Source organism: Micrasema longulum, unplaced genomic scaffold (assembly GCF_059751315.1).
Source record: "Micrasema longulum isolate JH-2025_06_02 unplaced genomic scaffold, ASM5975131v1 h1tg000031l, whole genome shotgun sequence".
Taxonomy (NCBI): Eukaryota; Metazoa; Arthropoda; class Insecta; order Trichoptera; family Brachycentridae; genus Micrasema; species Micrasema longulum.
In genome coordinates this window covers 1113950-1342449 of record NW_028277238.1, presented here as the reverse complement: position 1 = coordinate 1342449, position 228500 = coordinate 1113950, and the positions used below count along the sequence as shown (strand labels likewise).

Here is a 228500-nt window from a genome sequence, read left to right as displayed (position 1 = left end):
ATTCGCTTGAAATGCTTTAAAAAGGCAAAACAATTGTCACGAAATTTTACTTTTTCTTCTTCAATTTTTGCGAAGTAAAAGAGCTGAAACCATTATTGGTGGGGGGGAAATTCTTCTGCCTGAATATTTCACGTACTAAGCGACCCTGAAAACACTTTTCAATTTTTATGCTTACTTTTTATACCAATTAGTTTATTCGGCAGTAATTTTAAAACGAATGAAATGATGGATGAAGTTTGACTGTTTAAACGTACGCAGAGTGGTGAACCTTACACGCTTTTTTAAGATGATCACCGATCATTTATACCAGGCAATGACTGATCATAAGTCCTCTTAATGCCTAGACTTCCATACCTTTTTCTCAAATGTATAAGATTTTTTTGCTGAACCTGAATTAGTCTGAATTGACTAAATCTTATGGAATGCGTATTTGAAGTCACACCTTCCAATCTCATTAGGGTAAAATTTATAATATTCAGGTGAGATTTTTAACTCTAGGTGTGGCTGTTATATAAAACGAGTTTTCATCCAATGTCTCTCTTGATATAGATTCCTCTTATTTTGATTATGGTGAAGCTTTTTTTTTTGTAATCTTTAAATGGACATTTTCACACCGGATTTGTAAAGTAAAAATTTTATAAATATGCAAGATTTTCACTCAAACTATATTCATCCATCCTGTGCGTTCAATTATTATATGAATGAAAGTGATGCCAATGCAACAATAAATTTGTTTAACTTTATGAGAAAGATAACAAAAATAGAATTGATAACAAGGAAGACCGAGACGCTGTTCTGTGGCCGGTGTTAGTGTGAAAGCAACAGCACCTAAATAGCATATGACAATGTGGGATTTAGTTGCTGAGGGTTGGTGGAGCCCCTACCTCAGCTGGAGATTGACAGAAGGGGTAAAGTTTCGGTTTGAATGCATGCATTTATTGAATGTTGAATAAGATATGACAATGTGTTGTGGAGCGCGAGAGTAATGGAGATGATGAGTTGAAGTTACTACACGTGAACTACATGCTGGAACTGCGTGACTGATGTTGACTGAACTGGACTGGTTAACTGAACTGAGCGTTACCACGCCCTGTTGTATCTTTATATACCGCGTTACTTTGTTGTTAACTTCTCCATGGTAGGGACGATGTTAATGTACTGCAGGACGTTGATATCGTGGTTTGCAGAAAATAATGCGTTAAAATCAATAGAAAACGCTCACTTGCTTCATCGGTCGTCACACTATAATTTAGGTGAAACTATTTAGCACACTTGTGTCATCGATCATGGACTACAAACCTCACAGATACATCATCACTATTACCTTTCCGCACCTAATGTTGCATAAGGCACTACATAAGTACACCGTATCTTAATCATTTTTGTTACATGAAGGTAAAATGGAGCCTACTTTCACTTCAGGTACTAGTCCAGAGACTGTGAAATATTCTATTGTAAAACACCTTTTTTATATAAATGTTTCATATCAATCATGACGGGAATCGAACCCGAGACTTCTTGAATGGTCAGTAAACGCGCTGACCACTACACCACCAGGTGGACATGTACCATTCATAAGACAAGGAAAACATCAGTCATCTGTGTTTTTCTCATTCGTTCAATCAGTCAGTTACTGGCAGTGGGTGGGAGTGCACGCTAGCTAAATATCCGACGTGTTTCTAATTTTAATTTTTTTTTGCTCCAACGGACATAAATTGTATTACAATTTCTATAAATTATGGAAAATGAATGATTAAAAAGTACGTCTCAATTTTTTTATATTTTAAATGTACAAACTTCAAAACATTCCGTTATTTGTTTGATGTAACACGAAGTTACAACACTGCGCCCAAATGTTTTTTTTTAGCAAAGCCTTTTAAAAGATAAGAAAGATACTTTACCTAAAAGCATAATTTATGAGGCAAAATATATGGGCCTATATGAATATTGAAAACTCTGTGATATCCTACCGATAAAACAACTTTATGAGTACAAATTGACTGTAAATCACTGTATTTAAACACACCTGGGGTGGTTTTCCAAACGCTCTCGCGGCCGTATTATCTCGTGTATTTTACGTTACATATAAAATACATGAGAAAAACGGTTTTCTCGTGCCGCGAGAGCGGTTCAGAAAAGCCCCCCTGGATTAAAAACTAAGGGTTCCCTAGTCGTTCCTCGAATCATACGTTATTTCGAAAAACAAACATTAAATTGCGTTATTCCACGGTAAATTTATAATCATTAACATAGAAAATCTTGAAATTTAAAAAAATAACTGAAAAAATACCCGCTTAATACTTCATAGTGACTGTTAAATGGTAATAAATAAATGTACATAATATGTATGTAAAATAATCCTGTCTTAAAAAATTGCGTCCTACCGAACGTCTTTAGACTTAGTGGGTAATTAATTAAAATATGTTACTAAAAATACCGAATAAACGCTGTTTTGCAACACTGAAAATGAAATCATATTTTAATTTGTTTAAAAATACAGAACAAAGAGTTATTATCTCTGTACTGTATATTGCAGAGTGAATTAATAACTCGTGTTTTTAGTGTGATCTTGCTTCTACTCGGCATTCCTACTCCTTTGTTTCTCATCTTCTAATCCATTAAATGTTTTCAATTTAAATTGCAAACTGCAACAGAGAATTCGTAATTTGATCTGAAGAAGAAATATGGAAGAAATTTACATTGAAGATTCCTCCGAGCTTCATCTTGTATTCAGATAGAAAAATACCACTTGAGGTATACGAGAACTTACTGAACACTCGAAGTGAGTACTTTTTGATCTAGTATTTCCTATAATACATGTTTTAAACCCTTTAATGGAATTTACATCGCGCCAAATATTTGGGTATAATTATTAAAAATTATAAATACAGACCCCCAAGTACAAGTTGGCGCGATAGGGGGACGGTGAAGTAGATTTTAGGGTTGCCTGACTAAAATGTTTCCAGATATTGTATGAAATTTCGGAAAATAAAAAAATATATAAATGTTTGCATAATATATATTGATTTTAAGAAGTATCTTCTGGAAATTCTATAGGAATATCTAAAAATGCCTCTAGCTAAGAGAATACATCTCCAGAAAATAACTAAAGCCTTTTGTTTCTTTAAATATAATTTTATTATTTATGTACATAAAATACAGGATAGTGTAAAAAAATTCAATTAATAAAGAATTAAATATAAGTGTTTTTAAACAAATGGATGCTTGATCTATAACCATCATCAAAACTTTCACTTTCCGTTGAGTCTGAGTCCGATTCGGTGTCATTATTAAGTGAAAAAAGAAATTGGTTATCAAGGTTTAGATAATAATCACTTTTATCATATAATTTTTTTACACGGATGACGTTATGAGTGTTATGAGTGTGATCACATTGCCCAAGGTTCACGACGTGGACGCTAACGAGTAGCACTAGTCAATAGTGTTGCCGGCAAAATGCAACTAGGCGTTCGCAGCGTTATATAGAATCACACCCTCTAGCAAGATGCGACTCACTGCGACCCCACTGACACTCCTCGTGAACCCCGTGTGTGACAACACCTACCGATCATAGCAGCAACGTAAGGATTCACCTTTTCAAATGGAATTAATGGCCCACTATTTCTTAGTTCCCTTTCACAAAATGCTTTCACTTTTAGAAAAGTCTATCTTTTACCACTTTTTATGACCTTCGGCATTGCTACAAAGTATCATTTTGGGGTTTGTTAGCGTTAAATAACTTGAAAAAAATTCAACACAACAACGATGACAGTAAAGAAATTCATAGATTAATCTCATAAAAAAATTCGTTCATGTTTATGCCACCGCCAACTTATACTTGTGACTCTGTAGACGTTTTTTAAGTTTGTAATAATTTAAAAAGTTCATCTATGGATTTAAGAGAAAATAAAAATTCACATTTTTTCTATGTTTTATTTTTATGTCAGTTGAAATTTTGACCCCGCGTTTTCGTCATTTTTGGGGTTTTGAAAAATTCTTTATTCAAATTTCTCAGTTATTTATAATATTTTCAAAGACGACAAACATCTAAATGTGAAGCCAAAACGTTAGTATTCATACACACGTTTCAAATCATAGTACAAATCAGGTACATCTCGAAACCGGCCGACAAAAAGTCGGTAAATGGTAATCTACTAATATTTACTAACATTTGTTAAGTTTTTGTGACATTATTTTCAAAATATCTTCATTTTCAGGACACTTTTATTAAAATAAAACGTTTAAGTCACAGAAAAACTAACGCACAGTGTAATATGTCCGATCTAAGGGGATTTATTTATAAAAATGAAATCAAATAAAATATTTTAATATAATTGATGCTCTCTCAACTAATATATGTATGTATTCCATGTATACGCATATATTTTTTACTAATATGTAAATACGCTTATTTTATTTTTCTTATTCTTCATAATTAATTTTTATTTTCTACTTTTTTGTAAAATAAATTTCTGAATTAGTATTTATGTATGTAAAAAAAGTAAAAGCCTACAATACGTGAATAAATAAATAAATTTTCCTATCAAAAATGTTTTCCCTCCCAGTTGCAATAAATTTCAATGTGTTTGTGAAGTTAATTGGGTAAAGTTGAATTAATATGTTGAACATACGAGAGTAATATGATATTCCGGCAAAAGCTCTTTATTACTTGTAATTAAAAGTATGGTAATTCAACTCATTTATATGTAGGTCAGAAGATTAACCTGCTTCTTGGTTACTTGTGGACTTTTCCTGGATCCGTAGTAATTAGAAGAGTTAATCTGGCACATAAAATGAGCTTTCTTTCTTTGTTATTAATGATAGGCGAATTAAAACATATATATTTGTTTTTTATCTTTATAAATATAATGTCGTATAGTGCAATGAAAACATGATTATTGGAAACATAATTCGGATATACACAACGTGCGTCAGACCGATCATGGTGTGTACAATAGATGCGAGGATAGATAGAGAGAAAATAAAAAATACGAAAAACCAAGTAGAAAAACTAAATAGAAAAACCAAATAACTGCTCAGAACGTCAGAGTTGAAAATACTAAAGGCAATCGCAGGAAAATCCCAGTATCTTGTGACGTAAATTCTGTCAATCTGACTAGATCCAAGGAATGTTAAGACAAATGTTTTCATTATTTCAATTTATGTAGATTGACATTTTAAAAGTAAGTACAGAAGATGAAAAACAGTTTTATAAAGCTTCTGTGACAGCTGGCTGCCTCGTGGCGTAATGGTCAGCGCGTTGGCCTACCAAGCAATAGGTCTCAGGTTCGATTCTCGAAATAGTTTATGTGAAATATTTATTTTAAAGGATGTTTTCTCACCTGAATATTTCACATTCCCTGTACTGGCAACTGAAGTGTAAGACTGATCATCTTATATTCATGTAAAAACAAACTATAAAGATGCGCTGCGATTGGTATATCAATGCAGTGCCCTGTGCACCATTAGGTGCGGAAAGGGAATTATTATGATGATGAACAGCTGGCTGCCTGAGAAACTTAGTGTATCGCAGTAAATATATGCGAATAGATGGTAAAGTCCGCATATAAATATACACAACAGATTAAGCCAATGATGCCTTACTGTGTGTACACTAGAGCAGGTAAAACGAGAACAAAAAACCTCCTGAGAACAGCGGAGATGAAAACCTTCAGATCCATTGCATGAAGAACTCTCGGGACAAAATAAGACAAACCTGCGAAATTAAGGATATCGTGCAATGGAACAGGAATATGAGGCGGTTCTGCATTGCACTGATCCCCACCACTAAGAATATATGCTTACCTGCCAATTTTTTAAAGTAGTACGTTTATTAGTCTACATACATTTTTCAAAAAAATCTGTCTAGCTATCCCTCCATCTTTTTGGCTATCTTCCTGGTGGACGTTGACCTGGGGGGATATCGTTTGCAGCAACACATGCAATTTTTTCGTCTTCCACTCTATGTACATGTTCCTGCTAGCGTCTCGAAGATGCGGCGGTGGACCTGGCTTGGACACGTGCTGCGCATGTCTCAAAAGAGCCTAAATCCAAGTTGCCTCTTATTTAAACCTGCGGGCTCGCGCCGTCCTGAAGGGCCGTCGATAACGATCTTTCGACTTTATTCGGTGGAACTTAGGGGCGCTGGATTGACGTGGGTAGAGACGAGAGTACTGGATGGCGATTGGGTCTCTTAGAGGCAACTGGTGATGTTCACATGCTCCATTTAGGAGCTGATGTTGAAAAGATTTTTTTTTTCAATTGAAAAATATATAGCACGTTTCTTTCAAATCAATAAAAATATTATGAATATAAAAAAATAACTAAAATGTTTCAATGTGTTGATTGTAAAAAATAGCAGGTTGCAATGCCTGTTCAAACATATACATAATAGGGAATGATACAGTGTATAAGTTAATAACAAGTGTCAATTTCTGTAAATGCCTAAACTTCTGTTTATCATTAATAATCTTTTGCATCAATTGGGAATAATTTGTTTTTTTACTCCTGTTCTTCTTATCTTTATGTGTTTTGTATTTGTATTTATATGTGGGTATATATATTATTTGTGCATATTATTATTTATTTACCTGTGCTAAAGTCAAAATAAGATTCCTGTGAATCCCTTGTATGTTTTTTTTAAAAACATACTCTTCAACAAAAATAAAGGTGGTTGTTAAATTTTTTTGGCAACCTCCTTATGTTACGTCAAGATAATGCTTGTACTACCGTAATGTAGAATTGTAGGGGAGCATTTGTTACCAGGGCCGTCAACAGTTAGGTAAAATCCCGGCCTTTGCATAATAGACCAATCCGAAGCCGGCGTTTTGCAGTTCAACTCATTTTTATACAAAACTATGTTGAACACCATATCAAAAAGAATCGCTTATTCGATCGGCCGTATTTTTACGTATTTTAGAATTTCGGGAAGAGCCATAGAAGACGAATTCTCTATTAAATTAAAGACGCAATCTGCACTCATTAAATGGCCAGATAAAAAGAGCCACCGAGGACTTAAATAAATGGAGAAGAAGACATGGTTGTTTCCACAAACTAAGTAATACATGGAAATGAACCAGAAAAAAATACATATTAGAAACTAATTACAATACCGTATCGATTCGCTGTTAAAAGAATTTGGCACGAGAAATTAAAAAAAATTAAATGAAAAATGAGCAAAACTTTTTTATTTTCACTCAATTCCAAAACAATGTAGGCAAGGCAGATATAATGTTAAACTATTAGGGCTTCGGAGGATAAATACTTAAAGCATATAAACCTTAAAAATAAGACCAATTTCGGGTGATATAAATCCATTGATTTCATGAACCCCGTGCAAGAGGGTTTTTTATGTAAACGTCAAAAATTTTGCCCAACATCCATAGGTGTCGGCTCATATGATGCAGCTTACAAAGTTGTACATATAAATCAATTTTGTGTATACTTAGTGGCGCATCAGTTACTTAGGCTTTTTAGCAGCGTCCCTATTTACTTTAAATTCAAGTCTTTTATTCTGCTTGCAGTGCGTATTCAACAACGTTCTAAAAGCGTTTTTTCTCGGGGTTGAAGTTAATACTAACCTACGTAATTTTATTTCGAAACTCGCTCCTGAAACGCTGAACTGTTCGCCTTATCATCATTTGAATAAAGATACTATTATCATTATCGGTTTATCTAAATTCCGGTGCATTATGGTGTTCTGAAGACAAACATATGTTATCTAGTCTTTTCTCTGGTGTAAACTTTTATTGTCATTATTAATAGCGTATTATTAAAATGTATTAAGGTATGATTAATAGTTTCTTAAGTTTTTTTAATATCCTCGCTACGGGGTCGTTTTCTATGGTTCATACCATCCACAGTTCCTTGTAGATTACGCAGAAGATTTTGTGCAAGACAAATTAAATTTAAATTATTAGTTTTTAAATCAGGTTGTGGTCCCGTGGCTAGCATTGCGGACTCACGGGGCATAGGCCAGAGAATCAAACCTACCCGAACTTGATTTCCATTTTCCAATAGTAAGTTATTTATAACTCATTGAAAATGGCCACCAAAATTGAAATAGTTGGGTAAATTATAAGAACGGGAATATTTCTTTTTTTTCTGAAAAAAAAAATTTTTGACCCATCTAATAAGCATTTTTGATAAGTTGTTAGCAAGTGCCGATCTTCACCTATTCTCTCTAGTACCTAATCCATTATTTGTGTTGAGGTCTCTCCATATAATTTCTACAAGACTACATGTGGTAGGAATCTATTTATTTATTTATTTAACTTTTTGTACATAATGTTATTTGTAAAATGGCGGGCTTATTGCCAAATGGCAATTTCTTCCAACCAACCGATAAAATAAAAGTTTTATTTTTAAAATTCAAGTTACACAACATATTCAATAGAAAAAAAAATATTAAAAAGCTGAAAGTATATAAAAATAGAAATAAACGTATTTGTTTATAAATTACCTTAAATCAAAACTATTACTCAATGGGAAAAGGGAAAAAAGAGGAAAGAGGAAAAAGGAAAGGAGGAGAGATTAAGGAAGAGAAAGGAGATGTTTCTTCAGACGTGATTTAAACAGAGATAATGTAGTAACATCTTTGATGATGGATGGGAGATGATTCCACAGTCGAGCCGCATGGACACTATATGAGTTAGAGAAGAAAGAGGAATTGTGTATGGGTATTAAGAGAGTGCCTTGAGAATGAGAACGAAGAGGTAAACCATGAACTGATAAGCGTTTAAATTTTTCACGCAGGTATATAGGAGCGTTAGGACTATGAAGTACATTGAACAGAAGTGAGAGGGAGTGATAGTCTCTCCGCTGTCTAATTTTGATCCATTTCAGTTGCCTACAATAATCAAAAATGTGGTCATATTTCCTAAGACCAAAAATGTACCTTATGCATGTATTCTGAAGTCGTTCAAGTTTATCGAGTTGCTGACAGCTTAAATCAGTCATGGAAACATCAGCGTAATCTAGAATGGGTAGTAGTAATGCTTGTACAAGTGTGCATTTAGTACTGATGGGTAAGAATTTTTGCAACCTTCTAAGTGAGTGTAGACTGAAAAATATTTTGCGGCTTAATTCATTAGTGTGAGCTCGCCAGCGGAGATGTTCATCCATTTGTACTCCTAGATTTTTAAGGGATTTCCTGTATTGAATATTGGTACCATTGACAATTAGAGGATTAAGTGAAGCCTTGTCTAGCTTACTAAGCAATCTTTGACTACCTGCAAACATAATTTGTGTTTTAGATGGGTTTATTAGTAAACCATACTCTTTTGTCCATGTTGACACGCAATTTAGTGTATTAGACTTCGATTCTATTCTAGACCGATGCAATATATTTCGAGTAAACTGTCAATTATAAATAATATAAATTATTAGGGCCCTGGGCATCAGTGCAACTGCCAATCGCTTCTTAACTCAATGACCAAGGCGGCACTGTTTTCAACATCGTGTTTTTTTCTCCCCTCGTAAAATTTGAACGTACATTTAGAGCCGTGTACGCATGGACGTGCTACCAAGATTAGACACGAATCGATGCATTACTGGAGCATTCAATAAGCCTCAGTCTCCCCTCTGATGTACTCGTAATGTGAATGTTGTGGGGGTGCACGCAACGGAATGCATGTTTTTCTTCTTTACATCTTTACAAATTACATTTCAATCGCTGCGCCTGCTTTTTACGATAACACTCGCTTAAGTACTCCTAAGTATCTGGAAGGCGCATCCTCTCTTAAAATAACGCGTATTTTCGGGAAGGTAAACAAATTTTAAATGTCAAATACCAAGAGACAAGATGAAAATATTTCTGTCATTCCAATTTTATCATGTTTTATTTAGCTTTCCCCCCCCCCCCCCTCCATATTTTGAAATGATCAAATGGCTGCATATTTTTGTGCAATTTGTACATTACAGGTTTTCGACTTGCCAAATAAAACTGTTATTTATATTGTAAAATAATATTTTGGCATAAAAATTTAATTTACTCAACTTAAGTTTTTCAGGATAATACTATATGAACATATGGTTCAAATAACAATTTTTATTATTTTACTACTAAATTAGACAACTTTTCATTCTAAAAATTTTCGGAAGCTTGTCAAACATATTTTATTAGACTTATTAAATATTTATATCGATACTACAGGTTATATTTCCATAAAAATTCAAATATCATTTTTTTTATGGAAGCACCTTAATATTATGTTTCGATTTTATAATACGCAAATATGTTTATAAATTCGGGGAAAAATTATTCGTTTTGATACAAAATACATAATTATAAAATCAACATTCGGGGAAGATATAATCCATAAGCATTCTTATCACTAAAATTGTTAATATTAATCAGTTTAAAACATCAATGAATCGTCAAATTTATATCATTACTTAATTATCAAAATATTATTAAACAGCATTGTCTTATGAATAAAAACGTAGATAGTTTAAATGATGGCAAAATTTCATTAGCTTCAAAATAATAATGGGAGAAATAAAAAAGCAAACGTAAAAAACTGTGTTTTTACAGATCTATTATGCCTTGTTTTTTTATTATCACGGAGTCTGAATACGCACCGGTTTTAATTTAAACTTGAACACGTTAGTAAAATGTCGCAAAAATTTGTTACTAATACAAACACATCAGGGTCTTGATTATTACAATATAAAATAAACACTTATACTCAATTGTTTTCAGTATAAAATTGAATTTTAAGCAAAAAAAAAAAATTTCATATTCTATTACAGGTTACCGATAAAAATGGTTTGTTTTTTTTTTTAAACTTCTCATTGTTATCGGGCCGTAGGCATTCATATAAATAAGAGACTTTACCTTGAATTTTAACCACAAATTCCCGATGAAAAATGAACTTTACAAATTTTAGCATCATTATATTACATTAGATTTATTTTATTAGAAATCTTAGAACTGCCATTTTTTATAGTATTTCTTTATCAATTTTATATCTTACGTAATATTGTTATGACGCAAATTTATATGTACCTGGCTGAGAAATTTAGTACAGTTTATTTAACAATTACGACTTATCGTTTTCTCTATCAAACGGTTCAACAAAACTATAAAGGTAATCAAGATAATTATTATATATATTATCACCTCGTCAACAAAACTACTGATTCTGTGATAGCAAATTTCATTATCAATATAAGTTCGAAAAAATATTTGATATTTGCAATACTAACTCTGTTAATACATTAAAATGTAATAATACTCTTAATTTTTTAGGAAAGGAATTTATTTATTTAAAAATATATTATTAAATTTAACTTGTTTTTCTTGGATACGTATTTTTGATTATTTCTTTATATATAAATTATACATTTGTGGATTTATCGCCAAATTCCAACTGATAAAATTAAGGTGTTATTAAGATTATTTAAGTTTTTATATTGATCCAAAAAACGTATTATTTATAAAGTATTATTGTAGCTTTATTTTTCTTTTTCTAGCCACTAGCCACTTTATGTTTATGTCAAATTATTCTTAATTTTACTTTGTTTTTTTTATATTTAGAGCATAATATTTTCTCACTTTAATTGTTATATTTTATTTGTCATCTAAGATATTTAATGTTTCTTTTATACTTTTTTGTAGTTTTTAAAAAAATATTCTTTTTACTTTAACTAATTTGTTTAGTTTTAATTATTTAGTTGAATTATATTGACCCACTACTCGGTTAAAGTATACGATCTACTTCCATTATCCATAAAGACAATAAGTAAATTTTTACAATATTAAATTGCTATTAAGAAATGGATAGTGGAGGTGAGTTGCGCATGGATCGATGAATGGATCAAGCCAAATATGTAAAATGTGTGTACTGTTTATGAAATTTGTAATATTGGTCTATATAAATTAGTTATGTTTTTTATGATTATTTTAATTTTTAATGCTTATTATGGTCATGATAATTAGGTTAATTAGATTAATTACGTTTTTTTTATTGTTATTTTTATGTTAACTTTGTTAAATAGCTAATCTTAGGCATGTTTCACATTTTGTAAAATGTTTCCCTCGGCTCGGAACATCACCCCAGTGAGGGAACATTATTCTGTATAAAAAAAAGAATACAAATAATGTAAAAGTATAAATAAATACAATTATATTTCATATTATATATTACATTATGAATTGTTTACTGCTGTGATTAATTCTGTAAAACTATTTATTATAAAAGGTTCCTTGAACCGTTAATATAAAAAAAATTAAAAAATTGTTTACACGTGATATATTCCCTACCGACGTACCTAGGTACTGGGTAAACAGTTTTTTTGTCAGACGTTATTTTTTTGTGGTTTATCATCAGAAATTTAAATTTGATTTAGTGATTTTACACCAACGAAATATTTAAGGAATTCTATTTTTGTATGCGGACGTCAGAGCCAAATAAGCTCCAGACATCACAGCGACCTTCGTAAATTGATTTTGACGAGAAATATGTAGGTAGGTATACTATTTAATTTTAATTGTATCGCAAACTCAGTCCAGTACATCCAACAGGTTTAGCGGAATACCTCCCTTGAACCACGGGTATTTGAGCAAGTTGACATGGCGCGCACGGCGCATATTAATTTCTATTGTCAAATACTCAGCGCTGCGCCGCCTGAATATACAATAGCGAAGGTGTAATTTCATTTTTTTATTATTTTTCATTACCATAATGCATACTTTTAATGTCGACGTTTAGGAATTTTACAGGCAGATTAAATTTGTCGATTGAAGGACGGATGTTAAGAAACAATAATTGAGTTTTAAAAGTATATTTTGTGTCCTTATGGGCATCGTATTTGTTGTTTAAACAGCCATCAGCGTCATTCCATTATTGGCACCTTTTAAAAAAAGGAAAAGCCCGTCTCTTTTTTAGAGGCTTTTAAGCAGGTGGGAAATAGGATATGGAAGGAAGTTATGAAAAATATACCACAACATCCAGACCAATTGAGAGAAAAAAATTCTTGGGTTTATTTCTTACAACTGGCGGGAATCGAACCCGCGACGCTGGTTTCACAGTTAGCTGTCTTACCTACAACGTCACAGCCGCGGCGCTTGTAATTAAGGCGATTTCTTCCGACCTACCCAAACCGTTCAGTTTGAGAAAATTACAAGTACATGGACATATTTTAACAGAATCCTTTAATTTTATACAAAAATTAAAAACAAAAATTAACAAATAAGTTCACTATACTTTGAAGAGAGTAGAGAAGAGGTGACATAATAGAAAGAAAAGGGAGAGAAAAATAACTCAAACATTTAGATGGCGAAATTTCGATCTTGATTAAAATGTAAATAAAGAAGTGGCGTCTCTAACATAAGTGGGTAGATGATTCCACAATCGAGCAGCTACTACTCTGAAAGAGGAGGCAAGAAAAATAGAGCGGTGAAAGGGTATTAAAAGGGTTTTCTCTTTACTAGAGCGAAGAGATAATCCATGTTGTGATAGAGGTTGAAAGAGTTCTCTCAGATAAACAGTTCACTTATTGGCACCTACATAATGATTCATAGGGCATTGTGCGTTTGAGAATAATTATTTTTATTTGCAAATAAAAACAAACAAATTATTTTCCACTAAGAATGTTAAATTTATTTATGAATTACTTATCTATACCTGGATATAGTATATGCTATAAGCGCACTGAGTACATTTTTTTCCATACGCCTCCACTCGTTTGCGATTGATTTTGCCGAGTACAATTACTGCTAATTAAAAATTTTAATCAAACTAGACTGGCAGTGCACAGTGGAGTTGTAGGTCCCAGCACGTACAAACATAATAATAAATGTATGGAAGTAAAAAAATAATCTGGTAGAGTAAGGATGTAAGCACACGGTATACGCGGTTGAAATGCGATCTTTTATGAAGAAAATTGACCTTCTACAAGCTTACAAACTACGAAATCGTATAATTGACAAGATTAACAATCCACCTGGTCCATGAAGCAGTATAGAAATTGAAAAAATAACATATTCGGGCGTTGCCTAGTATGCAGGTGAAATAATTCATTTAGATGAATCTCACCCGCATAAATAAAGGTTTCAGCTATTTAATTTCACAAACATCAACACATGAAAGAATTGAAGGAATATGGATGCTCAAATATGGGCAGAATTAACTAATTAACAGGCCACTTAAACCAGCCATTGACAGGTCATAAGCCCTGTAGATGCCTAGACTTTTATATTACCTTCTTTTAAATGTTCTTCATCTCTGTTGTAATATGTTAAGATTAAGAAAGGTTTAATAACACGGTTTGATCATGGTCATGTGAAATTAATGGATGTCAAAAGAATGGTAAAATAAATATAATATGGTAATCTTAAATGATAACGTAGGCTGAATAAAACCGAAAAAGACGCAGCATGATCAGATAAACTGAAATCTCAAGTCAGGTCATGTAAAAGCAGATAATCGAAGAACACATATGACAATATGTATGAATGTGAAAGTAGCTTGGAATTAGAGTCAAGTTAGTCGCATGTGGCTTTGCATTAAATGTAGGACATCGGATTGACTTATTGAAAGCCAACATTGATACACATGGTCAATATTGATGAGATTTTAAACAAGCTGTGTGAATTTGGTTTCTTGCATAGAATGCCAAAATGGATGGCTAACTACCTCCAAACCCGAAATCAATACGTCTCACATAACTCATTTGCGTCAGGATATTTAAGTACTTACTTAGGTGTCCCACAAGGCTATAACCTGGGCCTGCTGTTTTATATTATTATTAAAAATGTACTAGTCAGTTCGTGTTTTTTATTATTTCTGGATGTCTTGGACTTTGGAGGATTTTTATACTTTTCAGGCGGATATAACAAACGTATCCGAGGGTTCAGAATATTTTTTTTTGAATCCTCTACATAACGGGGTGCAGATAATTTATTAGCTCTATCTTTCTGAGTCTTTCCAAGGTCTGCTTGGTTACCATGGTTTAAATACTTTAGGGAATGTGTATTTAACTACGCATTTCTTTCAATGTTTGCGTGTTACATACATATGTTTACATAAATAAATAAATAAAAATTGAAGTTATATCCTCTATGGGGAATGGCGTGATAGTAGTGGAAGTAACACATTTTATTTATTATTACCTAAATGACAACATTTCTATCGTAGGGCCTTATAATCAGAATGTCAAATTGCATTATTCTTGATCCCTTGCGCGTTGTTTTCCCTAGCAATCCTAATACATGCAGTAGCTCTAGCAGGTAAGTGCATAAATATGGTACAGTAGTCTGCACTTACAAATACGTACACATTCTGCAAAGGCTCCATTATGTATCCGGGCAGATTATAATACTTCACTAACAAACCTAATTAGTTTCCAAATAGTGTTACACTTATGGGGGAAATATATTCCGGTAAAATTATTACTGAACGCTTGTACCCCGCCATATAAATCCTTGAGTACGTTGTACTGACTATAAATATACAAATTTAACTGTTTTCACAGATTTATTCTGTATTATGTTGGTATACTTAAATGCATTTAATTATACAGCTCGTTTGGTCTCCGTATCTAGGTTGATGAAGAATACAGTTATTATTATTATTATTATTATAATTATAATTATAATTATAATTATTATTATTATTATTATTATTATTATTATTATTATTATTATTATTATTATTATTATTAATATTATTATTATTATTATTATTATTATTATTATTATTATTATTATTATTATTATTATTATTATTATTATTATTATTATTATTATTATTATTATTATTATTATTATTATTACATATTTACGGCCTAAGCCAATTACAACAGTTACATAAAGAAACATAAATGCAAGAAACTGATCAAAAAGAACATAAAACTATTTAGCAAAGACAAACAAGGGCAAAACAATAATTGTATGCAATATTTTTAAAAAACGAAAGATCTAAAACTTTGAGCTAAACCATGCCAATCCAACTTCATCCCACACTGTTTAGTCGCGAAGAGATCTACGAAAAGCCGGAAGATCTATCCCAAAAAATTCCAAGTCGTGTGATGAATTGACTAATCTACACAGTTATGTGGTGAATAGAACTTGAATTATGGACTAGTGTTTTTGATTCGATGGCCACTCTCAGATAAACAACAAACATGCAACTGAACACGGCCATATCCGATTAATCCAGCAGATCCTCACACTAAAGTTAGAAAGTAAGATGGAACATATATCTTGAAGAGTATATAAGTCTTGTACAAAAAACCTTCTTTTACTTCACAAAAGTCAACAGATGGAAGAGTTGAGGAAATGTGGATGTTCAAACATGGGCAGAATGGTGAATGTTACACAGTGTGTAAAGTGGCCACTCAAACCAGCCAATGACCGGTCATAAGCTCCGTAATTGCCTAGACTTCCATATTTCCTTCTCAAAAACGTTTTCCCTCTCTGTTGAAATAAATAACTGACTCTGTTGAATTCAAATAAAAAATAACTTTAAAAAAAATAAAAAAACCGCTCAAATAAAAATCTTGAAATAGAACATTGAGTGGAGGTAAATCCGCCTAATAGTGCAGTGGTTGGAGTATTGACCTACCATAAGTAATGTCCTGGATTCGATACCAGGAATTGTAAATAACTCGCTCTTTGAAAATTAAAATCTTATTTATTTATTTTACACTTTATATACATATACAATTTACATACATAAAATGGCGAGCATATTGCCTTTTTTAACCCGCTAAATCTCTTTTTTAGAGGCTTGTCAGCAGGTAGGAAATATAAATAGTAAATAATAGGATATGGAAGGAAGTTATGTAAAATATACCACAACACCCAGACCAATTGAGAAAAAAAACTTTCTTGGATTTATTTCTTGCAACTGGCGGGAATCAAACCCGCGACGCTAGTTTCACAGTTAGCTGTCTTACCAGCCACTTGTTTTAGTAACGATGATACATCAATTAAGCCATTCAGTAAATTAAACATAAATATTGAGTCAATGTTATTTCTGCGTTTTTTCAGACTCATAATTTCAAACATTATTTAAAATAAATATTTTACGTCCATCCTGCCAGGAAACGAACATATGACCTCAAGAATGATAGGCTTTCACGCCTACCGTTCTTGATGTGGGTGAGATTCTAATGAATTACTTCATTCACTGGTAACGCTTGAATAAACGTTATAATGTTTATACTTTGACCAGTTGGTTTAACCGACAACATTTGAATGTAAAAAATTTAACAAATATGCATACAAAAAACTTAAAGTAAATTTTAAAATCTTTTACACAATCACTATCATGGTCCTATCTGCACCTGCTCTATTTTCCACAGTGTAAGGCATTATTGGCCTAACGCATGAGTTTTGTATATTTATATGCGGACTTTACTATATTTTCGCATGTACTTACTGCGCAAACACTACGTTTCTCAGGCAGCCAGCTGTTCATCATCATCATCATCATTCCCTTTTCCGCAACGGATGGTGCATAGGGCACCGCATCGGTACATCAAATCCAGCGATTGATCACCTGTTACCTAGGATTGTCAGTCTCACACTTCAGGCGCCAGTTCAGAAACAACGAAGTATTGCAAAGTGAAACCACCCTTTAAATCAATATTTCATATTGGCTTTTCTAGCAATTTAACCCGTGACCTCAATAAAAGTATGGTAGGTGAATGTGCTAACTATTACACAACGAAGCGGACTTCTCTCCATTCGATTTCCTTATTCAGGATTTTCACCCAAGAGCAGCTATCGGGTTGAAAACACCCGCCCTGGATTTTGATTCTATTTCACACATAGAACTGTATTGTTCTTCATCCAACAGGATACAGGTTGGTTAAATCCCAACAGTTTAGTTATATTTTTTTAAAAATGCAGAAAAATCATTTTTTTTAATATAAACCTTGTATATTATAAGCCAGGTAAATAATAATGCAACTCCAATATGAAAAATTAAAATTAAAATAATAAAAAACAGGATACAGACAAAACACGGATTAAAAAACAACGCTTAAAAGTGCAAGACGGATGTGTTTAAGACAAAAAATCTGAATTTACATATACACCACTCGTAATCAAAATCATGTAAAAAAACACAACTCATAATATTTCATTAGTTTTGAAAAATTACGTATTTTTACCTTACAAACTAATCATTAAATATGTAATAATTATAATATGGAGACATGAAATACCAAAACGAATTATTGATAAAGATTTATTTTGCATTGTGTCAATCAATTTTGGAGTACGGTTTAATCGGTTGGGATGGTGCGAGTGACACAGTTTTAAATAGTGTATTTGTTGCACAAAAATTCATTATTAAAATAATACTCAGAGTCCCGATACAGACATCTACTGAAGAAATATTCCACAAATCACAACTTATGACACCAAAACAGTTATACACTAAAAAATATAATACTTACAGATTCAAAAACTAGTCTTACTCAAATGAAAGACATAACTCCTACAATACATCACAAACAAATAATATAATCACTATCCTCAACACAAAGACAACCTTAACAAATACAAACCAATACCACTTTTGGACAAAAGGATTTTAAGTATTATTCAATGAAAATCTATACCTATCTTCCACTGTCTATTAAAACAATTAGTAACAAGAAAATGTTTAAAAAGACTATAAAAAATGGATAGTGGAGCTAGGTAGAAGTATAATGGATTGTCTCATTCGCCTAAACCAATATTGAATCAACCCCTCCACAAGTGTTATCTTATGTTAGGTTTTTGTTATTTTGATTGTGCGTTTTGTAATATAAATAATATAGATGCTAGTTTTTAAAACCGTGAATATTTTGTTTATTATCTCTGTTCATTAAGTCAGTCTTCTTTGTTTACACTCTAATGTAAGAAATGTAAGGAAATAATCTGATCGAGATCCATAAAAGCGAATGTTGTTTTTTAAACATTCAAAAAAAACTTTTTTTAAATAAAAAAAAATTCTTCTATTTTTTTGTATATGCATTTTCGTCGAATGTAACCCTGGTAGGCCGATGAAAAAAAAATATGCTCCCACCTTTTTTTTTACAGATTCGATTGAAAATTTTAATATCTACGATCACGCGCAGCGCAAAAATCTACATTTTGCTGAAAACTGCACGTTAATCGGTTATGCCGTTTAGGAGGAGTTCAGTGACATCACACGAACAGAAGAATTATTTTTATAAAGATAAGACCAAAAAAGTTTGGGGAAATTGCGGATGTTGGTTTCTGTGTGCTCGGTGTAAGTTTTGAAAGCGGCTTTAGATTAAACTTTTTGTCCAGATCTCAAAAGGGAAAAATGCGAATAATCCAAAGGATTACCGTACTTTTTGAACTTGTCCAAAAAAAATTCTCTCGTAACTGTACCTGTTTCGGATTTATTTTCTTTTATTCAAGTGTCAAGCCATTCCTTCCTTCGATTCCGGTGGTCCTTGTTTTGAATCCCAATGTACCTACTCCTCCCTGACGGCGAGTCAAGAAAGCAACGCGTGACAATACAACAATAAAAACACATAACGAAAACCGTACCGCGAGCGTGATAGTGATGATTTCGTATCTCCAACATACAAGAAAACGTTCAAAGTGACCAGTGCAATCGATAACGGTGTCTTTCTGGACCAGTGCCAAAGGGAGGAAATCGTAAGTCCTTACTCCTTTCATTAATTCCAGGATTGACACTTAAAACCATAACGTCAATTAGTTAACCTAAAATCAAACGTTCCCTGTTTTCTTCGAACATGCGTATCGCGAGAGGGCAGGCCTTGTTTACAGTCCCGAGGTCGAAGCTATCGAGCATCCAACAGTACCTGTAACCGTGGTTAACATTTAATTACGGTATTGATATGCTAACTAGCGGTTTAAATCTGTTATGTACTTACAAATACTTCAAAATATAACTTATTCATTCTCATGAAAATACAATTAATCTAAGTGGTTTGATAAACAAAATTGTGATAAATAATAAACTCGTTTTTTAATCAGAATGTCTCGGGAATTCCATTTCGAATAAACAAACAATTAGAACACATTTTATAAATTAATACTTCGTATATTTTTTTCGGAATCTAGCCTAATACTTAATACTTTAATTATTAATAATACTTTTAAAACTACGCGCTTTGATGTAGGATGTAAATGAAAAATTTATGTTAGTTCTTAAGATCTATATAATTCTGATCATTTGCTGAATCATTAATCGTACTCAGGGAAAACGGTGGCACAAGTAAAAAAAAAAAAAAAAATATACGAGATCAATTACACACACCCGTGCAATCGGTAAACTAAATTTGCAAAAAACAAAGTCACTAAAAATTTACTCATTTGCACTCGTGTCATATGGTCTTTCATGAATAACAATGTGATCATTGTACCACAACTGTTTCTTGAATTTGAATAAAACATATAATACTGGGTGTTGACATACGTTCTGTCCGTTTTTTCCAAATGAAAACATGAGAACAAAAAAAAAAAAAATTACAACAAATTAGTACATAATCAACCAACGAATGTCTTGAACAATTAGAAGAATTCGTGTATCTGGGTAGCATGTTTTCGAGAGATGGAAGAGTAGAAAAAGATGTTGAAAGGATGCGGGCAACAAAATGGACGGAGCACTAAGCACAGTAATTGCTAATGAAAATATGTCAATCGAAGCTAAACTGGCAGTACACAATGAAGTTTTAGTCCCAACACTTAGGTATGGAAGTGAAACATGGAACTGGCGGAGGAAAGATGAAAGCCGAGTGAATGCGGTTGAATGCGATCTCTTAGACCAATGATGAAGTCAGGCGAGAGTGTAAATCTGAGTCAAGTATAATTGATAAGATTAAGAAAGGATCTCTGAGATGGTTTGGTCACGTAGAACAAATGGACGACGTAAGAATGGTAAAATAAGTATATGTGGCGAAAATGAACGGTAACGTGAGACGAGGATGACCAAGGAAGATGTGGCATGATCAGATAAACCAAAATCTAAAGTCTGGTCATGTCAAAAGCAGATAGAACCGAAGAACATGTATCACAAGATCTATGAATGTGGAAAAAACTAGGAATGTATGCCAGGATAGACGTGTGTGGCGGTTCATTCTCTTTGCCTATCCCTACGGGGAAATGGCGTGATAGTAGTAGTAGTAGTAGTAGTCCATAATATATCCTCTTTCATTATTTTACAACAAATTAATTAGTCAATAATTCATAGCATCTTCACTGTACACTGCGCAAATATCGCAAGCAGCTTTGGCAGCTTTATTTCCTCGATTAAACGTGAATAGAAGGAGGTGTCGAAAATGCTCACTTTCTTCTACTTGACTTTTTTTTTTCATTGTTTTTTTTTTATATATACATTTCATGTTTAACAAAATGGCACAAAAACACTCTGACAATTTTTTCTTGTACTGGGAGTAGGATCAGTATATGAAGGGTCGGCATGCCAGAAATATTAGTACCTATGCCTAATGTTGCAATCGGTTCCTATATGGGCAAATGCCTGTTCTAAGAAACCGATTTGTTGCCGCAAATATGGTTATCGAATATGTTTCCCATAAATAAAAATAATTTTGGAGGAATAGAAAAACAATTATAGCCCAAAAAAGAAAAAAATTCCATACAGTTTACCTTAATATAATATTAAATTTAATAAAATTATATAAATATAAAAAATATATTATGTTTAAATAAATTTTATGATTCTGTAATTCTTTCCATTTTGAAGGCTTGTAACCAAATATAATAACGTATGTAACTCAAAGCAAACACAATATCTTGCAGAGCATAAAAAAATATTTCGAATAATGTGTTTTACTTTCTATCTTATTTTACTTTTGGTGCTCATTTTTTAATTTGGAAGAAAACGGACAGAACTTCTGTTAACTCCTAATACAACATTGCCGGTTTTGCTTTTTAGGCCAGAAAAATATTTTTTAAATCATGTCGTTAATTAAGCGGATAGGAAATAAATTCAGAAATATTTCTGCATACTTAACTCAAAAACTAGAATTAGAATTTGTGGTATTATTCTCTCTTCAAAAATAAAAATTAATATAAACCATAAACGCATTAACCATTACTAAACGAAGTGGCTAGTAAAATTATATGAGATTAACACACACTAAAAGAAAGTCAATTTTGATCAACATCAGCATTGTGAACAGTGTTTTTTCTTTAGAAATAAAATCACATTCCAAAATAAAATGTCACCACAAAATCCAATGACTGTCTTTACTTTAAAAAATGAGTCCATTACAGGGTGAAATAAAAATTAACGATGCCACCGCGGCCGGTACTTAACACAAACTCCCTGATTTGGGGGATGTTTGACTCCTGCCTATGGTTTCACATTCTTAAGCGTTGTTGTCGTGTAATGAAATGCTTCCCCTCTATATATTCCTCCGTTGAGTTATGACGCTTGGGGGTAAAACCGACCCAAAGCCCCCAAGACGAAGTGGGAAGAAATGTGTTTTTAATGATGCAAGAGCGGAGGTGATTTTTTCTTCTTCTTTTTCTTCACTCTTCACTCCCTGGTACCTACTTTACCACAATTCCCGCTAACAGCCTGTGTCAACCTTCATTGGGGATGTAATTTGCGTGACTGACAGTTGAGTGTAAATTCATTCCACGAGTTAATGTAATATTTCAGATTACAAAATCGGAAAGGTGCTAAATTTACATTTGAGGATGTTACATAGGTACATTTCCTTGTACTTGTAATTTGGATTAAGTCATGTTCGACGAAAATTCGGTAAGTAAACTTTTGAAGTGCTATATGTATTTAAGCAAATAACTAGATTTGGCAATCAAATCGAAGTGCTTTTAACTTTGGATAAAAATATTTATACATATCTTCAGTGAGTACTTAGGGTACTGTGCGTTCAAATGTCTTAAAACCCCCATATTATGAAATAGTGCCTGTGAACATAAAAATTTCGATTGTGTTATGTTAAAATATTCAATTAAACGTTAAAATATTCAATTTCAAATCGTTCTATCACACGCACGTAAGCAAATGTTTTTAAAGATTTTAATGTACTTTACGAAATAGTAATTTTCATATAATGAAGTATTTCTATATATCAAATATAGTCTAAGTAGTTATTTTTAGAATCACATTTATAAATTTCTTTACAGTTTACATTTTTTTATTGTTGTCATAATTGGTAACATATTTAAATTATAATCGTGTCGAGTTGTATAAATATAAAACCACTTTTTTTTTCTTCCGACCGGTTTCAAAGCAACACAAGCTTTTTTATTGAGACATGCTTTGGTTTACCTACCCGTCCTTCCCATTTTCCTAGCGCAGCTCCATGTAACAATAATTATGTGTGTGAGTGCCGGTCAAACACATTTTAACATCAATACGAAATTATCATCAAACAAGTAAAGCGCTCCCAACACAAGTACTAATTGCAGAAATATCATATACGTGGGAACATGAATAGGGAGAGAAACCGTGCTGTACAGATGGGCGGGAAGAGCATCAGGTTTCAGGACCACGTCCGGTATCTTGGTGTTCAACTTGACAGATCTCAGTCATTCCTCACGCGCATCAGACCGTCTCGGTAAAGGCTAAAAATTTGTTTTTCTATTTACATCGCCTAAGTTGTGTTGAGTGGGGAAATCTGCTCTCTAGCCCTACGGATCCTGTATCGTGAATCCTTTGTGGCCTAGGTTACGTATGCGGCCCAGGAAGGGGTACATCGTTTGGGTATCGGAGTGGCTCGACTAGCACTTCTTAGTGGACAGAGGGTTCTTCTGCTAGCACTGACAAGGGCATATCGAATTGTGACGTCTGAGTATCTTCCTGTGCTTGCAGTAGTAAAACGCTCTGTGAAGAGAGAAGAAAATGTGGAATACTATTGAGCTTTGCCCTTCCGAGACAAGATTCAGCAAACTTCGTGATATTATGCTAGGCGTAACTCTCAATCTGTGGAAGAATAGATGGAACATGGCATGTACAGGGATATGGACGTGGTCTTTTTTACCTTCCATCAAACACAGGATGGGTAGTGAGTTCTTGGTGTTTGACCATCATACAGCACAAACGGTTTCGGGACATGGGGAGTTTAGAGTTGGCCTCTGTTCATGCACCCTTCCCTCCCTTCCTTAATCAGCATAGAGTTTTTATTCCTTGGGAATATTTATAATAACTTTTTTCTATGCGCAGCTGACAGAGAGTCCCCCAAAACACTATAACAGATGCGGGTGGATAAGGGTCTTAAGGATTCCCCTCAATGGAGAAATATCAGATATGCTTTGAAACCGGTCGGTAGAAAAAATAAAAGATGGGTAGTTCAAAATAAAATTGTCTTATATTTAGTTTATTATAGTAAATCACCACAAAGTTTCTTCAAATATACATTTTATAAAAAAATAGTGTTGACGAGTAGACATGACGTGAAGAAATACCTCGTAATACCCGAGGAGGATAATTTTGCTAGTGGACTGTTGAGCAAAGGTTGCGCAACTCCACTAACCTGCCGTTGCGCTGAGGCGAGACGTAGTGCTCGAACCTTCTAGTGAAACTGGCGGTCGTGTGACGCTGGCACAGCTTGTGTTTGGAGATGGCAGTCTAGGGAGACGCTGGCACAGCTCGGTTGTTGATATTGTGTTGGGAGCACTTCACTTGTTTGATGTTAGTTTGGTACTGACGTCAAAATGTGTTTGACCGGCACTCACATGCGTGATTATTGTTTCATGGAGCTGCGCTAGGAAAATGACAAGGACGGGTAGATTGATAAAAGTGTTGTTGAGAGTTGGTTCGAACACAAGAAAACATTTCAACATTTCAACAAATATCTTAATTATTAATATTTAAGCTGTATCTAACAACATATTATGGTAAATATTAATTTGTGCATAGCCATTTACTGACTTTTATGTACATACCTATAGCGATACGCGCCTGTCTCTTCATCAGAGCAGTTATTGCACTAACATGCAAATTCCATCACTGACGTATGAAACATATTTATGGTAAACTTCTTTGAAAAAATAATATAATTGTCTAGGCATTTACAGAAGTAAGTCATAGGGTAGTAAGTGATCACTTTTGGCCATTCCATGCTGTTTTATGCTGTTCTATGTTGATTATACTTCAAAATTCCATGCTGTTCTATGCTGTTTTACAAAAAAAAGACATATACTTCTAAATTAGACATACACGTATTCATGTAGTTTTTTTTATTTTTTAAAACTTTTTTTTTGTTTCTTTACAATAAGGATAAGAGGTAAAACAGAGTATTCAAAAAATAAAGCATGATTACGAAGCAATGAAAGCAATGGAAGACATGTTAATAGTAAAAATAGTAAACAAAAAAATCCCACAAAGGCATGGCCTGTTCGTGGGTATACAAGAAAATGTCAATGAATTTTTGCTGCTATAATAAACATTGGGCAGTTATAATATTTTTGTGTAACATAAGAAAGAAAAAATAAAATATTCTGTAAACGATCATATGTTTTTTTTTAGTAGTAACTAAAAAAGGAAATAAAAAACATAAAAAAACAAAAAAATATTCCTTATTATTAAAAGGCAACAAAATATATCATAGAAAAAAAGAGTTCATATCTTTAGTTTGAATCCAGGAAAGTGCATGTTTTTTAAAAGAAGGAAAATTTTGAAAGTTTGGAATCAATGAAATATTATCAGTAAAAAAATAATTTAAAAATTTTGGGCTAATAACATATGCATGTCTCTGTGCGAGCCTCATTTTACAATGTGGTATTTCTAACACACGATTCCTTCTTTGACTTGGCTTTTCGAGCCTAACAATCAATAACTTATCAATAAACGTATTATGTATTTAATTCAAATCATTTTTACTTGCTTTGTTAAGATTAAAAATCAATTAATGAATTTTGGTTTTTTTTTCCCTTTTTTATTATAAAAAATAAATATTTTCGTTCTTATAATTCACCTAAATATTTCAATTTGGGGACCATTTCCAATGAATAATGAGTAACTCACTATTAGAAAATGGTAATCATGTTTGGGTAGAGTGAGTTCGAGCCTCGGATTTCTGATCCGTGAGCCCACAACACTAGCCACGGGACCATCACTTAATTAATTAATTTTAATCTCTATATTAAAATTATAAATGCGAAAGTGTGTTTGTTCTTGTGTCCTTCACGTCTTCATAGAGCAACCGTTCGACTTGATTTTTTACATAGAGATAGCCAAGAAGATGGGAAGTAAAAGAAGCTGAATAAATATTTAACATAAAATATAAATATTTCAAATCAATTTTTTTTATGTTAAAATAAGTTTTGTCCGTTTTATTCAAATATAAATACAATCACTTACGTTTCATCCCGAAAATTCAAAAAGTACAACAAAAAAACACTGTAAAATGGCCACTTAAACCAGCCAACAATGGGTCAAAAGCCCTCTCGATGCCTAGACTTCCATATTCATTTCTCTAAAATGTTTTCATCTCTGTTGTAATTTTTTAATCTTAATGACTCCTTAGGGGCTGAAATCCAGTCTTTTGTCTACAAACATTTTGACAAACTCAAAATATTGTAACCAACTGGTCCAAGATGAAGTTTAAAAACTTAAAATTTGTTTTCAGGTGTTGCCTAGTATGTGAAATAATTTGATCAAATTAATATTTTCATAGCAATAAAGGTTTCAGCTCTTTTACTTCACCAAAATCAACAGATGGAAGAATTGAAGAAATATGGATGTTCAAACATGAATGGAAAAATGGCGAATGTTACACAATGTGTAAAGTGGCCACTTAAACTAGCCAACGACAGGTCATAAGCCCTCTCAATGCCTAGACTTCCATATTCCCTTCCCTAAAATCTTCTCCGTCTCTATTGTAATTTGTTAATATAAATTAATAATGAGAAAATTCGGTGTCTTTTTTATTTTTTTATTTGTTAATAGAGTATTAAAGTAAATCTTTTTTTTATATATCGTATTATCAGCGCTGTGATTTTTTATAGTTTTGTATTTTTGAAAGACTCCGCATGTGACGTCTGAGGTTGTTCTCTGTTAGTTCTTCGGATTGGTTTGTTTACGGTAAGCCAACCGGATATCCCTCACAGCTCTCATATCATTGGTTGGTTCATATGAACCAGTGACGTCGATCAAAGTAGTCCTTTTTTAAAAAATATTTTTTTCATGATTTTTTTCGTACATTTTCAAGAAACTTTGCAATACAATTGAATGCTCTAATTTTTACCGCGCGCAAGAAAACATTTTTTGTATCCATTTTCCCGTACGGCTGAAGTTTTTCATTACCAACATTATTTGAAAATGAGTAAGGGGGTAAGAAGGAACGTTAAAAATAATCAATTTGAAATTAATTATTTTAATTTTCATAATTGACTTGCTTTATCTATGGTTAGTTAACGATGCTATTTCATCGTATTTTTTTCATAACAATAGTTGTAAGATCAAGCTATTAATCCCGTTAAAATAACTAATTCAATCAAGAATTTTTAAAACTATAAACAAAAACTCTTGTTGACAAACGACACAACTAATTAATTAATCAAATATGTAAATTCTTCCTAATACCACGTGAGCAAAGTCGCAGGTAAAAATCATGTATAAAATATCGGCGTTGCTTAATTCACATGCAAGTAAAATCTTGCTTTTATTTTTACCCTTATTAAATCACAATAAATTTTAAAATTCCATAAAAAATAATGAGATCTGAGCGCCTCATTTAACCCAATGATTGCGGTATCAGTATTAAAGTGGTTTAGTTGTTTGCACGGTAAACTTCTTTAAGGACAGTAAGTCGTTTCCTGAGATCACAAAACCGTGATTAAATCCCATAAAACCTAACACAATGCCAGTAAAGGGAAAATGGCGGAGGCTAACGACTCCGAGAAATCTGTCGATGCCGAAACGTTGAAATTTTCCTCCCCTAATGCAAACATTAAAATTTTAAGTTGAAATTAGAGTCGGGAACATCGCATAATAGAAACAAATTGAGAAGCGCATATAATACTGAAAACGCCACCCTCTTGGAAGAGAGAAAGGGCGTCACTCTGAATTGAGGGGTGAAATTTCTTATTTACTAGGTTAGACTTTTAATAGAAATTTAATTACAATTTCCATATTTCATTACAGCTATGGTTGTCTTTTTTTAACACTGACATTGAATTTACAGACGCGTATAAAATGTATGTCTTCTGATACAGATGACATCCATAATAATTACGTATTTTTAATTCAATTAATTTAACATATTACAACAGAGATGAAGAACATTTAAGAGAAGGTAATATAAAATTATAGACATCTACAGGGCTTATGACCTGTCAATGGCTGGTTTAAGTGGCCACTTTACACACTGTGTAACATTCACCATTCTGCCCATATTTAAACATCTAAATTCCTTCATCTGTTGATGAATTGATGAATTAATTTATGTAAAAAATAACATATATATTTAACCCATAAAAGAGACTTGTCAAAGTAGTAGGAGAATCATGCTCCTGAAAACCACTTCGGATACATGGAACAGATCAACATCCAGAGCGATGTTGCCCAGCATAGCGGTAGCCCTTAGAACAGATATAACCATTGGCCGGTTAGTCCGGTCTAACGAAATATGAAACAATTTATGGTGACGCTGTCTTAAGTAAATATCAGGATCATACAAACCAATACTCACCATAATCTCAGGATCATTGACCATACCGCGCATCAATCGATAAAAATCCATGCAGGTAGATAGAGTGTCATCGGAAAGCGTCTGGATTTTATATCAATGTTTTCTTTTTTAAAATTATTTATGTATACATATTGTTTATTAGTCAAGGTTTAACAAAGTGTTCTAAGTTTATTTGTACAACTTTCTTAAATAAATACATTACTCATTACGCTAAAAAATACCTTGCAATCATAAGTCTTAGAACTACACGTCTTCCTAATTGATTCCTGAAAACCATTAAAACTTCTGGAGTTGGTAAACTTCCCTAATGACATTAATGCTGACGAAGCATCCTTTGATTCAATTTTGATTTTATCTCATACAAAGTCCTCAATCTTCATCTTGAGATCAAACCATACCCTAGATTCTGCTACCTACCGCATAATGATACCCCGTTCATTATTTCTTAATTCTTGCATGAAATTTAATAAAGGATAAAGCTTCAAATGCTCAGATTCTTAGTAATATTTTATACAAATGTAAGATTTTGTTTCATTATACGAAAAATAAGCATTTTTACTTAAATTTATTATGAAAATAAAACTTTGTTATTAGTGTTACACAATTTTTATTCTATTTCAAGTACACTACTGCTAAATTTTAAGAAATAAATTCTACTTAACGTCCTTTCTTTCATTGATCATGTTTTCATATCTGTACTTTAGATAACTACTATCCATATATATGCTTATACTTTAGATAAGTGGAATAAACCCACCTGCTCAAGTTTCACTGATTAATTTATTCATTTTTTGTTTAAATTATATGACATCGTGAACAATATTCTGGGTTTACTATATTTGTTATATATCACCCGTCGATGAGAGAAGTGCTCTTCTAAACTGTAGTAATGTTCTTGTAAAATAATAAAAATTGAGTGTATCACTAATAACAAAGTTTTATTTTCATAATAATTTATAATAACGTGTAACAAAGTGAATGCCGATTAAATTAACAATATTGTTTTAACTTGAATTTATCATATTACAAGTTTTAAACTATGTTATAGGTAGAAACAATCGTAACCCGGAAGGCCATTGGAGAACTGCAGCCGGTATCAGGAATGAGAACATCATATTTAGGTCAATGTTTTCACTTATATCATGAATGTCAATCCTTCAATGGTTCTTTTAAAAGTAATAACCAGCTTAGCCTCTATTTAGAGGCTTGTCAGCAGGTGAGAAAGAAAGGATGTGGAAGAAAATTATTCAAAATACGCCGCAACACTCAGTCAAATTTAGAAAAAAAATATTTCTAGAATTTCCTTCTTGCAACTGGCGGGAGTCGAGCCCGCGACATCAGTTTTACAGTTTGCCGTCTAACCAACTGCGCCACGGCGCCTGTCACCAAAAAATGTTTGCGACTTAAAATACTCAAAATTCAAACAAAAAATAAGATAATGGATAGAAATGCTACTTACTAAGAAACTACGGTCAGCCTATAATTCCTATAATCCAAGCTACCTACACTTTCTTGAGATTTGTACTAATACATTTGTATTTGAAATCAATTGTTTTTTAAATGTCCGTGTAATTCTTTTTTTTTTAATCCCTATCATACTAAACCAAAATGGTAAAATGTCTTCCTCAACACGGGTTTTTTACATTGAAGAATACATTGTTAATAGAATTAAATAATGTATTCTTTTGAAGTATTAAATATTTTTTTAAAAAAGGAGAATTCAATAAGCCTCGATTTTTATTCCACTCTCAAAAAAAATTGGTTAGATGCTTTCTTAACTTAACTTCGTAAGAGGTACATTTTTTAAATTTATTTTGTAAACAACCTTTCATTGTAAAAGCTCTCCGGGCGAATAGTGCATAAAAGAAATAAGTTTCTTACTTTCCAACTTCAGTTTTGCTAAATTAATTATAATAAATACTCATGTTTTTGAAAAACATCATAAGGCAAGAAAAGATTAAATGAAACACGCAAATATTGTCCTACTAATTTATTCAATGGGATATTCGTGCCGAGTTGATTCAATTTGCCCCAGAAATATACCCAAAATTTAATTAAGAAAATATTACGGGGAAAAATAATGAACTTCTCCCTCTAGAAACTCGTTTCATATCCCAATTCTAAAACTTAGTTTTTCTAATTTAATAAAGACTTGTTTGCATACACATTTTCACCGTAACGTTATTTTTGATATGTCTACTTAACTATACCGCAGGCTCCTACTTTAATAACTGAAAATCATCCCTTACTTTTCATTAAGCCATATAAATTTAATATAGGTTTGTACCTTCGTCTGATTTGTATAATAACTAATAATACGAATTCCGTCTAACTTTATATAAAGTTTGGCCATTTATCTTAATTAAGAGCACAGCCTCGCCAATTAATTATGGTTAAAAACCATACTTCGGAATAACATCATATTGGACATTCTAGAACAAAGAAACCATTAAAATTAATAGTTTAACATTTTTTATAAGAGAGAAATTATTTTTTATAGAAATTATGCTAAAATCAATTAGTTCAATTCAATTTTATTTAATAAATGAACTTTAATTAAATTTATTAATTATGTTTGCAGATAATTAGTAAAATTTCATATTTAAATTTGGTTAGGTATCCAAAATAAAACACTTTTATTGGATTTAACTCTACTTTTATTTTTTTTAATACATGTTACGCGTTTTGTCATGTTAGGACATTATTGAACTAAATTAAATATTTACAATTTCCTTATTTAGTAACAATAATTGCTATTTAATGATAAAGGTTCATAATTGTTAGATTCTGAAGATTTTTATACAGACCAAGAAAAGTAAAGTGATTAAAATGTCCAAAAGTTAGAACTTGTCTCAAAAAATTAAAAATAAAGTACTGTGAACAAATACAACAAAATAAATAATGTGTTGTTAAGATAATTCAAATTTACCATGTTTACAAACATAAGTCATTTTTTTACACTCACATCGCTAGTGAAAACTTGATATTAAATTGTTTTACGATTTAAAAAGAGCTCAACTCTAGAAACAAAAAGTAGAAATTTAAAGTCCTGTGTTATTTATCCCGTTTATTTTCCCTTAGTATTTTCCATTCTGCGGACAGGGTTATTATATTTCGCATCCCTCGCCTTACCTTGTCTTCTGCCGAAAGGAAACCATTTATTCTTGGTTCATTATTTCCTTCGCAAATCCTTAACACTTTTTCTAGTAACAAAAATAAAGCAATTTTATCACTGCTCGAATCGAGAATGATAATGAAAAACCCGACGAGGTACAAAAGAGTACTCCAGGGGAATGCATCCCAAGTACAAACATTATCCTGAAAATACACAATAGTAGTAATTAAAACGCTTACCCCGAGTAAAAAAAATCAGCAAAGGTGTAACTAGGATTTGATGGTTCGGCGACGTTTTACTCGGTGCCAGGGTGCTTAACGATGTCCTGCTAGTGGCCCAAACAAGGATTCATACCATAAACGCGAAAACGTCTCAGTACTGAGGCAATATACCGGTACAGTCCACGAGAGCATTTACCGGAACGAATCGGGTCGTTCCGTCCTTTCTACAACCGACTTGATTAAAGTTACTCCTTTTGACACTATCAGACAAGATGGAATACGACGATTAATGGTTCATTTTCTTTTCTCCTCAATGCTATTAAAATAAGTCCAATTTTATAGGAACATAAAACATTTTAAAATACAATAACTCGTTTGAAAACAATATAAGAATTTACATTCACATTCGACCTATCAGTATAAAACTTAGCCATACAAATAAAACGCTATCTAATTGATTGAGTTTCTCTAACTGATATTTCTCTATATTGTTTTTTGTTGGGCTAGGAGGCCCAATTACAGTGCCGATTTACAGCACAGAGCACCCAGGCTTGAGAAAAACCACACATAAAAATTGTGTTCTCACCGGGAATCGAACCCGGAACCTTCCGTGCGTAAGTCGAGCGTCTTAACGTCTTAACTGAATTGAAATTTCGCTGTATAATAACAGTTTCGTTTATAATTTATTCATAATTATCAGTCTGATGATATCGGTCACGACGAAAACTATAAATAAAAGTGGAATAAAAATAAATGTATTACTTTTATTATTATAATTAAAATTATATGTCAATTTCTTAAAAAATCTAAATACCCTGATTTCAAGTCATTTTTTAAAAACGTTTTTGCTTTTTTAACTAAATTTATGTTTAAATAAGCCTTATACGCTATTTATGTGATATAAAATACGAATGCTCATCAAATTTTCATTTATAAAATGCCACCTTAGGACTCGAAGAACTAGAGAAGAAATGCAGCTGGTGTTTACTTTAACCCAATATTAAGATTAAAACAATAATATCTAATGAGTTAATTAATTTAACATAATGTTATTCAGTGTAGATCAATTTTGAGGCTTGGATAATTTGAAATAAGTCATTTCAAATAAACCAAACCGCAAAAAGAATCCTTTACCTAATTAACCATTAATCAAACACCAAGGTAAAGTTTCGTATCTACAAACGCTATTTTCCTTGCAGTTTATAGCAAAATTTCATTAATATTTTTCTAGATTTTCTTGATAATCTCACCCTCCATTCTCCCCTATAACGAATCATCATATTTAATTCTTGGAGGTATTTGGTAATCATGGGGTAAAACAATGACTATTCACCCTCTTCTCGTAATCCTTATCTTTATTTTTTGCATAGACAAAAAACTAGACAGGAAATTGTAAAAAATCTAATTTTCAATAAAGCACCAGTTACCGGCACCGGGTACTGAACACATAATACTAAGCATCTACCTCACCTGGTTTAGTGCTACCGTTAAACCATTCTACGTATTTATTCCACAGTTTACCTTTTTTAAAATTTATCCATGAAAAAAAAGATAATGAGAAATTTCCCGCTATAAGACCTACCAGGGGCGTAACATTACTTCCTCATACGGCGCTTTTATTGAATCTTAAATACACAAATTTATAAATTTACGTCACAATGAGGATGTTCAAGGATTTTTTTTGTTTGTTAATAGACTATCAAACAAAGTCATTTTTAAACCAAATATTTTTATGTATCGTATTATTATCGCCATGGTTTTATGTTTCGTAATTTTAAAATTTCTCCTCCCGTGACGTCACGAGTTATCATCAGTGAATTTTGCGAACATTTAAAACTAGAACTCTGTAGCTTTCAAAATACACTAAGCGTTTAAAAAAGTGAATACAAAAAAATACCAAAACACATTAGAACGCTACAATTAATTGGTTATTGTTCACGAGAACCTGTGATGTTTTAAAATAAATTTATTAAAACCATTTGTACCCCAACCGTATTGTATCTTGATTATTTTTGTTCCATAAAGGTAAGATAATCAGTCTTACGCTTCGGGTACGCATCCAGGGACCCTGGAATATTCTAGCGTAAAAACACCCTTTTAAATAAATATTTCATTTCAATCATGTCAGAAATCGAACCCGAAATTTTCTGCAACAAACAAACGCGTTTACCATTACACCACGAGGCTGACTATTTTAAATAGAATTTGCTTGTTTTTTGCCTTGCTTATTATGTACAAGGCTTTTTTTACTGCAACAGGTATGTCTTTTCTACCTGCTCTAACTTTTGTGTGAGGATCTGGCGGAATAGTCAGCTGTAGCCTTGTTAAGGAACGTCTCCGCAGGTTTTTACCGAAGAGACAAACGTAAAAAACTCATTCAGGAGAACACAAAATATTGACAGTATGATGCATTATATCGTATTGCAATTTTAGACGATTGACTCTGAATACAGGTTCAGATGAATCTACAAACTTACCTAAACTCCAAACTCTCCAAACTCGCAGGAACACGGCTGACGCCAATTTTAAGTATAAAATTTTTAATAACATAATAGATTGCCTTGAGATTATATCACTTATTAGTTTTAGAATCCCAGTAACGCAGACCAGAAACCAATCTCTATTAAAAATTTCTAAATATTCCACTAAATCTTTTTAAAATTAATTTGTTAATAAATCTGCATATATGTGTAATTATCAATTCAATTGTATTGATATTAATAACATATCTTAAACTTCATTTAAAAATTAAATTTCCAAAAAAAAAACAAATTATGATGTTGCGCCTTGAATCCGTAGCCTACATTATGCATTTCTGTATGTAGGGACATAAAAAGTGTACACTGTATGGTCAACTATAGTTGTTTTATAATTATATTATAATGTGCAACTGTACGACCAATTTTCATTAACATTTTTAGTTATATTACAAGTAGTGAATAATTAGTTATTTTATGTCATGTATAATTTTTATGTTTAACATTTACAGTAACAATATTATGTGGAAGCCTCTAATTAGACTTTATGACATGTATTTATAAGATAATTTTATCTTATAAATTAAAAAATATCTATTGGCTTTCCAATTAATGAAAATTAAAAAAAAAACAAAACATGCATAATATGCATCATATCATAATATAATAATATGATACATGACATATGATATAATATGATCATATTCCAATTTATATATATATACATATATTTGATATGAACAAATAACTTTCAAAGCAATTATTGATGTTCTAAATTCTAAAATAATCAAGCTTTATATTTACATATACATACATACAAGTAATCATACATGTGTGTGTGTATATGAGTACTTACATACATGTTATTTCTTTGTTTTTTATTACTTCTCGTTAATTATGACATTATTTTAAATTTAAGTTCTAGGCTGGGGCGTTCTTGACAATTTTACATCGATTAATAAGGTGGTTTCCTCATTAAAGTTTTTTAAAAAAACAAATAATTTTTGATAATCATTGTTCAATAAGTCCACTTATACTCAATACACGTCACATGCATACAATACTCACTTACCCATATAAACACACACCCTCACACAATATATGTTTATGTACTCACCTCACTAACATGTACTATAATAACACTGATACACTAAAACAAATTATTCGTATAGTGAAATAAATATACATTTTATGCTTATATATTTGTATTGACAGATTGAAACCATTGTATGAATTTTTCAAGGCGTTTTGTTTTTATGCGAAAAAATTCAAATAAAATAAAAAATAAAAATAAAATAAAATCACATATATGATATTACCTCGCATGACAAGTCTTTATCACTTATCACGGTTGCGATATCTACCAGGGGTGATATTCTAAATGCTCTCGCGGCCGAATAAAACACTTTGTATTTTGTATGTAAATACGCGAGAAAAAATCGTTTTCCACAGCCGCGAGAGCGGTTCAGAATAGCTCCGCTGGACCTCGTTCAGGGTTCTATATCACACCTCTAGCTGCATGCGCTCTAAGCTGAAAAAGGGGCAATAAAAAAAAAATAGGGACATCTTGCAGTGTCTCGTCATCACATGGACAGCTATTAATTTCTGAGAGCTTAAAGTGGTTTCACCGGACACTGTGGTTTTATGAGCTATCTTTACGTTTATATTAAACCACAAAAAAGTACACATTGTTAACGGCAATTTATCGCCGCGTATGTAATTTCACCATCTAAGTTATCTTTTTATTTCATTTGGTAGTAAATATATTCAAACACTGCTAGCAAAAACAAAAAATATATATACCGTTGGCTTTCTGGAACAAGTTGATGAATAACATTTGACTTAGTGAGATACTGTACGTGTAAAGTTAAAAGCTCTTTCCAAATCAACTTTTAAAATAAAACAGCAAGTTGCATATCGTCAGGTTTCTGGCATAAGTTGGTAACTGACATTTCACTAGTTGAGATACTAAACTTTTAAAGTTAAAGACATGCGCCGTGGCGCAGTTGGTTAGACGGCCAACTGTGAAACTGGCGTCGCGGGTTCGATTCCCGCCAGTTGCAAGAAAAAATCCAAGAAAGATTTTTTTCTCAATTGGTCTGGGTGTTGTGGTGTATTTTTCACTACCTCCTTCCATATACCCTCTATTCCACCTGCTGACAAGCATCAAAATAAAGACTTAGCGGGTTATTCCTTTTCTTTTTAAAGTTATTTTTTTGCACGTCCCTGAATCCTATTTTATATCGGATAATGCAATTATGTACGCTTTACATACAAGATAAAAACATAGTACTTTTTTGGGAAACCTTTGCTAAATGAGCCAATGCTATCTTATCTCTTCCGTTTAAGGATTTTATAGACCAATTTATTAATTTATTGATCAATCCTTGCCTTGAAAGCAACGAACGTATTATCATTATCATCAAACGCTAATCCGCTCCTGGTGGTGCAAAGGGCACTGCAGTGCAGTGTAACTCCATCACGTGCTACAGGAAAGTAAGGTGATAAGTCTTACGTTTCAGGTACCAATCTAGGGACAGTGAAATATTGCAGGTGAAGCCACCTAATAAACAAATATTTCAGGTCTTCCTCCCAAAAAATTGAGCCAGGACCTCAGGCAAGGTAGGCGAAAACTCCAACCACTATCTTTTTTCTGCTTAATTTCTTTTTTCATGAGAGTAGCCATCGAGTCGAGAACTCATCATTATATTTTACCCTCAGAACTGTATTCTTCATCCGCTCGGACACAGACAAAGGAACGTATCAAGAAAAAATATATATTACTGACATTTAACGTATATTTTTCGTTTTTCTCGTGGTGCAATGGTCAGCGCATTTGCCTACCATGCAAGAGGTCTCGGGTTCGATTTCCGATATGGTTGATATGTAATATTATTGAAAAGGGTGTTTTTACTCCAGAATATTTTATAGTTCCTTGACTGGTACCTGAAGCGTAAGACTGATCACCTTAACTTCATGTAACAAAAATGATCAAGATACGCTGCGATTGGTGTAGCAAAGCAGTGCCCTATCCATCATTGGGTGCGGAAAGGGAATGATGATGATGATAACTTTTCGTTATCCGAAATAAATGTTTGATAGGGCGTTCCGAATCAACCAGTGACAGATTTCCAATTTACGGGAAGCTAATTTACCAATTAGCAGAACTTTCCGAAGAGAACTTGTGATGTCACACGCGGAAAATTTTTACTACTTTAAAAAATCATAGCGCAGATAATTCGATGCATGAAAAATGGCTTTGTTTGATAGTTAATTAACAAAAAATAAAAACAACTTAACTTTTTCGTTAGGGACAAAGATATTGTATTTATTTGTTGAGTTTTAAGTTTTTTTTTATTTTTCATAGAGTCTTTATTTAATAAAATATACACATTATTACAATATACACATTATTACAATATTAATACATTATAAAGAAAACAAGGAATTGAAATACATTTTGTCCCGATAAACTATTTAATAATAGTTTGTTATCGGGTGCTCAGACATTGGTTTTAATTAATAATCAAATGAAAAGAGTACAGACATAATACTGAATACGTATCAAATAATTAACATTAAAAAATAGTTATACATATTTTTAAAAATATATATACATACTTTTTTTAAGTAAGAAAATGGAGTAAAATAATACAATTAAAATTAAAGAATAGCAATTTACTTGAATATATTTTAAATATAAGAAAAAAATTTAACATATATACATATTTTATTAATTTTCAGGGATCAATAAAGGTTTCAGTTCTTACTTCTCTAAAGTCAACATTGAAGGGAGATCCTTAGAGTCTTAGGGGACTCTCTGTCAGCTGCGCATAGAGGAAAGTTATTATAAATATTTCTAAGGAATACAAACTCTATGCAGATTAAGGAGGGGGGAAGAGGATGAATGGACAGATGCCAACGCATCGTCCTCACCCCTGAGGATTTCCTCAACGCTTCTGTTTTTTTATTCAAAAAAAGATATTATCACAAACAATTTACATAAATAAACGTATCCAAATATACAAAATCAAATTTCTTAAAACTATAGTAATACAACAAACAGAACTTAGACCACAAACATAACTTAGACAACAAACATAAGTAAAAACACGGATAATTTCAATGAGAGAACGGCCTTGAATAAAGAAGAACTCCCTGGGTGATCAGAGGCAGAGGATCCGAATATTACCCCCGTAAGGGGAGGACAAAACAAAAGAACGTGTGCGTTCCGCTCGGTAGGAAGCACAGTCCCAACTGAATAAGCATCCCACAGGAACAATTGCCTTTCCCACCATATTTTACCCACCCAAGCGTCCGCGCATCTGAGGAGCTCCCAACCAGAGTCTGAACAAACTGACGGAAGAGTGCAAAATGCGTACTGTTGGTTATCAGATCCTCATTCCACGCTGGTCGCATGACTCCTGTCAGACCATTCAGCATCTCATATCTGGCATCATCCAATAGCACACAGTGCCACTGGATGTGTTCGGTCGATTGATGGTCATCTATCGGCCGAACAAAAGTCAACAGATGGAATTTTTGAGCAAATGTGGATGTTCAAACATAGGCAGAATAGTTAGTGTTACACAATGTGTAAAGTGAGCATTTAATCCAGCCAATGATAGCTCATAAGCCCTGTGAGTGACTAGACTTCCTTATTCTCTTTTCAAAATAATTTCTCTTTCTGTTGCAAAGGATTTTTCCGGAGAAGATACAGGTACTTATGTTTTTTTTACAAAATACCCGTTTTTATGTAAATTTTATTTCCTGCCCATTAAACATTTCTGCAGAATTGACAATTTCACCCTTTAAAAAATATCTGATCATGCCATTATGCTTTTACGTATTGGTTTTCAACCAAATTACTTAAAGGTCAGCTATTTTGTTCTTAAAACCACCTGGTAATGCGGTAAAAATAAAAAAAATCAGATGAAATTAACGCATTTTATTACCCATCATCATTTCTTTATCCGCACCCAATTGTGCATAGGGCACAGCATTAGTACTTCAATGAAAGTTTACTAGATCATTTTATATATATAAGGTAAGTCGTCTTAGGCTTCAGGTGCCAATCTATGGACAATGAAATATTGCGGTGTAAAACTACATTATAAACAAATATATCATTTTGTTCCTCCCAGAAGTCGAACTGAAAACCTCAAGATACATTTTAGATACAGGAATATGGAAGTCTAGGCATTTATAAAGCTTACGACCTGTCATTGGCTTATGCTTTTGCCTTACTTGGGGATTATTCTTTCGCCTTACTTAGAAATTTGCGATCAATAAGTAAGGAATGAAAACCTAAATTAATTGGTAACATATTTTACTAAATGTAATGAAATATTTTTATATAATTACTTACCGACTTTTTTATGTCAACCGGTTTCGTACCCGTCTCTTCGTCAGGACACCAATTAAACCAACATGCAAATACCACTTTTCCCCTTCACCATAGTTGTTGCACAAAAATATAAAACCAACACGACATGCACTAATTAGGTTATAAAAATATTTCATGATGTGGGAAAAAAAATTTAAAAAAGAGGGAAAGCATGAATGGGGGGGCTTGATTTTAATAGATATAGGGTGACCATTACAATGGAACATCGTATAATAGGCTATTTTCAATTAATATTGTCCTGACGAAGAGACGGGTACGTCTCAAAACCGGTACTCATAGAACAGTCGGTAAGTATTTTATAAAAAAATATTTCATTACATTTAGTAAAATATTTTACCAATTAATTTAGGTTTTCATTCCTTACTTATTGATCGCAAATTTCTAAGTAAGGCGAAAGAATATTTTATAACATTTAGTAAATAATAACTGTTTAACTTATTAAATGTTTTCAGCTGTTTCTGTAGAATAACTGTTTTATATTTTTATCCACCTTTACTTTACACTTTGAAACTAAAAAAACTTTTAGAAAATTATTGAGATTTGAATCTCCGTATGTCAGTTAAGGTTTAGAAAAACATTTTGTACCAATAAATTTTAGATTCTACAAAACAATTCCAAATTTTTTTTTGCAAAAATCTTAAAAAGTGACACAAAAGTGGTCACACTGACGCGCGCATAGGCTTGCCAAATTAGAAAACTTATATTTTTATTAAGACTTTGGTACATTCAACATATTCAAAATCCAAAACAGCGTGACTTTTTGCAAGAAAATCCATTTTTTACGACCGGGCTATACCTACATTGAAAAAAAACACATTTATTTCATTTAAAAATTGCTCAGTGTCTCTGGGAATGCCCTTAATACGTTTTATCAAATAAACCATTAAACATTTCCACTTGAATCAGTCCTTATTATTCGATTTACTTTCCTTGTTATCTTTTGTGTTCAAACAAACGGTATTATATTATTTTCCGTGGAAAGCAGCTGTTGTACGATACTTAATCCAATCAAAAATGTTGATATAAATTAATCCTACGAATTCATTTTTCTTTTGCTTTATTTTATCAGCAAATTAATCGTTATTAATTGGATGTGGCAATAACAATAATATAATTATATTAATAACCAAATTATAAAGTAATGTTGTAAATCTAAAAACTCATTAAACTGCTATCATGTCGGTTTAAAAAAACAGAAATCCTTGCTTCAGGAACAACGAATGTTTACAGTGAAAGCACTACCTTCACATACCTAAAATCCGTTTGAAATAAAAAAAGTTGTCTTGTCTTTTTTCATACTTTAAAATATTCTCTTTATTTTTCAAATCGAGTTATTTTTAATTTTTTCATTTATAAACGGCAATTTGAGAAGCTTTTATTGCCCTTTTATCAGTGACCACAGAGTGACCACCGAGGCAAAATCACTCGTCCAAGGTTCTGGTCCTTTTTCACACACATATATGTATTCTTCATAAATCCAGATAAATAATTTTTACAAATAAAACAATTTTTTTTTTTTAAAATACCTTAAACCAGTGGTGGTGAGAATACATTCTCAGTTTTAAAAAGCAAAAAAATACAATACATTTTATCGTCTTTCGTTTGATATACTATATTTTTTAATGTGTTTTATGAATTTTTTTCGTATTATTAAATGAGAACATTTATTAGCCTTCGATCAATAACTTAATTTTCTAATTTATAATATGTTTCCACCTTGACGTTAAATGGTTTTTTTTTCGTGATATTTTTAAAGGCTTTATAAATAATACAGCCTAGCAAATATTTTAAAGTTAGTAAAAGAGCAATGTAATTCTTTTAAAAATACCACAGTAGTACAAATAATTGCTTCAAAAAATGTTTTCAAACCTGTAGAGAAGAAACACTGTACTGATAAAATAATTTTATATATCTAATTAGAAATTTTATAGGCAAAACGTGATTTAAACAAGATATTCATATGAAAATATATAATTTTTAAAATTGGAAATTTTTTTGGCCCTAAAAAAATCTATTCTTATCAATATTTTTGCTATTTATATTTATTTATTTTAATTTAATTTAAATAATCCAAAACCCATTTATACTCCTCGTTTCAAATTCTAATACATCAGAAATTCTAAAATACTCTAAGCAGTATAATAATATATTCAAAAGAACAACAATTTTGCAGTATCCTAAAATCGTAATCACTAAAAACGGCGTTTGTTTATATTCAAATGATATTATTATTTTTATCACGTAACAGACAAATTTTAGATAGTGAAAACATAATACGGATTTCATAAAATATATTAACATATTTGCATAAACATCTACATTACTCCTATCAGATCGAATGTATTTATTCTGCGAATTTTCAAAGTTGAAACTAACATTGTCTGGTATCAGTCCATAAATTAATATCTTGTTACAACCCTTAGGTTATCGTTTTTCTTCTTTAGAGTGTTTGAATTTTAGAGCGAGTTGAGGCGAGTTGTTAGGAAAACTTTGTTTTTAACATTATTTATCCAGAAAAGTCTTGTCTTACAAAAACCTACTAAAAACAGCCTAATCTTAATAAATCATATTCGCAGCGTGATATGTTGTAAAATATGAATACGTAATTAATTATTACATATATTTATGTTTGTAATGTTGCTGACAAAGTTGCTTACAAAGTTGCTTGACTGACACCTGTAGCGGACAAGAAGACACCTGATCATCTTTATCTATATAATTCCTCTGTACGTGTGATGTCACCGTACTCTTCTTAAGCGGCTTAACCAATTTACGTGCGGTTTTCAGATAAATATAGATCTTTGCGCTGTGCGTGTTCGTAGATATTAAAATCTTCAATCTAATATATAAAAAATAAATTAGGAGCATAAATGTTTCATTCATCGATCTACCAGAGTTGCATTGAGTTGCAGAATGCATTTGCAAAAAAATGGAAAGGTGTTGTTTTTTTGTGTAAAAAAAAAGTTTGTTTTTGAATGTTTACAAACAGCATTTGTTTTTTGTGGATCTCAATCCGATTCTTTCCGTAAATTCCTTATAATCTCTACTCATTTATTTATTTTTATTGGATTTTTGGTAACACCAAAATAATATTAAATTCAATACAATTTTAAAAATCGTTTTTCGACGTAAGTACACCCCTTTGTTGGTGAGACGACCAGAGTTTGACGTTTGCAAAAAGAATGCCATTTTTGAAAAAATATTTATTTTATGTTTTGGAATTCAACCATAAATAAGTACCTAAGTACCTACTTGAGTTCAATAAAAACAATTTTTAGTTTTGGGATTCAATCACAAACAAGTACCTAGGTACTTACTTATCAATGAAAAGTATTTTGCCAACGTTCGGGCAGGACAACGTCTGTCGGGTCCGCTAGTTTATATTATAAAATGATCTTGTAAATTACAATTGTTATAATAATACAGTGCCCTTTGCATCACTAGGTGCGGACAGGGAAATGGTCGTGGTAATTATGTTTTTTAAAATGTAATGATTGATGAAGAATACAGTTGTAAAATCGAGCCAGAACTGTGGACAAGTGCTTTGGACTCTATGGCTGCTCTCAATTAAAATTCCTCCCTAAGGAAATCGATCAGTCTGCCTCGTTGTTTAGTTGTTGACGTGTTTGTCTACAATTCTTGTGGCTTAGGGTTCGATTCCTAAAAAGGCGGACACGTAATATTTTCAAATTTAAAAAAGAGTTTTGACCTTCAATATTTCATCGTTTTTATACTCTCCAAGCATATGACTTATTAAATTACATACATGTAATGGATAATCGAACTATGCTATATTTCGTTTACCAATGCAGCGCCTTATGCACCACTAGGTGAAGATAGGGGCCGATGGTGATGATACTATCTATAAAATAGTATTCATGTATTATTAATACTTGAAGTAATAACTTAAGAGTTTCTGAACAACAAACTGACATCTCTTACGTATAATATCATGACCTAAAAAACGCGATTTTACAGAAGGTTTGAAGGTAAATTTGAATCTAAATATTGATAAATTATTGAAAAAAGTCGTGTGCATATATACTTCCACATTTTTTTTCATTTAAGCTTACAATTTTTTTTAATTCTCTATGGTTTTTGTAAAAATGTAGAAACAAAAAATGTGAAAATACTTATTGGCTGGAGTAAACACATGTTCTTAAGTAGACAGTATTTTTTTTTTAATAAAAAATACAACTTATCTTTTATTAGAGATGTCTAAGAAAATTACTAAAAATTTGTATAATATACAGGGTGTTCATTAAACCCTGCCACATCCGAAACCACGATGATCAGTATTAGCAAGAAGACATATTGGCACATTAAAATTTTTTTTAGAACGAATATTTTTTTTTTTTGGTCAAATGGTTGCTTACTTCTGCAGGAGAGAAACGAGGGGGAAGGGGGGAGTCTGATTCACCGACAACCGAGCTCTCCTCACTTCTCCACTGCAGAAGTAAGCAACCATTTGTTTTTTTTTAATATTTTATTTAAAAAAAAAAAAATTATTAGTATTAAATAAAAAAAATTATATCCTAATATGTCTTCTTGTCCATACTGATCATCGTGGTTTCGGATGTGATAGGGTTTAAAGAACACCCTGTATGAAAACACGATAATCGTAGAAAAAAATATGGAACTAAAAAATTGTAGCTTGATGAGTTATCGACTTTTTTGGGTGGTAAACTATGATTTTAATACCAACTGTAGTGGTGTAATGATCAGTAATAGTGGGGTTAATTGTATTAGCAAAACTGTGGTCAATGGTCAATACATGTTTCTGCCTCATGTGTCACTCTTGTTGGTTCATTAATTAATTATTTAAATCCATAGTGCATAAGAAGATTAGTGTATTCAATTACAGTCGATTTTCCGCCGACAATATTAATGTTGATATCATGATTAAAATCTGTATTTTATTTAAATTCAAGTTTAGTCAAAATAGATTTTAATCAGCTACTACAAATAAGTACCTGCATGCAACTGTCATCTTTTTTCGTAGAAAATTTTACAATCAGATTTCAAACAATATTACTTGGATAGTAATTTTTAATGCCTCCTTCAGTCGTTCAAGTAAACTCGGCCTCGCTCCTGAAAAAAGCGCCCTACGGTGTATTCCTCGTATTTCGTATCGCAGATGAAGCCCAAAATATCTCGTCTTTAATTTAATGCCTTTACTCTCGCATTGTTAGAAAGTAATGGGGCCAATTTGCATAGATGGCCACACCACAACCCACGATATATGAGCAGTACGTTACTAGGTAAAGTTTACCGTATAATTTATGCGGGGAATTCCGATGGTGTTTTAGTAGGACACCCTGTGCTGTCCCAAACTTGATGCTGTCGTAGATTAAGACCTATTTTACTGAAGCATACTGTCTTGCTATTTTAAATTGCAACATTTTTGCACACAATAACTATTTAAACATTTTTTTTCAATAATTCTAACGACGTACAAAGGCACTGTACTACCCCGAATATAACGTGGTCTCAAATAGAAGGCAATCTAAAAATTCATTTATCGTTAATCCAGAATACAACATGGTTTTTCTAAGAAAAATATTTCTAGTAAAAAACATCGCTTTACGTTGTATTTGGGCTAATACGGTAATAATATGTATTACAATTAATATTGCATAATAGAAACAAGGCTAATGAGGAAGCTTAGTGCTATGGGAAATAGGATAAACAACGTTTTTTTCTTACACGCGGTAAGCATTTAATTGTACGACAAAGTACCTCAAAAATATATGAAAAAATAATCAAAATGAACCACTTTGAATTACGTCTCAAGTTCTTCTGAATCAACCAAAGATATAAGTAATGTTGTGATAGATTTACGATTTCCAGAAAGCCAGTTCACCAATCAGCAAAACTCACTGAATTGAATATGTGACGTCACTGGCGGAGTAATTTCAAATTAAAAAAACTTTAAAAGAAATCGTAGGGCTGATAAAACGATTCAAAAATAAAAATAATTGAAATTGGCTTAGTTTGATCGTCTTTAAACAAGTGAGAAAATCACTGAATTTTCGCATTATGTGATACCGCTATTTCAATATTCACATACAAAAGGGAAGTATAGAAAGATATACAGACGCACTTATGTAATATACAAATTATGTTATTAAGTTGTAATCAATGTATTGCAATGCACCGGTAAAGGCAGGTATGAAGATAATAAAAACGTAAATAAGATATTGTTAGAAATTGAATATTTCAACCAGAATTATCTTCTTTTAAAAAAAATATAATACAATTCTTTTAAAGAAGGTTTCAACCAAAAATATTTTAATAAATGTATTTTTTTTTAAGTTTTACCGAAAGCATAATTTTACGTACAAATAAAAAAAATGTCACAAAAATGTATGAGATTTATAATGCCTGTATTTCTTTTCAAAACCAAAAAATTAATATTGTTCTACAGCCACTTTCATGTTCAATTTATTATCTTTAAATTATTTTATCAAATTTTATTTCAATATTTAGTCTTTATTGAGATCCTAGATACCTAAAATTTGTCGAAATTTGAAATGGCGTACTCTAGAGGTCTAAAAGTAATTATATTTTATTTACATAAAACTTTTAAGTAAATTTTTTAACAGAAATACCTTTAAAAATTATTGTTCTTATCTAATTTATGTTTTTTTATTATTGCGCGATTAAAAAAACACACTAGTTTTAAAATAGCAAAATCGTATGATTTTCTCATTTTGCGTGCGTTTTACCACACTACAGCCTTAATAAACGTACTCATTTTGTTGCTTGTTGCTTGACGTCATATTTTTTATTGTATAAGTTTCACTGTTACGACTATAGCAAAACGAGGAATATTGATAAAAAAACATTAATTTTTTAATCAATATTCCTGGCCACTACTTTTCACGACTTATATAAAAATGGCATTTAAAGTCAAATGAAGGTGAAACAATTTCAGATGAATAAAAAAAAATATTAAAACTGATCTCGTTCGTAGAAACTTTACAATTCGAAACCAATGTAATGCATTTTTTATTATTTCAACAAATTACTTAACAATCAAATAATGCCTCGTTTCACTTTATCTATTAAATGTGTAAAAATTTCATAAATTTTCTTACGTAATAATCAATCATAAATTTTCGGATATCGGAATTTATAGGCTAATAAGCCTTTAAATCCCGATTTATTTAATAAATATTTTAAAGCTTAGTTTTTAAATTTAATTTAGAATAGGCAATCAATCATCAAGTACTTTCTATAGTGAATTATTTTAATCTTTAAATTAATCACAGCACGATAGTGTACTAATCAACAACTAAAAAATAGTAAGAACATACCTCATTAGGGACGAAAAAATGTGAAATATGGTAGTCTAGGCATTTACAGAGCTTACAACCTGTCATAGGCTGGTTAGTTTTATTACCATCACTTCGTTACATATCAATATATGTACCTTAAGCCTTAAAGGATATACCATGGGAGTCACGATGAATGAAATGTTCAGGAAACGAAGTTTTGTGATTGTGCGATTTCCAAAACATCATAACTGTCGAACCAAATTAGATCATTTCGATCTACAGGGTGTTTTTTACACCTTGTCACATCCGCAACCACGATGATCAGTATGAGCAAGAAAAATTAAAAAAATAATTAATTGGCATATTAAAAAAAATTTTTAGAACGACTAAAATCTTCAAAAATAAAATATAGAAAAAAAACAAATGGTTGCTTACTTCTGCAAGTGAGAAACGAGGAGGAGGGCGGGGAGAGTCTGATACACAGTTAACGGCACGGCCGCGCCCCCCTCGCCCTCCACTGTAGAAGTAAGCAACCATTAATTTATTTAATTTTCTTCGTCCTAAATATTTTTTTAAATATGCTAATATTTCTTCTTGCCTATACTGATCATCGTGGTTTCCAATGTGACAGGGTTTTAAAAACACCATGTTTAAAGAACTCTTAGTGTAAAAAAAAATTATTTTTATAGATATATACACACATCAAAACACAATATATGTGAATGTGATGCTTTACATCATAAAGAAGACTCAGAGGACCACTGGTTAAACCGGAGAATGTTAAAGAGCTCGCCCCCTACCTAAAAGCCCGACACTTAACGGATCTGAGCTTGGAGGGGTAGATTGATCAAAATGAGAACTCTCGTCTTTCACACAGTAGCCAGGCTCTTTATAGACTTGGGCTTGGAGGGCGAGAACTATTCACGGGGACCCGTCACAACAGATTTGCACAGGTTGCAGTGACGTCAAAACACAGCACTGACCTCCACCTCTTAGAATAAGAATAAGATAATAATAGTAAATATTAAAATAGCATGTCTGAAACTCCTGATTGTTTTTGCATTAAAACAAAGTCGACTTCAGATTTTTATTTTAAATCATAAAGCATCTTTACAAAAGCGGACTTCGGTGTTTTATTCGCATATACCAGTATGTATAAAATGGCTTTTTGCGATAATTTCTGCATTTCTAACTTTGAAAGAGCAAAAAGTAGACTCCCGTGTTTAATCCTCTAAAGTAAAGATATTTATTTTTTAAATTTTGTAACTGCATTGGCAACCTCCGTGGTGTAGTAGTTAAGACACTTGACTCACTAAGGTTCCGGGCTCGATTACCGGTGAGAGCACTAAAATTATCTTTGATTTTTCTCAAATCTGGGTGTTCTGCGAAGTAATAATTGACCGTAGTAATGAGCCTGCTAGCCTGTTGTGGTGCAAACAAATTAAAAAACATTTTATCAACATACATTTCATGACATGATTCCCTAGTTTCTGTTTTGATTTTCTAAGCATGATTCTTCATTACCATCATCATTCTCTTATCTGCACCAAATTTTATAAAAGATACTAAATTAGTACTTGAATCACAGTGTATTTCGATAATTTGTTATCTCTTTATTAAAAAACAGCTGTTATCTTTTATTTTATTAATTAGATTTATTTATGTATAATACGTATATTTTGATATATTTTTAGAACAAATTTTTGACCAGCCTGTTTTTTGGTTGGCTGGAAGATATTTCTTACAGTGATAAGTCCTCCAAAGTACTTATTATTTATACTTGAAGATTTAAATAAATAAAACAAATTAATTTGTTACATGAAAGCAAGATTGCAGTTTATGTCAGAACTTCGGGAAGAGAACCTTACTTGGGAGGACGCAAAGGAGTTGGCAGCCGATAGAGATGCATGGAGGCTCTTTGTGGATACCATATGGTCCAAATAGAGAGCGGACATGGAATGATGATGATGATGATGATGACTAGAACATTTCCGATTCCCGTAAATGACTTTTTTTTTTTTCGTCCCGAAACTAGTAAAATAATCTGTTACCCAAGTACAGCTAGAAGATAGCCAGTAACCGACAAGCTAAGGCTACTTTATTAGCAAAGTTTGGCAGCCGGTATCCTTTTTGACTTGTTTACCTTCGTGTTAAATCCTAAACACTTATAAATAACGTAGAAAATTAACCATTACAAGGGAACGTGCTGTTGTCTGTAGAAAACGGTTCACTTCGTTGAATAAAAGAAAATCTTAAAGAAATGACACGTCTTTATATCAGTGATGCGAGTTTTTCTGATTTCAGTTTCAGTTTACCTTTTAGTAGAGGGATTTCTTCATCATTCCATGTCCGCTTCCTAGATATAGCATTTGGTGTCCACAAAGAGCGCTCATGCATCCCAATCGGCTGGCAGCTCCTGTGCGTTCGCTCAAGTCAGGTTCGCGTCCAGGACGCCTAGAACCTGATTTCTCTTAAAGTAGGCAAGCGTGGTTAAGGATCTCAGGATTGTGTTACCAAAATGCTTAAAGAGAGAAATCCCTGCAAAAAAACTGCTTTTGCAGTTTAGCGGGAATTGAAAAAATTGTTTGGAAGAATGCTTATATGAAAAAAATTTCAAAATAAAATTAAAAATATATTTATATTTATTTTTTTTAATACTGTTTTATTAGGTTACGTTACTTTCGGCAAACATATTTTTTTATTCAATGGTTCGATCGGTGTTCTGTTTATACGCTGGCAATAAAAACGTCAATTAAACCAAAGCAATGAATGGAAACGATGATTTACCGTTTTCCGCTTTGGGAAATTTGCCCGATAACACCGAATGGTAATTTTTATTTGCTCAAATCATCGCGGAAAAGCTACGGATAGTTTCTATTGACCATTGTTTGTTTATAATATGAGAATGGTTTATTGCCTGCGTTGCGATTAATATCACATATTCAAATAGTATCAAGTTCGCGTCCAATTTCATGTTCTCTTTGAATTATTTTCATTTCATTTCCCGGGTAAACATTATTAATTTGTCAGGAACAATGCACCGGTCGTGCATTAAATGTCCAATGCGTCAGCAAAATCAATTGAACATCATTATTATAAATACGTATGTCATTGAATCTTTAAGTTATTAGGCTTGGTTTTAAAGGATACGCTTTTATTTATTTCTAAAAACTACGCGAAGAACGTTTAATGTTAATAAAATATTTAACCCTTCGGTTCTAAGGGGATTATCTAATATTAGGGGATTATCTCATATTTTTTAATAACTTTTTTTTCTTATTGATAATTTTTTAGCATAATCCTATCCTATGACGTAAATAATGTATCAAAATTATTAAAATATTTTTCAGCTGAATTCTTTCAATAATAATTCACAGTTATTTTTGCTTTGCCCCCTGTGCAAACAGCGAGCATTATTATTTATCGCTTCACAGTTTAATCATTTTTTATATATTGGTCAGTTAGCACGTGTACTTTTTGTTGTTTGGGCGCAAATTTTCAGCCATGAACACAAAAAAAACGTATTTCGTTCTTTACATTTTGCATACATTCGCTTTATTGCCCCGCTAACACGCAGCGAGACTTCAGATCAGTGTTGTCTAACGTGTCGAAGAGAGAGCAGCGCGATGTCATATAGCATCCTCTCGCAAAAGTATTTTTTGAAAAAATGTATGAATTTGCAGAAAACTCACAATATTTTGAGACAGTTTTATTAACACTATAATCATAACCGCTTTTAAGTGGTATTAACAACATTATAGATGGGATATTTACGGTACCCCCCTCCATCCGGAACTGGTGATTTTTTTACCTTCAGATTTGGAATGATTTAAAATATAACATAATGATACCAATTTAAATCACATTACTTAAAAATAAAAAAATCCTAGACCGCCATAGGAAAAAAGTACATAAAAATCATCAATCATAATTTATATTGTAATAAAACTACTAGGTTATTTATAATAATTATGGATAACTAATATAGCGCCATAAGCACTAAATTTGTGATTTTCTGTTTTGAAAAACGTAATTTTGTATTTCGTTTGTGTAAAATCACTAAAATAAATTTTATATACCGACCAGTTTCAGAACATTTTCAAGCCTTGACAGAGGAACAGTCATGGTTTGAATTAGGTTAAACGGTTTTTTGTTTAAATTCGTAATTTTTACATGACTTTTAAAAATGTGTTACCTTTACATGACTTTTGAGAGTACACAGAAGTTCTCGTCTGGAGTTATTTTTTGTATTGGTGTTCATTTCATTACTTATTGATTATTTTTTTCATTATATATTTGAAATAAAAATGTAAAAATATTTTAACAGTTTCTCAGTTGTGACGGTGGAAAATATACTAAAATCCTTTTTTAAATTTCAAAAATTTTTTTTGGTATCGCTGCCACATTCATCCTTATAGTTATTTGTCTGTAAATGATATTTTTGTAGTATCATAACAATATAACACACAATGTAAGCAGGCTCGTAATATCTAGCCAGAGTAAATTATATTTTTTTAGATGGCCCTTGCTCCAATACTGCGTATTTCTCGGTTAGTTCAAGTTAGTTATAAGAATTAACTTTTCTAACAAGTGAAATTGGTATTGGGAGACCAGAACTTTGAGGAGTTTGATCTGCGGCAAGTAGACAATCGGAGTTGGATCAGAGACTTCTCACTATGTAGTGCACTCCTGGGAATATCAGCTCGAATCGAGATACCAACAGTTGCTCCCGATACTAATTTAACAAGAAATACATAACTTCAATAGAATTGGACTATTCAAGGGGGACTACGGAGTTATGAAAGTTTTTACATCGAAAATCACATTTATTTGTTTACTAACCTATACATTCACAACCACACAATACTTTGGATTTACAAAGGTATTAAGAAGCATTTGCATTTTAAAAAGGGGTTAAATAATTATGTCGGCCTCGTGGTGTAGTGGTCTGCGCGTTGGCCAACCATGCCAGAGATCTCGGGATCGATTCCTGACATGGTTGACATTAAATATTTATTCAAAAAGTGTTTTTAAACTAGAATATTTACTATCTACAATAGTCCCTGAACTGGTACCTGAAGCGTAAGACTGATCACCTTACCTTAATATGACAAAAAATATCATGATACACTGCGATTGGTGTATCAATGCGATGCCCTATGCACTATTAGGTGCGGAAAGGTAATGATGATGATGTTGAATGCTTAAAGATACATTATTGTTGCCTTTTTGTCAAAATGGACAAAATGAGATCCAAGAAAAATTTTAATAAAGTAACTAATTTTATAATTTTTTACAAAAATTAAACAATGCAAAGTGTTTTTTAATTAACTTTTTGGGGTACAGCGGGCCATAATTTATCTATTTCCTAACAAATCAATATAGAAATCAGGAGAAAACAAAAATTTCTGAAATTTCCTAAAAAAACTTATCAAGAAAATCAACACTATTGCATAGTACGATTATTAAGTCACTGCTATTTGAATTGCTTTGTTCAAACTTGACGTACGTTTTTTTTTTAAATTAATTAGTTGAAATTATTTTTAAGAATCTATTCACCTTGTAGCTACATGAAATTAATTGATCTGTAAATACGGTCTTTATTTTCAACCTCAGAGTAATAATTCACTAGAGAAGCCCTTTAGCTCTATTTCAAAGAACAAAAGCGTTCCAAATGTTTTGTTTGGTTTTTAGTTTAACAACAAACGTGTAACGGACGGTTTAAATTTGCGCTTGCAATTCTCGACATGAGTACCAACGGCCCATTGTATTGCTGTAATCTGTAGCTAACTTTACAGTTAATAATCATAGAATGGATTTCTCCGTACGGGCGACTCGCCAGTGACGAAGTTTCTCTAAGTTTTCAACCGTCCGCGTCCATGCGCTTCGTTGCTGCAAACTACCATGCGTTGTGTCGCTACAATTGTACAGCGCCCGTGAGGGGATTTTCACATAAATGGGGCTTTTTAAATTATCCATAATGATAATACCAAAATTAGGGACAAAACATACCTTCACATTTCGTTCAGGAATACCAATAATTATTATCAACACCAAACGTCCTGTATTATCCACTAAATGTACGAGTAATATACCAACTTTTTAATGGAAGACAAAACCGAATTCAAGTTGAATCAAATATGGTATTATATACCTGTGTATTATTAACTGGCAATTGAAAAATAGTGCTGGATAATAAAACAAAACTTCCTGAAAGTACGGTGAACAGTAATTTTCATCCATAATTAAATTCCACGAGTCAGTTTTCGTTAAGAAATTAGTAATTCATCAATAATTTATTCCTTGGGTAAAATTACAGGGAGCTGAAGTGGTTGTAGTTTATAAAAACAGCGCAGCAGTCAATTAAAAATTCCGAAACTTGGAATGTTTTCAGCCAAACTGCAGTTATTCTTCTCTTTATTCCAGAATTGTTAGTAACTCTGGAAATCGAGAGAAAGTTCCCTAACTCGTAAAAACTGTCATTTTTTTCTTTGTAAACGGAAGTTCCGACTGATCTGGAGTGGAACACGTACTTCTGGAAAAAAGAAATATTAAATGAGAATCAGGAAACCAACGTTTCGCCAAATTTAATGACGACTATAAAAAATATCTAACGTTTCGAAACATAGCCAGTTGGGATAGTAATTATAATATGTGTGTTTATTTTAAATATCAATGCTAGGCCACGCTTAAGGAATTTTGTTTTTTTTCTTTTTAGTAATAATTTCCAAAACTGTTTTTTCTGAACATTTCATTGGTTATAATAGTATGTCTCCATAACTATTCTAAACATTAGTAATAATTTCATGTCTCTATAGCCGTTTCTTCTAAACATTAGTAATAATCGTATGTCTCCATAACTTTCTTACATGAATTGATTGACCACCAAATTAATCTCTTTTTATAAAAATAACATGCATGAAATTTTAAATTGTCTTTTTTAGTGTAGTGGTTTAGAAATTTACTATGGGTATAATATATTTTAATTGGGATACTGTAAATTTAATAGGTTTTTCATTTATTGAGGCCATGATAATATTTGCCGAAAACAAGTTATATAATATTTATGTTTATACAAATCATAATGAATAGCAATTATATCTATATTCTGAAAGGAAATATCAACTAATTTGAGAAATATACAAATAATTATTCGGTTTTTAAAACTACTTTTTATTTCTCTCAGCACCTTATTTAGTATTCATAAGAGTTAGTAATGTTCGGTTTCGATTAACCAAATTTAAAAAAGAGTTTTGTGGATAAAAACAAACATGAAATTACCCAAAACCTCCTCAAATTTAAATATGTACTCGTAGGTATGTATTTAAAAAAAGTTTTTGAAACCTTAAATATGTTTATGGAATTTAAACAGTATTTAGGTAATATTAAATATTGCTTGCACAGGTAAGCCTTAATTAAACTGATAACCCTTCGATTTGTCATGTTTAATCCTTTCATCCAGAGGTAATGTATTTTGGATTTGCATTTTGATCACGAATGCACGGCCGGGGGCGTATCGCCGATGCGTAGGACACGTCCGGCTGAGAATTCCCTCGAAGGGCTGCGCCCCTGCGCCCCGAACGGCACTAAAATGGTAAAATGCGATACGTGACTCCCTCAATCCTGGGTGTTATGAATTTAATGAAATATCTGCCGTGACCAGGGGTGTAATATTGTTAGGATTAAACCTAACCCCTACGCACTGTGAATATTTTTAAGCAAATATACGCTGTTAAAACACTGTCATCCGATATCTATGGAATAATATGAATTCCTTTTTGTCTGGCGCGTTTAACGCACAAGACTTTTTTTCGTTTTTCAAAAATAATGCTTGGAATATTTTTTAATACTAGCAGTTGGTAGTTAAAGTGGATTATGCATTTCCTGTACGTAGACAACAAAATATCTAAACATCTAAAAATACTCATTACCTGGCACGGATGTCAAATCGCTGACAGTCAGGGAAATAGAAAATGACCTTAATTCCCCACTTGGAAGAAGAGAGAACATTTGGGACGGGTACTATCAAAACTATGAAGCCCTTACTAGAAACAGTTAGTTAGTCGGTAAATAAAAAAAATAGTATTCCGTGAAGTTCATCCGTTATTTTTGCCGAATTTAACCGAATTCTGTATTATATTCAACACGTAATAAAATACACATGGAATAATATCGCCGTTTTCTTCTGTCACATCTAACTGAGATAGGAGCTTTCTGCATCAATAAGAAACAAATCTTACACACCATTACTTGCTGCACTTGTTTGTATATACATCTACATGGAATAAATATTTTATCACAATGATAATCGTCTGATAATAAAGAAATCACGCGTTATTTTACTGCTCAAATTCCAAAACACAGTCAAACTATTTTTATTCCAAAATAATATTCATAAGATTACATTCATTAATCAAAAGACTTTACGACTTTTTCTGTCATTTTTTAATGTTAAAAAAATATTTTGCCCTAGAATAAACACAATTATTACTTTCCAATCAATCAAATGATTAAATGTATCCGCCTAGCTTTTTTATTTGGTATTTTATATTACATCCAAGAAATATGTAATTGATTGACACTTAATCATGTATATTTCGATAACCTAATAAAATATTCTAGACTTTAAAAATTCCAACGAACTGCCAAATTGAATTATTTCGGTATATAATAAATGGGGTTCGAACTGTCAGTAGGGTCGCAGTGAGTCACATCTTGCTGGAGGATGTGATTATATAAAATTCTGCAAACGCCTAGTTGCATTTCACCGGCAACACTACTAACTAGTCGGACTCGTTAGCGTCCACGTCGCGAACCCCGGGCAATGGGATCACACTCATAACGGTGGGATCAAAGCAGATAACGAGAGGATGAAATGCGAGGTTTTGGCGCCTCAAAACTAAAACCAACCAGCTAAGGGAAGGTAACCCCGACAGAAAATCCACCAGAGAAGGCAACGGGAAACCACTCTGGTCATCTTTTTCCGGGAATCACTACGGCGAGTGCATCAATAAGCAGTCGTGCTGGCGGCGAAACGTAAAATTAGCGCAGGACAGATACAATAGATGAATGATATACTCGGCATTTAGTGTACCAATTCAGTGTCCTATGCACCATCTTGTGAAGATGATGATTAATAAAAATAATAAAACAATAATTATAATATCACCGCTTGTCCATATTAATAGATTTCTTTTTTTTTAAAGGGAAAAATAAATATTTGGGTTCTTATGATTTATCCAAATATCCAATTTCAACGAACTGTAAATAACTCATATAAGAAAATGGGAATCAAGTTAGGGTAGAGGGGGATTCGAACCACGGACCTTTGGGCCGTGAGTCCGGGACACTAGCCACGGGACCATAACCCGATTCAATTCTAAGTGGAATTAATAATATAGTTAGACAAATGTTTTAAGGCCTATAAAAGCCTAGATTTTTATATTCTATTCTCAAAGATGTTTTCCGTCTCTGCTGTAGTATAATCAGTAGACAGACGTTAGTGTTAGCTATTAACAGCATGTGTCCTATCAGGACGTTGGTTTTATATTTATGTGAAGGTATATATTGGGTTTCGCATGTAGTGTCATGTCGAAGAGACGGGTGTGTCCCGAAACCGGTAGACATAAAAAAAATCGATAATTGATCGTATGAAAATTATTTCTTAACATTGAATTAAATGTTTGTCCACAAAGTAAAAGCTTTAAATAATAATAAGAACTTCTTTTTTCGATTTCTGATCCGTGTAATACGGCCATTGAGGGAAAAAAAGTTTATAAAAATTACACAAATAGATCCATAAAAAAACAATAACATTCAGAAACAACAAAAAGGCACTTCCGTTCGCTATGCATTGCTCAAAAGCTGTTAAAATAACGGAACTGCGTAAGACTGCTCCAGAACCTCTCTATAAATACGGAATAAATCCGATATCATTGGTGGCACTCAACATCATCGAAGTTTTTCCTTATATTTATTCTGTATCAAAAATAAACAATTGTTGATCATAAATTTTATATATCGTGCTCATTAATTCATTTCACTAAATGACTTATCGTATCCTTTGTTGCTTTCCTTACTTATTTTTATTTTCTCTTTATATTTTATTAATATGTATTTTTTATCGTTTTAATTTTGCGTTCACGTTTGAACTATTATTAGTAACATTATTAATAACTATTATTTATACTTTGCATACCTTATCTTCATTATTAGTAAAATTATGTATTTTTATCTATTAATTTAATGATTCTATTATTTTGTATATTCGATTTTGTTTGGAACTGTAGTTTATTTATTATTATTTTCTCAAGTATTTCATGTTGTTTCTTTGTTCGGATTGTTGTTTGTAATATTACTATATCGTATGTCATTATTATTTATTACAGGTTACTAGGGTAGGGTGCTCCAAGAGTACACACATCGGTCATTCTAAAAAAACTGGGAGACCTGGCAGAATTTTTTAATACTATTTTGACAGTCTTTGCGAGTTCACGTGCTGCATTCATAACCGTCTGAAAAAAATTTCAATCTTCTAATTTTTTTATTAAATTTTTAAATTTGACCTTTTTTTGTTTTTTAATTTTTGAAGGGTAGAATTAAACGTTTAAACTATTTTTATTAACTTTTTATTGGTTTATTGAGACCTCAATGTAAAATAAGCGGTCGCATTCAGAATAATGTTCAACAGTCTTTAACCAGATGGCAGCACTTAAATTATTCTTGATAAAGTAGATTAGTCTACAAGAATGCGCACCATATGATTTAACTATTTAAAATGGTTTCGTGTTCGAGTGTATTTTTTTTTTTTTTCATTAAAAAAATTGTTGCGGATTTCCATATTATGTTTTAAGATGTCTAAAAAGTCATTTTAATTATTAAATATAATTTAAAATTTATTTGATTAATTATAGCATAGCCACTATGAAGAAAGCTTCTAAAGAACTAGAAGAAAAAACAACAAAATCTAGTCTTTCGGCTAAATTAGGTTAGTCAGAATCAACTTTTTGCAAAGGACTTTATGTTACTTCATTGGGTAAGTATATTTTTATATATCATTGTTTTCACCATTACCGCAAGAATTATCAGTTGCTCCATTATCATTTATTTTTTTGAGACCATATCTCCTTTACTAGGCTCGACAAAACAAAGACCCACCAAAAGAACCATGAAATCACAAATAATATCGAGTTCACCACAAAAGCAACTTTCAAATTTTATACCGACAGAGTATTGAACTTACAAGTACAAATTCAAAAAACTATCGTACCTGTCAAAATAAAGATTGAGGCAAAAGAAAACAAAAAAATATTATTTGATTATGTTAACGTTTTGACAATTAACAAACAGTGTCAGTATAAGATAATGACAGATCATTTCCACAGTTGCAGTTTTAAATCCAAAGTAACCCACCAGATCGTGACCCGACAAGTATCGACACAGAAACTGACGGTGCCACGACAGAAGAACTACTGTGGAGATAGAACAATGGGGAGTGTAGTACCAAAACTGTATAATTTAACACCAGCTGAAAATTGTGAGGAAAAAAACCCAAATACATTAAAAAAAATAGTCCAAAAAATATTAAAAATAGCAAGTGAAACTTAAGTGTGGATATAAATATATTTTATTCTTCATTTATTATTAAACTATGTACTTAATTATAATTTTTTTTTTAAAAAATGTAATGTAACCCGCAGATAAGCTTCGGCTTTGCGGGAACAAAAATACAATTATGTTTGTTACTGATTTGTCAAAATAAATAAAACTTTAAAAAAATAAAAATATGAACAAGCTTAAGATTTATTCCATAACGTTTAAAAAACCAAAGGTACTACCATAAAACATAATTGGAAATGTCCCGGATGCTTAAAATTTTACAAAGAGCCTACAATAGATGACTGAATTCAATTCGTATCATAGCTTGAATAGTGACATAATAGGTGTAAGACATACTTTGTAATAGGAACATTAAAATACGATACGTGCGATTGCTTTTTCATAACTAGATATAGACGGCCGGCCTCGGCCTCGAGGTGTGATGGTCAGCGCGTTAGCTTACCATGCAAGAGGTCTCGGGTTTGATTCCCGAGATGGTTGATATGAAATATTTATTTAAAGGGGTGTTTTCCTACGAGAATATTTCATGGTCCCTGGACTGGTACCTGAAACGTAAAACTGATCATCTTAGCTTCATGTAACAAAAAATATTATGATACGCTGCGATTGTTCTTACCAATGTGCACCATAAGTTGCAGAAAGGGAATGATGATAATGATGATGAGATATAGACACAAAACCAAAAAGTACGCAATCTTACAGCACCCTGCCCTATATATTATTTTTTATTTATTAATTATTATGACTTAAAAGCCATTTAATAATAAACTTAATAAATGAGTTAATTTAAATAAATTTTAGTAAAATGTCTGAATCTTCCTCATTTTCTTTCTATCTCTGTTGAAATATCTTCAAATGATCAATTGAAATATAGATTTTTATCATCCTTTCGAATAACAGTAAGTTTAGAGATAGTGTATATTGAATATCGTCATCGCTCCCTTTCCACGCCCAATATTTTTATTTTCAGTAATACATCCATAATAACAGTTTTAAAAAAACTGTGAAATATCACGAAACGTCCATGCCATGGTTGGAAATAATTCTTTCGGGGCCCGACCGCCCAGCGCTAGTTCACTTCGCTGAATATTCAATAACTTTTTTTCGTTTTACTTTCCGAGGCAATATCGACTTCTGAAAGCTTCACTCTAACTGAATCTATTAGAAAGCAATTACCAAAAGAAAAACTGTAAAATAGTTACTACAAAAGATGCTACGCGAAGGTTTATACAATTACTTTTTCCGATACTCTTATGAGAACCTAATAGATTGTAATAAAATACATCCTCGAATCATACCTGATAATATCTAAGTAGGTCCTACCGGACATACTTACATTTTAAAATATGAAAAAGCAATGAAGTTAATTTGAGTCTAAAAATTATTTATTAATATTACAGGTGAGAACTTAAAAAAAAAGCAAGACAAAAAACATTACAATTTACAGATACTGACCTAATCTATCTTAAAAATAATTTAACCCATTTGAAAATAACGTTTATTTTTTATTCATTTTTCGTCAATATGAATTTCATTTCCGATAGGAAACGATAAGAACGCATTTTTAATTTATAATTGTATATTTTTATTTAATTACATGTATATACTCAATTATTGTATCATTTATTCAAGTTTCGGAAAAAAAGAAAACATTCAAACACAGATTTGACATAAACACTTGAAAAAAATCAGAGAGATAACTCTCACCCTCATTTTTCAAAAATAGAATATGCCTCATTATAAAACCTTTCTTGGTGACATTTCAATGATTGATCACAATTGAAATTCCAGATAGAGTTTTCAATATAATTTTACCGTTACTAAAATAGATCCTCCTACAACGTGTGTAAAGTTCATATGCTAATCATATTTCCTGCATGAACATTGGGATAGTTTTAAAAAAATATTTATTTATTAAAAAAAACAGCCATTACAACAAAAAAAATATTTACAAATAAACCAAAATTATGGGCCACTTATAATTTTCTATACATTACTAAATACAATGTCAAAAACAGAAGAAAAAAGCGTACCTTTAAAAAGCCACTCCGCATCATTCCACACGTAAAAAATAAATAAAATATTACAATAATAATGAAAAAATAAAAAAAGTTAAAGAAAAAGTTTTTTGTTTACTCGGACTTAAAAATTCTTTCGCCGGCGGGTCCATACGGAGTAACCCCAGATCAGCCCTCCCTCCTTTCTTCTTACAAACAAATTAATCAATTACAATATTAAAGAGTACAAAAAAATAAAATATTAGGTATAGTTAGATTAAGTTATGATTATTTTCAATTGGGGTTTTAGCATTTTCTTTAAATTTGTTTAAAGTGAGGAAATATATATCGATTTTAGTAAAAAAAATTCTGACTGAATTATAAATTTTAAAACTAAACTTTACTTTAAACAATCATTGGGTATTTTTCTTTCCTTAAAACAGTGATTTGATTACACATTTAAATTATCCCCGTTATTTTTATAGCTAGAAACGTATTTTCTCTAAGCACTTAGAATATCGGTGTATTGTTTCAGCGGAAACACCCCCCGGAAAGCAAACCGTAAGACATAAGACCCGTGGCATCTGCTTAATGTCGTCAATTTGTTCTTGTTTTTCACCAGACTGTCTGTTTTCTTAGCTTTCAATGCTCGGAACTCGAACCATAATAATATTCCCCGCATTCTGAGAAACGAAATTATTTTATTTAAAACATCTGAGTATTTTTCGCAAATTTATTTGATCCCATTGTATTTTTTAATCAATTTTATAATGAACTTAACATTTCATAACAGAAATGTTGTGTTTTTTCATCTACTTCTACTATATTTAACTAAGCCAAAAGCAAAGATATAATTATTTTATTTTACTACTCCCCCAATAAAGCGGATATAAAAAAATGTTATAGTAGTAATTTATTGTATATTATATTTATTTATTATATACGCCCAGAGGTTTTGCTTGACAGGTACAAAATTCATATTTAAGCGTTCCATGGTATAACTTCTCAATACGTATGTAGGTACTTATCCAATAAACATGATTTTTAAAGTATCTAATTACATTATGCTTTATAGGTATAAATAAAATAAAATAAATTATTACGTAAAAATAGATAGGTACATAATTAAATATGTTTGAACAATTATAACTAAAATATGTAATATCATTTCAGGTAAAAACAATAAGTTTACAGTAGGAATTATTTAAGTGTTGGTAAGCAAAGTAAAAAAGTCCAAGTGAATTTTGCAGAATTCTACAACGTAAGTTATTTTGTTTACTATAATGTTTTCTTGATTTTTTCGTTTTATTTGATGTATTATTTAATATCAATGTATTATATTATAAAAATAGCTAGGCAGCCCGTTTTGCCATTTTATAGTACACGGCAAAAATGGGGAAGTTCGGTGGTTTTTTAATTTTTTGTTTAACTATCAAACAAAACCAAAATTATTCTTTTCTGTTTATATGTATGGTACTGTGTTTTTTTTTATTACCCCCCTTGCGACGTTACTAGTTTTCTTCGGTAAATTGTCCTAATTGATGGGTTGACATCCCGGAAATCGGAAATCTATCACAACACTCTATCATTGGTTGATTTAGAAGAACTTGTTTCGTAATTTAAAGTAGTTCATTTTTATTCATTTTTCATTCATTTTAGGGAAACTTCGCCGTATAATTAAAGCCCATAAATAAGCCCTGATAATGCCTAGACTTCCTGGTTCCCTTCTCAAAATGTATTCATTTTCTGTTGCAACAAATTTAATATAATTAAATCTCTAATTTTTACAAAAAACAAGAAAACATTTAAATTTATTTCAACAGAGAGGGAAAACATTTTTGAGAAGGTAATATGGAAGTCTAGGCATTAACAGGGCTTATGACCTGTCATTGGCTAGTTTAAGTGGCCACTTTGCACACTGTGTAACATTCACCATTCTGCCTATGTTTGAACATCCACATTTCTTCAACTCTTCCATCTGTTGACTTTTGTCCTTCTCAAAAATGTTTTACGTCTCTGTTGAAATAAATTTTAATCCGAATAGGGAGGAAATCCAGCCAGTCTGCAAGCATTTGGACATACTCAAACTTTGTTGGACAAGAAAACGTGTTTAATGTCAAATTTTCCGTTGCACTAAACTTCCTCATTATTAAATCTCCTCATGTGGAAGTTCTGATTTTTACTTATTATTGTATCTTTTAGCTTTTCTTATGTTATCTTTAATTTTAACTAAATTTACATACTTATGTTTCACTGCTGCACTTGAATGTAATTTCTAATATATGTAAAATCCCGTAGGGCGTGTAAATTGATAAATAAATATAATTAAGAGGTATTTTAAATCGTGATTCCTCCCTCCGTACTTTCTCTATGGCAATTAGTTATCTAAATTTTTCTTGTTTTTCTTCTTAGCATCAAGTAATATTTTTAAGTAATAGTCATTTTTGTACATAATATATTTAAAAAATCATTAGTTTTCTAACATGAACAAAGTTTACTAGTCTTCGTTTATGTTTTTAAAAAACTTATCTTTTTGAAAATAATAAAATAATAATAACATTAAATAACTGACCTTACCTTCCAGGTAACGGAGATGATCCATACTTTGCTGCAGTTGCAGTACCCTATGAACAAGAATAACGAAGATGAAAATTATATTATGTACCCTCTCGGACACGGAATCAAAACGTTTATACTTTATATTTATCTTCAGATAAACAAATATATTAAATAATTAATGAAATAGGCTCTACGTCAACCCTAAATTGGCAGGCCTTTGATGTCCGAGGATTGTATTTCCATATTTACCATCCGAGAAGGGTTGAAGACCTCGTCACGAAGACAGGATCGGGCGCACTGAGGCGGGACGGACGTGGGTGTGATATATTAAGGGTCTGGACACCGGGATACGGACAGCTGGAGAATCCGGACATCTGGGACGGTCCAGGCTGCCGAGGAGCTAGCGGACCGGACTGGACTAGACTAATCGGCCGTGGGGTCTTGAGTCCTGTCTGGGAACTGAAATTTTACCTCCCGAAAGCTCTACCAAATCACTACTCTAATCTACTAAGACCTAATAAAATTAACGCACGCATCCTTATTTTGACGAATTGAGTACAAAAATACCTTTTTTTTTTCTGTTCATTAACCATCAAAATTCATCATCATCGTCATCATTTTGAATTTGTATTTTTTTATAAACAAACCATCACGTTTTTTTAGGGGTAGGTAGAGAGGATAGAACGCCATATCACTGTGTCTTTACACACATACCTCGTTTCCTCTTCGTTCATACGTCTTCTCACTCACGCACGCCGATTATTCCGATTTTTGACATGTCCATCTTTAAGTATTTGTTAGATTTGGTCGTACCATGTCTTTCTCGATCTTCTTCGTTTTGTACATCCATCAATATTCGCATCGTAAAACCCTTTTAGCCATTCTTTCGCTGTCCATTCTCTCTACATGTCCAAACGAACGCAAAACTCCTTTCTTAATTCTGTCGATAATGCAAGTCTTACCCTTAGATAATTCAAGGATTTCGACATTTTTGCACCTATCATACATATTTTGACCTTCCGTTCGCCTGAGAAATCGCATTTCGACTTTTTATTTTATATATAAAATCATCGGGTTGTCGTCCCGTGGCTAGTGTTGCGGACTCACGGATCAGAGGTCCGAGGTTCGAACCCCACTCTATCCTAACTTGGTTTCCATTTTCTAATAGTGAGTTATTTATAACTCGTTGAAAATGCCCACCAAAATTGAAATATTAGGGTAAATCAAAAGAACGCTGATATTTCTTTAAAAAAAAAATTCATCATTTTTTTTATTTGTTTTAGTTAAAGTGCCTACGTCAAATAGGTTAATCGTTCAGAAGCGTTTAATTTTTTTTATTACTAAAATACAACATTTTTTTATTACAACTACCAATGCGATCTAATGTACTTTTTTAACGGAAAATTCATTTAAATTATTTGTTTCCTTAGAAATCTAAATATTAAATTGCTTTGTTATGCTCATGGCTCATGTTCGGGCTTCTGAGGGCATCGCAGATCAAATGTAGATGCAAATGGTAGAATCTTTTATGCTATTAACAATTTTAAATAGAATATCTAAAGATACACGGCGTAACAATTCAATATATCATTACTTATATCCGAGTCGCCATGAAATTCTTAAAAAGCAAAGTGCATAGAATGTCTGCGTTACAAATTCGTTCACTGCATAAACGAAATAATTTGGTAGAAATCCTTAGTATTCGAGATGAAATTGTGATGTTCTGGAAACTACGCTGGCGCTGCGCTGGTTCTACTTCGCTGATATGAACATTCCAGTACGTGCTACATTATCATTATGCTCCCAGTGCATACAAATATTATGCACACAAGTTTGTTAAGTGAGCACGATTCTAGTGAACCTTTGCAGAAAGAAAAATCCGCAGCAATGGTTTATTCAAATTCCTTTTCGCCTTTTCCGCGGCTAAATTAGTTTCTTTGGATACAGACAATGTATGCCCAACCAAGGAGTCAGGTCTGTATGCGCACAAAGAAAAAATCTGGATATTTTTATAAAAGACTACATTTCTTCCTTTTAGCGAATGGAAACCCACATTTTCAACATTTTCTGGGGAATTCGAGCATGATTTATACTAGACTATTCAACTAGAAAATAACTTATGTTTTCATAATAGACAGTTTGTAGTTAACTCTATTTTTTGCTTTCCTACCTACGTTTTAAAAACGTTATAATCGATTATGCATTACTTTTTAAATAGTAATAAAATAAATCTTTAGATAAATCAGTTATAAAAATAATCGATTATCTTGATTAACTTTGCGCATCAATAATACTCGTAATTATTTCCTCCTTCGACATTTTTCCAGAACCCATGTTCACCCAGATTTTTTATAAATAAAATAATTTGCGTTGTTTCTCTCCACACAATTCAACCGCCAGTATTATTTGCCGTTCTTTGTAAAATATCTGAGAATATTTTTTTGAATAATCGTTTCTTCAAAAAAAAAACTTTACAAAATCACTCAAAAGTATTACAGAGTTCAAAACATCTGATGTACGTACGCCTACTAATAATGTTTTTAGAAACGTCTAGTTTGCAAAGTGAACTCATAACTGGTAATGTACAAAATAACGAGATACAATTTATCGACATCCACAGGTTAAACTTTCGTGACAACTTCTAAAGCTTGAAAGTTTAACGTAGAATTTACTGCTTCTATAAGCACTATTGCAAGGACGACTTTGATGTTTCATCCGCTCTCAATACTGTATATAAATCGCACGTTACGGATGAAATAACGTTCTATGATCGGTGTGTTTCATTGAATATTTTTCATGTCTGTTTAAGAAAAAAAGTTCTAGCGGTATGATTTGATAAATAAGATTGAAAAAACAATCTAAGATTGTTTTAAAAATTGATATAATCGTACCAACTTTAACAAATTACAACAGGAATGGAGAATACCTTAAAGAAGGGAATATGAAAGTCTAGGCATTCACAGGGCTTATGACATTGTAATAAACCATCTGGTCCAAGAAGAAATTTAAAATTGGAAAATTGTTTTCAGGCGTTGCCTAGTGTGTGAAATAATTCAGTCAAATGAATCTCTTCACAACAATAAAGGTTTCAGCTCTTTAACTTACTAAAACTCTTTAACTAACTAAAATCAACAAATGGAAGAATTGAAGAAATATGGTTGTTCAAACAAAGGCAAAATGGTGATTGTTACACAGTGTGTAAAGTGGCCACTTAAACCAGCCATCGACAGGTCATAAGTCCTATAAATGCCTATACTTCCATATTCCCGTCTTTAAGGTATTCTCCATCCCTGTTGTAATTTTTTGATCTTAACGACTCCCGAGGGGGTGAAATCCAGTCTTTTGTCTACAAACATTTGGACAAACCCAAATATTGTAGTACCAACTTTATTTTTGCTGACGTGTTTTTTAATGTTTTATTAAACTAGATCATTATTTAACGCACACACAAAAAAACACAAATTAGCTATTGCGTTTGTTTACCTACAAATTAATTATGTTAATCAAAATGGACAGTCAAAGAACAATTCCTTATTTCATTTAATATTTGTGTTGTTTTTGAAAAACTTATTTCTTGTTGAAAGAAAATGATATAAATGAAATGAACAATAGAAAAGTTAAAGGGGTAGGTCATTTAGTACCGAACATTTAAGGTTTTTTAAAAATAAAAAAAAAAACAAGTTTTCAACGAACATTTGTTTATTAAAATCGTGTACTGTGTTCATTATTACTGCAATTTCCAGCTAGACAAGCCGCGTGACATTCTATATAGAATGGCCCATTTTGCACGTACCGTCCAAGTCCACACGGCATGGTAAAATAAAAATGAAAACTACTCTAAAGTAAAAATTACTCAAAAGGAAAACGAGTGAAGATTAGTCGGCCTCACGGTGTACTAGATATTGCGTTATTAAATAAATAAAAACGATATGATAAAAAAAAAACATTTTTATCTGATAAATATCAATACCCCCTCTGTTATTTTATCAAGCCATGTGATTTTTGCCATGATGTAAAATGGGCCAATCGGGTGATATCACGCAGTGGGCTCGTGGTTTGCACGTGTCAGAAGTCCAGTCTCCGTAAATGTACTTTAGTTGCTAGTAACATAAACAACATTATTGAGTAGCGTGGCTTGCTTAGTGGATAGTTAAACCAATATTGATTTGATAAAGTAAAAAATGTATTCTCTTTATTATTACCACACAAGTAGCATGCGACAAAATAAAAAATACAATAACGTACTAATATTTATAAAATGCGGAGAACGTTAAGAAGCAACAGTCAAAAATCATTACGATAAATTGACAGATGATCAAATCCGGCAAAGACGCAACAAAAAATGAAAATCATGCTACGTGTAATATTTGGCGATTGCAATAGCTTCGTATAAAATGACTAAAAACTAATTGTTTAAGGAATTAGGGTTAAAATAATATACCAATTTATCAATCTCTACAATTTCAACAGGCGCAGTTGGTAAGACGGCCAATCGCGAAACTGACGTCGCGGGTTCGATTCCGGTCAGTTGCAAGAAAAAATATAAAAAAACTTTTTTTCTCAATTGGTCAGGTTGTTATAATATATTTTTGGTAACTTCCCTCCATTTCCTCTGTTTTGCACCTGCTGACAAGTTTCTAAAATAAAAGCTTAGCGGGCTATTCATTTCAATAAATAAAAAAAATTATCGAAAATGTATATTCCCATTTGTTTTTTTTATATACTGTACTTCGTGTGACGTTACTTGAGGTTTTAATCTTGGATTTTTTATTTAAACGTGGTTCATAATCTAAAATTAAAAACAAAAAATATTTTACACCTATTCTAGCGTCATGGAAATAAGTTTTTTTCATTTCTAAATAGAAAATATTCGGTAGGTAGGTGAGTAAGAAGAAAAAAATAATTAAATGTCTATGACTTATTTCTATGTTGTCTATGACAAAACGGCAAAGATTTGACGTTTCTTCTCGAGTTCCACAGAAAAATCGAAATATACATGTCAAAACCGCGCGGATTCGCCGACTTCTAAAATAACCTTTGCGTGATTAAAAAAATATTTCGTTTTAATAAGTTAAGTAGTGACTTGCAGTACGTCTTTTGGTTACGCTATAGATTGACACGCATTGCTTTATTTGATTCAACTCGTTCGCCTCAGATATTTCGTTTTCTGAATAATCTAATTTGCAATATTTCCTCTGAAAAATCTTCCGTATCGTAATTTTCGTTCGACTTTAAAATTTTGAGATAAAATGGCTGATTTCGATTACTCTAAACTTATTGATTTCCTTGAACTAGTTGGCCGTCTAAAGGTTAGTGTTATATTAGATCAATAATATCAGTTTGTAATATATCGTTTTGACTGTCCTCATTATTACACCCTATATGTTCCAGCATGTTAAGAGAACCGGTTGGGTAATCAGAAATATTCCCGACTGCGAATCCATCGCTGGCCATATGTACAGAATGGGAATGATGACCTTCTTATTACATGGAACAAGTGACTTGGATAGGTTGAAATGCTTAGAACTTGGTAAGAAATAACTTCATTTTACTCTCAGAAAGTAATGTACTTTTGACTTTCTATTAGTTTGTCCTTCACCATATGATGTTATTTATAAACCCGACCGTTTCATATATTAAAAAGTAATCATTCGGTTTTTTTAGTTTATTGTGCATCTATCTGCTTTTACGGAGCTGAATAATTATACAATCGATTTATTTATTCACCGTACTATATTTAATTTACATTTTTTGAGACATAAATCCCAACTGCATGGGACCAAAGTCCTGTGCCGAATTGGCAATAGCGTAACAAATATACAAAATAAGAAACATCAATAAATTATCCATGGGCGGGGAACAATCACATAAGTCAGCTTAATATATATTTTTTTTATTTGCTCATCTTGTATGCAACTGTATCCACACGTGTTTTAAAACACGTAAGTCAAATAATGTTTTTATGGATAATATTATCAATGTACATACAATAAATTTATTTGTTATCGGCTACAAAAAAGGTTTTCTCACTGGGAAATCCCGTGCCGAGGAATACATTTTATAAGTTTTTTGACAGAGTATTTTTAATTTTCACATATCCTATCCATATACGTATTTTATTTCTTTACTTACATTTTTCAATTTGTAACCCTCTTTTTGGTTCCGAGGCCATTAAACATTTATTTAATGCTAATTATAAATATCGCTAGCCCAAAGCAACAGATATCTCTGAAGTGCATGTTCTGAGATAACCGGACCTTGAGGTTTGCAAAGGGTCTCACTGAATTCAATTATTTGAAGTAGATTATGAATACTATATTTTTACTTGGCTTAACTATCCAACTTCAATATTTTATCATTTGAAAACATTAATTTATTTCATTAATTCATCTCAAAATCAGAAATTTCAGGTTTATCTCACTTGCTTTGGGCTAGATGATGAAAAATATGATTTTTGTAAATTAATTAAGGCTTTGGTGGCAGGTAAAAAAAAAATAATGAATGCAAAATACTCACATTAAAAATTTATCCTAAAGATTCAAATAGATCAATGATTTATTTCAATTTCTAACCCACCCGTTAAATTCTTTAAAAATGAATATGTGTGTGTGTAATAATTGACTCAAAACTAATTTCTAGCATTAGTGCACGACCTGGCAGAATGCATTGTTGGAGACTTGACTCCATTTTGTGGTGTCACACCAGAAGAAAAACATAGACGGGAAGACGAAGCAATGAAAGATATTGCAAAACTTGCGGGATCTTCGGGAACCCTACTCTACAACTTATACAAGGTATATTTCACTTTGAATATCTATTTGTCTATACACTTAAAACATGTTATGTGAAAACTAATCTCAATTAACAAATACTTAAAAGACACTAAAAGAGTGTTAAAATATGATATGATACTAAATTTAATTTAATATGTTGATTAATTAATTACACTACAGTCCTGTTTAACCTAATTTAATCGAACGGATGAGGCTTCAATTAAACGAAAACTCGGTTAAACCGGAAAATATGTGCATAGAATGAATAAAAATATGAAATTTCTAAAAACACATAAAAACATTCCTGCATGGTGGAATACAAAACTAAACCAAGAATGTAATGAAATATGATATTTTCTTTTGCTTCATATGAGAAGAATATTTCTTTAGAACTCAATCTCTAATGCGTTTAATGAGAAGCAGCTCAGCAGATGTTTCCTCTTGTGTTTCAAGGAATGGTTGTTCTAAATGGTTTGGCTCTTTCTTTTCTGCGATGGACCATCATCGTCACCGGAGCTAAGCTCACCTGTCCGGTGACTTGAACATGCGGCAACAATGCCATCTTGCAATGAGCCAGCCACATCAGACAGAATTCAAAACATAACTGACAGGTGTCCTTGGACAGCAACAATAGTGTGGAGGAGGGCTATGTCTGTAGACAGTCAACGCTACAAGTTCTCGCGCAGCGCCAGCCTAATGTTTGTGTACAGTTCTTGCACCCGCGACGCTAACTGAATAAAAGCAGTATAGAATATAATAATACAAAAAGTATTTCGGTGAATCGGTTGATCCAAAAATTCAGTTAAATGGGAATGTAGTGTATATCGTTATATTATCACTGAAGGATTTAACTACAGTGACAAAGGTTCAGTTCTTGGCTGGATTTTCAATGAAATCAAAGGAGTTGTAGACTGTCTTACAAACATAGCGAAATAGAAAATTGAATCATTCATCCTCAAAAGAAAAATAATTCGTATTTTGTCAAAATGCATACAAAATAAAGACCTAAATCATGTAATCACTATGAGATAACGCCTGTGTCATTGGCATATTTTTAGTGTAACACTCGCAGGCAGAGTCTTAAAAATGAAATGAAATTTTGTCTCATGTGTTTCAGGAGTATGAATCTCAGTCAAGCCCCGAAGCCAAGTTCGTGAAGGAATTGGACCGGTTCGATCTTGCGCTTCAGGCTTTTGAATATGAGAAGAGTGAAAAATCTCCCCGTCTCCTCGAAGAAATTTTTAAAGCAACGCAAGGAAAATTCAAACATCCACTTATAACAGGGTTAGTTACAGAACTAGAAAAGAGAAGGACAGATTTTGATAGTCAGGGTAGTAGTGAAAATGTTACAGAAACTCACTCTACATAATTAATTAATTGTTTGGCAGCGGTATAAATTTTACCATGGTTTCAAAACAATTATCCTACTGCTTACTTACAAAGACATTTTAAATTATTATTTATGTTTTATAAAATGGTGTGTTTTTTATTTGTCATATTTATCTATTCTTATTTGAAGGGTACAATGAAAAAGAAGAATGAACCCTCTTTTATGGGACACTGGGTTTATATATCAAATAGGTTTTCAATTAACGTAAAATATGTTTTTACGTACAACCAAAGAAAAAACTAACAAGCACGTCTACTTAAAATTGTAAAAAAAACGCCTTTCTTGAACAGACAAAAACGAGCTTGTTGCATCAATCTACAATTACAATGTGTGAGACAGGGAACCACATTTTGTTATTTTAAAATACTTTATTCTATTAAAGCCATTTTTTCAGAAGGAAAAAATGACTTAAATATCTCAAAGATAGAAAAAATGCAATGAGCCCGTTAGAACCATGTACCATTTATTTGTTATTACATAATCTCAGTTAGACTTAAAATGGAATGTTTAAGTTGTAATTGTGTCTTTCAAAATATCGTTGACGGAAATCCGTCACAAGGTAACTGAAACTCAAATATCGACACTTTAGAGAAGAGAGATTAAAATGTTTTTTGTTTTCTTATCTGTGTTCTGTAAAATTACGGATTTTTTTTGACATGTAGGTAAATCTTACTTTACAATTATATATCGTCGGGTTTCTGGAACAAATTAGTAACTACAAATTTTTGAAAAGTGAGATCTCTTCATAACTGGCATAAAATAATCTTTGTTCAAAAAGTAAATAGGAATATTTCATAATTGATGAGTACAAGAAATAATGGTTTAAAATATTCTACCTGTGGAATAACCCGCTAAGCCTCTTCTTTAGAGGCTTGTCAGCAGGTGGGAAATAGGATATGGAAGGAAGTTATGAAAAATATACCACAACACCCAGACCAATTGAGAAAAATTCTTTCTTAGATTTTTTTCTTGCAACTGTCAGGAATCGAACTTGCGACGCTAGTTTTACAGTTAGCTGTCTTACCAACTGCGCCACGGCGCCTGTATTTAACTGTAAAAGTTGAGTTTCTCAACTAGTGAAATATTAGTTACCAACTTGTGCCAGAAACCTGACGTTATTCAACTTGCTGTTTTATTTTAATTGTTGATTTGGAAAGAGCTTTAAACTTTACACTTACAATATCTCACTAAGTCAAATGTTACTCACCAACTTGTTCCAGTAACTCGACGGTATAATTATTTTTTTGTTGTTTTTGCTAGCAGTGTTTGAATATATTTTCTGCCAAATGGCATAATTAAATGACGTAGATAGTGATATTACATACGCGGTGATAGATTGCCGTTGACAATATGTACTTTTTTAATGCAGTATAAGCTTTTAGAATATTTTGCTGTGTGCATCGTAGTCAAATTTGCTAACATCCCTATTCTACAAGGCAGTTTTAGAGAGAAATTTACCATGCTTCTGGACCGTTTTAATCATTTCTCATATTGAAGAAAACTGTATTTTTTGTCTGTTGTCATTTACAATCTATGTTTTTCTTCAGGATAAATTATGAATATGGCTAGTATATGGTCTATAAGAAACACATTTTTAAAAGTTACCTAATGCATAATATTGTTAATGGTGTCATTAATTGACCATACTCTTGTCATAATCCAATTCTACTTAATTCGCACACTGGATGCAATGTTCATAAAAATCTTTAAAAAAAGGTTCTTGATAATATTGCATACGGCCAGGACATATATTGTCTATCAAATAAACTGAATGTTCAACCAGCTGTAACTTTACGTAGAATTGGGGAAAGGGATGTTTTTTACTTAAAAATATAGATCTATTCTCATAGAAAAAGATGGCATTCATAACTCAAAACACCCAAAATGTGGACAAGCGAAGTTTGTCAAATAAGTAAATTAATTGATTTATTTATATAGGTTCAGTGAAAAAAGAAGTAACCCCCACTATTTGAAAAATTTACATTTTTGCATGAAAATGTTCATCAGTGTTCAGTATCTAGAAAAAGATTTTAACCCGCAAATAAAAATGTTTATCAAAAATATTTTTTTTTATTAATAAAATATATAGGTTTGAAAAACAAAGAGCGCAAGAGGTGAAACTACCCAATACCATTATAATTATTTAATTAATAAACTTATAAAACATATTGACATCCAACTTATTGATCGTTTGATGATCATTAAAATATTTTAACCTCTTTTTATTTCATGCCCATTAAAAGTTTTGTTTTTAACCATGAGAGAAATTCAAGTAAGTGTTTTTACTGTTCATCAGGTCATTCTGTAAAATTTTACTTTTATGGGTTATCGCCTTTTACCTGAACATGGTTGATATATAATGGAAGATAAAAATAAAAAAATTATGTAGATAATCTTAGAAAAATAGTTTATTATTGAAGGATACCCAGATATCTGCCTTAGGGGCTCCCCGAATATCCCGTATCCAGCCAAACCACTATTAGTTTCATCACTAATATTATAATTTTCTGTTCATTTTTAATTGATCCTCTAATAAAACATCCTGGAAGTTTCCTTATGTTGTATTGCAATGGAAAGGTGTTACCTGTCACTCGAGATTTAGTTCTGATTTCATTAAACTACCGAGAATTTTATATTATCAATTCTATTACCATTTTTAAATTTAATTATAATAATAAATAAGAGGTTCATTTATAGCTATTTTCGTAGAATAATTACTTCAAAAGTGCTTTACAATTTTGTTCTTATCCGCATACGAGGTGTGTCCAATAAATACGCATATTAGGGTTATAAAAACATTATTTTACAAAATTTAATCTACATCAATCTTGTCTCCTTTAAAATACTCTCCATTTATCACTAGGCACTTGTTCCATCTTCTTTTCCGCTGTTCAAAGCTCCTGAAAGTCCTCGGCAGTTAGGCTTTTTAGTTTCCTTGTCGTTTCTTGTTTTATTGTCTGCACATCCTCCCAGTGGTGTCCCCTCATCACCATTTCGCATTTTGGGAAAAGCAAAAAGTCAGAGGGGGCAAGATCTGGCGAATAAGGAGGATGTTCAAGGATTTTTTGTCAAAAATTCACAGACAAAAAACGCTGAATGATCCGGCATCAGAACTTGAGCATGATTTTAGCACAGTATTTTTAAACCCAAATGTTCAGTTAAAATTGTGTGCGCTGTTGATTTACCAAAGTTTAATTCATCAGCGATAATCCGCACAGTTTTTCAACGGGGACAAGGGACCTCACACGATCGATGTTTTCTATCAACACAAGAGGTTAAAGGTCGTCCAGATCTTGCATCATCCTTGGCTCATCTCAGCCATCTTTAAAATTCTTTATCCACTTAAAATCTGATGTTTTCTTCAGAGCACTATCACCATAAACAACCCTCAACATATCTGTAATTTCTGAACTTGAACTTTTCCCAAGCTTTACCAAAAACTTGAAATTGAGTCGTTGCTCAGTGAATTTGTCAATTTCTATTTCGACAGACAGCTAAAACACTTACTACAGAAAAAAACGCTAGAGACACAGTGCATACAAATTCACAGTCGTATGAGTACTGACTGCTCATTGGCTTGTTAGACAACACGTGAGTTAGTAGGCAGGGCTACACATCGCGTCATAGCCGCCATATTGGATCAGTTCGCGTATTAAAACTACCTGGTAACATACCAACTAAACCAACTTATTTTTCATATTATATTATTATTATCAAACATCTGATTTTATAATTGTCGTCTCCTGAGTATAATTATAATTTATAATTTGATTAAAACATAATAGCCAGTCAAAACATTACAAATATTACATTGTTTTTGATCGGGATATTTTTTATTTTTATTTTACAATAAAACATAGTATAAAAAGTATTTTCCAATACGGAATTTCTTCATAGGGATGCAATAATAAAACTGAAATATTGCTAGATTTTCAAGAATATTAATGTGAATTTTTTTTAAAAATAATTTTACCAATAATTCACCCTTGTGTGTGGATTTAAAAATCAGATACATTTTTTAATGTAGTTAGTACAATTGTCTGCCAAAACAAAATTATCAACTTGTTTAGCAGGTGTGTGAGTGTTTATGTAATTGTATACGAAGATTCCTGTGGTTGTCTACCAGCTCTTCTCGGTAATTTTCTCTCATTTTTGGTATGTGGGTGTTTTGACACTTAATGTGCAAAGAGTTTACTTCTTATTAACGTGTAAATAAGGAAGTGGCATATTATTGTAATTTTTCATGCAGTTAGTTCATCCTCTCAATTAATCAACCAAGTCTTTATGTCTTTCCCCTGTCACCGGGATTAAACCAATTAAAATGAATAGACCCTTTTAGTACTTCTCATTAAACACAAAATTTACATGCTTATAGGTGAAAATTTCAGTGTTTAAATTATTTATATGTATATTGTTTTAAATAGGTTCATGTTTCTTACCAAAAGCTTTTTTTTAAAGACGAATTTAGTTATCAATAAATTAGAAGTTCTTGACTTTGATATCAGTAAGATTGACTTTTTAAACTTGTGGAAATACTGCTGCGTAGTAATATTATAGTGATATTAGTTTTCTTCTTTAGCTCCCAACACCATACCGTCGCTAAATGCGCTTACTTATATTGTGATTGTATTTTTGTAATTAGCTACATCATGTTAATACAATATTACGTCAGAAAAACTTTAAGCATAAAATCTCACTAAAAGAAACTCACAAAAAAATACTAAATAGTTAATAATACTGGTATAGTTTTTACGTAATTAAATATTATATTTGTAGGTATTTGACAATTTTGTGATTTGCTTATATTTAAGTTAAGTATTTGCAACCTACCTCTTGTTTTATTATAGATTAAATAAACATTTAAACATATGATTATTTTTATTTTTTATTTCTATACCTGACAATAAAGTATAATGATTACTTGACTACAGTTTACTTTTGTTTTTTACTGCAGCTTTAAGGCTTTGATTTGTTTAGATTCTATTTTAGCAAGAAAACGGTTTGTAGATAAGTGCTCCTTAATTTTGGTGTCATCATATTGTCAAGCCTGTCAACACTGTTGAGTTGGAGAGCGCAGCTTCATGAGTTCCGAAGCCACGGCACGACAACCCGAGAGACTTCTGCTATCCACTTCGCCGCCGCTGGTGTTTTAAAAGTTTTCTTTCTTAGCACAGCAAACAATAATCAATGCTCTTTACTACAATTGCACCGCCCTTCATATCGATGATGGAAAGGAAAAAGTTTACAGAAGACCCAATGAAAGTTTGTTTTTTACTTATAAAAAATCGCATATTTTAATTATGTAGGAATCACGCCAAAATAATAGGCATATTAGAGATTTTTTTATCAATTAAAAAATAATAACCTTTATTGGCTCTTCTGAAAAGCCGCTACATATTGCTTAAGGACTTTTTCCTTTCCACTGTCGATATTATACCTGGCTTTTTGTCATTTTTCTCGCATTTCACCCGCCATACTTTTATACATACGCATCTCCAGTAAATTTTGTGATACCGTACCTGCCTGGAGACAGGGACACTAATGTAGTGATGAGAACAAGTGTAAATTTATAAATAAGGTTGATAACATAAAATATTTAGGAGTAATCATAGATTCGCATTTAGACTGGGCTACTCAAATTGACAATTTAGCAACAAAAAATGGTGAATGTTACACAGTGTGTAAAGTGGCCACTTAAACCAGCCAATGACAGGTCATAAGCCCTGTAAATGCCTTGACATCCATATTCCCTTATTTAAGGTATTCTCCATCCCTGTTGTAATTTGTTAAAAAACTTGTGTTTGTTTTCAACTCTTTAAGAAACATTCTGGACAAAAAAACTTTGAAAAAAGTTTATTTCTCATTATGTCAAAGTCAAATTGAGTATGGTATTATTGCGGGGGGTGGGGCCAGAAAAAATGCTATGCAAGCATTAGAAATTGCACAGAAGTGTGTTCTCAAGGCTCTACTCGGGGTCCCTATCAGGACACCTACAGCTGAGGTGTTTGAGCGAGTAGGTGTTCTGAATGTCAGGCAACGTATGCTAAGGCACTTCTCGTTCACACTCATAAACATGGTGGAATTAAAATTTACAATACTAGAACATCATTTGATCAAAGGAGTCAAATATACCTTGGACCAAGAATATATAACAATATACCATTTGCCACAAAAATAGATAAAAATCTTGAGCTATTTAAATTATTTGTAAAAAAATGGCTACTTGATTTGGGTCCCGAGAACTGTCTTGAGATGGTCACCCTACCAAAGCAGTAGACTTGTTTAAATATAATTATTTTTGCATTTCATGTTTTGTATTTGTATCCACAGTGTCTTGATGAATATATGTCATATACTCGTATATTTGGCATTTGTGCGGACTTGCTTGACTTAATGTCTGAACAGTAGAAGCTGTACTAATAATATAATGTTGTTTTCTTTTTTTCTTACTATTATTTATCTATATAATATTTCATATCTGTGTGGATTTAAGTATGAATAGGTATGTATTATTTTATATATTTTTTTTAAACACCATTAGTATAATATATTAAATTATGTAAATGAATGCCTCGACAGGGGTTGTGCCCAGTGAGGTACTCATATTTTTTTTTAAAGTGTTGTATAAAAAGTTAAATAAAAAAAATAAAAAAAATCAAAGTTAGTGTTTATTGGAGATTGGTCTTTTATGGGAGTATTTATGCCTCTGCTTCTATTGTCAGTTTGGAATATAATCTTACTTCGCCCACCACTGTATTGAGACTATTTACACGCTTCACCACAACAGTTGTATAAATTTTAGTTGACTGGTATTCATTTTACTGGCAAAAATTCAACTAAATAAATTTTAAATACATTTGTAAAGGCTTTTACATGTCTGCATAAAAATTGCAAGATTAATGAATAAGGTACCAAATACCTAGGAGTGTAAACAAAAACTCCCAGGTATCTAGTGTCAACACCACGTCAAGCTTCAACACAACAGCATGTTTTTAAAAAAAAAAAAAATATAAAATTTCATAAAAGATACATGTTTTTTTTTAATTCTATACAGATCTACTTTTATACATCTAGTAAATGTTATCACTGTAACTCTCCAAAAAAGAGACTAACTCTTGTGCTTGGAGAGTGACTTACACTGTTGTAGTTGTTTATTTATAAGAGTTTATATAATTTTGAATATATGAGTATATGAGAAAAAAAAAAACATAGAATATGTAAAGAAAAAAAACATAAAATAATAATACATTCACACTAATTAACATTTAATGCAGTTTTTACATGTGTTCAAAAAATTTTTTTAGATTTACTTAAAATTTATTTATTGATATATTATTTTTAATTGTTTTTAGTTCATTGGGGAGATTATTATAATTTTTTACACCTTTAAGACAAAGCTATTTTGGCCATGACTTGTGTGGAATTTAGGAATTTTAATATTATTTTGGTATCTGAGCGACTTATTCATCTCAAATTCTTTTATTTTTTCTTCTTTATAAATTTGTATAATGGAATTTATTTTATAAAGAGTGTCTACTGTATGAAGCTTAAATATGTTATATAGACTTTCCGTACTGAATGTTGAGGGTTTCTTTAAAATTACTTTATTACTTAGTGGAGTAAACACCTTTCTCTTCAAATAAATTTTACTCCTCTGGGATGAGGTATTTCTGCACACCCTGTCCACTCCTTAACACACACCTATATATATATATTTTAATCGAGTGGATTATTGTTCCATCATAGTGTTGTAAACTAATGTTTTAGTAATATTATTGTAAGTCATCGCCATTATTCCCTTATTCACATCTAGCATTGCCCATGCAACTGCCTATGGCACGGTCATCTTTTTTGTTACGTAAAGGCAAGATGATCTGCCTTTTACTTCAGATGCCAGACTAGAGACTGAAATATTACAGATTAAAAACACGTTTTCAAATATTTCATATCAACCATGTCGGATTGTTACATTGTAATTTGTAATAACAACCATTGTACATAATTCTTTCGCCTTCAATCCTTTAAAACTTAAGACTTATCATCTCTAACAATGAGAAAGCTTATGCCTACAGTTGGAGAGTGGATTGATTTTTATCCTATAGATTTCACTCAATAAATGTTTACCATCTCTTTACCATGTTTATCATACTCTAAACTGCTCGGCGTTGGTTGAAAAGTTTTGTTTTTGATTATATTATTATGTATTAACATTATAATATATTGTAATGGTCAGCGCGTTTAAGAAGTCTCGGATTCGATTCCCGACATGGTTGATGTGAAATATTTATTTAAAGCTGTATATTAACACTAAAATATTTCACAGTCCCTGTACTGGCACCTGAAGCGTAAGACAGATCATCTTTCCTTCATGTAGCAAAAATGATCAAGATACGCTGCAATTGGTGTACCAATGCAGTGCCCTATGCACCATTAGGTGTGGAAGGGGAATGAATGAATTATAATGTATACAGCTTAAATGAAATATAAATTAGGATGGCAGATATATACTTTAAAGTCCATTCCACTCCAGAAGATATTGATTAAGAATACTAGAAAATGATCTATGCATTTGGATAATTATTTTTTGGAGGCTCAGTCAACACAAAAATTATTTCGAAAAAAAAACCTTTTGGTTATGGGGCTTTCTACAATTCTTTTGTATTTTTGCTTGACTGCTTGATTTTTTAAAGAATTTAACAAGAACGTAATTAAAATTAATAATATTATGCGCAGATAAATGTTGTTATAAAATCATTAAAACTTCTACCCGCGTTTTGAAAATTTGGGGTGAAATTGTAAAATTATTAATTGTATTAAAATGACCAAAGGCGCAAAGCAGAATTTCCCATTTCAGTGTATAAATTTCCTTTCTTTTTTGATCAACGGTCAAGAGATGTCAGGTCTGTATATTTTCCAACATAGATTTATATTGTATTTATTTAACTCTTCACAATAACTGGTCGACAAAATCAAACTTTTTGAATGTTGAATAAGGTGACTCCTATAAATTTATGAAGGAATAATGTAAGTACCGCAAATCGTGATTTATTTAAGAAACATATTTTTGTTCGATTTTGCCTGTATTTTGTACAATAGTAGTTTGCGAAAATATTTTCGATTTGAATGATGTATTTTTCAATGACTGGCGATTCCAATATGGCTGATATCTTGGTAAAATCTCTCAACACATGGTCAACAGCAAATACACATACAGGACTCAAACTTTATCCTGATCTCCAAATTTACACCCAGGTAACCTTTTTTTAATAATTAAGGTTATTTTTATTTTTGGGGTTTGAAAGACAGTTCTTCACACACGTATCAAAAGTTGTCTGGACCTCACAGTTGTATGGCTAAGTTAAAAAATCAATTGTTTAAAGCTTGAACGATTCACAAATATGGCGAGTCAAAGTGTGAAATAGGTAATAACAGGGTGCAGCTTTGAATTACACAAACGACGGTAATAAAATTAACAATTTAGAAAATAACGTATTATTCCCAAGTACAAATCAAAACCCACAATAAGGAAACATCACCTACTACGAATACCGATAAAAATTACAAAACGTATTTAGAATAATTAATTGTATTTTCGAAATCAATATGGATATTGTGGAGAAATGTTTTCATTCATAAATGCAAAAAAGAAACCTAATATAAATACGTTGCTAGAAAAATGCGACTTGTTTGGCCTTAGTTGTTGTGACGTCAAGATTAATGATAATGTTCTAAACAAATTTCGATGGCTAGGAACAAATAAACATGAATCGTGACGTATTAGGGGCATTGCCAATGGAATGGGAAACCCAAAAACGTCCGGTTATTCCCCAAAATCATATTTATCCACACTTATACGCTATTGGGTGAAAAAATGTACGATTAATGGAACATAAAAAACAAGATATGTTTATTTGGAAGTAAAACATATAATTACAAAAAGGGGGCTTATGGACAAATTCTCATGGCATATTCGGATTTAGCAGGCAAAATTTCATAAGAATCAGTGAGAATTTTTCTCGTAACAAAATCATTGTTGTTCAGTATTGTTAATATTTTTGTTGGATGAATAATATCATCCCTTACACATATTACGAGACATGTTTACCTTCTTTATTTATTTCATTACTTAGGGTTATTAAAAAAATACATTAAACGCTTTAAAATATGTACGTAAAATTTGTAGATATTCGTCGATACAATTATATATGCATGTATCTTCAATTACAGAATTACACAAACTAGATAGAATAAAATTTGAGATTTTTTTAAAAGTCTTAAGTCAAGTGTTCACAAAAGTCAACAAATGGAAGAGTTGAGGAAATGTGGATGTTCAAACATGGGAAGAAAGGTGAATGTTACACAGTGTGTAAAGTGGCCTCTTAAACCGGCCAATGACAGAGCATAGCCCTGTAAATGCCCAGACTTCCATATTCCCTTCTCAAAAATGTTTTCCTTCTCCGTTGCAACAAATGTAGATGTAAATTACTCCCTAGAGAGGAAATCCAGCCTGTGTACAAACATTTGGACATAATCGAAACATTGTTAATTATTATTCAATTATTTATTTATTTATCGTAATGTCGCCTCCAAAAACTATACCATCATCAATTCCCAAAACGCACCCAAAGATGCATAAAGCACTGCATTTTCTACCCCAATTGCAACCTACCTTGATCACTTGATACGTGAAGGGAAAATCAGTTTCACGCTTCGAATCCAGTCCAGGGATTATGCAGTATGAAATCTTACAGTGCAAATCCCCTATTAACACTTTGAGTACCGACCGAATACACATAGAATTTACCTTGTGCCCGGCCCATTTTTGTGAAATTTCATGCTTTCGCACATATACAGGGTCTCACTCCTTTTTTGTACTTTGTATCCCGGAGCCGTGTAAACACGTGATTATATAACCAGGCGTTGTGTCCAGGTCCCGTGTTTTCACATAGTTTACCAGTAGTGAAATAGTACAAATAAAAGTAACTAGATGTCAATAAAATGTACTTTTTTAGACAGCCGTTAAACCACGCGAAAACACGGGACCGGGACACGGGTTATAAATCACGTGTTTACACGGCTCCGGGTACAAAGTGTTAAAAATAATATCGACATCGTGTAAGCCATGCCAGAAATCCAGCCCGCGATCTCGAGCGTAATGAGCAAACACGCCAAACAGCACACCGTGAGACGGACTAATCTCCGCTAGATTTGTGGTACGATATTTATCTGAGAGTACCTAGCCGTCGAGTCGAAAATACTCTAGTCTACGTCTAGGGCTAGTTTTATTTTCCACAGAAAACTATACGTATTCTTCATTTTGCCCAGACACCCGACTGTTTTTTATTTACAAAACAAACAAACCATCACGCAGTTTCCCCGTAAAGGTACAACGAAAGCATCTTTCCCAAAACTGTTCATAAAGACTTGTGTCTTTCTTCAGTTTCGCATATCAATATCAATTTTTTTAAAACTAATTAAGCGAAAATTGAATATTTCTTTACAATCAAACCGCGAAAATAACAAAACATAGAAACTTTAAAAACTTTCATTGTACCCCTCACTGCAGTATTCTCAATTTGTGATCAATCAAATACACGTGGTCAGCACAATCACCTTTTTCTAATTTCCCAGTATCACAGTGAAGGAATACAGTGTTGGTTCCAAATTGAGACCGCGGCCGCACGCTCCAGATCCCGCCTCGGAAAGGAAGAAGAACGTAGTAATACAAACAAACCAAACGACACAAAAACCCATATACACATAGGAAACATTATAACAATTTGCCCTATACAACATGCACTCAAGCGACAGAAGAAAAACAATACGTATCTATACCAAATCACAGAGAAACATCAAATTATTAAGACACTACTGGCAAAATCCTAATACAAATCCTAACAGGATCCCTATCGAACTCGTGCGAAATTACTTCTCGTCATAATACTGAATCCCTCGCAAAAACCATTATCCTAATACCAATAGTAGGAACAATCTTATGCAAAGACCCTAATCGTCCTAACAATCTCTCAGACCTTAGAGCAGACGAAACGGGTCCTAGAGCATGGTCGGCGCGTGGTTCTCTTGAATTAGTCTACTATTTAGATTTGTAATTTACCACTTCCCTTCTATGGGGCAAGAACAACACAGACAGACAAGAGACTCGTTCTATCCTCACTGCCTACCCCGTAAGGGTACGCCACATCACTCTATCTTTGCATACAGATCTCGCTTCCTCTACATTCATACATCTTCTCATGCACGCGCGCCGATTATTCCGACTTTTTACATGTCCATTTCCCAGCATTTGTTGGATTTGGTCATGCCATGTCTTTCTCGGTCTTCCTCTATTTCTGCATCCATCAACATTCACATCGTAAATATTTTTAGCAGTTCTTTCGCTGTCCATTCGTTCTACATGTCCAAACCAACGCAGAGGTCCTTTCTTGATTTTGTCGATTGTGATTATATCACCCTTACATAATGTACGGATCTCTTCATATGCTTTTCGACAGCCTTCAGCCTACTTTCATCCCTGTTTTCCAAGTCCATACTTCGCTCCCATACATCAGGGTCAGGACCAGGACTCCATTGTGAACTGCTAATTTTGCCTCTTGCGATAAACATTTATTTGCCAAGGTTGATTTAAGTGCACGGTTCACTCTGTTCCCGGCACTTACCTTCCTTTCAATATCTTTCTCTGTTCACAAATTCCTCTGCTTGTTTTAGTATAACCCCATTCACAATGAGTTATCATTTAGTCATGCTTTCATTTCTTTTAAAAACCATTACATTCGATTTAAAATAATAATAATGTGTTCAATTTTGTTTCAATCGCCAACATTCTTCAAATAGTGTGGATCCGGTTCCTCCGAACTTTCGCGTTCTTCGTGAGACCGGACATAGCTGAACATTTGTTGCTGTCAGCCTATGAACCTTCCGACCATTTTAGAATTTATGTAGATACAATATTGTACAATATCATATACACAGTTTGATAAAAAAAATAAACGAAATTTGAAAATATTTTTAAAAAAACATTTTTTTTCAGTTTCAGTGCTGCAGAGCAGCGTTTATTTTATAATTAAAAAATACACATAATAATTTGTTACCCACTAAGTCTAAAGACTTTTCGGTGGGACACATTTTTTTTTTATGACAGGTTTATATTACATTTATTTTATTTATATTTTACAGATTTATTTATAAACAGGCACTATAAAGTATCTAGAAGATATTTCTTCAGTTCTTTTTTTTTCATTTGAAGATTTTTCATGTTAATGATGGTTTGAGGGAGATCATTGAACAATCTTAGAACAACGCAATTTAATGTTCGCTCTCCGAAGTAATTTGTAATTCGGGGAACAGACAGGGAGCCCTTAGTTTTTAATCTAGTGTTGTGAGTGTGGGAAACTCTTTTTTTATATTCCGATCCACAGTCAATTTGTAGTCACAAAGTTCTTTTACTGGCAGGACATTACAGAATTTAAAATTTAAATTTTTGTTTCAATCTGTTGAGAGAAAACATTTTTGAGGAGGGAGTATGTACGTCTAGGCATTTAAAGGGGTTATGATCGGTCAATAGCCACTTTTCATACCGTGTAACATTCACCATTCTGCCTATGCTTAAACCTCCAAATTTCCTCAACCCTTCATTGGTTCATCTGGCTGAATTATTTCACCTACTTGGCAACGCCTTTCAATTTTGTGCTTCTTCTTAGGTTTACCAGTTAGTTTAATCATCGATGTTTTGAGTATGTCTTAATGTTTGTAGACAGGCTGGATTTCCTCCCTACGGAGTTATTACGATCTGACCTGGACTTCTATATTCCTTCTCAAAAATGCTTTCCTTCTTAGTTGCAACAAATCAAGATCTTAATAACTCCCTGGGGAGAAGATCCAGACTGCCTACAAGCATTTGGAGATACTAAAAATATTATATATTTTTTAAACCTTTATTTAGTCCTCAATATTAATATTATCCCCTACAAAATAATAGCCATCGGATATCATCATCATAATTCCTCTTTCCGCACCTAATGGTGCATAGGGCACTGTATTGGTACACCAATCGAAGCTTATGTTTATCATTTTTTTGTTACATGAAGGTAAGATGATCAGTCTTACGCTTCAGAGACTATAAGATATTATAGTGTTAAAACACCTTTTTAAATATATATTTTAAGAAGCCGGATAGTGATCTACCAGGCAAGAGCCTTGTATTACCAAGAAAGAATTGAGAGCATGTATTACCAATTTGATGAGTAATTAAATATGAAGCTACTGACATCTTTATTTAATATTACTCCAGTAAACGAACGTTATTTTAATTATTTTATTCAAGTTACGAGATCGTACCAATATTCTTAACTTAATACAATTTTCGACAGACTATTGTTTTTTTTAAAAATAAATATTTGTTTTCCTTTGATTTATTTTATTTTATTAACATATACGGCAAAAATGCCTTTTACAAAATTCTAATCTAAACACATTTGGTTTCATTCACGCATAAAATACTTTTACCTAAGATTTAAAAACAAAAACTAAACCTAACAATTATATAATACGAGTACATTGAAAAGAAGTTTAAACAATTAAAAAATAAATGTATAAATTAAATTAGATAGTAAAACATTTTAAAAGATTAATATAAGGCAAGAGCCTGGTAGATCACTACACCACGAGGCCGATGTAAATGTAAATAGTATAATTTATCGGATATAATCTCCCACTTTTCGAAGGCATTTTTTCCAATCCTCGAAACATTTCTATTACGTACTTTCTAGTATTCGATCTTCATCTCCTCTATGTTCGCGAAACGTAGTTTTTAAATTGTCTTCTTCATCTATGGATTTTTTTAAATAAAAAAGTCGCGAACAAGCCACGAGGCGTGAACGGGCGTCCGTCGTTTTCGCTCTGGAATAATCTTGGAAATTCGCCGATCACACATTAACGCGTCATACCAGTTTTTCTGTCACAAACTACGCATCCAAAATGGCCGGAAATCGACAGATTAATAAAATAGGAAATTCGTTGGTTCCTTTTTGTTTTTTTGTTAATAAACTAGGCCAAAAGTTTTTATTTTATTTATGCATTGTATTATCAGCGCTATGATTTTGTCAAGTTTCGTATTTTTTTAATTACTTCACGAGCGACGTCTCAACTTCTCTTGCCCTTCTTCTCGATGAGTTCTGCTGATTTGTCAGTTGACTTACCGTAAACCGGAAACCTATCACAACTCTCTAATAATTGGAATTGGATTCGGAAGAACTAGTGGCGAAGTTCGTTATTATTTAAATCGTTTTTTTTATTTTTGCATAAGTTTTCAATAAACTCCGCCGTACAATTTAATGCTATAACTTTTACCGTGCGTAAAAATATACTTTTTACATCCAATTTCTCGTAGGGCTGACTTTTCTCATTATAAACGTGTTTGCATTTCTTGGAAAAAATAGGTTCTATTTTAATTCGAAATAAAAATATTCGCTGTATTTTTTATCAAACCTCGTATTACGCTCATTGCCCAACCACCATATTACAAGAAAATTCATAAACGTAAGCATTAATTTTACGACAAGTGGACTTTATCAAAGTTTTAATCTTTTTCTTTCGACCAATAAAATGTCTCGTATGCGAAAAGTTTCAGATAAAATAATAAAGTTTTTTTTATCGTTTGCGTGTCTCAAGGCGATCACGATAAAACAAATTGAATATCAGTGTATTTTCTCAAAATCATCAAATTTATATTTTTTTTAAAATCCAATTTAAACAAAAACGTTTAAATTTATTTTAAAAAAAAACAAATTTATACCATAAAAAAATTATACACCATAGAAACTGAATAGGTGGGTATTTAGAATACTTACCCCATTAATGTTTATCATCATTCCCTATCCGCACCCAATGGCGCAATAGGGCACTATATTGGTAGATTGTAGCGTATCTTTTTTTTGTTACATAAAAGGTAAAATAACCAGTCTTGTGCTTAATGTGCCAGTCCTAAAACAATTAAATATTGCACTGTAAAACTACCTTTAAAACCAAAATTTCACGTCCACCCTACCAGAAATTTAGCCTAAGACCTCGAGCGTGGTAGGCGAACGCGCCAACTACTACACTACGAAGCGGAAGTTTCCCCACTTGATTTTTTTAGGGAGTTTTACCTGATAGTAAGCCGGAAACACTCGTCTAGGGTCTGGTTCTATTTTATACTCGGAATCCTCTTGATGTTCCTTCACGCACACTCAGAAATAATAAAATTCTGTTCCTCGGTCATCATAGGAGTTTTTTTGTGTTTTCCAAAATTATGTGTTTTTATTAGAGCAAATGATTTTGTGAACGAATATCATTGTATTGAGGGGTTTTCTTTGTTTACAATGTATTAGTACTTTTAATTTATTTAACATCGACTTTACAGCAAGGGCTTATCTGTTTTTTTTCTTTCATTATTTGTGGAGCTTTGTTTTGTATTAGGGTCAAAGCACCAGTAAATGACCACCTCCCAGTAAATGACCATTGGTTAATAAAACACAATATAATAAGAATTGCTACATGTGTCCAGCCAAAAAACTTTTAACACTAGAAACTATGACAAAAGCAGTAGTCGGACACATATTTTGGTAAGAAACAAATCTATCAGTTTTGAACTGTGAGTTGTCAAAAGATAATAGTGCGTCTTCCCGTTATTGTTCTGAGATTGACAGTGTTTTTATAAGGAAAGGTGTGGTAAGTGTTTTATTTGATGATATTTCTTATGCAATTCTTTGAATATATCCATATTCTAATGTGTTAGGGTGTTTTATAATGTTATGATGTAACTAAATCTGAGTATTATTTTTACTGGGGATTCTGATATTTTTTTAGAGTAATATTAATTATAATTGTAATACTCGTATTCCAATAAAAAAGTAGAAGTACTTAGAAAAAATTATGTGTTTTTATTGTTTTCTTTTATTTTGTGCGCTTAAATAATGAAATGTATACCTTTAATGTGGATGTCACTACAAGCTGAACCATAAACAGTCATTCATTGGTGCTTTGAACCTATAATATGATGAATTAGTTTAAAATTTGTCGTGGTTTGAAAGGATAATGTGCCGCTGCGACAGTTGGTATGTGGTTCAGTGATGGGTGTTGTAGGTAGGTGATTTTGTATGAACCCTTATCCACAAATCTTCTTGTTCTTCCCAAAATCGAAAACGTTTTGTTTTCTTTAGTATTGTGATGAAATTTAAGTTTCAAGTGTACATATATAGTTCAGAAATGTTGATAATTAATATATGGTTTAATGATAATTAGATATATCTATCTCCTTATAAATTAATTTATTTAGAATACAAACAGATGTACAGGTTAAATTAATATAAATAGAAATTTTAAAAAATGTATATTTAAAAAAAGTAGGGCCTGCCATCCAATAACATGTATTCACTTAATTCTACAATAATAAAGCGATAACGGTTTAAACTATATAAAAAATGTATACACTATACATTAAAATAAAAAAAAATGGACAAGGAGTTATTCGGAAGGAAAAGAAGGAAATCGATAAGGGATTGGTGGAGGATGAATGAAGGAAAGTAGTCGTGGAAAATTGCATTTGATTTGATGACGAGAAATATAGAAAAAAAGATAAAACGAGTATTCCCTGTTATTCTAAATCAAAGCCATTAGTTCTTTTCTGTACCTATTATATGGAGTGTGAAATATATCTTAACTATTAAAATAAACTATTAAAAGATACTTTTAAAAGACTAAAAAATATTAGGACGTTCATATATTTATTTAAGTTATTATAGAATACTTCCTTACAGTACACTACCAACATATGTTTTCAATAACTTTGTCCCACTCTGTTTCATTGAAATATTATGAACTGTATCTCTTTCGATTTACTTTTGAAATATACCTGCACTTTAAATAACGTTTAGTTTTATATAAATGATCTAACGCTTAATTTTGTAACAATGATTCTTACACTGAATAATATTTACCAATCTGAAGATGCCCATTAGAGGGTGAAAGCGCTAATTGGTCAAATAAATAAGTTGTAGCGTACCAAGCCTTTTCAATTTGTAACTTATATTTAAATATAACTTATTAAACAACTTTTTTTTTAAATATTTTTGAATTTAAAGATAGGGCAGGTCTATTACAATGTTTATACTATTTTAAAATCAAATAAAAAAAATAGCAGGTAATCATTATTCGAGTTTGTTAAAGATAATATTTTAGTTAACCATAAAAATGCAAATATGTATTTTTTTTAAATAAGAAAAAACAAAAATCGCAACAAGGATATAATAATTTACTGACACTTTTTCTCTGCGCGTAGAAAGTAAAAGAGCGATATTTTGTCAAAAATAAATTATAAAATAATATCATCATCATCATTATTCCCTTTCCGCACCTAATGGTGCTTAGGCCACTGCATTAGTACACCAATCGCAGCGTTTCTTGATCATTTTTGTTACATGAAGGTAAGGTGATCAGTCTTATGCTTCAGGTACCAGTCCAGGGACTATAAAATATTCTAGTGTGTAAACACTCTCGTGGTGTTAATGGTCAGCGCGTTTAATTCCCGACATGTTTAACACAAAGAATTTATTTGAAAGGGGTGTTTTCTCACTAGAATATAATAATATTAGTGCTTATTTATAACGTATGATTAAAAAAAACGTTTTTGTATCGTGTTATTTCTAAAACGCGTTAAAAAAGGTTCCAGTGTATTCAAGACAAAAATCATCTTAAAAGTACCTACGAATGTACATAAATAATGTATGGATCATTCATTAAAAAGGCCAACATTCGAATTTTATTTAAAGAAAAAAAAATCTTTATAGTCCTTAAAATATAGCTTGATTAGAATTACAGCTGTCAAACTAATTTCATTAGTGATGGGAAATAACTGATCACTGATCAAATTTATTTAATCAGTTATTTCATGCAATCATGAAACTCTGTTTCCGAAAATTGATATATAAAACGAAAAAACAAGCCTATTGTAGTGTGTTTAACAGCGTGTTTCACCAAAAAATGAGACATTTATACTTTTTTCATGAACAACATCAAACGAATATTTTTTTATTATAACATTGATAAATTTGTCCCATCTCTAACGTTTTTGCAAAAAGATGTAACCTTGTAAGAACGTCGTTAATAATTAGGTTTATTTTTTATTTTTTTCGTTTTAAAGCTGATGTTATATATTAATGTTGATTTATGTTTCAAGCATTGTAATAAAAAAAATACATTAACGCGCCAGATACAAATGATTTTTCGTGTGTCAATATAAATAACCCCTTTGACGTTACTACAAAGTTATGTCGTCACTTTTTCTGACAACTGTCATTCGAATCATGTTACATTTTAAGGACTTTAGACAATTCGAAATTATTGTCAATGCGTTACACATTATTTCACCCAGAGATGTATATACTCCAATATTTCACCGATAATCCAATTTGAAAATCACGAGAAGTCATACTCTCAGCTACTTGGCTACTGTTTACACCTCGTATTCAAATATTCTTCTTTGCAGTCTCAATCCTGGGGATAAGTTTGCAGCAAAGTCCTGCACCTCGTCCTCCATTTGTCTCTATTTTCTGCAGCCCTCTTCAGATCGACATAAGAGGCGCAGTTAAAATCTTCGCACGCTTCCTCCAAATATTGCCGTCGGGGGCGCCCTCTATAATTTGTCCCCTCAGCCATTCCCTTAATGATGTCTTGCAGGAGACCCTCGTGGCGCATAATGTGGCCGATCCATCGGGCTCGCCTCTCTGAGATGGTTTTGACGAAGAAGGTAGGCACCTAAGTGCCTACCTTCTTCGATTTTGTTAAAAACCTCGTCATTAGTGATGTTGTCTGTAGCACCACATCTCGAAGGCCTCTAGTCTTTTTTATCTCTTTCGGTAAGGCACCATGTCTCACAACCGTACATCAATATGCTCCATACATATGTCTTGGCAAATTGCTTGCGGATTCAAATATATATTATGGTATTTTATCATCTCCGCCATCCTTTAAAAAATTCAAAGCAAGCTCTTTAGAAAATGCTGTATTTTTATTTTTAACAGAAATTTCTTGCATTAAATAACATTAACAGTAAATCAACACGGAACTAGCCCTTTAACGGGTTTTAAAAGCCAGTACCAGGTCAACCGTAGTATGCTGAACGAGTTCGTGCGGAAGTTTGGAAGCTTCATACCAATCGTCTTCAATTAAATCCATCAGGAATATTGATGATGTCATACTGAAGTCACAATTTAAGCATCGATTATAATTTATTTCGAATTTATTTATGTAAGACAATACTGTTCGAAATTCTCGGTTACAAAGTAAATATGTGTAGATGCCTAAAACAATCGGTAGGAAGTACAAAAGTCCAACATTGGGCCAAATCTTTCACATTAATGTAATATGAAAATGGTTATAGAAATGCAATAACAAACTCGAATAATGATTACTTGCTATTTTTTTTTATTTGATCTTAAAATAGTACAAACATTGTAATAGACCTGCCCTGCCTCTAAATTTAAAAATAATGTTAAAAAATATTATTTAATTAGTTATATTTAAACATAAGTTACAAATTGAAAATGCTAGGTACGCTACAACTTATTTATTTGACCAATTAGCGCTTTCACCCTCTAATGGGCATCTTCAGATTGGTAAATATTATTCAGTGTAAGAATCATTTATATAAAATTAAGCGTTAAATCAAGGGTCGGCACCAGGACTCCATTGTGAACTGCTAATTTTGCCTCCTGAGTTTTTATTGATTCTTTATCCTTATTTACTGGATAAGGATATAATATTCCATATTTTTAAACTCAATTAAAGCTCCGGGTACGATTTTTGGGAGGATCGACATAAAATATTTCTTTTGATGGTTTTAGAATGCAATATTTCACTGTCCCTGGACTGGCAACTGAAGCGTAAGACTGATCACCTTACATTTCTGTAACAGATGATCGAGATACGCTGCATTTCCTTCTTCGTCAGTGCCCTAAGTACCATCAGGCGTGAATAAGGGTTTGATGATATTATATTTACATTATCTGTAGTATTGTTAATATCAAATTATAACCAATAGATTTTTTTTTCTATTATGAAAATAAGTATTTGCGTTCTTATAATCTACCCTAATATTTAATTTTGAGGGTCGTTTTTAACGAGTTGTAAATAACTTACTATTAGAAAATGGGAATTAAGTTGGGGTAGAGTGGGATTCGAACCACAGACCTTTGATTCGCGAGTCCGAGACACTAGCCACGGAAAAATTACATCTTAGATTCGTGATTTTTTTTAAGTAATGGAGTACATTTTCGCTAAATTGTAGATAAAATAGGATGCATACAGTATATTTGTATTATGAGTGAAGCCATTTGTCGAACTGACCGAGTTTTACACCAATCTGCTTATGGCAATTGCACAACAGACCGTTAAATTGAACGTTCGAACAATGCAAAACTCTTCTAAAAAACAATGGCGGTTGAACCAATCAGATTCTATCAGGAATCTAACTGAACCATAATATGTTATACATAATAATTTTTATAACATTTGAGTTTGTCCAAATGTTTGTAGACAAAAGACTGGATTTCAACCCTCTCGGGAGTCATTAAGAGAAACCAATACAGGAATGGAGAATAACTTAGAAAGGGGAATATGGAAGTCTAGGCATTTACAGGGCTTACGACCTGTCATTGGCTGGTTTAAGTGGCCACTTTACACACTGTGTAACATTCACCATTTTGCCTACGTTTGAACATCCATATTTCTTCATTTCTTTCATGTGTTGATTTTAGTGAAGTTAAAGAGCTAAAACCTTTATTGTTAAATATTTCAAATCCACCATATCGGAAATCGGACCCGAGACCTCTCGCATGGTAGACAAACGCGCTAACCATTACACTACGAGGTGGACTTAGTTTAATAGTCTATTAACAAATAAAAATAGTCCAGAAGGAGCGTAGAATCATATTTGAATACATAGTACTGTGTCCAATAATTCCCCCACTATGCCTCACTTTCGCCGCGCGCATTCGTGATGCCGCATAATGTTGCACGATGGGAAAAAATATGATTATAACATAAATGTAAGGTTAAAAAAAATTAATCCATTAATTTCTCTAAAATTTTATTGTGCACGCGGAAATATTGATTGACACAACAGAGTAGATAAGTAAAGGGTCATTTAATAAGAGTAATTGATTTAATGAACTTTCAACTTTAAATTTAAAACAAATTTTATTTTACATAAAACGGATATTTTTATATCATATTAAATAATATTTTATGTTTTAAAAAAAATGTCAGCCAAATATCCACGATAGAGTTGTTTAATCCGAGGTCCAATTTTCATTATTTCTCTTATTAGATGAGCAAAGCAGGGTAAAAAAAATTACTACCCTGGCAACACTAACGAAATGTTCATTTTGTTTCTTCGACAATCTGACAGATGGAAAAATAATTCAATTTTTAAGTAATGCATTTGTTACATACACATTCATTTGCTAATTACGCATGAAACGTGATTGCATCCTGTTTCTTTAAGATCCTAGCAGTATTTCTTCACTTTAAAAGGACACAACACGGCATAGTTGAATTCAAATCAGGAGTTGCGTACTGAGCGACGTCTACAAAGAAACTAATGGGTCTAAACGTAAACCTTCTCATTTATGAGTAGGTTTTTCGCCTTCTATTTATTTATATTTGGATAATTTATATAGCGCAGTTTTTGTGAAAATCACCTCAATGTGTGCTCAAGATGTGCGTATGCGGTTTCTGGACTTATTCTTAATTCTATGTTATTAACGTTTATGTTTTTATATCAGGAAAAATCTGAAAATCTCATTAATTGGGGAGTCTTCTTTAGTCCATAAAAATTAAAATCGAGATGTCAGTAGTGATAGGTATAGGTAACGATAGTAGCCGTAACAAAAAGCGGTTTACGTAAACAATACCTAGTTTGTTTTCCATCCAAATATCCCAGTTGACAAATAACAGGCGCGTTATCAGTCCGTCTAGAAAAATGCGGTAGCATTTAAGGCTCTATTCAAATATTGTAATCTCGGTATTGTTACCTTCCTGTGTAAGCTCGACGAAAAGCCATGCGTGTTTATAAACTGCATCGCACCGGCCGACCGGCCAGTACATTAGCGACCGCGGGCTTGGTAGGGTCGTCTGTCACGCCGCGATACGTCGCTTGACATTTCAAATACTAAATTAGAACAATCGAAAACGTCCGAACGAATGTTGCTATTTAAATGAATCAGAAGAGACTTTTGAATTAACGAAGGTAGAACTAGGTCATTCTTATCATTTTATCAAGTAAAACATCTGTTATCAGAATAATAAATATTATTGTGTTTAATTTTAAGCAGAACTTTTTTGTTTAATTTGTTCGATCGAATAGACATGAATCACGGGCTATTTAATGCCCTTATTCGTGTCAGATTCAATTGAATTCAATTCTCTCCCATAAGTGGAGATTGTGCGGTATTAGATCAGTCTAGCGGGACAATAGACAAACAATACGCGTTGCCTGATACAAACAAACCGAAATTATTTACTATGTGACTCGTGTCGAAAGTGCGAAAAAAGCTGTAAATATAATGACAAAAACTCCGTTTAATTTAATGCAAGACGGGGGGATTCCCGCCAAAGAAGAGACCTACGCTTTCATCGACGGATCGAAACCGGCGCCAGTTCTCGACCCTCAACCGAAAGACATGGAGAATAATGTTTATATGGAGACCACCAAACGGCTTCTGAAGAAGAGAAGAAGCATTTACCCCATCTGTGGGGCTCTTTTCGCGGCGGTCTGTCTGGTCTGGTTAGTTGGCCTCACTGTGGTCAGGGAACTTCAGCTTGCGGAGATAAGAGATACGTTGGATAAACTCCAAGAAGAAATGGAAGGGATCAAGAGATCCATCATGGAAGATGGATTGCTGGACGAACTGAATGGTTTCCAAGATGAGGTAAGTTTTTAAATATTGAATTATTTGTTTGTTATTTTCAACGGGGTAAAAAAATGTTTTTATGTAAAACTTATCGTAAATATATTATATAAATATGTAACAAAATAATTGTACATTTTTTAAATAAGATTATCCAAATATGGCATGTATTATACTGCAAAAATACGTGGTATTGATTCTTAAATTAATAAGTCAAATTATTATAATTTTTTTAAAGTATTTTAATTAAAAAACGCATAAAATGAAATCAGCTTACCTTTACTGTTAAAAATACCATGAGTTTCTCTTACCCAGTTACCTCGAATCAAGATGAATCTTACATAAAACATATGTTGACGTTGGTTTCTTCAGCTTTAAATTAAATTATTACTTTTAATTTTATAACATATGGCAACATGAACATTGCTTCTTTTCTAAATATACACAAAACGAATTTCATACGTACCTTACGTCAATCTTTTCAAACACCTGTTTTGTCCTTAACTCTCATTTCTGGCGCTAAGGGTTATAATATATAATTAATTCTAAGTATTTTTACTATCATTTAGATAAAAAGTGGATAACCACTGTCAGAATCTATTAATCAAAACAAAATTTACATGCCTGCATCTTTTTATCTCGAGATTGTGTTGAAACAAAGATATTTCATTTTTACAAGGTTCATAAACTACATAAGTTGAAATCATGCATATTAATTGTTTAGTTAGTTCATAAATATGCATTATAACAGGTGTAATAAATAAGTATTTACGTTAAAGAAAATTGCGTTGTCAATAATCTTCTTCTTCATTCCGTTTCCCTACCTAATAGTGCACAGGGCACCGCATTGATAGACTAATCGCAGCGTATCTTGATAATTTTTCTTACATGAACGTAAGATGATCAGTCTTGCGCTTCAGGAGCCAGTCCAGGGATTATGAAATATTCAAGCGCAAAAACACCTTATTAAATAAACTTTTTCAATCAACCATGTCGGGATGCGAACCCGAGGCCTCTTGCATGGCAGGCAAACGCGCTGAACACTAAACCACGAGGCCTACAACAGGCCGAGGTTGTCAATAATTATCGACAGTAATTTTATATCAACACCTGTTTAATCTATGAATAGGTTGTTATATAATTCAAATTACCTGAAAGTGTACAAAATAATAAACTAATCAAGCACTTAAGATTCCAATATAACAATAATTTCATCGCAAATAAATTATATCTCTCGGATTATCTGCAAAATATACCAATTATGAAATGATATCGTTTAAGTTTACCTAAAATTATACCTTATCTACAAACTATTTTTTCAAAATAATGCGTTAAAAATATACCAATCTCTACCTACATACATATTCATATAATAGGGAAATATTACCTTTTTTAAACATTTTTTAAGTAATAAAGGTCTATGAAATGCTGTCCGGTAAAAAAAATGTTTTTGCTAATCATAAGATAAAAAATATTTTTTAATTTATAATGTTGAATTCCGGTAAAAACGGTCATTCCATTGGCCACGCCCCAAATACGCCACGATTCATGTTTATTTGTTCCCGGCCATTGAAATTTGTTCAGAACATTATCACGAATCTTGACGTCACAACAACCATGGCCAAACACGTCGCGTTTTTCTAGCAGTACATTTTTTTTTTACATTTATGTATGAAAATATTTCTCCACAATATCCGTATTGATTTTGAAAATACAATTAATTATTTTAAATCCATTTTATATAATTTTTACCGGTATTCGTAGTATGTGATATTTCTCTATTACGTTATATTATATTGATGTCTCAAGAGAAATGTAAAAATCTTATAATGAAGGATTTTAGGCATTGACAGGGTCTATGATCTTTAAATTACTCGTTTAAGTGGTTTTTTTTTCAGTTTGGTACTTTACACACCATTGCGTTACTTGTCGGCGTTACCTCGTGGTGTAGTGGTCAGCGCATTTGCCTACCATGCAAGAGGTCTTCGAGTTCGATTACCGACATGGTTGACATGAAATATTTATTTTTAAAATGTGTTTTTACACTGTAATATTTTATAGTCCCTGGACTGGCACCTGAAGCGTGAGACTGATCATCTTGCCCTCATGTAACAAAAAATAGCAAGATACGGTGCGATTGGTTTACCAATGCAGTGGCCTATGCATCATTAGGTGCGGAAAGGAAATGATGATAATGATGATTATACGCTTTATAATAATTAAAATTCTGCATATGTTTTTACATCTTTGATCAATATATTTTTTTTAAACTTTTATTTATTACTTAACGTCTTTTTTTTTTCATTAAAAAATAACGTGTCCTCACTGGGGTGGGTGTCTCCCTTGCCGAAGGAAACACTACATAATTTTGAAACGTATCCTGAATACATATTGGGCCTTACTTATTAAATACGAAGCTTATACAAAGTAAAAACTACAACCGGTGTAACTATTTGTACCCGGTATGAGATAAAGGTTACTTTAAAGTATATTTACGACCTAGTATAACTATACTAAGCTTATTCCATCGTATTTTTCAACCATGCCACATTTCTGTGTACATTTATGAACAAGCTGCGTGCGCATGTGCAGTTACCAATACTTATACGTTATTCATATTAGTATTAGTATTAAAAAAAACGAACTACAAAAATTTATGTCAAGCGTAACTTGCGATATTCAAATCTATTAAAATCCTTAATGATATTTATTTATTTAAGCTTTATTTTATTTTGTGGTGTTTAAGACTTTGAATTTCTTCTAAAAGAACAAACTGTAAATAAACTATATTTTCTGGGCGTCATGGACTTTTGAAAGGGAACATTTAATGTAAATAATTTAAGAAAGACGATTCATACGCACAAAGTGACATTGGTCATAAAAAAATAAGTACATACCGAAATGAAACGAACTTAACTATGCCATTTATAAATGTTGAAACACATGTTTTTTCATTTAAACAATTCAAAGATGTAATATAATAAATATTTTATTAATAAATTCTGTGAAATGTAATAACATTTTCAAAACAAATGCTAAATAATATTTACCTGAGCGTAATGTTAATTTGATGATTATTTTTACACTCGTAAACGATATTTTACTTTAAAATCTCTAAAAAGACACCATGTTTTCTTCTTCTTCTTTCGGTGCCTTGGCGAATCCCCCCGACGTTGGCGTCAGATACTCGCCTTTCATCCTTTCGTTATCTGCTGTGATCACACTCTTACGAGTATGATCCCATTGCCCAGGGTTCGCGACGTGGACGCTAACGAGTTGGTCTAGTCAGTAGTGTTTCCGGTGGAATGTAACTGGGTGTTTGCAGCATTTTAAAGAATCACACCCTCCAGCAAGATGTGACTCACTGCGACCCGATTAACAGTTAGAACACCATATTTTCTACATTGTTTAAATTCAAGATAAATGCAAACTATTTTACTACCGATGTGACAGATAACAGCTCGGAGGCTTATTCCAGTGTAATGCCACATTGGACGCAGGTATAAACGTGGAATAAGTTTCTATTGTCGCTATCCCAGCTCTATACCGAGTATAACTTTATGCGAGATTTACATTTAAAAAAAAACTACAATACCATCCTCATTTTATTACTATTCCTAGGCGTTATTTTATACCAGATTTATAAAAACAGTTTTCACTTTGGATATTTATCCTTTAAGTAACACTACAAATAAAAACACATTTTTTACTTATTTGGCCTGGTCTACTCATCAATCCGTGCGCAACCCACCTACATTATCCACTTCTTGATAGCCATTTTATAGTGTGAGTACTTACTAATTGTCCTTATGGACAATGAAATTGGTCTACTTCTCGATTAAAGCGTATTTATCGAGTATCCGATATTCTTTGACCGAATGTAGTGTTAATTACTATTTTAACGGCATCAAGGTGAAGTGCCTAGTAACTCTAGTATTTAATGCTATCTGTTATTTTTTATAAAGCAAATAAAACTAATTAAACTGAACGCTAATTTATTACTATACGTACGTTTAATCCTTTCAGACCTGAATTCATTTCTCTAGATATACAAAATATTTTTTATTTTGAATTTTTCGTATGTATTTAATGTTTTTTTTTTTCATTTATACTCAACTTAACGTTCATTTTTTTACAAACAATTGGTCTCAAACTGATAATCCTCCCATAAAATTCATATAACTCTTGTGTTGGCTGTGATGTCACGCTAGTCTACATACGATACAAGACTTGATATATATCTCTTATTTTTTCAAATAATGAAACTGTATTTTTTTAAATCTTCAAACGGACATTTTCCCAACGGATTTGGTTTGTAAAATTTGTATAACTACGCTGGATTCTAATACAAAAAATATTAATCCTTCCTACGCGAAAAATGAATGTGACGCTAATACAGCTATAAGTCTATATAAGAGAGAGCATAAAAAAATTATTCATAGCAAGGAAGACAGAGACGCTGTTCTGCGGCTGGTGTTAGTGTAAAACAGATCCAGTCGGTTATTGACAGTTATGGAGGACGCACACATGTAAGATGTACGGCTTATTTTATTTTGCTGAAACAGGGAAAAATTATATGTTGTTTTTATAAATTATTGAAAAGGAATTATTAAACAGTATGCCTCCGTGTTTTTTTTTTTTAATGTCTGAACTTAATAATATCCCGGCTTTTGCTTCTGGTAAAACGATGTTACATCACCGCGCGCAAAGGTATCATTTACCACAGTCTTCTGAGAGTCAAAATATGTTATTATCTTACAATATATCGATGGCTCAATTCCATTGTGCGATAACTTAAAAAGTTCAAGTTTTGAGTTAAAGTATTCATTATATTGTCCTTTTAAATTCTACAAAGGTAAAACTCTTGAAAATTATTAGTTTTCTCTTAGTAAAATGAAACAATGATTATAATCTACATTACTAATAAAACCGTTGTGATAATTTGCATTGAAACTTTAATCCTAAAACTAGCAACCATTTTGTATATAATTCACATAAATACATTTATACTTCGCTTTAGGTGTTATAAATAGTTATTTGTTACATATCAATTTCGATGTGTCAAAACTTTGATGAACTATTTCTCAAAAGTAGTAATTTCTAGTTACATCTGTATGGAACTGAGCCATCGATATGTTTATTCAATCAAATAAATTTAATTTTACTGAAATATGTTTAAAACTTGCCTTACATATAATTTATAAGGGCGACTGGAATTCGCGCCAAAACAAACAAACCAGCCAAAAGCCAGCTGTCAAAGTTAAAAACTAACTTTTCAATGTAATGCTGATTACCGACGTACACAAAAAAATAAAGGTGTACTTAGGGGTTGCAGTAATTAAAAAATACACTCGCCGCTTTTGAATTTCGGTAGGTAGAATTATAAAAATTCATGTATATTTGAATGAACACCCGGGCATAAAGAGAAAAACATTCTGTTAACTTTAGTTTGTAGCAAATACCCGAAAACTTGTATTTTGTATACTAATAATATGAACTATTTTTCAAAAAAATGTTTTTAATAATGAATTTTAACCTCACGAGATTTCACTTATTGATATCTCCACAAAGATGGCAAAATATTTCAATATAAATTATAGATTATCTAGAGTAAAATATACATATATTGTATATGCCTATATTACATAATGTTTCTATTTATCAGCAGTCCTGGTCAAGGGCGTAATATTAAATGGAAATCATGTAACTATGTTTTACACTATAACATGGTATACATGTTGCACTTAGAAGTAATTTGCATCTACAGCATACGTTATTAAATGCAGTTTATAAAATAGAATTATCGTATAAGTTATGCAGTTAAGCATTAAGAATGCGCGTTGTTTTTATGTCTCTTTGAATAATCAATTCTATGTTCTTTAATGGGTTTTACGTATAAACGCCTAGGGTAATGGTAGAATAAGGATGGTGTTCAATAGTAAGGATGCTATTCCCATCCATATTCTACCACTATGCCTAGTCGTCACTTTATACCAAGTTTATGAGTAAGGCCGATAGAAAACTAATGTTGAATAGTCAAATATTTTCTACGAACGTTTTTATAGGTCTCATTTTTAAAAATGATATTTTTTTATTGACGTATTTTGTATTATGAAAACGTAATTGGTGTTATTTGAATTTAATATGTTTTTTTTTTGTTTATTTTATAATTAATGTATGTTTTCTCAATACGTAAATAAAAAATGTATCTTTAAAAATTAATACGTTACTCAAAAACAAATTCAAAATATTTTTTCATTTAAAACTTCATTAAAATCAAAAACAAAAAACATCATGTGATTTATCTACCACAGATAACTTTACTTACCTACGACTTATATGCCAATTATTTAATAGTTCCAACATAAATAACATATATTAATATCTTCGTTTATATGCATAAGTTGCATTGAAAACAGAATAATAATAAATATACCATAGTAATATTGCATTAAAGTTGCAGCATTGCACCTCAGTGGACAAAAGTGCTATTTAATGGTTCTCTGACACCATAAAGCTACTAGCACTTTCTTTTATGGCATAATGGAGAGCTTCCGACTGGCTGTTTATTAAATTCAAGAGCTTTGTATTAAACAACTTCCTTATTTCAAGTTCAAACACTTAGATTATTTACGATGCTATAGAAATTCCAGCATGGTGGATAATTTTGTCAATAGATTCGAACATTGATAATAAAATTATGTCATAGTATTTATGTTTAAAGCATTAACTTTGTGGTCAAACGTTTTAACTTATATAAGTAAATATTAGTGTGTGATGATTTAAAGTGTACTTTAGTATTTGCATGTTGGTGTGGTGATTGTGCTGACAAAGAGACGGGTACATCTCGAAACCGGTAGACATAATAAGTCTTAAGTGGTTATATACTACTGTTTACTTACATTAGTTCAAAGTATTTTAATTTAATTCAATAAAACAGTACGCCAATCTTACTAACTCTCTTTTAAACCGAAAAAGGAATAAATATCCTGCATCACCCACGACTTGATAAATCTTTTTATTAATCAGCGAGTACGGCCTTAAAAGCAAAACATTATAAAAAACTAACAATTAAGTATAAAAACACATCCCTCAATATTTGGTTTTGCATGTTGGTTTGTATGTTGGTTTAATTGGTGTCCTGACGAAGAGACGGGTACGTCTCGAAACCGGTATACATAGAAAAGTCGGTAAGTGTTTATATACAAATATTTAATAACATTTATTAAAATCTTTTTATTTTATTTTAAAGGTATACCTCTATTTTAGAGACTTGTCAGCAAATGGAAAAGAGAGGACATGGAAGGAAATTATATATACATGAACAGATGTACAGGTGTCAATGCTTTTACTCAGTGAAATAAAAATATACAAAAAATTAAACATAATAAGGCCTGCCATCCTATTGCATGTATTTACTTAAATTTTACAAAATTAAGCAACGCCGACGGTTCAAACGATATTTTTTTTAAATAAAAAATTTTAACAATATTCTTTATAAACATTTAAGAAAAGAAATATTAACCAGAAGATAGTGGAAAGGGAAAAACTGAAAAGCGAAGAGGAGTGATAAAGGATGATTAAAGAATGGCGAGAGCGTAAAATTGCATTCGATTTGATGTCGAGAAATAAAGAACGAAAAAGACGAAACAAAGTTATTCTGAATCAAGTTATTTTCTGTACCTACTTAAGTTTTTTACGAGAATTGCTACTTAAGTTTTGAGATAGACAAGTAAAAACAAATATTTATGATCGAAAATGGCTTTATTGTTTTTCTAAATATTCTCCTTGAAGATCAATACACATTTGCATGCATTTGAACCAATTTTCGAAGCACTTTATTCAGTCCGATTAAGGTATCTCCAAAACATGTGATTTAAACGTATCAATCGCTTCTTCAGGCGTCGAAAAACGTTGACCTCGCAATTTATTTTTTATATGCGGTAATAAGAAAAAAATGTTGGGTGCCAAATCAGGACTGTACGGCGGATGACCCATCAATTCGATGTTTTGATTACTCAAAATTCACTTGTTTGAGCTGATGTGTGACAGCTTGCATTGTCGTGGTGGAGAATGATTCGCCTTCTGCAATTGGTTTCCCTTATTTTTTTGAACAATTCTGGCAAATAAATGGTGGTGTACCATTCAGAATTGACCGTTCTACGTTGTTCTAATGGAACGGTGGAGACATGTCCAGTTATTCCAAAAAAACAGGCGACCATTTGCTCGGAAGTGCTTTGTGCGCAATCAACTTTTGTTGGATTTGGCTAATCTTGAAAGACCCACGCATTCGATTTTTGTTTAGTTATGGGTTCATGTGCATAAATCCGCGATTCGTCACCTGTCACGATCTTATAAACGTCTTTTGAAGCACCGCGATTGAATTTTTTTAACATTTGTTTGCACCAATGGACACGAGCCTTTTTTTGAGCGATTGTCAAATTATGCGGTATCCAACGCTAACAAATCTTTTTGACCACCAAATTTTCATGCAATATTGAAGGTATTCAAATTAAACTAATGCCCAAGCATACCTCGATCTCGCGGTATGTCACATTACGATCTTGCAATATCAGTTCACGCAAAGCATAGATTTTTTCTGACACAACGGTCGATTTTAGACGACCTTCATGAAATTCGTCCTGTTACGGAGTGCGACCACGATTGGATTCAGAAAACCAGCAAAACACGGTGGCTCAAGATGGTGCTTCATCACTAAAAGTCGCAGTGACTTGATAGTCATACTGTTGTTGGTTTAATACACGTCGAAAGTCATTGAAAATCATCGCACGAAAATGTTCACGATTTAGTTCATTTTTTTTAACAAAATAATGTTTTCAATTATCTGTAAACAGCACAAATATCACTCGTATGACAAAACGTTGAGTACGATGACAATGTCAAATTAGACATATTGACACTGGTGTTGCCATATCTCAAAACGTAAGTAGCAACCCTCGTATATGACGTGTTAAATAAATCTAGACTGTAAAAATTCTTGCTTAATGATTCACGAATAAGATGGGGATGGTACAATGTTTCCGATGATTAGTTTTGATGTTGGGAATATAGAAAAGATCAGACAGTTTAGTTGGTATAGAGAAGACACGGTTTCACGATTCCTGCGAATCAAAATTATTGTTTACAATTTATAAAATGTTTGTTTGTTTACTCATGGAGTGTCCCCACAAAATCTTGATGAAAATCTTTTATAAAAGACATAGTGATCATGATGACCGCTAAAGAACTTGGTGTAAGCAAACAAGAAAGGCGGATATAAAATCCTGACCTAACGATATAATGTACCGAATCTGAAACCGTTCTTTATTAAAAATAGTATTATCTAAGACGTCATTAATTGAAGATAAACACTACTTTCTTTAAATTCTACCCCAGGAAAAGAATTTTAATAAACTGAGCGCTGTATCAATGGAACAGCTTTGAGAGAAAACGGCCGTTGGAATTTTAGTTGAGGTGTTTGAAAACTGGATAAACAGACATAATTTATAAACAAATTCTTGCAATTTTATTTAGTATTCATATATGCATTTTTTTTATTTTCTCATGTATTTTAAACGAAGTACATAAGTTGTATACGCCTCAGCTTAAATATCTAAGTGAATAATAATTATAAAAAGGATGTACTACTTTGAATTGCCAATTAGTGTTCATTTTAAAGTATTTTTAATCTTGGTTTTAGCTGGGTTTATTTATGTATGAAAGTTTCATCTTCTAAGTGAACCTACGTGAAAAGAATTTATGAAATAACTATTAATTAACTCTGTACTGCAACATAAATTCAAGACAGGCCTAACATATTAATGAAGGTTTATTTTTGTAAGTCACCGCGTTTTTATATTGCGGAAATAAATCAGATAAATATACTTCCTGAGTACCAACTACCTTACGAGTAAATTGTGACAAAAATATATTATGTACACTAATGTTTGTTTATTTAGCTTCCAGCTCTAGGTAACATTGGCGCTTGAGGAAGTGTGGATTTTAATAAACAAAAAAAACATTTATTTTTTTAAGCCTATCACCGCCCTAACAGATTGGCATTAATATGTATATATATTAAAACCTAATTTAAACAATCTTAAAATCTATGTCAAGTTACAAAGAGTATAATTATGGCCTAATCTAGGAGTCAGGAGTGACAACACCGCTTGCTTCTTGAATGCTCGCTTGTGCTGTCGGAACACATCGACAGTATCGTTTAATGAGATTTTTTCACTGTTCTGAGGATCCTTGGCAGAGGGGAAAAGAATCCGATGTTGGTTTTACAATTTCCCACAGCAAAGACAGCATTCGTACGCAAGTTACGGTGAGGTACATTAAGTCTAATCTAAGCAAGAATATCATGGACATCATTACAGTTAGATATTAATTTGTGCAAGAAAATCAAACCAGCCAAAGTCCTTTTGAATTCTAAACTGAAGATGTGAAAATACTCTAGATGATCATAATAGACCATTATGAAAGTATTTGATCCAATTCTAAATAATAGCGATTTTAAAAATGTACGTTTCACTGGTTCAATCCGCGTTATATGAATATTATAATTAGGAGACCATATTAAATTCGAGCAAGTTACGAACAAATGATTTATACTATGTAATTGCAATTTTTGGCTTTTGAATGGCTTAGATATTCGCAAAATAAATCCACAGATTTTGGACGCTTTCTTGGAAATATGATCAAAGTGATGGTTGGATTTATGTTTGTTATCAAAAAGTATCCCAACATCTCAAATATGTCTCGACCATACGTTTTAACATGGGATTTTTTTACATCTAAATGTATACTCGTATAATATTTATATTAAATGTCGCTTAAGCTTCTAAGGCTCTCAGCGCCTCAAATGTAAAATATGAAATTCCTTCGTAAAATGTAGGTATATAAATATTTATCTCGAGATAATTTTAGCACATCTCCGCTTATCTAAGTTCTAACCGTAACTTTGTTTATTTGCAAAATGATAAAACGGAATGCCAATCTATGCAAACATTTCCAAGCCGGGGATGGCTTATAAATTGCATAGTAAATATACACACTTTATGGTACTAAATTCTTGGCATTCTTTCACAAAAATTGTTTACAGTTTTTATACATTCTGAATGTACACAAAATCTTTCTCATCATCATCATTTTCCTATTTGCGCTTAGTGATTTGCTCTGATTCCTGGCATTATTTCATGAAAAATATTTACGATTTATACATTGCAAATATACAGAAAAATGTTCTTATAATCATTTCCTTATTTGCACCCTGTGGTGACCAAAGGTCAGAGGTCAAATCCCACTCTGCTCGATTTCCTTTTTTTAATTTTTTTATTTACGACTCGGAAATGGTCTGAAAACTTCAATATTTAAGCAAGTAATAAGAACTCAAGTATTTATATTTTTTTAAAATACAATAAAAATAATAATAGTTAGTAGCAAAAACTAAACATAAAAAGGGTAAAAAAAATAGTAAATGGTAAAATAATATAAGCATTATAATATATAAAGATAGAAATAAAATAAATTCCTCAATAAATAATTGAAAACAACAATACAATAATATACACCAGCTGTTCCCAATTTTATTTGGCTATGGAACCCTAATTGATCTACCTTGGTATTATCCTCGGCTCTACCCGCCCGAGTTTCTCCAGGGTATGCTTGGCTACAACAGTTTAGAGACTAGAATGAATGTGTATTTGACTACACATTTTTATCGATTGTTGCGCGGTATGATCGATAATTCTGAGATTATGATGAGCATTGGTTTTTATGTTCCTGATAATTACCTAAGACAGCGTCAGCATAGATTGTTTCATATTCCGATATACAGGACCAACCTGCCTATGGTTATGCCTGTTGGAAGGGCTACTGCTATGCTGAACAACATTTCTCTGGATATTGATCTGTTCCATGTATTCGAAGGGGTTTTCCGGAGCAAGATTCTCTTACTACTTAGACATGAGTCTCTTGCATGTATTTTTTTCTTCTTTTTATAGTATGTACGTATTGAATATATGTTTGGAATGTACAAATTTTATTTAAAACAAATTAATTAAATTGAATTGAACCTTTTGAGGTGAACTCCATTTCAACAATTAAAAATTGAATTGTCAAAAATTATATTTTTAAGACCCATGACACCTTATTGTTTGCATTTTGTAATGTTCGACTTCAATGGGAAATCTTTACAGCACGTATTTAATGTTTTTTTTTTTAATCCGCAGTTTTGGTTATAATAGCATCAAAATTAGACCGGCAATTGAATACGTAGATCTGGAGCGGCATCCAGTCTAGTTTTGAGCTTGGATCTAGTGCAAGTGTAAGCTGAACCGCAACAATTCCCCCCTTGCCCCTATGACCCTTCCACGGAACCCCTGGGGTTTTTTTTGTTTTTTTACAATATACATAAGAGGTAAAATAGAGTATTAAAAAAACAAAGCATAATTACATAGCGATGAAATACATATTAATAGTAAAAATAGTAAACGAAAAATCCCACAAATGCATGGCCTGTTTGTGGGTATACAAGAAAATGTTAATGATTTTTTGCTCCTTTAATATATAATGGACAGTTATAATATTTTTGTGTAACATAAGAAAGAGAAAATAAAATATTCCGCCAAAAACTGGGAACCGCTGCACTACACTACACTACGCCTTGGCGGGGTTACTGCCATCTCAAGGCAGATTTCGAAACCCAAATCTTGAAATGTCTTTTTCGCATTGTTTGAGTAATATCTATTTTACACAAATTTATATTTGTTTATTTATACATTTTATCATATTTTCAATTGAACGTAGTTATGCAGAGAGCACAACTTTGAAAAAATGAGATATTGGTGTTAAATGTCCATTTTTTGTTTTGCTAAAAACAGCCGGACCACTTTCATACAAAAAAACTGTAAAAATCACCTTCTGAAAATAGTGTCGATCACAAGAACGGGATTTCTCAATTTGTAGAAAACACCCACAGGACTAGAAAAATCTTACGGTACTTAAAAATTAATTTACACTCTTCAAACACATAATAAGATTCTTGTTTGCACACCAAAAAAACTAATGTATTCATTGTTAATCATTGGTCAAAGTCAAAAACATTCCAACTGCTGTGTAGATTTGATAATTTACTCTTATCACAAAGGTGCTATTTATCTATCTCAGTTTCACTTTTCTATACCTGGCTGCTTTCTGCATAACTACGTTCAATTTATTGTTCACATTGCCCAGCTAACAAGGATACATACCCCGTTCCAAGCTATGCAATTACATTTTAATACATTACAAGTAAAAAGAAAGAACAGATAAATAAAATATAAACCTACTCGTATACACATATTGATACATATATACATACACATATACATACATACATATACTTATGCGCATACATATATAAAAGATAGACAATTTATTTCATATATGCGAAACTACATGATTGCCGTTTGTATTTATTTTTATATTTTATTTTCAACATCCAGTTAGAATCTCCAATCCGCGGCATGCATCAACCTCTCTGACTCCCTACGACCAATGTCACACACCACACCTTCTTCAACTTGACAACACTCCCGCTTTTCCACAATTCTGACAAAAAGTTACGGTTTTTCTTGCCGACATAATAGTGTTGTCTCGATGCCATTATATTATACAGGTTTTGTTTTGGACTCATGTTTATTTGCTTTAAATTGTGTCGGTATTAATTTGAATCATTTTTGTTGGTTCTAAAACAATTCTAGCATTCTTTTAAATACATTTGTTCAAATAAAATATTACACACACCTATGTGATGTCATTCAATAAACATTATTTTACTTTTCACTTTGTGTAGGTGCAGTGTACACTAGCGCACAATACAGTTTATTTATTTACTTGATTTATTTATGTATTATCTCACAAACAATACTTTTAACATTATGATAAATATTATTTTATCCTAAATAATAAAATAAATATAGAACAGTTTACAAGAACAGCATAACAAAAAGACTTGAATTACCTGTTAGCTCCAGCTCATGTATTGTTTCGGTATAATATTTAGTAATCACTGTTAAAATAAAATAGGATAAGATTAGATCTAAATAACTCCCAAGGGAGGAAATCCAGCCTGTCTGAAAACATTTGGACATACTCAAAACACTGTTGATTTAGGATGATTCGTTAATTAATTATACCTTGAAAAAGAATCTTGTGTAGCTTTGAAACCGGTTGGTAGAAAAATTAATAAATAAGTGGTTAAACATATGTTTTATATTTATTTTATCATACTGAATAACCACAAAGTGCTTCAAATATCAATTTTATATTATTTTAACCGTCTCATTTTCTAATGATCAGCGTGTTCTCCTACCTTGCATGAGGTCTGAGGATTAGTTTCTGACATGTTTGGCGTACATTATTGATCTAAAAAGCTGTTTTCATACTGCAATATTTCGTAGTCCCTGAAGCGTAAAACCGAGCATCTTACCTTTATGAAACATAAACGATTGAGATACTCAGAAGTTGGTCTATTAATCCAGTACCCTATACAACATTAGTTGGGGAAAAGAAATAATTATGATTATTATATGTCCGAAATATGTCCGCCCCGATGTGTAGTGGTTGACGCATCACCCACCATGCTTGAGTGGCCGGGTTCGATTTCTGACAAGGTCTACTTGAAATATTTTGTTTTTTAAGTATTTTAGAAAACGCATCAGGTGCGTGCTGCCTGCTGGCTCAGGATGCCTCAGAAGAGCCTTAACCCGAATGCCTTGCCTTTTACCTTTTGCCAGTTCTTCGAACCTGCGGGCTCCCGCCGCCCTGTGAGGTTGCCGATGACGATTTTTCAGGTTTTTTCGGCAGAACTTAAGGATGCGGAATTGACGTGGGAGGACGAAAGAGTGCTGGCTAGGATAAGGTCTTCTGGAGGCGTCTGGTGATTTGGGTACATTTAAAAGACGTTCCATTCTATTATTAAATATTTATATTTTCGTAATGTCAAAAAAACAATTTATAAATAAAATAAAATATACGGTAATACATGGGTTAGTACCTATTAAATTTTTTAAATGTTTACAACAACTGCGAAATAACAAGAATTATTTTTATTCTTAATTTATTATCTAGAACCCGCAACTTAAAGGTGCTCAAAGCACTGTATCCGTAAACTAACTGCGCCATGCATAGATTTTTTTAATGAAGGCGAAATGATCAAAAATGAAAATTACATTTAGTAAAAAGGCCAACTTCCAGAAGTCGCCGGAGAAAAGGCCAGCCTTGCATAAGCTAAACTAAAAGCTGCATGGTGGTCTCCGTAGTGTAGTGGTTAAGACGCTAGACTCACACATGGAAGGTTCCTGGTTCGATTCCCGATGAGAACACAAAAATCAAACGTAATTTTTCTCAAGCTTGGAAGTAATTCACCACTGTAATTGGGCCTCTTGGCCTGCGGTGCAAATAAAAAAATGCGATAACCTCTACGCAACGAGATGGTCTAATTGTTCTTACCTAGATAGTTTTGTTAATTCACCGACAGACACGTCTAACATACGTTTTAATAATTTGTTTCCTATATTACTTCAAAGGGTTTTTTTTTTTTTTTAATGGAAATATTTGTAAAATACAGTTAGTTCTTAAATGAATAAGTGGGTAGGTATTATCAATAAAAAAATCTCTACCAACAAGCCATAAAAAATAACTTAGTGGGATTTTTTTTAAAAAATAAATTACATTTTTGTTTTGATTATAAATTTGTTACTATACTCACAATATTGTTTATTATTACTTTGTGGATTTTACAATGAAATAATATTTTTTTTTTATAATCCTACTGGATATACGAGATCTGAAACTAGATGTGAATGATATTGAATAAACTCGAGTGGTGTGAAAAATACAAAGTTATTTTTATTTCAAATATAAGTTGACTGTCTTATAAAACACACAATCACCTTCAGTATTCAATTGAGTTTTGGTCTCGACCCGAAGCCAAAAAGCTGTTTCAATCTATCTAATTATAAACGCCGATCTGACCTGATATGTTTCACTTAGGTATGCCTACCAGGCGACATTATATAGCTATTTAATCTTGTTTAGTGCTTTATTTAAAAACCGGTAACTTAAGTTTGATCTCTCGTTCATGTTGCATTATTAATCATCGTAGTTCCTGTTATACAATCCATCATTCCTTACAGCATCGGTTCAAGTTCAAACCACGGTCTGGTTTGCGATAAATGTTTAGTCTTTAGTGCATAACAATCCAAAACCGGATCACACTTGGACAGCTGTTAGGCTGTAAGCTCTATGGACCTCGCAATTAATTAAACAACTTTGTGGTTTTTTTTTCTACTGAGAGGCCAAATCTTCATAAGCGATATAAAAAGTATTCAACAATACACGTTGTTTCAACTTGAGAAGGATTTTTTTTAATCGATGTTTAAAAAAATACTTTTGTTAGTGTCTCCGAGCAAGGGTTGTCAAAGTACGGTAATGCTTTCCAAACAATACATATAATAATTATACACCCGAAATAGGGTATTTTCATGTTTCTGTTTTTAACTAAGCAAAAATGTGCGATGGTAACTGTAATAAATTTTTTTTCGTGCAACGTCGGATAATTTTTCTAGAAAGGTTTAAAATACGCATATTCTGAATTACCCGAAAACGAGACGTTTCGTGCCATATAGGACAAACAGCACGTATGACGTTTTGGCGCCAGACTTGTACGTAATGTTTATTAGAAGCGCAGTCGTCCGTCATAACGCGTGACGTAAAAATGACGTGATACCTACTACGGGCCGTTTTGTATGTGCTCATTTTAAAACCCGAAAATTATAATTGAAAACTTGTTTTAAATACATTGATAGTTATATCGTTATAATCGTAAAAATCCGCTCTAAATATATATCATATTTTTGACGTTATTCCCGACTTGTAAAAATACCGTTTTCAAAATTTTCAGGAATATATTTTTTTATTTATTTTTTTTCTCACGTTTTAGTATTACGTATTTACCAAAAAACAACCGATATAATGAATGATTCATTTAATAACCTTAATATGATCATTTTTCGGGGTGGTATCAATAAAAATATAGTTCTGTGTGTGAAATAGTCAAAAGCCTTGACCCGTTTTTTAAACTCGATTGCTCGGGCAAAAATCATGTCAACGAAACCGGTGGGAATTTTTTTCTTGTAGATGGGGGGTCAAAGTTAAATAACGTCACTGCGATCTGCGTAACCTAAACAATCTTAGAATCTATTTAAATATACAATAGGTCTAGTCATGGCATGATCTAGGCAGACATGGCAAGTGTGTCATCTCAAGTCAGGAGTGACAACACCGCTTGCTTCTTGAATGCTTGCCTTTGCTGTTGTAACACATCGACAGAACTGTTTTGAGATTTTGTTAGCGGTTCTGAAGATCCTTTGCACAGGAGAAAAGAATCCGACGTTGGTTCTAAAATTTCCCACAGTAATGACAGCATTGGTACTTCTTACAAATAATCGATTTAATATCTATGCAATGCATCATTATATGTGGATTAAATAGTGTCGATGATGATGATTCTGAGCAATTATACTTATTTTTATACGATACAAACTCATGAAAAGCATATTTACATAGTTAAATAAGCACTAATCGTGCTGTTGCTTTCGTAACAATGCATCTTAAGCTTTGTTTTTTCTTATCTTATTTGCTTCATTCAGAAAATATGCATTCTGTGCGATAAGTAATCAGCTCGGCAAACCGAGATCTGATTTCATAATGCTCTCCCATATGGCAGTCTGTTGGTGAAGATTTGCAGCGGTATGCGGCAGTGTAATTTAAGTCTTATGAAATCGTATTAAATATCAGCTTCATATTACTAGCAAAGTATATTCCTCGTTGTGCATTTTTGTTTTTTTTTTTTTTTTTTTTTATTTATTTGTATTAGCTCTAATATATTGGCATTAATGAGTTATACTTAATCTTAACATTCTTAAAATCTACCTAAATTAACAAAGTGTATCACTAACAAAAGGTATGTATACAGGGTGTTCTTTAAACCCTGTCACATACGAAACCACGATGATCAGTATGGACAAGAAGACATATTAGCATATTTAAAAAAATATTTAGAACAAAGAAAAATTTTATAAATAAAATATTTAAAAAAACAAATGGTTACTTACTTCTGCAGGGGAGATGTGAGTGTAGCTCGGTTGTCGGTGTATCAGACTCCCCCCCCCCCTTTTTTCTCCCCTGCAGAAGTAAGCAACCATTTGATTTTTTTAAAATTTATATATTTTTTAAAATTTTATTCGTTCCAAAAAAATATTTTAATGTGCCAACATGTCTTCTTGCTCATACTGATCATCGTGGTTTCGGATGTGACAGAGTTTAATGAACACCCTGTATAGTATAATCAAGGCGGAAATGGCAACTGTCACATCGCGAGTCAGGAGATACAACACCGCTTGCTTCTTGAATGCCTGCCCTTGCTGTAGGAACACATCGACAGTACCGTTTAGTGAGATTTCGTTCACTGTTGTTCTGAGAATCCTTGGCAGAAGGGAAAAGAATCCGATGTTAGTTTTATAATTTCCCACAGAAAAGACAGGATTGGTACGCAAGTTACGGCGAAGTACATTAAGGTTTATCTGAGCAAGGATAGCATGGGCATCTATACAGTTAGATATCAATTTGTGCAAGAACATCAAAACCAGCCAAAATCCTTTTGAATTCTAAACTAAAGATAGGAAAGTACTCTAGACGATCATAATAGTTGATTATGAAAGTATTTGATCCGATTGTAAATATTAACGATTTTAAAAATTTACGTTGCACCGATTCAGTCCAATCATCAATCAATAATATAATTAGGAGACCATATTATAGAGTTTAATTCAAGCAAACTACGAACAAATGATTCATATAATGTAATTGCAATTTTCGGGCTGTTGAATGGCTTAGATATTCGCAAAATAAATCCACAGATTTTGGACGCTTTCTTTGAAATGTGGTCAGTGTGATGGTTCAATTTAAGTTCGTTATCAAAAAGTATCCCAAGATCTCGAATTGTCTCGTTATATTATAATGTGTCATTATTTTTGAATATGTTTTTTTTGATTGACTTAAATTTATTGTCTTATCTTTCATTTAAAGATTCTTCTCATCGTTTCTTTGAATCCCTTAAAATATGTATGTATGTATATACAGGATTACTGGTTAAGTCGACCTAGATCCTTTAAGGTATTGTAGTTTACACCATTCCTGACAGATTTGACTATGAAACACCATACCCCAAACTTAACCATTTTCAAGATATTGCATATTGAAGTTTTTTTTTTTTTTTTAATCAGATTTTTGTCTATTGGCCTAATTTTTTTGCCTTTAATTTATTTGTGTTTGTAATTTTTGTGTAGTTGATATGTTGCTTTATTATTCTTAACCCTAAAACTGCAGTTTACTGAACCGACTGGGTTGTAGTAGACGATTGAGAGTTATAAATTGAAATAAATTTGTAAACAATATATTTTTCTTTTCTAAATATTTTTTTAAAAGTCTATGACAGTTATACTGCAGATGACTGAAAAAATATTTACGTTTTATCAGCTATCCAACAAAGTATAACAAACTAGGGTTTTATCAGAATTCTTTGATGAAAGGCATAATAAGAAACTCGTTTATTTTGATTTCAAATGATTTCTAAGAATATTCTGTACAAATTTGTTTACTCCACATATTGGTCTATTTTGTTTCCTTGAACTAGTATGCGTTGGGCCAAATACCTTACAGTAATTTATTTGCGTATTTGCTTTGCCAAAATTCTGTTTAAGTTCTGTTATAGATGATAGATCTTAATAAAGACGAAGATAAATCTTTTGAGAGAGGAATATGGAAGTCTAGTCATCACTTTGACATATTATTTATATCAAATATCTGAGAAAACGTAGTCTGACTTTTGTTCATACAATCATATCCTCGTATTTACTCCCTAGATTATTGCACTGAAGCAATGATTTTTTACACAACATAGACCGCAATATATACCATTTGCGTGTCTCTTTGGTTTTGCTTTTTTGATCAATTATTTCCTATGGGAGCTAAGACCATCGAAAACCCCAAATTAGCTTGCTCACAGTAAAGCAGCAAATTAAATACAATGTAGCAATTTTTATATATAAAAAAATTAAGAGGTTGAATAAAATAAAAACAATAATATAATTTAACCAACAATGTCACACATATGAAACTAGGGATTAAAAGAAGATAAGATTACCAATAAGGAGAAAAGCAGAATCTCAAAACTTGGAGAAAAACAGAATCTCAAAACTTATTGTACAAGGGATTTAAGCTGTACAATGAGTTACCTGAAGGAATAAAGGAGATAGAGAAGATCGAAATGTTTCAAATCAATTTGAAAAAATATTTTATTGAGAAATTTTGATTAAAAAAAAATAATGTTATTAAAAGTTTATATTAGTTCTTAAGATGTTATTAATTGACTTAATGAAGCATAAATAAATAAAGAAACGCCTTATTTTATGAATTGTATATGTCGTCCTCGGAAGTACGGTATACAAATATAATAAATAAATTTTAAAAACGGAAAAGGTACAGACAGAAAATTTCATTCTGATACTCTTTATCAAAAAAAAGAGACAAAATCGGTTCAGTTTTAAGATGCGGAAAATGGCACGCAGAGACCTCGATTTTGTCGTTTTTAATTACCTAATCAGTCCGACTTGCAGTTGTCTTTTTCGCACAATATCGAGAAGATATCTGCGAGAGAATGACAGAAAAACTATGTTCAAATGCCTATTTATCAAATTTCTCTGACACGTCATATCCCAAATTCGATATTTATCTTCACGAAAGCTGTTTAGATAAAATATTCCAGATAATTCTGTATTAATAACATTGGAATATTACTTCGTTTCAATCGGCGTACAAATATAAACACAAAAAAACCTTATGAACAATCGCTTGCATTGTTCAAGTCCATGGAAACGAAATTCGAACGTATTTTTTATGCACTTAAGACAACTTCAAAGCACGAACGTTTAAAGAAATGGATATTTGTTTATTTTTCCTTGTTAGTACTTGCTAAAAGCTAAAAGCCAACTGCAATAAATTTGCTGCTCAATTTAAATGCACTTTTTGCACTTTTGATTGAGTGCCAAAAAATGATTCCATTTTTATTCCTGGTCGGATAATTTTATCTCTTCCGCAAATAGGTACTCAAAGGTATGTAGGTATTATATGCCTTAAAATATATCTGCATTTTACCCTGAATTACTTAATTTATATTTGCCATACCTACTGCATAATTTCAAATACACATTGTAAATAGGCTTAAGCAAATCATTGTCAATAAAATAATCACTCAATCCAACCAAAGACAATTCGTTAGTCATCTGAATGCCGCAATTTCTTCATTTCCTTTGAAAGAAGAAATATTTGAAAATAGCCGGTATTTGTATGCGCGAATAGAATTTTAGTTAAAATGCTACGAAAAAATAAAAATTATGATGACAGTCTATCTCCACCGCGGTGTGGCACCACAAGAAGAAAATAAACACCGACATTAGTTTGAAACAACTATAATTAATAAGCGCATAGGTCATACCATTCGTCAATGATAGCAGTATGTTTTAATTACAAAATACTCCAATTAACATTTGAATGCGTTATCCTTGACACATACAACGGATATTTAAGCTGGTTTGATCTTTATTCGGAATTAGCAATCAGTTCCTAGTACCCCTTTAACATTGTCTCGAGGAAAACGAACCAGTCTGGATGACTAAACATCTTGTCATAAAAGGTCATAGGGCACCTTCCACATTAATTACATGTGTCTATTAGTCCATGTTTAAACTAGCTCATTCCATAAACAAAGATTCACTAAAGAAATCCGACGCTAGTGATGCGAGATGCGACTAATAGGTTAAAATATTCAATCATCTTGTAATATTAAAAACTGAATTAATCCATTGTTTTAATTGATTTTTCATATTTTTTTATATTCATTTTATTGTTTATATATTATTCGATTATATTAAAGTTTATACAGATTTTCTACGACTAAATACATTTTTTTATGTTCCGTATTTTTTTAATGTTTTAAAATATTTTGGCATGAAGACGTGTAATTTACCTGTTGTCAAATTAGTTATAAAAATGACTTATCTTTTTTTTAATCCTGCGTATTCTTGGCATCTTTATATATTTCTAAAAGCCATATATTTTACAAACTACATCGCGTTGGACCACTTTCAAATAATTCTGCATATCCATACTTACGTAAATCGTGCTGAAATGATGTAATTATTTTGACCCAAAGAAACATTGTCTAGTGACGGAAGATTCTATTATTACACCCCGAGACCAATCGAATCTAATATTTCAATTGATCCAACGTCAAACCGTTAACTACGTATTGATGGAAATAACTTAAACATTATTCCCTGATGGAAATCGCTGGTGGCCAAGTATTTTATTGACCAATTGTTCTCCATTAAAAGTCATATCATCTCAATCACGTTTCTTGCTATTCCTGGACTATTAAAACGAGATCAAATTAATTTAACCGATGAAATCAACAAATCGTTTTACCCTTTTAGCCCCTATTCGTTAACTGGAACGGTTACAAAACTCGTAATATACTTTTCTCATTACGTGGCAGAAGTCAGTATTTGATTAGCGTTAAATTGACGTAACGATTTTAAATTTAAGTGGTGTAAAGTACTCGTGTTATATATACTCCTTTGTCAGATGAATTATTGATAACAACACACAAACAAACCGCAATATTGTAACAGAGAGTGATATCAAATTCAACACATGTCATGTTTTTTATGTGTTTTTCAGTAAATTTTGAGCAAATGATTAATGAATATATCTTTTGGAATGTGACGAATCAGCGCAACAACGCAACGTTTGATCTTCCGACTTACCGCATAGTTTTCGACCACGCTAAATTAATTTACTCAATTTATTTTTTTAAATATATGTTCTAGATCGGCTTTGTAAATTGAATTTATTATAATATGTCTGATTCTCGAAATTTCGAAGTCTAAATATTTACGCGGTTTCAAAAAGCTGAGTTATTTACACCGCAGAACATTCCATTATTTACTTTGTATCGTAAAGTCGTCGAACGCAATTTCGTTCAAAATGTAAACGTGATTAGTTCTCGATACCGATCAACAAAGGAACATTCGGCGGCTTTTCGTTTTGAATTTGACAGCTCAACGATGAGTAGTGTTCAGTGTGCACCTTTCGCCTACGCGAATTCCTCGTCGACAGTTCAACAGCATATAAGTGTAATATGTGGTGATAAACCACAAAACTGACGCCAGTGGGCTGTACTTTGCACTCCGCAACATTTATAATGCCTCTCCTTTATATATTACCTACTTCAAACAAAAGAAATACTGCGTACCATCTTATCGAAACAACGCGATCGCAAAACAAAATATGACTGAATTAATAAATATCGCACTCAAACTGTTACAATAACTCTAAGTTTTTATCTCGTAATACCGAGCCACAACTTGTCATCAATCATTAGAAATATCTTACTGCTGTATAGTATCCAATATTTATTTGTGAAAATGCGTAACTTGTTGAATTATATCAAACCGTATAATATTCACCCCATCGTATTTTGGACAACCTTTTTCTCTTTTGTATTAATCAAAAAACATCTGATCATGGTACCGTGATAATTCCGCTCTCTTCGACTCCTGACATAAGAACTTAATGAAGTTCTATTTTACAGTCGATTTAAGTACCTGAGCTGCTAATATTGACTAGAATCTCTCGACTGTTTCTAAGAATAAACAAATTCCACACCACATCAGACACATTCCAACTACATACCATAATTACTCCAGCGACAGGGGGGCTGCTTAGCTTCACGTCTGACTCGTCCAATAGATCCTAATATTTCACCGAAATAAAAATTTCAAGAGGTTAATTAAGTCATCCAACTAAAATTTGTAATTAAACTTTTAGCCTGCATTATAAAGACACAACTGCAAGATGCACGTAAAAGAACTAAAATAATAATCACTACTTTACGGATTATTTTAAATGATGTTTTTATGTGAATGTGAAAACAGACATATATCAAATGCATCGTTAAGTCTGTTTACCGTTGAGAATATATCACTGTTATTACAAAATAAAGTGTCGACTAAAAGAAATATGAACGAACGCTTATAATATACTTAAAAATTCATTTTCTAAAGTCGACAGTCGTCATTTTTCAGTAGTGCAGTGTGTTAGTGCTCAAGTTGCACATTTATTATGATGTGGGTGACTGAGAAAGCAATCGTTCCGTGAATATATTCCGTCGTTCGCCGAAAACAGAAAATGGGCAAAATAAACAGTAAGGATTGCTAAAAAATAACATTGCAGCTGTCCGCACGTTTCGCTAAACGAAGGATCATTATTTTATGTTATATTTTATCGCGAACGAGTGGCGTTTCTTTAAAACCGTCACAAAAATGTCCGAAGCAAATTACTGCCCGCTGAATAAAAATATCGATTTCTGACCGTGCAATTCTCGACACGGGTTCGCTCGATGAAAACAATGAAATGAAAGAAAAAATGGTGTTCGATCAGCGGATATATCGAATAGTTTTTTTTTATTCTCGGCGACTGGAATGTTCTACATCTGTATATCAGTTAATAAATCCATAATAAATTAGAGTAAACAATAGGATGAAGTCACCTTCATGGTCAAACGGCTTTATAAATTAAAACTACCTAGTCTACTAAGTATTTATATTATAAGTTAACATAACATGACATTTAAAACACACTTTTAACAAACTAAAATAAACAATAACATATTACAACAAAGATGAAGAACATTTTAGAGAAGGTAATATAGAAGTCTAGGCATCTACAGGGCTTATGACCTGTCATTGGCTAGTTTACGTGGCCACTTTACACACTGTGTAACATTCACCATTCTGCCCATATTTGAACATCTACATTCCTTCAATTTTTTCATCTGTTGATGTTTGTGAAGTAAAAGAGCTGAAACCTTTATTTTTGCGGGTGAAATTCATCTAAATGAATTATTTCACCTACACACTAGGCAACGCATGAAAATTTATATTTTTTTCAATTTCTATACATCTTCATGGACCAGGTGGATTTATCAACAATATTTTGAGTTTGTCCAAATTTTTGTAATCCAGTCTTTGTCTACAAAAATTTGGACAAACTCAAAATTTTGTTGATAAAATAAAAACTCCTTTCTGTGCGCAGTAAGACCTCCTTTATTATTTCTAGAACTCGACATTTTAAAATGTGCATATTTATATAATTTTAACTGCGTGCAATACCCGTTTGTTTTTTCTTGTATCATCATCATTCCATGTTTGCATCCACAAAGAGCCTCCATGCATCTCTATCGGCTGCCAACTCTTTTGCGTTCTCCTAAGTCAGGTTTTCGTCCCGAAGTTCTAACATAAATTGCCGACGAACCGTCAGCAGTGGACGTCCAGGACATCGAGAACCGTCGGCAAGCGTGGTTAGGGCTTTTTCTTGTATAACTATTTACAATATTTTTTTTTAATTTCATCTTTTTTCGTATTTTCTAATAACAGAAAAAATTTATTAAGGCGCACTATGTACTCACAACACTATAAATGTACACATTTTACAATTTCACCACGTGATTTTTTCTTTATACTCCCCTATTCCCAAAATGACCCAGATAAATAGTTATCATAACGAAAAATGAACATCTGGCTTGATCGATACTTAATTGATATTTTTGTACATTAAATGTTATGTAGGTATCTAACGAAAGGATTTATTATTATTTGTTTATTTACAATCAACAAAACGTAATAAAGTAAACTAGCAAATTAATGTCTTAACTATTCAATTCAACCTTTTTTTTTCTCTATCTTTGTTAAAATATTTTTCTCTTTTGTGTTGTGGTTGCAAAAAACGAAAACATGCCATAGCAAATATCTCATTTCTCTGTAAGCATGCAAGACAGGTTTCTCATTAATCACTTGTACATTGAGCCTAATGCCGTTTTAGGTTTAGTCAAATCTAGCTGCCTCGAGGTCTTCGGACGTTGCCTTTTTTGGAACAATAAAAAAGCTTACAAATTAAAACAGATTGGTAGGAATATCGGCTTATGTGTTATTGTATGTTGAGAAATATGACCGCAAGCATTAACGTCAATGTCGTTTAATCGTGAATTATTAATCTAGTATAATTTTTTTTAAAGAGAAGTATTTGAGTTTTTATTATTGATTCGAGTATTCCAATTTCTTAAATCCGGATACCACAAGACTACAACCTGGCTATCGCGTTTGCCTACCATGCAAAATATTTATTAAAAAGGGACGTTTTTACAATAAAATATTTTTTTTAATATCTGGACTGGCACCCGAAGCGTGAGACAAATCATCTTACCTTAGTTATTAAAAAAAAGATCGTGATACATAAATCAAGGCAGTGCTATATGCATTATTGGATGCGAAAGGATGAATTTTTATGTGTATACACACATAAAATCTTAACTAAAAATACTTAAATGTGGTTTTACTATTCAATATTTTTATTTTATGTAAGTATAAAATATCATACTTTTTTAATGAACAATAAAATAAAATTGAACATTTTAAAAAAATCACTCGTTTATTGACAGAAAAACATTGCTATCTTGTATGAATGAAACCGATAGAAAGACCCACTGTCATTTTAGTATGTGGAGGAATATACTTTTACAGTATTAATTCATTGATAGATTTACTAGCCGTTACAAAATACAGTGCACTACCATGGAGTAACAAATATACCTAAGTACTAAGTAATTACTAATACTTTTTTGCATAAATATTTTGTTTTAATATTAGCCTGTCAAAAGGAGTTGTTTGATTTTTGTAAAATAATGATTTTTGAAGACGAAATGAAAACTAAAACTAAAAAGCACACAATGTTTATTTTAAATTCTAAGCAAACTAGGCGAAACATGTTTCATTAAAGGGCATTTTTTTTTTAATTCGTAAATTCTGCGCATCTATAAAATTTTATTGAGTAAATATGTGTGTAGGTTAGGTTCGGTATGCATAAGAAAAATAAAAATACGTCAATTTGCGTTGGTGAAAAAATATTAGTACCCATATACTACAAGCTTGCCCGCTACATAGCGCACACCGCATCTGAAGAACATAAGTCTCCTTGGCGGGGTCCACATACACGGGAAAGCTGCCCAAAGGAGCTCTCTGTAATCTGGTAGCCTTAGCATCTTTGTGCTGAAAGAAGATAATCCAGAAGTACATGATATGCACTTCATTGGATTGAGAAAAGTAGGAAGTGAATTCTTCACTGACTGGGATTAAACTGATTGGATATGATAAATTCGCCGAAATGATTTAAAAGGCAGTCAAAACTTTTTAAAAGCATTGAAATTCTTTTTGGAAGCTACTAGATCTGTACACCCAACAGGACCTATAACAGGGCCACGGATAGTAGCGAGAAGCTCCATTCGGTAATCATAGAAGCGTTCAGTACTATATACTAGTATACCTACTTTTACAAAAATACATTTCGTGTGTTTTTGTCAGTCCTCACTTGATACATAAAACCATTGAGAATAAAAAAATTGTGGACCGATTATGGACTGCAATTAAGTTGTTGACACCCACGAATCGTCACAACGCCGTTCTTCCGTATCATTTTTAACAGCGTTCGCCAACCATTTTACAGTAAAATCATCCGATTGTTTTTGTTAAAATTATTCGTTATTTTAATTATTCAGTAACGTATGTAATGTGAAAGCATCCACCTCTTTTCCGAAACTGTTCATAAAGACTCGAGTCTTTCTTCAGTTTCGCATATCAATATCAATTTTTAAAAACTAATTAAGCGAAAATTTAATATTTCTTTACAATCAAACCGCGGAAATAACAAAACAAAGAAACTTTAAAAGCTTTTATTGTACCCCTCACTGCAGTGTTGTCAATTTATAATCAATTAAATACACATGGTCAGCACAATCACCTTTTTTAATTTCCCAGTATGACAGTGAAGGAATACAGTGTTAAGCTAGGGTTTCCTAGGACAGCGGTGCCCGTATTTTAACGGCCGTAATGAACGGTGATGCAGTGGACAGCCGTCGTAAAGGTGATTAGAGAGTGGTTTCCTATGAAAACGGTGTTAAATGGTGTTGATAACACCGTTTTCCTAGAAAACCACACTCTAGTCACCTTTACGACGGCTGTCCACTGCATCACCGTTCACTACGGCCGTTAAAGTACGGGCACCGCTGTCCTAGGAAACCCTAGCTTTAGTTCCAAATTGAGACCGCGGCCGCACGCTCCAGATCCCGCCTCGGAAAGGAAGAAGAACGTAGTAATACAAACAAATCAATCAACGACACAAAACCCAAACGTATGTAATAACGCAGTTCACAAAAACAACTTCATTGAAAATTATATGTTTCAACTTGCATTCCAAAAAAACTAGGAAAGAATATAAAAATTGCAACCAATGAACAAAAATATCTTAACTAATGTTACTAAATATTCGTAAATAACCACTTACCGACTTTTTTAGTGTATCGGTTTCGAGACGCACCCGTCTTTTCATCAGGACACTCACTACACCGACATGCAAATACTAAAATACACCTTCACCATCACCGTATAATTATTTTTTTTATTTATTCATTTATGACGAAATACAAGGTTTTTAAATTTTACATATTACATTATAATACATATTTTATTTGTACGAAATATTCTCAATCAGCAAAAGTGCTGGTATGAGGGTGTTTGTGCTCAAACCAACAGTGGTACGTGAAAACCATCACAGACAGAACTTTCAGGTGAGGGGGTCGCCTTTCCTTCTCAAGTCAAACAACTGGTGAATTTTTTTAACTCAAGCACTTTATTATAACAAAGAACAGTTTGTTCAAAATAAAGCGGTGAATCGCTGTTGAATCTCCAGACGGTGTCTCGAATTTCTTCTTTGGGCGATCTCCGTTCGTCTCTTTCTTGCGGTTTCTTGTTCGGAACTGTCTCTCTCTCTCTCAGAAACCTAGGCTTAAATAATTACCCTTGATCCCTGAGGCTCTTCCCAATTTTACGACATTTGGGCGCGCCAATTTTCTAGGACACTCCCTTTTTTATGGTTTATTTTTATTCCATACACATATTCCTAATTTGAGATATAATTACACAATACCTATGCTAATTATTGCTTATATTATCATAGACTTACACATCCTACAATTCCGTAAAATGATTTATATAATAAAAGTCCAAATAAATTCTACGAATCAATGCTACTACCCTAGTTTATCTAGCTAAAACATATGAATGTTACATTAAAACTAAATTACAATACATTATTCCTATTCAGGAAAGACAATGTCACCTTATCATTTACCGGGCCAAAGTATTTCCGTATTATTTACGCAATTATTTCAAATTTACTAACTGTAAGAACACACAAATACTCAGCTCCAACACAACGATTACATCCTTTGTAAAGCACTGTCTGTAATTGGTGCATTCTTAGCCAATGAGAAGTCGTCTTATGTTTACGTAAATAGTAAAAATTAGCGTCGCCTTTGTCCACGGTATCGATCGTTTACGCAAATTGCATGTGCCAAAAAGAGCCGACTATATCTCCGGTTGCATCCCGCCTCTAGTTCATTTCAGCTCCGACCTTGTCGCCGACAACACGTGTTCAGGATCCCGGTCAGATTTCACAAAATTTATGAGACTCCCTTGGTCCATAATACAACTGCATAAAAAACATTTGTTAGCGAAACAATGTAACCTACTACAATATGTTAAATGAATTTATTTACCAGGTTTCTTAATCAAATCTACCCTACTCTAAACACGTGCAACCAAACATGATGATTTTCATTTAGAACATTATTGCGACCTTACGCATTACCCAAAACTCATAATTAGGTTGAATTGACTAAACCGTATTCGTTTTATTTCCGTTTTTGAAGCAGTTTTAGACGCCATTTGACATTTAATCATCAGTGTGGTCATCATATAAAGCAAAAATCAGCCACTTGAAAAAGAATATTTTTTTTGGATTAACTACTTTCTAGGGGATAGAGAAGATTCATAATTGCACTCCAGGGAGTCGCGACGCCTAGCTTGGAAGGTCGCGGCCAGCGAAATAGCGCTAGATCTCAGAATGTACCCCTTCCCCTACCCTAGAATCTTAATTTTATTTAACTTTGGCCTTCCTCATGGGGTGATCTACCCGCAGGCGGGTCGCGAATCCATAAAAGTAACACTGATTTAAAGCATTGACTTTGTGTTCAAACGTTTTATTAAATGTAAGTAAATAATTGTAACTAACCACTTACCGATATTTCTATGTCTACCGGTTTTAATAGGGACCTGTGTCTTTACCAGGACACTAACATACAAATTCCACCACTCAGCTACATTCAGGACATTCAGACGCATTGTACACAAATCAAACAAAATATAAGAGAATACGGTGAATAATTTAGACAGTTATTAATTTTCATGAATGATTAGGTTCATTACCAATTATTTTTTTAATTTCATTTGGTCATTATTTTGGCGTTTAAATAAACCTGGTTTAATTCCTAAATACCGATTTTTTTACCAAAGCTTTGATTCACATATATGCATACATACCTAGATCAACATTAGTTGAACACTAATCGAACAGATTTGAAGTAGCACTTCTAAAAAAAAAAATATTCTGACTTGTGGCCCCAAGAGTGTTCAATGTCCTGGATGAACATATTAAGTTTTCCAAAACGAAAACCATTTTCAAGAAAAGTGTACAAATTTGGAATTCGTCTTAGGGAAAAGACCATTGCAGGAGACTGCTGCGAGATATTACATTGATTTATATAAAATACTATTAAGCATGTTGTCCAGGTGTTTATTGAAATATATGCTCATTTATCATTTTTATTTTTGGTACTGTTTAAAAATATGCATGTTTCCACTGTCCATTATGTTGTATCCCAACTCAACACAGAGCTCTTGGCCTCTTTGAATTAGGGAGACGTTATTATTGTTTGTAATATATAATCATCATTCCCTTTCCGCACCTAACGGTGCATAGGGCACTGCATTGGTACACCAATCGCAGTGAATCTTGATCATTTTTGCTACACAAAGAATAGATGATAGTGTAAAAACACCTTTTTAAATAAATACTTCATGTCAACCATGTAGGGAATCGAACCCGAGACCTGGTATTCAAACGCGCTGACCACTACACCACGAGGCCGACGGTGTGATATTTATATTTGTATAAATATATAAATGATAATAATAATAAATTGTTTATATAATTCAATAATGTATATTAGTATTCATCAGTCATATTGTCAATTTTTGTTTTTGTGAGACTTCGCGTACCCAAGGTTGACTAATGCTGGCATGAATACCACACCACTCATCATATTATCACTAATTATTTTTAACCGCAGTGCGATGTGCAATAAGGTAAACATTAAATGCAAATGGTGACATTCCAAGACAAAACAAAACAGAAGAGCGTAAGGATATTTGTTTAATTATGTTTTTTGAATTTATTTCGACCAGGGTTGCCACCTTACCACTTTAACCAATACCAACGAACAATTTTAACCGGTTCGAAGTGTCGTTTAGTTCCGACTAACCAAGGGTTTTAAATACATTATTATGCATATTTTACTATCATTTATTTATTCATTTATTATATATACGGCACAATCCAATTACATTAAGAAACATAAAATATTGAACGAAAAAACAATGTAGCAATGACAAACAAGGGCAATGAAATAATGGTATAAAATACATATTCATAAACACGATCAACATTTGGACTTCGATACACCAATCCATCTTCAACCCCCATTATTTTTATGGCGAAGAGATCGACAAAAATCCGGAAGATCTCTCCCGAAAAATTCCAAGCTGTGTGACGAATTGACTTATCTACACATTCTGGACATTGATTGGGGTATAAAAACAAAAGTTGATCTTAGAAAATTTAATAAATATTAGATTTTGACTCCTGGTGACATGGTTGGGAACATGAAAAGAAATTGATTGCAACAGAGGTGGGACATCACTTATAGCATTAAGTATTTTGAAAATGCATACAAGGTCCATCTCAGTACTATGTTTTACCAATAAAGATTTTTTTAATATTTATTTACCAATTTATTAATATAATAAATGTAAGATAAATAATGTAAACAACCATGTTAACATGAATGGATCAATAGGTCAAATTTTGACAAAGAATCTGAAACATTAAAAGTATAAAATTAAAAAGTTTCGGTATTATATTTACTTTCACTCAGACGGCAAAGTGATAATTCTGATAAACTGCTTGAAAAAAGTTCTTGAAAAACTGTTTTACTTTGAGGATGTACAATATAGGACATTTTCAATAAAGGTTAGTAAAAGTTTGTATTTGTAATGCGTGTTTACATAAGTTGCATCCACTCTTTCCAAATTTAAAAATGAACACAAAAAATGAAAAAAATACACATAATATATATAAAGGTTAATACGTCCCTTGAAAGAAAATTTTCTGCTCTACAAGGTAATTATTTTATTAATTATTAGACAAAATGCCTTTTACAAAACTTATAATATAATATGAACACATTTGATTATTTTTTTTACATACATTTCTTTTTACCCAAAATTTAGAAGTTTAACCGTAAAATTATACAACACATTAAGTAGAAGTTTTAAATGATTTAAAAATAAATGTTAAAATCGAATCAAATAATTAAATATTTTAAAGGATTTACGAAACATAAAAACGGTTTCATATAATAATTTCACTAAAGATTTATTTATTATTCACCATCTTTGAAAATGTTATTTACAACCCTACATTGAATATATCCAATACGAGGGAATAACTATTGCGCCGAGTTCATGGAGTCTGTTTAGTACAGCAGTACAAGCATGCACCGTCCGTGAATTGTTGCCACAAAACGGTGGCACTTGTCCAGTAGTTCTTCCGACACCCTGGAGTTAATGAGCGATAACAGTTCTGGTCTGGTATTCTGAACGAAATTGCGTGCGAAGAAATCGCTCTGGTAGCGTGTATTTAGTAAGTAAATACACGTTTAAAATGCGTTTTCGCGTTCAGAATACTATCTTTGCGCAATCCCATATAGAATTATAAGATAAACTTCCAGACAAAACTAAATAAAAGACTCGGACAAACTTTTCAAAAGATGTAAAAAATAATATTATCAACAACAGAGTATGAATAAAAAATTACAATTTTTTTTTGTAAAATGAATGAAATAATACATAAATTTTCAATTGTATTTTTTTAATTATCAATTTAATAGGTGCATAATTTTTTTTCTACCGTTAAGTTTTGTTTTCAATTTAAAAAATCATGACAAATTTCAAGTATAAAATTAGGATTTGAACCTTGGACTTTTGATCCACGAGTTAACAACACCACCACGGATTCACAATCCAGTTCGTATATTATGTTATTATTACTTGAGTACATGGAATATATATTTTTTAATTCCCTCGCTCTAGTTGTGGGCGTAGCCTTGAAATGAAAAGTCAGTGACAACCCTGTTTATATCACATTTATTTACAAATATCGGTTGTTTGTAACTATTGTTATTTGCTTAGAGTATATACATAGGTTATTTGTGTGTTTAGCTGAAAAAAGGCGACATGGAATACTGATTAAATATATTTTTAACTGCAGGATATTTAATTTAAGAATCATATTTCTAAAACACGATATGTTTTTTCCTACGTTTATCTAAGCTACTGAAAAAAAACACAACTTATTATTATTCGATTATGAAAAGACATTACCACATTTATCTCAATTAGGTGAATTAAATTTTTTATAATGCATCGGCAATACGACGTATTTTGTCGATAACATAAAGCTCGACAAATCTATTAACGTCTGCCCATAGTTAAGGGTATATTTCCAACAAAACCACACTCATTATCAACCCATCTCATTACTGTTTCTGGTTTCTAATTGTTATTTGCTAACTGAAAATGACAATTTTACGTTTAATTAAACAAGTGAGCTAAATTAATTTATTATGATGCTTCAGTAACAAACAATATCAATAAAATAATTCTTTTTTTTTAGCTTATTTCAGCTATTTAAACTTGTTGAATGCTAGTCAATTTTTGGTGATTTTACTGAACAATTTTTATTATTTATTAAGTTATCACGCGCCTTATATAATGCACGGATCTCGATATGTAAGTATCTATCGTACATAATTTTACTGCACATTCGCCTTACGAGATCACATTTTTTCAATTCTTCTTTTATGCTTTGTTTTCCCATGATTAGCACCAGAACTACACTGTATTTAACATTTATTGGCCACGATTGATTTAATCGCACCATTTACCCTATTTCCGGCACTCAACCTTCCTTTCAATATCTTTCTCTGTATTTCCATCCCTAGTAAACATACTTTCCAGATACGCACATTCTTCTACCTGTTTCAGGACTCCATTCACAGTAATTTCACATTTAGTCATACTTTCATTTCTAAATTTCTTGCAACAGAGAGAGAAAACATTTTTGGGGAGGGAATATGGAAGTCTAGGCATTTACAGGGCTTATAACCTGTCGTTGGCTGGTTTAAGTGGCCATTTTACACACTGTGTAACATTCTCTATTCTGCCTATGTTTAATCATCTACATTTCAACCTCAAATCTTTCATCTTTTGACTTTTGTGGAGTGAAAGAGTTGAAACCTTTATCATGTGGGTAAGATTCATCCGGCTGAACCAATTCACCGACTAGTCAATGCCTGAAAACAATTTTTATACGTCTTATGCCAGTTAGTTTAATCAATAATGTGTTGAAAATGTCCAAATGCTTGTAAACAGACTGGGTTTCCTCCCTAGGAATGTTTTCTAAAAATGTTTTCCCTACTCTGTTGCAACAAATTAAAAAATAAAAACTGCCTATTTTTTTTTATTTATTTTATTATTTACATACAATATTACATTTTAGTTATTTTTAAAACATTTTTAATTTTTTTTTTTACAGGACCTACCAAGCCAATTAATATGGCTTGTCGGTAAAGATCCTTAACATTAAATCATATAATAGTCCTACATAGTTGTATAATAATAATTACTACTAACTTAAATATAAGAAGCGAAAAAAAGTACATATAATTTATGCTTTCAAAAAAATATTTATAAAAATATAAAAAAAACAAAAAATAAGTGAATGATAACGCAATTATAAGATAAAAAATAAATAAATACAGAACCGGAGTACCAAAATTTAAAACAGAAGCGTGTACATATTTAATAGGCACAAAGCATTTTATTAAAAACATTATTTATATGCATATCTATATTAGGGTGATGCTTAAAAGACCCAAAATTTTTTTTTGTTTCTTTTCTCTTGATTCATCCTCCCGTTTTGTTCTACCTAATAAGAGAAACTTAAATTAATTTTTTGAGATTTTTTGAGAAAAATTTAAAGGTCGCTACCGAAGATTAAAAAATCTAAAATTTTCCCAAAAAGTGATTATTTAAAAAAAATTGTATTTATTATATTTTTTATTTTTTTTTACATAATAAAAGCTAAAATGAGGTTATAAGGTCCATATATGTTACTTAAAGCTAATTTTGTATCATATATGTGTTACAATTTACTTTCGGGATGTGAACAAACAAGAGGAAAATTAGACAAAAAACACAGATTTTCATAAAATGTCTTTAACTGTCACAATTTAAAAAAAAACTTATTACAGAATTAATATAAGCTTATATTAGTTGTTTAGAGTCCTTAAAAAGATTTTGATGCACAATTAACACGTAAAAAACTCATTATGCAGACAGCAAAGTTGCTTTTTTGTAGTTCGGGAGCTTTTGTCTGAAGGACTTCACAAGAAGCAAAATATACTGCTTCTGGTCTTCATCTAGGGTCAGTATTTTGTTGTACTCTTGGATTAAGGACACCCCTCTCTCTGCTGTATCATTGACTACCTTCAATTTGGATACTATCTCCTTACTTTGAATATATTCCTTGTCTTTGATCCAGTCTTCAACTTTTTTCTTGAGGAAATCGGAGCTTAATCCGGTAATAGAAAAGAATCGTTTGGTGTTACTAGTGACAAAATCTTCTAGATTTTTATTACCAATGTTATCAATGTCTACATTAATTTTTTTCGGGCAAAAATCAGCTCCTTCTTTCTTTAGAGCTTCCACCATTTTCTTCTTAGTTTCATTTCTCACTTTGTCGTCAAAAAATGATAAGGCGATAAGTTCCTCTGAGACATACCATAAATGGCCACATACTTTATTTATTGCTTTTCTAGCTATGACAGGGTTTACATCCTCATACTTCTTTAAATCTTTGAGGAGTTCTAAGTCATTTCTTGGGGCTGAACAAGCGGATGGAGCTTGGAACCAATACTTTATATAGATTAAGACTGTAAAAATACATATTTCTCGCAAACCTTTTTCCTCTTGTTTTGTTAGTCTGAATTGTTCTCGAAACAAGAACATTTTCAGAGAGTAGATAGACTTTGCCATCCAACGTGCTCGGTGCAGACCTGCAGGATTTTTGAATGACACGCCATTTTTTAGTTCTCCTCCCAAAAATACAATGCTTAGTTGCAAGAGTTCCTTGTAATCATCTCTGGGCTGATATTCTGTCAATTGTTTCTTAGCAAAATTAATTATTTCATCTTTCACATCTTGGAGCTTTTCAATAGATTCTTCATCAGTTTCTAACGTCGCATATTCTTTTTTATTAATTAATTGCCAGTTTTTCTGAAATCTTTTGAATAATGAATTATCTGGTCCAGACGAAGGCCCAATTTCGTTTTGAACAACTGATTCCAGCATAATTTCCATAATGTGATGCCTACATGCTAGCCAGAGCATTTCCTTATCCATTTTCTGCTCAAGTAGAATACAAGCCCCTTTTCGAGACCCGGTATTAGATGCGGTTGTGTCAAAACTCATACTCATTACTTTATTGAGTAAACCCCATGAAAGGAGGGATTCATAAACTGCTGATGCAATTTTTTCACCTTCAGCAGACTCAAGTTTCGGAATGCAGAGAAGCTGATCCACCCCTTTACCAGAAACTAAAACTGGAAGTCGGTCAACAACTTCATGGCCTGTGAAATGTAAAAGTGTTTAGTGGGATAATAATTTTTTGTAATATAAAAAATTACCACAGAAAATTAAATTGAATTTTATCATTTTTTATTAAATTTAAAGCCTGGTAGCGACCCCTAAAACTTAATGAAATCCAACAAAATTTTAGTTAACTCCATTTTACATATGAGAGATCAAAATGGGAGGGTGAACCGTTGATTTTTTTAACTTTCATTTTTAAGCATCACCCTAATCTATATCTATATCTAAGTCTTTATCTATATCACATCCTCATCCATATCCATACATATATATACCCGTACATGCACACATACATATCCATACATACATATATACACATATATACACATACATACATATACACGCATAAACATCCATGAGAATATTACAAAGTTATAAATTCTATTTTATATATATCTATATTTACAAATATTATATTTTATTAATATATAAACTCCTGATCGAATAGCCAGTCTATTATTTTGCCCTTGTCACTTTCCTAGGGAGGAAATCTAGCCTGTCTACAATAGTTTGGACATACTCAAAACATTGTTGATTTCTTTAAAAAACAATTACATAAGATTCATCAATATTCATCAACAAATCGCTCCACTTGCGTGCATTGCAGACCTTTGTTTCCGAGAACTGCAGGTCCTCGTTGTTGCAATGAGATAATTATTTAATTAGATTATAACACCAGTAGATACTTACTACAATCAAGCCATGCCCTAAATAAATAAAGTATCGTAATCAGCAACATGCTGGCCATAGGATGCTATTATCTAATCGACACATTGGGATTAACTTTACATAAGTATTGTAAACAATTTCTAGTTTAGATTTTATAAGTCATCACACCATACGGGAAGTTTACCCACATCGATATATTAAACCTATGTACTACAACATTGTACGTACTTGAAGCCATCTAAGATAAAAAAGTTGATAGTACCTTAGTATATAATACTTTCAATTCGTTTTGTATACTTACGTCATATAATAAAATAAAGAATACAATTCTGCTTGTGAAAATGAGCCAGAACCCTGGACGAGTGTTTAAGACTCGCTGGCTACTCTCAGGTAAAGAAAGATCCGAAAAAAGTTATTCACTAACGTTAATAATACTTTGATAAAGAAGCTTGTGTAGCTTTGAAACCAGTAGGTAGAAAAAAAATGTCTTAATTTATAGAAACAGAGAGAGAAAACATTTTTGAGAAGGAAATACGGAAGTATAGGCATTTACAGGGCTTATGCCATGTCATTGACTGGTTTAAGTTTCCACTTTACACACTATGTAATATTCACCATCCTGCATATGTTTAAACAACCACATTTCCTCAACTCTTCCATCTATGACTTTTCTGAAAAAAAAAGCTGAAAACTGAATTGCTTCAGCCTGATGAATCTCACCCACATGATAAAGGTTTCAGCTCTTTTACTTTACAAAAGTCAACAGATGGAAGAACTCGGTAAGTGTGGATGTTTATACATGGGCAGAATGGTGAATGTTACACGCTATGTAAAGTGGCCACTAAACCAGCCAATGATGGGCCATAAGCCTTGTCAAGCTAGGGAACAGGGCCCTGTTTCATCTGCCGTCTTCGGACGTACGTTATCCAAGTATGATAAATATTTTGAAAAAGGAAAAGGGACAGACAGAAAATTAAACTCTTTCAAAAAAATACAACCAAATCGGTTTAGTTTTGGGGTGCGGAAAACAGGACACCCAAACGACGATTTTGTCGATTTTCGATAGGAAAAAATTAGTCCGACGTGCAGTTGTCTGTTTTGCACAGTATCAAGGAGGCATAATTTTGATTTAAATGTGTTTTTTCCTTGTAAAAGCGTAAGACTGATCATCTTAACAAAAAAAGTCAAGACACGCTGCAGTTGGTGATGATGAAACATGGCTTGAGATTAAATAAAAGCCTGATGGAGAATTTCCTTCATCGCAGTCGAATATGTTTTGTATAATTAAAGCATTTATACATCGCCATTCACGAAATTACAATCAACAAGCTTTCATCCAATCGCTATTTCCAACCACATAGATTATGTAGGCTAACGAACCGGGATTCATTCATAAATCAGCCAAAAATATCGTGGTATTTCATTCTCCAGTATCAAACATATTTATTTTTACTCCACACCATGTTTACCTCAAAATGTATGCGCAAAATGTGTAAGAACGTTTTTATAAATTTAAAAATAAAACATTTTTACCATTTACGCAATGTAAAAAACATGTGTTTTTATGCAGATATTGTTTATAAATAGAAGAACTTATTTCTATTGAAAAAAAATTGGTCACTAAAAAGTATAAAATTACAAATGGTTTGTACTTACATAATTAATAATAATGTTCCTACCTCTCTAACAGAGTGAAAACTCGTGTTTAGGGGGAGTTCGTTTTACATTAATTTTTATTTTTATATATATATTTATCTATATATATATTTATATATATAAGAAAATAAAATAAATAGAACCACTAATTTTTCATTAATTTTTTTTTCCACCGACCGGTTTCAAAGCAAATAAGCTTGTTCATCAAGGTTTACGTAATTAATGAATTAATTCCTATTTTATTTTTATCATGTTCACTAAATACTAGTATAGGTACTGCCGAAGCGAGTACCACTAATTACTACGCGTGGACCCAATACATCAAGTTTTTTTTTCTTTACAAGGGTGGTAATTTGCTATTAATATTTTCGAAGCTAGACAGGAGAGGACTAAACGAAATATTGTTTATTTGGTTATGAATTATTTTTTTCTTATTATGAATCGCTTTTTTAATTTCTAAGATTTTTAAGTTGTCTAATTTTAATGTTTTATTTTCAACATGAAGTACTTTTAATCTAGTGTCTTTATTAAAGTTATGATTATCACATAATTATTTTATTTGGGAAATCAACAGTTCTACGTACATATTTTTAGTAAACAAACAGATATAGTGTATAAACTCAGAACCAATAACAGATTTCCACATAGTATACAAAGTTAGTAAAGAAAATATATATATTACATATCAAATAAATACATACAATTCATACATATAAAAATGTTATTTTCATGTACTCAATAATCAAAGATTTTTTAAATATTTATTTTAAGAACATTAAGTTACTGTAAATTGGGCGGGATAAGGACAGGAATGCTTAAATAGAAGATAAGGAGGAAGGGGGGGAGATGTACATATTTATTATTATAATGTCTACTAAGTTACATAATGCATTTTTAGTGTAAATTTTAAATCCGACAGAGTGACGTTTGTGTAATCTATATTTTTAAATTTTGTATTGTACATTGAAAAAGTCCTACAAAAAAAGCATTTATAACATACGATGTTTTACTTATTGGTACATGAAAAAACTATATTTAAGTCTTATATAACTTTTCTTTTATTGTCAAATCATGTAGTAGTCAGAGAGCCGCGGTGAAAGTAAAGCAAACACAGGTCATACGAAAAATTGATATTTTGAATTAAGTGTCACCATTTCTTTTTTACAACAGGGCGTCCGCTGAATACAATAATCATAATTAAGATTTTGTATTCCTAGTCTTGAAACTGATCCAATTATTTATGAATTTGTATAGGGTATATGCTACAGTAATTGGACTTGCTGTAGTAATTGGACTTTTTATAATAATGGTCAAAAAATGTGCAGTTAGAAAATCAAGGATGGGAAGCTGAATTTTGTCGAAATTCGATCTTTTTTCCTTTTTTGTACGTACGATAGGTGCACAGATGTCGTGATACTTGTAAATGGAAGCTGAGACAAGCATTAACAAAACGTTCTACAAAACGTTCTGCATTCTTAGAATGATCTGAAACCGATAACGAAATGGACTGCGATGAAACGACTAAAAAGGTTTTCGATGCAAAGGTTGATAAGCAAAAGTAGTTCTGTGTGTAAAGTGATATTTTATACGAACCCTGGGACCTGATGATAATGGTGTGATTGTTTTATAATGCTCTCTTACTTAGATTTCCCGTGTTGAGGAAATGTTTTGGAAGCCATTTCATAGATAACATCAATTTCAATCCGCTATATACTCATCAACCGGTAGATATTCTCCATTGACAGCCAATTTAAATTGTTGATACTTATTTTATCAATTAATAACTGTGTTAACATCCAAAGTCGTACATTTTAACAAAGAAGTAGACCATGACTTGTTGACTTTTCGAAGTGTTAATTTTAATAGTTTAATTAGCATCTGTGTTGTTGATCTTGTTATTATAATTGTTGTTTCTTGTATTAACATTAATTTGAGAGTATATTTTGCGGCCAACACATATACCTAAACATATAATAGTTAGTGGCACACTAGCTTTTACTAAATAAAAATTTCAATATGATTTTCGGTCCATCCAAACTATTATTCATACTATGAAATTAATTTGCAAGTGAAGTAATATTTTTATATGTGTATGATCGCTACTTAATATGACTTAATATTTCATTCCTTTTATTTTTACAATGGTAAAACGGCCTAACGTCTACACAAATGTAAAAACGTTCCCAATACCTTTAAGTTAGTTTGTGAAAATTCTTGATAGAAGTTCATTTTAATTTATTATAGAAATAAGAGACGAGTGATACGTGGTCGCGAAACCGGTCACTGGATATTCCAAATTTGTGGATTCAAGTATCACTCATCTTTTATTTCTATAATAAAGTACCTAATACCTATAAACCTAGTATCTTATCTAACATTTACATAAAACATAATATTTATGTATCTTGTAACTATGTAAAAACGAAGTGTATTTAAAATTGTATATAAAATCACTTAAAAATAATTCATTATTTCATTCATTAAGTATGGTAAAATTTACAGAGTTTTAGAATAGGGCTCCCACCAAATATTTTATTCTTGTATTGCTTCAAGGGGCTGTGCAGATACTAAAATAACTTTTTTTCTAACCTAAGAACAATAAATTTACCAATAAAAAACATGACACATCTCTGTTCTAGATCTAAAGAAATGGCAAAATTCAAGGTGCTCTTCGGTTCCGGCACATTTGATATCTATTAAAATTTAAGACCATTTAACAGTCTTGATAAATTACAAGCAATTAAAAAGCCGACAAATCATTTTTATCGTCAAATTTTATATACGAGCTCCATAGGCAGACTATAGTTATAAATCCTTGTATTTTTTTATGTAAAGTATGACTGCATACCGGTTAAGATATTAATTCTGAAGAGGTTTGTTTTTAAACACTTGAATTTACGTTACGAAGAATGTTGGAGAAAGAAAACAGAAGTGTGAGAAAAATTAAACTTTTGTTCGCCCACGTGAAACATAAGAATATGGCCAAATAACAAGAACAAAACAGACATTTAGCGTTTAAAATACTATTTTCTCTGTGTTCAAAAATAACAATAACAAAATGATGTTGGTTTACAAACTTGTAACCATTCACCCCAAAATAAGGTACACGGTTATACTCACCTGTTTTTAGATTACGGATTAAATTGGATATTGAGTTTAAAGAATGTCGGATTCTCAATATTGACGACAATTTATGTATGTTGGAATTCGTTTTTATATTTCATATGCATTTTTACTGCAATAGGGACTTTATATTTCCTGAAATAACGTTCAACACCGAAGACTGCTTATCTAATAATATAACGGCCTTTTCGTGAAAATACGATGAATTAAGTGTATCAATTACCAACAATGTTAGGAGTATGTCCAAAGATCTTAATTTGTTGCAACAGAGAGGATAAACATTTTTGAGAAGGAGATATGGAAGTCTCGGCATTTACGGGGCTTAGGACCTGTCATTGGCCGGTTTAAGTGGCCACTTTACACACTGTGTAAAATTTTTCATTCTGCCTATGTTTAAACATCCACATTTCCTCAACTCTTTTCATCTGTTGACTTTTGTTAAGTAAAGAAGCTGAAAACTTTAACAAGTGGGTGAGATTCATCCGGCTGAACCAGTTCACCTACTAGGCAATGCCTGAAAACAATTTTTCAATTTTTATACTTCTTCTTTTCTTGTGTAAAGGGGGCCACTTAAACCAGCCAATGACAAGTCATAAGCCCTGTAAATACCTAGACTTCCATATTCCCTTCTCAAAAAAATTTTTCCTGTCTGTTGCAACAAATTTAGTAGTGTGTTGTGCGCGAACAAGGGTAAAATGAATACACCTCTTGATTAATTTGTACTATCATTATCCATCTGGACGCCGAAAACAGGACTCTCAACCAAGATACCACAAAGATAATTAAAGCATTCGAAATGTAGTGCAATTGAATAATGTTTAAAATATCATGAGTATACGGAGTTCGCAATGAAGACGTATTAAGACCCACTTTAAAAAGAAAGAGAAATACCTAATTTACCAGTCTGGCGGTGTCGGTCACGACCACGTCACTACAAATTCCGGTCACTGGTAAAAATTATAAATAAAAATGGAATTAAACTATGTACGCATTTTATTAGTGTAATTCAAATGCAGTTCCACCAAGAAATGTCAGTGAAAAAACTCAAACTACCTAATAAATACAATTTATAAAAACGAAGCTATAGTACTCGTACTTTGGACATTTAATGCGGGGAGAAAAGTACGAAATGGTCCGTATCATATTATAAGGAAAAGATAAACAAAAACGCAGTGTAGGAAGACGCCGTAATTTTTAGCTTAAGAACATAAAAATGTGGTTTCGCCGTACGTCCAAATTTGTATTCAGATCGGCCACGAACAAACAAAAATGCCATAGGAAGAAGAATCGTCTATCTGTACTGCTTTGTCGCTTTATTGTTCCATCTACAAGACTCTGATTATCCATGAACATTAGATACACAATTGTACATGTTAACTTTTTAATAAATTTTGCATTTAAAACCATCGTTTCCGTTATTTAAGAACAATTTCTCGTTTTGTATTATGAATATCGTTTTCTACCTGTATAATTCTCCTCTTCGTAGCTATGTCTTTCAAATCTTGCTTTGTCGCAATTCATGACACGAGTCGGATAGTTGAAAGGGACTGCGAATATTTAAGTTCATTAATCGGACAAGAAATGCAGGACCTATTCTTTCTATTCTTTGTGACGTTTCTCTTTAATTCAATTATATCCGTTTAATAATTTTGTTTTATCATTGCGGTTTCCTGGTCTGGTGGGTACCGGCTACTGAATCACCATTTAGTTAATGGTGATTGAATCATCGTAATAGCGATCCTATCACCAATTATCTCACACGATGTAATGCAAACAGAAGTCTTTAAAGAAAATAGCCCGTTAAACTGAAACATCCATCATATCCTGATAGTGAATAGTTGGCCAAGCGCCAAAACAACATTTAAGCGATTAATCTCTTTAATTCTCTATATCTCTATCTATATTGATGTTAACTACTGTATTCATCAAACATAAAATTCCGTATTGTGAAAAATGTTCAATCAAATTATGTGGTATTTAATGTTACAATGTGGAACGTGGAACAGTAGTTGATGGATACATTATCATATTTTTGTTATTATATTTTCTGATGTTAGTATAACTGCTGGCTGATAATATCTAGTAATTTAGCCAATTCGATCGGCACCAAAGGTATCTGCAACTATAGAATCCTTCAACCTACCTTTTTTATAGCTGAACACACATTTGATTTACGTAGGTAGTGGGTACGTAATACTTTTTTATTTTTAGTAAGAAATACACATCCATGCTTCTTGTTCTTTCCTGTGAGGCGCTGCATTGTTTTTTTTATTTATTAAAAGAAATGAAAATGGTAACATATGCTTTTATTACGAAAACATAATTTATTTGCAATATGCATTTTATTTTAATTATTTTTTTCAAAGAAGGTGTCTATCAGTTCTTTGCTATAGACACCTTCTATGCTAATCCAAGACCTCAAACCTACTTTAAACTGATCCAGTGATTTAATGTTTTGTAATTCCTTAGTTAGAAGATTGAAGAATCTTGGACCAACATGTAAGGAGTTCCTCTGTGCGAACTTAGTTCTGAATCCTGGAACTGACAGTACAATATCGGATCTATTGCTAATACAATTTAAATTATTACTAAACAATTCCCTATTTAAGTAAACATATTTTTGTCACTGAAATATATAAATAGAGAGTGGACTCCTTAGTTTTAGAAAAACTAAGGAGTCCACTCTCTACGTATAATTCATTACTAGGAAATAGACTATGTTTTTTGTAAATTATCTTAATTATTGATTGATTTGGTGTTTATTTTGTAGAACTCCATATTTAAACTTATAATTGTTTCTTCAAACATTCGTTTGAAAATGCCATAATAAGGCGAAACAATTGTCACGAAGTTTTTATTTTTATATGTTTATATTTGTAAAAATAAAATAAAGTGTTCAGTAGACTCAAATCAGTGTTTGATTTGTAATTATAAGTTTATCTTAATTATATTTTTCTGTGTAATTTCTATTGAGTGACTACGCACACCAAGACTCCTCTTCGCCCTAATATACCATATGTTATTGAAGATTGAATTAAAGCGTAATGCACCATTTTTAATTTTTCTTTTCCTTTCTTTCTTTCTTTTACATTAACTGCGGCAATATTATATCAATTATAAAACGAGTCCCAGTAAACAAGAAAAAATGCAGAAAGGTGACGTGAAATAATTGCACTTTGCTCGTTTCACTGGGTAAATGTTTTTGATTACTTGTCCTAAGAGTAATAATATGCTACCGGCTAATACAGTCGCATGTACGGACAAAAACCATTCTATGATTATCAACTACGAAGTTAGCTACAGTTTACAGCAATACAACTGGCCGTATGTACTCAGGTTCCAAAATCATTCGTTACACGTTTGTTGTTAAACTAAAAACCAAACCAAAAATTTTAAACGCTGCGTTGTTGTTCTATAAAATAGAGCTAAAGTGCCCTTTCTTAAAGTGGGAGCTTTGAGGACTAGTCCCATTGACGATTTATCTTTGTTAAATTTGCGATTTATTTTGAATTTGGTTATTTCATAAATTAATTCCTCATTGTTTCATAAAATAATTCAAATTCAAAAGTACAAGTTTTATTTGAACGTAGTTATCTAGAAAGGAGCCAGCCATAGAAAAGTGAAACTGAAATAATAGCACTTTTGTGAAAAGAGTGAATTATCTTATGTACACAACAGTTGGAATGTTTTTTACTTTGACAAATGATAAATAATGCATACATTCGTTTTCTTTATGAGACATTTTTTTTTAGATATTTGACCAGTTATTATGATTTTTAAAGTCTGGCTGACCACGCAACTTAAGACATGCATTTTCCAGAAACCAGCCAGCCTTTCCTAGTAAAACTCTGATGTATGTTGCGTCATTATGTATTGAACATATTATTTTATATTTATATTAGGGCAAATAATCACTTAATTAGTTTGTTTTACTAACTTATAAATTATTAAATTATGTATTAAAGGAATTTTAAGGATTTTTTTAGTACGGCTGACCACAAAACCAAAAATATGCATTTTGCAGAAAACAGTCAAAACAAACAAAATCTAATATTGAATGATACCCCATTCAAATCATGAATATGTGAGGTCACATTCGGTATTAAAATATGTTGTTATACTACAGGCGTTTTTAAATTAATAAATTCATAAAATTGAAATGCTTATGTATTTATCCACACTGCTTTGTTTAAAAAAACTTAATTTTTAGAGGCATTAATCTTCGCATTAGCATATATACCGTAATATTTTTCTGGTGTATTCTGAAAATGGAGAAATGCTGTTTTTGTCTTCGTCACTATTTTCAAAAGGTGATTATTACGTTTTTTTATTAAAGCGGGCTGGCTGTTTTTAGAAAAACGTAAAATCGACCTTATTGCATCTTATAACACCAATATCTCATTTTTTCAAAATTGTGGACGGGCTGCTTTCTGGATACCTACGTTCATTTTATCCACTCATCCCGATCCTTAAGAAACTGTTACCTTAATCTGAATAGTTTTTTACGATTCGATTACCAGTTCGAGATGACATAAAACAGATACGAGTATGAAATTCGCCACTACACTTTGGCCTTTTCGCGGGTTTTAGTGTCAATGATAGCGAAATTACGATAATCTTGCGTGATATTGCTTATTCTTCGTTATTTCAATATATAACTAATGTCCAAGATATTATTTAAAATTACGAGGATTTCGTGGTTCGTGTAATCAACCTTCCAAATAATACACTGGCTTTTTTCACATAATTATGATGAACATATAAACTGTTTCAAGGACTCATCGAAAATAATATTTGCATATTATGCAAACATGACATAGTCATAATATACTAGTACTTGAATATGCACATTATTTGTTTACGTAGTGTTTTGAGTGCGATCATACAATATTATTATGATGTTGGCTAATACAGAAATAGATCTGTGGTATCTGAATATGATTACTATTCAGATTTGATGAAATCGAATTCCTTCGACTTTGGGTAATACAACAATGCTTGATTTGCCTTCCATTTATTAAATCATTTCTTAAGTAGGATCACGCGAACAACGGGCCCGCATACGGAACAAAAATACTGACCCGACAAAATTCCAAATAGAATTCTTGCCGTATTTTGAGTATCTACTGGGGGGGTGCTATAGTAATTGAACACTCTAAGTCAGCGTTTGCCAACCTTTTTAAGCATGTGGGCCGGTGAAAATAGGAGAAAAATACTGCGAACCGGTAACACAGATATAAAAAACTTTTATTAATGTAGTTTTTTTTAAACATATTACAACAGAGACGAAGAACATTTAAGATAAGGTAATATAGAAGTCTAGGCATCTACAGGGCTTATGACCTGTCAATGGCTGGTTTAAGTGGCCACTTTACACACTGTGTAACATTCACCATTCTGCCTATATTTGAACATCTATATTTCTTCAATTCTTTCATCTGTTGATGTTTGTGAAGTTAAAGAGCTGAAACCTTTATTTATGCGGGTGAGATTCATCTAATTGAATTATTTCACCTACATACTAGGCAACGCCTGAAAATGTATTTTTTTCAATTTCTATACTTCTTTATGGGCCAGGTAATTTATCAACAATATTTTGAGTTTGTCCAAATTTTTGTAGACAAGGACTGGATTCAACTCCTTGGGGAGCTGTTTATATTAACATATTACAACAGAGACTTCCATATTACCCTATCTTAAATGTTCTTCGTCTCTGTTGTAATATGTTAATATAAACAGCTCCCCAGGGAGTTGAATCCAGTCCCTGTCTACAAAAATTTGGACAAACTCAAAATATAGTTTTTTTTTTTTTGTTTTTAATATTATATTATATCAGGTATAGAATATTAGTACAGGAATTTAAAAATCGGCGACAATTTTTTCTGCTGACCAGAGAAAATCTCAACGGACCGGCGCCGGCGGTTGTGAAACGTTGCTCTAAATCTAATGGTCAAAAATAAGGAAACGTAAGAATTCATCTCCACCATAAAGTACAAAAACATGTGTGTTTTTTTTTAAAATTAACGCGTTACATTAATGTATTTTTGACCATTAGATTTAGAATGTTCTATTTCTGTAGCATGTCCAATGACTATAGCACCAACCCTACATAAATTCAAATACACGAAACTACTGGATTGACAGATATTTTTCTAATTTATTTTCTTTATTTTATCGTATTGTATGTATAAATACTATATAATGTGTAGAGTTTAAATAAATTAGTATTAATACAGAAAAAGAGCACTTTCCTGATAAGGAAAATAAGGAAGTCTAGATATTTAATGAACTTATGAAATAAAAATAAGCTCGTTTGAGTGATCACATTTTTCCAATATTTGAACATCAGTATGTCTAGAATTATTTCATCTGATGATTTTTTTCAATTGGGTGTGGAAAGAAAAGTGATTGTGAATGATTATACGTTGGATTCTCTGTTAAATCTGCAGTTTCCTTAAAAAATAATTCGGTTGAATTTTTGGCAGCTAATATGTCCTACCGGCAGCTAATATGTCCTACCGGCAAATAAATGTTGGATTTATAAATGTCTTCAGATGTTTTAACACGAGCATATTCCAAATGTTGCCGACAAAATCAAACTTAAGACCGTGTTATATTGACCAGAATTTCCATTTGAATCAAAAAGATTCAGCGAAAAATTGGTCGAAACTCTGAACCAAAAATGTTAACCTTATTTTTCTTGTCATTTATACGCCCTAAATTTTATTATTGAAAGAAAAATCTGTGCGCATACATAGTAAGCAATACGCGTCACGATTACAGTAGGAATATTTCCTAAAATTTATATTTGAAGCACTAACTTTGCAGTTATTCATTATAATAAAAAAACAACTTTCTTTTTAACCACGTGGTTAACCATAAGTGGTGAAACACAAAGTTGTCATATGTATATTTTGTTCAGCGCATTTTCATTTATATATTTCAATAATCCAACACAAAAACTTTGATTGGCTCATTTGTAAATTTGCTGCATGTCGCTTAGTAACTTTTTCCTTTCTATTGGCGATATAATACAAAAAAAATACATTCCCGAGAGTTACTATAAACTTCATTCGGGACTTAAATATATAAAATAAAACTATGCACATATTCAGAACAACAAATAAACACAGCAAAGTTAACATACTTATAACTAAATCTATCGCAACAATATATAAATTTAAAAAAATATATTTTTGTTAAAAATGTTAGCGAAATTCCTAAGTAAAGTTTTATTTTATTTCATTTGACCAACGAACGCTTCTTCTTTAGTAGGCATCTTCAGGACTAAAAAATATTTATTTATTAAATATTATGATTATAAAAACATTTAAGTTTGTAAGTGAAAATTCTTGATGCAAGTTCATTGTAATTTATTGTATAAATAAAACACGAGTGATACTTTAATCCACAAATTTGGAATATCCAGTGACCGGTTTCATCGCTTTCGCGACATCTTCGAGACCAGTCTCGAAAATGTCGCGAAAGCGATGAAACCGGTCACTGGATATTATGATTATCTTGCGAATAACTAACAACCCGGGGATTTAAGGGGTCAAAATGATGCTAACGCTGAAAATATTTATTAAAATTTTAATTAAATAATGTACAATGAGTTTTGAGATTCTGTTTTTTTCCTCATTGGTAATCTTATCTTTTTTTACCCCTTGTTTCATATGTATGACATTGTTGGTTAAATTTTATTATTGTTTTTATTTTATTCATCCCCTTAATTATTTTATGTATGTAATTATGATTAATGACCACAAAGTTAGTGCTTTAAATATAGGTTTTAAGATCGTTGTTGTTTATTTATGTAATAATAACTTTGCATTTGAAGTGTTGTTTATATGAAAAAGATTAGTGTTTTCGACTCGATGGCTACTCTCGCGTAAAAATCCTGAATAAGGTAATCGAGTTGCGATTAAAGTCTACCTCGTAGTTGTTGGCGGATGTGCCTACCAGGATTAAGGTTCTAGACTCAGTTATTGGCAAAGTTGACATGAAATGAGGTGATTTACACTATAATATTTCGTTTGCGTGTCTAAACCGAGGCAAAATCATTGTTAAACTTTCTGATCCATATGAAACACGCATAATTTATACAAAGTTATTCCGGCACCAAAACGTCAAAGGAGTTTATACAAAATAACAAACATTAGTTCAACTAATTGCGAAATGTCTCAATCCGTAACTGGTGTCAGACTGTCAAGGCGCCAGTGTGGGCGTATGTGACAGGTAAACGCCAATACCATCGTCCAATATTGACATTTTAATTCGACATTATTCTGACGGGTACAACGAGATAAGTTTCACATATTTTTAGAGCCTATTCGAGCCGCATAAGATTATTGTAATTTAGGCTACAATATTTTGTAACGTCTACTAAGACGGATTGTTATTTGCTTATCTCTATGAAATGTATCTTAATATTTATTCAGACTTCAAACTATGGCGATTGTTGTGCTTTTTCTTGACTTAACTAATTAAAATCTTTACTTTCTCGATGTGCAGATTATCATATAGGCATCCACATTTTTTTAACGGCGACAAAAAATAAACAATCTTTTTTATCTGTTTTATAAATTTAATAAAATACGCATTTTTTATAAATTTAAGTGATGTTTTATTACTGGAATAACACTATCCATACGACTCAAAGCTCTGTTTTCATAACAATACTACTTCTAAACTTAGTTTTTTGAATTAATTTGAATGATGTCAATATCCAAAATGATACAGCTAAAAATTGCTCGTCGTATTAAATTTACCTACCTTTTTGTATTCATATCACCTAACACATTTTATTACAAGGGAATCCATATAAAAGGATTTATACTTAAATATTATGTAGTGTTCTCTATTCTTATCGGGAAATTAGATTAAGATTCTGGTAAACTCACTTTTGATTTGCAAGAGTGATAATGAAAGACGATTTGATACGAAAACTTCCAACAAATTGTATAGGCAGACGTAAGCACGAAAATACAATTAAAAATAATCCAATTATGAGATAATATTAACCGAAGACATTTTCAAGCGCGAACCACTTGCAAGCCAAAAGTAAGTTCTCCCCTGTTTTTAAACCTAAAACAGTAAAAAAAGTACAAAAAGTACAAAAAAATAAAAAAGGTTATATTTTATTTTATTCAGAAAACATAATCTTACATAATAAGTATTAAAAACAAACAAAATTGACATAAAAAGACCAATAAAGTTTTCATAAATTATGCAAAAGATATTAAACATTAAATATGACAAAAAAATAAATAAATAAGAATTTCAAGTGAGAAAAAAATAAATGTTAACATTTGCGTTTTCCATGGAGGTAATAAATAAAAATATCGAATGCACACTCCGAGCCATCCACGCACACACACATGAACGCACATATAAAACAAACACAAACATATACATTACATGCGGCACATATACATAGCATAAACCACTGAAGATGCTTATTCAGCAACTATCCCAAATAATCGACCCCATGAAAAATTTTTCTATATAAATGCAACGTGCAGTAAAAAATGTCTACATCAATACTGAGTCCATTATAATTTCTACAAGTACGTCTAATGAATGAATTCGGGGTATAATTGTTTTTACAAGTTGGTACATAAAAAAGGGAATTGAATGTGTTAGCTTTAGTTTTTATTGAGGCAGTACTCTAATAACCATATTAAATTATTATTATAATATTGCTTCTGTATTAAAGTAAGTATTTATAACTTTTACAAATAAATCAAATCGACAATGTTTTTAGTGTGTCCAGACGACTGTAGAAAAGGCTGGATTGCACCCCCTAGGGCGCCATTGAGATTGACATTTTATTACAACAGAGACCTAAAGCATATGTGAGAAGATAATATTGAGTCTGTGCATTCACGGAGACTGTACCGCTGTACACGTGCCAACCACAAGCCCAATGTGTAATATCGCGTGATTGGCACATTTTACACCGTTGCAAAAATCTACACGGCATGATAAAACAACATATAGTCGATTGTTACTTATTATATCACAATTATTTTAATAATATATTAATTTATTTAATGCCAGGCAAACGCAATAACCAGTACACCATGAGGCCAACTAATATCCACTCTATTTTCTTTTGCAACACCTGATATTAATAAAATTTTCGTAAATAATAAAGAAATGAATTAATGTTTATCTTACGTCATTTTATCGAGCCGTACGGATTTGGATGATACGTCTGAAATGGGCCATTCTCTGTCGTTTATTTATTTGGAAATTCTAGTCGGTAATAAAGAACACAGTTATAGGCATATACAGGACTCTTTTCAAATTAAAATATGTTTTTCAAAATACAAACATTCCATTCATTTATTTATTTTCATCGTGTTATTTTTATTCTTTTTTGTATTACATTATTGTTAGCGATTCGATATTCTTAATATTCGAATGAAGGGTAGTGGGAGAATAGTGGGTTCATTTGTGACTAAAAAACAAACGTGGCTATCTTCAGCCACTGTCATTTTTGAGATTTTTGGTTAATATGACTGATACATAATAATATTCAGTTTAAATATAGCCATCTCATTTATTTCTGTTTTTAAAAAAACAGTTTAAAAGCAACAGAGACTCGTATCGTTATGTGGATCGACCACAGACAAAAGTCTATTTACTTAGTCTCACTTACAATGGAGCTGGCTACGTTTATTTTTTAACGTCACATTTAATAATACGTCATTGGACTAATGACTTTGGAATACTGGTGGTATAAATACGTGTGTGGTTAGTTTATTCCCTTATAATTCCTTATATTCCCATTCTTCCCAATAAATTATAGTGGGCGTATATATGCCTCGACGCCGACGCCTACTATTGGAATTCGCATCGTTCAAATTTCAATATGTAATATTAATTTCCTGACATACATTCCTGCCATCAAACATCATAGCCTTATGACGTATCGACTCTGGAATATATAAGTTTTCATCGGCAGCACGTTTTCAGCGTTTGGTGATTCATAAAATTTAGTTTAACTGCTCATTACTCGACATTTTCAAATTTCTCTCCCTTTATTTTCACTACATAAATAAGTGATATTAAAAATGTGTCAATCAAAGCTTAACCAGCAGTGCACGCGGGTGTTTTAGACCCGACAAACATGACCGCAAATCTCCGAGCCTCTTATAGTTTTATTTCACTTTTATCTATAATTTTTATCCGTGACCGGGTTTCGTCCTGATCAACCAGTCTGACGATGATGGTTAAAATTATAACTAAAAATTACAATTAAACTATATGCGTATTTTTATTATTATAATTAAAATATAGTTTCACCAAGAAATGTCAGTAAAAAAACGATTCTTCGTTAAATCAAATAATTTTTTGAAGTACAAATACCATGTTTGTCTACAATTACTTGGACCTACTCAAAATATTGTTGACTTATTATCTACATCGATTGCGAAGCTAAAATTTAATACTTAAAAAGGTTTGTTTTATCACTTTAACCCTCGAATACGATTTGAAGATTTCTGACAGTTGTTAATATTTAAAATAAATAAAAAATAACATAAGCTTGACAATATGAAACACAAACAATGAACACAGACCACACGGTAACCACAAAGTAACGTCAGTCTTCAATATTTTATCGAATGAGCTCACAATTCCACTCATACATAACCTGCGGCATCTTGCGGTCAAGCATATCCATGACTTAGTAACATATACTTTGTACAATAGTATCGTATTTCATATTATATAGGAAGATACAAACATGTACCTAAGTATTAGCTATGGTTAAATTTAAATAATTAGATTTTACAGTACAAACCTTTATCCTCATTTAGTTGCTCGAAAAAATGTATTATTGCTAAAATAGTAAGAAAAAAATCTAGAACATATCCATCAATTTTTTTATTTAAAAAACTCTGGGTATCAAAAGTTGATAATAGTTTTAAAACAACCTCAAATCTACACGTTATTAAAGAAAAATAAATCACGAATACTTACTATTCCAGAATTTTGAGATATCCCAATAGTTTTAATTTACATAAGTTCAAAACAAGTGCTGCGCAAAATCGCTATTCTTTTACAGGCAAGCAATTTTTACTGCTCTCCCAAAAACAATTCAATAATTCTTTTTCTTATCGTACCACTCCCCGATGGAGGTTGGAAATCATCGTAGCAATTCTCACTTTGTTGGCAGCTGCCCTGAACAAGAACTGAGTGCTGCAATGGAACCAGTCACGCGAGTTCTTCAGCCAAGAGATGCGCCTTCTACCTGCACTGCGTCTTCCTTCAATCCTTACCTGTAGAATGACTTATATAAAGTTATCTTTTTTGCATCTCATCACATGCTCAAAGTACTCGAGTTTTTTTTCTCTATTGTCTTCAGTACCTCTTTATCCTTTTCCATCCGTCGGAGAACGTCATCGTTTCGGACGCTGTCCACCCAGGAGATTTTTAATATCCTCCTGTAGCACCACGTTTCAAAGGCTTCGATCTTTTTTTAAGAGCTTTGGGTTTTGACGGCGTATCATTAAAAAATATTATTATTTGAATGGAAATCGAATAAACACAAAAATTCAAATTTCATATAATTTTCACTTTTATATTTATTTTTACCATACTTTATATGAAAATGTTCACTTTGAAATAAAAATATAATATTTATAAAATATGAAACCAACTCCCTTTTTAAACACGAGCAGTCTGCTCACTTAAATAGATAGTAACGTTTTGAATAAAATGTGACCTTACCTATTGTTATTTATAATTTTTGGTTTTTATTTTACATTTAGGTGTGTTTATTTTTTACGTTTTTTTTTTAAATGTTTGCTCGGAGTCAATTTTTAAGCCATTGGCTGTTCTCAAAAAAATCTTAAATAATAGTCAAACTGCCTTTGTTCGAGTTGATTAATTTGCTAACTTACTGTCAAACAACTATATGTCAGGGCGGTTCTACCTAACTTCTAGTGTTCAGTAAAGAATAGAACCCGACAAATATTAAAACACGATGCGCAACGAGCTACCACGAAGCAGAACTGCCTTTTCCAGTGACATTGTATGTATTGTGAACATGTTGGACCATATCTTTATATATATAATTCTGCTGTACGTGTGATGTCACTAAACTCCTTCTTAACGGCTTAACCGATTTACGTGCGGTTTTCAGAAAAATGTAGATCTTTGCGCTGCGCGTGTTCGTAGATATTAAAATCTTCAATAGAGTATGTTATAATGAAGTAAGGAGCATAAATGTTTTTTTCATCGATCTATCAGGGTTGCATTCGAGGAGAATGCATGTACAAAAAAATAAAAGGATGATGTTTTTTGTTACATTATTAACTGACATTCAATAAATTTTTGAAAATTTACCCCGGTTTTTTTTTCTTAATTAAATAGGACCTTCTACCAAAACATGATAACCTCGGCCAAAAACAAGTTTCATTAATTTACAATAAATATAAGAATAACACGAATAACAATATAGACACAAATAATAGACAGGTGAGAAGAGCTGAGTTTGACATTTGCAAAAATAATTCTACATTTAAAAATGAATGATTTTATGTTTCGGAATTCAACCAGAAAAAAGTGCCTAGGTACCTACTGAAATTCAATGTTTGAGTATTAATAATTTCAAATTTTGGAATTCAATCATTAACAAGTACCTAAGTACCTACTTATCAATGAAAAATCTTATTCCAAGGTAATAGCAGGCAAACCAATGATCGGGCAAGACAATGTCTATCGGACCCGCTAGTACCCTATATAAAAACGTCTCTCAGTTGCAATGTTTACTTATGTAAGAAGATGGTGTGCAGGCAGATAATATATTATGTAAACCATGTTATATTATGTGAATCATTTTCTCATTCAAATAGTATTTGACTGTTTAATTATTTCTAGTTACTTCAAATATTTTTTGGTATGTTGTAATTTATATTTCTATTTTAATGTGCAAATATATATTTTTTTAATTAATCATTATATAAAATAATACGAGTACCAAGTAAAAAAATAGTCTTGATCAAACCAGGAAACTCCTAGCCAGTCGGGGGTGGAAGATAGATTAATTACAAAAACATTTTTTTTTAAATTTACTCCAACACGACTGATCATTTTACATTCCATGTAACAAAAAAATTCGAGATTCGCTGTGATTGTAGAGTACCAATGCATCGCCCTATGCAACCCTATGTGCGGACAAGAAAATGATTATGATAAAGATTATATAAATCATATTGATTGATTTGGTGTTTATTTTGTAAAACTCCATATTTAAACTTATAATATAAGAAATCAAACACTGATTTGAGTCTACTGAGGAATTATACAACTATATTTTGCCAGAATCGTGGAAAGACGGTAGTGTTGTCAAGTTACGGTGTTGACCTCGCTCTTTCACGACATTGGTTGTAGGGAGTCAGAAAAGTTGATGCATGCCATTGATGGGAGATTCTTACTGGATGTCGAAAATAAAATATAAAAAATAAGGAATAATTAAAAAAATATATATTTATAGATGACAACCATGAAGTTTCGCATAAATAAATTGTCTATGTTTTTATGAATGTATGTATGTGTATGCGCATGGGTGTATGTACGTGTATGTGTATGTACATGTGTGTATATGTGTATATATATATATATATATGTGTGTGTATATATGTGTATGTCTGAAGTTATATGTATCAAAATGTGTATACGAATAAGTTTATATATTGTTTGTCTGTACTCTATATTAATTTGTTCACTATTATAACATATTAAAATGTAATTGCCTAGCTTGGAACGGGGTATGTACCCTTGTTAGCTGGGCAAAGTGAACATGGAATCGTATTTTGATAAAGAGTGTGAATAAATAAATAAATAAATATGTATAAAGACATTCAATCCATCTAATCTTCACATTCGTTTGAAAATGCCCTAACAAGGCGAAACAATCGTCACGAAATTTTTGTTTTTATATTTGTAAAAATAAAATACAGTGTTCAGTAGACTCAAATCAGTGTTTGATTTTTTATATTATAAGTTTATGATATAAATCTGTTAATTATAGCTTATCTTCTTCTTTCATTTGCTCAACACGGAAGTGAGCCGGGGCAAGTTCCCAGGCACGAATCGTATCTGGTTGTCTCACCATAAGCTTTATCTTCTTTTCACTTCATGCTTTATACTGAGCATCGCGCGTCGTAGCGTCTTGGGATGTCAGGCGCCAGATGTATGATACGCCAATTTGAGGGTAGCGTTTAACAAGGACCCGAGGTCATCTTGTAGGAGATCATCCTCTTGCTCACTTGAATAATAGCTTTATATTTATTGTGTTCTCTCATTTTCGTTTTTCATTCATACTGTATTCATTTGATAGCTCTACACATATTTGTGAAATAGTCCAGGGTTCTGGTTCTATTTCACACAGATGTGTATTATTCATGCGCCTGGACAATGCCTATGCAAATCTGTAACACGTTTATAATTCATCTCATCAGAGATTGAGGAGTTGTTTTGGACTTTAAACTGACATACAATGAGCATATACATAGATAATACAGTAAATAAACCACTGAAATTACTTGGCTTCATTAACAGAATATCCTCTGATTTTACTAATGTCCGTACAATCAAAACTCCTTATTGCTCAACAGTTCGCCCTCCTCTAGAATATGCCTCCGTGGTCTGCTCTCCATTCTATGTCAATCGCATAAATCACATTGAATCAGTCAAACATCGTTTGCTTCGAAAAGTAACATGGATGCTTGGACTAGAGAGAAGTAATTATTCTTATGCTGATATAGAGTCAATGTTAAATATTTCTCGTCTACCAAAACGTAGAACTAATATTAATTCCATAAATATGTTCGGCATACTAAATGGTATAATCGATGTTCCATCATTACTGGGACAAAAAAAAAATCTGACTCGTAGGTTGAGAAACAATGAAGTACTGTTCATCGATCAGCATAGAACAAACTATGGCCTTAATTCTCCAATGACCCGTCTTTGTCGTATTGTTGACTCAAGACAAGAGTTGCACTTTTTTGGTTTAAGTTAACGATTTAACCTAGCACTAAATAAATAGTCCAGATCTTGTCTTGATGTCCCTTATGTTTGTCAATGCTTCTTTTCTTTTTTAAAATTGTTTTTAACTATTCTTTTATTATTATATTTAAAACCTATAAATTTTATACATGGACAATGTCCGTTACTAAATAAATAATAAATAATAATTCTTTGAATTAAAAAAAAATATGCATAAATGGTAAAGATAAGACTTACTGCAATTTGTGCACCAATTACTAATAGAAAACACAATTTTATTGCATATTTGGAAGTTATTATTTTCACTAGGCTTTTTTGGTCGGAGAATTAATAAGCTAAGAGATCGTCTATTCTCAATTATCTTATTTATTCCAGTCATCTCTCAAATTATACCGCATGTTATTCTCCGCAGGCGGCAAATATTCGTTTTAAATTAAATGGTTAGCGCATAATGAGTGCATTCATGTAAACAATTCCTAATTAGTAAATAAATCAATATTAACAACGTTATTCATGAATGGAGGAAAACATTTACCCCAAATAAAAACAAATTATAAATCAAGTAATGTAGGTCTTCATCTAATCAATGATCTTATCTTCTAAGTAAAGGTCATTGGATCATCTGTTGAAAACCAATCAATTTTGTTTCATTTATTCAATGTTTGTTTGAAGTAAAGAAAATATAGAATTTAAGATAAAATTATATATCATTTATACATGTTATTTTATATTGAATATTTACCGGAATTTGAATTATTAATATATAATTTGAGCAAAACATTGTGGTATATGTATATAATTATTTGAAAAAAAATATTCGTTTTACTTAATACTCAATAATTTGTATTGTATTACTAAGAGATATTTCCTTTTTTAAGGAAAATATGCTAGGCGTAAAAAACTATGCAAGAAAATGGGAATCGAGTTGTGGTGGAGCAGATTTAGAATATCGAACCCCTTATCTGTGCGTCCATAATAGTGCTATTTAGCATCCCTTTATTAATATATTTTTATCACTTTTTACTTCAAACACGTAATTTTTTTAATGTTTTCGACTTTGTATTCATTCTTATATTTTGGGAGACTCTCGTTAAATATTCTTACTTTATTTTTTTAATAGAAAAATAAATATTCGTTTGCGTTATTTCAATTTCGGGACCATTTTCAATAAATTGTAAATAACTTACCATTATAAAATGGGAATCAAGCAAATATTTCTTACATTCCACCCCAAGAACTCTTTATTTTATTAATGTATAAAAAATGATGTTGAATGATCTTTGGCGACTAATCGCTTTTAACACAGACGTCACAGAGCTGTTTGAATTTGTAATACTAATTGAAACGGTGAAATTAGACCATCTTGAATCTGGTTTCTATTTTTAAATATTTTATTTTTAATCTTTAAATATGTGCGTTTGCATCATCACTAAATAATTCCGGCAAAGGTTGAATCACAACTCCTGTTTAGCTACTCCACTGTGCACTGTGCACTGTAAAATGCTGTGCTTCCATTTGGGTTTGCTAAATTACTGGAAAATGGGATACTGGTAAATAAGTAAATATATTTAGTTATTACCGGTTTATTTTTTTAAATTTTCTTTTTGCATTATAATAAGGAATAAATATTTTTTGATACGTAATATTTACTAAAAACAAAAAAAAAAATGTTTAACCACTATTTTTTAAAATTATTTCAACAGAGAGGGAAAACATTTTTGAGAAGAGAATATGGAAGTCTAGGCATTTATAGGGCTTATGACCTGTCATTGGCTGATTTAAGTGGCCACTTAACACACTATGTAACATTTACCATTCTGCCCATGTTTGAACATCCACATTTCCTCAACTCTTCCATCTGTTGACTTTTGTGAAGTGAAAGAGCTGAAACCTTTATCACGTGGGTGAGATTCATCCAGCTGAACCAAATCACCTACGAGGCAACGCCTGAAAACAATTTTCCAATTTTTATACTTCTCCTTTTACCAGCTAGTAATTCAACAATGTTTGATCATGTCCAAATGCTTGCAGACTGGCTGAATTTTCACCCTAGGGAGTTGTTCATTTTTTTTTTTCTTCAAATAAATATATATAAATTATAAATAAATTTAAATATAAACAACTCCCTAGGGAGGAAATCCAGCTAGTCTGCAAGCATTTGGACATAATCAAACACATTTTTTTTTAAATATAATTCCCTCTTATCAAACAATAAACCTGCTTTACATCTAATAGTATAACAAATAAGAAACATACAACTAATAGTATAAGAACATTGTTAAAAAATCACAAAGACAAAGTTCATAAATATAATAAATCTGGGATATACCAATCAAATCGTAATGATTGCGATCTACACTAAGATACTTAAATAATAATAATTTTTCTGAATTCGCAAACCATATGATAGAAAATAATCATAACTTCAATGAAGACACTGAATTAAAAGTACTGCATGTTGAAAATAAAATATTAAAATTAGACAACTTGGAAATCTAAGAAATTAAAAAAGCTATTCAAATAAAGAAAAAAAAAAACAAAAACCAAATAAATAATATTTCTTTTGGTCTTCCCTGTCTAGCTTCGAAACATTGATATCAAATTACCACTCTTGAAAGAAAAAAAGAGTTGATTTATTGGGTCCACGTGTAGTATTTAGATAAATGATAAAAATAAAATAGGAATTAATTCATAAGTTACGTAAACCTTGACGAAGAAGCTAGTTTGCTTTAAAACCTTGTTTGTTTGGTGGAAAAAAAAAAATAGTCGTTAAAAACAAAGTTGTTTTATTTATTTTATTTTAAAATATACGTAGTTAATTGATGAAATTTATTTTATTTATTGATTTCATTTTTTATTTATTTATTCATGTAAAGAAACACACTACAAAATATAATAACATTACATCTCCCTTATGATCGAGTAGTCAGCGCACATAATAATTTGCTTTAACAGTTGTACTATCCGATAAAAGATTATATATATTTTATGCAATCCTTGACTGCGAACAATGTATTATCATTCCACAAATATAAGATAAGTTTGTGTAATTTTATGTTACGTTTTACCAAAAGAAATATTTTACTGACTGGACTTTAAAATAAAACAGGTACTTTTATTGGGCAAACGTAATTATTTTCATTAAATAATCATTTAGTAATCGAATAAATTAATACCGATCAACATTATACTGAGGAGTATTAATAGAAAGCTGGGTAAATAATCGACTACCCTGGCAATACTAACAAAACTTCTACCTTATATTAATTAAAAATCTAATAAATGGTAAATTAATCGAATTCTTAAATAATATTATTTGTGAATTCGCTACTTACACATAAAATGTGGTCCCACCCTATTCCCTTTTAGTCCCAGCAGTATTTTAACACTTACAAACGAGACAACACTACATAATTGAATTTAAATCGGCATTTGCGTACTAAGCTACGTCTACAAAGTAAGTAATGGCTAAAACGTAAAACTACTCATTTATGCGAAGTTTAGTCGGCTTCAGTTTGATGCGCGTACGTGGTTTGTGGACAATTATAATTCTATGGTCAAAACACAAGGCTGTAGTCTGGTAAAACGAAAGCAAAATTAGGGAATCATACGATTTTGCCATTTTAAAACGAATGTTTTTTTTTTAACGCGCAACAATAAAAAAATAAAAAAACATAAATTAGATTAAAATAATATTTTTTAAAGGTAATTCTGTTAAAAAATATACTTAAAAGTCGTATGTAACTAAAGTATAATTACTTTTAGACCAGCAGATTTCGCCATTTCTAATTTAGACTAAACTTAGGTATCTGGAATCTCAATAAAGACTAATTATTGAACTAAAATTTGTCGTAATAATTTGAAGATAATAAATTAAACATGAAAGTGGCCGAAAATAAATGTAATTTTTTTGATTTTGAAAAGAAATACAAGCATTTTAAATCACATACAGTTTTGAGACATTTTCTTTATTTCTACTTAAAATTATGCCTTCGGTAATACTTTAAAAAAAAACAAATTAATTTCAATACTTTAGTTGAAATTTTTTTTTGGAGAACCGTAATATTATTTTTAAAAAAAAAAAGATAATTATGGTTGTAATATTCAATTTAAAACAATATCTTATAGACTTTTTTATGACCTTCAGACCTGCCTTAATCGTTTTCGGTATCGTATGATTTCCTAATTTTGCGTTCGTTTTACCAGACTACAGCCTTAAACCAACAACTAACACATACTCAAAAAGCGTGGAAAGAGTAAATAGTATAAAAAAAAGTACTAATAAAATTCGCGGGGAAATAGTTCAATAAAGAATTTGGAAATAGTCAAAAAGTGTTAACACATTTTGAAAAGATAAAAAAATATTATGTAGGTAGGTATGTGAATAATCTTCTAAAATACGTAATAAAGCATAAATAAATATTTATGGTCCCTGGATTCTCTGATAAGTCTTTAATCTACTTTTTATGCTGCATATTCGTGTTTTAATTTATTGCTTTATTTACCAGTCGTCGAAATGATAATGTTTTACCGGAAAATCTGTTTACTAAAAACCGGTATCGCATGCCCATTGCCCGTTTGCCTTATATATCTCTGACGCCAGAAACGGTGTTTTATTTTATGTCCAATGTTTATACGTACAAAACTCGTACAGAACAAGAGGCAATTAGACCCCAGAGATCTGATGTTCAAGTAGGCTCCTTGTGAATAATAAACGAATGTCACCCAACATAATCGAGAACTAATTCACACAAACTTATCCGGTATTTTACATAAAATACTGTTTTTTACAAATAAATAAATAAGAAATCATACTAACATTAAAAAAATACCGATTTATTGTATGGTATTTAAACTTAAATTTTAATGTTAAATATATGCAGTTTTTTTATGAAATTTTAGGTCTACTTTTTGTAAGAGAGATTTTTTTTATTTATTTCTGCGCAATCGGGAAAACAGGCAAACAACTCATCTGTTTCTAATTTATCTGAAAATTACCTTTAACTGTTTGTTTTTGTATATGACTGTCTAGATTATTCAAATATATCCATCATTTTCACGTGAAAAACACGAGACCCTGCTGACGATTTGCAACTTTTGCAAGCTTGCGATTTGGGAAGACTTTCAATTTATGTCACTATTTTTTACTATTTTTAGACTGAATAAATAAATAAAACAACGTCTTAAAGGAAATAAACTGACCCAATTGAAATGTTAATCAATGCGCAATATTTATGTTTGTAAAAAAATATTCCTAATATAAATGTGGAATTATTAAAATACAGCGCATTTAATAATCCGCAACACTACCGGGGCACTTAGAATTTTTATTTGGTTGTTTCAGAATAAAAATTTACTTCGTCCTTCGGTGATTTATGGTTGATCTTATTCAAATTAGTAAAATAAAAAAGATCAGCACCAGCTATTTCTTTAGTCTAATATTCTACGTGTTTTTCACATTAAGTAGTTTAATTGTCATATAAAAATTTTGTAAACATGTTTCAATACTGTGGTTTTAAATTAATTATGCATGCAAATAATATGCATCTGGCTTGACCATTTAAAAAAGATTTTTTACGTTTCTTTAATGTCTATTTTAATACAAGAAGTAATCGTAACACCAATTCCGTTATTTTACTAACGACGATATTGATATAAACTATAAGTATAATTCTGGATAAAGTTATACAGTGAAACATGTTTTCTTTTGTAGAGATAAATATGTGCTTAATAAAAAATCAGTTGAATGTCGGGTCTGACGCCATAATTTGCATAATTATTGCATCTTGAGGAGGTAAATACTAACGGTACTAACGTGTTTACTTTGTAAAATACATACGCCATTATTATAATTCAGAATGTTCGTAATAATAATCATTATTATGATGTTATTTCTTCGCTATTGACGCTAGAGCGGGCAGTGGAAGAAGGTCAAATATTCAACTCATCCATTACAAATTATTTATTGAACATTATGGAGCTGAACCTGACCTTATATTAACACTACGAGTAGGTTATGTTTTCGGAAACAGTAATATATGTATATATATATTTATATATATATATTAGATAATTAAGTTTGACAAAAATATACGTTTTTTTTTACATAGAACAAAGACGAAGTTATATAAAGCATTAAATTAACATAATAATAATAAAAAACACGCAATAGATTTTATGTATCAAACCTAAAACATTATAATATATGGGCCGATAATAATTTTCTTAGCCCTTTCATCCCTGGTGTTAATACAAAACATTTAAGATTTATTTGCTCCTGTATGTACTAAAATTAAAAAACAGAGGTAATTTTATTATTACTGGTATCCCTAAAGGTCAAATCGCACTACAACGTCACTTCACTTCAGCGGCACTGTAAAAAAATAATTGTATGGAGTTTCGCAGTGTTGTTACACAGCTGTAGTGCGATTTGCCTCATCCAAAATGGTGAAAATAATATTTCGTGTTGCCGCGACGCGCCGAGCTGGAAAAGATGGAAAATTTGTAATTTCATTATTCTTAATGCTGTCAAAGATCACTACAACTAAATTCTGTTTTTTTTTTGTAATAATGTCTATAAACAAAATAATATTGTACGTAATGATGACAATACTGTTGGGTACTGTACACTGAACAATAGGTGCTGGATATGAGACAACTGTACCCAAAAGAAGCACTTACACACTTCTGGTCAAACAATAAGGAGAGGTCTCAGCAAAATGTCCGTACGAGGTTTTCCCAGAGCATGAATTATGTCATACCCAAAACCTGTACGACTTTTGCTCAGAGACATCTTTCATTTATCGCACCGAGAGTGTTCAATATTTTGGAAGAGCGTATTAAGCTCTCAAGGACAAAATCTATTTTCAAGAAAGTAATTAAGGACTGGATTTTCCTTAGTGGGAGGGATTTGAGTAGGAAACTCCTTGATGATTTTCCGAATGTTTGAGTTTACTGTTTGCCATATTGATGTGCCATATATATTTATATGTATTTAAAAAAATATATTTAAAAAAAAAGTTTCTGATCCTTTATTTGTGGTGATATACTCATTTGTCTGTGTCAACTAATCGCTAGTCCTATCTCAACACAGAACTTTTAGTCCCATGGAGTTGGGACTTATGTCTCAAATAATGTACAGTAAACTTATGCTTGTAAATAAATAAATAAAAGCACACATTTTTTTAAATAAAAAATATCCTTTTCCACCTTTTGTATTTTTTTGTACTGAGAACAACGCATACATCCTTTATTTTATCGGTATAAGGTTTTAAAAATAATTAGATTAAGTTTTATAACATACTCAACTGAGACTGTCATTTAATTTTTAATAATATACTCCCAAAAATGCCAGTTTGATGTTGTATTTAAGAAGAAAAAAAAATGTAAAAAATAGCAATAGCTTTTTGTTAGAAAATGTAAGACAAATTTTTAATGATTTTAAAGAAATAATCGTCATTATCATATTCTTATCAACGCCTAATGGTGCATTAGAATCTGCACTGTTACGCCAAATTCATCATGTTTTTTATTTAAATAAATAGTACTTATTTTATTAAATAGTATTTTAAACAAAAAAAATGTCCTATGTGATAAATGGCCAGTTCCACCAAAAATAGTTCAAGTTAATGTTTACTTTTTTGTAAAAAGTGAACAAAATAGGTTGCATTATAAAAAGTAGATAAAGTTACCTTTTGGCCCGTTCCGGTGAAAAGGCAACAATAATCAAACTATAAGAAGTTTGTGATAACCGTAGCGCTAAATTTCACATCAAATCTTAAAAAGGTTTTTAAAAATTCGTCATAGGAAATATGTAAATTAAACGTGAGTCAGTGGATCCTTTTATTTTTCGTTGCTTTCTCATTTTATTGAAAAATGGGTAGGTGAAATTTGATATGACCAGAGACGCATGCGATGTGATGTTTTGGTTACTCAGCAGTGAAGTACTAATTGAAAAGAGTAAAATTCTTTAAATTGGGCATAATATTGGGCGCACTACACTAAAATAAAACGCCCGTCTATTGGTAAAATTTGACATCAATAACTAAAATAAAAACTTCCAAATTGGAAACCAAAAAATAGTATTATGAATTCCTGGTCAATTGTTTTTAAAAACGTATGTCGTTATCATAAAATTTATAACACTTATTTAAAAAATACATATCGTTAGCCCAAAGCAACTGTGCGATAAACCCAAAATTTCCGATTTTGAGATTCACATGCAGATATGTTAATTACTGAAATAAATTAATGTTTTCAAACAATAAAATATTGAAGTTTAATCGTTAACTTATGTGAAAATATAGTATTCATAATCTACTCTAAATGATTTATTCCGTCAGACCCTTTGCACACCTCAAAGTCTGATTATATAAGAATTGGTTCTTCAGAGATATCTCACTTTGATCTAGCGATATCTAGATGCCATTTTTTTGTGTTTATTTTGTATTTTAAACAGAAAAGTTTTTCATAAAATAAAATAAATAAAACAACTTTGTTTTTAGCCACTAATTTTTATTTTTCACCGACCGGTTTCAAAGCAAACAAGCTTCTCTGTCAAGGTTTACGTAACTAATGAATTGATTCCTTTTTATTTTATTTCTATCATGTTCACTAAATACTACACGTGGACCCAATTAATCAAGTGTTTTTTTCTTACACGGGTAGTAATTTGATATCTTTATTTTCGAAGTAAGCCAGGAGAGGACTAAAAAAAATATTGTTCATTTGGTTATTAATTATTGTTTTCTTATTATGAATCGCTTTTTTAATTTCTAAGAATTCTAAGTTGTCTAATTTTAATATTTTATTTTCAACATGAAGTACTTTTAATCCAGTGTCTTTATTGAAGTTATGATTATTTTCTATCAGATGATTTGCGAATAGTGGTTAAAAACAAAGTTGTTTTATTTATTTTATTATAATGAATAACCACAAAGTTAGTGCTTCAAATATAAACTTTATATTAGAAAAGTTTTTCAATTGTTAGTTTGTCCAAATGTTTGTAGCCAGGCTGGATTTCCTCACTAGGGAGTTATTTAGATTTAAATTTGTTCCTATTGTTTGTAGATGTTTAAACATAGGCAGAATGGTAAATATTACACACTGTGTAAAATGGCCACTTAGATAGGTCATAAGCCCTGTAAATGCCTAGACTCCCATATTCTCTTCTTAAAAATGATTTCCCTCTGTTGCAACAAATTTAGAAAAGTTTTTATTTATTTAGTAAATGGCTGCCACACGAAAGATTCCGGTTATAATATTGTACATTTAATTGAATGTTTTATGAAACATCAAAACAATTTTAGTCATTTTTTGTTTTCATTACAAACAATGGAAAATTAATTATAATCGATTAAAAATAAAATAATCTAAGAAACGTGTTAAATGAACGTTTAATTTTTAAAAAGGGGAACGTAATTCTTAAATACAACAAGAAAAAAAAGTAATACTGCTAAATAGTTGGTTAGACGGCTAACTATGAAACTGGCATTGCGGGTTCAATTCCCGCCAGTTGCAAGAAAGAAATAAAAGAAATATTTTTTTTCTCGATTGGTCTGGGTGTTTCGGTGAATTTTTTATAATTTCCTTCCATATCCAGTCTTTTATATCTGCTGACAACCCTCTAAAATAGAGGCTTGGGGAGTTATTCGGTGCCTTTTTTCTTTATTTCTCATACTGTCTCTTAGACACTCACCGAGCATCGGTCTTTCCATGAATCGTTGGGTGCATTTTAGTTTCTGGCTACTTTTCTGCGTCACAGACATGGTTTTTAGTCCGTATGTCGTCACCGGCGAAACACCCGACTCATAGACTTGCCTTTTTTAGCATGTTAGGACTTGTTTATTTTCAAAAATATACCTTAGCTTGCCGAAAGCAGCCCAACTTATCCCTATTCTCCCCTCTCACTTCTGTTCAATGTACTTCATAGTCCTAACGCTCCTATATACCTGTGTGAAAAATTTCAACGCTTATCAGTTCATGGTTTACCTCTTCGTTCTCATTCTCAAGGCACTCGCTTAATACCCATACACAATTCCTCTTTCTTGTCTAACTCATATAGTGTCCATGCGGCTCGACTGTGGAATCATCTCCCATCCACCATCAAAGATGTTACTACATTATCTCTGTTTAAATCACGTCTGAAGAAACATCTCCTTTCTCTTCCTTAATCTCTCCTCCTTTCCTTTTTCCTCTTTCCGCTTTTTTCCTTTTTCCTATTGAGTAATAGTTTTGATTTGAGGTAATTTATAAACAAATACGTTTATTTCTATTTTTATATATTTTTCACTTTATAATATTTTTTTTTTCTATTGAATATGTTCTGTAACTTGAATTATAAAAATAAAACTTTTATTTTATTGGTTGGTTGGAAGAAATTGCCATTTGGCAATAAGCCCGCCAATGTACAAATAACACTATGTACAAAAAGTTAAATAAATAAAATAAATAAATATTCTTCTTTACCCCTACTAACTCCACTGTCAGGTTATCTTTACCAACTTTAACTTTGTGTTATAGATATACGTATTTATCAACCACTCTCAATTTATTATAACCTTTACTTATTGCATATTATAAGAAATTAGGCGCCGAACCGGAGTGGTAGATATCATGGATTGTGCAGTAAAGTTAAAATGGCAGTGGGCAGGACACTTAGCGAAGCAAAATGATAGCAGGTGGACACCCAGAATAATAAAAAGAAGACCATAGGCAAACAAGAGAAGTGTTAGAAGGCCACAAAAAAGATGGGTCGATGGTATTGCCTCGATAGCCGGTAAAACATGGATGATGAAAGCAGGTGGTAAGTAGGAATGAAGTCGTTTAGAAGAAACTTTTATCCAACAATGAAAAAAACACAAGTCTGAAAAAGAAGAAGAAAAAAGAAGCGAGATATTCCTTTTAAAAAAAAATTGAAGGTAGTGAATCAAATCTTGTTAGTTCGCTCATTTGAAGGACATATATTTATTTCAGAATTTTTCATAAATAAGCTGATTTAAAAATCAACAATAAAAAAATTGGCCAGGTGCTGTTTATAAAACTAGGTCTTCAATAATTGCAACCTTCGACATTAAACAGCGCTAGCGACAAGAGATTTGCGAATAGTAAGGAATGTCATCACACATCTTCAGTAGCATTCTTTCACTTGATTATTTTTATTACGTTAATGAATAAAACATGTGCCACCTACCACTGGTCTATAATGACTTAGTGTAACATGCGTAACACATCGTTAATTTCATTTACCACGTTCTCCTGTCAACTCACATTAAAGGATAATCAAAACATATTAACGTAATCATCATGCTACTGTCGCGGACAAAAATCCCCGACCACTGTTAAAAACATTTTTTTATTATTTTTATTTTATTTATTAACATTAATATTCATTTTCGCTAAGCCACTTTCTGTAACTTGTTGGTGATGATTTATATTGATACTGACTTAAGCATTAAATATTATCAATTTTTGAAAAATTTGTTGCAACAGAAATGGAAATCTAGGCATTTACAGGGCTTATGACCTGTCATTGGCTGGTTTAAGTGACCACTTCACTCACTGTGTAACATTCACCATTTTGCCTATGTTTGAACATCCACATTTCCTCAACTCTTCCATCTGTTGACTTTTGTGAGGTAAAAGAGCTGAAACCTTTATCAAATTTAAATATGAATAACTCCCTAGGGAGGAAATCCAGCCAGTCTGCAAGCATTTGAACATACTTAAAGCATTGTTGAATTATATAAATTTATAAAAACAATGAATTTACAGATAAAATTAGCATCCATAAAAATTAGTTATATATATTTATATATACGCGTACAAATGAAATGTTTGTTTTTTTTTCCAAATATGATACAAGAAAATATAAGAAAAATTTTCATATTTACCCATAAGCTAATTTAATAAACTATTAATGTAAAAATTTTGATCGAGTAACCACTCTATTATTTTGCTCTTACTACATAGTGTGTTAAATATAAGTTCTTTCGGCAATAAATTAAAAATGCCAGGTACTTAAATGGAGATTATCATTAACAGAGAACACTTCGTTTTCATTTTCTACTCACTAGTATTATATGGATTCAATGTTATTAAATATGTATACACACTTATTTTATGCAATAAATTTATAATATAAATAAATAATTACGCCTGTGGCGCTTCAATATATACAATAAAACAACAACAACAAACCATCACGCCGGTTCCCCGTAGAAGTAGGCAGAGAACGCCATATCACTCAGTATTTGCATATAGACCTCGCTTCCTCTACATTCATACACCTTTTCATGCAAGCAAGCCGATTATTCCTACTCTTGACATGTCCATCTTCCAAGTTTTTGTTGGTTTGATCGTGCCATGTCTTTCTCGGTCTTACTCGTTTTCTGCATCCATCAACATTCACATCGTTGATCCTTTTAGCCGTTCTTTCACTGTTCATTCGCTCTACATGTCCAAACCAACGCAGCACACCATTCTAGATTTTTTGGATGATGCTTGTCTCCACGTTACATGGAGCGCGGGTCTATTCAATACAATAGAATTATGATTATACACATTTAATATAAGTACTCAAACAAAATATACAAAATAATCAATATTTCCCGATTTTTAGTGAATGGCGTATAGGGCACTGGATTAGTATTACAATTGTGCTATGGGTTTTACTAAAAGTAAAGTAATTTGTTCACACTGATCATCGTGGTTTCGGATGTGACAGGGTTTAATGAACACCTGTATATACATTTAATAGTTGAATTAAATCTTTTTTTTTTGTTTCAGTCCGATGCGCTTCGCTCCTATTAGTTTTAATTTTGCTGATTTAGAATCATTCTCTGTTGTACGTGCAATTAATTACAGAATTTTCCAACTACTTTTCATTTGGACAACTTAATCACCTTTTTTAATCTTCCCGCAAGATTTGACCTCGCCGAGAGGCGGTCTATTTACATTTATGAATATTTTTATTTTTTTAAATTTACTGTGTTTTTTATATAAAATCAAGTAAAAAAAACTCAACTCCATGAAGGCTGGTGGTTGCTGCAGTAGAATCAAACCTTCGGGGCGTTTGTTATCGTACTCGGAAACGTCGTCGGGCCGGGTTTAAAGCGCAAAATTACAAATCCGGTCCGCGCGGGATAGAAAAGACGATGCCATGTGCACCAGGAGACCAATTTCCCTGCGGTCTTTATAGATCGTCATGTCTTCACAAACTCTACATTTTTGCTTAAAAAATGTTACCGTATTTCAACCAGAAATCAAAGTGCATCTTATGCTCCGATGCGTCTTATCATCCAAAACATTTTTTTTTTCTTAAGATAATAGATACATTTTAGGGTGCGTCTTATGGTCCGATGCGTCTTATTGTCCTTAAAATATAGGTATCATAAAGTTTTGTTTACAAAAAAGTTTACATATCCTAAAAAGAGTTTTAATTTTAATAATTATTAATTAGTAAGGAATAATGTTATTGTTATTTATATTTTTAACCTAAATTGCGGAAAACAGTCATTTAAAATAATGCCCACTGAAAATGAATAATATGTATTCTTTATCTTCAGTTTTAAAAAAAACTTTCAGTTTTAAGGGTAACGCCATCTATAAATCGTACGAAGAAAGCTCGACGTACTTTTCATGGAAAATAGCTGAAATAGTACGGTATAAATTATTTATAGGGAAGCTTTCTCCGTTCGGTCGCTAGATGCTCCACGAATTCTGAGTAAAAACAGATTAAAGTATTTGTTTTAAAAAAATATAACAATTTTGGGAAGAATCTTAGATTAAAATTAATTAGAAGATTATTTACAACAAAATTATTAAATCACCCATTAACATATTCATACTATATCAGCATACTATTTTTATCAAAACAAAAAATTATATTCAATAAATTAACTACATTACAAAGCAAAGCTGTAAGATTCAGATAGTTCTACAAAAAAAAATTAACTACTACAACCTTATATGGATTTTTTTTTAATGTTGTTGAATCAGACTCTCTATTGACAAATAATACAAAAAGGTAAAGGCGACATTAAATTAATTACTAATATTTTACAAAACAAAATATTTTTTGTAGATAAAAGTATGAATTTTTTAAAAAACATAGAATTCAAATAAAATTAAACATTAGCATAATATCAGAGAAAAGGTCATGATCAGGCTCCCATTTAGAAAAAATGTAATGTCATAAAATTCTATATTTTAAACAAGGCGGTAGAAGACCATTACGAAATGCGAAAAGACACACTTTATATCGACGTAAAACATTGATCATTGATGTTGTAATAACTTTTAGTAGTATCTTTGACCATTGATTTTTTATCACGCCGTATTTACTTTTTATTTATTAATAAAATTTGTCACGTGGTTTGTGCTTGAACTGCGCATGCGTGATCGATTTTACCTGTTGAGTCCTTTTGGAACTAAATTTGACTATACATATTTATTTGTTTTGCAATCTTTCAGGCAGATGTGTGGTAAAACCATCTACGACAGGTACGCGATGCGAAATTTTTTTCTCATGGAATGTTAGGTGATCAGTCTTACAATAAAATAGGAATCGCAGTGTAGAAGCACAATTAAAAGCAATATTGCACGTCCACCCTGCCACGAATTAAATCCAGGACCTTAAGCATTTTACGCGAATTCGCCCGCCCCTACTATACGAGGATAACTTATCCCAAATTTATTTCCTTTTTCAGGACTTTTAAAAGTGAGAGTAGCCAAACAAACACAACACGTCCAACACATTCCTTCAGGGTTTTGGTTTCTATTTTACGAGATTACATATTCTTAGAAAATTTAGAAAAAACTGTTATTTACCAGGCAATGAAAATGTAATGTTCCTAAATGTTTGTATTATTCTCTCAAATAGGTTCTTTTCCGCTTTTTAAATATCCTTCACTCAGGGATTTGTCCACAGAGATTTGGATACTGTTAAAAAATATATTTTTGAGACAGTATGATATTTTGCAGAATATCATCTTGCATGGCTCGGATGTAACGTGTGCAACAAGTTTACATTATCTCTGCATATTTTATATAAATAAAACTGTAATTACTTTTTAATATTATTATAAAATACATCATTTACTTACTGCCTTAGAACGGGGAAGCTATCCCTAGCTAGGCAGTTTAGATGAACCACCAGCAAAAAAAATATATACATGTTTACTTTTACTACTTAATTAATTTGTTGTATAAGTAATTTATTGTCAATTGCTGTAATAAATATGTAAAAAATAAATAAATAAAATAAATGTGAAAGCATTACAATTAAACAAATGAATCGTATATGCGAAATCGTATCCGTTATTTTACTTATAATTAAATAATTTATCAGTGAACAGGTAATATCTAAATTTATATTTTTCCTCTTCGTTTACATTTTCAAAGCACAGTCTTAATTTCAATCTTTGGTAATCGAAATAATTTGGATTTAGGCAAAGCTTCCATCTCCCGTGTAATTCTTTTTCAAAAATTAAAAAATATCGCAATCATTGGAGCAGCACTTCGATGTTTTATTAGTTATATGGAGAGAAGAACCCATACCACGAAAGTTAGTGATATGGTCCAGTGATCCTGAGATCATTAAATTTGGTGTGCCACTAGGTAAATACATTAGGACCTTTACTCTTTCTTGTTTATAATAATTATCTAACTGCCTCGGAAGAAAATGCATCTAAAATTATAAGTTTTGCTGACGATACAGTTATTATGTATAAAGACACCACCTGGATGCTATGAAAAGGCAGAAAATAATTTGAGAAGGATTAAATCGTGGCTGGATTTAAATTTACTTACACCTAATGTGAACAAAATCAAAGACTTTATAGCATGGATAAATTAGGCCAACCAGTAAACCACCCTAACATACCAAATCATTCGCACGAAATAGGAAAGAGTAAATGCAAATGTGAATCAGTGGGACATGCCTAAACATTTCGGTATCTGGGTATTACGATTGACTAAAATCTCAGATGGAAAACACATATTTTATAGTGGAACAGTAATTTATAATAACACTGTCAAAAGACATTTATGATTCAACGAAAAGTCAACTAGTTAATTTTAACTCCTAAAGAACCAGAGCCATAACTAACGGTAGTCTAGTGGTTCCTCAAAGAAGGATAAATTTTGCCCAAAGACACTAGAAGTTTTATAGGACCTCGATGCTATAATAAGCTCCCTCAAGAAATTACTCTTTCTTCCAAAAATAAATTTCTAGTTGAAGTAAAAGAGTGGCTCCTCGGGATTCCGATTGGAAGAAGTCAGCTGGATAAGGTCTTAAGAATAAGAATTTACCTAAGGATGCCTTCCATAATCAATGTTTATTTTTCATTCATTTAATTTTTAATTATTTTTATAATCTGTAATTTTCTTTACTTGGTTTTAGTTTTTACAATTTAGACTGTTGGTTGTCATTTTTATTAAAATTATTTATGATTTTTTATTATTAATTTTTCATATATATTTTTTTCTTTTATATATATATATATATGTTTTCTTGTCTTTGTTTTTAATTATTTCATAAATGTTTTTAGTATTTGTTTTTTGTAATTTTTCATTACAATATTATTATTATTATATGTTGTTATTATAATAAATTATTAAAATGTAAATATAATATGTGTAGCTTTAAAACATGTATTTTTGTATCTAGTGAAGCTGCAAGGATAATTTTCTTGCATTTTTTACATGTCAAATACTTATTTTGTTTTATTTTGTATTACAAGTATATACTTATTTTTTTGCCAATAAACGCCGTATTTCGGCACTGAACTGGACTGAATCCATAATTCTTTCTTCTTTGAAAACTCATATAGTGTCCATGCGATTCGAATGTGGAATTATCTCCCTTTCACAGCAGCTTTGTTTATCAAAGCGCGTTTGAAGAAACATTTCCTAAATCATCCTTAAACACCACTCTCTTCCTCTTCTTTTATTTCCTTTAATACTCTTTTCTTCCTCTTTCCTATTGGAGACTGTCATTAATTTATATTCACGTTTTACTAGTTCTACATCACATTTTTTTGCGTACAAATTGAAGCTAAAAAATAATACCGTTTATTTTATTTATTATTTCTTGGATATATCCATTAGTCTGCCAATTTACAAATAAAATTGTAGAAAATTACAAGTAAATAAAAAATTAGAAAAACACGTAGTATCATTATAATTATAGAATAAAGGTAAACGAAACGTTAATTACAATTTACAAATACAGAGGTAGTTTATACTTGTAAAAGTTGCCAGTAAATTAAATTTTACATTAAGGTCTTGGGAAATTAATTAAAATTATTAACTACCCCTAGGAAATTTTACTGAGAAATTCAATCTAAATTTTCAAGGTATTATTTTTTTAATACAAACCGTGATATATCACAAAATTAAATTTATGATACCTTTACTATTATAACATTCTGATTAGTAAGTGAAACTGCTTGGCAATAGCTAATTGGAATTTTGACATGTTAATAAGCAATTTAAGTTATTCTAAATGTTTTTAGACAACGCTGAATTTTTACTACCTAAGGAATTATTAAGATTAAAATTTATTGCAACAGACAAAGGAAACATTTTTAAGAAGGATATTGAAGTCTATACATTTACAGGGCTAGTGGCCTGTCATCAGCTGATTTAAATGGCCACCAAAAATTCCATCAATAAAGGTGTTAGATCTTTTACTTCACAAAAGTCAACGGATGTAAGAGTTGAGGAAATGTTGATGTTTAAATAACGGCAGAATTATGAATGGACTACTATTTGTGAAGTAACTAGTGAAACCAGTGATTGATATCAGCTGTGTAAATGCCTAGACTTGTTTATACCTTTCTCAAAAGTGTTATACCTCACTATTGCAATAAATTTCAATACTAATATTATAATGTTTTTCAAGCAATTAGTTTTTTCAATTAATGACGTTTCAAAATTTTTAGTGCCCATATTCAATTCAATGTGAAAAAAATTACTGAATTTTACCACCTAGACCTAGGGTGTTTATTCAGATTGATATATTAATATATCTTTCACCGGTTTTAATGACTCATCGTCGTCAATCGTTTTTTACAAGATAGGGTTACCAAAAACTGTGTGTCAGATAGAAGAAATATTTTTAAAAAACATAAATAATAACACTACACAAAATTCCGTGATTTCTTCAAGTAAAACAGAAGGTCTGTAAGAGCTCAACTTCGTTTAAATGAGTTTTCTGTGAATTTCTCTTCATCAAACAAATGCGGAGAAGTTCCAAAAGCATGCATACTATTTTAAACCTAGTACGTTACAAGCAAGGTCAGTTATGCTCTAACTATATACTATCTGTTTATTATTACTAGAATTTCCAATAAACCAACCAGCCACGTGCTTTCCAACAGAGAATGACCCATTTTACATGTAATGTCCAAATCCATTCGGCACGGTAAAATTAAGGTGGATTGATATTTATTATACTCTTTTGTATTTATTTAAAGTAAAAATTCTGTAATAGGAAATCATGGTTTACGGCCTCAAGGTGTACTCGTTATTGGCGTTTACCTGGCATTAAATAAATAAATAAAAAAAATAAAAACATAATGCAATAATAATGATCAATTCACCCTACTATATTATTTTCTCACGCCGCGCCATGTGAATTTTTGGCGCGGTGTGACATTTCACATCGGCCCATTGGCCGATCACGTGTAGGCTCGTGGTTTGCATGTACAGCAGTCTATTCTCCGTAAATATATAAAAAAAAATTTCAATATTGTCATAAAGGAGCAGGATTCCCGTGGTAAAATTTTTAGGCATTTTATCTTTGTTTGCCTTCTTTATGTGATATAGAATTGTGGATGCAATATTTATATTTCTAGGTGATAATTATTCTCTTTTTCTTGTAGTTAATCGAAGAAATTCTCTTGAAATTTCAGAAAAGTGTACCCTTGTCTTTTCCGATACATTGTGTTGAGGACTGGACGAGGTGTGAAGAACACCTCGTCCTAGGGGGAGGAAAATTTAGAGTGGACTATATTGGGGAATGAAGATTGCGCAACTCCACTAGCCTGCTGATGATGATGCGCTACGTGTGCTGAAACCTGGAGGAGAAGCTAGCGTTCTGGATGGACGCTGGCAGAACTTGATTGTTGAATTTTTTTTAATAGGAACACTTGACTAGTTAGTTTTCGTTTGGTAATAAAAAAAAATACGTATTTTCCGGCACCATCACGTAGAATTATTGTTACGGGGAGTGAGCTAGGAAATGGGAGGTGGGACGTATATGGATAGGTATAATATTGTTGACATTTGGTCTGAACAATTTTGTCACGTAGAACTTTGAATGCTGCATGTCTTATCAGTAACTCTTTATGTTACTTTTCAAGTTTGTCAATGTTCAAGGGTACCTTAGATATTTACTGCAGAGCTCCAAAAATGTTTTGCAGCTTTGCACGCTGTGAGTTTTTTTTTATGTTAACGCCCACCTCGCACTCAATGTTGACAGTAATCCTGTAAAACGAAGACAATGGCACCAATGAAAAATCTAGTTATTTCAGCTTTTCTTTGCACCTGCAAATGCACTACGTGTGCATTTGCAGGTGTTGGCAGTCGTTTTTTTTTTACATTTTTATCTCCATTTTCTTCATTATTGGCCTCGCCTGACCAAGCTGGTCGTTTTAATTGATGCTCTGCTTCTCTTTATTAAATTAAAAGAATCCGTAAAATTACTCGACCACATCAAAGTTGTAGGCGCCAGGTTATGTGATCACTTTTCAAATAAATGTACTTGGCAGACCTTACAAAGTGGCAAATGGCAAGAATCGGCGTGTCACAAGACCAAATATTTTACCACGACCAAGCGCTAAGAGTAAACGACCGAGGAGGAGAATAAAAAAAACATTGTTACGTATAAATCTTCACAAACCATTATTGTTCATAAAAAAAATAACCTAAAAAACGTAAAGTGCTATTTCATGAACTAATAATTTATGATTAATTCATATCATTTTTTGTGTAAAAAATTAAATAAATGTTATATTAATACAACATCTCGTTGATTTTAACTTGCTAAGCAGGCTTCTCAAATTACACATAAAAGCTCGCGTCAAAGCTTAACAAATGATGTCAGGATCTTTGATATTAGATTATCTTACCTGTTTCTTTGAGTCATTAAATATATTTTCGGCGCTAGTAATAAAAGGTCCGACTTGGTAACTAAACAATTCGTTAATAAAGGATGAAACATGCGGGCCTCCGGCAATGGGTCGACAAGGTAATGGCGTAAAGGGAAAATCTCTTAAGGGTACGCATTTAGCCTTTGGGTTTTATAAAGTGGTAAGTGTGGATAAGACTTCGTTTTTAGATGAAAAGACTCGTTAAACTCTAACAAATAACATCGTACAAGCTGACAATTCTATTACAATTTTTTTTCAAACACCTACACGTGTTGAAATCATTTATTTAAGTTACGTATGTACCTAATTCTTTTTGCTTAATTGTTGAAATTGATTAATTTATCTGAATTGTTTTGTTCTTATTGAACTAAATAAAAAAATATTCAGCTGAATTGGTGATTCATTAAATTTGCCAACGTGCCTCTTATTTATTGATTAAATTAATGTCATTTCATGGATGGGGCCAAAATTTTACAGATCATCCGATGGCACAGCTCGGGCACGGTTTAAATTTTAGAATTCGGTTAAAAGGATATGTGGTGGCAGAGCAAAATGATGAATAGTTATTTGAATATAGTTTTTTTTCACTCACTCGCAAATGCCTCCCTGATACTGAGTGAGAAAGTAAAAAAAATACGTAATTTGACAAAATCAAGGTCTCGCCTCTCATTTAAATTTACTTTAATGATATGTTTTTTTTTTTTTTTTTTTATTTATTTATTTATTTAGTTCTATGTATTTACATAGTCTAATATATATTTACAACACAATATTTACATCTATACTTATTCTAACATTATTTATCACTATTATACACTTAGTATCCTAATTTATAATAATAACTGTTTCATATGTACATTTTCATTAATTATATTCACTATTTACTACCTAATATTTTTCACATATATACTTTTTACATTTAATTTTAAATATATTTACATTAATTTCATTTTTTATGCTTTCTGGCATTTCTTCAAATAGTTTTATTCCCTTGTACATAAGGCAGTTCTGGGACATTGCTTTTGATTTTTTTTCCAGTCTTATATTTTTAGATCCTCTTGTTGCATAGTTATGAAAGAACTCATTATTTTTTAGTTTATTTTGAAAATATCTCGGAACTATTCCTTTAATAATTTTGTTTATTTCATTGGCAACATTGAATTTGATTCTTTGATCAATTGTCATGATATCTAGAAGTTGAATCATTTTCTTAACATTTGTTCGTCTCCCACATCTTAATATTATCCTAATCGCTTTGTTTTGTATTATTTGGAGTCTTTTTAGATCTCCTTCATTACTTAAATATAAAATACTGGAGCAATAATCAATGTGGGGAACGATAATACTTTTAAATATCAGCAGAGAGGTTTTAATGTCTAATTTATTCCTTATCCTTCCTAACAGGGATACCTTCTTTGCGATTTTCTTACTCGTATAGTCTGCATTTTTTGAAAAAGATAATTTAGAGTCAATCCAAACTCCTAGATATTTTATGCTTTCAACATTTTCAAGAACTTCTCCATCTAATTCAACACTGTGATCACTGTTAAAACAGCGTTTCTTACCCATTATCATACATTTTGTTTTTCCTACATTTAGTTTTAGCTTATTTGCTTTAAGACATTCGGAGACTGTTTTTAATTCTGCATTTATTTTCCTTATTGCTGAATCATATTCGTTATCAGCTACATAAATTAAGGTATCATCTGCAAAAAGTCGAATATTGAGCGACTGGAAAACTACAAAGCAACCTAACTTGGTGTTTTTAATAAAATAAAGTTCTCGTAGAATCTCATCAACTTCTTGGGGAGGTCCATTGTAAGATTCCATCCCAATGTCATCATCTTCATGATTTCTTTCTTATTGAATATACTATCCTCTAAAGTTTCTTTCTACATAGGTAATTCTGATTTCCAGTTACTTCAAGTTTGGTTTTTTAAATAAAAATAACACATAGTTTTTTACGGGAGAACCACCAGTATGAAACAAATAATTAATGGATTCATCGGCCGAGAGCCTAAATATTACATCTTACTTAGAAGATGTAATTGGAAAATATATTCTAACACATTATTAGAATCACGAACATGGCATTTTAATTAAAGTGGAGAATAAGGAAGCCTAATGTCCAAATTGAATAACATTAGTCGCTTGTTCAGTTCTACTTTGGTCAAGTTAAAGATGGAATTTTAACTTACGATTTCGGCTCCAATCTCCCGCTTTTATGGTGACATCTTATTTCAACTTTTGTTCACTAGAGCGTAAAGAACTGCACGTGTTTTCGCTTGATCGACATTTGTAACATGAGCCGCGTTCAAGTAAAGAACTCATGTACCAACTGTAACGCGGGTTGCCACTCCACAAAGAAAATTATCGGAATATTCTTTTGTCATGATATCAACATGGTCGGTAACATGACAACAAAAACACAGCAATTACTAAATAGATACGTGTATACAAATAATAAAAAGTTAGAACAAGTAAAAAGGATAAGCCCATTTTTAAACATGCATATAGGCAGGTTAAACAAAAAAAAAAGGCCTAAAATATAATCGTTCTTCTTATTTAATGATAAAAAATAACAATCAATTTAATTCGAACAAAAATAAAACATAGAAAGCAAGATAAAATGAATGATAAATAAAAATGTAAATATATATAGGCACGAAGATAATTTTTTTTAATAAATAAAATAACATTAAAAAAAACATATCTAAAAACATGCAAAATGTAGAAAACAGTAAAGAGAAAGCATAATAAAATGTAGCTAAATTACAAGGATACGTGGTTATGAAGAAAACGTAGACCGTGTTTCCTCTTAAGCTACCCTGTCTGCGTTATCCTGTATATAACCCTGTATCTGTCAAAATACACTAAATATTGAAAAACATGGCTACCCGAAAACCGAAAATCTATCACAACACAACGTTTGTTATTTTTCACATGAACCTGTGACGTTTCAAAGTATTTAGTTATTACTAAAACCATTTTTATTAATTTTATATTTTTTTATAAACCTCGCCGCACAATTAAATGTTCTAAATTCTACCGCGTGCGCGTCTAAGAAAACATTTTTACTATTCAGTTTCCCGTTTCACTGAACTTCCTCATTAAGATTAGCTACATTTAGTTAACCAATACGGTGCCCTATGCACCTGTGGATGAGGTATGGTGATGATGATGAAGTTTAACTTTGTAAAGAACGTAAAAATGAGACACGAATTTTTACTTAATGTTTTTCTTTTTTAAAAATGAATTAAAAAGCCAAAGTAATTTAAAAATTGTTTACCTCTTGTTAGTATACTTGTATGATTTCATTGACTCAGAAAAGTTTAATTATTTTTTTAATGATGTTTTGTTTATACTTCAAAGCTCTTATTTCTTTAGGCTTCATATCGACCCGTTATCGCCCAAACACTAAACTGACAGGAGCAATATTTTACGGAAGACTTTTTTTTTCTTAATTATTAAACCTTATCTCGGCAGAAGGTTGTTTTTCTCATTTGATGTTTAAAAAGACTTTTAAATTAAAAATTCAAATAAAAGTTTTCTATGAATTGTAATAATGCGGATAAAAATGAAAAATATCGTAAAGCAGTTTTGACTGAATTCTGGTTTACTAGTGAGAAAAAATGAGATCATACTTATCCTATAGGGTTCATTTCCAAGATACTGGTTAAGGAATATTATACTTTAAGAACCAAGTGTTGATATCAATATAATAAATAGTCGAAACGGAGTTTGATTTTTAAAATGCATTTCTTGTAAATTGAGAGGAAAAAGAGTTCTCCTATACAATACGGTTTTTCCATTGTTTTTCTTAATATTTATTTCCATTGTTGCAAAGTAAAACACGTAAAGTGATTATTTAACTTCATATTATTATTAAAAATTTTATGTTGAACGTTTATTTTTTATGTGACAAAATAGATAGGCACCAACGGAAATATCAAATTATTATTGTAAAACATGCTTCATAATCGAATTTATTGTAAAAAAAACAAATAATCTAACTGGATCATTTGATTTGATTTAAAGGATCTTTACCGACAAGATATATTAATTGGCTTGGTGATCCTGTAAAAAAAAAAAAAAAATGTAATATTGTATGTAAATAATAAATATAATTTTAAAAAAATCGATTTGAAATATTTACTATATAATCATCCCTATCCTCACCCGATAGTTAAATAATGCATTGGAAAACCAAATGTAGTGTATCTCAATCATCTGCAATGTAAATAATACCATAAAAGAATATAATGCATGAAAAAAAAACACACACTTTTCGTTTATTTTATTCACGTTAACTTCAAAATAATATTCGTTTAACCCTTTATAGCATTATGGCACAAACCATTTTCATTTCAGAGCTAAACAAAATCCAAAATAAACGCCAAAGTTAATTTTAAATCAATGGTACGCCACCAATACGCACAATTCAATGCAATGAAAGTACATTATCACATAAACAGGTGAATACATGATGGTGTTGGTTGCTAGAAAGTTTATTTGAGAATCACTCGCAGTGGAACTAACTGGGACGCGTATTTGAAATATTGTAAAAAATTTTAAAAATTTAAAAAATAACATTTGTACTCCTCTTTTGTTATTATATATAATATCCCCTCATACCAGCACTTTTGCTGATTGGGAATATTTCATACTAATAAAATATGTAATAAAATATGTAATAATAATATTTAGTTCATATTTTGCACTTTGTCCAAAAATAGCAAAACAATTGTTTAAAAATATTTAATATTTTTTTGACAATAGAGAATACTTTGAGGTATTGTAACGCAATATGGCACAAATATCACATTCCAATTTTCTACCGTTTTTTTTCATTTTATTGTAAAAATTTTGAAAAATTAAAATTACAAGTTTTTTATTTGCAGAAAGCTGTCAAAATACCAAGTATTTTTTATTTTATTTTAAAGAAGTTGAGTTATAAGGGGTTAAAGCAAAAAAACTTGTACTTACCCTCTCCCCTCTTCAATAAAATTGAACTGTTGTGATTTCGTTTACTTTTTATTTTTTCTGTACCTATTTTTCTAATAAATATTTGTTTCCAATACCTTTCACTTATTGCTTTGGTCTTTTATACTCGTAAAAATTAAACTGCCTTATTCTGCGGCATTGTTCTAGGAATCCTTTTATTTTCTAAAAGTTTTTACAATACTCGCTTTTCAGAAATTTTCCAAATTTATTGTTTGACATTAAAATATTTACTAAAGTCAAACTTTTCACTAAATGAAGCCGTTAATAAGTGATTCATAAATAATTCTTAATATAACAATGAAAACTTAATAATTCTTTAGTATTTCGATAATTGCAATACCTATATATTATTTATTTATTTAATAATGAAACTTTTTTTTTTCTTCTTATCATAGGTTTAACCGTCATCATTAATTCCCTATTCGTGCTTGGGCTACTGGTAGTACACAGGTCACTCTCGGTTTTGATAAGTGAAGGCAGTATTGTCAGTCTTACGCTTAAAATCCAGTTCAGGGACTATCTAATATGACAATGAAACTCCCTTTTTTTGTTACATCTTTCATGTTGACTTTGCCGGGACTCAAACCTGAAACCATAAAAATTGTTGGCATTAAATCTAATAAACCACGAAACGGACTAGTCAAATATTCTGATTCTATTTTATTTATTATTTTATTTTATTTATAAATTTATTGCATAAATAAGTACATATTTAATACCAGGGAATCAATATAAAACTAGTGAATTACAAAATGAAAACGGAGAGTCTTCTGGTTAGGATAGTCTCCATCTAACATAGCTTAGCCTGTTTTAAGATGGAAATATTTTAATGCTTTAAAGTATAAGTAGTTAGTTTAAGTATACTTATATTACAATAACAAAAAAAAACTATAACTACTTAATTATACGAGTACACAGACCTGCATTTATCATCCGTCCGGATACCGAAATGAAAAAAATAATGTCACCTGCATTAATGAAGCTTGCAATTCGTTTACTTTACGAAAATCAACAGCAGTTAAATAAAGATAGACATCTCAATAATAAATATTGTATGTTTGACGAACGCCTTGTTGTAAACAAAAATGGAGATGAGTTTTCAAAAGTTTCATTTTTCTATGATTTTTCCTAGTTTAAGCTTTCATTTGCTTACGCCGTGGTTAATTACTGCTACCGGATTTGACTCAAATAAGATCGAGGATAGTAATATAAAACTACAAATTCGAAAACTTCAAAAGTCTCAGATCGAGATGTTTTGACAATTTGTTCTGATTAGTCACTTTATAATTTTTCATGTACATACTAGGAGCGCGAGGAAAAAAATAATTGGTGTCCATAATTTGACCGATATAATCCGTAGCGATGCTGACAAAAAATATTAGGTACATTACTTAAAAACCGGAATTCGACACTAAATGTCAGCACGTGCGTATGCGTTGTAACAAATCATTGACATACATGTCATTTTGAAGCTCTATTCATTAGTTGCCAAAATCAGTCAACAGTGTTTGATTTGCTTGTGCTCATCATATTTTTTTCAATCATAGAAAAAAAAAAATAATTGGCAAAAAAAAACAGTATTTGCGGGAAGTTTTGCTGAGTTACTTTTTTCTAAAGAACACTGCAGCTGAAAGTCATTGTTTGATCATGGAATTGTATGGCAAACATGTTGTAGTGAATGTAGTGTTTCGAGTGGTTTCAACACTTTAAAAGTGGCAATTATGATATCAAAGACAAAAAGCGGCCTGGACAGCCAAAAAAGTTGAAAGATGAAGAATTGGAAGCGTTAGTCGATCAAGACTTGTGTCAAACACAAGAAGAGCTGGCGAAATCATTATGGGTGACTCAAGCAGCCATTTTCAAGCGCCTAAAAGCATTGGTATTTATCCAAAAGCAAGGAAATTGGGTGCTATAAGAGTTAAAGCCAAGAGACGTGAAAAGGCGATTTTGCATGTTAGAAATGCTGCTCAAGCGTCATAAGAAGAAGTTTTTTTGCATCAGATTGTTACTGGCGAGAAATTCATTACGATAACCAGAAGCGCAACAAATCGTATGTGAAGCCCGGCCAACCAGCCAGATTGACACCGAAGAAGAATCCTGCCAAAATAATGCTCTGTATTTGGTTGGAAAGGGGAGTAGTGTATTATGAGCTTGTAAAACCGGGTGAAACTATTACTGAAAAGCTGTACCGACAACAAGAAGATAACAAGAAAGACAAGAAGATTCGCTTAAAGAGAGCATTGAAGGAAAAACGGCCAGAACGGGGGACCAGACACATTACATTGATTTTCCTACATGACAATGCTCGGCCACATGTTGCTCAACCCGTTAAAAACTATTTGGAAAATAGCGGATGGGAAATTTTGCCCCACCCGCCATATATAGTCCAGACTTGGCGCCTTCTGACTTTCATTTGTTTCTGTCGATGCATAATGCACTTGTTTTAAGTCCAAGGCATCAAAAATTGGCTCGATTCATTCATTGATTAAAAAGATGACCGTTTTTTTTGGGATGGCATCCACAAATTGACGAAAAGATGGGAAAATGTTGTAACTTTCGATGGATAATACTTTAAATAACAGAATTGTACAAAATTTTCTTTAATAGACGCTCAAATTCCGGTTTTTGAGGTATGGACCCAATAATATATTTTTTTTAAAGTTTTAGTTGGAACTGGTAGGTAAAGGTATGTTACATATCATCGGTCTAACTTGTAAATCCCAAACTTACATTAAGCAGTTTTTACTTTAGTAGCGAATTTAAAAAAAAATAAAACAACTTTGTTTTTAACTACTAATTTTTATTTTTCACCGACCGGTTTCAAAGCAAACAAGCTTCTTCGTCAAGGTTTACGTAACTAATGAATTGATTCCTTTTGAATTTTTATCATTAAATACTACACGTGGACCCAATAAATCAAGTCGTTTTTTCCTTACACGGGTGGTAATTTGATATCATTATTTTAGAAGTAAGACAGGAGAGGACTAAAAGAAATATTGTTTATTTGGTGATTAATTATTGTTTTCTTATTATGAATCGCTTTTTTAATTTCTAAGATTTCTAAGTTGTCTAATTTTCATATTTTATTTTCAACATGAAGTACTTTTGATCCAGTGTCTTTATTGTTAAGTTATGATTATTTTCTATCAGATGATTTGCGAATTCAGAAAAAATATTATTATTTGAGCATCTTAAGTGTCCTTTTACTCTAATATTAAAGTTTCTTTTAGTTTTTCCAATGTAGATTGAATCGCAATCATTACAATTTAATTGGTATATTCCAGATTTATTATATTTATGGACTTTGTCTTTGTGATTTTTTAACAATGTTCCCATATTATTAGTTTTGTAGAAAGCCGGTTTTATGTTTGATAGTAGGGAATTAGATAATTGTTTTGAAAAAATGTCATTCATATCTTTAAATATTTTTTTTATAATTTTTTACATTTTTTTTTTTGCACCACAACAGGCCAGGAGGCCTAATTACAGTGGTGAATTACATCACAGAGCACCCAGGCTTGAGAAAAATCACATTTTAATATTTGTGTTCTCACCGGGAATCGAACCCGGAACCTTCCGTGCGTGAGTCAAGCGTCTTGACCACTACACCACGGAGGCCGCCATAATGTAGCACTGTACGAAAATACACGTTTTCCACACATATAAATTATTCGAAGTCCTAACAGAATTCGCCAAAATATCATTTTTCACCACTTTTAGATTTACGAGTTTTATAAGTTATGGTGTAAATATGTAGACATTATTTTTTTTAGTCTTTTCCGTACATTTTTTTTTCGATTTTTCGAATAACGAATTTTTCTAGTGAGAGTAAATATTTCTTTTTTTATGTGATCACTTTTACTCGCATCTAGTGACAAAACATAAGTTCTATAATGCTTAGACATGCATCTACCATTCTCAAAAAAGTTCGCTCCGTTTTTGACAAGGTCTATTTGCATTAAACTTTACATCACGTCATAAAGCAAGAGTGCTGTGCTCTTGTTGTTTTCCATTTTATTAAAACGTTATTTTACTGAAGTGGAAATAAATCAAAATATTGTTTTACCAATTCTAGGAAGAGGAATGAAACGTGGGTTATTATTTTCAATTAAATTTACTGAAAAATCAAACTAATCTACATAAAACGTATATTTTGTTTTCATAATGAAAAAATAAACTCTGATATTTGAAGAGTTGAACGTATATTTTGTTTTCATAATGAAAAAATAAACTCTGATATTTGAAGAGTTGTTACTTATTTGAAAATTATTTACTGAAAAACTTCTTTTTTGATTTCAAATAATGTTTAAATATATTTTTTTACAAGTGGAGTGATTCAGAGTGGGGTATATTTTTTTGACATCGTATTGCGATTGTCAAAAAAAGTATAATTGACCTTATCATGTTGCTTTATTTGTAGGTAAATACTGTTTTTTGAATGGTGGCTGTGGCTTTCTCTAAATACGCAAATAAAATAAATACTTTAAATAAAATAAAAACCTTTATATGAAACATTAAGTTGATTATTTTTCATTTTAAATAATGCTTTACAATTCATTTAAAAATAATGAAAATACGTTATGAACATTTGAATTTCTTCCGCTTGCTGCACCAAAAAAATTGTGAATCCGGTCTGACGGGTAAAATTCTTAGATAGTTCCTGGAGGGACTTCCTTCATTGGCTTTAAATCCTGCTTCTTTATAGGGAAAACTATCATGAGAAGGAACATACTGGCCGACAGATGATGACAGTGGAATTAAGCTTTCCCATCTCTACCGAAGAGAGAGTTCTTTTTTACTACTGGACCTTCCGTCTTTGTTTTCCATTTTTTTTAAATCTTATCTCGAATCGTTGATTTCGGTATTCCAGACACTTTTAACTCTCTCTACATTCCCATTTTTTTTCAGAACAGCCTAAAATGCAGTTCCACGTCAGTCTTTTCTTCTCCCTCCTTCTTAGGTACAAGTCCATCAATAAAAAATGAAGAATTTAATAGAATTAATGCAAATTTAAGTAGAAAATAAGATTGAAAAAGATCATGTAAGATTGATAGTTATAAAAACAGGTGCTTCAATTGTCACCCAGGGTAATATTAGGATCACGTTACTAGGCGATATTAGAAAAATAGCAAAGTCACCACAAGTCTACGCACACTGGAGTTAAAAACAGTTTTTTCGAAAATTATAACACCTTTAGAATCCTCAATTAATGCACTTACAAGTGATATATAGTAAATTAGGATTTAGAAACACATACCTGATCGTTTCCTAGATTGATTAAATACGCGATAGTTATTCATTGATAACTATATAAATTTATAGATAACAGGCATATTATCTTGAAAACACGAGTTGATGATATTAGGCACCGGGGCAATATTTGGGACACCTACCCTACTAATAGACATAAATTCAATCAAAAAAAATGTTTGATAAGCTTTGATACTTTAAAAACGGTGTTATTTTGTAAGTCTTCTCAGTTTAACAATAGCAATGACCCAATTATAGAACTTAAACATTGTATCTACCTATTAGGTCCTAGTAACCTTGTAGAACTGAAAACTCAAACCAGTTGACGCCATATTTGGTAAGTTATTAAAACTATGATTCCAACGTGAGATACTGTTTGTAAACAAGGTACTCGTATATCAAAAATGTTTTCGAGTATTCTTTCTCACGCTTTGCAATGAAGGTCGATTAGAAATAGGTGTCGCTTGTGACAAAAAAATCAATTAAAGCAATAAATTATTTTACAATTCATATCATGACAACTATTATATATCACCTGATCCCAAAATATTATTTAATCAAATCAAATTATACATACGTTATCTGTTTGCGACACTATGCATGTAGTTTATTAAAAATGAATTTTTATTCCAGTAATATTCTGTTTCCCAATTGTTCTCGAACATTCCACATTGGTTACTTAGATATTTATTTATTTACGGATGAATGAAACTTTTACAATATTATTTAAGGTAAATTACAATTTCAGCTGCGAAAAAAAATACAATTTAATATAACATACAATATGAAATATATTATTAAAAATTAATAATTAAAAAAAAGGACGATCAACGAAAAAGTGTACGTAGTTGAAAGTAACAATAAAAAGAAACATAACATCAGAAAAAAACAGCTATGAAAAAATCTTAGGTTCAAAAATTGGGTTGTGGTCCCGTGGCTAATGTTGTGGCCTCACGGATCAAAGGTCTGAGGTTCAAAACCCGCTCTACCCCAACTTGATTCCTTTTTTCTAATAATGTTTTATCCATCTACAAGGCGTTCAGTATGACCCCAAAATCTAAATATTTACGTAAATCGAAAAAAAAGTTTTTTTTTTAAATATTTATTTCTAAGGAATTTTAATTTTTCTAACTAAAAAAATCATACCCGAGTCACCATATTTTGTTATTTTTTTTATTTAAACCAATCAACAGGATATTAAATAAACTCTTATGAATTAGTATATAAACAGTTCATGAAATTAAGATATAAAAAGCATGTTCAAAATAACATCGGTTACATATTCTAAGGTACATAATATAAGAAAAAATAAGAATAAGTAATAAGAAACAAGACTCCTGTCGTTAAGTTTGTATAACTCTCTTTGCTGTAGAAATACATCAACCGAGCTGTCTTTAGACACTTTTGCAAAGCCGAAGCATTCTTGGCATTAGTGAAAAGAAGCCAGTTGGTTCTGTAATTTTCCACCGCAAAAAAGTGTTAGTACGAAGGGCGTGATTTGGAACATTGATGTTCATTTAAGATAAAATATCTTGAGCGCCCATCTTACCGGATAAAATTTTATGTAATACTATTAATTAATCTAAATTTCTCCTGAATTCCAGGATAAGCCCATCTTACCGGATAAAATTTTATGTAATACTATTAAATAATCTAAATTTCTATTGAATTCCAGGATAAAAAAATTAAAATATTTCAGTCTATCGAAGTAATCATTTAACGTTTTGATTAAATTGTTTCGATTGATAATTATTGTTCTTAGAAATTTCTGTTGCACGGATTCAATTAGCCTTTTATAGATATTGTAAACGGGAGACCATATCATATAATGAAATTCGAATATGCTCCTGATTCAAGATTTATAAGGCGTAATTGCAACAACTGGGCTTGCTGATCTAAGCGTGAAACGCCTGTCAGCTAGTTCATCTGGAATGCATAGTTCCCCTAGATGTTCCGGAGCAGAGTTTTGAATGGTTTTGATATTTGTAAAATGAATCCGCAAGTGTTGGAAAATATTTTTGTTATATCGTCGATATGATCTGGAATCTGCCGGGTGTGATGCCAAGATCTTTTATAGTTGAAATATTTTGTTTTATATTATTGTCAATTTCGTATGTGTAATTAGTTTTTATTCTTTTAATTGTGAATTGAATGGATAAAAATTTATATATATTAAAGCAAAGGCCATCGTCGTTTCACCATGTGATTAATGTGTCAAGATCTTTTTATAAATAATGACAGTCTTGAATTTCTTTTTTGTTTTAAAGATTTTTAGGTCATCAGCAAACAAAAGAAATTTAATGTTTCTTGCAATGTCGTCAATAAATATAAGAAATAGTAGAGGTCCGAGGTTTGAGTCTTTCCATATTAATAAATACCTAGTAATTTGAAAAAAAATTTTTTTTATTAAATCACACAATTATTTTTTGTACTCCCAGAAGTTACAAAAAACTCATTTTGGGACAGAAAAAATATTTACTTAAAGGTATGGTTATAATATAGTAATAAAGTAACAAATAATAATATGTACATATAACTGAAATAAGATAGCAAGTTAAGTATATAATACAAATAAATTAAAATAAATCATAATAAAAATTAATATCAAACATTTACATATAGTAAGAAAGAAATATCCGAGGAAAAAGAAGAACTTAAAACTAAATTTCACCTTCCACGTAACTCCTCAAGTAGTATTTTTTTTTAATAAATATACCTAGTCATTTTTTGACGTTCTCCGGTAGCCTGTTGTACTCACTACAAGCAAGGTACAGCAGAGACCTTAGACCATACCTTGTCGTACGTGATCCAGGTATTATCTGCGATAGAGCATAATTGATTTTATCAGAGGAAATATATTGACACCAATTTAAACACTTAGCGGAAATCGCGGTAAATCCGCAACCGAACGAACAGCCACGCTACATATTCCGTGGCGGATTATCAGTCGACTAGTCAACGCGGACTGTGCGCCGAATGTGACGCATCCCAATAGAAAACGTGCAATCCAGCTTTGCCATTTAGACGCTGACGGAAAATCCGCACGCGAAGAACGGAACAGACGCCGAAGGCGAGCGGTCCGCCTAGGTCCGACGACAGAACAACCGATCGTCCGTGTAGTGTGCCCGATAACAGAAAATCAATGCCATAAAATGTATTGGCGTTCCGCAGCGAAATATCGGAGACTCTAATATAATAAATGCATATGAGTGAACACAACTACGTTCTACCCGTTACCATAACAACGGCATGTTGGCTGAGTTCACTTCTATTGGCTGACAACGTATTAGTCAACAAGTTCTACATTATCTCTGTTAGTCAAGTTGTAGAAAATCGTGAAGGAGTCAATTAGTTAGAATAATTTACCATTCTAACTCTTAACTAGACAGTCATCTTATGATATGCGTATTTTAAATTTATGAAAAAAAAACTGTTCCCGTTTAAATCTACTTAAATCACTGTTATCATCATCATCATTCGCTTTCCGCACCTAATGATGCATAAGGCATGCATTGGTACACCAATCAAGTATCTTGATCATTTTTGTAAAATAAAGGTAAGATGATCAGTCTTACGCATCATGTTCCAGTACAGGGACTATGAAATATTATAGAGTGAAAACACCTTTTTAAATAAATAGTTCATGTCAACCACGTCGGGAATCGAACCCAAGACCTCTTGCATGGTAGACAAACGCGCTGACCACTACACCACTAGGCCGACAGATCACTTTACTGTTACGAAATATTACGATATTGTAGAATGTCAAATCGCATCTAACTCATTTTTTCAAAATATGTGAGTTGGTTCCTCAGAGTAATAACTCGCTACAGCTAGCGTGACGCCATTTCCAATTCCATCGCCAATTTTTTTGTTTAACAGACGAGAAATGGACGGTTTCGTCGCTGCACTTGCGGTTCTCGACCTGAATACTTATGCATCATTGCTTGGCTGTAAGCTGTACATAGCTAACTTCGTGATTAATAATCCTAGAATGATTTTTGTCCTTACGGGAAGCTTTTTAGCGGTTGGGCGTAATTATTGAGGTTGGTTCACGTCACCTGCAATGGGCTCATATCATGTAGGTATTTCTCGGTAGTTTCTGCATCCATTAACATTTGAATCGTAAATATTTTTTACTGCTGTTTCGAGGTAAGGAAAATTGCATGATGTTTGTTTACTATTAGAGGTGGTTAAATATTGTATTCGGAAAAAAATAGAGAGTTTTGCGTTATAACTGTTTGAATCCTTTTTGCCGTTCCCGAACAATTGAATTTGATTGATGCCGACTCGACAGGTGCCAGATAATATTGAGTAAAATAATAATCTGGAAACCAAGTCACCTTGATGTACGTACAATATATTTATTGATTTATTAAATATACGGCTCAAGGCTGTAATTTCCTAGGAAAATGATGCTGTAATCTAGCGGCCGTCGCATGGCGTCGGATAACGTCATTAAAACTTTGTCCGTACAAATTAATTGCGCCATTATATGTTTTACTAATACTAATACTTTGAAAGATTCACCATTTCACCTTTTTGAGCATACATACTTTATATCTCCCATTCTTCCATCTGTCAATTATGGTGAAGTTTAAGAGGTGAAACTCATATTTATATTGGTGCGATCTGACTGTTTACCTACGTGCCTATTTAATTTGTCAACGATTGAATTTTTTTACATACCTTTTCTTGGACCAGTTGGTGAAAAAAAAATGTTTCGAAATTTACAAAATGTTTGTAGACAAGGACTGGATTTTCCTCCCTATGAGGTTATCAAGATTGTTTAACATTTTAGAGAAGAAAATATGGAAGTCTAGGCATTTGTAAGGCTTGTGACCTGCCATTGGCAGGTTTAGTGGCCACATCAAACACTGTGTAACATTCACCACTCCACCAACGTTTAAACATCCATTTTTATTAAATTCTTCCATCTGTTAACGTTTGTGAAGTAAAACGCTTAAACCTTTAATTAATTGTTAATACTTTACGATTTATTTATTTATCTCTCTTTGAATCAATTATACAATACGCTATAACTTCCTGAGGGTTTTCAAGTTAAACTTATATTATTTTATTCAAACTTTGCAAAATTCTATGATCAAATTGCAACTACACAAAGATGTATACCGCCAGAGACACGATATTTCAATATCATTGAAGTATTAATCTGTAAATAAATTATCGGTTCGGGCTCTACTTTGGTACAAATTAATTTGTCAGCATGCGTCGCACTCCGAGTATAAACACAAGTTGGTACATGATTGCAACACCAAGTTTACTAGTATGGAAGGGCTAGCTGTTCCTAGATATTGCAATAAATATGGCAAAAGAACACTGCAATACAGTATACCTAAAATATTTAACATGTAACCAAACAATATTAAATTTACAGGAGTGAGACGTTTGCTCAAATTATGGTTCATAGAAAAAAGTTTTTTGTATTAGTGATAGTTTTGAATTTTTGAAAATGATGTAATGTTTTTCAAGTAAAATTATTATTAATGTAGGTTAAGTGTGAATAATCGATGCAATTTATAAGAACCTGCTGACGAGTTGTATGTATGTAACTCAGCAGGACTTTAATTTAAGACTATTTTTTAAATATTTTTGAAAAACAAAAAAAATAAAAAATAATAATAATAATGTGAGTAAGATTCATCTTACTGTGTTATTCCATCTACTAGCTTTTCAACTTTTATACTTCTTTAATATAATTCAACTAGATGAATCTCAATCTTAATAGCTCCCTAGGGATTGAAATCTAGCATGTTCACAAACATTTGAATATACTCAAAACATTGTTGCTGAAACTAACTTGTACCAAAAGAAGTACCATTTTTTTCAGGCGTTGCGATACTTAGTAGGTAAAATAATTCAGCCAGATGAAAATCACCCACATTAATTAAAGTTTCAGCTCTTTTACTTTACAAAAATCAACAAATGGAAGAGTTGAGGAAATCTAAATGTTAAACATTATAAATGTAACATAGTGTAAGGTAGTCATTGGTAAGTAAGGTAGACATTGAAACCAGTTGAAGACAGGTCATAACCCCTGTAAATGCCTAGACTTCCATATTTCCTTTTCAAAAATATTTTCCTTCTCCGTTATAATAAATTTAGATAATACGTGGTTGGTAAACCCTGTCACTTCCGAAACGACAATGATCAGTATGATCAAAATAACATATTGGCATATAAAAAATAGTAATTTGGAACCAACACATTCAATAAACCAAATGGTTGCTTACTTCTGCAGAGCTTGTAACTGTCTCCGCACCCCTGCAGTAGTAAGCAACCATTCGGTGTTTTAAACATATATTTTTTAGTTTCAAAGCACTTCTAAATATTGTTTTTCAATATGCCAATATTAGTGACCGACCTAAATTTTGGTTTCAGTTTCGATTTTGGTTAAAATTTGAAGGAAACTTCGGCTCAGCCCAAACCTGCCCTCGGGATGTGTCGGATTACGTTCGGCTGTACTCGGGTGCATCTTATGGCTCGTGACTGTAATACGAGTATTTTTGTTTTTTTTTTAAATCCTATCGCGTAATATTTTAGCTATCGTAATAATAATCCTATAGAGTATAGCACCTATAAATTCCTATATCGTACATTAAAGCACTGTTACATAATAATAATATTATTAAAGTTATATGTATATCGTAAGAACGAACAATTAAATTTAAGTCTTTTATTTCATTGTGTATTTTATTTAAAACTTATTTTAATGAATTCGTAAGGTTTAACTATAAAAACGCCTAATTTTGGGCGTTTTAAGGTGACTTTTAACTTATTTAGATAAGTTTTGGTTTCGGTTTTGGCCGAAACTAGAACAGAAGTCAAAATTCAGTTTCAGTTTCGGCTTAAAATCTTGTTTCAGTCGGTCACTAGCTAATATGTTTTCGTGCTCATACTGATCATCGTGGTTTCGGATGTTACTGGGTTTACCATATACGCCATATCAAATTAGTTTCCATCATACACATTTATGATATTAACCTCTTTCAGATTGACATTGCTCAAATTGTTCCATTAATAAATAATCTAGAAAACTAGCAATCAAATAGATTTATTTAACTAACGTCATTCCCATTTCAATGTTACTGAACTGTTCCATTAAAAAGTTTTTCCCGCCTCGAGTCCAAACTAACCCGCATGTCAAGTTCGTAAATGGATCTAATGAATAATAAAAAAACCCTTCTGGTCAAAGAAACTCTCTGAATAAAACAAAGGTTTATCTGTGAGTATAATTTGATTACGTAAACAATGTATTCAGGGATTTTAAATCTTCACATACCTAATTAAAATTGTAAGCGTTGGTCTCCAGCGTTTTAATGAAAAAAATAATTAACACAGTTTTTTTCTTCACTCCACAAACTTTATCAAAAATCTTTTCAATCTGTTTAAATTCTTAAAGACAAGTAATGACAAAAATACTTTAAGGCAAGTTGCACCACAAAAGTGTATGTTTTAAAAGTTCAAAGTTAAATAACGAATGCGTTTACGTCAAATTGGTTAAATTGAGTTTTTTTTACAGAACTATTATTTTTCAAGACAGATAAAAACACTTCCTTTCAAGGTAATGGCACTTCACCAACACTATTTTGAATATCACAAAGTTTTCTGCTCACACAAATTAAAAATACACCTTTTACCTTAATATTCACAACCACAATACACGAAACTCAAAAAATCTTCATGGATCTAAATTTCGCCAGACGAATTTCGCCAAAAAATCTCTCGAAAATATTGGCCGTTCCCAATTTAATAAACTGCATTATGAACTATAAAACGAAAATTCGAATAGTAAATCTAAAAGTGTAGCAATTAAAAAATATTACTTTAATCTTTTTGATAGTGATAGTTATTAATATAATTTTTATAAACAGTGTACTGTGTTTTATGTTTCTAATATTATGTTTTCTTACTATTTTGGATTATTTTAACTGATATTATGTATTGTCACAAAAATGTTTTCTTTTTATGTACCGTCCCAGTTGAGTTTTTTTTGTAACTCCTCGGAGTATTTATGTATTTAGTACTTATTCATGTATTAACTACTTAACAATTTACATATAGATTAATTTATTTTTTTTACATTTGCGTTTCACAATTTGTCGCCCAACTAGACAATAGTCTATTCTAAGACTAACAAATTGTCAACTTACTGGTTTGCATTGGTACATAGTAATAATAAAGGTATACAAAAGAAAAATTACATTAAGCATCAAAGAGAAATTATAAATATATTTTGTGCTGGATACTGCATATCTTTTTTTATAATCCTGAAACTTAAATCCACAAATTCGAAATAACGTTTCATCTCTTTGGCGACATCTTTGAGACATACCTATATGATAAAATTCAATGTATTTATAGAAAAATAATAAAGATAGAGAATTTAAAACGGAACCTCAAGCATTGTAGGCAAACACCTCAATCATTACACTACGAGGTAATTTTTTCTCTACTCGATTTCCTATTTCAAGATTTATACCTGAGAGCAGCCGTCGAGTCGAAAACATTCGTTCGGGGTTCTGGTTTTATTATTCACCAGCTGCAAAAAAGAAAGAGACATAATTGTAAATGTTACAAAAGTGACTAGTAGCATTTATTGTCGAGGAAATCACCTGTTTTTTTAATGCTTTTTAATAAGTATCATGATTTTTTTAATTACTTTTTTGCACCTCAACAGGCCAAAAGGCCCTATTACAGTGGTGAATTACAGCACAGAAAACCCAGGCTTGATATAAATCACACTTATTTTTTTTCGTTGATTCACCCGGAATCCTCCATGTGCAGTCAAGTATATTAGCAATTACACCACTGCATGTATGCACAAGCAGCCAATGAGATTTTTTTGTGTTTAAATTTATTGCATATACCAACATCCCTAAATGTTTACGTATTAACCAGGTAATTCATATAAAACTAGAGCATTTAAACATTGATATGGAGAGTACCCTCTGGTTAGGTCAGTATGGATCTTACATGGCTCAGCCTATTCGAAGATGGATATTGTGTTTGAAATTAAAATAATTTTTATACTAATATTGAAAGACGGTTATTAAAAAAAACTTCATTGTAAAGAAAAAATCGCTACGTTAAGAAAAAATAATTACGTCACGTCATCAAAACTAAATTGATATTTGATATGTATTTAATGTGTCTTGGAATAAAGGATTTTTAATAAACATATCTCGAATTTTATTTCTTTCATCTTTAATCTCAATTTCCTACTAATTTTATTACGTAAAACACGGTTCGTTTACTTCGAGCTTTAAACATCCCTAACATAATAATTTCTCAAGGCTTCAATCACTTAGTAAGAGATTAGGTTTATGATTTTGAGGCCATTAGCACTAAGCTTTCTCGGAAAAAACTTTTATCCCTTATCCTCTTATTTGGATCAACGATCAGCACTTAATTAATATCCCTTTGGTAGAAAGTAACGCAGCTGTCACCGCATTATCGTCACATAAATCTTTTGTTAAAGGTCGTTAGACAAAATTGAAAATCCTGTAGATTTTAAAACTCAACAAACATGTGTATACGTGTTAAACACTCAAATCATCTATTAAAAGGTGAAAAAAGTCAACTTTTTCTCAACCGATTGATTAATTTGCTTTTCATGCAACATTAAATATTAGATAAGAAAACAAATGGTATTTTTTACATATTTTTCCTCATCGTTTACTTTTTATTCAATTATGACAATACTCCTCTATATGGGTATTTCATCGACCAATTTGTTCGATAGGGTATGTTTAATAATTCAGGATCGAAGCCAAGTTTGTCTTTGAAAAAAGAGGTTTATTTTAATTTGTTGTAGAAATAATACAAGTGATACCTAAACCCTCATATTTAGAATAACCAGTGACCGGTTTCATCATTTATGCGACATCTTCGAGTCTGCTATTATCTTTATACTAAAATTAAATGTATGCAAAACAGTTACTATGTATGTGTATTAGTGGTTTTCCGTCTTTGTTTATTACTGTTTTTATGGACCTTAAAAATCTATTGTGCTTTTTTTTAACATATTTTTGTAATTACCTAATTATATAATGTATGTACATTATAATAGGCAGTAGTGCTGTATTGTACACTTTCATAAATAAATAACGATGTGTAATCCAAAATTATATATTTGTAATTGATTTTATTTGTTTTTGCCTCGGGACCTTTTGACAGACAAAAATGATTCAATTAAATAACTACTGTTTTTGTATTATATGAACACATTTAATTTTATCTCGAAGATGTCGCGAAAGTGGTGGAACCGGTTACCGGTTGTTCCAAATTTGTGGATCTAAACATCACTTGTCTTTTATTTATTTAACAAATTACAATGAACTTCCACTAAGATGTTTTACTAACAAACTTGAAATGGATTTTAAAAAAATATCATATTTGAGAAAACCCGCAATAAAAAACAAAATACTGTATTTTTAACTAAACGTAGTCTTTATTAGAACAATGAATTTTCGTTTAATTTCAAAGAAATTACTATTTTTTAAATAAATATTTGCGTTCTTATGAATTTTAGAAATATTTAATTTTAAGAGCCATTTTCAACAAGGTGTGAACAATTCTCTATTAAAAAAGGGAGAAAAAAAAGTTATGTTAAGTCAAACTGTGTTCATTGCAATATTTTCTCTTTTTGCAGGTGAACGCAGAGTCAGATAAGCGGTTATCTAACAAGATTGACCTTTACGACGGTCCTCTGACCGACGATGAAGACTTCGAAGATGATCTGGTCGAAGGTTCTGGGGAGTACTCCATGGGAGATGACTATGATAATTCTTTTAAGTTTGGGAGCAAAGGGCTAACCAAGGAAAGAGAAGATATTGACCGTGAAGACTTCCTAGGAGAAGTGATGGAAGCTACTCTTCAGGATAAAAGTCTATCCAGTTCGGATTCAGATAGCCATCCACCCATTGTCAAGAAAATTAGAATTTTACACGAAGACGAGCAAATGGGAGAAAAAAATTGTGAGTATTGTGTTTTTTTATAACCACACTATATTTTCTTACTTAAGCATACATACAGCCTTAAAAAAAGATGCGAGTAAGAGTGGCTTGATAAATAGGTGAATTTTCTATCACTCTCTCGCAGATGCCTCCCCGGATACTGTGCGAAAAAGACAACTACACGAAAACTAATTACGCTTGACTAAAATCAATGTCTCGTTTTCCCGCTTTCCGCATCCCAAAACAAAACTGTTTTCTTTTTTTTTTAGAATGAGTATCAGAATGATTTTTTTTTTCAAAACGGTCGGTTATAAAATATAAAATAAGTGGTAAAAAAAGCTAATTTTAAATAATTTCTTCTGTTAATAAATTGAAAATGCTAGGTACTACAGAGTTAAGAGTTTTACTACCATTTATTAAATATTTTTGAATTTTAAATGCCAGTCAGAAGATAAATTATTAATTTGTAAAAATCAATTATGATTATTCCTGTCAACCTTTTTGGGAATCTTATCCGGAACCTAATACATACATGTTAGCAAATCGCGGTAACTACTTTTCATTACGGGGCGTATTAATTTATTTTTGAACTTTTGACGTCTCTGTTTTAATCTATTTAGGTGCCGAAAACAGGCTTTTAAATCTTAACAATGGCTTTTGTGTAAAGGGTCAAATATTGATTTTTATTTATCACTGAACACTGAAATTCAAAATTATTCCATTCCAACGACATTTACACATCAGATTCTAGACTCTTAGTCAAATGGTCACCGCGTTTGTCTACCATAGAGGTCTCAATTAGAGGTCTCAGGCTCTTTTTACAATAGTGTATTTCATGTCAGGTACCAGTCCAAGGACCTGGAACCGTAAGACTGATCATCCTCTTGTAACAAAAATGATCAAGATACGCTGCATTATTATTATATGTACAATATTTTTTAAGAACAGACGCCTGATATTTCTACTAAGTGAGGTGCTGATCCGTATGTTTAGATGTAAATTAAAGATTAAGATTTAATACTTAGTACCACTGTTAAAATTATAAAATAGGAAAATATTTATTTCGAAATTTTACCTTGATAAGGAAACTTGAATAGCTTCGTGTGTTTTAAACCAATTTGCGCCAAACAAATTACCGCAGCTTTGCACAGAGTTTTATTATTATATTTTTTATCGTGAATGAATACATACATAAATATTAAATAAAATATATTTCAGTTTCAAGTGGAAAAACTTACTAAAACTATTTCACATAGTCGTAAATCGTCTTCAATCGGCATAAATTCCTATCCGAATTCAAATAATTCAAAGCTGGGATATTTTTCTCAGGTAATCGTACTTTTTCCTTTCATAATAATTCTTCAAAGACATCGGCGTGGCGTTGGCGTCTTTTTTTTTCCTCGAAAATCGATTTTTCATATTTACATACGGAGATATTTTACGCGTCAATTTTTTCCATATCCTTTAACATTTTACCACATAGCTGTATTACAATATTTGAGTTTGTCCAAATTTTTGTAGACAATAAAGGTTTTAGCTCGTTAACTTCACTAAAATCAACAACTGAAATAATTGAAGAAATATGGATGTTCAAACATAGGCAAAATGGTGAATGTTACACAGTGTGTGAAGTGGCCACTTAAACCAGCCAATGACAGGTCAAAAGCCCTGTAAATGCCTAGACTTCCATAATCCTTTCTATCCCTGTTGTAATTCGTTAACATAGCTGTATGTTTTTCATGTATTATAAAAAAAATGTTTTTTATTTATATTATTAGAACTGCTCCATTTTGTCAAAAAACAAATTTACAGTAAAACTCTTATTATTCTAATCAATCAACGAATATCGCTACCAGACCCCAATTGGATAATAAAAAAATCGGATAATTAATTTTTTTCCGAAAAAGGGGTCTATTTGAATAAATAAATGAAAATGAATGATTGAAAATGAAAAATGAGCTTTTACTTATTTAAATGAAAAGGCAACACTTTACCATGCTAAGCGTAGTTACAAGTGATGTTTATTAGTACAGTATATACGTACCGTACTGTGAATGAAAGGCATTGCTTGCTGAACATCCCGGTAAAAGTAAGCTGTTTGGCTATCATCATCCGTTTTCGGGCAGCCAAGTCGTTATTTTGCGAATCGCAGTATGTGTCAGTCTTTATTTACTTTTTCTGAAATCCTGAAAGCGATTCGGAAAATTAGCAAATCAGATAGAGTTCGAATAATTGGAAAATTAAACCTAATCAACGTTTTCAAAATATTTTTAGTTTTAAAAATTCTTTGATTTAAATATTTTTTTAAATATGCTAATATGTCTTCTTGCCCATACTGAACATCGTGGTTCCAGATGTGACAGGGTTTAAAGAACACCCTGTATATATGTGTGCACCTATCGTCCTATCGTACATAGTTTTACTACACAATACCCTAAGAGATTGAATTTCCATGGCATTCAATCTCCTTTTCCTTGTTTTTCCAATTTCATACTTTTTTAAAATTGTTATTTTAATAAACAATTTTTAAACACAATTTTGGATAACACTGCCTCATTTCATATGTTGCAAATATCTAAATCATCACTCAATCTTAAATTAGTCAATATAAAACAGTTTTTTTTCCTGTTAACTTCCTTTCTCAATCCTGGCTTTTTCGGATATTTCCAAAACTTACTAGGTTCTCTATTTTTTAGATACTGGGATTAAATAACGTGGTTTTGTATTCCATAGATAACAATAAACATGTCTGCCTTAAAACAGGTTGTACCTAGTTAGGCAGACTAGACATGATCCAGAGAAATCTATTACCTGAGTGTATATGTAGTAGATAAAGTAATTCTTATTTTGTTCATTAACTATGATTATTATTACTAATGTAAGAGACGGACTATTTCTTAAAACCATTACTTACCGAAAATTAAATTATTGATTAATTAATATATAGAATTCCCATTAAAATACGGTTTAATTTGGAAGCATGACAAATATAATATAAAGGAAAACTCTCTTATGTCCTTGTTTACTTCCTCTCTTACTAGAATTGAGTGGCTGAAAGGGGAGATTATTAATCTCCCCTTTCAGTGTTCGTCAACATCGAACTATTTTTGCCACCAACTACATTAAAGAAGTAATGTTTTGTTAGTAGAAACACCTACCAAGGGTAGACATTTAATCATTTTCTAATAGTTATTTTTTTAAAACTCCCTACGTTTTGTTATGGAGAAAAAGTTCAACACACCCAAAAGTTTTTTTAAAAATTCGATCGACCTAAATTCAAATGAATCAATAAAATGCAATGAACCATGAACCTACAAACTGAAATTTAGTTTAAATTTAAAGAAAACTGTATTTATTTCTTTTTAAAACCAAGTATCTTCGTTAAAATATAACAAAATAAAAAATGTGATGTGTCTTTAGTTGTTTCCGGAAAATTTCATCTTATAATTTTCAAAACATTACCAAACTCTCAAATCTTCCGAAACATCACCACACTCATAGTTTCCGGAACATCACTTTACTCTCTTAGTCTCCGAAACATGTTCTCACTCTCATAGTTTTCGAAATACCACCTCACTCTTACAGTTTCCAAAACATCACTTCATTCCAGTGGCTAACGGTGACTTTTTTATAGGTAAGCTATTTTTTTTCTTAATTTGCACCTGCATAATAAGTAATAAAGTATATACAGGACTTCTTTTTTTGTAGTTTTGTTTGAATATAATATCATCTTTCCGCTTCAGCTGTTGACAACAGAATACGGAATATCTACTTGTTTTAATTCAAATAAATATTATAAATAATTCACCAATTACACTAAAATATCAACTAATAGCTTCGCAATTGATGTAGGTATATTCTTCATTATTTTAATATAATTCGTGTATGCAAAAGTTTAGAAAAAATATCAATGTTGTCTTTTCTAGTAAAATATTATAATATACTTGCACCTACAATATATTTATATAGATACTACTTATTTTCTAAAATCGAACGGTTTGAGTAGCTAGGAAAAAAATGCCTTAAGGCAATATGCCCGCCCTTACATGTTTACAAAGTGTTCAAGTAAATAAATAAATAAGTGACATATCTTTCTCGGATTTTCTTGTTTAAAACATACATAATCATTCGCATACTAAAAGTTTTTAGCATTTTTTCACTGTTTATTCGTTCACCATGTCCAAAAAATTGCCTTCTTGACCCCTTTCTTAATTTTGTCGATGATGCTTGTTGCCTTGCATTCTGCACGAATCTCTATAATTTAGAATTTTTTACGTATGAATTAATTTCACTGCTAGACGTTTAAATGGAAATACTATAATTTATTGTTAAAATATATGGAAATAATCGAATCTGAAATGTGGGTTAATCAATACTGGTTAAAATCATTAATTTGTTTTCAACAGAAATTATTTCAACATCTACACTATATCATTAAGAAAAGAGGGGATAAAAGTGAAAAGGAAAGAAGGAGGGGAAAGGAAAAATTAAAATATTCAGATAGTGACATTTCAATCGATTTGATTGATTTAAATGTGAATAAAGAGTATCTGGCATTAGTGGGTAGATTATTTCGCAATCGAACTGCGAAAATGTAAAAGAAAAGGCAAAATAATAGAGTTAAGTCATGATAAAATACATGATACACTTGTCGTCTACCTCAATTACTATATTATAACAGAGATAAATAACATTTTGGAGAAGATAATGTGAAATTTGTACATTTACAATGTCCTGAAAATTAGTTTTCTAAATATTTTTTGCTTCGTGTTGAATTAATATCAGCTGTATTTTTTGTTTATTTTATTAATAAAAAGCATTTATCTGTAACTACAATAAATACCTCTATATTCATACATCTTCTCACGCATGCAAGGCAACTGTTCTGATTTTTGGCATGTCCGTCTTCAAGTATTTGTTGAATTTTCTCGGTCTTCTTAGTTTTCAGCATCCATAAACATTCGCATCGTAAATCCTCTCAGTCGTTCTTTCATCATCCATTTGCTCTACGTGTCCATGCCAACGCAGGAATCATTGATAAATTTTGTCGATAATGCTCATAACTTACCCTCTCCAACATGACTGGCGGACTTCATATTATCGAGGCACTCTCAAACATGGTCCGAACCAACGCGTTCTACAAGATTCTGAGTGTACGGGGATCATCAAAAAACCCTGCCAGTTCGGAGAAAAACAAACAACATCTTCAGTGCAGGATCACTTGTTCTCTCGTCGTGACGTGAGCATGAAAAGTTAATCTGCTTTCATAGATGACCCTAAGGTCCTTAATTATCGAAACATGCATCAGTTGGCGGTCATCCATTGTGTATCTGTGATATACAGTACGCAATGCTCTATTGAAAGATAAAATTACGCATTTTTAAATATTGAAATACATTTTGTTGATAGTACTCCGGTATAGGATATTGTTTATATCGGACTGTAGGCGCAAGCAGTCGACTGGGTTTTCTATCTCAAGGAATAATTTCAAGTGATCAGCAAATAAAAGAAATCGCTGACCTTGATGACCTTTGCAATATTATTTACGAAGATGGTAAAGAGGAGTGGACCAAAATATGACCCTTGTGGTTCTCCAGAATAAACTAAGAATGGTTCTGATTAAAATATCCCGTATGAAGTAAGCTGTTTTCTATTCTCTAGGTAGCTAATAAAAAACATCACTGGCTGAAGAGAGAATCCAAATTTCGTTAATTTAACTAGTACTTTATCATGATCAACAGTAGCATTCCATGCCTAGTAAACATACTTCTTAGGTACACAAATTGCTCTGTTTTAATATGACCCTATTCACATTCCACATTTAGTCATACTTTCATTTCTTTCAAAAAGCTTCACATTCGATATAATATTCCCAATAATTGTCCTAGGTCCCGTAGGTAGGTTTACCTAATGATTTATTGTACTTTTTGTTTTTCACGTGAAGCTTTAAAAAAATAAGCTTTAACAAAAACTTCTATTGAAAAAGGGATAAATGCTTCGTGATCTTTAATATAAAAAGATTTCCGATGTACAAGTATTATTGGTTTGGTTACAGAATATCATGTTCCTTTAGTTTTGTTTGTTGTATAAGATGTCAGGAGCAATCACTTTCTCCTTTTTATGAAATGTACATTTTTTAAGTAGGTCTCATAAAAAAGTAAGGGATGATAATATTATTAGAAAATGCGGCTAATAACATTCCTTCGTTCTTTATTCTGAGTAACACCCACACAATATTTAACCCATTGTTGTTTCCCAAAACGTAGGTTATTAAAAAATATTTTTACATAAAAAACTTTTAAAACTTTGTTATATTATATTTTACACTAATTTGTTAGTAAATTTGCATAAATTACATCAATTGGTTTAGAAAACAATGATAAATCTCTTATTTTTATCCATATGTGATCTGGGTTCCGTGGTACTGCCGTGAACTCCAGATCAGAGTTTTAAAACTACCATTTGGTAGGTAATAAAAACTGACAAATTTATCTTTAGGTCCAAAACACAAACTAGACGTTTTCCAAATTTACCTGGGCAAAAATTTTTACAAAGTGGAATAGTTCTTACATTTATAATGTGATTCGTGGCAACAATATATGTTTAAGTACTATTTGGTAGCCATAATATTAGAAGTGCTATCTCGAGTACTAGAAATATGTAAAAAATATTGAACCTGTTAAATTACTAGAAATATGATAAAAAGATTAAACCTGTTAAATGAGATATATTTACTTGACCCTATGATGGTTTTAGTAATTTAAAAATAAAAATTTCAATTGTTCTAATAATTAAAAAATTAAAAGCTTTACAAAAATAATAAAACATGTTATATGCTAAAATACTTTAAAAAAAAAAACTTAAGTTTTACAAACGAAGCATAAAAATATATACATTGAGGTTTTTAATTTAAGCACCTAAAGTGGCAATAACAGATTATTGAGGTTGGGAAGAAGTTTCATCGCCATTCACTGAAAACACTGTAGAATTTTCTTCCAACCACAACCAAAAAAAATCTGTCCCAATCTATTATATTGTCTTTTCTGTGCTATGCTAATATTTGCTATCTTGACGCTAATACGGTACTCATTGATCGTTTAGAGCGTTTGCAGAATCAATGCATCCGCTTTATTTTAAATCTCAAAAAGTATGACCATGCATCACGCTTTCGCTTCGAACTCAACTCATGTGGCTTCATTTTTATCAGCTCATAAGTTTTCAATCTCCCTCACTTCTTTATAATATTCTTCACAATCCTTGTGCTCAAAATATCTTACTGAGAATTTCATTTATCTTTTTGATCATTGTCTTTCGCTTCGCTCTTCTCAGGAAGAACACTTTCCATTCCTCGACATAGCACATCATTTTTCAGCTATTCTTTTTCCGTCCAAGCCGCTAGACTTTGGAATGAGCTACCTCTTCATATAACAAATGCACCTTCTCTAGCCACCTTCAAGAAATGCCTGAAACATTATTATACCTGTATATGCCCAGAATCCTGAACTTCCTGAGTTTTAACTGCTTTTTTTTTATACCTTTTTCCTTCCTTGGTTCCTCTTTTTCTCTCCTTCCAAAATCATTATCTAATCCCACATTCCTCATCATTTAATATGTATAACGTAATGTACTTTTTTTCATTTATTATTAATGTGTGCAAGCCTCTCAATTAAAAAACAGTTGTTATTTTTTATTAATTAGGTTCTTTTTAAATTTTATATTAACATATGTATGTATCTTTTGATACATACATATGGTTTTTTATTACAAAATTTTGATCAATCTCTTATTTGACAAGTCTGTTTTTTGGTTGGCTGGAAGGTATTGCTTTTAGTGATAAATCCGTCAAAGTACTTATTCCTTGTACTCAAAGTTTTTAAATAAATAAAGAGTTCCTTAAAGTAAGGCATTGTGTGTATACATTTTTTACTAATAGTAATAACAATCTTGGTGCCAATTACATTATATGGATGTTAATTTCTTAAATCAATTAAAATCGTGACCATATCATAAAACAATTCAAAAGCTGTAGCATTCCCAATCTTTCGACAACACTTTAAATACCATAAGCCTTTATTGTAGGTACATATTGATCCGCCTTGCCTAGATTCTTCATTTACGGAATTTGAAACAATATCTGCATGGTATGACGAGGGGTTAAAGCAAAAAATATAATCTTTACTTGACAAAAGGGTTTTTTTCTTCTATATTTGTGCAAAAAATCCTATTTGGACGAAATACTTCCAAATAAAATAACCGAAGAAATTATTTTCAAATACGAATTCAATAAAAAAAAGATCTAGTATCAGATAATGTCTTTTCACGTCAATTCTTGTCAATTGTTTTACGAGGCAGACAGAAGATTGTTAAGGGCCAAATAAAATAATACAAACAAAACTTAATTGACTTTTATTCCCCTATTCAGAGATAAAACTCAATGTGAGGAAATCACATTCTAATCATGAGATTATTAATGCATGTGAATGCAATAAATAACTTGAAGCCGAGGACAATAGAATGTACTTTCTTCATCTTGAGCTTTGTCTCTAAATAAGTCAAAAGTTATTATTAAATAATCGAGATTAATATTATTATATATCAACAGAGTGGAGAATATTTTAAAGAGAGGAGTATGAAATCTAGGCATTTGCAGGACTTATGACCTGGTTTAAGTGACCACTTTACACACTGTGTAACATTCACCATTATGTCTGTCTTTGAACATCCATATTTCTTTAATTCTTCTATCTATTGATTTTTCCAAAGTTTAAAAGCTAAAAACCTTTATTGATGCAGATGAGATTCGTGTGACTCAATTATTTTACATGCATACTAAGCAGCGTCTAAAATTATAGGATTAGTTTGATCAACAATATTTTGAGGTCGTCCCGTTTCGGAAAAAAGTATTTTTAGTAGTATAATGGTTGGCGCATTCGCTTACCACGCGTAAGGCTCTAGGTTCAATTCCTGAGAAGGACGACGTGAAGTGTTTATTTAAAATATGGTTTTGCACCGCGATGTTCCTGGACTGGCACCTGAAGCCTAAAACTTATTATCTTAACTTCATGTAACAGATGATCGAGATATGCTGCATTTTTTTACCAATGCAATTCCCTATGCACCATCGGGCGTGGATTAGGGTTTTATGATGAAGAAGTAAATTTTGACTTAATTGTTTATTTGGAGCGTTTATTTTTCTTTTTAAAATCATCTGATAGAACATATAATGCTTCTTAAAACTTGGTATTTTTCTTTGTATTCCTACCCATTTTTTAAACACAATTTGAAGGAATCGTATTAAAATATTTATACAGGAACCGCCTCAGGCAAAAATGTTCAATACAATATTCCATTCTCCCAGATATATTTATTTTCGTAAACGGGTCTGATAAAAATACCTTTTCTGGTCTCGTCAGGAGTTTGATTATGAAAAATACATACACGCTGGAAAATGTAGATTCTAGTTGGGTTATTAATCCTCCCTCGTATTTATTACGAATAAATACAGATTTTTGAAAACAGTTTTTATTAATTATATTGACTGTTATAATTCTGACGGGTTCCAAAAAACATGAGAAATAATTAGGTTCAGAGATATTGGCGGTATACTGAATATTTCATCGAGCAAAAAGTGATTATAAAATTCATTGAGGGTTTTTTTTTTTTTTTTTTTATTTTTCAAAAATATTTACAAAATAGTCTTAAATCTGCTGAGTTGCATACATACAACTCGTCAGCAGGTTCTTATAAATTGCATCGATTATTTACACTTAACCTACATAAATGTTGAATCTACTACTACTACCATCACGCCATTTCCCCAGAGTGGTAGGCAGACAGAATGGCCCGCCACACACGTCTATCCTGGCATATATTCCTAGCTACTTCCACATTCATACATCTCGTTATACATGCCCTTCGGTTCTGTCGGCTTTTGACATGACCCGACATAAGATTTTGGTTGATCTGATCATGCCACGTCTTCCTTAGTCGTTCTCGTCTCACTTTACCGTTTATTTTTGCCATATATACTTGTTTTACCCTTCTTTTGTCGTTCATTCGTTTTACGTGACCAAACCATCTCAGAGACCCTTTCTTAATCTTTTATACTTGTCTCAGATTTACACTCTCGCCCGATTTCATCATTCGTAACCCTGTCATTTAATTGATTGATTACCCAAACATTCGTCTAAGAGATCGCATTTTAACCGCGTTCACTCGGTTTGCATCCTTCTTCTGCCAGTTCCATGTTTCACAGCTTCGATCGACATATTTTTATAAGCAATTACTGTGCTTAGTGCTCCGTTCCTTTTGTTGCCCGCATTCACTCTCCTTTCAACATATTTTTCTATTCTTTCATATCTTGGAAACATGCTTCCTAGATACACAAATTCTTCTACTTGTTCAAGACATTCGTTGTTTACATTAATTATGCAGTCAGTAACCTCACTTCCTCTTTCAAATACCATCATCGGGTTGAATCAATATTTTTAAATGAATAACCTGCTAAACCTCTATTTTAGAAGTTTGTTAGCAGGTGGGAACGAGAGAAAATGGATGAAAGTTATAAAATACACCACAACACCTAGACCAATTGAGAACAAATCTTACTTGGATTTTTTTCATGCAGCTGGCGGGAATTGTACCCGTGACGCCAGTTTTACAGTTAGTTATCTCTAACTAATTGCACCACGGCGCATGTGTAGTTAGACGCGCTATCTAGCTTACATAATATTTTTAATTTTGTTTTTAATATTTCTCATCATAAACCACATCTCACCTGTCTTTTCTGTTCGAGATTTTGAACAATTTTATCGATAGTCTCTATCTCTTAGAGCACATTTCCACATATGGGAAAATACCACATACTACGAATACCGATAAAAATATATGAAATGGATTTAGAAAAAAAATAGTACTTCCAAAATCAATATGGATATTGTGAAGAAATGTTTTCATACATAACTTATAAAAAATTATTATTAAAAAATATTAACCTACAAAACCGCGAATTTTTGTTTGGCCTTGATAATTTTGGCGTAAAGATTTGTGACGATGTTCTATTTTAATTTAAACGTTCGCAAACAAAGTTCAAAATTTACACGAATCGTAAAGTATAAGGAGCGGGCCAATGCAGCGGACCGTTTTCGTGGGAATTCAAAATTACAAAATAAAAAATATATATATGCCATTAATAAATAGTGAAAAAATATTTTTTTTACTTGACAGTATTTCATGGACGTTTATTAATTTTTTAATATTTTTTTTTTAATTGATATTTTCCTGTTATCCCATTGAATCAACACGATAAGTTTAATTTTTTATAATCCTTGTCCAAAAAAATATGTTTGAAACTCATTTATCCTTCGTGACTACTGCAAATTTAATTTACTCTGTTCCGATTTAGATATTTTCAGTACGAAATTTTGTGACTTAAAAAAAATTTCATACTTCTTAAATGAAATGTGTAGAATTAATTTGTGTTCTTTGTAATATGTTTATGTTATTTATCATAAGTGAATTCCAAATTGGCAAATTATATTATAAAACTTTCTCTATTTCTCCACTTTATTTTCTCTCCTTCAACCTTCTTGCAGTGCTCTTTTCTTTAATGTGTATTTTTTATTATTAGTGTTTAATATATTTTACTATTGTACAATATGTAAAAAAAAATTAACTGGATGTACGTGAAAATAAACAAATAATTTCCAAAAATGAAGTCTCTTCCTTCAACATACAATTTAAACAATGATTATATCATTTTGTTTTTTTCGCAGCTCGTTCTAAAAGGGAGGTGGTTTCCCGGACACCTGATGGAGTTCCTGTGAGAGACGAGCCTTACGGAATTAAAAATTATTCTCACCATCAGCCTCGGATGCTAATGGACTGGTACTCTGCTCAAGATGGACCCGAAAACAAAGGGTAGGTACCTATGCAAATATTTTTTTATTTTTCTTCTTACTTCTTCTGAACCTTCCTTCTCATATTCATATTATTCTCTTTTTTCGCCGCCCTTCGCATTATAAAAATGCAACTGGGTGAAATAATTATTAGAAATTAACAAATGAAAGGGTTGAAAAAATAGGGATATTTGATACAGGTGGAATGTTGCAGTGTGTAATGATGGCCACATTAATCAGCCAATGGCATGTCACAAGCCCTGTAAATGCCTAGACTTTCATATTAAGGAAGAAAAGGAAATGAATTAAACATCATTTTTTTTTTCTTTATCCACACCTAATGATGCATCAAGCATTATATTAATATATCAATTTTAGAGTATCTTAATCATTTTAAAAGTAGTTACATGATGACAATATAATTTAGTCTTTCGCTTCTAATATCAGTCCGGATACTATAAAATATTGCAGTAAAAAAACAATTTTCTTAGATCAATAATCCTAAGCATCCATATTGCGAAAGAGACAACACGTATGGTAGGCAAATGCACTAACCACTAGATCACGAGAAGGAGAAAGATAACCGGTTGAATAAAATGTGATAGTATACTTTCAAGTGAATTATAGAGTATTTTTTTTAAATTGTACGATTCTTTCATGATTTTTCCCCGTGCTAATTACGTATTTTAATTTTAATTTTATATCCTATTTTATGACGTGTTATGATTACACAGATAATGAATTAAGAATAAAATCCCATCTGCTGTAGTTGCAAAACGTATTGAAATGTTTAACGTGTGGCGCATAGCTTTTAATTGTTTTTTTAGGAAAATGTCGCTGTATTAATATCCTGAAGAATTATAATAACTGGTTGGTTTATTTCAAAAATATTTTCATTCATTACTGATGTGCTTTTTTTATTTTAGAAAGCACAATATCAAAAAGTATCACCTAGAAGACTCAACTAGTAAACCAAGTTTAGTTCGATCCAGGCTTTCGAGAGTACAGCAATCTGAAGGAGAAAACTGGAAAGACCGAAGAATGGTTGTCAGGCGACGAAAACCAATGGTTAGAAGCGGACGAACTTCAGAGTACCCTACATCATACCAGGTGACTATCAACAGGTGTCCGCAGTTTGCGAGATATATTATTAGTTCGGTCATTTTATGGGGAAGATGAACAAAAACTTATTGAAACTAGTTTTACATGATACCTTCGGAAGAGGTGTTCACAACTCTCATCCACCCCTCCAATTGGCGCTATGAGAGTTTTCATGTTTTTAGGAAAACTTTAATAGCTATAAGATAATTGAAGAAAATTGTCGAACGCAGAATTAGTCCTCATTAAATTGTAAACACGAAAGCCTATGAGTCTATATTCAATAGGCTTAACGATATTCAAGTTATAGCTGGTCTTATTACGCAAAAACTATAAATTCGTGCTCAATTTTCGAAAAAAATATAATAGCTATGAATGAAAACCCACATTGTAAATATACCTGACATTCTTTTGCATGTTGAATATGCCCAGTTTTCGGAAAAATAAGAAGCATTGCTCAAACGCAATTCAAAAATACAGCTTCCGGTTTCCCGTGCGCTCTGCCTGAATAAATGCATGACATTAATTCATATGTACTAGCTTGCAGTACTGCAATTTCTTACAATAATTAGGAAACCATTATACGTAGCTCATTCTGTGGATTTTTTTCAAAAATTGAGCTCATAACGTAATTTTTGGACAATAGTCAAGTTTTTACATAATGTGACTAGCTATAAGTGAAACGCCATTAAGCTTCTAAAAAAAAATAATTCACTATTTCCGCCTCGAACATTTTTCTTGAAGATATTATAGTTTTCCCAAAAACATTAAAGAACTCTTTAGGGGGACATATTATTATATTAGCGTTAAGGAGGTGAAACGTAAAGTGGAGGGGGGGAGTTGTGATCTTTAAACACCCCATCCGAAGGTACCATGTCACACTAATTTCAAAACTATATTATTTCATTCGTTTTAAGAACGCAAAATAACTCGATTTTATAAATATGTACATCCTAATTTGTTTTGTTTTGTATAATACTTTTATAAACTGATACATGTACAATAATATTCGTCTTGTAATTTTTTTTTTAATATTCTTCCTCGTCGCCTTGCTCAATATTAAGCGTCGTGGTCTACAGGAATGTAGGACACTGTAGAATGTAGGAATGTAGGACTATGTAGAATGTAGGATACTAATATGTACACTAATATATACTTGCAAACCCGGCAAAATCCAAAATCTTAAAAAAGTGAGATATTAATTGAAACTTATTCAGAATACATTTTTTTACAATAATTATAACATTGTCAGTTAAAAATACAGGTATATTTGTAAGAACTTGACTTTTAAATTATCGGGTTTGTTGCAAACATGGCAACCTGTACTTAAGTATTGCAAAGTTGGAATGTATAAAATTGAATTTATTATTTCACTACTGTTTCTTGACATAATAATGCTTATGTCATCACTGTTTACGTTTAAAATATTTACTGATAATAATTTTAAAAAATGAAGTTTAAAAAAAAGTTGAAGTTAAGAATTGTATCAGTTTTCTGTGATTTGCTCAAAATAAAGAAAGATGGATTTTGCCGGGTTTGCAAATAGTACCCTCATATGTGTATGATACGCCCTAAACATTCTCCTTAGTCCTGGGCCAAGTTGAGGGGAGTGTTTAGTGAGGAACCGTTAATTCCTTTATTTGATCACTTCACCTTGTACGATACTGTCCGCTTGCTTACTTATTATACCAAGTTTTTGAGCCGTCTCTTTTAGTAATAGGACATGTGAAATTATGCTGTATAAATTGTGTAGATACTTTATTTTTCTAATTGCTTTTATTATTTTTTCATTTGAGAAAATACGAAACATAAAGCATAATGTGTCTTTACTGGAGTAACCTATGCCGAGGACACTTTACAATACAGTTATTATGTTAATAGTAACCCCCCTCCCCCCCCACACGCTTTTTATAATATTCGTCCCTATAACGCGTTGCTCAACCAACGCTCTTTTTGTTTTTATTTATTTTTTTATTGGAAAATACAAGATATTTACATAAATAAATTTTATGTAAATAAAAAACATAAAACAACAAAATCAGTACAAAAAATAGTACATACATTCAATTAAAGTTTTTTCATTAAAAATATATAGATATAACAGTATAATAACATGCTAGAAACTAAAGAGAAAATATAAAATATTTACAATCGTTCGTCTGTTTGTTTTAACTGCCTGCTATTCCGTTTTTCAACAATTGCGTAGAATAAAACAATGTTTGTTAGACTTTATTGTTTATTTGATCAAAGTTTCAAGGCACAATATTGAACATTGCTTGTACGTTGTGTAAATAGCCCTTATAATTTATTGTAGTACCTTCCTACTATCTAATCGCAAATGTTTAAATAAGCTTTATCCTCTGACGTAATGAACTTAGTTTATTGTACCTTTATAATTAAGGTAGTAAACCTCGTAGGACGCTCCGTCCAAATATTTCATAATAGCATTGCTTGGCAGAAAGCTGGCGTATAAAACAATTATATGAGCCATACATAAACATGTAAGTAGTAATAAAACTTTTATACTTGAAATAAAAATAATAAAGTTCATTTAAGTATCCATTTTCAAACGAGTTAACTTGTTTTGTTTTTGTGTTTTTAAAAAGTTTCATCAAAAAATATTTCTTTCATAAGTGTGTTTTTCCAAAAACTTTTAATTGAGAGTGAACTTAAATTGTTCAAATCTAAGTATATTGTATTATTTTGACACAACAAACAAACTCAAGACAAGATCTAGACTTTTTTGGTTTAAGTTTACAACGATTTAAACGAGCCCTAAATAAATAGTCCATATCTTGTTTTGATATCCCTTATGCTTGTCAATGCTTCTTTCTTATTTTTAAACATTTTTAACTATTCTTATATTTTAATATTAATACCCTATGAATTGTATTAATGGACAATGTCCGTAAATAAATAAATAAAACATTGTCACGTATACATTTCATCTTGCCCCGTTTTTGAGCAATAAATATACATACAAAACAATAAATTAATATTGTTAAATTTAGGATAAACTTAAAATGTAGATAAACAAATCGATGTATAGGCTGGCTTAAACCCTTTAAACGAAATAATTATCCATTAAATTAAATAAATGATGTGAATAATAATAAATCATTTTTAAAAATCAAATCATTTAGGCAGTCAAATTATGAAAAAGGTGTTTGTCGTATATATAATTAATATTGTTACCAATATCCTATCCGATAAACATTGCACTATGAATAAATATTAAAATATCGTTAGATTTAATGAAAAATAGTTTTTTTTTTATAAACTCTGTTTTTTTTTTTTAAATAAAGAAATATTCTCGTTTTTATGATTACCCTAAAGTTGTAATTTTTGGGGCCATTTTTAACGAGTTGTAAATAACACATTTTAAAAAATAGTTATTAAGTTGGGATATATCACGATTGATAGCAGACATCCGAAATGCTGCATGAGACCAAGTTTTTTACTTTCTTGAACAACTTACGCATTGTCACTTACAGGTTTTTAAATTTGCGCCATTTACAGGGCTTACGACCTGTCACGCTGTATAACATTCACCCTTCTACATATGTTTGAATATCCACATTTCCTTAACTCTTCCATTTGTTGACTTGTGATTAAATTGGTGTAATCTGCTACATCCATGATTGAGGGATTTATCTTTTACTGACTTATATGAAGGGCGTCAGAGTTAAGAAATTTTTAAATAATGATTATAATAATTCAATCTGATGTTTATTACATTTATAAAATTACTGTTATGGACATAGGCTATTGTGATATAAGTAAGTATAGTTTTTGCTAGCATTTGTGTTTGCAATATGGTCAAGAGGTTAAATGACAATATCCGACAAAGGCCTTTCATATAATTTACCAAACTCACAGTGAGAGGGGCAGTAAGAGTAGTAGAATTAAATTCAATTTTAATCGCGATATCATAAAATTTAAAAAAGAAAACAAGTGAATTGACAAAAAAAACAATAATTTTTGTACCAGTGAAACCGACAGGAAGACCCACGGTATTTTAAACGGTTTCGGGTATGCCTGCGGAGGAATGTAATTTCACTATTGACTTTTGTGAAGAAAAAGATCCGAAATCTTTATTGATTTGATTTTAGCGACCACTCAAACCAGCTACTGTCAGGTCACAAGCCCTGTAATTGCCAAGACTTCAATATCCTTTTCAAAAATGATTCCCCCGTCTGTTGCAATAATTTTCAATTTCAATCCCTAGAGAGTGAAATCCAGCCTTGTCGAACATTTGGGCATGCTTAAAATATCGTTAATGTAACTTTTGTGTTTTTATAGAGTCAGAGATCTGATGAATATGGAATGAATCGCCGTTTTAGAAGATTCCGCGAGCAAAAACTACAAAGCCGAGCTACAGAATCCATGGAAGAAATAGAACTGAATCTTCACAAACCTTCGGCACCAGTTATTGTGGCCCATTTTAATGGAGATACATCGAATCTGCAAGTTGGTCGACACGAACATTATGAAGGTATTTTGATAAATAAACTTATCTCTTTTTGCACATTGTTTAAAAAATATATAATATTTACGGTATTCTCCATCACTGTTGTAATTTCCTAATCTTAATGACTCCCGAGGGGGTGAAATCCAGTCTTTTGTCTACGAACATTTGGACAAACTCAAATATTGTAATGAAACCAACTGGTCCTAGAAGAAGTTTAAAAATTTAAAAATGGTTTTCGGGCGTTGCCTAGTATGTGAAATAATTCAGTCAGATGAATCTCTTCACAACAATAAAAGTTTCATCTACGTAAACTCACTAAAATCAACAAATGGAAGAACTGAAGAAATATTTATTTATTTATTTTATTTCACACTTTATATACATATACAATAAATATACATGCACAATAAATATACATATACATATACAATAAATATACATAAACAATAAATATACATATGCAATAAATATACATATAAGGGCAGGCATATTGCCTTAGGCAATTTTTTCCTACCTACCTAAGCCGTTTAGTTTGAGAAAATTATAAATACATAGACATATGGAATCTTACAATTTTATCCAAAAATTAAAAGCAAAGATTAACAAAAATAAATATATAATAAAAAAAATATTACCACAATACTATGAAGAGAGGAGAGGGGATGGGAAGGAAAGAAGAAGGATAAAGGAACAATTTAAATATTTAGATGGTGACATTTCAATCTTGACTTAATTATATATGGATGTTCAAACGTAGGCAGAATGATGAATGTTGCACAGTGTCTTAAGTGCCCACTTAAACCAGGCAATGACAGGTCGTAAGCCCAGTAAATGCCTAGACTTCCACATTCCCTTATTTAAGGTATTCTCCATCCCTGTTATATTTTTTAATAAAAAATATGTTTTTTTTTTTACTTTATAACTTATTGGGCAAGTAAAAAGAAATAATTGCCTTAAGAGAAAACGCGGTCTGACTTTTCTTCATACGTATTCCCGTATTTTTTCCCGGGACTATGGCACTAGAGCAACGATTTTTACACACTGTAGATATTTGCCATTGGCATGTTATTATTGAATTGTTTTTTATGGGAGCTCCGACCATCCAAAACCTTTAAAAGCGCCCAGTTTTATCTGCCGCCTTCGGACGTCCGGTAAACAATTTTTTTAAGTACAGTTTAACTTACCTAACACTACACATAGATCTACGCTTAATGTTATCCAATGTTCCCTTATCTTCGGAGATTTATGCGTAGTAAATATATTTCTCTGTGTGTCGGATCAACAATGAAGTTCTGCGTGCGAAATAGAACCAGAACCCTAGACGACTGTTTTCGAGAAACTCCTTGATGATTTTCCGAATGTTTGAGTTTTGCTGTATACCATATTGATGTGCCATATTTTATTTTTTAAATTATTATTATGTTTCTGACCCAATATAATATTTGTGGTGACATACTCGTATGTCAGTGTCAACTAATTATTCATCCCAACTAAACACAGGACTTTTAGTCCCTTGGGTTGGGACTTATTTCTTAAAATATTTTTTTTACTTGTCTTTTTCCAAAAGCCGTCGCTGTCTTAAATTAAAAGTTGCGTCGTTACAGGCAACGGGAGACTCCGCCACCCGCTAGAGGTACCCTATACGAAATGGGCAGCCGCCCCCTGGGTGCCCCCTATGGGTATGGATGCCCACTTTCCCCTGAGGGACGGAGCTGTCACTGTATCGGAGACTGGGATCTATTTCATCTATGCCCAGGTACGTAAAAAATTATCGTAGTATTCAGAATCTAACAGGTACCTAAATAATTAAACTGGCGCAACATGACAAAGTTGCTCGTCACGATGTTCTTGTAAAGACGGTAAGTGTGAAGTGACATGGTGACATTTTTTTATATATGGGAGTTGCTTTATTATTTACTTTGCTTATAATGTACAAGGTTTAAATTTTAAAAAGTGGATTTTTCTGAAATTAAATTTCTTTAAATTTCTCAGCATTTGCTCATGTGAAGAGGAAACCACTTAAAACTCTTCGGGAGAAGCCGGTCTGTTGACAGTTGTCAACAGGCCTTCCGTTCCACTACAGGAGTGTTCGGATACTATCTTTAAAACTAGACAGGAGTAATCACTATTAAAATAAAGTAGGATAAAATGAATAAGTCAATTTTACCATGATAAAGAAGCTTGGGTTGGTAGAAAAAATAATAAATAAGTGGTCAAAAACAAAGTTGTTTTATTTATTTTTTATTTTAATGAATAACCACAAAGTTTGTGCTTCAAATGTAATTTTTTAAATATCTTTATGTCGGTCTTTGAAAATAAGTCTGCCACAAATAATTCTACCTGTAATGATAATTCTGCCACAATGAATATTCCTAATACACCGTTCACTGAAAACTAAAGGCATGGTACAAAGAAAACATCGCTTCAAATTACAGTAGGGAAATATTATTTAAACATTTACTTACATTTCTGTTTGCTGATTCTAGGAACACGCCACGTAATTTGATTCGTTGAACGTGATTCTTATAAAAATATACTCGCAAATCAGCTGGAGGTAATAATACAGTTTCGTTAATGCGATTCACAATCATAACAATATTTTTTATGAACAGTTATTAACTCATGGAAGCAATATTGAAATATTTTATCTATTTACTTATACGAAATGAGTGCCTATATCTGGACGGAATAAATAAGTCCAGTGGGTGAAAAACGAGAACCCTCGATGAGTGACTCGACACCATAGCTAATTTTAGGTGAAAATCCCGATAAAGAAAATCGAGTAGAAAAATTTCAGCGTTTTTTTTCAATTGTTTTAAATATTAATAGACTAATAAACTTTTTTTTTTTTAATTTTTATGTATCGTATTATCAGCGCTATGATTTTTTTAAGATTTGTATTTTGCAATTATTTCGCGTGTGACGTCTCAAATTCTCTTCCCCTTCTTCTCGACGAGTTCTGCAAATTCTTCGGTTGACTTACCATGAACCGGAAATCTATTACAACTCTCTTATAATTGGTTGATTTAGAAGAAATAGTGACGTCATGTAAAATAGTTCGTTTTTCTTAAAATCTTTTTTTTTTTTTCACATTTTCAAGAAACTCCGCTGTGTAATTAAATATTTCAATTTTTACCGCGCGTAAGAAAACATTTTTTATATCAAATTTCACTTGGTGTTGAACTTCCTTGTTAGTCCGTCTCGTGGTCTAGTGATGCATTTTATCTTTAAACTATGTGACAATAAATTTTATCACCTAAGGTTTGGATAACTTATTTATGTGTAATTAACAAGAGTGATTTAACGACGTATTGAATTAAAATTTAAATAAGACCAACTAACGCAATAACCAGATAATCACAGCTCTCTGCCGCTAGAGTTACGCCCATTGCTTTTTTAATTGGCAGCTTTATTCCCTCAATTAAACGCGAACAGAAGGAGGTGTCAAAAATGCTCACTATCGTCTACTTGACATTCTATTTTGAAGGCTTGTAATCAAATAATATGTAAAGTAAAATTAAATTAAATACAAAACCATTTTTCTTTAAATAATCTTTACCATTTTGTTATACTTTTGGAGTTTATTTTTAAATTTGGAAAAAACGGACAAACTTTATGGTAACATATGAGTAGTGTAGTATCAAAGACGGACATCTGTCATCTAGATGATTTTTAGCCACATTCACTTTTTAACCCTGATAGATCTATTGATAGATTATTTTTGTTTTCTATCCTAATACTTTAATTGTGTATATAAAACACATGTTTCGAGTTTAAAATATCAATATTTCATTACTAATTGCTGAAATTTAACTGTAAAAAATCAGTTGTCCGCTTTTGATTAAAAAACTTGTAGATGTCCGCCCTTGACACAAACTTAGTCACAGATGTCCGTTTTTGATCCAACCATTCTAATTCATTGTCAGGTGCGGATTTGGTATTGTGGTAATGTTTTTTAAAATAATAATTGACAAGTAAATTTTACTCGGAAAACCTTTAATTTAGCATATCACAACGAACAACTGACGGCACACTATCCGCCATGACAGTTTACTAATCACGTTACCTAAATACAGGCTTCTGATTGGTTGGTTGTACAGGTGTCCGATTTTGGAACTAAACTAGTATGTAAGAGTCCGATTTTGAAATAAACACCGATTTTTGATAGCGTTTTTCTATACTTTCTATCCGTTTTTGTAAGGCATAGATTGTACCATTTAAAAATATGAGTCAAAATCTATAAGAATCAGTTATCTAAATTTCCACCAGAATGACAGATGTCCGTCATTGACACTACACTACTCATATAAAACTATGTTATTATAGAAAAGGAAGAAACATCATAATGTTTCTTCCTTTTCCTTCCTTCCTCCCTACCTTTTAATCAATAAATTATTGCTAGACAATAGTATTTTAACAATACGCTCAAGTTGTCGAACGCGCGAATCGTTTCATTGGCTTATTTTTTATAACTTTTCTGTATTAAGCTATATGTATAGAATTATAATGATCCAGAAACCGCGTACACACATCAAACTAAAGCTGACAAAACCACTCATAAATGATTAGTTTTACGTTTTGGTCATTAGTTACTCTGTAAACGTCGCTTACTAAGCAACTGCCGATTTAAATGCAATTACGTCGTGTTCTGTGGTTTTTAATTGTCAAAATACTGCTGGAATAGGGTGGGATCACATTTCATGTGTAAGTAGCGAATCCACAAATAATATTATTTAAGAATTCGATTATTTTATCATCTATCAGTTTGTTAAATAAAACAAGGCGGACATGTTGTTAGTATTGCCAAGGTAGGCGAATTTTTCACTTGGCTAAATTATGTTTTGAATGATTATTTGATGGTTTTTTTTTACGTTTGCCAAATAAAAATTCCTGTTGTTTTTTTAAAGTCCAGTCAGTAAAATGTTTTTTGTGGTAAAACATAACAGAACATACCACAAAATTATCTTATATTTGTTTCATGATAATATATTGTTCGCGGTTTTGAAAAATTACGCGGCCACTTCACGCACGCGCACAGGTGGGATGTCTTGCAGGGGCGAGGGGAGGGCATTTTTGGCCGCAGTGCGATGTATGCAAACTTGATTCTCCGCGCCTTCCGGTATATTATAATTCTATGGCTATATGATTCCCCAATAAATAAATATATTTAAAAAATACGGCACGCCAATTTCATTAGACAATTTTAAATCTATGTTTTAATTTATCAAAATATAATTGGTTATAAAATTACGCATCATCATTCTAAAATGAAATTTTACGAAGTTTTGCTATCTGTTGCGTGCGTTAGTGTTTATTGATACCTGTTCTAGGTCATTATGTAATATATATTACCAAAGCGTATCATCTCTTTGAATTTCGACATTAATTAGCCATCAAGATCTTTCGATTTCACGCCGGGCGATTTATTTTATAGGTTTTTGACAGCAAACCGCACACGATAGACATATTTTTTAAATTATAATAAGAAATAATCTACAAAAAATATAGTATTTTTTAACGAAAAATAAGCAACCGTGGGCATAAATAAATGTTGATTAATTAATCTACACAATTTTTTTTTATCTGACACTTTATATACAATAAATATACATACACAATAAATATACATTTACAATAAATATACAATAAATATACATTTACACTAAATATACATATACAATAAATATACACATACAATAAATATACATATAAGGGCGGGTATGTTGCCTTAAGGCAATTTCTTCCTACCTACCCAAACCGTTCAGTTTGAGAAAATAATAAATACATGGATATATTGAATCTTACAATTTTACACAAAATTTTAAAAAAAGATTAACAAAGTAAAAAATATATATTTAAAAATTTAACACTATACTATGAAGATAGGAGAGGGGATGGGAAGGAAAGAAGAAGGATAAAGGAACAATTTAAATATTAAGATAGTGACATTTCAATCTTGACTTAAATGTAAATAAAGAAGGGGCGTCTCTAACATTAGTGGGTAGATTATTCCACAATCGAGCGGCTACTACTGTGAAAGAGGATGCAAGAAAATTAGAGCGATGACAGGGTATTAAAGGGGTTCTCTCGTTACTAGAACAAAGAGATAGTCCGTGATGTGAAAGAGGTTGGATGAGCTCTCTCAGATAAACAGGCAAAGTGGGATTATTTAAAATATTGTGAAGAAGTGATAGAATGTGAATGTTTCTTCTATGCCTGATACTGAGCCAGTGTAGTTGCGTGCGATACTCGGTTATGTGGTCAAATTTGCGAAGATCAAAGATAAAACGAATACAAATATTCTGCCATCGTTCTAACTTATCAAGTAATTCAGAGTTAGCATCTGGATAACATACATCCGCATAGTCAACGAATACTCAAATATACCAAAAAAATATTGTGATTTAAAGAAATTAAAAACCTAATAAATATGGTTAGATTAGATCTGGGTCTTTATTTAAGTTTTCTTTCCCATGAACCACATAATTGTCTTTTACAAATAACATTCATGAATAGTGAAAAAAATATTATAAAAATTCGAAACTATCTATAATGATAGTCAAAAAAAGTTTTATGAATTCAAAAACACAAACAAGTAATTAAACCTAGGTATAACCAGTGGTATAACTACCTAAGTATAAAAATTGAATTCAGAATAGAAAAATCCATATAGCTTCGATTTATAACTATCAAGTCTAGAACTATATAATATATATATTATTAGCCTTATCATTGTACTATCTATGTCTCGGGTTTGACTCCCAACATGGTTGGGATGAAATATTTATTTAAAATGGTGTTTTCACACCAGAATATTTGAACGTAGTTATGCAGAAAGCAGCCAGTCCACAATTTGAAAAAATGAGATATTGATGTTATTGAGTGCAGTAAGGTCAATTCTATGTTCTGATAAAAACTCAAATATAACAGAAATAAACAGCCAGACCGCTTTTATACAAAAAAAAACTGTATTAATCACCTTCTGAAAATGGTGTCGATCATAAAAACAGCATTTCTCAATTTGCAGAAAACACCCACAGCACTACAAAAATCTTATGGTACTTTAAAAATCGTTGAAACTGGTCAATAACATAATAAAATTCTTGTTTGTAAAATAAAAATAAATGTTGTACTCATTGTTTATCATTTGTTAAAATCAAAAACATTCCAACTCTTGTGTAGATTTGATTATTCGCTCTTTTAAAAAAAGTGACATTACCTCAGTTTCACTTTTCTATGGCTGGCTGTTTTCTGCATAACTACGTTCATTTCGTAGTCCCTAGACTGGTACCTGAAGCGTTAGACTGATCATCTTACCTTCATGTAACAAAAATGATCAAGATACGCTACGATTGGTGTACCGATGCAGTGCCCTATGCACCATTAGGTGTGGAAGGGGAATTATGATGATCATTGCCATAGCTGTGAAGTCTGGGGATAGACGGGAAACGCACGAGAGTTCTAAAACTCGCAGAAAAAAATATATCTGTGGCGGGTATGTCAACCAGAGCTGGTATTTTGAACGTAAATACGCGTAGAGCATTTTCTACGCGCGCCGTAACGTTTTAAATACCACCTAAGGGGGGTGATTACAAACGCTATGTTATATCATCATCGGTATGTGTCGAGGCCGTATGATTAACTTTTTGATAAGCACGATCCACCTCGGTATGACGAAGCTGGCTCTTACAACAAGTCGATAGGTTTTTTAGGAAGATATGGTTGTCTGTAAATGAAAATATATATATATTTTTCATAATGGCAACATGTCTTTCGAAGTGTTGCCACTGCACCTTCTGGCGAATCCGCATATTGCGCATTATGTCATCTCAAACGTTTAATAATCTGACGCATGCGCTGTAACTACCTATAATTATTAAATCTTAACCACTAGAGACATCTAGTGTCTTTAGTGTCAAATTTTACATCGCGCTCAGTGTCGCTTGTTTTTCTTTGGTATTTTAAAATAGAAATATGATAAAAAAATAACCACTTCAAAACGATTTTAAATTTAAATAAAACGCGTAATGTTAGTAACTTTTAGTGCACAGATATGTGTACCATAAGGTACGGGTGCCCTTGATAGCTATCGATGTGCTTACCTCAAAACTCGAAGACACAGGGTCGATAGTGAATTTTCGTAATCGCTCGCCCTATACCGTCATAGTGAAGTTATATCTTCCGTATCTTCCGATTGTAATCCCCCCCAGATATATAAATACATACCAACTCTATCTTTGACAGCCAATCAATTACTTGTGAACTTTATAAACAAATAATAGATTTGTGAAAAATATTCTATTAGAAATTTGTATCCACCTTAAGTTGATTAAAAATAAATTAGAATAATCTATATACAGACAATTGTGTCAGCCTTTCAAAAACATAACTACTTAATTACTTCGCCTGGGGAAATTAAAGAAAATTATATAGTACTATTTAGTTAACGTTTTAGTAAATGTTCTCAATTCCCTAGTCAATTAGTGTAAGAAAATCATACTTCAACTAATTTAGTAAATTGGTAAAACATTTTGATTAAAGCTTTATTCAAAATGTTTTACTATTGCCTCCTGGGCTTCGTAATGTCCACACAAGTAAAACTAATTGAAATATAATATGTGTTTATCTATTTTGTGGTTTGGATAATTAAATTAGACAAAAATATTATAATGGTTGTCAAATATGGTCTAAAAGGGACCAGAAGGCGCCTGAAGTGGAAGACTGAGCATCTTACTATCAAACATATCACAAGTTATCGCTGGAGCGCTGTGATTTGAATTCCAATACAATGCCCCATTTGCCTAGGTGTGGATAAAGAAACGATAATTATGATTTCTGTGTCTGGCGGATAATACAGTTCAAATATTTGTTTTAGGGGTGACATTGACATATTTCACTGTCCTTCGACTTATGCCTATAGCGTAAGACCGATCACCTTACCTTCATGTAACGGATGATCAAGGTACACTTCATTTGGTGTTGCAATGAAATGCCCTATGCATCATCAGGTGGTGATGATTACAAAAATAAAGAGAGGAAAAACAGTTTTTTTAGTGCGAAAATATTACATTTAAAATTGTGTATTTTTTTCAGGTCTACTTCCACGATAGTCATGACACCAACAGTTTCAAAGTGTATCGGAACAATGGCGTAGCAGACGAAGCCATCCTTCAGTGCACTACCATGACTCATTCGAAAGAGAGGATCAACAAGGCCAACACTTGCTACACTGCTGGAGCCTTCCACCTCAGCCAAGGAGACACTATCTTTCTTCAAAACCTTGGCAGCATGAGGTACAGCATCATGCAGCCAGGAAAGAGCTTCTTCGGCCTCATCAAACTTGGCGACGCCAAGATGAGATAGGCAGATTCGGATGAATATTTGCCACCTTAATTATAATGTCAAAATTTTTGATCACCATAGATTGAGAGGTTAATTTAAATGTTATGAAATTCCAACAAACACACATTTTTCTTCTGATGCATGGCATTTTTGCGCTTGTGGCTCAACCGGAACTGTATAAATATATAAAATTTTATAGTAAAGTTTCCATTCTTGAAGATGTCGTGAAAGCGATAAATCCAGTCACTTATTATTAAAAATGTGTGGATAAAAGATTCACTCATATTTTATTTCTATAATGAATTAAACGATTGTTTTATAACAAACTTAAAGGTATATTTAGTAATATTTCATTTAGCACAACAGAGATGAAGAACATTTTTAGAATGAGATATAAAAATTTATACATTTACAGGGCCTAATTCTACCTGTCGTCGGTTGGTTTAAGTAGTCACTTTTCTGCGTAACAATGAACCATTTCATCCATTAATTTTAGTGAAGTAAAAGCTGAAATATTTACTGATGTATTTCATATTATTTCTACAAAAAATTGTCTTTGGTCTAAATTTTAGTACTTCTCTACAAAGGCTGGAAAAACTAAAAAAATTAAATATTTTGATTGCCACCTATAGAATTGCTTTTTATAATCATGTATCGTAGTATGGATAAAAAACAGAATCAATTAAGAATTTTCATAAAATTTATATTTAAAGCACTTTTCATTATAATTAAAATGAAAATAAAACAACTTCGTTTTTAACCACTTATTTTTTAAACTTTTTTTTCCCTTCAGGTTACAAGCTTCCTTATCAAGATATACTTTACTTAATTATTTTAATTCTGAGAATTTCCAATCTATGGTGATGTGTTTTGTTAATTAAACATCTTCAAAAGATCTCTAACATAAATCAGGCTCTCTTAAAACAATCCATAGAGTTTGATTTTTTAAATTATTTTGAAGTCCTTGGGAATATTATTTGTTACATTTTTTTAATATTCTTGGTTCCTATATGGGTTTTATGTACCAAATAATTACACTTACTCAAATTGTTATATTACCGCAAAATTATGTTTTTAACTAATTTTTATACTTATATCTTTAAAAAAATTAATGCTTTTCATGTGGTGATTTTTTTTTCCCACAATCAGTTATATTGATCAATTTAATATAATACAAAGCTTTTTAGTAATTTATTATAAAGTATAAGTATTATTATTATTTAGTTAGTGATTCTCAAAACTTATTATGTATTCTTTTTATAGGTGCCATACTTGTTACTATTAAGAAAACATGTAAAAAAAAAATAAATACCTAAATTACGGGGTGACTGAATGATTTTATAAATGATTTTCTAAAATCATAAAATGTTTTTAAAACAATATTTTTACATTGCCGTGTATTGCATATTTACAACCAAGAAAATTATCGTTAAAAAATCATTTTCATGAAGAAAAAAAAGGTGTGTGCTCATTAAGATGGCTCCACACGTTTGCCAAGCTTTGACAAGCGCAAGCGACCGGTTATCGGCTTGTCTCGACAGTATTGGTATTTTGCTAGCCATATATTAAAATGATATGCTTGATCAATAAAAAATTCAACTAATGAACGCTCAGGATTTAAAGGAAACGCGGTCCGACTTTTCTTCATGCCAACGTATTCCCGTATTTTCTCCCTGGATTGTGGCACCAGGAAGGGATTTTTAAAAAATACTATTTTAGATATTTACCGTTGGTATTGTTCTAATTTTTATTTTAGTTGTTGTTTATGGTTACTTGGACCATCCAAAAACCAATAAAAGCGCCCAATTGTATCTGCCGTTTTCGAAATACAAACACTATAAATATTTTTTTCAAACTGAAAAGGAACAGATACAAAAAAAACCATTCTGATACTCTTTCTCAAAAAAAATTTGGTTCAGTTTTGGGGTGCGGAAAACGGGACAACGAAACGTCGATCTTGTCGATTTTAGTTAAACATAATGAGTCCGACGTGCAGTTGTCTTCTTCGCGCAGTATCGGGGAGGCATTTGCGAAAGAGTGACAGAAAAACAGTGTTCAAATACCTATTCACCAAAATTGTCAGGCACCGCATATCCTCTTAACTGCCGCATTCGCAGGCGAGTGGATGCAGATGCGTACCTGCGTTTGCCAACCTTTGCCCCTAGCGGCTTTTGGCAAGCGTGTCGAGGTAACTTAATAAATCAATGAAAATTATTTCAGTATCTGGATTTCGTAATTATTTTTCACTTTTTTATCTTGGTAATTTTACCGTAGTAAACGACATTTACTAAATTTGTTAAATTAATTTTATTTTAACTCAAATATAAATCAAAATTCCAATTTAGTATTTTCTTTCAAATAATATTTAATATTTCACTAAAACTTGTTCAAGAAAATTGATTCGTCTGTTAATAGCTCTGGGGCTTTTCATGAATGTAATAAAGCTGTTTAAAATAATTACATAAATTATTAATCGTCTTTTTATAATAAATTTAAATATATCTATTATAAAATATCCTTAGTAAATTGTGATTAGTTACAATCTTTAGCCTTCCATGTGTAATCCTTATCATTAAATTTACTCAATAAAATATAGCGACTATCGTAAATATTGTAATTTTTATTTTTAATTAAAATTTAGTGAAAATCTTTATACTCGTATAGTCTGAAAGAATGCTCATATAATCAGCAAGTCAGTATAACATCTAAATGTCTATATTTGTATATCTTTAAACGTTCATTTTATTCCTGTACATGTAATTATAATGTATTTTCTTGACTATGCATGCATATTCTTCGCAAATAATATAAATCATTTGTATGAATGTAAAATAAAATACTTTTTTAAGCTTATGTGAATTTATTTATGTAAAACGTAAGAAATAATAAACATAAAATTAATACAATTACTCTTTTAATATCAAAAATATATACTTATTTTCGATCATGTGACGGTTAAAATCTTAACCTTTATCTAGTCTGTAATTAAACTTGTCTATGGTACAAAATCAAAAACTTCAGAAAATTAAAGAAACACATTTTATTTCAGAGTGCACTTATTCACTCATGTTGAGTGAAGGAAATGTTAGCTCAGTGGTTAACCTAACACTCTACAATAAAAAGGATTTGATATTGAAACAATAAGCAACAGTAACTACATTGTTTATAACAATAAATATATTGTTTATAAAAAAGCTCGTTAAATAGATTACTTTAGAATAGCATGAAATGAAAAAAAAACATTAATTTAAAGTGATACTTTTCTTGAAATTTCAAATGGACCACTTTTGCTAAATTTTTCGCAAAATTCTGAGTTTTGAGAATATGTGTCTTAGAAGAATTTGGGTTTGACTTTGTGAGGAATGAAGTAATAAGAGAACGGACGCAGCAAACTCCGGTGACAACTATCATCAAGCGGAGGCGATACGGTTGGCTAGGCCATATACTGCGGATGCCTCCTGAGAGCCTGAACCACGCTTGCCTACTTTACAAGGAATCGGGTTCTCGACGTCCTACACGTCCACTACTGACAGTTCGCTGGCAGTTTATGTCAGAACTTCGGGACGAGAACCTGACTTGGGAGGACGCAAAGGAGTTGGCAACTGACAGAGATGCATAGAGGCTCTTTGTGGATACCATATGCTCCAGCAAGGGAGTGGACATAAAATGATAACTTTATTTGAAATGATGGCTCATTACTTGATTTCGCCAAAAAAGGATACACAGACCAAGTATAATTCCAGGCTAGCTAACTTATCTCCTTTTATTTGTTTTTTTTTCAATAGACAATTCATCTTTAACGTTATCATTATTTCCTTATCCGTAATATGTGGTGCATAGGGAACTGTATTGGCTTTACAATGGCAGCAAATCTAGATCATTTTGTAACATGTTAGGCAAGTTAACTAAAAGTTGATCAGTTAGGAACAATTAAACGGCCAAACAAACAACGGCCTCCGTGGTGTAGTGGTCAAGACGCTTGACTCACACGCGGAAGGTTCCGGGTTCAATTCCCGGTGAGAACACAAAAAAATACATGTGATTTTTCTCAAGCCTGGGTAATTTGTGGTGTAATTCACAACTGTAATTGGGTCTCCTGGCCTGTTGTTGTGCAAAAAAAAAAAAAACATTAAATTAACTTAAATTTAAAATATATATATATATATATATTACAATCTTGAACCACCTTTTAAACGCATATTGCACTTGCAGCCTGCCAAAAATCGAACCCAGGACCTCAATAATGGTAGGCAAACGCGCCAACCACTACACAATGGGGCGGACTTAACTGCACTCGATTTTTTTATTTTTTTTTACCAGAGAGTAGTCAACGAGTCAAAAACCACAGAACCTGGACACTTACTTTATTTACAGATTTATTGAAAAATCATCCTAAAGGTTTATTTTTTCGATAGTATTAGAAGTACGCAAATTCACTAATATGATATGTAACATAGGTGTATAATTAAAATCAAACACAGGATTGCTTTTAAAATATCTTTGTCAGTCGAGAACATTCAAAAATATTTCAAAAAGTAATTGATTTGAGTTTATTTAATATACGGCCTAAGCATTGGGCTTAGGCCGGATATTTAATGTGTAAATTTAAGTTTTGTAATTGTGCAACACTTGTATGAAGAAACAATGTACAAGAAACTGAACAAGAACCTAAAACCATTTAGCAAAGATAAACAGAGGTAATAAAATAATGGTATATGTAAGTATATAATATATTCAAGAATACGATCCAATATACAAGACTTCAGACTGTGTTAATGGCAAAAAGATCTACGAAAAGCAGGAAGATCCATCCCAAAAAATTCCTCAGTTGTGCAACGAATTGACCAATCTACATATTTATTTTCATAAATGGACAATACAGCATTACTGCCAATTACAACGTACTAGATAATTACAACAACATGTTTTTAAAAAAAAACATAGTAGATCATTACGGTCCAACATATCGAGGATATTCTGCGAAAAAGCACTAAGTCAAAAATTTGCTGCTTTGACTTAATGATGAGGTTTTACTGTTGAAAAAATACTCTATTATCTGCAAAAACGCACTAAGTCCTATCTACACTACAAGTCAAGATATTTTCTGTATTAAGTCAATATAACATAAATCCGTCCAGGGAAAAAGCAACTCACAAGGGAAGCCGTACTGGTGGGCCATCAACAATATTTCGGATGTATTCAGCCGAGCTTATGGAGCAGTACTGACTTGAGAAAAGCTGAAATTGTTGGTCGGCGACATGATATCATGGAGATGTCTACATGCTTCACTCAGGGGCAAACGTGGCAGTTATTATTTTCTTTCTTTTCTCTTTTTACTTATTAATTATTTTTTTACCTAATGTAATAGGTGCTGTACATTAGTTAAAATGATTACATCACTTTTTTAATTAACGAAAAAAAAACATTTCTCACAAAGTTAATATAGTAGGTACAATGTGAATTCAATTTGAATTCCTTACTGTGGTATTATGTATCAGCGAAAATGCACTAAGTCATGTCAATTCACTATTATTTTGAAAAAAATGTTTTGAAAGTTCAGTTATTATTTATTCAACTATTGAATAAAATGTAGAAAATAGATCAATTTACCATTTTTTCAAGTAGGCAAAATAGTAATGTTTAGTATGAAAAAAAAAGTTGTTTCGTTACAAACTTTGAACTTCAATTATCTCAGAAGTTGTAATTTTGACTTAGTGCTTTTTTTCAGAATACCTATAATTAGAATACTTATAATTCATAAAAGTGTAAAAATGGTAAACAAAGACGAATAACAATATTTTGAGTCTGTTCAAATGTTTAAAGACAAAATACTGGATTTCACCTCCTAGGGAGTCATTAAGATCAACCGAATCAGAACAGGGATGGAGAATGTTACACAGTGTGTAAAGTGGTCACTTAAACTAGACTTCCATACTTCCTTCTATAAAATGTTCTCTTACCCTATAGTTATTTGTAATTTTTAAAGACGAATAAGTAACTAATACACATTATGACAATATGATACATAGTCAGAGAGGAAGAGTCTATAACTGGTAATCCGAGCATGGAAAAGATCCACCTCTCTCAGTAGGCTGTTCAACAGACCAATCATTCTTCCCACAGGCATCTTTAACGGTAAACTTGGTATTTTTTATATATATTTATTTTATATTCTAGGCATTAGGGCATAAAATCAAAAATTTCTTTTGGAATATTTGATAAATAGCAAATTTTGACTT

The 228500-nt window shown here is 31.6% G+C and overlaps 2 protein-coding genes and 1 long non-coding RNA gene across 3 annotated transcripts; all 3 read left to right on the top strand.

The window, feature by feature from the left end:
• The first annotated feature begins 29713 nt into the window (after positions 1–29713).
• LOC148285499 (uncharacterized) lies at positions 29714–63599 on the top strand. Its single transcript, XR_015821983.1, has 3 exons — positions 29714–29744; positions 61913–62000; positions 63324–63599. It is a non-coding gene; the product is annotated as an uncharacterized LOC148285499 (long non-coding RNA).
• A 4668-nt stretch (positions 63600–68267) lies between these two features.
• LOC148285498 (5'-deoxynucleotidase HDDC2-like) lies at positions 68268–73522 on the top strand. Its single transcript, XM_088224642.1, has 4 exons — positions 68268–68607; positions 68690–68828; positions 69938–70092; positions 71189–73522. Exons 1-4 carry the CDS (start codon positions 68548–68550, stop codon positions 71438–71440), a joined length of 606 nt encoding a protein of 201 aa, XP_088080768.1. The 5' UTR covers positions 68268–68547; the 3' UTR covers positions 71441–73522.
• Positions 73523–94610: 21088 nt separating this feature from the next.
• egr (TNF superfamily member 12 eiger) lies at positions 94611–225167 on the top strand. The gene is made up of 7 exons (XM_088224630.1): positions 94611–95445; positions 195150–195474; positions 207228–207372; positions 208277–208460; positions 212751–212943; positions 214524–214675; positions 222013–225167. The coding sequence occupies exons 1-7, from the start codon at positions 95080–95082 to the stop codon at positions 222280–222282; spliced, it is 1635 nt and encodes a 544-aa protein (XP_088080756.1). The 5' UTR covers positions 94611–95079; the 3' UTR covers positions 222283–225167.
• The last annotated feature ends 3333 nt before the right edge of the window (positions 225168–228500 follow it).

Coding starts and splice junctions, on each gene's coding strand:
- LOC148285498 (XM_088224642.1), top strand. CDS start 68,548: ATGGCTGATTTCGATTACTCTAAACTTATTGATTTCCTTGAACTAGTT. Junction 68,829..69,937: donor GTTGAAATGCTTAGAACTTG/GTAAGAAATAAC, acceptor ACTAATTTCTAG/CATTAGTGCACGACCTGGCA. Junction 70,093..71,188: donor TACTCTACAACTTATACAAG/GTATATTTCACT, acceptor CATGTGTTTCAG/GAGTATGAATCTCAGTCAAG.
- egr (XM_088224630.1), top strand. CDS start 95,080: ATGACAAAAACTCCGTTTAATTTAATGCAAGACGGGGGGATTCCCGCC. Junction 195,475..207,227: donor GCAAATGGGAGAAAAAAATT/GTGAGTATTGTG, acceptor TTTTTTTCGCAG/CTCGTTCTAAAAGGGAGGTG. Junction 208,461..212,750: donor AGTACCCTACATCATACCAG/GTGACTATCAAC, acceptor GTGTTTTTATAG/AGTCAGAGATCTGATGAATA.